Source organism: Pseudopipra pipra, chromosome 9 (assembly GCF_036250125.1).
Source record: "Pseudopipra pipra isolate bDixPip1 chromosome 9, bDixPip1.hap1, whole genome shotgun sequence".
Taxonomy (NCBI): Eukaryota; Metazoa; Chordata; class Aves; order Passeriformes; family Pipridae; genus Pseudopipra; species Pseudopipra pipra.
Genome location: NC_087557.1, coordinates 5007416 through 5244651, shown reverse-complemented (window position 1 = coordinate 5244651; position 237236 = coordinate 5007416). Strand labels below are relative to the sequence as shown.

Genomic DNA, 237236 nt, shown 5'->3' with positions numbered 1-237236 from the left:
ATTAAGAGATGCGGGATTGTTCAGGCTGGAGGAGGCTGAGGGGGAATCTTATTAATGTATATAAATAGCAGGAGGGAGGGTGAAAAGACAGGACCAGTGATAGGACATGGATACAAACTGAAAAAGAAGGGGTTCCCTCTGAACATCAGGAAACACTTAAGTGCTGTGAGAGTAACTGAGCATTGGCACAGCTTGTCCAGAGGTGGTGTGTAGTCTCTATTCTTGGAGTTATTAAAAGCCACCTGGAGAAGTTCATGGGTAACTGCTCGAGACAACCCCACCTGAGCATGGGCTTGGACAAACAGCTGCCAGGAGCCTTCTGACCTCAGGCAGTCTGTGAATTTTAAAGATCTTTAAATCTCCCCATTTGGCTGGGAGAGGAGCTGGTGCCAGCTTTATCCCTTCTCTGGGGTCCCTGAGCTCAGCTATGAGCCAGTGTCCCTGTCCCTCCTCAGGGGGACTTCCAGCACAGCTGCCTCTGCAAGTTCCCCCGTGCAGTTTCCCCTGAGGTGAGAATATGGTGATGTGCTGATGCCAAGGTGGGGACAGGACTGCTGTGGGGAAGAACTTGCTGCTGGCCTCTGGCAGTAACCATGGGCAGAAGCAGCACCCCCCTTTCCCCAGCACCCGTTCTAAGGATTAAAGAACCCATTGGCCCCTGCCACCTTACAGGAACACAGGGAGCAACCACCACACACCTTACAGGGACACGGGCACACCCGGGGTACCTCAGTGGGACACAGACAGCAGCCAGGAACCTCTTGGGGATGTGGATGGACACCCTGACAGAACGGGAGCCCCTCTCCTTGGGAATGTGGTACTGTGGGACACCTCATGGCCGTGGGTGGCTGTTCTGCCTCAGATCCCGCCCTGCATGGACAGCAGTGCTCACCTGTTCCGCTGCCGTTCCATTGCCAATGGCCAAGCACTGGCTCTAGCTGGAGCTGGGACCAGGGGATCTGGGGAAGGTCCTGCTCTTCCGAAATCTTTCTGCTACCTTCCTTTGGTAGTACTCGTGCCGGAGCTGTTGCAGGTAAAGGCGATGCACAGACCTGGTGGTCCTGAGCAGCAGCATGGTTTCAGCCCTCATCATCTTGTAAAATTGGGCATGGCTAAAGGTGCGTTCTGCCCGGCGGCCTGTCCTCACGGACTGTGAAGCTGCCTGTTCCCTTCCCTGGAAGTGACAGAGCCAGGGGCACAATGAAGTGCACAGGAGCTTGAGGAGCCAAGAAGGGTCCTGTTGGCCTTGTCTTCCTCTGGGAGCACTTCAGCCTTAACAGGACTGCTCCAGGCAGCACGCTGGGCTGAGGAAACCTCTGGCAGGTTCCATGTCATGCTGGGGGCTTCCAGAGAGTGGCTTGGTGTGTCCCTGGGGAAGAGGCAGAGGACCCCTCGGGGCCTGCTAAGGCTCTCTTGCCCATGCTGGGTTTTGGTTTTTCATAGTCAAGGCTGTTGTGCTTACCTGCACCTGTCTCTTCCTGTATGACTGCTCTTGAGTGCTCGCCTGACTCTGGGGTTCCTGCACATTTCTGCAGATGCGAAGTATAATAAAAGCCACACCAATCACCCCCATGATTTCCCAGTTCCTGCAGAGCAGACGGGGCATGTCCCCCCGGGCAAGGTAGACCCAAAGCTGGCCCAGAGGGTAGGGCAGGTCAGAGGCTGTGCTTCCTGTGACAAGGGATGGTTTTTTTGGGCCCTTAGGAATGATGGCTGTCTTGACCCTGACCCTCTTGGCGGCAGTGGGTGACAGAGACAGGCTCCAGAGCACCATGGCCAGGGACAGCACCAAGAGGAGCCTCATTGTGGTCTCATTGAGGAAACCACCTCAACATGCTGTCACCCAGAGCAGAGCTCAGGCAGCGGCCACCTGGATTGAGGGGTCGCCCCGCTGGAACGTGTTTGCAGGTGTAGCCGATGTGTTGTCACAGGCTGCTGTGGCACAAGGCTCTGGGATGTCACAAACGCTCTTTCCGCCCGGCCAGCAGGTGATGAAGGCTGAGGCGGAGCTGGAGAGGACCTGGGTAGGCACTTTTTGAAGCCTGCTGCTCCCACTGCTGTGCCTTGGAGGGGAATATTGAAATCTTCCTCCCCTGGGCACCCCCTGGGACCCCCACCAGGACATGGGCACCCTGCTGGGATGTGAGGCCCTCCTCCTGGAATGTGGTACCAGGAGAGCCCCTCACAGCCACGGATGCCTACTCTCTCCCACCCCAGTTCTCCTATGGCTCCCAGAGCACACGTTCTGGAAGCCTGCAAACAGCAGCCTGGCTCACACCCCTGCCTTCCATGTTGCTCCTTCCGTGGACGCCCTCGGTACCGAAAGGACTTGCAGAGGAACAATAAACTTCATTGATACGAACAGTGCAAGAAGATTCTGAAAGTAGGCTGCTCCCAGCAGGAATTTTGCTGAGTTTTGCAGATGTCTCTGTGCATGGGCATGCTCTGACTGTCCTGTTTGGGGAAACAGAGCCTGGCCTTTGGGATGCCAGTGGGCCCTGGCGACACCTTTGGGAGGGTGGCAAAGGGGACCCCCTCCAGAGAGTTGCTAAATGCCCGCTGGCTGTTGCGCTGCGTGGACATCCTGCAGAGAATTCACTGCTATCTGGAAGAAAATACTCCAGCTGGCATTGTTATCCATCTACTTCCAAGCCACTACCCCTCTTCCAGGTGCAATGCTTGCAATCACACCACCTTTGGAGATTCTAAGGACTAAGGAACCCCGTGGGTCATGGGCAGGCACTGGGCACATGTGACAGGGACATGAGGAGCAACCACCACTGCCAAAACAGTTCACAGAATCATAGAATATCCTGAGCTGGAAGGGACCCACAAGGATCCCTTCAAGGATCCCATCAAAGTCCAACTCCTGTCCCTGCACAGAATCACAGAATGGTTAAGGTTGGAAGGGACCACAGTGGGTCATCATTTTTCATCGTTAGGGTGGTCAGACATTGGAGTCACCATCCCTGGAGGTGTTTAAGAGGCGATGTGGCTTAGTGGTTTAGGGGTTACAGTGGGCAGCGCTGGGTTGATGGTTGGGCTCATTAGATCTGAAAGGTCTCTTCCAGCCTTGACGATTCCCTGATTCTATAATTCTACGACACGACCCACGGGGCCCTGCGCACGCAGTGGCCTCTGCCGCTCACGGGGACACGGGCTCCAGGACACGGTCACTGGTCACCACGTGGGCCGGCGGGGCAGGGGCAGGGGCAGGGGCTGGCCGGACACACCGCCCCGCGCTGTCGCCCAGCCCCGCTGCGGGGGCGCTGCGGGGGCGCTGCGGGGCCGTGCCCGCCCCGGGGGCCGGGCCGTGCGGGCGCTGCTCTGCTGCGGCGGGCGGGCGGCTCCGGGGGCGGAAGGGGCGGGCGCGGCCCGGCGCGCACCGGCGGCGGTTGGCGGGGGCCGGGCCGCTTCCTGCGGCTGAGGACGCGCTCGGGCGGCTCTGCGGGACCGCGGATCGGCGGCGGCGACCCCGCGCCCGGCGTGAGTGACTGAGTGAGTGAGTGAGTGAGCTGGCGGGGCCGTGCGGGGCCGGCCGGGCAGCGGCGGCTCCGCGGGGCTGCCCCCGCCGGGGCGCGGCGGGGCGAGCTCGGCAGCGCTGCCCTGCCCGGGCACCGCCGGGGCCTGGGCCCGCCTCTCCCGGCGCTGGGGCGGCGTGCGCGGCTCCGCGGCTCGGCTGGGCTCGGTCCCTGGGCCGGGGTCCGGTCCCTGCGCGCTGCGGGTCGGCTCCTCTCCCGCCCCTGCCCCGGCACCGGTGCCCGTCGCGCAGGAGCTGCCGCCGAGAGCCGAGTGATGCCCGCGGGAGCCCGAGAGCCCGGGCCAGGCTGTGCTGGGAAAGCCGCCCCTCCAGCCTGTTGCTGCCCCGCGGGCAGCGCCAGGGACCTCGGCTTGAATGGCTTTTTTTTGTTGTCGTTGTCGTTTCTCCCCCCCACCCCCCCAAGCCCCCCCTCTCGGGTTTTTAATGTGGGTTTAAGGGGATTAAATCTGATGCAATCGGTTGGCTAAGAATAGCCTGGTCCGCGATCCTTCCCATGTGCAAAGTGCTCGGATCCCTGTGTGCTCGCACACGGGAGGTGTGGAGGTGCCGCTTCCAGCGGTGTTCCCCGCGCTGGGATGCGGGCAGGCTCGGTTTTCCGGGAGCCCCTCCGTCTGGCTGGGCAGCCGGAGCTCGGGTTTAAATTGGTATGCAGTGCCCTGACCGGGAGGAATTGCCTTTCTTTATTTTCGGGGAAGTACGAACCTGAGTAATTTGCAAGTGTGGCAGGCAGCAAGTCTGAGCTTATCCTTCATTAGCTGGCAAACTGCACGGGTTGTGTGTCTGGGATAAAGTACCTAGGGAATGTTGCATGTAAAATAAGGTGCTTCTTCACATAGATAAATAAAGCTATAACCATTTCGTAGTTTAATTTAAATTGTGCCAAAAATATTTCGTTTATTGCTGGATGCAGGGCTCTAATCTGACAATCTCTATCTTCCAAATATGCTCTTATTCTTCCTAAATTTAAGCTTTTCTCTTTTAACTGCTACATCTGTTTGTTTTAAGAGTTAATTCATTCCCATGCTGTCATTGCTTTTCCCACAGTTTGAGTGGTTTCCCATCTCCCACTCCCTTTTTGGATGGGAAGAGGTTTGTGATTATCAGTGTGGAAGGAGAACACCTTTCTGTCATGTTAATAGATTTTTTTTTTTTGACAAAAATTTAGGCTTATTGCTTTAAATAATAACTGAATTAAATTTATTCCTAAGTGAATAGTCATCGAAAATTAAATTGGGACAAGTGATGCCCTTGTAAGAAGGGTTAATTTACATTAGAATTAGAAGTTAGTGGTTGAATATGAAAGGCCTGTGCAGTTTGCAACTGTTATTGGTCTCAGAAAATGAATATTTGGAGTGGAAGTGTAGCAAGCGTCAGGCAGCGTCATTAATCTTTGCAGATGTAGTACCATTATTAGCATCCCTCTTACCTCTGGGGCACAGTTATCTTCAGTTTCCAGACACAAGTTTTATCTTCTATCAAATTCTGGCTCTGCAGCGTAGCTGGTGAGCAGGGCTGTGCTGTTTATTAGGTGCCAGCCTGCCTTAAATCTCTGCTAAATGTGCGAGGGAGAGATACCTCCTGGCTCTGAGCAAGGAGTGAGGGTGAGCATCCTGTTACTTCAGATATTTTTTTCCTTTGGTGGAACAGTTTTAAGGATTCAGGGAGGCAGGCAGTTTGCTGACTTTATGATGTGTGTGTTCCATTTGCCTAAGGAATCTTTATGCAGCTGTGGTGAAAATATTTTTGATGCTGTTGATGTTTTCTTCTGCTTTATTCTCTGCAATCCAGGCATCGTTAATCTGGGCTGTGAATTTATAGCTGGATAAGAGCTTGAAGGCACACTAGTACGTGGTTGTGGTCAGTTCTGTTGTCTTAGAGGCAGACTGAAAAGGGGGGAAAAGGGTTCTCTTGCTTCAGGAATCACCTTTTTTTTCTCTTTTTCTTTTGCATCAGGTCTTGAAGTGTAGGGTGAAGGTTTCTCTTCACGGTGCATGGACGGAAAGCCAATGCGCAGGTAAGATACAAAAACCAATTGTTCTTCTCTTATCCAGATAGGATAAACAATTTGAGTTGGTTTTGTATGTGCTTAGACTGTAAAATGTTGTTTGGTTTTAGTTTTGTTTTTTTTTTTAAAAAAAGCTTGGCTAGGAGAGCTGGAATATAAATCATTCCTCCTTAGTCCTTACTTCAACGGATTTAGTTTTCAATATTTACAAGACCAGATGTCTTTAAGGAAGAGTATGGAACACAAGTTATAGTAATTCTCTACCCCCCCTTTACTTCCCCCATTTACTGTCATATTTAAAATTCAGTGTTTAACTACTTAGGTATTCAAATTGTATAAAATAATCTGCCAGGGAATAAATTTAAACTTGATTTCCAAGGGGCATTATTTTTCCCTTAACTGAGGGAGTTTGATGGGTGAGGTCTTGGGTGAAAAGGAGATTTCCTTTTCTAATTATGGATGCCAGCTGCCTCAGCTCTAATGAGCTGAAGATGCAGCTGAAGTTTAATTCAGGGGAGTTCTTGCTGTGGTTATGTCAGAAACATTATCTATCATATAGAGAAAAAGTTGTCACAGTAATTCAGCACGATGACAGGTTTGCAAACAGGGTTTCCTGCTAGTTCTAGTTGCTTTTCACTATTTGATGGCAATCCCACGACAGAACTTAACGGCAAATATATTTCTGTACATGATGCAGGCTGTGTGGAAGCTGAAGTTCTTCTCCTCTAAATGAACTCAACTTATGCATTTTGCTTATTCTGTGCTCTTTGGGATGTCAAGAGAAGGAAAACTTTATAATGAGTAATTCTGTAAACAGTCGTGTAAGAGAGGGCAAGAATTTTAACCATAGACGAATATACAGAGCATTTTTAGCTACAGAAACCATTAGCCTCCATTCTGTGTAAAGAGGAAATAAATAAATACTCATTTAAGCCCTTGAAGAATGGCATGGTGTTGTTTAATTAAATGAACTTCTTAAGCACAACAAAAAAGGGCTGTGCTGCTGCTGCAGTTAAGCTAATGCGTAAACCCTGGGACATGATATGGGCATCGCTGGGACTGTGTATTGTTCAATACTTTTGCCAAGATAAGAGATGTGGTTTAGGCAATGAGGAGCTGTATGTGACTTTTACAGTGAATTCCTTTTTCTCCAGAATAGATTAAATAGCAGATGTGTTCTCATCCCTCTTAGTCTTCTACAATGGAGATTGTTTAAATCTTAACCAACATAAACCCACAGCTTTTTAGGTTCTTATATTGTGTCCATTTATCAAAATGTTTTTGCAAAGTGACATAAAACTGGTGACTAGCTTGGCTTGTGTTCTTGTTTTCTTGTACTCTATTTTTCATGTTCCTTGTGGAGAAATTGTGGTTCTGGATTTATTTTCATGCCTGCTGTTTTCTGCGTGTCGCACTGAGGCAGAGATTTAAAGTGCTGGAGTTCGTGTATCTTTTCTTTGGGTTTGTGGTCTTGGACTTGCTGTAGTGGAAGTTCTCTTTGTCACTCAGACTGGGTAGTTTTAGTGGTGGACAACAGCACAGGGCTGAAGAAGTAGAGGGTTGGTTTTTTATTATTGCTGCAGTCTGGCCTGACAGGCACGTCTATGTATCGTGCTCTATATTCATTTCTTGAATACGTTTGCATGTTTTAAGGGCCTCTGTGTGGATTGTTAAAATTTCTGTTTGTTCTTTTGCTGCGTGTCTTAGCAGAAAATGATGAAAGGTTTCCAATTGGATTTCGGGCTCAGATCTTCCTATGAAGTCCAGCTAAACAGATGGCAGAGCACTTCCTTTTGTGCTTTTACTCCGGGCTCTGCAGCCTTTTGACATGCCATGGGAGGGTCCTGGGAAGTACTGCAAAGAGAGGGGAGGGAGGCTTGGTCAGTTAGTAAACACAGTGAGATGGTATCAAATGCATTCAGAAGGTGGGAAGTACAGTTTGAACAGACAAGGAATTCCAGCTATTCCTGTCAAGATTACAGTAGAGAAAATGCTTTGATGCTCAAACAGGATGTGTCTTGCATTAGGAATGAAGGGAAAGTTGGGACAGGCTATTCTTGCTCACTGTCAGGGAAGCAGGAGAATGTGGTTTTGCTGAAGGTAAAAGCAAGGCAGTGGGGATCTCTCCAGTGAAGGGCATGGTCCTGCAGCACCCAAACAGGGGCAGAGCAGATCTGATGGTCAGGGTCAGCCAAGAGTCCCATACTCCTCCGGCAAGTCTGTAGGGATGAGGAAGGACAGAGATCAAGCCAGGAGGCCAGTTCAGCAGGTCATTATCAGTGGGGTGCACAGTCAGATGCAGACGTCTTTAACATAGGCATGAGGGCTTGAGGAGCCCTCAAGCAAAGTGGGGAGGCTCTCCCAGCTCTTTCTCACCAGCTTTTTCCTGGCAGCCTCTTCCCGGGTTTCAGCAGTGCTATATCAGAGCTGGCTTGAGCACAGACAGCCAGACTCCGCCATAGGAAGGAGGCTTCTGATCCTGATCTTGCACTTGGGGCTCTCCTGTGCACTCAGGAAGTTATCCAGCTGCTTGGACATAGGTCTTGCTCAAAACAAAGTAGAAAAGGCTCAGGAAGGTTTTGGAAGACTCCAGCAGTGATCTCATCTTTCAGAGTATGGGCATCCTCATTAGTGGAACAGTTTTCTGGGCTTGGTCAGTGAATATCAAACTAAGCAATGTAAATAGGAACAAGTACACCAGATGTTCTCCTTTTCTGTAAAATAAAATAATATTGCAGGCAGGTTTATCTGCTTGTTTGGTTAACTTTGTTGAGAAAGTATACTGAAATTTTGCTGGTTAGGCAAGAAAATGAATCAGTGGTATTTTTACTAATAATCAAACTTTTAGCTAACTAATTCCTAGAGTGATGATTGCCACAATAAAGCATTTCCATTTACTTAGTTGGCGGTGTTGTGGTGGTGACTTTTGTTGCCAAAGGCTGGGCCAAGTCAAAGGACTTTGTTCTAGAAATTCTGTAATGAGTATAGGAAATATTTCCTTTGTGTATGTGTTGACTTCAAAGCAAGGCACTGACAGAAATTGCTACTGGTCTGGTTTGTTATTTTTATTTGCTACTAAAATCTCTTGCAACTGAAACCCACTACAGCAATGTATGATTTTTGGATTTCAGTTAATGTTTTTAGCCTGAGACTTGTTCTGTTTCATAGGCCTTAAATCACCCTGTTGTTTTCTGTTGAACTGCGTTAAAGCCAGCTCATAGTCTCATGCTAAAACATACATTACCATAAGCAAAAAAAAGCAGATTTGAAAGTGCTCTATGACAATAGGTGTGTTATTAGGTATTTTTTTGAATTTTGGAAGAAGCTGCTGCAAGGATGGATGTCTCATAGATGCCTGTGCAAACGAATGAAGTTTTGAGAACTAGCATAGCGGAATAAAATGGAGGCAGAGCAGGCTGTTTATTTAGCTGACTTAGTGTTGCAGACTGCCTGTGCTCCCATTTGTACTTCTCAGCAGTGTGCTACAAAAACTGATCCTTTGTCAGCCCTTTCTTAATCCCATTGTATTTGCTGATTTCCCCGACCCTGCATTTTGATGGAAGCTAATCCCAGAATATCTGCATAGCTGGGTGTGAATCTTTTATCCTTGCATACACATTTCCTCTCCAATCCTGATCCTCAGCCCTCCTTAATCACCTCGAGTATTCAGGAGCAGCTCTGAGCTCTGTATGTGGGGGGAGGCAGCTCCCCTGCCATGTGAGAATCAAGTGCTGCCTTCTGTCTTTCACACCTCTAAGCTACTGACTCATCATTTCATTCTCTATGCATATATATGCATAATGCACACATAATGCAGTGGAATTATTATCCTCGTGGAGGCACATGCCATCAGACATTGTCCTTTCCATTCACACTTCTGTGGCTGTGTATAACAGCAACCCACCGTGCTTAACATCAAACATCTGGGTTGATCCAGCGTGGAAATTCCTAAGTCCATTGATCACTGGCTTCTGCATTACCCAGAGATAAGTTATGGATGAGTCAGGAGTTCTGATTCGATTATTACTCTTTTTTCTGTCCATTCAATTTTCTTTAATCGTTAACCAGCAGTTTCTCTCCTGGAGGAAGGAGGCTGGATACAGTGCAAGCTCTTAGATAAATGCTGATGGGAACAATGCAGGAATGGCTCCAGTTCTTATTAGCCAGACTCCTTTTCAGTTACTTAGAGTGTTCAGCAGGGCCTCATTTAGGCAGAAAAATCCTGTTCTGTCCTGGCTAGGAAGGACTAGGACTACTTCCCAAATCTGGCCAAGTAATCATGTGGCATAAGATGGTGCATCCCATCTCTCTGCAAGAAGTCTTGGGTGGTGGGATTGGCAGGCTTCTCTGTATTCCTTGTGGCAGCATAGCCTTAATCTCATTTTTCTGTGCTTGGATCCTGTGCCAGTCTAAAAAGCTCTTTGAGATCTGCTTTAGGGCTCTTTTGTCATTGAGGAAAACCTACAGGGTTTAGGTTAGATGGCAGGAAAAGGTTTTTCACTCAGAGGGTGGTTGGGCACTGGAACAGGCTCTACAGGGAAGTGGTCACAGCCCCAGTGCTGCCAGAGCTCAAGAAGCATTTGGATAACGCTCTCGGGCACATGTGGGATTGTTGTGGTGTCCTATGCAGGGCCAGGAGTTGGACTTTGATGATCCTGATGGGTCCCTTCCAGCTCAGCATATTCTATGATTCTATGAAAGAATGTCCTGTCCTGGATGTGTGCCATGTCCTGTGATCCGTAATTATGTGAAATGGGTTTTTATTTGAAGAACGCCTGTTCTGTGTTTAGATGCTTTGACTGACAGCCTGGTCAAGACAAACTGTCCAAAATTCTGGTAACATGTGTCTTAATAGAGCTTTTATTTTTCCCTTTTTTTCTCCTGGGGGTTGGTTTGACATAGTTTCAAACCCCTATTGCACAATGAAATCCACTTGGCTTGCTTAGCAAGAGCTAAACTCTACAGGGGAGTGATTGTCACCACCTTTCTCCCTTTCTTGGTAGAGGGATTAAATTATTTACCCTCTGGCCTTGGCTGCTGAGGACTATGAAATTAAGCCAATTAGGTAAATTAATGTTCAGCCAAGATTTTTGTAGAGGTACCATTAAATTTGGTTTGTGTGTGCTGCTGCTAAGGGGTCTTAGCTGCATTGTTTGTGAGGAACTTGGCAGAGCTTTGAAAAGGGTTGTCAAACCCCACAAGGTGAATTTAGGTTGTGAGGGACAAGAGTGGGTGGAGGAGAGCGAGAGCAGTATAACAGCAGAAGGATTTGTCAGAGGTGTCAGGAAAGGAGAACGGTGATGGATGTAAAAAAGATGGAGTAGGGATGAAAAAACCAAGACATTTAAGGTACAGAGGCTGAGCAGGAGCAAGCAGCAAAACCCAGAGGGGAGGCCCAGCTGGATCTGTGTAACTAAGATATGAGGGAGAGGTAATGGTCTGAAACATCTGAATATGATGATCAAGGAGAAGGTGTGGAGGGAATGGGAAAACAGGCTAAGATTCAAGTGAATAATTTGGGCTGCTGCAAAGAGACTGGTTTCCCTGTGGTTAGAAAGTGCATTTGACATAATAATGAGAGGAAAAGATGCAAGTTATTTTTTTTAATTCTTTCCTTCAAGCCTGCTGCAAAATACATTGAGCAATGGCAAAGCCAAGCTAGATTTCCTTTTAACTCTTAATATGAACAAAGTGAGGCAGTGACAGCTCACATATGCCAGTGCACCAGACAAGCTGGTAGTAGAGACAGCACGTATTGGGTCTTTCAGTAGATCTCCAGCAGCCATAAACCATCAGTATTCTGATATATTGCTCAATATACTTTTATTGCTCTAAGTCATGGTTTTCCTTTGGCATGGGAAGAGGCAACAGTTTCCTGATTTTCTTTTATTTTCCTAGTAGCTGATATTTCACTGGTGCTGGCGCATCTTTTTAAATAATTGTGTATGCTATGTGGCAGGAATTCACACGTGCTTGGGACATGCAAAACGGCATCTCAGTTATGTGAGCACTGATCTGCTTGTTTAGTCTGATCGCTAAAAGTGGAGTTCAGTTTAATTCTTCTTGTTCAGCACAGTCATGACTTGACAGTGAAGCTCGGGGTGCAGGCAGATGTTTGTGCAAAGTGAGGTCAGAGATGTGCCATCTTGGTTCACCCCTGCAGAACTGCAGAAGGGCTCCTGTTTTCTGGAGTTATGGCATACATGTTGTGAAGCATGATCTGTCAGCATTGTTGTGCTGCTGGGCAGGAGGATATTTCACTTAAGCTGTGGCAGAGCTGACATCTCTTCAGAGATGTGAGCAATAAAGGAAAGGTACCTATAATGCCATAAAGAATGACATCAGTTACCTAGAACATTTTTCCTACTCTGTGCCAGTGACTTAGTTTATATATTCTTAAGTCATTCTTCATCTCTAAAGTTACCATCCTGACTTTATTATCTTCTTTTTTTGGTAGGCTGATAGTTGTGGACACTTGGATTGTTTCAACTATTTGGTCTGATAATCCCATTTTCCTTCTGTAGTCCTTACTCTGCCATTCTTGAGAAAGATTAACCTTCTTTTGAAACGTGTCAGGGAAGGTGGATTGAGGCAGGAGCCTCCATAGCTCAAAAATAACTGAAAAGGTGATGATTAAATGGGTATTCTGTGAACCCGAAAGATACTCATGGTAGGCTGCAGACCATCTTAAGTTACTGAAGTCTGTGAGGCAGTTTAGTGTGTTCAGGTGTTACAGTGATGAGCGACCCTATTAAAAACGTAGGTAGAAGAACAGAGAAATTTGGTTAAATCATGGAGCTGGAATTCTTTGCAGTGGAAATCCATCTCCAGCTCTGTCAAAGAAAACTCAAGTGATGGCGGGCAAGTCAGCTGATCTCTGCTTTGAGTCACTCTCTGAAATGGGGATAATGCCTCTCCACCACACAAGGCTACTGCGATGTTCAGTTCGTAAATATGTGAGTGTAGCTGGATGTTACAGCGGTGTGTCATAGAAAGCGTATAAAAATAGCCATAAACAGAAGCCTGTTGCGAGTTGGCATTTGTTTACTTCCAAGCAAGCTTGGGTTTGAGACGGATTCCTCTTTCATGTGATCACGTGCCTGTTTTCCAGCATGGACTCACGGGCACTGCTGGTTTCTGTGCTCGTACCCAGTGCGAGCTGCAGGGCTTTGGTGCTCGGCCGGCGGTGGGCTCGCTGACGATGGTGCTGTATTATTATTTCCTGCGCTGCAGGTGTACCAGTACTCGGCCAGGAGAGACCGGAATGGACGTGACCAGCCGCTGCACACTCGGAGATCCCAACAAGCTGCCCGAGGGGGTGCCGCAGCCCGCTCGCATGCCCTACATCTCCGACAAGCACCCCCGGCAGACGTTGGAAGTCATCAACCTCCTCCGGAAGCACCGGGAGCTGTGCGATGTGGTGCTGGTAGTGGGCGCCAAGAAGATCTACGCCCACAGGGTGATCCTGTCAGCCTGCAGCCCCTACTTCCGAGCCATGTTCACCGGGGAGCTGGCAGAGTCCCGGCAGACGGAGGTCGTGATCAGGGACATCGACGAGAGGGCCATGGAACTGCTGATCGACTTTGCCTACACCTCTCAGATCACTGTAGAAGAGGGGAATGTCCAGACCTTGTTGCCCGCTGCTTGCCTTCTCCAGCTGGCCGAGATCCAGGAGGCCTGCTGCGAGTTCCTTAAGAGACAGTTGGACCCTTCCAATTGCCTGGGCATCCGAGCTTTTGCTGACACTCACTCGTGCCGTGAACTGCTGAGGATTGCTGACAAGTTCACACAGCACAACTTCCAGGAGGTAAGAAGCTGGTGTGCTGGAGTCATGGGGTAAAATGTCTCAGTGTGTCCTGTGAGAGCTTTGAGCAACTCATTTTGTCCTTCTTTCCAAATCCTGCCTTTACATCTGCTCTGTGCCCTAACAGTGATGGGTGCCAGATGTTAGGTGGAGAAGAAAGAGGGTAGGACTGTGTTGTACTTATGGTTTGTATATGATCCACAGCATTTCTTCTCTGAGAGTTGTGTGGTGAGTGCTACATGAGAGGCAGGGTCATGGGTGCAGTTGGATTTGGCATTGGATCTGACATGGCAGCACAGTGGTATGACATTCTATTCCTCTTTCAGAGGTGTTCTGGGTTCTACGTGATTGGAGGGCAGACAGGTGTTAAAGTAAGGACAACACATCAGTAGAACCAAAAAAATTGATGTTGAGCTCTGGGATTGGAAAAGTGGGTGTATGGGGGAGCACACAGCTGCCTCAGTGGAGACCTCGACTCCCTTGCTGGAGCAGAACTAGGGTTTGGCATCTATTATTCAGCAGAAGTTGTCTGAAAGTAATTCAGACGTGTAATATTGTAGCTGACCTTTATATACTCAAATCTCATCCTTTGTTAATTCTGCTTTGATGATATTTTGGGGAAAAAAGATACCAGCAGCTGGTTCAGGGAAGGATCAGCATAACAATTAGGATTCTGTGAGCAATAGTCAAGAGATGGATCTTTACTGAACTGTTACACCCAATACATAAAGGAGCCTAACCCTTAAGTAGTGTCTTTCCTGAGCCCTGGTAGGAAGGGCAGGAATTTGTGTATGTTTTGGAAGCAGCTACTTTGTAGGAGTGTGCTCAGCATGAAGGTCGGGTCCTCTGCTAGAGATTCATCTCTTGCCTCTTCCAGAAACTGCCCTCTGCTATCCCTTGGAACAGGTAACCTGATGTGGAGAAATCTCTTCCCACTGGTTCGCAGGTAGATCCTTTCCAAAGGGAGTAACTCCAGTGTTGACTCCTGATGCTGATTGAGTTTCACTAGAGAAGCAGCAGTGTGTAAGTGCTGTGAGTGATTGCAGCTTGCTGTCTTTTTTTTCCTTGGACATGCAGGAAGCCAATTGGCATTGTATTAATTTCAGTCAGGTTGAACTTAAGAAAAATCTGAGCAGAATCAAGCACAAAACATGACTGTTGGACACAGTGAACACAATACTTGTTATCTAACTATGGACACAACATCAGTTTACTCTAAAAGCTGCAATTAAATGCATCTTTTCTAACCAAATAGTTTGAGATGAGTTCGTTTTTTGTAGAACTTGATGATTTCACTAAACCCTACATTTTAGATGGCCATTTCCTGTGCTCTGTGCTTGCTCTGCACTTCTATTCTTCTGCATTTTTTTGGGGAACAAGATGGTAACCAGATGGTTGTTTATTTTCAGTGCTTGGTCATTTTAATAGTTAGAATTTGTTATTACATGAGTAGGGCATGCTTACAAGCCTCTAAATAACTTTTTAACAGCTTAACAGTTTTGTTTTAAAATGTTTTAGCATTAATACACACAGCTGGCTTTTAAGAGCTGCTTGCTATGAGCTTCTTTTCTTTTGCAGTCACTTGAAGACAACTTACTGTCTTCCTTATCCCTTCTAAAGCACACAAAGACAAAAGTTTTGGATTGAAGAAAACACTTTTCCTCATAGATGATGCAAATTGTAATTGGCTTAACTGCATCACAGCCTCTCTAAAACAATGGCTTGGAATCGAGCACTATTTCTTTGGCCTGGGCAGGTTTTGGTGTCCCTTTCAGTGCTTCAGGAATTTTGCAGCTCTTCATCCCTAATGACCACTTCTTTTGCTTCCCTTGTTTCTCTGCAGAAAATGTTAGTGGTGCTGCTTGTTGGGATTGTATTCCTTCTGCCAGTGCTTTCCATCGGAATAGTGGATTGGTAATCCCTGATGGAAATCAAGGATTTGGCTACTTAACCATCCTCCACTGTGGAGGCTGAGAACTGATAAAAAAAAATGTGCCTTCTTCTGCAGAGGCTGTATGGTCCTGGTTCCTCCAAGCTGGCAAATAGGAACAAGAGATGGGAAATTCCTGGATGGCAATGTGAGATACTAAGCACTAGGCATCAGGCCAACCCATGCAGTTACTTTGAATGCAGTTTGAATTGCTTCATGTCCTCTGCTGTGCTAACCTCTGGTTCTATTAATTTTTATGTGTATTGCTGCATTACATCATTAACTTCTGGGTAAAATGTTTTTCCAATTTTTCCATTCCCCCCAATTTAATTTCTTGCCTAAAACCCCTAGTGAATCTTGTGCATGTAATGTGAAATGGTTCTATTAGCAACTCCTCTGTAGAAAACCAGCCTTTGTGGTTTTCTTTTTTTCTTGCTTGGTCTCTTGACATCTGTGTGAAGGAAAGAAATACACTTAAGGATGAACAACTTGTGCTTTTATCAAGAGACAAAAATTGCACTCCATATTGTATAGTCTGACATTTATTCTGTCTGTAAAAACAGTGATGCACATGAATATTGCAGAGGAAATGAAACCCATCCAATTCTTGTTCAGTAAGTAAGTCAGTCAAATAGATCATTAATATTAGTCAGGTAATTATGAGTGTCCTTATAATTAAGCCAAAATAAGCCTTAGCATTTTAAATAATGATTTGTTTTACTATGTAAACTAACGAGTTGCATGGTAGTAATAACTTGGTTTAAAGTGCTTCCAGTGCTTTGAGTTTTGTGAGGCCATCGATGCAGCTGGGTTTTGTGAGGGTGGAAGAGCCTGGATGACCATCCTTAGCTCATAAACTTCCAGAGCTGATGTTTTCAGAGTCAGAGGCTGCATTACAGACTGTCAGAGTGAAGCTTACACATAAACTTGTCTTTGTAGAAGGGAAGAAGACTCTGGAAAAATGCTGATAAAGATCTTTAATGACCAACCCAGTTCTTATTCTAAGGCCTAAGCAGTGTGTGGGCCAGCCTTGTTGCAGCCCTTACTGCCCCTGGAAGCCTGTGGGACCCAAGAACCAAGTCTGGATCTCGTTGTCTGCTGTGTTCTTTTTTAACAGTATTTTCTGTTGTCAGTTACTTGGCAATTCCTGCATGTTTGTTCAGTGCCCTTAAATAACTTCTTTAGGTAATTAAAAGGACTGCACAGCTGACTGCTGTTGAGATGATCGTGTCAAAGAATGTTTTTCTTTAATTTATGCAGCAAATCATGAAATAAGTCACAGAATTCTAATGTGGTAGCAAACGATAAGGACGAGCCACTGAACCTCTCAGAGATTACACGCTACAGACTGGGGATGCTTGTAGGGAAGCCAAACTGGTGGTTATCAGTCAAGCCATTTCTGCAGTTTTTATTTTGATCCTTGCATCTTTCCCATCTACCTGGTGTCTGTGCAGGAGCTGTGGTTGTGTGCGAGCTCTCAAGGCAGTGTTTGTGACTCACGTGTGCTCTGTGCCGTGCTGTGTGAGCAGTCCTCCAGCAGCAGCCAAAGCCTCCTGAGAAACTTGGTTGCTATCTTGGATGCTGAAGGAATTAATGTGTTTGCAGATTGTCAGTGGCTTGAATTTCACAAGAGATCAGTCCTTAGAGGCTCAGGAGGCTCTGATTCCCTCTTTAGTGCATCTCGACTTGTGCATACTCCATGTATATATTTAGAGCAAATCAAAGAGGCAGGATCAAATGAGTTCCTCTCCTGAAGTATTTTCTGGTCTGCCACAAATCAGCATTCAGGCTTTCCATGTTCTCTGCAGTGCCTCTGGTAACTTGTTTGAGACTCTTATTTTTGTGTGGTGTTTTGGTTTTCTTGTGAATCAGTTCAGCTTTTGAGTCACGTATTTATCACAGTATTATTCTGCCTTATATATTAGACACTGCAGACAAGGAGACTGGTTTTAAAGAAGGGCTTTGTTTTTCATAAATTTTGAAACTTGATCCGTGTGTTTTGTGGTTTAACCCTTTAGGAGCATCCTACAAAAAAACTTAGTGTAAAATTCCCTGTCACTTGCATCCCATCTAAAAGTGCCCTTGTTGTGTTGGTAGGGACTGACTGCAGTCTGCTCTGTGCAGCAAACCCTTCATATGTTGGTGTTGAAACTCATGGGTATTTGACATATTACTGGGTTAGTCCGTGAAGTGCTAGAGTGGTGGCTCTGGTGCTTTGGCCTCTGTCCTTACTTTCTTACTTCTTTTGCTTTCCCAGGTAATGGAGAGTGAGGAGTTCATGCTGCTTCCTGCCAATCAGCTCATAGACATTATATCCAGCGACGAGTTAAATGTGCGCAGCGAAGAGCAAGTGTTCAATGCCGTGATGGCCTGGGTGAAGTACAGCATTCAGGAAAGAAGACCTCAGCTGCCACAGGTAATGCTGAGCACAGTAACATTCCCGACTGCTTTATCCGGGGGGAGACTGAGGAGGGGTCATAGGGTGGTGCCACAGCAGTTCTGAGTGCACACAGAACCACTGAACTTCTCTCTGACTCCCACCTGTGTTAGGTGGCTTGCACTGTCCCTTCATCTAGGCTGGAAGCTGCACTGGCTAGAACCTTAAATAGGGAATTTGGTGGATTGTTTCCAGGTAGGACTTGCCAAACTAGCTGACTCCAGCAGTCTGTCCAGACAAACCTGCCTGCACTGCTTTGAGTGTTGTATCAAAAACACAGTGGAGAAGAAAATGCTTGCCTCGGTTTGCGGTGCATCTTTAAACTCTGCTGCTTGATTCGTGCCTCAGCCCTCATGGAGCTTGTCAGAATGGTTTTGTTGGAATGCAGTGCTTCATCTAAGCCAAGGCATTTCACGGAGCAGAACCCATTCTGACAAAGCTGTCAACCCAAAGCCTCTGAAGTCTCGGGCTGGCTGATCAAAAGAGGTGAGCGTCTGCCTGCCTCAGTGTTTCTGCTTTGGAAGTAGACATTAAACGCAACTTTATTTACTGGAAAGCTTTTGAAAATGGCTTTAAATAAACAAACCAAACTGGAAAAACCTGCTGTTCTCAAGGCAGGTCTTCATGCTTTTATAACTGTCTATACCTGCTTACACCTCCAAATTCTAAACCATTGTGAAAGGAGTGTTATTACTTATCGTTCACTTATTCTTTGATACCACTCAGGTTTGAGAGAGCTAAGTGGTTGATAAAACTACTAACTAAATTAGTGTTCAGGCAGATGTATTGACATTGTGTCATTATTTTAAAGGTTTCCAACTGTGACCTTGTTTTCAGCTGTTAATAGATCCAGTGGATTGTCCCCTTTCAAAGACTGATTTTCTGCTGGGTATCTAAATTGGTATATTGAAAAGGCAAAGGTGCTGTAAGATGAGCTGTATTTAACTGAAGTGCCAGGTTTTGGGTAGGTAAATGCCCATGCATGTGTGCCACAGGAGTTATTAACTGCCTGTCAAAATTTGTTAGCCACTATGGAGCAAGTCCAGAGGAGGACACCAAGATGATTAGAAAGATAGAGCACCTCTCCTGTCAGGAAAGGTTGAGAGAATTGGAATTGTTCAGCCTGGAAAAGAGAAGGCTTTGGGGTGACCTAATTGTGGCCCTCCAGTACCTGAAGTGATCCTACAAGCTGATGGGGCCAGGAGAGACAGGGCAAGGAGGAATGGCTTCAAACTGACAGAGGGCAAGGTTAGATTGGATAGCTGGAAGAAATTCTTACCTGTGAGCATGGTGAAGCACTGGAAGAGGTTGCCCATAGAAGCTGTGGCTGCCCCATCCCTGGAAGTGTTCAAAGCCAGCCTGGATGAAGCTCTGAGCAACCTGGTCTGGTGGAAGGAGTCCCTGCCTGTGGCTGGGGAATTGGAACCAGATGACGTTTGGGTTGGAAGGGATTTAAAGCATTCTATGATTCTGCTGTGTTCCGTTTCGCTTCTTGCATCTCTGTGGGTATATGTGGTTCACCACTGACGTTCTGTTTTGTGTTTCAGGTCCTGCAGCACGTCCGCCTGCCGCTGCTGAGTCCCAAGTTCCTTGTGGGTACAGTGGGTTCTGATCCGCTAATTAAGAGTGATGAGGAATGCCGGTAAATCTCCTCAGTGATTCACAGAATTGGACTGTGTTGTTCTCTGAAACTGTGCTGATTTGTCAGTGCTAAGTGGGTGATGCCTCACAATTTCATCTTTTCAACTGGAAGGAGAAGAGAAGCAAGAAAAAGTGTTTTCTATTTCCATAATAGTCAGTGTGTACCCTAGAAGTGTTTTTCTTCTTTCTGGTTTTCAGTGAAATAGCAAACTTTGAGTGTGCAGTTTGGCTGTTGGTTTGACCTTTCCGTGTATTGATTTTCATTTTGCCTTTTTTTTCCCGCTCTAGTCATGGCCTTTTATTAAAGCTTAGCTTTTACATGATGATCTCAGTAAGAGTTCAAGTATCTTTTCTATGTAGAATGTCTGCACTTTGATAATTGAATTGGACTCTGGGATTAGAGTCTGCTCTTTCCCACAGTGCTAATGCAGGGAAGTTGTCATTTCCCCCTCTTATGGTACGAATCTCACCTTTCTGGCTCTGCAGAATTCTGTGTCATCCATAAAGCACACGACTTATCTTGTGCTTGTCGTAAAAACGTTCAGGGGATAGGCTGAACTCTTCCTGAATAAGCATTCATACTGGGGGAGTTCCACCTTTGTAGGGGGAAGGAGGACTTTTTTGTTCTTTTTTTGTTTTATTCAAGGGTTTGGAATATTAGGATTAGTCCAGGTGGCAAGTCATGAATGGATGGACAGTGTGAGCTGGCCAGAGCTGATGGAGAAAATATTCATCAAAGGGTACTATCTCCATCTATTGGTTGTGTGTGTATTATGTATTTGTGTGCTTTCCAACTCCTGTTCTGAGGCAAAACAACTGATTGTTAAGTTTTAGCTTGAGGTAGACTGGGTTTTTGTTTTTTGGACAGCAAGCCTGACAAATATCTCATCATAGTTTTTTATCAGTCTTTTTATAGCAAGTGATATCTGTTATTAACTCTGGCCAAATACTGGTGCTGGTTTACTGCTGTCACTGGGTAAATGGCTTGTAAGCAACTGTATTTAGGTGACAGTGTGAGTTTTAACTAGAGCTGTTTATGCACTTGTGTGATCTGTGAATACCTGAAGAGCATGACTAGTGCTGGCTGCTCTTCCCATCAGTTCTGATTCATACCTTCTCCTGAGACTGCGGGTGAGCTTTAGGAATTAATATTTTCCTGTCTGGCACAGGGATCTCGTGGATGAAGCTAAAAATTATCTGCTGTTGCCCCAAGAGCGGCCGCTGATGCAGGGACCGAGAACTAGGCCACGCAAACCCATCCGCTGTGGAGAGGTGCTCTTTGCAGGTGTGTATCTTTGCAGGTGTGTGTGTAGTGCCCAAAGGAGAGCTACAAAGATGGTGAAGGGTCTAGAGGGGCCATACGGGAGTGGCTGAGGTCACTTGGTTTGTTCAGTGTGGAAAGGAGGCTGAGGACAGACCTCATCGAATCCTGCAGCTTCATCTCAGGGGGAATCCGAGGGGCAGGCTGTGATCTCTACTCTCTAGTGACCAGCAATAGTACATGAGGGAATGGCATGAAGCTGTGTCAGAGGAGGTCTAGGTTAGGTTTTAGGAAAAGGTTTTTCACCCAGAGTGTGGTCTGGCACTGGAACAGGCTCCCCAGGGAAGTGGTCACAGCCCCAAGCCTGACAGAGCTCAAGGAGTGCTTGAACAACACTCTCAGGCACGTGGTGTGATCTTTGGGGCTGTCCTGTGCAGGGCCAGGAGTTGGACTTTGTTCCTAGTGGGTCCCTTCCAGCTCGGACTGTCCTATGATTCTGTGTATCATCCCTGCTGGCTTAGGCCAGGAGACTCCAGGCAGGATTTTCTGGTGGTGGTGTTCTCATCATGCCAGTCTTCACAACATACTTCTGAAATGACCTGTGCATTAATATTTGGAGGTTTGACTTTCTTACTTATGTGATTTCTTTGGTGCTGTGAATGCCACAGTATTTCTGAACTTAAGTAAATGCTCCTGAAAACCATGTTCTGCTTCCTAATTATAAACCTCAGAATGACTCAGAGATGGGGCTACTGGCACACGGCTGGCAGAGTCTGAGGGGGTTATTTGTGCCAGGAGCACGTGCAGTGGGTGAGCTCAGGGTGTTTGAATGGCACTGTTCTCCTGTGTTTGGTTGCAGTGGGGGGCTGGTGTAGCGGGGACGCGATTTCCAGCGTGGAGCGCTACGACCCTCAGACCAACGAGTGGAGGATGGTGGCTTCCATGAGCAAAAGGCGCTGTGGCGTTGGAGTCAGTGTTCTGGATGATCTCCTCTATGCTGTGGGAGGCCACGACGGTTCCTCTTATCTTAACAGTGTGGAAAGGTAGGTCTCCACAAGGCCACTGTGCAGAATGTTAGCTCTGAATGTTTAAACCTGAGTGCAGCCTCTTAGAAATGAGTTCGTTTTGCCGAGTGTGTTCCTGTTCTGCTGAAAACCTGAAGTGTGTCATGTTATCCCCAGCTTAATGGGACAAGCCATAGCCTTTGGAATAGGGCAGGAATCTCTAAGAGATGGGTCTGGGTATAATTGCTGGGAGGAGTGATGATCTTGGTTAACCTCCTTTGCAATTGCTGGTTTGTTTTCAGTGTTGTTGAGGAAGGTGAGGTTACAGTAACCATTTCTTAGTTGTTGAGGGAAAGATCCTGGAATTTTATTGTGGAGTGGCGACTAGAGAATTGAGGAACCTTGGCACTTGGACAGAAGAAGGAAAATAGGTCAGTTTTAGGCCTGTGAAAGACTTAAGTCAAACAAGTTTTACCAAGCTTCCTGTTTCTGGGAGCTTCATATGGCAATTCCCATGCCTAAAAGCCACATGACTCAAATCTTGTACTCAAATCATGACTCAAATCATCTAGTACTCTAAATCTTGGCTGTGTAACAAATCCAATGAGCTATGCAAATATCTCCTCCCTCCTTGGGCCTCCCCATCTTCCCACCTATCTCTTGGATATTCCCAGATTCCCAAGTCATGACTCTAGCCTTACATCTCCCACGTCCTGCACTTTCTTGCTATGCACCATGTCTCCTTGTCTCTGGATTCCCAAGTCCATCTGGTTCCTTCATCTTTTATCTGGAAGCGCAGGTCCCAGTGCTGGCTGAGTTCTCCTGTGAACTGCAGAGAACACAGAGCAGAGTAACTCTGGCTGCTGCTCTTTGCTTAGCTGCAAGTTACCACATGCCAGCCAGTCCCTGCTAACCTGCTGTCTCAGGAACCTGAACCTTTGATCCTCAGCTTGAATCATCTCAAGCTGCAGTTTGAACGTCCCCAGAATAACATGTACTTGGATGCGTTATATCACTTCAGGGGTTTTATCCAATTTACAAAGAGCTGTGTTGCAGTTTAAGCTCAAGATAGGCAGGTTTCACAGCCTTAGTAGCTCCTGAGCATGGGAGAGTCTAAAGCAGACCTAGACAGGTAATTTGTGCTGTTTTTTCCAGGTATGATCCCAAGACCAATCAGTGGAGCAGTGATGTGGCCCCCACCAGCACCTGCAGGACCAGTGTTGGAGTAGCCGTTCTGGGGGGCTACCTCTATGCTGTGGGTGGCCAGGATGGTGTCTCTTGCCTCAACATTGTGGAAAGGTACTTTTTATTACAAAAATTAAAAGAGGAGGATGTGGGGCACACGGAGAAAGAGGGTCTGTTGAAAGGCGTGGTTGATGTAAGACAAGCTGGAGAGGAGGTAGAGAATATACAGATCTTATAGTGATTTTTGTTTGGAGAGAATCACAGAACATTCTGAGTTGGAAGGGACCCACAGGGATCATCGAGTCCAGGACAGTGTTGCTGCCCCTTTGTGGAGGTGTCAACACTTCGCTAAGCTCCGGTGTTTATTCTTTTGCCAGGTATGATCCCAAAGAAAATAAATGGACTCGAGTGGCTTCCATGAGCACCAGGCGCCTGGGAGTTGCAGTGGCTGTGCTAGGAGGCTTCCTCTATGCTGTGGGAGGCTCTGATGGAACATCTCCTCTCAATACTGGTATGCCTTTTGCTGTCCCTTAGTTCCAGTCAGCACTTATCAAGGTCCTGTTTGTCCATAGTGTCCCCAGATGGCTGTTGAATATTTTAGTGATCAGTTCGAGGTGCTTTTTCTTTATTAAATAGTATTTTGCCATACAGTAATTCACTCTCCAGGCTTGTGAGCCCCTTTTACCTAGTTGTGTATGTCCTATTTTTCTTTCTCAGTGCTGCATTTGGCAGTGTGTCCTGAATGCAATGCTTCGATTATTTGCATAGCAGTTGCAAGCACATCTTTTTTCCTGCAGCAGCCCTTTTCTGCTGCAGGAAGGAAGGTGCCAAAGGTAAAACTTCTGCAAGATGGTAATGCAGGTCAGTTTGTAGCATTGCCAGCTCCCTCTTGAGTGAAGGTCTGAGTGCGATTGAGACAGGAGAGAAAATGACGAGTGTTCTGTGGAAGAAAAGAGAGAACACACTGGTTCATCACACCTTTGCTGTGTGGAAATTGTAGTGTCTTTGCAGTGAGACTTTGGATGAGGGTTCAAAAGTGCAGATCCCTACTGCCTGCCAGCCTTGTTGTCCAAAGACGTGTCGTTTCCTCCGCAGTGGAACGCTACAACCCCCAGGAGAACCGCTGGCACACCATCGCACCCATGGGGACGAGGAGGAAACACCTGGGCTGTGCAGTGTACCAGGACATGATCTATGCTGTGGGAGGCAGGGATGATACAACAGAGCTCAGCAGTGCTGAGAGATACAACCCTCGGACCAACCAGTGGTCTCCTGTTGTGGCCATGACATCCCGCCGGAGCGGAGTGAGTTTGGCTTGGTTTGCTTGTCCGTACCACACACAGTCATGTGGTGAGAGCACAGGGGTAGACTGTCAGCTTGTGGGGTTTTTTTCCCTCTGATTTCTCTGTGTGTCTGATTTGCAAAGGTTTGCAAAAAGCTCTCTAGCAAGACTAGAGAATGAAGCGGTAGCCATGTCTTGCCCTAGACAGATGTTTAAAGTGCCTGAGGATGGGAAAATGGAGTAATTTGAGGGTCTTTTTAAATATTTTTGGTCCCTGGTACGGAGTCAACTACTTAGGCTTGAAGCAGAGGATTTTTTAGGTTTTTACTTGGTGACATAGCTGCACTTGGTTTGAGATACTATTAAAGAATGCTATCAAAATTAGTACCTGAGTCTCTCTGGATGAATTAGGAGGTGAAAATACGCGCTTTCCCAGGAAAAAGCTGGGGAATTGGGTAAGCTTGTATTTAGATACAAATTTACCAGCCTTCCAAGTTTTTTCGTTGCCATGAGGTGTGTGTGGGAACAGAGTTTCCAGGCTTTCACTTACTTTGTTGCCTCTCTTCACTGAGTCCTATGAGTATGGAGAGTGACAGCATGTTCTCATCAACTGCTAATCTTGGTGCTTTCTGCAGACTTGTGAACGAAAGATTAGCACAGCATTTTAAGTAGTCATCGTGTTTGGGCACATGCAAATGTTATGAATATTTATCACTGGATATTGGATTATATAGTAAAGAATGGATTAGTTCTATCTGTGTGTTAGTATTTCAGTGCCTGGTGAGGCAAGTATGAAATAATTTGAGGAACTTCTGGTTTTGAAGGCAGAGAACATGTTTTTATTTGTCGTCAAAGCACATGGTACGCTGTCCAACACTGTTCGTTTTGGTTACTGATTAGACACTGACTTTTTATCAGCTGCTTCTATATTTGCTTTCTGTAGAAACTGCTTAACAGAGGCATCTGTATCTGCAGCCCTCCTGAGTCTCCTGACTTCCTCAAAGCCAAAACGAGGACCATTTTACATTGTGTTCCTGCTCTTTCTCTGTTATACTACATGTTTGCTGCTGGAAGTGATCATCTATTTGACATTTCAGTGATTTTGTGCTTCTGCAAAATGGTTAAGCAGAAAGGCTGGGGACCAAGGTGATTTACAGGTGGTCCAACCCCCAGCCTGAGAGGTTTGGGACCAGGGGCTTACGTGTGTTTCTTCTACTTTAAGTAAGTGTTCCAGGCTGTGGGCTGGAAGTCACAGCAAGTCACATTTGAGGAAGAATTTCAATCCAGAACATAAGTTTTGGATGAAAAAGGTTTAGATTCTCATGTATCTATTATCATTCAAATGGTTCTACTTCTTGTAGCTGTCAATAGGGGGAACCTTCTGCTTTTTCTTTAAGAGATTGTCTAGTTTGAGATATATATTTAACTTTCCATGTCTCATTTTTTAGGTTATTTTATTTCTGCCACACCCTAAAGAAAAATACCCCAACCCTCTCCTGCAGACTGCCTTTCACCAAACATGGTTATTAAATCCTTTTATTGATGTTTTCATTTTAGCCCTTGTTTTCAGGACATCCCAGCTAAGTAGCTACTGTCTGTGATGGCTGTCTTGCAGGTTGGCCTCGCCGTGGTGAATGGGCAGCTGATGGCAGTGGGGGGGTTTGATGGCACGACGTACTTGAAGACCATCGAGGTGTTTGATCCAGATGCTAACACGTGGAGGTAACTGTTGGGTTTGGGAAACAAGCCAGTAGTGAAATCCAGCTGGAGCTGTTGCCACCCAGCTGGAGCTGTCCCAGCCAAACTAGAAAGGTGATGCACGCCACAGTGAAGAACTCAGGTGTGGTAGAGCCAGCACAACACTCACATTGTGGCTGTTGCCTTGCATGGAAGTGTAAGAAAGAATCACATTTTGAAAAGTATCCCGATATTCCCCTTGTCTTTGTTTTGGGCTGAGTCTCTCCTGCTTCCCAATAAAACTAAGCTTGCCCCGAGCAGAAGGAACTCACAGCCATGATGTAGAATTTAGCCTACTAAGATTTTGCTTTCAAGATGAGGCTGTGATTTCCAAATCCTTTTGGAGGAGCTCAAACAGAACACTGGGAAGTTCTGATGTTTCTCCCCTTAAGTCTGCAAGACAGCAATTGGAAGAATTTCATCTGGTGTATAAGCTGAGAGAAATAATATTAAATTGCTGATCCAAAATATGTACTGAGCAGAAAATAGGAAAAGTAGCCTTTGTAGTCATAACTATACTTGAAAGCAAGTGATTGTGTATTTATTCCCAAGTCTAATTAGTTTCAAACTTATATGGGTGTTCTTGCTGCTGTAGTAATCTGGCAGGAGTGGGGAATACAGAGAAATTAATGTCTTTATTCCTACTAGTAATAGTAGTTTAACCCTTCCCTGCTGAGAAGGGCTGTTGCAAGCAGCACTGGAGGAATGTCTCCTTGTTTGTTGAGCCATGGGAATATGCAGCTGAAGTGATTAGGATGCTGGAGTCTGTAGGGATCAGATAGCCATATGAAATGCAGGCACCATTTCAGTAAACAGGTGGTGCTTGGGATGCATTACATCTTGGTTGAATCACCTGAATTTAGGGTATTAGAATATAAAATTACTAAAATAATTAGAAATAAAAGTAGTTGAATTGTGAGGATCAAACCTACTTTTGCTCCTGTGTTACCCAAAATGTAGCCCAAGATCAGCTACAGCCTGCAAAGTTGTTTTCTTGTGTATTCAGACAGGGAGAAAGAAGTCATTACTTGAGTAACACAAATCTGGTGTCAAAAAGAGAATCAGTTTCTGTTTTGAGAGAGAAAGGCCTGAGAAAATACAGCTGTTTACCTTGGAAGTGTGTGAGATGTGCTACCCAGCTTCTTCATGGTCTGCTTTAAATTGGTGATGGTCTAAGTGTGCTCACTGGGGCTGGTTGGGTTTTTTTTACCATGATAGCTCCAAATGCTCCCAAGGGCTGGTGCCCATGGTGTCTCCATGAGGGATGTGAACCAGTGTGACCCCAAACCCTTGTCCTTGCAGGTTGTATGGCGGGATGAACTACCGGCGGCTGGGAGGAGGCGTAGGAGTTATCAAAATGACACACTGTGAATCCCATATATGGTAAGCATCCAGCGGGAGGGAGTCCCCTTGGTTCTCATTCCTAGAAAAACCTGAAGAGACTTGTTGACACTGGACCTCTTTGCAGCTCTAGTATGCACGGTCTAGATCCAATGTAACTCTTTGAGCCGGTGACTCTTTCTATGGAATTACAAAAATGACTTCTGTGAGAATGTGCCCAACGGGAGACCACGTTGTCAGACTCCAGGGAACCACTGGACAAAAGTAGAAGTGTTGCTTATGTCCGTATTTTTTCTAAATAGTCTACATTTTTTGAATAAACCAAACTGTAACAGTTATTGTAGCGTAAACGATGCTGACGTAGAGACTACATGCTGTACTGGGAGTCTGGCAAGGAGGAGGGTTTCCTGCTTTCCCTCCTGCTGTGTGAGCAGTGGATGTGGCAGCTGCTTGGTGGGCGAAAGAGAAACGTGATACAGAAAACATTGCTTTTGCCTTATTTACAGAGAGCTTCAAAAAAAAGTACTTGACCTGCAAGGTGCCACCTTTTGCACAGAAGCTTTTCTGTGCACAGAGTATATTTATTTTTTCATTTAATTTGTATCATGTATTTTCTTTGAGTCGCTCACAGCGATAGTTCCAGCTTTTTATATACATATATATGTGTGCATATATATATATATATATGTATTTTATATATATATGTATATATGTGTGATTTGCGTTTCGACCACCTGGTGGTTTGGGCAGGGCCACGTCCTGCCAGCTGTTGTGGTTCCAACCCTTGTGGTATGATTTAGGGTCTCATAGAGTACAGGAGAGCTGTGAGGATGGGTGCCCTGAGTATTTTTCAACTCTTGCTGGAGGCAAGAAGTAGAACTGGAACTCTCATCTATTGACTGAATCAGTGAAGTGCCCAAAAATGGGTGAGAGGGGGAAAAGGATTTCAAACGATGCCTTTTTACTGTACAGTGTATGGTACAAAAGTTCAGCTTTTGTCTCTCCACTCCCCTGTATGTGAACCTTGAAATATCTGCTCACTTACAAAAGCCTTTTTCCTCCTGTTGCCTGCTAGATATCAGTTCTTGTCTGAAGTTGAGGTGCAGGTGTATGTTAATTCCGACATTCCCTTCTTGTGCTCTTGCTGGAAGGGCAGACCTGCAGCCAGTTCCTGCCTGCTGAAAAAGGCTTAGACCAGCACCACCTCAGCTGCCCTCTTGTCTGTGTCTTTAGAATTCCAGACCATGATGAGATGGTGTCCTCCCTTTTAGTGATTTTTGTGCACTTTGCCTGTGTGTAGTTAGAGCAGGGAAAGATATGAGGCTCATTAGATTTTGGAGGGGAAGGACTGTTTGCTGTAACTGTGGGTAACTGGAGGCACCCAGGGGTGGGGGTAGAGGAAGGAGGAACTCTAGACTCAGCAGTTCTGTTTGTACTGTAATTTCTATTGAGTATGAAAGAATGACCTTTTGCACCTGATCTAACTGTGGACTTTAACTAAATCTGGGTTTAAAAGAGTAGGAGGACTGTAAATTCTTGAGATGGAAAAAGGCAGTGCTGACATTTTAAGTTCTTTAACTTCATAGTTTGATTCATGTAACTCAGACTTTAATGTGCTTGAATATAGTAAAAATTACACTACAGTCATAAATGGGTCATTAAACCTATTTTTAAAAGCCCCTTTCCCCCTAAAGGTCGGTATTCTTGTGTTTACATTGAAGATCATTTGCACCTTTACAAGGAAAACAAGTATTCTGTAAACAAATGTTTACATGTATCATTTATGCTTTTTTCTAGCATGAGTAACTTGTATAAATAGTGCTATCTTAATAAATTTCTTTTATGCTGTTCTTGGTTTGTTCCTTGGGGTGAAAGCAGTGGGGTATGGTTTATGTGGACACAGATGCTGGTGTCTTTTTTCCAAATACCAGTCCAAGTAAAATGGACTTAAACCTCTGCTGTTTAGTGTTACCCTTCAATTAGAAGCACATCACTCAGAACCAGCTTTTGTCTGGAAGGAAGCATCTGTGCTAAATATCTGGCTAAATCTCTCTCTGCTCTTTGAACTGCAGTTATCAATGAGGACAAGACAAGGAAGAGGTTAAAAGAGGCTATAGACAATTTAGGGTTTTTAGAGCTTTTTTATGCAAATTCACTGGAAAGAGCTGAGCATTAGATTTAAAACTAAACCCTGGGTGTAACAGTTCCGTTTTCAAATCAGATACAGGTGCCAGTTATTGTGACACCTTGTACTCCTTTGTCCAGTGCTCTTCTGACTCCAGATAGCAAACTTTGTCTAAGATATTTCATAAGAACGAAACCAAAGCACTAGAAGTGATAATTTAAAGCAGCTGCTGAGCTGTCAGGATCTTCAGAAGATCATTTAGCTGCTTCGACCAGGGTAAGAGTTACCACAGGCTGCAGCCTTGACATGCAAAAATAATCCATCTTCCTTAAGTAAAGAATCTAAACACAAGTGCATGTTTCTTTGTCTAATTCTGGAAATAGGTTAGGAACTAAGCATGCAGTTATGTCATGTGAGGCAGTTTTACATTGGGAAAAGAAAGGAAACTTGCACCCCTATTTAGGGAGAAGGTCACAGCACAAATCATCAGCGCCTAGAGATGCTGCACAAGTGTGAAGCAAGAAACTAGACTTGAAATTTTGCTGCTCACAAAAGGTAACAAGTGGTGGTTTAGTCAGGTAAGCTATAGTTGGAAATAAGCACCATGCAAGGATATGTTTAATTAGGCATAGGTGGTCCTTCCTTAAGACCAGTCTATGTGCAAAAGATGGAAAATATTTTATTTCTTTAGTACTATATTACAAAAATCCTAAGACTTAGCAGGTACTGCTTCCTTTCTGCCCCTTTAATCTCTAGCTAGGCACTGTGCACTAGTCCTGTGAACTCTTAGCTGCTCTGGAAGAGACAGATCCAATATAAAATTTTAGCACACAACTCTAACCCTGAGAGCTCTCTGGCCTACAGGATCACATCCAAGATACAAACACCATGCAAAGCCTATCTACAGACCTCACTCTCCTATGTATTAATTCATCTGAGAGGACCAACAGGCTGGACACAAGGCAGCTGTTAGTCTTAGACAACTGGAATGTATATGAATGCTATTACTATGGCCAAGTGGCCTACAAAGGGAGCTAGAAACCTGGATTTTTCTGCCCTGGATTGTAGAGCATTCACCCTTTTCCAGGTGTGCTGAACTTTGCATTTAGACTAGCCCAAGAGTAATCACAGTTTAGCTAAGGCTAAGGTCTGTGTAGCTTAGGCTGTCTAGGTAAGAGAAAACCAACTTGCCCTTTGAAACAACAGAAACACCTGTCAGTAAGTTGCATCAAGAATTTGCAGAGTTTGTCTCCTAAACATAAATGAACAGAGTGACTCTGATAAAACAAAGGTGCTCAGGAACTATCACAAGTTTGTACTGCAGCCCTTCTTTAGGGAAAAATGTCCGCTTGTCTTCGCTGTGCATGGCATGGAGTTACAGCTTGTTATGGAGCCAAGGGCAGGAGGTACAGTCCAGCTTTGGACAACCAACATGAGGGGAAAGAAGATGCTGCAGGAGTGAGTTTCCTGTTGGTTTCCCAGCACTCATCGTTCGACAGGAAGCCTTTGTAGCCTGAAGAGTCGCTGAAATGGCTCTCACTGTATCTGAGAGATTGCGAGTTCTGTCAGTAGCATCAGCACTCCAGAGAGATATTGGCTGTGTAGCATCTGCAAGAAAAAAAAAAAGGCATGATAAAAAAAATTGCCATTGCCAGATTTCCACACCCTCAAAGGCTTGGAAGCCAACTACCAAGTGCTTCCTGTGCTGAGTCAGCTGCTCTGTTGCTGTTTGCAAGGTATCCCAGGATCACCCTATTTTCCCTGAATATATATATATATGATGTGAACTCTATCCCCACTTTGAAAAGCCATGGCCGAATTTACACAACACCCATTCCACAAGAGCACCCTTGTACAGAAAGCCTGAGATATCTTGTGTTTACCTGCCTGCAACATAAAAAGTTGTTTCAGCCACTTTTAAGCTACTACAGTTACAAGCAATGTAACACTAACATTCAGTGGTTTGCAGTTGCCCTACCAAGAGCACATCATAGACAGGCTAAGTTCAAGCAACTGCATTTACACAAACTGTTCTTTAACTCAGAAGAAATTATTGCAAAGGATTTATTCTCAATGGTTTGAAGGATGTTATGTGGATATCTATAGGAAGACCAGCATCTTTATGAAAAGGGTTACACGTGAAGGAGTCTTCTGTCTGTGTCTTAATAACTACAATATTAGAAAGCTAGTGAACTTTTTTTAAAGGTTTTGGATTAAATTTGGTATCTTTTTAAGTCCAAAAAAAAGTTCTTTATAGCCAAAGAAACTTTCCTGTTCGTACCACAGCTAACACACCTATTTCTGGTCCAAGACTAGTAGCTTCTGCTGCAACACAGTAGTAAAATACTGTCCTGACAGCTGTCCCAACTTCAGAACTGAGTATGACTAGTAAAAGCTTAAGAGCTTATCAACTTCTTGTAGGAAACCATGCAAAAGAAGCGTGAAGCCTTCAGGTACAGCTATTTTATTTGGCCAGCATTAGGACAACCTGCTACTTAAAGCCTCACCTTAACAATCCCATCACAGTGTGCCGAGGCAATCGCTGTAGAAACCTTCACCAGTTTTGTGGCTGACAGGTGGATCTTAAAGTGCCTGTGGAAGTGGGAGTAAAGGCAGTCCATGAAGACATCCACTTCTTCCTGAGTGATCTCCCCCGGAGTTTTTTGGATGGTGTCCCACAGGGCTTTAGCATCCTCTGGGTGGATGGCATATGAAATGTCCAGAGGCTGGGGCAGGCGGGGGACAGAGAAGACGAGTTCCACGGCAGAGGTAGCTTTGTCCACTTTGCACCCAGTCCACATGGCCACCATCCAGGTGAGGCTGAAGGGGCTGATGGCCAGACGGCGGAAGATGCAGTCAAAAGTCTTCTGGAACCAGTTTCCAACAACAGACATGTAACTCTCGGCCCCGTTCGCCAGGAACAGAGGTAAACAGGTGAAGTCCTCTGGCATGTTCTCGGAAAGATCATCTCCATACACGCAGCAGAAACAGCCCGACCACAGGATCTTGTCTTCTGAGTTTTTGGAGGAAGCTTGTGACCTCGAAGAAAGCTGGGATGGGGAGAAGAAGCATTTAAATACTACAGAGCAAGTATGACTTTTTTTTTTTTAGCCAACAGTTTTACAGTTTCAAGTGTTTTTTTTCTCAGGACCTCGCATGCAACACTGTTTTCTGTAAAACACATACAGTTATTCAGTCTGTCCATCACATCCCTGAAAGTTGAGTGCAGTTATGTTGAAAACAGTGGAAAAAGCATTTTTAACTTCCTTAGGAACAGTGCTGCAATCTGAGTTTATGATGCTTAATTCCAAAGAGGTACATCCTACAAGCACTGCCACAATGAACTTGACATTTCAGTAGCACATTTGACTTGGGGCAAAGCATTTCAGAAATATTAATTAGACTTGAGCTGTGGCCAGGAGGGATTATATCAGCTTTACCCAGGACACTAAATAACCCGAGTTCTGGCAGTAAATTGACTGCTGAACTAAAACATAAGACAAAGATTGCTCTGTATAGTCTTGCTCTGATCCTGTTGAGGAGTTGAACTTAAAGTTGCAATTAACTGTATGCGTTGCTTAGGAGATCACAGAACCACAGGATCAATTGGGTTGGAAAAGACCTCTGAGATCACTGAGTCCAACCTGTGTCTGAACACCACCTCGTCAACTAGACCACGTCCAGTCTCTCCTTAAACACCTCCAAGGACAGCGACTCCACCACTGTCCTGGGCAGCCCGTTCCAATGTCTAATCCCCTTTTATGTGAAGAAATTCCTCCTAGTGTCCAACCCTGGTGCAGCTTAAGACTGCGATGCTCTGTTCCATTTAAAAAATAGACGGGACTCAGTTTCATTCAATCTCAGTGGATGCTACAGTAGTTACTCCATACAGCTAGGACTTAAGTTTTCCGGTGGTTTCTTTTTTTTAGAAAGGGTTTCACGACGGTAAAAACAACTCGTGACACGCAAACCTCGATCACCAAAGCCGCCGGGCGGGCCCCTTACCTGCACAAGGACGGCAGGCTGGTCCTGCTCGCTGCCCTGGAGCTCGGGAAGGCTGGACAGAGCCACTTTGATGTCCAGCTCGACGCCCACCTCCACCGCCAGCCCCTTCTGCCTCTCGGCGGCGATGAAGGCGCCCAGCAGCCGCGCGTAGTCCCTGAGGCGGCCGCGGCAGAAGCGGTACAGGGGGGTCACGCTGTACAGCGTCCAGGCTTTGCGCAGGAGGAGCGCTGTTCTCTGCGGATCCCCGCTTTCCTAGGGCAGGAGAAAAAAAGGCAATACCGTTAAAATGTGTTTCGCGAGCGGGGCGGCGCGGCTGAGGGCACAAGGGAGGGGAAGCGGGGGAGACGGGGAGGTGCCGCCGCCGCCGCTTCCCCCGCCTCAGCGTCCCGGCCGTACCTGTGAGAGCGGCGCCGGCAGGATGAGGCGGCCGCTGGGGCTGTTGCCGAGGCGACCGTAGGCCCGTCCGAAGGGCAGGCCCCGGGAGAGGCGCCCGAGGCTGGGCAGGGTCCGTGCCGCCCCGTCCTCCGCAGACTCCACCGCCATGGCCGCCATGGCCGCCGCCGCCGTTCGAACCCGCCTCCCGTCAGCCCCCGCGCGCGCGGGGCGCGCCCCCGACGCCATCTTTGGGACGGGCAGGAGGGAGGGAAGGAAGAGGCGGCGGCGCGGGCGTGGTTTCCTCTCCCGTGTCCTCATTTTAAGCCTCCCGCAGGCCCGTGGCGGTGCTCCCGTGTTTCTGGCTCAGGTGCAGCCGCGGGATGGCCCTTCCCCGGCTGCTGGCGCGGGCGCTGCACCGGGCGGCCGCTGTCTCTGCCCCCGCGGCACCAGGTGAGGAAGGAGCGCTTGTCTCATCCCGGAGGTTTGGGGTGTCCTTTTCTCCCCTCGGGGAGTTTCAGTGTGCTTTTTCTCCCCGGGACACAGGTCAGGGTAGTCCACACACTCGTTTAATATCACACTTGCGATAAGTTATTTTGCCTGTATCGCTTTAGTAAGTGTCTTCTCTAAATCGTGTTTCTGTTTGGCGTCGCAACGTGAATCGCGATTCCAAGTACATCAAGACCAATTAAGTCTAGTTTTTTTTCTGAGCTTTTACTTTGGTTCTTGACCGCCTATCCTCTGCAGCAAGCAGTTTGTAAACAGCAGGGGTGGCTGAATGCCTGAGGTAATAGCTGGAAAACAAACCCTCCTTTACTCTTAATTGTAAAGGCTGTGATGAAGGCAGCAAGATTGGCTCATGTAATTATTTATATAGTCTAGGTAATGGCATCCTTCCGACTTCTTGCGAGCAGGACCTCTTTCACATTCTGTAAACAGTGTGCTTGGTTTTATGCCTTAAGCCGTGGTTACAGGCACACTGGGGGCTGTGCGAGGCCTTCTGTAATCCTGGTTCAGGCCTTTTCCCAGTAGTTGCAGGCAGGAAACTTCAATTTACACAGGCACGGTGGGCGTCTGGTTCATGCATGTTTCAGTCTTGGCTTGTCAAGCCCCCTTGGTGCTGTGTCTTCTCTTCATCAGGAGCTGCAGTGGCAGCACAAGGGGCAGTGGCTTTAAACTCAAGGAGGGCAGGTTTAGATTAGGTAGTAGGAAAAAATTCCTGCCTTTGAGGGTGGTGAGGCCCTGGCACAGGTTGCCCAGAGAAGCTGTGACTGCCCCATCCCTGGAAGTGTTCAAGGCCAGGCTGGATGGGGCTCTGAGCAACCTGGTCTAGTGGAAGGTGTCCAATTAGACAGGGGATTGGAACTAAACGATCTTTAACATTAACCCAAACTGTTCTGTTATTCTGTATTTGAATGTGGAATTGGCAGCATCCCTCAGGACTGATCTGCCTGTGGCTTTTCCTTCTCTTGTGCCTGAACTTTGCAGGGCAACAGTTTGCAGCAAGGCTGTGTTCAGATTTCTGTGTGAAAGTTTGACTGAGAAACAGAAATAATCCCATTTAAAATATGTTTGGACTAGCCTCACTTAATATTTATGTCTTGGTATCTTATTGCAGATATATATGAAGTAATTTCTCTGTATATGTCTGAATTGTTTTGGGAGGGGAAGCTGTCTAACTGTTCTGTCTCACTCGTCTGCAAAAGCCATGAGAGGTTTTGTTATTTTTATTCAAGACTTTAACAGTTTTGTCGTTCGGACCAACACGTGTGGAGAGCTGCGTTCAGCTCACGTGGGACAGAAGGTGACCCTGTATGGATGGATTCAGTATCAAAGGTAAATGCAAACCACAGTGAAAATGGAGATGATTATTTGTCCAGTGTATGCACTAGGGCTGGATTCACACCCTGCTTTTTATGCCTCAAGTTATCTTTTCATGTCCTACCGTGCTTCCTTTTGAAGTGATTAAACCAGTTGAGAAAAAAGTCAGATCAGTATTTCAATTTGCAGAGTTAGATACAGATATTAATTTATCCTCACTGCAACACTGTAAAGCAGTAAAGAATTACTGTTGTTGTATAGGAGGGAAATGAAGAAATAGCTTATTTATAGCAATTCTTACAGCAGTGAGCAAATAACTTCCCTGTGAGGGTGGGGAGGCCCTGGCACAGGTTGCCCAGAGAAGCTGTGGCTGCCCCATCCCTAGAAGTGTCCAAGGCCAGGTTGGATGAGGCTCTGAGCAACCTGGGATAGTGGGAGATCTCCCTGCCCATGGCAGGGGGTTGGAATGAGATGAACTTTAAGGTCCTTTCCAACCCAAACCATTCCATGATTCTACAACTTCTTTTATATAGATTCCTTAAATTTCAAGCAAATGATGATGTTTGTCTTTTCAATCCCAGCATCTAATGAAGCATATTTAAAGAATGCAAGATTTTCTTAAAAAGTATTAAGAAAAGGTAGTAAACAGAGGGTGGAATGTGAATTCCAATAGTTTGCTGTAGGTGGTGTGATATAATCTCTCCTAATGGAGTTGAACATTTTATAAATGTTAGGTGAAAAATGTGGACAGTGCCCCAAAATGTCCTGTTCGTGGCTGTGTGCTTGTGCCATGGAGATAGATCCTGTGGCTTGGATGAAGTTAATTTGTCAGAAGTTGCCTTTTTGTATTTCACAGCCCAGAGAGGCTGGTTTTTGTCCAGCATTGTCCTCCAATGATGATCTGCATGGATTATTTTTTTTTTTTTATTTTAGGAAGTCCCAAGCATCTCATCTCTGAACAATTGTAGATGGGGATCCAGGAAACAGAATTAGGAGTATTGTAATGTGATTGTTGTGATCTTGTTTTTAAGGACAGCCAGAGCATTTTCCATTTGACAGTTTTTTGATAAAGTACAATGGCAGCTATCTCTGCTGTAGCTGAAGAGATTTATGATTCTGGGTTTAGCAGTGTGGAACTTTTTATGGGACCTTCTTGCCTTATGATTGGATTTTTTTTTTTTTTAAATCCATGTGACCTTTAGCTTTATTGCTCATTTAATTGTGTTTAGCTGAATGATGTTTCCCAGCAGGAAAATGCACGTGTCCGGAATCCCTGCTCAGTGTGGATTAACGTTCAAGTTAAAATCCTGCCTCTCCTGGTTATTTGCACACTGTTTGTGGCCGGTCACAATCTGAAACAATTTGTTGAAGTTAGGTTCAGGTGTGGGAAAAGTGTCTGTATGTTGAGCACCTGGAAGTGCTTTGAGATGAGTCACGAGGTTCAGAAAGCAGCCCGTTGCCATGTGCTTTAAAAAGTAGAAACTACTAAATTTGTGAAAAAACTGTTTTCCCTTTTGTGTTTTTCATGGATCAGACAAGGCCTGTTTCTGGTTTTGAGGGATTTCCAGGGACTGACCCAGATCATCATTCCACAGGATGAGGTAAGTGCTACCACAATGTGAGTCTGTGTTTTTGTTTTGCCTTTGGTAGCTTGGGTCCAGCAGACACAGAGAGCAGAACCAAGTGCTTGGTCAGACCCAGACTCACAAGGAGGTTTAAGTGCAACAGAAACATTAGTGCTGTTTCCCCTGGCTTGAGAGTGATTTTGGATTCAAATGGGCCGTCAAGAAATGAGGTGCATTTGCCCTGTCCTTTGAATTTCTGTGAGACTTTGACATCTCCTTGCAGGCACATTCCCACGTGAAGGACCTCCTGTCTAATGCCCCAGTGGAGTCTGTGGTGAGAGTGACTGGAATCGTGTCCCCTCGGCCGCCGGGGCAGGAGAATCCGGTGAGGATGGTGGGGTCTCTCAGGGGTTTTTTTCCTTGTGGAAAAGAACACTGGATGTGTTCTTTTATGGCTGTGTTTGTGTCATAGCATTGCCATGGGTTCTAGGTGTGTGACAGCCTATCCTCAGATAATGTGAGGTGAAATAGCTGCTATGACTTGTAACTTAGGAGAACCTCAAAGCACATTGCAGGCACCCACAAATTAAACTGCATCCCAGCTCTTTGCAAGGATGATGGCTGGCTTTTCCAGGCTTTCAAAGTGTGAGTGAGAACTTTCTTAAAAATAAATACTGTCCTTGCAAGTTCCACAGTGTGTGATGACCTGTTTCTTACTCAGAATAGATTTTGCTGTTCTCATTCAACCTCAACAGAGGCTGATTAATTTTTTAAAGTTGTGTATTCCTCAGCTCTGATCATAATCAACTGTTGGTTAATCTCTCAGGATTGTACATATCACCATGGTCTAAAAAGAGAATCTAGATTTATGATCATAACTTTTTGCTCTGACCACTTGCAGATGTCCAGGAAGCATCCAGGCTTCAAGCAATGCCTTTATTTCTTTTATTCACATATCATTTTGTTGGAAGGTTGTATGTACTTTCTCCTGGTAAATAGCAAGAGTTCTGCAGGATCAAATGAACTTTGCTGTGCCTCAGTGCTACGTGAGGGAAGCTGCCTGCTCTCCCTTGGGATCAAAGAAAGAGAAGACTAGTTCTGAGAACTGGTGTTCAGAACTGGAAGTTCTGAGAAGTTCCTCACAATTTGCCTTTTTTGACTTGTATTAAGGGCTTCTGCTAATGTACACTGAAACACACATTGTGGGGTTCTTCTGAAGTTAATGGTACTGATTGGTTGTACTTTGTTCAAATGTGTGTGCCCTAGAAAGGGCTGAGCCTGACTTCCCTCTGCTCAGCATGTCCTTTGAGGAGAAGGCACAGGAAAAGTAATTGTGTTTCTTGGAGAGACCAGTATGCTCCTGGGAAAGAACCTGCCATCTTTGGTGAGGTGACTTGTGTTTTTCTGAGCAGAAGGGAAACCTAGGAGAAATCTGTCCTTGAGAGAAGCTCTCTGAGTTATATACTGTGTTAGAAGGCAGGGAAGATAATCACATGATTTCTTTTTTCCCTTCGACCATCTGTGAAATACCTTTGTCCAATTGTTTTGAGGTTTAATTTTTTTCTTGCCTTTGTGCTCCAGAAAATGCCAACAGGGGATATTGAAGTGAAAGCAGAGACTGCAGAGATCCTGAACTTCTGCAAGAAGCTGCCTTTTGAAATCAAGGATTTTATCAAGGTGTCTGTTCTTTTTTTCTTTTCTTTTTTTTCCCCCCCCAAAGTGGTGGCTTTTCAATAAATTGGGAATTTGCCTGTGTTGATGGCAAAACATCTGAGAGCTTAGTCTGGTTCTCCCAGCTTCACTTTGGGGAAATGATGATATTTAGAATAGAGATGCTCCTTTTTTCCTATGAGGATGTATTTCTAAAAGCAAAGCAGAAAACAAGGCTTGAATGATTCCAGATTTCAAAATGTCAGTGTAAAAACTGATAGTAAAGGGAAGAGTGAAAGAATGGGGCTATGCTGGCTTTTTCTTTGAGTTTGAAACAAAAGAGGCAGCTCTTATCATGGCAAATGTCTGTTTTTTTTTGAATTCTGGAATCAAAAAATGGTTTGGGTTGGAAGGGACCTTAATAAAGATCATCTCATTCTGACCACCTGCCATGGGCAGGGACACCTTCCACTAGTCCAGGTTGCTCAGAGCCCCATCCAGCCTGGCCTTGAACACTTCCAGGGATGGGGCAGCCACAGCTTCTCTGGGCAGTTTGGTTTTGTTTTTTACAGTGATTGTTCTGCATGAAAACACTCTGCGGTGGATGCTTGTGTAGGTTGCAGGCGGTGGTTGGTTTGTGGCAATTGAGCAGCGTTCCTTTTTAGCTTCTCCCTTTTTTCCTGTGTCTTTAGGAGCAGCTGCATGGGACATGCAGTTTGAGTCTTGTCTCTGAATCCCAATTCTCTCTCCTCCCCAGAAGTCGGAGGCCTTACGGATGCAGTATCGCTACCTGGACTTGCGCAGCCTCCAGCTGCAGCACAACCTGCGGCTGAGGTCACGGGTGGTGATGAGGATGAGGGAGTATCTGTGCAACCTCCATGGTGAGACATGTACTTGAGCAACAGTGTGCAGCAAAGAACATTTTTAACTCTCCTTTCTGCTGTTTCCTGTTGCTGGGAGAAATCCCAGCCAGCTACTCCAAACTGGTCCCACTTAGTAAGGACATGTCTGCTTGTGCTGGGGTCTTCAGAGGGTTGTTGCCAGGCCTGAAGAACAATGTTGAAATCTCTTGGCATGCTGCAAACCAGTTGTTTCAAATTAGCTGATTCCAGTGAGAAATGGTCCTTTGCAAGTAGTTTCCCTCGTTTGGTCACCCAATTGAGGCATGTCAGAGGGATGGATCTGTTTTAGGGCTTTTGCTTATTTTAAACACAGACACCTTTTTGGAAAAGCAATGCCTGTTTCAGAACGGATAGAGAATGAACAATTTTTCAGCCTGTTTGGAGTCCTCTGTCATCAACAGTTCTGGCAGGACATCAGGGTAGCTCAGAGCCTTTAAATCTGTCATTACAGGAATTATTCTTAGAAGCAGCAGCCTGTAAATTTTGGAGGCTCCATGGTGTGCTAGATGACCTATTTGGCTGACTGACCCTACTCTAGCTTACTCTGTCATATTAGTTCTTCCTGCTCTCAGCATATTCCATGTCTGAAGCTTGTGTTTGTTCCAGGGTTCGTGGATGTAGAAACTCCAACGCTCTTTAAAAGAACCCCTGGGGTATGTATGTGATGCTTTTTGGCCTCCTGCAGCTGCACAGGCAGTTCATGGTGGAATTTTTGTCAATTGCCACCCAGCCTTCGTTGCTGTTCCCTCACTAAGTAACAGCTCTTTTAACTTCTGATATGATCTGTGGATCCTTTTAAAAGTAAAGGGATAGAAAGGGGAGAGGTGAAAACTTGTGTCTTAGTTTTGAACCTTCAGATGAGTAAAGCTTCTGTCTTGTAGAGCGTGTGTTGGATGCAAGTCTGTCCTGGGATTATAAAACCAAAAAACTTCCTTAAAGCACTGTCTTCCCAGCATTTATCTCTTAACCAGTAGGTTATTGCAGTTGTCATACTCAAGTAAATTTAATTTCTGAATTTATGTTCCTTTCTTTCACTTCAAAAATAGTCACAGAGAAGAGAGCTGTAGCTGAGGAATTGTTGATGCAGCAAATGTGGAGTTCTTGCATTTAAACCCCTGTCTTGGGTGGGGTATTACCCATGTATTATGCATTAGTCTCTCAGACCAGGAGGTGGAGAATTCTCTCTCCTTTGGGATACTTTGGACCAAGTTGGTTAACAGATTTTAAGTGTAATGTACAAACATCCATTTCCTCACAGGTGGGATTTCATAATGGGGAAGTAGGTCCTTTCCCCTTGCACTTCCAGTCTGTGCTCTGTCAAGAATTGGGGCCACTTACTTGTTGAACTCTGTCAATTTTCTTTCTGATGCTTAGGGAGCCAAAGAATTCCTTGTGCCCTCAAGGGAAGCAGGCAAGTTCTACTCCCTGCCACAGAGTCCTCAGCAGTTCAAGCAGCTCCTCATGGTTGGAGGCCTGGACAGGTGAGAGTTTCTTGGAGTGCTGTTCTGTGCATGTCCTGTCCAGGGTTGGCTTGCTTTGATCTGTGAAATTTTAGGTACTTCCCCCAAAAAACTTACTGCCCAGGGTTTTGTGTTTTGAAGAGGAGTCCTTAAGTACTTGACACTTTCCAGCTAGGCCAGGCTTTTTGCCCTTCCAGTCAGAGGAAATGTATCCTGTTGGAAGGCTGAAATCTTCACTGCTGCTTTAATAGCAAACCTGATCTGAAGCACAGCCTGCCTCAAGGGTGGAAAATGCAGTGTGTGAAAAAAGCCTCTCCAAGAGTAACCTACAGAACTAATTGAGACAAGACTGGGCTGCTGAGCATAACTGAGACAGGGCAAGCATGTTCTCGGGGTGCTCTAGTACCAAGTTTTTAACTGGGCTTTCTTCTCCAGATAAAAGTGAAGGAGAGGGAGACGGTTCTTCACACAGCGAACTGCAGGCCAGGTCTTGTCTGTGAATTTTGCATGGCTGTTAGTAGAGAGGGAGGTGAAAAAGAGTTGAGTGTAGTGCTGTTGGGGACCAGCTTGCCTGGCAGCCTCCACATGCCTCTGGAAGACATGGTTGGAGATGGGTACAGTTGCTGATGCAGTTGCTGCCACTCAAAATGTCATGCTTTTCAAGGGATGAGAACAAAGATCGTCTGCTGCAAAGGGAACAGAACACTCTCTCTGTTCTTTTTTTTTCCCCCCTCATTCTCTTTTTTATGATCAATTCTATAGCCACAATATTGATTGTGGCTGTAATTTGGGGTACTTTAAATTGTTATCTAAGTAATAGTGCTGTTGCAGGTACTTCCAGGTTGCTCGCTGCTACCGAGATGAGGGTTCACGGCCTGACAGGCAGCCTGAATTCACACAGGTAACCAGCTCGTGCTGCTGCCTCAGCCCAAATGGCTTTTTTAGCTGTTTCCCCCTCTGAAGGCTTGGTTTGTGCTAGTCTGGTGCTGCTTGGGGGGGTACAGAGTTGTTTGGTGCATGTTTCACAGACACAGCCCTTTGTGCTTGATGATGCAATCTCTTTCTGTCCTGCTGGGTCAGGCATCCCATTCCTCAGCCTTGAGATCCCAGGCAGAGTTAGCCTGGTTCATTCAAGGCTGCTTCTTATGTCTTGTCATTACCTCATTGGGCTCTCTGAGGAGGTGGTTTCCTGAGTCATCAGGCTGTAGGGAGATCATAATCCCATCCCCAGCCTAATGCAATTGTGCTGTGATGTCATGTCATGTATTGCTTCTTGTTTTGCCGCCTTTGTGCTCAGGAATTTCTACAAGTTGCAGTGTGAAAGCAAAACCTATAGCTAATGTTGAATTCCCCCTCTTGTTCCCTGTTTTAAGATAGATATAGAGATGTCATTTGTAGATCAAGCTGGGATCCAGAGACTGATAGAGGGCCTCCTGCAATATTCCTGGCCTGAGGAAAGAGGCTCCATTACAACTCCTTTCCCTTCCATGACATATGAGGAGGCACTGGCTGAGTATGGGACTGATAAACCAGACACTCGCTTTGGTATGAAGGTGAGGGTTTGCCCACTGGAAACTTGCAGCTTTTCCTTTTTGTTAGCGTTTTAATAATCTTTACATCATGTAATCATGATTGGCTGGAGTTCTGAGTGCTGTAATTTACCCAAGGAGTCTGTCCCATCAGGCCCCTTTGTACAGGTAATCATCTCTTGGAGAAGAGTGAGGTTGATTAGTTGACTGTAGAAAACATATGTTCGAATAAAATTTTATTTTCAAGATAATGTGTTGTCAGGAAGCAATGCATCTTGAGTGTTTTAGGAGCAAAAGCTCCTAAAAGGGACTAGTGTGGAAGGTGTTAAGACACAGGTACAAGACTTTTGCTTCATGTTCCTACTACTAAGGCTTTTTTCCATCTGTCCTTTCTCAGATAGTGGATATCAGTGATGTTTTACGACTGTCAGACATTCAGTTTGTGCAGAATGCACTCAGTTACCCACGTGGCACCATCAGAGCCATTTGTATCCCTCAGGGAGTGGTAAGTGATGCTTTGACGTTCCTGCTTGTGGTTTATGTGAAATAAATAGAATGCCAATCTGAATTTCTTTGTTAGTATGGAAATGTTCCTTGCTGTTTCTGCTGTCCTTCAGGGAACTTGGGATTGGTTGTAATCAATGTCAGGTTGCACTGAGTGGTGTTAGAATGGAGATGATCAGGTGATGGGAAGACTATATTATCCTTAGGAAGGGGAAGAAGAGAATGGAGCTGCAAGATCCTTTGAGGATAGGGAATCCTCTTGGGGTTTCACCTTGCTTTTTGTCGGCCTTTTGATGTGCATCTCAGTAATATATTGTGCCTTGTGGCAAGAGATTGAAACAGGGCTGGGTATGGCACAGCTCTGGGCTAGGCAGAGAAAGGTCAGGAGGTTAGAAGTCCTTCTCATGTTTCGTTTAGCTGCATTTGTGGGCACAGTTCGTGTCTTATTTTGAGGATGTCACGGACCAAATCCAAGGCTGACAATAGATGTAGAAGATTGTTTGACACAGCCAGATATTTTGGCAGGGAAGCAGATTTAATTCTGGCTGTGGGCATCTTTGTAGCTTGAACAGTATGGAAAAAATAAATCCAGTAAATAATGAGTTTTATTTTGGGAATAGGACTTCCTGGTTTCTCTTGGGACTCCATTTTAACACAAAGTGCAAGTTAGTGGCTTCCCACCAGAGGGCACTGAGGTGTGCGTTTGAGCAACACAGAAGTGGAATCTTAAGCCTTTCTGAACACTAGAGTAGATGAAAAAAATTAAGATCTGGATTCAGGTCCTCATTTACTGTGTTTCGTTGCATGTGAGAGTCAGCCCAGTTGGTTTCTCTCTGTTCCTCCAAATTGAGCTCTGCCTTCCCCATCAACAGTGTGGTGGTGTAACCTGCTTTCTGCAGGCTGGAGGCACTTAGTTGGTATGATCTGACCCTGCTGACCAGGTACATTTGTCTGTACACCTAGAGGGATCTCTTCCTGAAAGGAGCCCTTGGAGAAGACGCCCAGCTACAGCCCAGTGCTGTGGGCCCTGCCCTGTTCCACAGCCCTCATAAGAACTTGTACTAGAAGCAAAAGAATTTGAGAAGTTTGGAAACATAGTAATTTGAGTCCTAATCAAGCTTTTCATGGATTTTGCTGATCTTTACTGTCCTCTCTTGTTCTTTCCCCAGAGGTATCTTAAAAATAAAGACTTGGAGTCATTAAAGGAGTCTGCAAAATCCCAGTTTAACCAGGTGAGACAGAAATGCTGCTGAGTTATTGGAATGGGTGAATGACAAAGTGTGTTTAAGGGCAAAGGAAGGTAGAGGAGCAGTTTTTAATAGCTGAGAGTCAGTGCCTGACCATGTGATGCTTCAGGGCAAGAGAGGGCAGCACTGCACTGAACATACTCTTTATCGTTCTTCAGGAAATCATGGAAATTATCCGCAGGCCTGATGGGAGCTTGAAGTCCCTGCTTACCAAGTTTCTTGGTGAGAAGCAGCAGCTGGAGCTTATCCAAGCACTGAACATGCAGGTGGATGATGTGGTGCTGCTGGCAGCTGGTGAACACAAGCAAGTGGTAGGAGGCATTTCTTGGCTGGCTGTGTGAGTTGAGTGTTGCTGATGATGATGTTATCTGACCTTAGTCTGATTCTTCTTATTATTTAAATAGGTCATCGTCTAATTTTCTGTTTCTCTGGAGCAGAAGCTATAGCAACAGCAAATAAAGCATGAAATGTACCTATTATTTTTATTGCCCCCAGTCAGATTCTGGGAGAGCATTGTAACTGAAATGAAGGCTGAAATATAAAAAAAAAACCACCCTGCAACAAATCAGTGCCTCCTTTTCCTTCACCTTAACTTAATTTTTAAAGCATCAAGCAGATTGGAAAACAAGGTCAACTAGGTAATTTTGTCTCCCATAAGTGGGTGACTTATTAGCAGCACTGATGGGAAATTCTGTCCCTACCCTTCTTGCCAGCAGATTTTGCCTTCCAGACATTGTTCTATTACAAGGTATTGTGCTCTGCTTGATAGCCAGAATTTTGTTGTACACTCTGTCTCTGTGCCTTCATTTCTCTGTCTGCAAAGTGTAGAACTTACATGTGCTCCTCCAGTTAATCCACGTGTGGAGCTTGAGGTTAGTCTAAAAAAGTTCTGCAAAGAGGGAAGAGTTGGAAGAAAATGGACTTTCAGGCTCCTTACTTGTTTCTTTTTCAAACCCTGGAGCTGCTGCCACCTCAGCAGGAAGGGGATATATTTCAAAATACAAGGCAGAAGTGTTTAAGGCAACAATGCATTACAATTGATGCTGCCTTTATGAAACATTCTCTTTGCCTGGTTGGTGTTTGAGTGACTTCCCTGATGGTAAAGTTGCCCTGTCTCATGCTCTCCCTTCTCTGTTGCAGTGCTCTGCGTTAGGAAGCCTGCGGTTGTTGAGTGCCAGCCTCCTCGAGGCAGCTGGGCTGGCACTCCGTGATCCTACGGCTTTTCACTTTCTGTGGGTGGTGGATTTCCCCCTTTTCCTCCCAAAGGCCGAGAATCCCACTGAACTGGAATCTGCTCATCACCCCTTCACTGCCCCACATCCTTCAGATGCCAGCCTCCTCCATTCTGATCCCACAAAGGTAAGTAACTTCATGCCTGCCGTGCTGGCTCTTTTACAGCAACTCACGTGGACAACTAGGCAAGTGGCAGCTGGTTTTAGTATAAAAAGAGATGTTGTTTCATGGAATTGACTGCACAAGGAAGACATAGATCTGTTGGAATGAGTCCAGAGGAGGCCATTAGGATGATCAAAGGGTTGGAGCACCTGTGCTATGAGGACAGGTTGAAGGAGCTAGAGTTGTTCTGCATGGAGACGAGAAAGCTCCAGGGAGACATTAAAGCCCTTTCCAGTGCCGAAATGAGCTACGAGAGAGCTGGAGATGGATGTTTTGTAAGGGCAAGCAGTGATAGGACAAGGGGAAGTGGCTTTAAGCTGAAAGAGGGTAGATTTAAATTGGATATTAGGAAGAAATTCTTCCCTGTGAGGTCGGTGAGGCCCTGGCACAGGTTGCCCAAAGAAGCTGTAGCTGCCCCATCCCTGGGGCATCCCTGGAAGTGTTCAAGGCCAGGTTGGATGGGGCTTGGAGCAACCTGGTCTGGTGGAATGTATCCTCTGCCTGTGGCAGGGGGTTGGAACAAGATCATCATTAAAGTCCCTTCTAACCCAAGCCATTCTGTGATCTTGTACGTGTCTGTTTGGAAGAGATGGCTTTCCCATTGCTCTGAGTGGCAGTATCCATGTGTGCCCCTGACAAAAGGAGCTTATAGGAAACAGTTGTCTAAGGTGAGAAGTCTTTATATTCTGACCCATCCGATTTGCTTCAGGTTTTGATCAGTCCCTACAAAAGGATTTGGGCTGTTTCCACGTCTGTCAGAGGCAATCCATGCCTCCAGCAGGACTGGTACCTGAACTGCAGCATAACCCCGAGAGACCAGCATTGTAGTGTTTCATGGCTTCATTCCCAGAGTGTTGGCCATTGTTGTGCAGGTTGTTGTTGGATGCAGCTGTGCCCCAGCCTCGCTGAGGTGCCTGTTCATTCCTCTCTGCAGGTCCGTAGCCAGCACTACGACCTCGTGCTGAATGGCAATGAGGTTGGAGGTGGCTCCATCAGAATTCACAGTGCAGAACAACAACGTTTTGTGCTGGAGAAAGTGCTGAAGGTAACACCTACAGATGTCTCTAATGTTCTCTTGGAGATTTAAAGGACTAATTAGTTTAAATGTTAATTTAGTATTCTGAAAGAAACACTCATGTGCTTCTCAGATAAAGAAACATAACTCCTAGCCCTGAGCAATGGATGATTTAATTATATCTTCATCTTGTGTTGCTGATAGGAAGAGCATTGCTTGTCCAGTGACACTTGGGTAATTTTGCAGGAGGATTCCGAGGTGCTTTCCCATCTGCTTGAGGCTTTGGAATTAGGAGCTCCCCCTCATGGAGGGATTGCTTTAGGTAAGTAGCTCTCCAGATGCAGGTGTGTTGTGCCCTTTTTTTAGCATACTAGACCCCAGGAACAAGCTTGTTAGGAAAAGCCTTGTCTCCTCCTGATGGAGGTGGCTGTTCAGGTGTTGATTTTGGCACATCTGCCTGGTAACACTGGGCTTACACGGGGCTTCCACCTCTGCAGCAGCTTTGGGGAAGGAAACAGAGGTCTAGTCACCAAGATTAGGTCATCTTTGTTCTTATTCCTGTGCATCCAGAGTGGGGTCCCTGTACTTCATGCCTGGAGGCCTGGGACAGCAGGGTACTTTGTGTTTCACAGCCTTGCCCTCTGCTTCAGTCTCACTTCCCTTCTCCCTTACCTGTTTTGCTCACCAATTCAGATAATGTCAGGATCTTTTTTCCTAGAACGCTGCAAGTTTGAGGTTTAATAAAAGAGGGAAAAACCCCCAGCCAACCAACCAACAACACCCTCCCCACACATGCCAAAACAAACAAAAGTGCCTACAAAAAACAAAGGTGGCATTTTAACCTGTGGTCTCTCAGTGTGACTTCCCTCCATCCAGACACCCAGAGGCTCTTGTTCTTTTTGAATTCCTCCCGGTTGCTGTAATCCTTCCGAACTGGTTGACCAAGAGCTCTGAGCGGTCAGGCAGAGCCCTGACAGTGTCCTGCCGCTTAGCTGCCCCAATTTTGTTATGCTGTGTTTGCAAAGACAGTGTCTCTGTCGTTGCAGAACTTTGTGTAATATTGAAAGGCTTTATTTTGGTCGGCATTTCTGCTCTCGAGGCAAGTCTGTTCCTCTGCTACCGGTTGAGAGTAATTTTTTTTCCCCTTATTTGCTTCACTCTTTTTCTTCAAGCTCAGTAATATTACCTACTCAATCTTTCTGATTTTTCTGACTCAGAGGAAGTAATATAGAGCCATAACTCAAAGTGGTTCACTAATTTGTCATCTTCTTCTAGGACTTGACAGGCTGATCTCTCTCATCGTTGACGCTCCAAGTATCCGAGATGTCATTGCATTTCCAAAATCCTTCAGGGGACGAGACCTGATGGCCAATGCTCCAGACTATGTCACTCCAGAAGAACTAGAGCCCTATCACATCCAGGTTTCCTGGCCTCTTGAAGAAAAAGAGGCAAAGAAAAACTAACTTAAAGCCAGTGATGTAAGCTGCTCTGTGTAACCGGAGGTGGTTACAGCCACTAAATGGATTCAGTTCAGAAAATGTCACCCTGCTGTTGTGGCAGGGTGGGGGACAGTCCAACCCCACTGTACTGTGGCAGTTTCAGGATTGAATGGGAAGTAGATATGAGGACTCCCTGACAGGAATTCAGCTTTGGGTGGTAATTGGAAGGAGAAGTAGAAAAGCAAAAGAAAAGAATATAATTTTAGAATAGGACATTGAGACTGTTTGGTTTAGGGTGTCATTAGAGGGAAGATGGAATCTGATTTTTTTCCAATCCCCACTTTTAACATGTCCCTTGTCAAGTATTTCTCCTCCCATCTGGAGGAGATAGCTTCCCTGGCAGGACAGTTTGTGTTCCTGATAATCATTAAATCATGTCAGCTGAGCACTGTGACAATAAAGCTGTGCTGGGCCAAGAGCTCTGGACACTGCACAGCAAAACTTCAGTGCAATCAGCAACTTGTCTCATATTGGAGGGTACAAGATCATGCAGAACTTTGCTATGGGGAGTTCATGTTCAGCTGTGTTCTCCCTTCAAAGGAGAGGGAGAGAAGCATCAATGTTTGCAACAGTTGTCCTTGTAATACTTGTCAAAGAGGTGATGGTCTGTCTTTGGGGCCTGTGGTCCCTGTGCTTTCCAGCACAGTAATTCGGGAGTTTGTATGTTTATAAATAAAGTTTACCTGGCAATGTGGTTTTGGCTGAGCATACCTTTGGGCTTTCTGTACAAGAGTAAGCTGCTACTTTTTCCTGGGCACCCCTGATCCCTCCAGGAGATGACAAGAAATCTCTGGCAGCACAGCAGGGTTGCCAGTCTTGTGTGAGTTCTGCCTGGTGCTGCAAACCCCCTGCTACAGTGGTGAGTGATGCAGCAGCACATTCCTCCCAAGTAAGTGTTCATCTCTGTCCCACACCAGAGCATCCACAGTGCAGGAGTGAACAGCATCCTAGGTGACCAGGCCACTCAGCTCTGCTCTGCAGTGTGTGTACAGCAAGCAGAGGCACTCCAGTGGGTGTTCTCCACTCTGTGTTTAGGCTGGAGAAAGCAGAAAACTGGCAGGAGGAAAGGAGGGAGTTCAGGAAGCTGAGGAAAAGGGAAGGAAGAGATTACTTGATTAAGATCAGAAGATCGTGCGAAGGAAGAAAAGCAAAAGCTACTGTGTCCCACCTGGGAAGGACAGGGGGAGACACAGGCCAGAGGAAGTGCATGAGGACAGAAGGAAGACTGCAATTCTTGGCTGAGCTGATATGGAGCTCCAGCCTTCTGCTGGAGAGCCTGTCCTGTAGATTCTGTCAACTCCTGGTCTGCTCCAAGGGTTATCTGCTAACTGTGGGATAACATGGCATGGTGATGCATACTGTTGTTTTTTAAATACTGTACTGTCCTGTTGATAAGAATCAATAAGGGAGGTGGCTTTTCTTAAGATTGGGGTTTTTTTGAGTGTCATCCATAGAGAAGTGACAGTAGAGCTGACTTGCTGCTGCTTTCCAGGTTATAAAATTATGGAGTAAAAGAAAACTTAAATCCTCTCTTATCTCATGGTATCATTGTTATTTTCGGTCTCAAAGAATGGTTAAATGTTATTTAAAACAATCCTGGATTTGTGTTCACATTCATTCTAGCCAAATGCTGAATTCCTTCATTTTTACCTTGTATCAGGTATTCATTCTTATCTTGAAGTTAATTCACCTTTAGTTTACCTCTTTTTTTTTTTTCCCTGAGGAGAAGCTGTCAGTAGTGGAGTGAGGATCAGTTTTCGGAGAGAAAACGGATTTCTAAGCAGATCCATGTTAAGCTGTGATCCTTGTGGGTCCCTTCCAACTCAGGCCATTCTATGATTCTAAAAGCAATTTGTTTTTTGTTATTGCTTTTGCAAAGAGGAGAGCCACCCTATGACAGTTATACCAGACATTTTCATTCCCTTGTTAGTGGTGATATGAAATAAAGCCACTACAGGCTCTGTGTTATATTCAGACTGCTGGTTTAGAAGATGCTGAATTTTGTTATTTAGTTTCTTTACTGGTAGTGTGATTAAGATTTGCATGGAATTTGCATGAGGATCATCTGTGTTGCCAAAGCAGGAATATCAGAAGCTTGTTTGAGGTCACAGAATATAGGAGATAAGTTACTCTGAAAAGTTCTTTGCTCCCCCCCGGCTATTATTTATAGTAACTGTGAACATAATGTGCTGACATTGGCTTTTTAATTGTGAAATGAGGGGTACTGTGTCGCTTGGTTAGTACCTGTTTGCAAAGGCAAATGCTGTTTACCTCTGACAAGTCCCAAATTAGGATTATCAAGCGTTCGAAGGGAAAGTGATGCTCTAAGAGGCTTAGGCAGAAATGTAACACTGCCTGGAACATTCTTTTTGTGAGCACTCGTTAAAACATGTGAGGGAGCTGTCTCCGAGCCCTCCACGTCCCTCTTGTGCAAGCTGCTTTGTGTGGTGTTTGTTTACCCACTGCTATATTAAGGACTCACTGCAGTTATAAGTGTGTGACACAGCTACAGGGGGGAAAATCCAACAAAACACGTTGTCGGAGCTGCTGCCGTCCTGCCACAATTAGGTCAGTGGAAAAGATGAGTCCCAAATCCGTGCAAGCCATTTGTGCTTGGACTTGTGAATGAAGGTGGCTTACAAGACAAGTGTGTGAGTTTGCCAGTGTTGTGTGAATGTTGCCACAAAGAGGATATTAATTTTTTTGTTGTTGTTTTATAGGGCATTGTGAAAGGTTTTGCTTGGGCTTGTGGCAGCCTGATTTACAGAAAATCACTGAAACCACAATCTGGTTGGCACACTTGGCTGCATATCTTGGTAGAAGCAAGAATAGACAGGCATTACAAAGAAATCCATGGAATTCAGGGGTGGTCATATTGCAGACCAGTATGTTCGTGCCTGCTGGAGAAAAGCTGCTGGCCTGTGATCCTGAAAATAGATGTTAAAATCAGCACAGTGTTATCAGAAACACCTTTTAAAAATAATCCACAAGGTGCAAGATTTCACAGGCCCTTTGTTGCTTCTACTCCTCGTTATTTTTCCTGTGTCAGACAGACCTGTGAAGAAATGCTGCTATGTCAGCTGTGATAGAGGATGCCAAGTTCTGGACTCCTATTAAGAGTTAATCTTTTCATTGAGGGTGTGGTGTGTAAGAAGAAGCTGGTGGGTCTGTATTGCTGTGTGGTTTGACATGATTGGGTATTGGTGGCTTTCTTGGGAATGGAATCATCAGGGTGCTCCTTGAGGATTTGTGTTGGATCTTTGCTAAAACAGATCAGCTTCTGCTTTTTGAATATTCCCTGGCATGGTCTTCTCCACTCCAGAGAACTTCACGACTGTGTGGATGGGATATGAACATCAGAGTGGGTGATAGGATTGTACAAGGAATGCACTTGCAGGAGCCAGGGTTGGATACAAGGCCTCTGTACTCCTTTGATCCCACCTGCTTGCTGATTTTCTTCTGCTGGATCTGAACAAAACACTGGTAAAATGGAGACAGTTTATTCCCCACCTGTAGAAGAACTGACTGGTTATGTTTCAATAGATTTGACTGAACAACCCTCTACCCTTTATTTATGCTACCCTTCTGTAACAGCAGAGAGAAGTTTCTGGTGTGTTTCAGTGTATTTTTCCCCCTCCAGAACAGGAATGTAACGTGCTGGTGGGATTCTCAGCAGCCAAAGTGTTAGTTGTTTTATTTTATTTTTCTTGAAAGCTTCCAAGCCTATCCAGAATATTCCAGGTTAGACCAAGCTGGGGAGAGATTGCAGCCTTTGATTTCAGCCATCCTGGGTGGTTTGGGTGAATTTGGCTGCAAGAGTTTTGTACAGACTGCTTTAAAGACAGGAAGTGTTTTCAGAACTCAAGATGGAGTTTAATCCTGTATTATGCTGGTATCTCTCTGTAGAGTTAGCTAAATTACAATATAACTTACTAAATTACAATATAACACAGCAGCTTTGTGTAATCCTGGGCTGCAGATACACAGAGGTTCAGGGTGCTCATTAATTCCTACTTCTGCTGAAAACACACCACTGCTATATGAAAATATTATCATTTGTATTAAGTCAGCTTGAAATAGTCAAAGAATGGTTTCAGCTGTTTGCAGCTGGATTTTATACCCACTATTTTATCCCATGGGATAAAGGTGAGAACTGCTCTGTGCTGTTACTCCCCTGTAGTTTGATTCTGACAGAAGGACACTGGTGTATATTGTTCTTCTCTCCTGGAGAGCACAGTGACCTTAGTTCAGACCTGATGTAAAGGACACAGTGTGGTGGAAACCAGAGGACATTACTTGGGTGTACAAAGCTATTCCTGGACCCAGTGCTTCTGGGTGTGAGCAGGAGGTGGTGCCTTGCACATTCCCAACCCCAGGAAAGTCATGACTGCTGCTCTGGATTTCACCAGCATCTCTCCCAGTGGGAGGAATGGAGCAGGTACGGTGTTGGGTGGTGCTGCACCGATGCCCAGCGTCTGATGAATGAAGGAAACCCCAGAAAATGAGTCTATAACGGGAAGAGCAGAAGGATAAAGAGAACTTATGCTCTCAAATGTGAGGATTTCTATTTTTTCCCCCGTTAATTTTTACCTCTGGTTGCTTGCGTGGTGATTTGTTTGGTTGCTGTTGTAACCAGTGGTCTGGTGAGGGTGGTTCCTGTGCTCTTCAGCCCATGTAACAGCAGCAGGGAAGGCACAGGCACCAACAGCCCCCTAAACGGTACCAGATGGCAATCCCCCATGTCAGCTTCACATGACTTCACCTCTAAACGTTTGGGCTCTGATTTTAGGCTTGTGTTCTAATTTGTTGTGGTTTTTTTCCAAAGCATTGTTTTATGTAATTAAAAAATGATGATTACATGCAGTCACCAGCTGTGCCAGCCACAATTTACAGCAAGCAGAGCTCCGTGACAGATACATTCAAATGGATTGGTCACATTTGCCTCTAGTAACCCATCAGGCGCCAGCTTGCTTGTTGTGTTTTGATATTCTTTGTGTTAGCTGTAGAGCAGAAAAGTGTTGTGGATGGTTCTCCCATTATTCTGGTCGTATTTTAGATATATTTGTATTTCATAGAATCCTAGAATCCTAAAATGGTTTGGATTGGGAGGGATCTTAAAAATCATCTAGTTCCAACCCCCTGCCATGGATAGGGACACCTTCCACTAGACCAGGTTGCTCCAAGCCCCATCCAGCCTGGCCTTGAACACTTCCAGGGACAGGGCAGCCACAGCTGCTCTGGGCAACCTATGCCAGGGCCTCATCACCCTCACAGGGAAGATTTTCTTCCTAATATCTAATCTAAACCTACTCTCTTTCAATTTAAACCCATTCCTCGTTGTCTTGTCACTACATGGCCTTGCAAAAAGCATCTTGCCATCTTTCTTGTAGGCTCCCTTCTACATTTTTATAGCCATGACTTCTGTTAAATTATGTGTTATTCTAAAAACTAGTTCCTCTCGCTTAATTTAAAACCTCTCATCTGATCATTCCACAAGGCACCTTCCTGTGTAGCTTATAGAAGGAATGATATTCAAATTGCTTCTGAGTTTTCCATTCTGCTTATCACTTCATGCATTAATATCCTCTGTTTCTCAATCTCCTCTGTTTTAGGCAGTACAGTTTTAGCTGATTTCACCTGCCTTTCTGGGGAAATCCCTTCATACCTCCTGTGCTATTGGCAGTGACTTTCCATACACCCATTGACAGCTGGATGGCCAAAGGTGGATGCTGCTCTTGGCTGTTTTGTTTGGTTTTTTTTTACCCAATGTGTGTTGCTGTTTCTATTTATCAACCTTCAGTTTCAGTGACTAGGTACTTTTTTTTTTGCAAAAACTATTATTAACCATGTACTTATATATATATATATTTAGTATTAACAGCTCAGAAAGATCACAAAGTCCCTGAAAAAGCAAGCAGCAAGCTTTGGTGACACTTTCTACTTGCCCAAGTAGCAGGTTGTATGTCAAAGTGAACGATATAAAAACATTTCTGAGAACAGTTGGTACAAGTGATATGTTTGGTGGCAGTTTCCTCTGGAACAACAATCACGGTGTACTATTGGATTTTTTTATATTATCCTCTATTTGGGGAGTGATAGATTTAAAACACTCTCAGTCCTGAGAATTTGACTTGTTTACTGAGCAATCTGAAGAGAATTGCAGTTAAAGGCTTCAGCTCTTCGATTGTGTCCTTTGAAATGCAGGCTCCTTGTTTGTCATCTATTCAATTTTTCTTGTCATTAGATTTTTATTTGTATATAAAGGAAAAAGATGTCCAGTACGGTTCTGTAAAAGAAAAGCCTTAAGTATATTTTTCTTGCAGCATGAACAGAACTAATTTGACAGCAATTACAGGGCCAGGGCTTTGAGGAGAAGGACTGGGCAACTCCCATCCTTTCACACAGCATCACTTCAATTGAAGTGGCAAAACAACAATGTTCAGAGAAAAGAGCTGCGAGATTTCTCTGGGGTGATACAGCCCCCAGTAACTGTAGGATTGCTGCTTTTTTGCAGCTCTGTACAAACCCACCAGAGAACCGTGAGGAGATGTGGGTGGATGACAGGCTGACTAGCTCAAGGTCACACAGGGTATTGAGGGAGCATCCCAGGATTAGCCTGGAGAAGAGACCTAATTCCGGCCTTCCCATACCTGAAGGGAGCCTACAAGGAAGATGGAGAGAGACTATTTAAAGGACCTGCAGTGACAGGACAAGGGGGAAGGGCTTCAAACTGACAGAGTAGGCTTAGATTAGATATTAGGAAGCAATTCTTCCCCGTGAGGGTGGTGAGGCCCTGGCACAGGTTGCCCAGAGAAGCTGTGGCTGCCCCATCCCTGGAAGTGTTCAAGACCAGGCTGGATGGGGCTCTGAGCAACCTGGTCTAGTGGGAGGTGTCCCTGTCCATGGCAGGGGTTGGAACGAGATGATTTTTAAGATCCCTCCCAATCCAAACTGTTTTGTGATTCCGTGGTTACACCTCACGTAGGAAGCTCACTCATCTCTAACCTCTCATGCTTCTATGCAAGGAAAAAATGCTGGTATTTAAATAAAAAGTACCATGTTGTATTCATAGTAAAAAATTAAAAAAGCAATTATGGAAGGCAAGAGCTTGATTTGGATGTTTAAGATGTCTTGTAAAAATCCCAAGAATGCTTTAAATAGAATTTAAACTGAAAGCATATGAAGCCATGAATTCTCATTTCCTATTTTCACTGTTAATATTCTATAACTAAAGCCAGATCCGGCAAAAAAAAGGATTCTTTTAATGGGAGGAGCATAATTTTAGCACAGCTGCCACAGAAGCACACAGGGCCATGCTCTGCCCACAGTTGCCTCTGGAGATGGCTTGCTGTGTTTAATGCATTCGCAGGAGCCATGGGAAGAAAATATCTGGCGTGCTGTTACTAATTTCATTTGTGGAAGATGAGATAAATATTAATGAATATAAACACGTATTAAATGTAGACTCACCAGCTAAGTATCTATGCTGACTGAATTAATACACAGAGAAGCACTTTGTAGTCAGGATGATGTTCAGCTGGAATGATGCTTTCTGAAGGGCAATTTCTGTGAGTTTATCATTTTATTAATGCTACCTGAAAAACCTTCTGTTAAGGCTGGGAGCCTGCAGACCTTTTTCTTCACATCAAGGTCATTTCCATCCCTTTTTTCTGCTCCTCACTGCTTCGTTGGCAGCACTGATCAAAGCATTTGGGGCATGGCTGGTGAGGGGCCCTTCATTATTTCAACTAGGACCAGGCTTTTGGATCTGGCACGCTGCACGACCTCCTAAACATCTGCTGCAGCTCCAGTGGGGAATAGGAGTAAGTGATGGAGGTTTGGAGGATATAGGAATTAGCTGACAGAAATAAAATAACGTGCAGTTAATTCATGCTGCCTCCCCATGGCTCCTGCTTAAAAAGGTTTAAAAATACTGGGAAGTGTCAAAATAATCAGAATCTATTATGCAACAGTACGAAATACTGAAGCTGTTCTTTAAATATCGAGTGACACAGACAGAAGATTTTTGTGTGTTTTCCTAGGGGTTAATGTTCCCTTTGAAATCATAAAGTAGGTTGCTGCTTTGTTCCTTAGCCTTTCGCAGTAATGGGAACTAAAAGCTGGAGGTGCACACTGTGTGTTGATATATAAATTCTGTGATACTATGCATCTTATTATGGAGAACAGACATCATATATTTATAGAAAATTGTAGGGAATATACTTATAGAAAATTGTAGGCATTTCAACAAATTCATAAGCAGAAAATGTCATTTAACATGGAAGTTGATTTACAGTTTATTAAGTATACCTGGAAGATAAGGAAAATTGAGGATGAAAAGTCTCACCAAAGTCCGCTGAAGGCTGTGTCCATCATGAAAGCAGATTAACTATGAGGGTGCCCAGGAGGGTGAGTTGCTTAATTCACCTTGCTCTCAGCAGTCAGGACTTGAACATGATGCTTGGAACAGTGGGATGTTTCTAATTGAGCTGAGTACCTCTGTGACCTCTTTGGCAGCTCCTGCATTTCTCTTGACTTTGCTTTTGAACTGCTGTAGGTTTGGTTTGGTTTTTTTCCTCCCTCCCTGGAGCTAGGATTGCTCATGCTGATCTCTGTGACTGTGGATGACTCCAATTCCCTTAGTCCCTGTGGTCCCTGTTGCAGGGGCTTCTGGAGGCGATGCCTCCTGGCAGCTCCATGTGCTTATCCACATCTCTTTTCAGGGCACTCTGAGACTACACAAATGGTTACTATGTACCAGTTGCCATTTGTAACATTTCATGCATTGTTTGATAGATGGAGTGTTGGACTGTTGGGAATAAGTTTTTGGTGGTAGCAACCTAAAGTGCCACTACTAAATGAATAACAACACTTTTCCCGTTGTAACCGTAGGCTCAGTTTATTCTCTAAACCTGCAGGAAAAGTGCATTTTGCTTCATCATAATCCCTTAAAGTAAGGAACACTTGTTCTGACTGTGACAACCCTTCCTTTCAGTAGTCCTGGTAGCACAACAAATGAGGTCAGCACTTTCCTTGGTCCTCCTCACATAGTTAATGCACGCGTGGGATAATCGTGGGAACAGAAAGACCTATCAAAAAAATGTCAAGAAGGCCAAAATGTTTATTTTTCATAGTTGTCACTGTTAGGAAGTTCAAGAGAAAGAAGTGCTGACTAGCACTGCTGGTGATAATGACAAATAGTGAGGTCTCTGCTTAGAATAGAGGGAAAAAATTACATTCAAGAGGGCTCTTGGGAAATCAGGCATTCTCAAGCTGCCTGGGTGTCAGGAATTTTAATAGAGTTAGCTGTGAAGTGATTTCAGAATAATTAGTGGCGATTTTTGACAAATTTGGGTGGATAGGTGGGGAACCAGACTGCTGTAAAAGTCATTCAGTACTTATCTCTAGAAGGAAGAAAGAGGACCTGGGTGATTACAGATCAGTTTAATTTTCATTTGCAGGAGGAAAAAAATCTGAAACAAAAGCAGAGGTTTGGAAGATGTTGGACAGGTAAAGCATGTGGCTGTTTGGAGGAGAGTCATCTCAAACCAAAATAATATCATCCTATGACAAGATTAAAAGGTCTTATTGCTAGAGGAGAGGCAGTACATGACAAATGCCAAGTTTTTTTGGCAGTCATACTATGTCAGACTCAAGATGAAGCTGGGTCCAGAATGGTTGGATGATCATAGAACCATGGAATGGTTTGGATTGGAAGGGACCTTAAAAATCATCTCATTCCAACCCCGTGCCATGGGCAGGGACACCTCCCATGAGACCAGGTTGCTTCAAGCCCCATCCAACCTGGCCTTGAACACTTCCAGGGATGGGGCAGCCACAGCTTCTCTGGGCAACCTGTGCCAGGGCCTCTCCACCCTCACAGGAAAGAATTTCTTACTAATGTCTAATCTAAATCTACCCTCCTTCAGCTTAAGGCCCTTCTCTCTTGTCCTGTCACTGCATGCCCTTGTGAAAAGTCCCTCTCTGGCCTTTTGTAAAACCCCCTTTAGGTACTGGAAAGCTGCTACAAGTTAAATTAAGTATGTATTTTTAGATGCTTGTCCCAGGAACATTCAATCTGGGATGGTGACTAGAAAATGTAATTCCCTATATTTATTATCAAACTAGTACAGGTTTGGAGAATCTGTAGGCTAGTGGGAGAAGGATAAGCCTGGGTTTCAAGCCTTGATAAACTTAGAAATGGTCACAGAAAACCCAGGAATTTGCCATGCCGTCAGATTAGTGCGAGGTGCTGTATTTGGGAGAAGCCAGCTCTGTAGTCAGCAGCAGACACCGGCTGTTCTGACAGCAGAAGCTGCTGGTGTTTATACTGGGTCACACACTAAACATGAGTCAACAAACTTGTCCTGTTGTGCAAAGGCAAATACCATGCCGGGGTGTAAACTGTCATGCAGACAGCAAAACACACATTGCTGTCTCTTCCTCCTGCTCAGTGCGGTGTGCTCTCACCCAGAATACCAAATTTTGGGGTTTGCAGCTGTGCTCCTGAGGAGACCCTGTGTGCTGCCACAACCCCCAGTCCGTGCTCCTGGTCCGGCCAAGAGCAGCGTTGTTTGCTTGGTGCTTCGTGACTTGGGTGTTGAATGATCCCATTTGATGCAGAAAAGCTGCTTCCTCCTGTCTGTGAGCAGGGAAGGCAGAGACTGATGTGAGAGAGCTGATGGGGTGAATAAATCGGGTTCTCTTCTTTCTGCCCTGAAGCTCAATTCCTGGCCCATGCTGAGCTGACCTGTTATGCCTGTGTGTTGTGACTGTTTTAAATGTGACCACTCCATCTTCTTTAGCAGGTGTCAGTGTTTTCTAAGAGGGAGAGATACTGATATTCAGGTAGTTGTGAAAGTCCATCTTTTTTTTTCCCTCAGTCTCATTGCATATTTCTCTCAGTTTTAACCTCACAGTCCCAGAGGATGATCATGTTCCCAATACAAGATTTTTTAAGAGCAGAGAGGCTCTTTACATTAGTACCTTTGCATATTGTGGGTATTGCCTGAAGTCCACAGGACTCCTAGGACTTGTATCCACGCTGCCTTTGTAGTCAGTCTGAGCTCAGAATCATCTGGAGCAGCTTCACTTGTCCCTGCAGCTGTGGGGACTCAGGAACATCTCATCTGCCTACTGTCAGGAAAACAGTGTCTGTGCAAAGGCAGGTGATGAAAAATCCTGAAATATAACCCTCTCTCTGTATGTCACCTCGTTTGGACGTCTTGAGTCATGCATAAGGGGTCCTTATGTAAGCAGGATATGCACAATTTGGCTAATAAATACAGTTTTATGGCATTAACACACAGTACAAGCTGCATGGCCTGGCATTAGAATGCTTCTGCCTTCCTTTCCCTAAGACTTCCAGAGTGTTTGCTGGCCTTGTAGGCATTGCCAGGAGCAGAAGGGTTGGTCTCTGACGCTCCCTGCAGCGGATTCTTAATGGTGCTCAGTTGCTGTCTTCTGCCTCTGTGAGCATTTCCTATAGAATTTTCAGACCTTCCCAACTCATGGCTATTTATAAGGGACTTTCTGCTGGCTCACAGTGTGGCTCTAGGTTTTGCTGGGCTACGCTGATAGAAATCTGAAAGATGAATTAATCTGCAGGTGCTTAGTCAGAGCTGGCATGTGGCTTTCCAGGCATAGGAGCCAATTCTCAGGGTCAAAGTGGCTGGACTGTGTTCGGCCAAGTGTCTGGATTGTGGCCAGTGTCATGAGAGCATCTAATTGCAGCAGCCTGGGCAGTGGAGTGGGATGACTTGGTTCTCAGGCCTCTTGTTCTTTGCCAAATGGTGCTCAGGTCAATCCATCTTCCACGGAAGGTAAAGACACACACGTCTCTTCTCCAAGTGCACTGCTCTTTAAGCAGAGGCTCAGCAGTGTTCCCAGATGTTAGTTCAGCAATGCAAGGGCTAAGCAAACAGCAACAGATGGGATGTCCCCTGTTGTTGTGCTCCACAAAGCCAGAATGTGACTCCAGAACACGTTTTGTGGAGTTGCTGCTCACAGCGGGTTGGTTTGAGTGATCCGTGAGCTACAGCTGGAGGAAATGAGAGAGCAGCAGGACTTGTTATATCCTTCTCAGTTCTGATTAGGAAGGAGCACTGGAAGATGATGGCTCACCTCTGAGCTCTGTGTGTTGCTGCTGCAGCAAGGGTAAATGCAGAATCAATAACAGGTTTTATAAATCTTTTTTTTTTTTTTTCTCCAGAAACCCTTTGCCAAGAGTGTTGCTCCCATGGGCATTTACTTTAGGAGAGAGGCAGGTTATCTGAGGAGTCCTTTCCCAAGAGACTGCTCTGTTATGTGATGTTTTAGCAAGAAAGACCTTCTTCAGAGACTATGCTTTCCCTCAGGAAATTAATCTGTTTTGCAGAGCTTTTCCTTGCATGTTTCAAAAGACTAATTTCTGTCCCCTTTTATTTGAAAACAACACCTAATACTGGTTGTAGCCTTTGGTCTGTTGGTCCCTGTTGATGTGGTGGCTTCTCTCACCTCCTAGGCTGGACTTCAGACACACAGAAATTCCAGTACAGCTGTCTGCAGTCAGTGCCTTTGCTCACTGCTGCCTCTGACTTGCACTCTGCTACAGGTACTTAAATCCCCAGGTCACCATCCTTTCTGGAAGTCTCATCCCTTGCTGGTTTCAGATGAGTGTCCAGGAATACGGCCCCAGGATCAGGGACTAGTGGAGCCAGAGGCCACAGAATCATCCACAGTTCAGTCCTTTTTTTCTCTTGGTTTCCCTATAGGAGTGAGTTTGCCTTTGCTGCCATTTGCAAGCCCAGTTTAGCCCATAAAAGGCTTCCCCAGCATCCCAGGGTCACAAATTCCAAGCCAGAAAAGTAGCAGTATCATGCTGTTTCCCACCAGTGCCAGCACTGCCACATGATGATTTCTGGAGCTGAAAGACCTCTTAAGTGTGGAATGTCTGAAAAACCCTGGAGTGACGAGCTCTGGGGTTTCCATTTCCAAGGCTGGGGATTGCTGGATTCATGACCTGGTTTAAGTAGGGCAGAGAATGTGTGTGTGAATGGAAGGGGAAAGAAACGTCATGGGCCAGCGGGAAGCTGTCTGTCCCTGCAGGGACTGGGGTTCCCAAGGTGGATCCAAGCCATCAGGCTTCACAGCCAGGATGAGCTGCTAATTTGGGCCATGGCACTGCCCCAGCTGCCTGCTTGGAGAGATGCTTGGGTTTTGTTTGTGCACAAGGGAGTCGTGTCTCGCGGGTGCCCCATCCACCACGGGGGACGTCTCTGCGAGCAGAGGGCCAGCACTAATGCTGTCCTGTGTGGCTGTGGATGAATTCGCCCTTTATTCTGTGCTCTCCATCCCTGCCGAGCCCGGAGCCCTGCCCTGCTCGCAGGCAGGCAGAGATGCTGCCGTTTGCAGTGCTCGTTCAGCCGGGCTTCCACACCCTGGTGCCTCTAATCCCGGACAAAACCCAGGCTGCGGAGCAGCAAACACAACAAGACCTCTATTCTTAGCCTGGAAGGCCTCAAAGCTGGTTCTTTGGGGTGTGGGGCGATGAATATGCAGTTGCTGGAGCTCTTGACAAAGCCGTTAGCTCGGAGCACACACTCTTCTCCCATTGGATCCGTAGCCTTTGCTGCAGCTTTTCACAGTTACATAAATATGGCCTATTTTCCCCTCACAAATTAACATCTTGCTCGCTAAGTTTAGGCTTTTGCATGTGTACAAAACAAACCTGATTTTTCACACGCAGCTGGAAATCCTGGATCACCCGGGGAGAAGCTGTCCCTGTCCTTACAAAGCCTTCACAGCAGTGACGGGCAGTGGCACTGGCAGTGTCCCCTTGTGAGTCCTGGACACAACGCTGCAAATCATCCAATGTGCCTTGTCCTTTTTTTTCCCCCTCTGGGAACGTCAGACCCCAGCCTCATGACTGCCAGGATGCTGGAGGGTCTGCCTTCCTGGAGACTGGAAGTTTGGCTTCCTGCTTTGGGGCATGGAGCAGATGGCTCCTCGCTCCCCGGAAGACTCTGATATGGGTATTATTTTCCCAAAGACAGTTCATGCCCGCCTCCCCCAGACATGCTGGGAGATGGCACTGCAGTGTATCTGCATTTAAAAAAAGCCCTATGGGGAATGGATGTCACTTAGAAATCTCCCAGCCCTGGGGTGTAAGAAAGCTGACGTGCATCCACAGGGACTCTGGGCAGCTTTATTAGTGATGTAAGTAATGCCCATGCAGAGAGCTGGGAGAGAGATGCCTGCACCCCCCTTTGCAGTGATATTGCTCCCTTCTTCAGCATCCTAAAGGGATCCAGCTCCACAGTACCACTGGGCTCTCTCTGTGGTGGGAAAACAATCAGGATCTTGACATACCATCAAACCTCAGCTTCCTGCTCCTCTTGTGGTGGGAATAAGGATGGGATACCTGGTTATAGGTCCTGAAGTGATCATCCCTTGGGCCTTGTGTGTACTGCTGCAGGCAGAGAAGCCATCCACAGCTATGGATCCACAGTGAGACCTTTTCTGTTGCAGGGCTGATGGAATGCTGGGATTTGAAATACGTTCTGACAGCTCTTGGCAAAGTGACCCGTGAGGGGGAAGATTTCCTGGAGCTGGGTGCCAGTGTCCTGAGGCCAGTGGAGCAGGCAGGCAGTCAGGGTGCTGGATTTTGGCTCGGTAGGACTGCTCCTGTCCTGCTCTACTGTAAAAACGTGTGTGTGATCTCAGGTGAGTCTTAAAGGTGCATTATTGAACACTTAGAGATAGAGGTGGGCCTGGCACTCTCAGCTTAACTGCTTTGGAGGGTATTGACTTGGAAACTGTGATTGTAATTCCGTGCATCAGCCATTGATTTCTATTAACAGCAGCCCTGTGGCTAGAGATCCATGTGTCTGCAAACACCAGTGGGAAACCTTAGAGTGGGGAGCTGCCATAAAAGGGTGACTGGGAGTTTTGGGGTTTTCTGACTTGGCTTTCATTTTAATCCTTCTGACCAAACTGAGCCCCTCAGGTGAGACCCAGCCCCTCTGAGTGGTAAAGCACTGGGACAGAGGAGGGGAAGAGGTGTGAGAGCTTTCAAAAAGCTGAAAAAGGCATTAGGCACAAAGCTCTTGCTTCCTTCCAGAGGGGTACACAGCTTCTAAGCATGTGATGCTTTAGAACAGCCCATTGTAAAAACCTGTGGAGTGAGGAATTGGTGTCCCTTTGGGGAGGATTACAGCTGGATGTCTGAATCCCTGTGTTTTGGGTCTGTCATTGCAGCAGATCAGCAGTGTCAGGGACTGCTGGCAGCTCTGCATGCAGCTTCCTCACAGCATCCAAAGGGGAGGTGTCATGGCTGGAGTGTATTTCCACCCCCTCCAACACCCCTGCCAGGCCTTTAGATCTGTATTGGCACAACCCAGATGATGGGAATGAGAGGGGGAGGCTGAGCTTTGTGCTGGTGCTTTGGGTATGTGCAACCCACTTTCTGTCTGTCTCGATGCAATGCCATCTTTAAAAGCCCTGGGTCAGGCCAGCCCTACGCCATCCCTCAGAGGACTGGGCTTGGGAATTTGTTTTATGTTCAAAGGAAGAAAGGAGTGATCCATGAAAATCTGAACTCTCTGTCACTGTGATCCCTTCCTGCCCCCTAGCACAGCTCTTCCCCTCCCAGGTAGAAGCAAACAAAGACAACGAAGTCCCCTGTGCCCAGGCGGTAGTTTTCCTTGCTCCGATGGTCCATGAGGTCCTAATCTCTTCCCTGTCCCTTTCCCCCACCGTGCCCCCGGTCAGCAGCGGATGCTGGCGAGTTCTCCATGGGCAGCAGCCAGCCTGCGGCAATAATGAGAGCAAGTCAGGCAGTGCCATCCTATACAAGCCTCTGTCTGCTCTGTGTGTGTGCATCTGCGAGAGCGCGCTCCCGCTCTCCCTTCTCCCCCTTCCCTCTCTTTCGTAACCCCCCTCCTTCCACCAGCTCTTGTTCTTTTCACGAGATGCAGGGCTGGGGAGCCAGGAAAAGTGGCACAGTGCTGCTGCTCCTGCGGAGATAACTGTGGCCAGGCTGGGTCCCTCGCCCTCCCCGATGCACCGGGAGTCTGCAGACACTGTTCCTCAGGGCCCCAACCAGCCATGTCCATCAAGCACCAAAAGCCACGTAGCTGCAAGACAGGTAAGAGCTAGGAGGGCCTTGGTGGGTCATGAAAGGCCCTGTGGTCCTTCACTTGGCCACGAGCCCCTGGGGGAGGGATTTTTCCTTGCTCCTGCCCCAGTTTCCTGCGGGAAAGAATGACTCCGCAGGCAGAGCGGGAGGGGAAGGGTGCTGCTCGGATGTCACCCCTATTAATGGCACGGCAGCGCTTCTCCCTGTGCATTAATCTTCCTGTGGCGTCTTATGAATGGTCAAAGGGACACAGACACTGCTTGTAATTAGCAGGCAGGGAAAGAGAAGCGTGTTTCTTACACTCAGCCCAGCCCAGCCCTGGCTGGGCTGATGGAGGAGCGGGAATGGTTCTGGGGTGATCTCCGTTGCAATGGGATTAGCGCTGGGCCTTTGATGCTGGGAGAAAACATCAGCCTGTGCTGGTGCCTGCACCTCTGAGATCTTCACCATCTTTGCATTTTTCCCCCCTGCTTTGCTATTGTTGTGTTTTTAAAATGGTGGATTGTGTTTCTTTTGAATATTTGGCTATCTGTGACATTGTGACTAACACCCGGGCTGAATGCTGGGGCTGAGCTGGTTAAAAATAAGACTAATTGGAGCGAAAAGAGACCGTGTTGGAGGCAAGAGAGCTGCACTGAGCTGAGACTGTAATGAAAACTTGCAGATGGCAGAGGCATGTGCACTCTTTGGGGGAAGAGCAGGGAGCTAAACCAGGGGGGCTCATTTTCCTGCTGCCCCATCCGCAGGGCTGCTGTAACTCATGGACACCTCTGCAGCGGTGAGGGTCATCTCTTTGCTCTTCGATGGGTGGGGGAAATGAGCTGGTTGCTTGGCACAGCTAACAAATACAAGGGACCCGTTGTGTTGGCATCTTCTCCCTGTGGCTGATTATGTCTGCACCCCATCCCAGTGGAATGCCATTGCATTCCTCCATCTGGGGAGTGTACAGAGCGTACAGGTTGCATAATGAATGGGCTGAGCATTCTCTTTCCTGTTGTGCTGCCCTTCTCTTGTCCCTGAAGCCCCGGGCTCCTCCAAAGCAGCACTGGGACAAGCCTGGCCTCTTGCCCTGCCGTCCTTCCATGCGGCTCTGGGGACGTTGCCCGGGCCTTAGGACTTGACTGGTGCAGGCGTTGGCAGAGCTCAGTGAGCATCTCTGTCCAGCCTGGCAGGACACAGGCACTGATTGCAGCCAGTTTCCCGAGGAGGGATCGGTGCTGGATGCAGCAGACATTTTTATGAAAGAACCACCGTCTGCTGCAGAAAGAGGACGAGCCCATCTCACTCACCTCATTTATATTTTAGTTAAGGCTAGAGCTGCAGCCTCCAGAGATGAAAGAGAAATCCCAGCTCACCCTTGTGGCTAACTCTGTTTGTATTTCATCCTACAAATACCCATTCAGCTTCTTGTGTGTTTAAAGTGAAGCACGTGCTCAGGTGTTTTGCTGTGGTGGGACCGACCTGCCAGTCCCACATTGTGTATCCATGCAGGGTTAACAGCCCCGGTAAATCCTTGCTGTGGGACCTGGATGCCCTGTAAGCCCAAGTCTTTGAAATAACAGCGATAAGAGCAGAGCAGCACAGACCTTGTCCATCATAAATGGATTTGGGACCGCAACCCTGAGGTCTTGGGGCTGATTTTTAGCATTCAGTAAACAGCTAGTTTGCAGTATTCAGCTCACAAAATGCAGGTTGCTAGCAAGCACCTCGGATGATCTCTTAGCAGAAAATTAACCTCATCTCTCAGCAAGCCTCGCTCCCTGGCCTGTGCCGAGCATCAGATCTCAATCAAAACCTCGGAGGGACAGAGAATCTGTGGCAGGGGATCATTGTGGAACTCTGTCTGTTGGGGTGGATCTGTCTCGGCTTCCCAGCCACACGTACTGCCTGCGTTACAGCCGCTGCCATATTGACAGCAGCAGCGACGCTGGAAGCTGGGAGGGCTCCAAGGCTGCACAGAGCAGCTCTGTGTCAACTCCAATCCTTTCTGCCTCCCTGCTCCACACTAACAGCATCCTCTCCAACGCACACACAGAGGCACGACGCGCTTCTCTACATGGAGCTGCTCCTGGGCATGGCAGCGTGGTTCCTCAGAGAACAATTACGAAATTGTAACAAAGTGCTTTAAAGGGGAAATTCTTCCCTTTGATTCCTGTCTGCCCCTCTCAGCCTGGAGCCTCCCACTCTGCTTTGCTGTTGGTTTTTTGTGTCCTACCTGCCTGGAGGAACTGGGGAAGGAGCGTGGAGCACAGGCAGGGGCCAGGAGCCATCTCGCAGCGGAAGCATCTGTTCTGCCACGGCAATTGTGATGCCCGAGAGCCACAAACATGTCCAGGAGACACTCTTATCATTGACACAGGAGAGAATTTAAATAGCTGCCACGCTCTCGAGCTAAGCCAGAGACAGAACTGTAGATCACACTTTATGTAACTCATTTTTATTTTTAAACGTATTCTTTCATTTTCAAGGGGAGTTTGACTCGGTGGGTGTCTCCTATCTCCTTGTTAGCACATGTGAAGTGGCTTCTTTGATCAACCCACCATCCAGTGTATCAGCTGCTTGATTTCCTCACCTGTACCTGAAACTCAAGCTCCCCTTATTTCACCTTTCAGGATTTCCTCCTGCCTGGGCTGGTGTGGAGAATGATTTGAGGTTTAAGGCGAATGGATAAATTAACCCCTTGAAAGCATTCTGAGCTGCATCTCTGGATATTTCGTAGTGCTACTGGAGATCTTTTTTAAAAGGGGGATCTGTTCTGATGGCTCTTCACAAGTGAGAGAAATGTGCGGTTTGTTTTGCAGTTTAGCAAGTGATCTGTGTAAGTCCTAATTCCTTCCTTCCAAGGAAGTCACCTTGTGCTGAACTAAGGTGTTTTCCCTGGACACTCAGGCAAGCCATCAGGCAGCCTTGGCACAGTGAGCAGAGTTGGTTGTCAGTTACTGAAGATTTCTTTCCAGCTTTAAGTGCAAACAGGGGTGGAGAACAGAAAGCTCTGCAGATAAATTAGTTACTGATTTGAATTCCCTTGGGGTTGGGCTCAATATAGGTACCAGTCTGGATTCTGGATAAATTCTGAATGACCATGGAGGAGATCAAATGACACTTCATGTCACAAGAGAGTTGCTCAGAGTGTCACTCCAGGTCAAGGGTGGTTGCTCCTTCCAGTCCTCCAGCAAAAGACCAAAGCTCCCTTGGAATACAGCAGAAGGGGACTGTGGCTGCAGGTTTGTCATTGAGCTAAAGCTAAAGACAGGCTTTGCAGGTTTGCAGCATGCAGCCCACCTGAATTCCCAAAGCCGGGACTACTGTAGGAAGCAGCTGGCCTTGTGTAACTGGCGATTTGCAGTCACAGAGCCTACATGGAATTACAGAATGGTTTGGATTGGAAGGGACTTAAAAGCTCATCTTGTTCCAAGACCCTGCCATGGGCAGGGACACCTTCCATTACACCAGGTTGCTGAGCATCTTCTGGAGACATCTCAGAGGCAACAGGATAGTTTGCTTGCCACTGTAGAAAATCCTCTTGGACTAGCAGGTTGTGAAAGCACACCCCTCAAACGAGCTCCTTGCAGCACTGCACCAGAAAGGAGAGACGCTGCCATGGACCCAACAAAAGCTGCAAAGTAAGAGCAAACACAACCCAAAGAAGCTCAAAGCCCTTGTGGCAGGGATCACTGTAAATATGACAAGGCTACGAAGTCGAAAATGAGAAGTGGAAGCGACAGCGGCGGGCTCAGCGTGATGTCTCGTTAAACAAAAAATAATGGCATTCCAGAGCAGCAGCAGACCCCTGAGGACACAGAACAAGAGTGAGAAGATAGGGAGAAGTCTGCTTAAATGTCAAGGTGAAGGGGTTTATTTGAGGCAAACCCACAGCCAAGTAAATGAGCCAGTCAGTGTAGACATCTTCTGATCTTCCAGCTCGGAGAAGGGTTGCCAGCCCCAGGAGGAGCATCCCTGTACCTGGAGAGGCAAAAGCCACACGACCACCAGCCAAAGCTACCTTTCTGGTCCTGCTGGATGTGTCAGGACAGCCGTGCTGGAAGGCAGAGATGTCTTCAGGCCACATAATTATATCTCTCATTTGAGTGGCAGAAAAGGGCATCAATTGAAGCTGGTGGAGCTGTTTGGTCTGGAAGAAGTTTTTGGGTAAAAATCATTTGAGTGATGATCAATGGTCAAAACACATGGAATAGGTGGGGAGGCACTGAAAACAATAGGGATGGTGAAAAGAACCCTGGGGAGGGAGAAGATTAATGTCCAGGGAACACAGTGGCAAATTCCTTCCTTCCCCCCCAGGGACAGCCAACATTCCCAGTGCTGCACGTGTTCACTGCTTGTGTGTTTGCTGTTACCAGGTCAGGAGGAAATTGCTTTGGAGTAATTTTTGGTGAGATTTAAAATTTTGGATGGGATTCAAGCCTAATATCAAAATGAGTTTTTTTTATTAAAAGCATTTAAATAGAAGCTACAGAGTGGTCAGAAGCAGGAGGGCTATTTTAGAAGGAATTTGCTATAAACCTACTGCTCAGAAGCTTTCTAAAATATTACACTATAAAAACCCCATAATTCTCTTTATCTGCAATTTAATTACATTTCCCATAGTGCCTGTGTCAGAACAGTTCACTTATTCTTGTTCTCTATTAACTCACACCTGCCCCAGGAGATTTTTAGAAGAAAAAAATGATGATATTCAGAGTCATTTATGTTGCTCAGGATCTCATTGAGGTCACAAAAAGGTTCTAATGATGTACTAGAAAAATAGGAATTTGGGGGACTCATACTGGTGATGGCTGTGAGATTGCAATATACAAAACTGGTGTAAAAGCAGGGGGAGGAATGGGAGCACTTTTGTGATCCACTGACCTATCCCATCCAGAATTAGTGGATCAAAGTTTTTGATCTGTTTGGGACTGCAGCAAAGTATCTGAGTAATGAACCAGAATTATTCAGAGCTTTGTTGATTGACCATTTTGCTGACCTCCTCCACCCCACAATATCTGTGGTGTAAATGAGCTCTGAGGGATGTCCTGGAAGTATTATGAAAACATTGTCACTTGTGACACCCTGCGGTGCCCAGAGAGAACCTGGGAGTGTGGAAATAACGTATTAAAACAAAAATGACAGGTTAGAAGTTAAACCCTTGGTGATGTTGTGTTAAATTTGGCTTGGGTTTGGGGCAAGGGCTGCAGCTGACTGTTATTTAACTTGAGCAAACCAGCCTGTGGGAGCAGAGGCATAAGATGAACCTCAACCTTTGACTGTGGTTTAGAGGAGATTTTGCCAGCCACAGCATTTCTTCAGTGCTTGTCTTCTGATAACTGGAGACATGATTAATCCCAGTCAGGAACTGGGATTTGAGATGGGAGGTTGAGAACAAGGCAAATATTTCCTTGCCACATTGAGCTGTCAAGGAGAGTATCCAAGATGATGGAGACCTGAGACCATTGCTGCAGTGCTGCTGATCCCTGTGTTTTTGTAGGAGGTTTTGCAGGACTCTGTCTCTCCCCAGGGATGGTGCCTGGTGATAATGTGCTATCTCAAGCCATGCTTCCTGCTTGTAGCACCAGGATGCCAAGGTCAGCAGTGTTTTAGCAGAGAGGAAGGTGACTACAAATTTCCAGCAAAAAGGCTTATTTAACTGCAGAAGTCTTTTTTAAAATTTATTTTTTTTTAGTCAGTCAACTTTATCAGGATCAAAAAAGCAATGGATATCCCATGGCTTGAGCTCTCAGTGAGCCAGTGACTCCCCTCAGTGCCTGGGCAGCCTGTGTGACACCCAGATCTTGTCACTGATGGTAGGGCTGAGCCCAGAGTTGGGGGGCTGTGCTGCAGCCCCCTCCCTGTCTGTGCCCTGGGTTAGGTTGTTGTTAGAGTCACTGGCGTGCACTGGACATCCCACACACATCCCCTGGAGGATGGAGGCAGGTGCAGGAGAAAAAAAAAGGCATTGGAGCTTATAGGGTGGGGTGGAGGGCACTGAGGGAGGTTGCAGGGAACAAGCGGGACTGCACAGACCAGGTGAGACAAGGGGTCTGTCACATCACTGGCTTGCTAAGTGGATTTTTCCCTCTGTCATCCCATGCCCAGCAATAAGGTCCTCCTTTGCCTTGTGCCAAAATCTTATTTGGCCCTGCTGACACCTGGGCTCCTTAATTAAACTGTCCCACCCCTTCTGTCTGTGGCAACCCCTGGCGATCTGCGACCTGAGAGAGCGGCAACCTCCCCAAAACCTCTGAGGAGTCGATTAAAACGATGCAGGCGGGCGCTTTATTCCGACATACCGAGGGTGACAACAGCGAGCGCTCTCGCAGGCATCCCCCCTCCCCGCCCCCAGATGCTCCCCGCCAGCCTCTGGCATCCGCCGCCCGTGCGCGGCGGGCCCCCATCCCCGCGGGGGGACAGGCTGGGGCTCTGCTGCCAGGTGGGTGAGGCGGGGATGCGGCGGAGCGGGAGGATGCGGGGGGCTCCTCGGCAGAGCGCTGCGAGCCGGCTGCGCAGCCGGGCTGGGGCTGCCGGGGGGTTTGGCTGGATGGGAGAGCGGCTCTGAGCGGCGCGGCTGCTGCTGCTGCTGCTGCCCGGAGAGAGGTGGGGAGGGGAGGGGTGTCGAGGTGTGACTCTCGCCCCGGGCGGGGGGCTGTCTCTGAAGAAGACGCTCTGCTCTCTCCCCAGAGCCTCTCTGACCACGCTGTCGGCACAGACCCACCGGCAGGGAGGACAGGTCACAGGCAGTGAGTATCTTTATCTCTGTGTCCGTCTGTCCGCAATGCCTCTGTGCTCGTTTTTTTCTCTGGATTTCTCTGCATGTGAACGGATGGATGGTCTTAATCTCCTGAAGCCCCTGAGATTTCACGGTTTGGGTTTGTTGTTTTTATTTTTTTGACCTTTGTGCTGCTATTTTTTTTTTTCTATTGGGATGGCTTTATCTTTGCTCAGGTGATTTGACAACCTGAATGTCCTAATCACACCCCTCCCTTTCTGTCTCCCAAGGAGAAACCCCCAAAACACATCCATGATGAGACTGGCAATTCTCCTTGACCGGGGTCCTTTCATAGGAGGGGGAGGTAGGATGGATGATGGAGTGGGAGGTAAAAACCCTCACCAGGACCCCTATTGCGGTGCCAGACACCACAGATTATATTTTAAAGTAATACCTCGCCAGCTTTATTTGCAATCAGAGGAAATATCCGTGGGTATGTCAGCTGAGCAGTGGGATTGCCTTCATGGGAAATGTAGGTCTCAGCATCCGTGAAGTCAGACAGACTTTGGGATTGCGGGGAAGTTGGGTGCTGCTCAGCAGTGCAGGTGGTTGCTGTGGGGGCTGGCGAGTGGGTGGGAGTGGGGGTGAGCAGAAGGCTGTTTCATAACAGTACCCCAAAAATCGGGCTGCTAAAGGAGGCTGCAAGGGAGAGGGCACCCAGCTCTGCTTCCAGCTGTTGACTTGGAGCAGCAGTGGGAAAGAGGAGCAAGGGTTGCTGGACTCTAGGAAACTGTGTGCTGTGGCCCCACATGCGGGTGAGGCTGTTAATGAGGAAATTTAAAGGGGCTTAAGGAATTACAAGGATTGATTTCAGTTAAAGCGCATCCGAAGCAGCCGGTCAGGGTAGGGATTAAGGGAATGCACTCAGTGGCATGTAGCACAATCCCAGTTCCATTAATTTAGTGGGGAAGAGGCTTTGTGCGTTTTTAATGTAATCAGGTTTTAAGAGGGATGTTGTGTTGGGCAGCCCAAGCTCCGAGATCTCCCCAGGCCCCAGCAGAGCAGGGTCCTGACTCCTTGCACACCCTCCCTGCTCTCATCAGTTCCTCTGTCTCCTCCTCAGTTGTTCCCAGTGGGCAAGAGGGCATGACATGGAGGTTACCTGGAGCTTGGCCCTGTCCTGACAAGTCAGAAACCTTTACCCTGTGCTCACTGTGCAGTCCTGCTCTCTGTCCCTTTCGTGTCCTGGCTGGTGGATCTCACCTTCGCTCTCTGTGAGATTTGTTCAACCAGTTGCCTGTGTGCCAAGGCTTATGGAAACCCTGCCATTCCCAGTCTCCCTCTCTCCCTTCCTCCTTCCCTCCCCTTTGCAGACTGTGCATCTCCTTGGTGGCTCCCCACGGGCTCCCACCACCCCAAAGAGGAGTCGCTTGCCTTGAGTCATTTTTGTGTGAGTGCTTGAGCCTGTGATGGTGAAAAGACCAGCACCTGCAGATGCGTGAAGTCCTCCTGTTATTTTATTTGCAGTGCCAGCTTTTCCATGATGCCTGGCCAGTAACACCAGCCATGACCTGGAGGGACAGGGACAAGAGGTAGTTTGGCCTTCTTAGCGAGGTCAGCCCGGAGCTCTGCCCGTTGAGGAGAGACCTTCAAAGGTGTTGAATGATGAGTGCAGTAATGCCAGCTCCTGCTGCTCCGTGGTGAGCTGTGACGCCAAACTCAAATCTCTTTAGACCTGAAGCTGGACTTCACCCACGGTCCTGGTCTTAGAAGGAAATGCTGTCTCTCCTCTGTGATCATCCCTCAACTCTGAACATCTTCCATTGAAAAACTGACCTTCCGCGCTAGGAGGCAAGGATCAAATGGGTTGAGAACAACTGGCCCTCCTTGTTTTTGGCAAAGAGGATCCTTTGATATATTTTTAAGTGCCAGGACATGAGACAGTAAATCCCTCCTTCCTGCACTCCTGCCTCCTGCAAACAGCCCCGACTGCGGTCCAAGCCAGCCAGTTAAAGGGTTAACCATAACTGGATGCCTGAATGGCTGCCTTACTGATCCCACGGAGGTAACTGGAAAGACACAATGCACCCCTCACCCCTGCCCATCCTGTCGCTCTCTATCTTGTCCAGCAAGCCCTTCAGCTTCTTGCAGCGTCTCCTCTTCCCTCCTGCCCTTCCCTTGCCTCTCCATCTCCTGTGGACCCAGTTTCTTTCCCTCTCTTTCTCCTGTGTCCTGTCTTGGAAGTCCTCACCAAGAGAAGGGTGTTCCATGAGAGACAGACAAACTCCTTGCCCGTGGCGCAGCGTCTCTGCCCCCCATACACTCTGATTCCCTGCTGCAGTCCCTTGATCTCAGGCATCAGAGGGAATTCTGAGCAGCACTGCGGTAATGTGTGTCACACCTCTTGCTGGGAAATTCGTGAGCTTGCTAGAGCAAACAGAGCAGGGAAGAGAAAGGTTGGGGGTAGGAGGCATCAGGAAAGGTACCAGGAGGATCCCATAGGAGACTCGGCGTCTGTTTGAGCACAGCAGCTCCAGCATGCTCAGCTGGGAATGTGACACTCTCTGTGCTGATATCTGGGGTTTATGGAGTGCAGCATCCCGGGCCCATGGCCGTGGGTCCATAGTTGGAGGCTGTGCAACAATTCCTGCAAGTGAAGATCTCCTGGTTTTTGTGCCTGTTAAATGCTGCGAGCTGCCTGTGCTGCACCAGGGAGACACTCGGTGCATTTAATTAACATTTAATTTGCTTTAAGATTACATTAAAATGTGCAATAATAGAAGCTCTCCGAAGGGCGGGAGGAGAAGGGGGAAACAGGCGCGCTACAGATTGGCTCAGGCACTGGTGCTGAAGTGTTCTGCAAGAATTACATATGGAAGGGAAAAAATCCTGTACTCCTGCAGCCACAGAAAGTATTCGGCATCTGTTTGGCAGCTGGGCTTGGAGAAGGGCTTCCTCCAGCTCGAAAGTAGGTCCAGCAGCTGAGAAGTGGAGACTGAGTCACTAAATCTTCCTCCCATGGTCCAGAGGAGAGAATGGCCTCATTTGATTTCCAGGGAATCTGATAGAAGAGATGCCCTTGGGCTGGAGAGATAAATCAGAGGCTCTGCCCTCCTAGAGCCCACGTAAACCCACTACCAGTCCCTATATGTTTTGGAGAGGAGATGGTGCCAGTCCTGTAGGATGCATGTGTGTGTTCCGTTTGCCTCTCCCTTCGTGTTCCTCCCCATCCCGGGGTTATGTAATGAAGGATGCTGCGGCTGCTGTCCCGGGAAGGGGCTGGCAAGGACGCGAGGGGCTGGCGGAGGATCGAAGGCTCTGGGGCTGGTTTGAAATTCAGAGGAAAAAAAGCAATAAAGCCATTTTCTGCCTCAGTAAGCGTGTCAGGGAAGAGGCAGTTTTATCCTGCTTATGTAACCCTGAGCCTAAAGAAGCTGCTTGGGATCGATCCTGGCCAGGGACTCATGGCTCTGCAGCACAGGCTCACCTTGCAGGTGCCTTACTCCCATTCTTCTTCCTCCAGCCCCCTCCTGTCCTCCAGCCCTGGTATTTGTGCTGTTTCTGGTGCTTCTGGAACAGGGTGACTGATTTCTTGTATTGCTGCCCATTGCTCTCCTCCCACACCTGACTGGAGCAGAACTTTCCAAGAAACCATCCCAAAGTGCAGCCTTTAAAAGCCTTTTTGCCAGTCAGAGCAGCTGAATGACTGGTGTGGGTGAGCCTTCAGCTGCTCTGGTGCTGCGTCCATCCTTGGCATCTGCCTGACATCTTACTGGAGATGTCTCAGGGTCACTCCCACAGATGAGGGAGTCAAGGACACAGGTCCGATGAGGCACAGTGTCACTGAGGTTTTTCTGGGTTTGGTTTGTTTTTTTTTTTTTGCCACTCTGGCTAGAGGTATAATCATCATCTTCTTTGGTTTTCCCCTGCTAACACCCCTGCTCCCCCACATCGACCACAGGAACAGAGGGATGAGGACTCGCCTGGGCTGCCTGTCTCACAAATCAGACTCATATAATGATTTCACAGCTATTCTTCCGGACAAGCCCAACCGGGCTTTGAAGTGAGTATAGCTGCAGCATCCCACCCCAACCCCACTTCTGTCCTTCCCCTCCCTGCCCACCACCCCCTCCAGTATCGTCTTCCTTTTTTGTTGTACTTTGTATAAGCTGTGACCAGTTCTTTTAGCCACGGGGAAGGAGGACACCAAACCAGCACCGATACAGCAGGAACAGCCTCAGCAAACACCTGGATCGTTGACACGAGTTCTCCCGTGAGACAGGACATGTGCAGAGTCCCTACTGCTGTATGTGGGACAGTCTGCACCTACTTGAGGATGTAATTTACACCTCTGTCATCACAAATCGAAGCCTGAGTAGTTGGCTTGGTATAAGAGGTGACCCGCAGTTTCAGCTCGCAGTCACCTTCATCTGAGCCTTGCTATGAAGCACTGCCAAAATTTGGGTGATAGTTTGTACAGATGCTTCCAACCACCCAGAGTCCTGATTTGAGATGACTGGGATGGGACTCATCTGATCACAAGTCACTGCTTATACCTGAGCCAAGGTCTAATCTTGCCCTGAAAGGCAAGCGAGAGAAATAAACATTTCTGCAGCAGTGGGTTTCATTTCACTTGACTTTTGGAGTTTACAATGTAAATGTCTGCACCTGAGCTTGTTCCCTGGGCCTCTGCTTAGAGTCAATAAGGGAAAATTGGTCCCTTTTCGAGTGTGATTCTTCTGGCTTATTTTACCTGCCTATCTTGGGGTGTGAGATGAACTCAGCTGAGTCTCTGCAAGTCCCTTAGTATCTCCTCACTGATTCTAAAGAAAACCCAGGGTCATTGGCTCACCTGGAGACCTGTACATTGTAGACCTCCAAAGACAGGTGAGAAGAATTCCAGCCTTCCTTGGTGTCCTCACCAAACAGCTCTAGAGCCGATCAGCAGCTGTGGGTTTTCTGCAACTTGCCTCTTCCTCTCTTTACAGAAGACTCTCAACAGAAGAAGCAACAAGATGGGCAGACTCTTTTGATGTCCTTTTGTCCCATAAATGTGAGTAGAGATCAAATTCTACACTTTTTTTTTTTCCTCTTGTGCCCTTAATACCTGTTTTAGTTAGGGCAAAGAATGTGTTGCATAGCAGGGGAAGGGTGCCTTGGACACCTGCTCACTACCCAGTGGTCACCATCCTTTCTAGGCAGGACTTGCCCTCTGCTTAAAAGGTTTTTGTGTGTTTCCTTCCTGGCTTTGCTACTTCCTGGAAACCCACAACAGCTCAGCCCGAGCCTTCTCCAGCCCCTGGGGGTGTACTGGAGGCAGGACCCCGAGGCTGCAACCCTGCAGATCATCCTTCAGCACGTGCCTCTGGGTCCAGCCTTTCCACCCAGGCACACAGCAGGTTCTTAGCTCACTAAATCCCCCCGAGATCCACCACTCCAGTTTGTTCCCCTCTCCCTGCAGCTGCTCTCTGAGCTGCCGTGCAGCCACTCCATGTGGAGGCTCAGCCTTTGCTGGGAGCACCACGACACAACACCCTGCCTGCTTCAGTAACCTTGAACAACTCGCTCTGCCTCAGAGAAATCATCCGTGGTCGCCCTGAGCAGAATCTAATTTACAGTTATCAATGCAGACCTGAAAATTTCCCATCCAGAAAACTCATGCCAACCTATCATCAGCCCACCTCGCTCTGTTCAACAGATCAATTGTATCAGTTCTGTTCAGCAAATATGATCCTGCTTTGCCAGCATTTTCACGCTGAGAAATTATAAACAAGAAAGAGAAGTTCACAGTATGGGCTCATTCATGTGTTTCTATTGGAGAATAAAACCCAAGTGAGACAAGGTTGGGGAAAAGTCAACGTGGGCGGTGAACTGTTTCATTGCAATAAGGAGCTGTCTGGCTTGCTTAGAGATTCGGGTTTTTCTGCACTTACATTTTAAAATATAAGTGTAGAATTATATTATTAAGTAAAGTGTAATTTTGCTGGATTTCTACTGCGTTGACAACAGTTTTGGCAGGGAATTAAGTGACAACTTTGAACAGGCTGGCTGACCAAGGCAGAAAGAACAGTATATAATTTTAGCAGCAGTATCTAGTTGAGATCATTGCTCTTGCAGCCAATAGGGAAAAAAAAATGGTGTAGCTGGGTATGGCTAAGAAGGAACCTTTCTTTTGTGGAAATTCAGAACAAGAAGGGGGAAAATGCACCAAAGAGACTATGGGATGCCTGGGGGATGAAGAGGAGGAGGACAGGATATGCACATCACTGTTACCATCCTGAACTTGAGTCCCTGCTCCTCCCTCACTGATGTAAAACTTGAAATTCTCCTTATTAGATACAGACTGCAGCAAAAATGCTTTGGTTACAAAACCCAGCAAATTTACCCATCTATGCCCTGACATTATACAGATTGTTCCCTCTTTGGGTGACTACTGCAGATGCTGGATCAAACCTTAGTTCAATTATTTTGTCCAACAGCTTCCCCGAGAGTGTCTGGTTTTATTAATAAATTAGGCTTATAGAGTGATAAATGAATTATCAGGATTTTTCCTGTCTCTAGAACGGAAAGTAATTCTGATAACTCTCTGGCACTAATGAAAAATATTCAGTTCCTAATAGCAACAGAAGGTGATCTTTAAAATTTAAATTAATCTTTTTTTATCTGCAGTCACGGTGACATTGCCTGGTGATTGGTGACAAAGAAATTTGTTGTTTAATAAACTACTTTCCAAAGGAATATGTTATAACTGCTCTGCACCTGAAGCTTCTGGAATTGCCAGCCTGGCAACCAAGGGTTATAATGATGCAAATACAAAAAGCTCTGCTGCAACAGAAATGTTGTTTTAGTTACAGTGGTTTAAAGGAGAGAAGAACATACATTCAAAAAATTAATTATATTGTATGAGTTGCATTTTTGCTGTTAGAGATGTGCTGATATTAGACAGGTAAGGGAGCCTTATTGCCTTATCTGCCAAAATTTGGGAGTAAAAAGAAGCAGTGCCTGGCCTGCTGGCATTTGTCTGTAGTGAAGCTGCCAGATAATATTCTGCTTTCAGTGCCAAGAAAAGGACAGAACTGTCTCCTAATTTCCCTGTGACTGCTCAGGTGAACAATATTAGCCAGGGAAAATTCATGCTTGGGGGCATGGGCTAAGCACCAGCTGGGCTCAGGGAGAATTTCCCCTGAGGCTCACAGCATCTGCAGGTAGATCACTTCTGCCTGACACATCTGTCATAAACTCTGTCTTCACTAGATGGACAGTTCGTTTATTTTGGAAAGGAGATTGTGATGCTGATTTCAGGGGGTTGCGTGGTGTTTTCTGCTTCAGTTACGGAGGTTTTGGGTCCCTTCCAGCCCTCCTGTTCTTTGGGGAAAATAAACCCTGGACTGCTCAAGCAGGACTCAGGAGCTGGATGTAGCAGCTGAAAATGGAGCAGACATTGTGGGCAATATTGCAAGGGGTTGGACAGGTGGAAAAATTGCTCCAAGGAGCAAGAAAGTGGTTCAGAGCTCCCTAAAAGACTCTCCAAAATGCCAAGGTGAGCAGACTGCCCTCGTATTCAGAGCAGGCACCACTTCTTCCCCTTCTTACTTTCATGAGTCTCCAAAAGGTTTCTAAATGGAAGTGACCTGAATAGGTTTCATGCATTATACAGGCTCTACAGAGAGTGTCATTATGCCAGGCTGGGTGGGGATTTGAGCAACCTGGTCTAGTGGAAGATATCCCTGCCCACAGCAGGGGAGCTGGAATTAGATAATCTTTAAGGCCCCTTCCAACCCAAACCATTCTGTGATTTTATGCTCACTTTTGCCAAATATCTCTTGAAGTGTGATGGCCCCGTGGAGCTCCCTGTTTCTCTCTCCCCACATTGTTTTAGTGGATGTTCTGTGTAGATAATGTTTGATCCTGACCTGCCACTGTCTTGCAGCATCTTGGATTGAAAACCCCTGGGATTTGAAGCAGTTGCTTTTCTGCAGAGATTCCCAGGCTGGGTAATGCCCCTCTGCATAGAGTGGTCTGATTTGGATTAATTCCCCAGTCATTTAAAGGGTAATTCGTGTTGACATTTGCAAGAGGTTGCGAGTAGGAAAGGCAGGAAGGCTCTCCCTGTTGCACCCCCACCTTCCTTTTGCACTGGCACTGGGATCCAGCATCCCTCATCCCTCCTGGAGTAAGCAGTGCTGAGCAGTGGGATGCAGCACAGCTCCGTTTCACTGGCAGCCCCAGATGGATAGGTCAGTGCAATGATATCCTAATTGCTTTTGCTAATGGGTAAAGCAAATCAACTTGAAACCCTGGGGTCAGCCAGACAATCCCTTTTTTACATCAGGAGCCTTGTCTGAGCTCACTGCCAGACGCAAGCACAGCACAGCATTGTTCCCTGGGGTCAGGGCTTCTGAGCAAGCAACAGGAGAGACAAGTCTGATCCTACTCTTCTCAGGGAATTGAGAAAGTAAGAGACAGATTGTATGCAGCGTGTTTCCTTGGGTGCCCAGGGAGCAAAAGCAGTGGCTTTAAGCTTTAAAATGCTAGATTTTGGCATCTTTCCCTGTTTTGTGCCAGAGCAATGGCTCCCAGGGAAGAGGAGCTCAGCGGGGTCCCCAGAGTGTGTGTGCATGCGTGTGAGTAACTGAGGAGTAATCCCCCCTCTGTACTCATGCCCAGGAGATACAGCCTGGTCAGCCAGATGACGATTTCTTTTGACAGGTTGCTGGAGGGAAACACAAGCAATAGCATGTCTCATTCTGCATCCCTCGCGGGGCTGGACACATGGCTTGTCCTTTGTCCAGAATCCAGCAGGACAGTCTGTCCTCAACCCTTATTCACTTTTCAACGAAGCGTCTGACACTGAGAACCTTTGCACTGAATTTCCACTTTTATCTCAGGGGTGAATTCCACACCCCCCCCCCAGATTTTTTTGCGATCTCTGTGCTCTTCTGCCCAAACTTTATTGTTGTTCTCCTCCTTCTGTTGTCTACACATTCCTCCTCTTCCTACACAGCACAGGAATATCCCAACCTACTCTAGTTCTTTCTAAGCCAGAACAGCATTAGAATTAACGTTGTGCTGGTGACAGGCAGCTAAGATTAAACAAAGCACTGCTCAGCAGCAGCGAGAGCACGTATGTATGCGACCTTGTCTCTCCAGCCCTGGACCCAACATGCTCCATGGAGCTAATCCATTCACCCAGAAGCCACAGGGACTCTACCTTTACTCCCTACACGAAGTCTGCTGATGGAGTGAAATGTGGGCATTAAATTAACGATTGTTGATTACTTTCTTACTCTGACAGTGGCAGGTGCGTGGTTATTAAGCCTCCCTGCCTGAGTGATTTAGGCCACTAATCTCAACCCTTCCTCACGCTGCTGAGGCTTGCCTTAGTTAAGACCTGCCTTGTGTTTCCTGATGGCCACTTCAGTCCTTTCCTCCACAGCCCTTCTTGCTGGAAAGGATTCATTCCCTGTGTCCTGAAGAGCAATGTCTGAATGGGATTTTAGGAGCTCCTGAGTCCCTGTCCTCACATGGCCATCAAGCTGCCTGGCACTGCCCATTTATAAAACACAAATTCCTGTCACTGTCTGATTCACAGGTGACCTGCAAGGTCTTGGGATGGGGTAATGTGTGAGCACTCGCACAATCCTTCCTGGCAATCCTCTTGCATGTTCCTCAGTCTGTTTGAATGGAGAGCAGGGCATTTTGAAGCTTTACAAAATTTACACTGCAAAAGCGAAAACTCAGTTGCCTTTGGCTTCTCTCTCAGACTCTTGAAACTCAGTAAAGAGCTCAATTTCTTCACCTTCAACTTATCTGATCCATCAGTACTGATTTCCTCCTTTGGCTTCAAGCAAATCTCTTGAATCAAATTCCTGAATAATTGCCCAGTAGTTGTCTAGAAGGGCTGTGCATCTCTACCCAGTACATCCTGTCCTCTTGAATGGCCATGCCTTTAGGCAATGTGTTAGGGATATCTTGTGCTGCTGCATCTGAAGGCTTCTCATACTGCTTTTAATTTCTGTGCTCTCTGTATAAAGCATCCCTTTGGAATCACACTCCAGGTTATTTCAGGAGGTGATGCTCTCCTGCTCATACCACACTCCAATCCAGTCCTGGTAGCCCTAGCAAAAAGCTGTCCAGTTGCACAGGATGAGCTTTGAAACGCTGATCATTCATGAGTGACCCTTCCTGGAGAGCTTTCACTGTGCAGGAGGAGATTAAAGTAAACATCCAGGCCAAATTCCAGCTCAGGGGGTAGCAGTCCCCACACCTAACTGTCCTCCTGCCCTTTCAGTCAGATTTGTCATTATTCCACGATATACTTGTGGGCAGTGACTTACCAACCAGTCCTCTGGGCTCCCATCTCCAAACCTGGCTGTCAGGCACAGCTGTAAGTGCTGGCAGGCAGTCAAGGACTAAAGAGGAAAGTCAAGGCATCCTGGAGTCAAGGATGACCTCTACAGCATCCAGAGCCTCCTCTGCAAGGTCCTCACAGGTTCAGCCTCATCACTTCCAGCTCCTCGAAAGCTGTGAGGAGTGCATGACAGGAATATATGAAAAAGCAGAGAACAGCCAGACACTATTATTTATCCATTCGCTGTCTAAACTTACTTCAAGATAAAAAGGAGTTGATTGACATGAGAGCAGGAGGCAGAGCACATGGAAACCTCCTGGTCCCAGGGGACACTTGCTGCGGCTGCTCTCCGGGGCAGGGCTGAAGCAAACACCTTTCTCTCCTTGTCAGTCATGATATTCCTTTCCTTCAGCAGAAATTATATTTTCCAGCTCTTACATTTTTCAGATACTTTTCAGATATTACATTTTTCTGATATTATATTTGTCAGAGATGATATTTTGCAGATGATATTTTGCAGAGCTGATACTTCCACACAACACTCCTATTCCTGAAAATTATTCTCTGTCAGTGGTGGGACACTGGAGCTGTTGCACAGGAAAGAAGGGGGGGAAAATAAAGCCAGAGAAGCAAAATCTCTGCAGGGACACACAGCAGAGACTGTCTAGTCATAGAAGTGTACTTGGGTGCTGGAATATTTAATGTCAAGCATCCTAGGAGCTGAGGATATATAAAATGACACAGATCTTTAGGAACTGCAACTTTCTCCCTTTTTTATTTTCTTCATTCTGAAACCTGTCAGTCTGCCATTATATCCTCTCCTTTCCCTCCTGCAAGACTCCCTGCTCTATTCTCCAGTCCCCCACTTGCTCCTCCACAAGACCTGTGAACTGTATAGGCATTAAGGGGGACACAGGTTTTGGAAAGTGTTTCCGTGTCCCAGATTTCAGGAAGGGGAGCAGCCTTAAAACATCCCTCTCCTTCATCATATTTATCTCCCCACGGAGATGCTCAAAGCAGCCATGGGCAGCATGGTCCTGACAGGTGCCTTGTTCCTGGAGATGCCTTTGGCACTCTGCTCTACTTCTCAGGGCTGATGTCATCTTGTTGTCGCCCCAGGCTTGGACCCACAATTTGCACTGTTATTTGCTCTGCAGTGCTTGTGGACAAGAGCTCTGGTTTTGTTCACTGTAGCAGTGTAAAACCTTGATCTTCTCCTAAAAGTCCTTTAATTAAGAAGTGTCAGGATGAGTTGGAATAATACAGCTATATCTGGGGCTGACAGAAGGAAGAAGCACAGCTGAGATATATCCATTTTTGTTGCTGATCCCAGACTGATGATGGAGCAGTTACTGCACAGAGCCCATTATTGAAGGAGCTTTGAGAAACCCAGAACAGAGGGGTTTAGCCTCTAATTTGGTCTTGGCTGGCAGACAGGACCAAAGGCATTTCTGCCTTTCCCTTTGAGAACTTAGGCAGTCTCTGCTGACTGACATGCAGCCAGAAATAGGATTGTCTGTTGCTGCCCAATACCCAGGGCCATTTCTTAGGGCTTGAGGCTTCAGCAGGAGCTGAAAAATATCTCCACATCCTAAATGATTACCAGAAACACAAGAAGCAGGAATAAGATTAGGACACAGAGGGAGAAACAGGGCAGTGTTACATTGTTAAAGATCTATAACATGTATATATATATAGCATATGAACAGCATATTTATTATATATAGCATATAGATAACATATTACATTTAGCATAACATATTATATATAGCATATACAGCATATAGAAGGAACTATCTGAATAGCCTGTTGAAAGACTTTAGGATTATCCAGAGGGATCTGAGAAATGGGCCCGTGGAAATCTCATGAGGTTTAGTAAGACCAAGTGCAACATGCTGCACCTGGGTCAGGGCAACTCCTACTGTCAATACAGGCTGGGAATGAACAGACCAAGAGCAGCCCTGCCGAGAAGAAAGATGGAGAGGGAGTTCTTACAAGGGCATGGAGTGACAGAACAAGAGGGAATGGCTTCAAACTGACAGAGAGTAGGTTTAGATTAGATATTAGTAAGAAATTCTTCCCCATGAGAGTGGTGAGGGACTGGCACAGATTGCCCAGAGAAGCTGTGGCTGCCCCATCCCTGGAAGTGTTCAAGGCCAGGTTGGAAGCCCTGGTCTAGTGGAAGGTGTCCCTGTCCATGGCAGGGGGGTTGGAACAAGATGATCTTTAAGGTCGCTTCCAACCCAAACCATTCTGTGATTCTGTCGTTCTATGATTTGTTTTGTGTGTAGCAAGAGTGTGAGAAAACAATTCCCACAAGTTATAGGCTCAGTGTCTGCTTTTTTTGTAGCCATTTATAGATCTGTGGTAAATTCTTTGGCTTACTACTAAATGTTTGTACTATCTGTAGTCAGGTGCACAGTTCTTGGCTGGCACTATTAATATAGAGAACATTTCACTCTCCTTGGCAGGGGGAGTTGGAACTAGATGATATTTAAGGTCCTTTCCAACCCAAAGCCTTGTAGGATTCTGTGATTGCTGTTTCTCCTCACCTACCCGGTACAGGCAAGAAAACAAGGACAAAGCTGTAAGGGAGTTTGTGATGGATCCTGTGAGATGGCCAGCCCCTGTCCTTGGTGGACCTGGGCTTGCTGTGGGTGTGTAAAAATGATCCGTACCAAGCCTTGCAGCTTCCATGTCCTTGCCATGGGAGAAAGGAGGGAAGGCAGCACTGCCAAGAACTCCCACAGCAGAAAAGGAGCAGGTGGAGCCCTCAACCCACAGCATTGCAGGAGTTCAGGTCCTACAAACCCCCATCAGTCTTTGTCAGATCCTGTACAACGCTGCTCCTCTCATCCTTTAGAGGAGTATGACCTTGCCGAGTGCATTCCCAGTTCCAGCAATATTTTTAGGTACTTGCTGGGAAGTAGCCAATGCTGACTCAAGAGCTTTCCAGTCATGAACTACAAAAACTCAGACCCTATAGAAAAAGACAGGGAAGAGTTAGAAACATGTTACTGGAAAAATAACTGGGAGATAAATTTATCCCAGAGAGAAAGGGTATGTATGAAACCTCCAGCTACTTCCACTCTGCTGGTGCCGTTCAGGGAAAGGAAAGAAAAAACAATGGCTGTGTCCATAAATAGGCCCAGGCAGGGGTTTAAGAGGACACAGATTGCCTAATAAATCTCTCCATATTTCTAATCTGCCCCGGCTGACTCAGATTGCATTACTGAAATGCCACAATTGCTAAGCATTAGCAAGTGATAAGAACACTTTTACCACCGACCAGACAAGTTGTAATTATGCCACGTCCTTTTCCTCTCCCGTTTATTGTAGCTCTAACAGACTCTCCAAGATCCTTCCTCTGTTTAAATAAGAACCAAAAATGGCACAAGGCAATAAAGCAAAGTGACAGAAAACATAGGAGACAAGTCCACAGCTGCCGTGTTTTATTAAAGGTTTTTCTTAATGACAGGATGTTACAAAGTGTTGCATTAGGATGCACAAGATGCAAAGAGATGGTACCTTTCAAGCTTGATGATTCCAGGAGGAACTTTTCAAAGGTTCAGTGTCCCAGTCTTGAGGAAAACAGTTTTTCAGAGCTACATCAAATGATGTTTGGCTTCGTGACAGCTCAAAAGAGTTCACCTGATGCAGCAGTGTAAGTTATGGACATCCTGGGATCTCAGACCTTGGGAGAAAAATCAAATCGTCTTTGGTAGGAAGGGTTGGATGGAAGGGTGTCTGTTAAAGAGGCAGCTTCCTGCCTTCTTTCCCCTCCCATTGTAACTCCCCACGTCTCTCTTGCAGACGGACTGGCCGCTTTCCGTGCTTTCCTGAAGACTGAGTTCAGCGAGGAAAACCTGGAGTTCTGGCTCGCCTGCGAGGACTTCAAGAAGACCCGCTCGGCAGCCAAGCTGGCCGCCAAGGCCCAGCGGATCTTCGAGGAGTTCATCGACGTGCAGGCTCCCCGAGAGGTGAGAGGGTATTCCAGCACCCTGGGCTGGCACGGCATCCCTGCGCCGAGGGGAGCAGGTCCATCTCCCCCACACGGGACCTGTGGGGTACCAGGGAGCCCTCCCTCCTTCCTTCCCCGCCCAGAGGTGATGGTGATGAGTGGATAAGGAGGGTGGCACTGCCATCCTGGCTGCTACAGCTGCCTCTGCTCGTGGTGACTCATCCCCAGTGAGGGCAACCACTTTGATGATACTAAATTAGTCACAGCCAGAGAGTTCACCGGCAGCCTCAACCTACATTTCCTAACCTCTTCCAGCTTCCTAGAAGCATTTTCACCTTGCTCCTCTCATTTACTATCAATCCTCGAGCAGGCTATTGGGCTCATTCCTCACAGGACACTTTGCATAGAATAATCCCAGGAATGACTAACGTGTTGACTCTCCAGGGAGAAGTGTTTATCTGCTGACTAACTCCCAACTCAATTAGACCTCCTGAAAGACGCGAACAATAACTCCGAGCTGAACAAAAAGTGCAGTCACAACGCAGAGCCTGGAATTGTTAAGTCCTCTTTCAAGTGCTGACAGGCAGATGCAGCTGTCAGATCCTGTGTCGTGATGCTGGGTTGTGTTACTGTACTCATAACACAACCACGAGGGCCTCACTGCACTTACTGCCTCTGCTCCATTGCACGGCTGCTTGGCACAGTCCAGGTGCCCACGAGGGGAGCCCCTAAAAGGGCTCGTTTTACTCTATTTTTGGGCTAGGAAGGCTATTGCAAGGCCACTGAGGAGGACCCAGATTTGCACCAAAGTGCGTGGGTGTCTCAGGGAACGCTTCAATGCCCACTGCTCTCCGTTAGCATCTTCTTGCTGTTATTCATGAGGCTGGGTGAGGTTTTAAGGACTGGAGGGCTGAATCTTGATTACAAATGTAGAGTACAGGTAGGATGGGGGCTCTCCTATAATTTGGTCCAGCTGTGAAATTTCCTTAACACTGTTATAATTTTGGCAAGCTCGAATGACCCTTAAGCAACGCAGAGAGTTAATCTGTACTGCTGTCATGCAAAATAATGCAGAGAGCTTTACTTTCCAGGCTCCTTTAAGTTTGGACACTGGGTTAGTAACAACAAATACCAACTTTTCAGCCATTTTTTTTCCAAACAATAACCCTAACAAATGCTGATTGCTTTGCCAGGGAAAGAAAACAGGAAAACTCCCTTAGCTGGCTTTGCAAACAAAAGGCAGTCACAACATTGGGGTGGTTTATTTTTTCAAGCCTCTGCTCCAGATATTGTAACACTAAGCTGTTATGGGAAAAATCAAACAATTTATTTTAGATTAACAGAGTTTGAAAGCATTTAATAAGAATGTACTAATAGTTTAACCCCAGTTAAAAGTTCATTCAGCTGTATATTGGGCATGTTGTGAAGAATAAAGGGAATAGAGAAACCATGGTTGGCAGGAGAGAGGTTAGGCTGAGTCAGCACTTTTAGATGATGTGCTGCATAAGAGTCTGAATAAAAGTAATTTGATTTCAGAAGTGCTCAGATCACTATAAATCCAGTTCAACTTTTCCAGGCTTGGGGCAGGATTCATACTACTGGATCACTAAACTCTGCAGAGTTGTGGGGGCCGTTTACACCTGGGTGAGGGTGGGACCTTGGTTCTGTTGCTGTTTTACAGCCATGGCTGAGAGGGAATGCGCCATTTGAAGGAGGCAAACTGGTCACTCAGTACCAAACTCTCTTCTGCTACTTTTCCCAGGTGAACATAGACTTCCAGACACGGGAGCTGACAAGAAGAAATGTGCAGGAGCCCTCCCTCTCCTGCTTTGACCAAGCTCAGGGGAAGGTGCACAGCCTGATGGAGAAAGACTCATATCCCAGGTTCCTGAGATCCAAAATTTACACAGACCTGCTGTCTCAAACCCAGAGGAGGCTCAGCTAGAGCAGCTGTGGGGCCCTCAGAAACCATGTGCTTCCCACAACAGCCAAAACCCATGTCTAAATGTGAAAATTTCTTGGTGTTAAAAGCAGTGGGAGTGAGAAAAGAGGGAGAAGGGGAAGAGGAGGCTTCCAGATCATGATCCAGGCATGGTATTAAGACTCTTTGACTTTCTGTGCTTTTTTTTTTTTTTGGTTAGCAGTAGCACCTTGCAGTTGTTGCCTCCCTCTAGCACAAACCCACCATCCTCTCTAGTCACGGGGTCATCTGTTGGGAAGGCAGGTTTCCTTTAAAATTACTGCATTGGTTTGTGTGTAAATAACACCATGGCACCTTTCCACCCTTCCAGACATCTCCCTGGCTCTCACCTCTCCCCTGTGCTTGGAAGGGCCCTAAAGGCAGTTCTGACTCTTGTGAAGCCATGTCCAGCCCAAAGCAGTGTCTCCCACACTGGCTGCTGGGGTCTGGACTCGGAGACCAAGGGGAGGGAGAGAGAAGGAGAAGGCACATGATTCATGCTGCTTCTCAGCGCAGAAACCATCAGCAAACTCAGCTCACCTTTCGATTTTGGTTGCACACCTTATGACACCAGCTGCTATCCTGTCACAGCCCCTTACCTTTCAGGGAGGAGACCAAGAGTTGTTTGCCATAGGACTGCCAAGGAGCTGAGATTTTCTCATGAGGAAGGTAATCCCAAAAGCTCTCGCTGGATGTGGTCAGACAAGTCTTCTAGTGCGACTGATTGTTTTTCATTAATATTATTTGTTTGTGCTGTAGCTCAGCCTCAGGACCCCAGTCGTCTTTCAGGCTTCGTTGTGTTGGGCACTGTACCAAAACCTAACACGAAGAGGCTCCTGGCTGCCACAGACATTAACAGGCTTGGTGGCTTCTCAGGAATGGTCTGTCGGCTGTTGGGAGAGAGTCAAGAGAAAGAATGTCCCCCCTGCCCCTTGCTGAGGTGTAAGAGAAGCACAAGACCTGTCTGCTATGGTAGATGGTATTTTTCATGTAGTACCTGACCAGCGCATGGCAACATGAAAAATCACAATTATATTTTTATTATTCACTGATTATTGACTGTTGTTACCTACCGATTGTCCACTGTGGGTTCAATGCCACCTACTAAAGACACAGACCCTGCTGCACAGTGCTTGTTCCAAACAGGATAGAGGGAAGCATGGAGTGAGCAGGACGGGTGTCCGGGTGTGCAGTGGGGTGTGAGGTGTCCTTTGGCCCTATTCCCACAGCCTGGATAGCTGCTGCAGGAGAAGACTCTGTGCAGATGTCAGTGGTGTAGCACCTCCTCTGTGCTGTGCAATAATTCCTACCATCCGATGGCCCCATTTCCACGGTATTGCCGTTCCAGCTTGTTGGATTCCTGCAATATTTTCTAGTGGAGAAGCAGACAGCCTGTCTGTGGATTTGAGCCTACAGACCAGAGGTCTGTTTTCCTAATTTTATGAAGGCCTGGAAAGTGACCCCACGGATCTTTTCCTTCTCTCCATCATTGACAGACCAGAGGCTTTAAACCTCTGCTCTGTATGAGGGTGGTGGGTAGATTGGTTACATCAGAAAGCTGCTGATAAAGATTTAGTGTACTGTGGTGTAAACTAGGTAGAGTGAATTCTAAAGCTAAGCATGATGTGTTTGGAATGAGATACAAAAAGCCTGCTTAGATATTAAAAAGTACTGTCCGTGAACTAGGTAGGAAACAGTTTTTGAGGTTTTCTGTAAGGATGCTGTGCAGGACATTAGAACAAATAGCTTTAGGAGCAAGATAGAGGTGGTAAGCATGTTTGGTTTATTTGGAGGTGTGTGGTCTCTAAGACACTAAAGTCCAAATATGGTACAATTGCAAATTTTATGTTCAGTAGGGAAATCTGCTTTTTGGTACCTGTTTAGTCAGGAACAGAATTCTCCAGGTCTTTGGTAGGCAAACATCATCTCCAGTTAACTTTCCCTGAGGACTGGCCAGAAAGAGCAGCATGCTCTGGCGTCCTGGCCAGTGTTCTAAGCTGTCCTCTGCCCCTGCAAGGACACCTGAGGAGCAGGGGCTGGAGTGTGGTGAGAGATGTGGCATTCTGCAGCCACACTCAGGCTCAGTTGGCACAACTTTTGGAATTGTTGAGGTACGTGATGTCCCTAATGTTGTGTGTCCAGAGAGAAAATGCTCGAGGTCTGGATGTCGCTTTGCAAATTTGACTGTAGTGGCTTCAGGCAAAAGTCTGTGCTACTTGTTTGAAAGTGGGAGCAATGAGAGATGTCTGAAAAATGCCCAGGATTTGCCATGATTCATCTAAGGGGTCCATGTTGTGCAGTAGTTCCAACAGCCCAAAGCTTTATGGCAAACAAGATACTTGGCAAAGAAGGTGCAGTGGCACAGGTGTCTGGGGAAACCTGTGCAATGCTGTGAAAGGAATCAAAGATGGAAGGAAAGGATATACAGCTGTGCATCCAGTGGCTGTCCCCGGTGATATCTGGGCCATAGGAAGTGGAGCAGAGTCACATCACCTATACAGCCCCCTCCTGACCCAGGGGATGAGGTCAAAACCCCCAATTTTGTGGTGAAACACTCTCAGGGCTTGACATGAAAGGGAGGATTCAAAGCTTCCCTCACTGACAGTGAGGAGAGACTGGAAGAACTGCCCTTTCCAAGAGACACTGTCTAACACACCTGTGTAACACAGGATGGACTGGGGTCTCTCAGGGGCACAGGCTGCTTTGGCTGAAATAATTCCCCTTGAGATGGCCTGTGGCCCCAGTTGTACCCAGTGTCACTGCAACTGGTGATCCCACTGCTGCCAAACGGCAGCTCAGCTTCCTGACACTGTGGCATCAAACAAGTCCTGCAAGGGGTGAAGAGTGTCCACCTTGTCTGGCCCTGCCTTCCTCACTTTCAGCCTTCTCTCGCCTGCACGTGCAAAAAGCATCCCAGTGCTGCCCAGGATGCGAGAGCCAGCAGCAGGAGGCTTATGCAGTCACAGCTTTTAAAGAGAAGACAGAAGGCCACGTTAACTGCCTTGTGGTACTTCTCTACAAGCCCCTGACAGACCTCCTGAGTGGGCTTGGATGGTGCTGACCTCTAGTGCCAGTGGATGCACCCCGGACAAGGCTCTGCAGCAAAGCTCCCCACGGTGGGGAGGGTCACAGATACAGCCAGGAAAGGAGGACACAGAAGAAACAAGATGTTTGTGCCAAGGAATGGGAGTGAGGACAATCCCCAGGCTTCTCTGATGGCTACAAGGGCTGGTCCTGTTCGGAGTGTGACTCCAGGAGGTAACATCTCTCCACAAGCTCCTCCAGTGTTGGTGCTGTTGTCCTTTCAGTTTATGTCAGAACTCATGAAGAAACTTCAAAGTAGCCAACACCCTGTAAATCCAAGCTCCCCACTCTCCTCCATCAGCCTGGAAAATTGCTTTGAGTGGGTGTATCCAGAGATGCCATTGCTGCAGTGGTGACAGGAGCTGTAATCACACTGGCTGGTGTAGGAGAAGTGTTTTGCCCATTAAAGTTGTGCCAGATAACATCCTCCACGGGAAACATCATCCTAGAGCCCAGAGTGGAGCAGAAGTATTGTCTGAGGCATACGAGTCTATCACAGTTATTTTTGTTGCTGCTCTTACAGTTCGCCTCTCTTGAAGGAAAGCAGACTAGTTATTTAAAGCAAAACTATATTTTTCTTAAAGAAAAAATTGGCACCAGCTGCTTCTTTTATGCCAGATGTCAGTCTGAAGTGAATTAAAATAGACAGCCTATGGCTCTTCCCCTTAAACCAGGGGCTGATCAAGGAAATAATGACTGAACCAAAGCTTCAGAAAGCACTGAGTGATGACTAATGCCTATCAAGGACAAATATCCTATCTTTGATTCATCTCTTCCTCATGTGAAAGGGATATTCATAACTTAGAAACCTCATTTCTCTTCTCCATAAGCCCACACCTTCAAAATTTTCCTCATGTTCCCAGTAATGTCAGAGTGTGCCATCATAAGAAGACAAGGGAAAAAAATTGGTTCACTCAGCTCTTTTTATTCTGTTTGCTGGTACATATCCAGTCAGCTCCCAAGTCCCTTGATAGCAAAGGGGAAAAAGAGCTTACAAATCTCCTTTCTCTTTTCTATAAGCTTCAGGTGGTGTTAACTCCAGGATGGAGATGCAGAATCCCAATCTGCTTTAAGATTCTCCTGCTTTGGCCCATCAGCCAGGCTTGGGATGATTTCCATCACTTTTAGTGGACTCATTAATGTACAGAGGGGTCCCTGTCCTCACGCTGGGGGGGTGTGAAGGGCAAAGTCTCGCTGGTCTAAGCAGGGGAGGAAAATCCGTGTGTGTGTCTGCGGGTGTGGGTGGGTGAGAGTGCATGTGACTTCATGTGTACCTTATTTAGTGTCCTCTACTACAGAAGCTTTTCTGAGACATAGATGTGCATGTTAAAATAGGAGAATTAGGCACAAATGACATAAAATGAGATTTTTTAGCCAGTGTTGTGTTTGCCTTGTGTGTGAGTTTGACTAGTAGTAAGAGATGTAAAACTCTGCTAGGCTTCCAGTTACCCATAAGAGCACATGTATCAAACTGAACTGAATGTTCACTGATAGACACAAAACCAAAATGTTTACAGCATTCAGAGCAATAGCAAAGCATACCTCACGCCAGTCCTGGAGTGCCTCTCACCCATCAGTGCAAGCTCTCCCCTTCCTTGGGGCCTCTTGCTTCTCCCTTCAAAGCCCTCTCTCCTTCTCTGTCCTATCCTGGAGGGTCTTCCCTCCTCCTTATGCTTTCCTCCCTGAAGTTCTCCAAGCACCTTTCCCTCCACCAGCACTGTTTGTCCCCGTATATCTGAGCCTGGGTCTCCCATAACTCCTCCCATGCCCTCCTGTTTCCCTACACTCCATCCCCATCTATCCCTTATCTCTTCTTTACCTTTTCCTTCCCCAGAGACTCATCTCTGGCCAAGCCACCTCCCTCCTACACACCTCCCACTGTCGCTGTAAAGCTCCTAGTAGCTGTTCCTTGCCCATTATATAAGAACAAAACGTTTCACATAATTTCTGCATTATCTTTCATTCCTGGAGCTGCTGCAGTTGTCTCCTTCCTTGGTGCTGTGTTCCCTCCAGCATCGTAGCATTATATCCCAGAACTGCAATTAAAGTCCATTTTGCTGCTAGAACAGAACGCTTTTCTCTACTGTGCTCCCCCTGGGCTTTGCAGAGGCTCATCTTGTCCCCACCAATTTGTCTTCCTTCTTCTTCCATCCACGCTCCACGTGCTGTGCTTGTGGTAGGGGCTGGCTGGTGGAGAGGGCAGCCGTGCTGTGCAGAGGCAGTGGCTGCATAAGCAGGGTCACAGCTGGGCTCCCCCTTGGCTTTCTGGTACATAAAAGTGGTGTCAATAAAGGTGTTTGTATTGTACTTGCTTGGTAAAGTCAGTTGTTCTGCTCTGTGCCTCCTCTTGGTTTTACAGGAGGGATGTATCTCTAATTTGAGACTATTCCCTAAACTCAACAGGAGTTCAGGGAACTGAGGGCATTGGAGAGAGGAGGCAGAAGAGAATGAGTTTGTTATCAAAAACCTCAAACATTTCTGGCACAGAATTACAGAAGAAAAGGCAGTGCCTGCTTCTGGAGGGACCTGGTGTACCAGGGAGCTACGGGGACCAGTTGTGGTGTGAATTGTTTGTCTCAAGTAGCCCCTCAACTCCCAGTTTGCATCATGTGCTGTGTGCCCCAGGCTGGATCTAAAACATGACAGATGAGGAGCTGCTCAGCTTTGCATTTACAACGTAGATAACAGCGTTATCCTAAGAGAAATGTCTTCATGTTGCTCTATCAGTGCCTGCAGCCACCAGCTAAAAAGCAAGGAGGGGAAGGAGGCACCTTCTGTTGTGTTTACTCATGCAGATCTCTGCGGGATTACTGGCAATGAAGGGAGCAGGGTACAAGTACATCCTGGGGTGGATCCCCCTTCCTTAAAAACCACGACTGAAGATCTCCTTCCCTTATAACCTCTCCCCCTTCTCCTCTACAAGCAATCCAAATCGGACACACAGAGTTCAGATTTGTCTTTAAGCTCTCTGGCACCTCCACCTTCTGTGGGATGGCAGTGTCCCACTGGCAGGAAGGGGCCTTGAGGACCCCACTCCAAACCCAAGCGTCAAATAAGACTGTTTTAGGTAACAAAGATGTCTTGTTCCTGTGGAAACACACTTATGGGTGGCTCAGAAGAGATTGAGGATAGCAGTACTGTATGGGGTGAACTCAGAAGTGAGCCACCAGGTAGAAAGACCAGCTCAAAAGAGCTTCCCTGTGCCACATTTTTATTTTAATGAGATCCTGATGCTGCAGCTGCCTCTGCAGTGTCTGGGTGCTGCTGGTGTGGGTAGATAACAGCAGGAGCCGTTTGGGCAGGCCATGCAGGCTGTTCAGTCTGATCCCTTCCCACTCAGGGAAAGGCATGGGCTCGGGTTCTGTCTGACCTTCCCTCTGCATTAGCTGCTTGTTTGCTAGGCTCACCTTCCCTGTGAGGCTGGAGAAGCTCCTCGTGTCACCACATTGTGAAGTGTTACTCACCTGTACTGTATAGAGACCGTGAGGACATAATAAACAGCCTGAGACTATTTGTTCTCTGCCTGAGTGTCTGAAAAGGTGCGAGTCAAGCACGTTTTCCTGTCTGCAAAGTGGGAACTGAGAGCCTGGGGATGGAGAGGTGTCTCCTAGCAGAATTGCTGAGGAGAAAAAGAATGGGACAAGCTGGTGCCTCCTCAGATCCTGGTTTCACTGGTGGAGACATTCTGGATGGGGCAGCAAAGAGGGAATATGACTAAGCAGTCAGTCTGCTCTGTTGAAGCGATTAAGAACCAGGCTCCCTGGAGGTACAGTTTGGGGACATGAGTCAGAAATGTGTCAGTAGGACCTGGGAGACTACAGGGAAGGAAAATCTGAAGAGCCTTCCAGCAGTACACCCCACTGCAGCCTCTGATGGATTGTCCACCCCAAACCCCAAATTCAATCTGCAGGACCTTCCAGAAGGGGATGGGCCCTTTCCCAGCTGGGAACATGGCAGAGGAACATAGGACTGCAAAGGCAGCTGCTTGGGAGAGCCCTGACCACCTCCAATACACATTCTGCCTTCAGGCAGGGAGAAGAGGTGATGGCTCCAGAGCAAATGCTCTCTCTCTATTAACCCACAAACAAGCAGACAGAAGTGGCAGAGTTGGGGCATCAGCTGCTCTGTGGTGGCATGGCTCCCACCTGCCCCTCTGTCAGCCTTTCCATCACACTCCCTCTTTACCAGACATAAAAACAAATGCCAAGTCTGCTCCCTGCACCAGGACCAGTGGTGGGGGATGCACAAGGAAGGTCTCCAAAAAAGGGGATCAATGTGGATGGATCAAGCATGACCAGGTCACAAAGAACAAACAACAAATGAAGGGCTTTCTCTAGTCCATAAAAAGCATCCCTGGACTCCAGCAGGCAGCTCATACCCAGACCTCAACTTGATTCATCCTTACGGGATAAGCTGAGGAGAGACAAGACAGGCTGCGAGGTACTGGCCAGTCATGGGCCAGTTTAGGGTGTCTGGAGGAGCCTGGGCTTGCTGGAGGAGGGTCAGGCAGCAGCTGAGGGCAATCCCAGGTAACAAAGGGGGAAGGGGAGGCATTAGTAGGGGTAGAGTAGATTGGGGGAGGTTGAGTGTTAGCAGAAAATTCCATGGTGAGAGATCTGCTGCAGAAACCCCCTTGGGGCTTCAGTGGGGAATGGCTGAGGCCAAGCAGAGTGTCTCCTGAGCAGGTCTGGCCAGCAAGCAAAAGCAGAGACCTGGACCCCATCCAGCCCTGGGCACACAGAGGGCACTCCTTGCCTGGTGCACAACCCACCCTGCCTGCAAAAGGTGAGTGTTTGCTCCATGGTCTGCACGGGGTTTCATTTAGAAACAAAAATTAAACAAGCTTGGTTTTCTCTGGAAATGGGTGCAGTGGAATTTATTGGTCCCTCTGACTTCTTTCTATCCCCTTTTCTTTTCCCCTAAATCCCTTCTTTTATTGTTTTTCCTTTTCATCTGCTGCTTCTTCCCTCTAAAACTGTCTCTGAGCCAAACCAATTTGAATGCATGCAAGGAAGGATCTGCTATTAGAGCTGCTCTGTCTCTCCTCTTAGTTAGGATATATTTAGCCATCATATTTAGCTTTCTTTTTCCTGGCAGTTCAGTGGCTTTAAAAAGCAGGTGCCAGGAACGGAAAGAGAAGATTAAGAGTACCTGCTGTCAGCTACCTCTCCCTGTGCAGCTGTGCAAAGCGAGCACGTGAGCAGAGTGGATAACAGCTGCCCCTTGAAAACACTCATTTGTAATTCTAATTTTTTTTAATTTTTTTTTTTTAATTTCAATAATCTCTTTCCGCACTGCCACAAATTTCCAGAGCAGCTATTTCCTCTCGTGTGCCGCCTGCGAACGCGACGTGTGCACCCCGTGGGTTTAGGGCGAGGGATGCCAAGGGGTGAGGGATGCCAAGGGACCAGTGCTCCTGCCTGCATGGGCAGCTGCCTGTCCTGTGATGGGGAAGGCATGAATGGAGCCAGGCTCCTCTGCAACCACGTGGATGTAATGTCCCACAGCAGCCCCTGCCTGTCCCTGTCTCATAAGCTGTGCCCAAGGCAAGGACCAGCTGCAATCTGTCTCCTTGGGGGGACCCCTTGCAAACACCCTGCTGCTGTCTCAGCCTTGGCAGCTTCCCCAGTCCTTCCTGGCACCATCATTGAATTGTTTAGGTTGGAAAAGACCTCTAGGATCATCGAGTCTAACCATTAACCCAGCACTGCCAAGCCCACCACTAAAGCATGTGCCCATCACCAGGTTCTGAGTGATGCTGTGCTCCTGATTGCACAGCAGCAACTTTCATGACAGGCAACCCCCTGCCAGCACCTCATTCCCCGTCTCCTTTACCTACATCTCTCCTTAAATGCATCCACAGCTTAACAACAGCTTGCAGGTGGAAAAATGGGCTGTGCAACACGAGCAGGGCCTTTAAGCCTCCCATTTCTCTTTGCGTTCAGCATCTCCCCCATTTCATGCAGGCTCCACAGGCTTCTGGCAGGCTCTGCTGAAGGGATGCAGGGAGTGTGTAGTGCTGTGTCCAGGTTCTACCATTCCTGGTTGTCACCTCTCTGGATACCCACTGGTTTAGGAGAAATGGGGTCTCAGGCTCCTTGGTGAGCCTGCTTGGCTCACACCTTCTGTGATATAGCGAGACCTCAGCAGCATGGCTTACCCTGGCTCTTCCTCTCCTTCTCCTCCCTACCTTCTCTTCCCATCCATTGCTGTATCTTCCCCTTCTTATTCCACTCAAACAATATAAAAATACCTTGTACTATAAGCTCTCATTGGAGCTTGACTGTGCATTGGGGCACGTGTGCAAGGGCACCCTCCACCCTGTCACCAGTCCCTCCTTGTTTCCCTATTACCCACCTCAATTGCGTAGTTTTGGGGCTGAAACCTTTATTTTCCTATTTTTTGAGTCTGCTGGTGCTTTGCAAATACTAACCCAGAAACACCAGCAGCAATACCTGGTGCTCAGAGGTTGTGTGTTTTGCTTCTGAGGGTGAAGCCAGTCCCCCCAGAGCACCCTGCCTGGTTTTCCAGGACCTCTCTAGTGGAAATAAACTCTGAGAGGGCTGGTCCCCATGGATGAGAGGCAGGTTTCATGCCAGCAAGGCTGTGGCACGGTTATGGGAAGGGAGCCTGGCCCCAGGCGTTGCGACACAGATGAGTTTTTTTGTGTTCCTAAACAAGGACTGATAATACAGGCAACTGAGCCAGAGCCGCGGGAGGCTGCTAAGCTAAATGAGACAGGAAGGACGTAATTAAATTAGATACAGAGCGGCATAAAGACATCTGAGCACACATCCATCGCTGGGCTGAGAGCCTATTGCATAATCCTGCTGAAGAGCCCTGCAATATAAACCTTCTCACCTAATGCATCCCACGCTGGTGAGCTGCCTGTCCTGGAATAGCATCTCCCACCTCATTGAAGGGGAGAGGCAAAAAAGCTGCCCCGAGGGAGCAGAGGTGCCAGCCAGGTGCTGGCTTGTGCAGGGGGCTGTGGCAGAGCAGGTGGAGGGTCTGTCCCAGGCTTGGTGGGGAGGATGTTGCTGGAACAGACCAATCCCTCTCCTGTCCCTGGGCTCAGACCTGCACACATGGTTCTGGCACTGCCATGTCCCAGAGCCATGCCCTGCTTCAAACCCCCCAGTGTGGGACCTCCATTGTGAGCATGGCATTTCCTATGGCTTTGTGCATCTTCTGGCTGAGCCACTGTGGTGCCCGAAAAGACACAGCCTTTGACTGACTCTTTCCCTCCCACTGAGGTTTTACAGAGCTCTCTGTCCCACACAGGAACTTGCAAGGACCAAGCTCCCACCACAGGTAGTTCCTCACCTCTGCCCTGACATCAGCTTTGCCTCACCTGAGCCAAGAGCTTCAAAAGCTGCTACAAGGGATAAGGTAAAACCACATGCACACTTGTTCAACACATGTCATGGGAAAAAGCAGTGGAGACTCATGGACTGAAGCAAAGCAGAGTTTTGGCAGGCTGTAATCTCAAGGCAGAGATGTGCAGTTTCTCCTCTCCAGCTCACATCCCTCATGCTCCTTTCCCACTGCTGTTGCTGCTATCCTGGGTGTGTTTTTGCCATACAGTTACTTTTCCCTGGCTGCTTCAAACAACACATGGCTTCCAGCACAGTGGCTTTGCTGGGCACCATGGAGTTGCTGCCGGAAATCATCTGTCCTGTGTGCCTGTAACACATGTGTAGCCTCCTGGAGGTTTTCTTCTGGCATAACCTGCTCTGGGGATGCCTCAAACACCAGGGAGAGTTACCAGAACATCCTATGGCTTTGCAGATCGGCAGCTGGGACAATGGGCTGCAGTTTTAAAGGGGAAAAGGAGAGAGATGAAGTCCTGCTTAACACCAGGCGTGCCCCAAAATGACGAGGTAGAACAACACCAGGGCACAGCTGAGCACTGCATCTGTGTGGAAAACCAGGGAGAAGATAGAGATGCAGGTGATGAAGGAGAAGGGACATAGCCACCCCAAAACCACAGCTACTGGGCACCTGCTGCAGCTGGGAGGTGAGTGCCAACATGCTTTAGCAGGGGGTTGGACTGGATGATCTCCAGAGGTCCCTTCCAACTCGAGACTTATGTGATTCTGTGAAATACCTGGGTGTGACCCCCTCCTGTGGCTACCAGGAGCCCATGCCCACGTGAGCATGGCACTGCCACTGCGAGACCAGTGCTCCCAGCATGGTGGTGAACTGGGCTGGAGCACCAGGCTGAGGTGGCCAAGCACTTCCAAGACCTGTGGTAGGTCAAGTGATGTCCACTCTGTGGGCATGCACAGACCTTCTTGGTGTCTACAGAGGCAAAGGCAATCTTACAGCCCTCTCACCTCTCCTCTTCCCCTTCTTTCTTTAAATCCACAGCAAGGATCACAACTCTAACCACTGTTTTAAGGCACAGAGAAGGCATGAATAAGAGCTTTGTGTAGCTCCATTTATCTGCAGCTGAATATCTGCTAACCAAGAAGGCTTAAACTTGATTATTTGAGGGAAAAAAAAAACAACAGAGCTATCGGGAAAGAAGCTGCTCTTGCTTCAAAGCCAAGACAGGAGCTAAAAATGTGTGTTCAGTCATTAGTCCTGATGCATGTTCCATGCCTCACTTTGGGCAAAATAATTCTGTGGTTTTTTGCTAAGTACTGGGAGAAAGACAAGACTCCCCTTTACAGCTCAGGGGAGCTGAGGTGCCTAGTGCTCCTTTTAAAGTTTTCCATGCTGATATCCTCACACCCTGGCTCCCTGAAGGCAGCTTGAGAGAAGCCTTTCTTCCCAGCACAGGGCCAAGATGGTTTTGTGCTGCCACTCTCCTGGCACAGCTCATCTCCCATGGGAAAGATGCTCTGGCAACTTGCTCTGTGTGATGAATGCAGGCAGCAAGGGTAGGAGACAACCTGAGCTCTGGAAAAATGTCTGTGCTGGCTGTGGAGCTTGGAACAGCAGGGACCAAGTGGGGAGGAAGAGAGAGGAGGAGTGGAAGTGGCAGCTCTTGCCCTTGCCCTGGGACAGCTGTGAGCTGGGGGGATTAAAGTCGCTCCCTGCACTGTGGTGAGAGCTCCCTTCCAAGAGCCACTGAGTGGGGGGACTTCAGGTCTCTGGAATCCTATGTGAGCCTGACTTTGGCATGGGGGACCTGCTGGCTGTTGTGGACCTCTGTTTGTGGCACCAGACCTTGGGGTTTGCTGGTGTGCAGTGTGTGACACTGGTTTAACCCTTTCTCTTCATCTCTCTGTTTTACTGGTTCAGTCTTCCCCTCCAGCTTCCAACCCCTCCCCTGCTTTGTCTCCTTTCCATCTTCAGGTCTCTTCAGGATCCACCTTTCTCACATGCTTTCCCCAGCTTTGCTCAGACTTTCTTTGATGTGCATCCACTCCTCTTCCCTTCTCCCACCATACACCCAGTAGAGAATTTGTGATGAAGAAATGCAACCTCAGCCAACTTGTGGGGACAGGCATCAATCCTTATGTATTTCAGCTGTGGACTGGCCGTGTAATTTGCGAGGAATTGGAAACAGTACACCCTTCTGCTCTCTGTGGATTCCATTGCCTCAGGAAATGCAAATCCTCCTACCCCTGGGATGCTGCAAATCGGCCTGACTCTCCTGAGGACTGGCATCCCCTGCTTAAACCACTTGGGAAAAGCCTGCTGCTGCGATGGAAGTGCTGGGAGGATTGGAAGCCCTCGGGCAGCAGGAGGGAGCTGACGACTTGCTGTGCACTACAGCGTCTGTCCTGTCCCTCTCGCTCTCCCCACCCGCGTTCCCACCCGCCGCCGGTTACTCAGCAAGCTCCACACGTCGGTGGAAACGAGCCTGTTTTTTCCTGTTATCGAGGAAGCAGCTATGACTGTGATGCTCAAGGACAAGCCTGGGCCTCCCACACCCCCCTCCCCTAACAGCACACACTAACTTACCTAAGCTGTTGTCTTCACGGGCGCTGCCAGAGCAGCTTTTGGTTGGCTGGAGGCTGGAGCGATGCTGGGTCCCCCTCCCAGCTCTCCCGCCTCCCACCCGATATAAAGCACAGCTCCTCGCCGCTTTTCCAGCCGACAGCACACGACCGCGGGCGCAGGTGGTGCTGCAGCCACCTGTTGCACACCCCTGCCATCGCCGCAAGGACCGGATGAGTTGCTGGATGCCTGGGTGCCCAGCTCTCAGCATGTGCCGGGGGTTAGCCTTGCTCCCCATCACTTGCCTGGAAAGGTAAGGAGCTTCGCCACGCCGCAGTTCTGGGATGCAGAGGTTTAGCTGGAAAAGGTGCACCTGGACCAGCCTCTGCTGCTGCGGCTGTGTTGTTTCGGTAGAAATTGGGGTGCAGACTGCAAGCAAACACGCAGCGAAGTGATTTTTGGCTGCGCCCGTTCTGCTCCCCAGGAGGGGAACGCAGAGGTGAAACACGCGGAGGGAGAGGAGGCTGGACAGGGCTGCCCAGTGTCCGGGTGTACAAACACACCAGGGTTTCTCCGGCTCCATCTCTGCAGAAGTTGCTTCAAGTTGACAGCAGCAGGAGTATTTTTGTCAACACGGTTGAACTGTTAAGTGACATGTTGCTCCTCCTGCCAAACACGGGTACGGAGCCCCGCGCTACCGGCTTGACATTTAAACACTTATTTTTGTATGGGCGCCTGGGGACGCCGGAATGAGCTGCAGCACACAAATAGCAGCGGGGCCGCACGGTGCCTCGGGGGGACCCTGGGGAGAGGAGCCGATTCTCCCTCCGTGTTGCCGCAACGATTTCCCGGTAGGGAGGTGCCTCCATTCCCTCGCCCCAGAGCCGCGGTGACAGGCAGTAGCATCCCAGCCTCTGGCGCAGGAGCATCGTGCTGCCGCCGGGCTCGCTGGCTCTGAAGGCATGGGGTAGGTGGATGGTGCCCCTGGGGGGCACGGCCCTCTCCATGGCGTGGTGCCAGGCTCCTGGTGGCTCAGGGGCACCCCAAAAAGAAAGCCAGGCAGCAGAAACCTGACAGCAGGGACAGGCTCCCGCTCCACCGGGCAGAAAGCAATCGCTGTGTTTTTCCAGTGGTTTGGGAGAAGTGTAGTCCTGCCGGGAGAGCGGGATGGCAAAAGGAGCCAGGTTAGCTGCGGGGGCTGCGGGGGCTCCAGCTGAGCACTCAGCAGCTGCTCTGCTACCTGCCCCAAAGGAAAAAGCTCGTCGTGCTTTGTATTTCATGCGACTCTACCTGGGAAGCAAGCGGGAGAAAACAGTCCCGCAGGCTTAATGCGCTGCTGAACGTGGTTGCCAGGGAGCAGACAAAGCAACTGGGGGAGCATTTATTTCATACATCGGAAAGCAAAGAGGAGGCTGAAGCTGGGGAGCGAGGGCTGCCCCCACCGAGCCCGTGGGGTGCAGCCCCTGCGAGGTGAGGGGGTGGCAGCAGCAGTCTGACAGTCCAGCAAGCCCACCTCTCCCCTTCCTCCCTTCCAGAGCCAAGGATCTGAAGACCCGCTTAGGGATCCTGCTCCATAAACCAGAGCTGGGACACGGGATCGGGACCTCCAGCAAGCTGCAGCTGGGCTCCAGGCGGAGGTAAGCCAAGCAGTGCCATGTCCCAGGTTCAGCCCGGGACAGGTCCCCATGGACCAGGCTGTCCCGAGGGATAATCCTGCCCATCTGCGCAGCAGAGAGCACAGAGTGCAGCTCCCCCTCCCCATAGTCCCACCCAGGAAGGCCGGGAAGGCGGATCACTTCCCAGCTCCACCGGTTATAAAATCAGACGGGGGAACTGATGCTCTGGCATTAGGCACAGAGAGCAGGGCCTTAGCAATAGGCAAGAAACCCAGGGGGCTCCCACACTTCTTGGTGTCTCAGACCAGTGCCTGGGATCCCTGGGGAATGCAGGCAGCATTAAAAACAAAATACTAAATATTGTTGCTGAGGGCTGGGTCTCTGCTTGCAGAGGAGGCTCTGCTGGGCTTGTACCAGCAGAAAAAGGCTCTTCTGAGCATTCTTTAGAGAACCTCCTGGCCAGCACTATGGAGCTGAGGTCTGGTGAGCCTTCAGGGACAGTAAAAGAGAGAGAGAAAGGAAAGAGAGCCCACAGGTAATGGACATTGGCCTCTCGCTTTCGTTTCCTGCCGAGTGCTGCTGCCTCCCTTCTTGCACTGTCTCCCGTTGATGGAGCCACAGAACTGAAGTGCTCCCATCCTTCACAGCAGGACAGCAAGCCTTACATCCTTTTGTCTTTTCCAGAGACTCCTCACGAGAGGTACTGGAATGGAGGGAGTCCTTCGACCAGCTCCTGAAGAGCAAAAGTGAGTAGTATTTTGATTTCTTCTCTTGGTGAGAGCATGTAGCACAAAATACAGCTCCCAGTGAGCTGTATGCCTGAAGTGAGCATCCAAGGAAATCTCATCTCCTCCTCAAATGAGATGCTTTAGGATTTAGAAAGAGGTCCCTTTCCTGCCCAGACAGAGCTGATGCACGGGGTTCATTGCCTGACTTGGGAAGCTGTACCCTTTTCTTCTGGCTGGGTGCTTCTGGGGGGACAAGTGCTGTCTCACAATGCCTTGCTGCTGCCTCGGGACAGGAGCATCGTCACGGGCATCCCATGTGGAGCAGTCTGTCAGGGAATGTCACGGCATTCCCGGACCATCCCTTTCTCCACACTCGGGAGAAGGCAGAGTGTCTGCTCGCAGTGTCCTCCTTTGCACAGTGATGCAGCCACCTCCCCACAGGCTTGCTCAGAAAACTGCATTGCTGCCCTCTGTCTGTCTGTCCTGTGCCTCCGGGGATGGCTCTTCCACAGGGAGAAGGAATTCAGCTGTTTTATTGAGTTACCATAGCCATTTCCCCCTGCAATATTGTGTGTATGTGATGCACAGGTCTCCTGTGAGGTTCTGTCTCCCTCTCCTCCATGCAGACAGCACCTCCAGACTGAGAGAGGGGACCTCTTTTTGAGGTCCCCATGTAATCCCTCCCTCACAGCAGGCACACAGTGGCAGAAGTGCCAAATTTTAATACAAAAGTAGTTGTCTACTTTAAAAGCTATTCCCCAGCAAGACAAAGTCCTTCCACAGCAATAGTTCGGGGCTAGGCATATTTTTTTTTTTTTCCAGCCTTCATCACGTGCTGTGATGGCTAACGAGCATCTCCGGCTTTGTAACTTAATCCATCCTCCCAGCACGGCTCTGAAATCCTTGCTGCAATTACTCTCCCATCCTCAGCATCTTGTCCTCCCCAGATCTCAGCTGAGAAATAAAAATAAAGGCTTGGTTCCTGCAGACGCACCGATGCGTCAGTGGATTTCTCCTTAGGTAGAATTAGCTCTTTTCCGAAGCTGTAAAGAAAATACTCTGAAGCCTCATTAAAGAAAGGTTAGATAAATACAACCAGAGGATTACTTGTCTGTGGGAAAGGATTTTATTGGAGTCTAGAGGCCAATTAGCAGTGTCTCAGTGGGTGGAATTTGCCCGGAGGGAAAGGAAATCTGCAGATGTCATGGTCTGAGCTCCCAGGGCAACGCTCGAAGGGCAGCGCTGTGTTTGGTGGTGGTCCTCCTTTTCCTCCCTGCCTTCTGCCCCATTAACTGCTCTTCTCCCCCCTCCTCAGGTGGGGTGAATGCTTTCCACACCTTCCTGAAGACAGAGTTCAGCGAGGAGAACCTCGACTTCTGGCTGGCATGTGAGGACTTCAAAAAGACCCGGTCAAAAACCAAGCTGGCCTCCAAAGCCAACAGGATCTTCGAGGAGTTTGTCCAAAGTGAGGCACCCAGGGAGGTGAGAGCATTTTCTGCCTCTGTCCTGTGGAAACAAATAGGGGGAGGAAAGGAATAAAATATCCTGGTGGGTTTTATTAAAGTGCTGTTATATCAGTGGGAAGATGAGTGCTTGTTCATGAGAGCTTTCATCTCTAACATCGTGTGGTCTGTCACCATTGAATCATTAATATTGGAACAGACCTCTAAGGTCATGGAGTGCAACCATGAAGAGATAGAAAGGCTTGCAAGAATCTTCACCCTCGCCTAAAAATGCAGAAAACCGGGTTTTCCCCCCCCCACAGGAGGGGAGTTAATGCCGAGCTAATGTTTAGGGATGCTGCTTCCTTGCAGGTGAATATCGACCACGAAACCAGGGAGATCACCCGCAAGAACCTCTCCGGTGCCACCTCCGCTTGCTTCAACGAAGCCCAGGCCAAGACCCGCACTTTGATGGAGAAGGACTCCTACCCCCGGTTCCTGAAATCCGCCTCCTACCAGGACATGACCAAGCAGGCCACCAGCCGCGGCACCAGCAAGAGGTCGCATACCTGACCCGAGCCCGAAGCCACCACGGGGGGACGAGCCGGGGGACCAGGCGGAGGCTGGGACATGGTTAGCAGGGTCTGAGGTCTGCACGGCGGGGTTTCAGCTGAAGTCCTGGAATTTCAGCAGGATCCCCAGGACCTCGAGTGCTTCCCGCTGCCCACTGAGCCGCTGGGAAGAGCAGTGTTCCCTCCCTGGAGGAACGGAGCAGGTGGGAACCTGGTACCTCCCCTTGCAGCTCAACCGGAGACCTGCACCTCTGCAGAGACTGAAAGAAATCAGATTCGAGTTGCAAGTCCTGGAAAAAGATCGGATTCCCCTAAACATCCATAACCAGAGAGCTCCCACCTGCTCTCAGGACCCTGCCCCTGAGCTGCAGCATCAGCCACTGGCTGGGAGGCCAGCACAGGAGCCTGCCATTCCCTCATGCAGAGCTTTTCCTATGAGGGAATGGCCAGAATAAAAGCCCAAAGACTACGTGGCATTTGCAGCTGGAGGGATCCTGCATCTGCCTTCTCCCGATCCTGAGATCCTTCTGCTGTTTCCTATGCATGCTCTGCATCAAAGCTTTACACCTCCTTCCAGTGCAGTGCATCCCGAGCAGTGACGTTTTTATCCCTCGCTTGAGCTCAACGACCTTTAGATTGCACAGAATCTTAGGTCACATGCGTAACTTTTTATTACTATTATTGTTATTTATTTTATCATTATTGTTATTGTTATATATATATATTTATTAGGAGAGCACTGCTGAAAGCATACACGCAGCCCTTGCTCCGAGGAGCTTGTGAGAATTAAATTATTTTAGCTATTGCAGCACTTAGCATGTGTCCCACCTCTTCTGTATAATAATTTAACGTGACCAGACAGATCTGTAATGCGACCATGGAGCAAAGTATGCCCATAGCAGCAGGGAGAGCTGCTAGAGGGGTCTCAGGAGGCAGGTTTTCCATCAGCTCAGAGGACCACGGATGGCAGAACAAAGATGCTTTGCAGTGCATGTTTTTCCTTTCTCCCTTTAAAGATGTGGATGGCAGCTTGTCCTAGAGAGAGAATAGCGATGTGGAAAAGGCACTTTGGTGAGTGATCCCATGGAAAACGTAATTTTCACACATGGGAGAGAAAACCTGGGCTTTGTGCTGGTTTATAATTGGGCTTGGTATTCCCTGGGCTGGTGAAACCAGTCTGCAGCCATAGCACTTTACCAGAAACCCGTGGTGTGAGCAAGACAGCAACATGTGCCGTGAATTCAGTGTCTCGGAGGGGCATCAGGATATATCATCAGCTCAGACCTGGGGGAGACGTCTTCTGAACGTCCCTCTCAGCAGGAATTTCTGGGTCCTGCAGCCACCTGGAAAGGTGTGGATCCCATCTGGCAGCAATGGTGCCAGAAGCTGTGCTGGTGGGTGATGGGGATTCCACCAGTGTCCTGTGCTGGCTGATGGGGAACACACCACCAGCACAGTTTCCTGCTGAGAGAGCCTGGGGCCACTTCATGTGGTTCCATTTATCCCTAAAACCCAAACCCAGATGTCCTCACCCGCTGGTACTCACCCCTTGCCAAGGGAAGTGTCTTTTGCCCCCCTTGTCCCAGCACCAGCTTGAGCACAGGTTCACTCCAGCTTTTAGCAGCTGTTTGAGCAGAACAAGGGACTGAGGACCAATTTGGGGATGTTATTCTATGAGTCCTCTTCCACTGTCCCCATCCTGGTCCTACCTCTGAGCCTCAGTAGGTCCCAACTCCATTTACAGGGAGATATTAGCTGCTTTCTTATTTATTATTTATTCTTACAACTGGAAACACCTTCGCTGTGTTACTGAAGTGAACAATGCACAATGGTCTGTTTTCATTACTGATGTGATGTTGTCATTACAAAACAAAATGTAAAGAGGAAAATACTGTGAGAGCGTGGGCTGGGGCTTTTTTGCTTGTGGGCTTTCAATTAAATTTTAAATTTTAATTTTGGATGCTTTGCAAAGCCCACAAATCTGCTTGTGTTGGGTGACTTAAGGGGCATTTCCAGTCACTTTAAAAGTGGCAATGTCAGCAGCAGAAAAGGAAGGGGGAAGATCTGTGAAGTGTAAAGCTTTTTGGTATTTGGCTTATTGAAGAAAACCGAACAGTTCACAGCAAGAATGAAAGCAGGAGTTAAGTTTTGAATACAGATATTGCAGGGAGGGGAGCATCCAAGTGTAGCTTGAAGATGTTAATGCTCTAAATAAAAACCCAACCAAAGCATGGTTTTTAAGCTGCCTTCTTTCTATTTATTGTGTGTTTTGGAAGCCAAAATTAACTGGCCTGCGTCAGCAGAGGAGAGCGTGTGGGGACTGATGAGGAGGAGCTGGAATCACTGGAGCATGTATGTTCCAAGGTGTTACTGTGAACACAAGCCATCCTCTGCCATTAAAATGCCTTTTACAAGCACCTGCAGCTATAACAAAACTTTATGTCCCTTCTAATACAGCCATGAAGGGTGCAAGGATCACCACTGTTTGTAAAATACATCGATGTTGCTCCATCCCTATTCCCTACCTATCCAGAGGAAGGCTGGTTGAACTTCCCCCGTCTTTTATTCCCTTTTTAATTAAGCATGGCCTTGTCTTACAAGCCAGGTGATTTGGAATCACAGCGGTCTGCATGTATACCTAATCTTTGTGCATGTCAGAGGGAAGAAATGAGCTGAAAGGTGTCCAGGAAGTGCTTAAATTATTTGTCACAAAAGAGTTAGAGCAGTAAAGCAGTCTAGAAGCAGCTAGAAACAAAAAAAACAGTGTTGCTGATTTGTTTTTTTAACTGCAGCTTCTAAATGAAAAATATGAATACTTTGTCTTGCAGACTTGAAGCTAATTTAACACTGATTAAAAAATATTTAAGTAAGCCAACAACAAAAAAAAAAAGGTAAGAAAAATATAGAATTACAATCTATTTGAGCTTTCTTTAGAAGAAAATTTATGTCCATTCTTGATGCATCATGCATGGCCCAAGCTGAGCCTCAGCCTTCGTGTTAGCACTCAGACCCCACTGCTGATTCTGGAGAATCCCATTTGCAGCACAGTTTCGTCTTTACAAGCCTGAGATGCTTCCCAGAGAGACAATTCCATCACTAAAAGCAAGCCTGGATCCAGCGCATCTTCCACAATTGCTTGCCATATCCAGTGGCAGTATGACAAAACCTTAAAGCCTTGGGGGGATAAAAGACTCCAACCCACAAAACCACGTTGAGAAAGAGGAGCCAAAGCTTCCCATGACTGCCTTCGGGCACGGCCGGCAGCGATCGCTTCCAATAAACCACGGCCAAAGTTTCCCAGGGAGGAGGCTGCGAATTTGGAAGCAGCAGAGAAGATCTGAGCTCCGGGGAGCAAATGTGGGGGCTGGCGCTGGCCCCCCTTGCCCCCCCCCCCGGGGTGTGAACACATACTTGCTCCAGGGCCAGGTTTCCATGAGCCAGGATGGGGGGCGGGGGTGTGTGGATTTATTTGGTGGAAAAAACCACCCGTTTCCCTCTGCCCTGGGACCCAGCGTGTTCCCAGCAGCTGCTCAGTGGGGTGGCATCGTCACTCAGGGGGTCCCCGCTGTGGTGGGACCAAGCAGCTTCAGGATGGCCCTAGGACATGGGCATAGGTGCACAAGTGGCCCCGCAAAGACACGTGTTTAGGCAGGTGGATGTGCACATACAAGTGTACGGATGCTGAGCCTTCATCTTCCACGGATACACATGTGACAACACACACATGCCGGCAAATTCACGTTTGCACGCGTGTACATCCATGATTTATTTATTTATTTTTTAAAGAAAGACTGCAAAGAAATGCAATGTTATTTAAAGATGTATTTGAAGGAAGCTCAGCAGCAAAAGGGATGCACTGAGCCATTTCAAACACGGCAAATGCCCTACCCCGTGTTCCGCAGTGCTCTGACAGCCCCCGGGCGGGCTGACAGGGAGGGAGCAGCTGTATGGCACTGATTCCCACTCGGCAGCTTCCACTTCAAGGCCTTTGCCTGAATAAAGTGCCAGAAATCACAGCTGATGTGTTTCCATACGGCTCACTCTCCCTCGCAGGCAGCTAAATGCCAAGGTTGCCAATCCGCTCCAGCTGCGCACAAGGATTCTTATCCCCGGGGTACCTCGGGATCTGAGAAAAAAATTAAAGCTAATTTTCAAGCTTTCTGATGCTGCTGGGGCACCGAGGGTAGTGTTGGGTTCTGCAGCCATCCTGCCTCACCAGGGTTGGGCTGCCTGTGCTGGAGGACAGCTCGGATATGGAGCAGCTGCAACCTGGGCTTGGCCTGGGGGGGGGGAGGGGGGGGGGAGATGGGGATGAGAAACAGCTGGGAGGAACAGTACTGGGGAACCACCTCCACTGCTTTTAAGCTCAGGTGCCCAGTCTAGCTCCTCCTTTTTGGACCTATCATGGCTGATCTGGGATGTTTCCAATGGATCTGCTCTGCTCTCCTTGCCCAGGGACTGTGATGCACTGCCCTGCTTGGTGAGGTCCCTGCCTCCCTCGCTGTTGCCCTCACCTCTCCTTCCCTGCTGCATATGCTGGGTTTTTTCCATTTTTTGTAGTGATGAGGATTGAGCAGCAGTCCAAAAAACTAGCAAATGCAGTTAAAAATTGTAAAAATACTCCATGGTAAAATGTGTAGATGTGGCACTGAGGCACATGGTTCGGTGTTGGACTTGGCAGTGCTGGGTAACAATGTCCTTGACAATCTTGGAGGTCTTTTCAAACCTAAATGGTTCTATGAAACGTGGTTGATGCTCCTACATGGATAGCATCACCTGTTAGTGTTTAAACTGCATCCTTCTGTGGACTATTTTCCAGAGCTGTGTTCCAGCACAGAGAGTCACATCAGTGTGGCCAAGCATATAAACTCTGGGATATTCCCTTTTGGAAATATAATAAGAAAGCACAGGAAGGGAACATGAAGAAAAAACCTCATCTTACTATTCCTAGCTCCTTTAAAAATTATTTTGCCTTTGGCAGGCAGTTTTTGTTGCCCCATTTTGCTTCATTTTCATTTGTGGCTGGTAGCCAGGACACGGATTCTCGGAGATGTTATCTCAGGGGAAGGGTTGCAAAAATGGCTGCACGTCCATCAGGATGGAAGAAAAGGAAGATTTGCTTAACTGTGCCCTTGATTTCCCTGCTGACTGTGTCTCTGCAGCTCCTCTCCTGAGGCCCTGTGTTCATGGGGGCAAATAATGACTCTGCAGATCTGCAAATACAGCAGGAACTACATAGCCCAGGGCTATAGGAATAGTTGTGGAGAGCAGCTCTCTGACTCCTGTGCTTTAGAAAACCTTTGAGAGCCTTATATTCACCACAAACTGCCTGTCACAGGGACTGAGTTTAAGCTTATGACTATGGAAAGCAATTTGGATGAGGGATGAGAGATAAGGGAAGTGTTACCAGCAAATCCTTCTCTGCTGAGGTACAAGCACAGGATACTTTTGCCAAAGATCTGCTGGTTGCAAACACCTTGTTCTCACTATCCTAGGGTTTGGGTTCCCACCATCCTAGAGTTTTTCATCTTCCCACCATAAGATAATGAAAGACTTTAATTAAATCAGCAAGCTGAAGAAGGCTTTTGTACTTGGGTGGGTGGTGTGATATTGTTATGTACTGTAATGTTGACTTCTTTTGGATCTGAGCCTGGGATGTGCCCCTGCTCTGCTTGTTTGCCAGCCTGCAAATGGGTAGTTTAACACTGGCAGCTCGAGCTCCAGCTCTGGTTAAACTGGGAGTGACTCTTTCTGTGAATTAAAATGAGATCTTGAGAGCCTCGAGGGTGACTTGAGATTGCTCCCTGAGTTTTCAGTGTCTTTGTCTCTGTGGGGCTGTGTCAAGGTCTCCTGTGGCAACACAAACTCTGTGAAATTCCATCCAGAGACCGTGGGATGTACCTAGACCTTGTGGATGCACTGCACGCTGTGGGAAGCAGGATGCCCAATATGACAGTAAGGTAGAAAGATGTGACTCTGCATAGGCAGAGTTTTGTGAAAGCTGGTGTGCAGGCATGAGCCAGCAGTGCAGGCATCCATAAAGGATTGGGATATGCATGTAAAACATGCAGGACTGTATCCATGCAGCCTTTCCAGGTGGGTTTTCTGCATTTTTGCCCTGCATTTGTATCTGGCAGTGTCTCCGTGTACATCTGCAGACTCCCAGTTTGTGCACGTACCAAGGCAGCATGGAAAGCCAGGCATGATTTTATTGACACAATTTCAGCCCTGCTTCATGTCTGAACAGAATCTTGCAGCTGGCACAGTTCAGTGAGGGTGGCTGGGGAGGTTGTGTGGGCCCTGCTGAGCTCACCTTATGTCATGGGGCAGTGGGGGAAACTGAGTGGGACGTCACAGCCTGGGTTCCTTCACGTATTTCCTTCACATGTTTTGCAGGTAGATGGGAAGGGCTGGGAGACCAAGCTCCTCGGGCAGCACTGTTTACACGGAGCTGGCTCCAAGGAGGAGGGTGCCTGGGTGGTGGGAGCTGCCTCTCAGTGCCGTGAAGAAACCGCGGATCTGGAGCTCAGCGGCTCCCCGGGTGTAATTTAGCACCATGGCTAGTTTCCTCATGTGGATGGATTCACCAAAAGGTGAGGAAAAGCTTCATATAATAACCCAAACCCCCCCAAACCCCAGCACTGACGCACTGAACGTCTCCGTGCCTTCAGCTCCCGAGCCACTGCTGAGCAGATGTTTGTAAACCGGGTCTGTGTGTGTGGGACCGTACGGGGAGAGCACTTTGCTCACGACCTCTCTGCTACGTGCTGAAAAAAAAACGTCGCCAAACACCCTCCCCGAAACCCCAACATCCTTCCGCGAGTGGATTAAATGCTCCCGGGGCTTCTCCTTCCTGGGATGGGACAGCGGGTACAGTTCCTGGGAAACAAACGCCACCTGGGGACACTTGCTGGGAAGCAGCAGTTGAAGAGCAGCTGCTGAGAAAAGCTGCTCTGCGGCTTTAAAGGCATTTTAAGCAGCGTCCGGGTTTTCTGGATGGGCAGAGGGACCCCTTCTTCGCCTCGCCTGGCGGGTGACACCAGGCAGGGCTGTGTGACAGCAGGCGGGCAGGGCTGTGTGACGCTGCACATCAGCGATACGCAAACGCGAACGGCTCGTGGTCAAAAGTTCAGTTGGGGCGGGATAGAAATGTTTGAACATTTTCTGGAGCACGGGGCTTGCGACTCTGCGGCTCGGAGGAGGAAAAGGTAGGTGCTCAGCCCCTGCCTTCCCCCTCCCCAGTCTTCTGCCTTCCCGACAGGGGCGAGGAACTTGAGCCCCACCGTGCCCAGGGAATGCTCTGCTGCTTTTCTAGCCAGGGAAGTAACGCTTTATTTTTATTTTTTTTTTTCTATGTAGCAAAGGGCATAGAAATTATTACAAGGAAATGAAATGCATCTAAATGAAATAGCGTGTTCATTTCCTGCTGGGTGGGGAGATAAACCATTCAGAAAATGATCTTTGGCTTTCCTGAGAGTAAATTCATGTGAGTTGACGCTTTACTTTTATACCTTAAGACTTCTCTCTCCCTCTTCTGATTTGCTTAGGTAATTTATTTCCAGTCCAGCTTGTCAGACAATGATTCCTGAAAGGGCTGGTCACTTGAACCAGCCTTTGCAGGCAGCGAAATAGGTATTGGAGTTTGAGCTTTTCTAGATACTAGATCGATACAGACAGATCAGGCCCTACCCTCTTAATGTCGTTAAAAAGCTTAGGGAAAGCTTTCTGTCAGGTAGGGTCTCCTAATTGCCTGTGGAAGCAGGAGGGATTAAGGTTGGTTTTCCATCTCATTCCAGGTATTGGATCCGGGGCATTCAGGACTATGTGTGGCTGCCATACAAGACTGAAGGGGAAAGCCCATCTCTCCCTGCCCGTTGTGTTCTCCACCTGAAACTATTGTTGGGGGATGGCTTATTAGGTAACCTGTAACAAGTCTGAGGTAATATTTATAGCAAGAACAGCCTGGGTTCTCCCCTGTGCCCTCACCCTGATGCCCCAGGGGACACCTGCCTGGGCTGTGAGAGCTGCTGAGGCCAGGCAAGCAAACACAATGAGCCCTTCCTTAAGTGCTGTGCTTCTTGCTGGGCCTTGGCTCTCCTGGCTGGCACTGGTATTGTTGTCCTTAATTGCCCTCACACAGACCTGCAGGACATCAAGTGTAAATGTCGAGGTTTTGCAGGCTAATAAAGCAGGATTTTCTGTTTATTAATTAAGTGAAAAAGCTGTTAACTACTGTGTTTCATCAGCCAAACCCAGGCATCCCCCCCCAGTGAAGGCACTGAGCATTGCATCTCTCCTATCCTTCAACAGGATTCCTTGTATGGAGCCCTTCTGACCATCATGGAACCCACAGCTCACAAACAACAGGGGGTCTCTACCCCTTCTAGTGCAAAGACAGCAGAAGACCTTGCCTTTGAGCTAAATGCTGCTGTGAAGAACAGAAAGAGAGAACTTGTGCTGGAGCTGCTGGAGAAAGGGGCAGATGTGAATTCCAAAGTAGGAGGTGGCTGGACACCCCTGCAGACCGCTGTGCAAACTGGTGAAGTGGACCTGGTCCGACTTCTGCTGGAAAAGGGTGCTTGTCTGCATGCCAGGAAGGACAATGGTGGCACTGCATTTACTGAGGCAGGGATCATGGGAGACGTGGAAATACTGAAGCTCCTCCTGGACTGTGGGGCAGACATTAATGACCCTGACAGCAACGGCTTCACAGCTTTCATGGAGGCTGCGTGGTATGGGAAGGAGGATGCCTTGAAATTCCTGTACAGCAAAGGAGCTGAAGTGAATTTGAGGAGAGTAACTAGTGAGGAGAAAGCCAAACTGCATGAAGGAGGTAAAACAGCACTGATGGATGCTTGTAGGAAGGGCCACTTCTCGGCCGTAAAAATCCTTGTTCAAGAGATGGGGGCTGATGTGAACATTCGTGACAACAGAGATAGGAATGCCTTGATCCATGCTCTAAAGAAGGATTCAAAAAAAAAACCTGAGTCGGTTCTTGCCATAGTTCGCTTCCTGCTGGACCATGGTGTTGATGTGAAGAGCAAAGATGAATGGGGGAAAAGTGCCCTCATCCTAGCTGTTGAAATGGAGAGCCCAGAGCTGGTGAAAACTTTATTGGAGAAGGATGAAATGGATATTGATGATGCAGATGAGGAGGGCAACACAGCGCTGATGGTGGCTGTAGAGAAAAATGATCACAATACAGCGAAGGTGTTGTGTGAAAAAGGAGCGAGGACTGATGTTGGGAACCTTATCGCAGTTGCTAACAGAAATCGTTCTCGTAGCATGGAAAATCTTCTTCGTGTGCATAATGCCACGTTTGTTCCAGAAACCCCCAGAGACTGGGAGCCAAACAGCAAACGCTGGAGGGACCAGCTGAAAAAGCTTGATCAGATCTATCGCCCTATGATTGGCAAACTGAAGACATTTCATTACATCGAGCAGAGAATTTGGGAAGGCGTCTACCTCGGGCTCCACGGAGGGACAGAGGTAGCAGTAAAAGTAACCCTCAGCAAAGAGGGTGATGAAGAGAAAAAGTTCTTTGAAAAATGTTGTCACTGTGAACGTCTACTGAAGCTCTTCCAGTCTGAGAAGGAAAAAGGCTGCATGTACCTGTGCTTCCCACTCTGGGAGAAAACCCTCCAAGAACATCTGCAGGACCCAGAAGACCAAAAGGATTACAAAGCTGCTCTGAAGATGATCTTCCAGGCACTGAGAGAGCTGCACTCCCTTGGATTTGCTCACCAGGATCTGCAGCCCAGGAACTTTGTAATAGGTTATCTTTTGCTTTTTTTGTGTTTTTGTTTTGCTTTCCCATTGCCTGCAGTTAAGAGAATATGTTTTATAGCTATTTGTAAAAATATAGATGGCTTTATGCCAAATGGGGTGTCCATGGCATTAGATTTCTTCTTTGAATAACTGTGTTCACAGACAGCCACTGAGGAGTGAAAGGAACAACCTTACGTGTCTCATTAGCTTTGCCCTCCTCTCCAGGGCTGTGAAGACTGATCAGCCCACGACATATCAGCCCAAAATCTCTTCAGAAAGTTGTTTTCTAAAGGAAGGGCCATCCAGAAGTCAGTGGTGGACTGTATCCAGTTTTCCCACCATTATTTGTTAACAATTTCTCTTATTTCCTCAGATTTAGGTGGCAAAATTTACTTGGCAGATTTTGATAATAAAAGAAAGTTGATCGAAGGCCAAGAAGAACTTGTAAACTCAGATTTAGAGGTAAGTTCTCTGCGAATCAACCTATGGTTTAAAATTTCAGGTTCTCTCTGATATTTTCTGTTGCTGTGAGTCCTAGGGAAAGCCCTTCTGCATCCTCAACTAGAAAACAACTTGATTTGTGGGAAAGCCCATGTAATAATAGATGCTGCATAAGAATGATAGTGGTTAGGATGCAAGACTGTGCCTGGTCCTGGGATATCCACAGATCCCCTGAGAGGAAGGTTACTGTGCCTGTCTCCTCTGTCCTTGGGCACACAGCTTCCAAGTTTGTGTTGGTGTGTATTTACATACTTCTGGACACCTACAGGGCTTAGGAATACGAGTTCCCTCCCATTTGGTGGGAAGTTCCATGCACCTGGCAGGTGAGCAGTGATGTGTCTCTTTGCAGGCCCTCAGCAGGCTCATGCTGTACGTTTTAACAGGGGGTAGGAAACCCCTTCAGCAAGTCAGAGTCGAGGATTTGGACACTAAATCCCCAGATTACAATGAGGCTCTGGACCTTATAAGCAGCCTGTCCTCTCATGATGAACGAGGCTTGGAAGGTTTGAGCAAACATCCCTATTTCTGGAGCAAAGAGATGTAAGTCCTGGCAGTGTACAAAGGGAAAGCTTTTGGTACAGGAACTGACTGTAGTGCTGGGAAAAGGCATGTCCTACTGTAGCTAAGGAAGCTTCTCATTCCACAGCAGGTTCAACTTCCTGAAGAGTATATGGAATCAAATCAAAGATATCGACAACCGAAAAACTATTTTTCAAGACTGTAATGTTACTGAAACTTTTCCTTATCCAGAGTGGACCAAGGAGGTAATCCTCTTCTCTTTGGACTGATGTGAGGTTTGAGCTATAGACATTCAGGCAGAAGCTTCTCCCAAGTGTTCCATAGGCTGTGTTTAAAAAATGTAACTGTGAAAAGTAGCCCCACGCAAATACAGACAACTGGGAGAAACAATTCAATCTAAGGCACTTGGTCAAAAGACATCGATGCTCTGTTGACTGGGGTGGTCATTATAGATTAGCTGGTTAACCTTCAAAGATTTGGTTTCTTTTTTGGTGATCACTTAAGACGAGGACCTCTGTTCCTCGTTGCCAGCAAAGTTCTGGCAAAAGTGTTTTGTTGATTGTCTCAAAAGCAGACAGACCAGGCCTGCTTCTTCAGGTAACATTGTGCTGCATCATTTGGGATCTGACAGTCTCAGTTCAGTACAGCAGCCCACGTGGTCCTCAGTGGCACAGTTAGATCAAGACTCTTTCGTCCCCCCTGCCCTTCAGGCAAGCAGGAAAATCTCCTGTGCCATGTTGACAGTCCTAATACAAATGCCACACCTTGGCAAAGCGGATGAGGAAACCCTTAGCAGAATCAGGGGGGCTGTATGGCGCATTCCCTGCAGAGTGGACTCTTCTGCTTGTGTTGAGAAATAGGCTTTTAAAGGTCAGGAGATTTTTCCCATGCAAGATGACATGCCTGCGGAAAGGCAGTGGTGGTAGATGTGCTGCTGTGGTGTGTGAAAGGCAGAGAATAATCTATGTCCTTTCTTTCAGATTGACGAAGATATTCTAGATGTAATGAAAAATCCCAGGAATCCAAAATCATTCAAACCTAGAAAACATGGCAATTGTGCCACCAAATCCTTCCACTACAGCAATGATGTCACTGACCTACTGAGGCTCATCAGAAACCTGGATGAACACAAAGATAAAGGGTATATGTTCTCATCCTTGCCCCTGCCACAGCTCCATAGAATCACAGAATATCCTGAGTTGGAAGGGATCTAAAAGGATCATAGAGCCCAACTCCTGACCCTGCACAGAACACCACAACAATCCCACCATGTGCCTGACAGCATTGTCCAAACACTTATTGAGCTCTGTCAGGTTTGTTGCTGTGACCACTGCCCTGAGGAGCCTGTTCCAGTGCCCAGCTGCCCTCTGGGTAAAGAACCTTCTCCTAATATCCAACCTCAATCTCCCCTGACACAGGACCATGCTGTTCCCTCAGGTCCTGTCACTGGTCACAGCGAGCAGAGATCGGTACCTGCCCCTCCGCTTCCCTTCGTGAGGAAGCTGCAGACCCTGATGAGGTTTCCCCTCAAGTCTCCTCTTTTCCAGGCTGAACAAACCCAGTGACCTCAACCACTCCTCAACCCTCTCTAGTCATGGGCACTCACATGTGAGGTTAGAGGGGTGTTAGCTCCTAGTGATGATTTCACTGAGGATCATGGCCACCAGTCCCCTTCGGTGAAGATGCAGGTGGGATTAGGTAGATGGAAGTGCTGGAGGAATAGCAAAAAAAAATAATAAATAAAAAGAGGCTGAGGAGTTTAGGTAAGGTATAGAACAGTCACAGCTCTGGGGTTTCTAGGAAACCCTCTTGTGTTATCAGAAAGCCTCTGGAATGGCATTTTCCCTGCAAGGGAGGAAGCAGGGCATCCTGGACTATTGACTCCTTGGACAAGCTTTAAAAATCCTTATTGTTTTTGTTCTCTTTCAGGATCAGTGACAAAATAGGAGACTATGCTGAGTATTTCCTGGAGACTTTTCCAGCACTTACCATTTATGTCTACAACAGTTTACGCCAGAATCCCACATACAGTCACCTTGCAGACATCCAGGACCCTCCTCTGTAGGATGTCATTGCCTCCTGTCCCATGTCTGATCCCACCATCGCTGCCTCCATTTATTCCTTATTTATTGATCTGCAAAAGAGTTGAAGAAGTGTGTAAGGAGATGGGAGAGAGCACATGCAGGGACAGAGTATGGAGGACTTAAACTAAGAAATGAAAGATGCTTCAGAAGTGTTTGGTGTAACAACCACAACCTTCTGAGAGGAACCAAACTGAGTGCCAGCCCAGGTTCCCCTCGATGACCTACCTCTGTCCCTCTGGGTTTATCTGCCTCTGAGAGGTGGAGATCCAGGCCCTGACCCTTATGGAGAGCGGGGAGATGTGGGACAGCCCCTGGGGTACCTGGCACATCTGGGAGGCAGGAGGACAGCATTGTCAGACAACATGGGACCCTCTGATAAAGAAAAAGGAATTTGAGCTCCTTGCAAGAGCCAGTCTTCCCTGCAGCTTGCACTGAGGAACTCATCTACCCCTAGAAAGACATGGGTTCCCTCTTTTCAGTCTTTTGGAAACACAGCAGCCAGAAAAATGGTATGTCTGGCTGTAGGATTGCCCTTGGTCATTATCCCTCTGATCTGGTAGAGGCACTCTCTGTCCAGCCTGCTGGGACCTGAAGGACTTCCATTTGGGGAATGCAGGAGATGCTTCCAAAGGAATGGATGTAATGAGCACAATCCCACAAAACTCTGCTACTGTGCATAGTCCTGACCCACCCGAAAGTGGTCATTCACATCAAAGGGGCTACAGGGACCTTTTCCTCCTAGAAAGGACAAGCTCTGCCATGGCAGGGCTGTGGACAAGCACTCCCTGTCTCTGAAACAGTTGGTGTATCACTGTCCTCCTGCCAGACTCAGCTCCCTTGCACAGAACTGGTGTCCATGCAGCCAGCCTGGAGCTCTGACATTGGCAGCTGGGTGGCACAAACCCCTTTCTGAGATTCCCACAGCATCTCATGTGTGCCTGGTTGCCCAAGGGCTTGCTTGTTTCTCTCCTAATGCTCCAACTTGCACGATGATTATATGTTGCTTATGGAAATATTTTTCAGCTGTTGAAAAGATTTTTGTTGTGGCTTTTTTTTTCTGTTTGTTTGTTTCTTTGTTTGTTTGTTTCCAAACTGAGATTGTTATTCTTTCAATTAGCCTATGGGGAAACACTTGAAATAAACTTGCCTGGAAAACTGACTCTACACTCATTTAGGAATGAGGTTCTCCCATCCCCCCTGCATAGAAAGAGATACTCTGCAGCATTAAGAAACTCTCACCTGCATCAGGGGTCCTGGCTAAGAGCAAAGGTCCTTCTGATGGTCCTGAGAACCTTTTAAATATGTAATGGAAGTCTGACTATGCAACTGTCAAGGAGGTGCTAGTAGAGAAAATGCATCCGAGAGAATGCTGACTTCTTTTGTGTCAATATTTTTATTTTTTCCTTTCCTCCTTGCCCTTTTTTTCATTGTGTCTCTCACGCCCAGAAGGCAGAAGGACACCCAGAGATGTGTGCCCAGGTCTCAGCAGTGTGGGGAGCAGGGGTGCTGTGGGGAGCATGGTGGCCTTGTGCCACAGCAACATTTCTGCTCTTGCACGAGGAGAGGCAAGGCCACGGGCTGGATTCCTTCAGTCTCTTGTAAAATGCCACAATTCCAGCTTTCTTTGGCCTTTGCATCTTCTTCCATCATTCTGCTGTTTCACCAAAGGGCTGTGACTCGGCAGCCTTAAAAGGCATGCCTGAGTAAGAGCAATGATTGAATCTGAGGAGGCTGGGACTTATCTCTCTGGGGCAATCTGGCTGCTGGGAAGAATTTCCAGAGAAGGCTCGTGTGTCCTGCTTTCCAAGAAGCCAGAGGTACCAACAAGCTGGTGTCAGAGAAAAAAATGTGATCCACGAACAGCATCTGCAAAGTAGATTGCTCAGAAAGGCCATGGGAGGAGGAGGGGATACAGGAGACTGGGAGCAGGGCTGGGGAGAACACCAGGCTGCCTCTCCCAGGAGGATGGGCAAGTGCCTGGTGAAAGCAGGTCAGGCAGGATGGAAAACCTGTGGCAAGGGCAGCTGGACAGTATCACAGCTGGGTGGTGTGGCAGTGTCTGATGGCACAGCCTGGGAGTGGAGGTGTCCTGGGGAGTTGGGGGCAGAGCCAGCTGCCAAAACCGTGGGTTGTGCCAATGGCTCCCAGCATCAGTGCCCATCTGGGAGGTGCTCCCTGCCTTCGCCTCGTACAGGCAGGCTTGTAGGTCATGGATGGTGCCCAGGGACATTCTGTTTTGGCCCCACATGCTTCATTCCCCTGTTGTCATGCCTGTACATTGTGTATTTGCTGTGCCTCTGCCTTCTTCCTCTGCTCCTGCTGGGTGACCCTCGGGACAGTGGGCTCAGCCCAATGTGATGGGATCAGGTGCTCCCCATCCCGGCACTTGTGTGCTGAGGACATGTTTGTGTGCACAGGGATGCTCCCAGGTCACTGTGGCCCGTCTGCTGCGCTGAAAAACAAAACCACAAACAGTCCACAGAAGCAGTGGAGTGAAGAGTGCTCTTAGCTGCAGTTTTGCTGTGTTGAGCTTCAGGCACATCTGTGAAGCCTTTGAGGGACTGGGCTCAGCTGGGCTCAGGAGTGTTAGTGCAAAGCTCACAAAAACGGAGGAAGCTGTTGGGGCTGAAAGCTTCTGGGGCAAAGTCAACTTATAGCACAAGGGCAATTTTTGATACGCTGGTCACATTTCATGTTGTAGGAGTGGCATCAGCTTCCCGAGCCCTTCATTTAAATAAATGTTCTTGGACTTTGTATTTGTTTGGGTATTTTTGATCCTCCAGAAGTGTTGATAATCATAATTGACAAATATGAAACATGTTGTCATCTGCCTTAAATGCACCTGTGTTTTCCCAGGATGCAGTCTTCTGGGATCAGAGGGGTTAAAAAGTGGTTAAAACCAGCTCAAAATTACAAAGCTGAGCTTGCCTCTGACAGAGTCAAACTGATGAAGGTTGTGGTCTTTACTTCATGAGGTCCAAAGAACATTTGGCATGTCTGCAGCTTCCTGCTGACTTGGCAAAGCCACTCTGACTCAGTTTCATCTGGGGAATATGAAGGCCTTTGATATGATTTGGTTAACGTTTGGTAAATATAATGGTTTAAAAAAAATAAAAAATAAAAAATAAAATAAAAAAAAAGCATGCTGAAGCCCCAGTCAGGCATGAGCTGATTTTGATTGGAAAATCAGAAAGGCTCTGGCAAGACAGGCACCATCTCATCACCCAGGGAAGTGAACCAGGTGGGCTCTCTCAGCCTTGTCAGCACAGGAAGTATTTGATTTGTGTGGAAGGTGGGGAGAGGTGAGGAGCTGAGATACATTTCACAGATACATGTGAGGAAGGAGATTTGTGTGGATGAGGGTGTCTCCTTGGCTCGAAGCACATGTTGTGGCATATCCCTGTCACGGTTGCAGAGGCGCAGGTTGCTGTGCTGTGTTACCAGGTAAGCTGAAGTTGCTTTATTTTTAGGTCTTCCTGCTGATTAAGTACAAACTATTCAGTGTGGCCAGGCTGCTCAGCTTCCTTGGATCACACTCCTGTACCACTCCCTGTGGGTGGTGTTTTGGGAGGGCTGTTGTTCTAGGGAGGGTTGTCCTTTCCTTGGTGCCTGCAGGGAAGGGAGAGAGGTTGCATCAGTGCTTGCTGCTGCTGGAGGCAGGGTGAGGGTGATCAGGGATAAGCTCATGGCTGTGTGCTCCTGGGGGGGAGTTTAGGGCGTGGAGAGGTGCAGTGACTGAGAGTTTTCTGTGAATATTACTGGAGATGGTGGGGCTGACCAGCATCCTGCACGAACCTTTGGGTTTTAAGAGGAGTTGTAGCTTGTGCTGCTGTGGTTTGGGGGGGGTAGAACACCTCTGTGACCACCTACCCGCTCACTTGCTGAGGGAGGGCCTCTTCTCAAGATTTTTATCTGCATCTGAGAAAAACAACACGCACAAACTTCCTATCATGGACTAATGCATGGGGCCCTAAATCCCAGCTCCCATCCAAGCAGCCAGAGCTCCCCTCAGGAGGAGGAGCACTCCCTTCAGCACTGGCTCACCTTCTTGCTCCTCCAAAGGCTCAGTTTTCTTCTGGGGCTCTGGCATCATGATCTGGAGGCCTTCTGTGAGCGAGAAGACAAGGACAGGGCTTTTCCCTGGTGGGGGATAAGAGATGGAGTGGTTACTGTGCAGCAAGTGCTGCGATGGCAAAGGAGGGAGGACAGCAGTGTTGTCCCCCTCGAATCACATGGACCTGTCTGGAGCGCAAGGAAGGGTGGTTGAGTGAGGACTTGAGTTACCCAAAACTGCAAAACAGTTTGGGGGCTGCAGGATAGGGGTGTTATGTCCCACCCTGGATCTGTGGCAAGGCTGGGGGGAGGGTCCTGTGTGGCAGATGTGGGAGGAAATGGAATATGGAGACATAGGGGGAGATGTGCTCCCGGCTTTGTGCCTGCCTGGGCAGCACCTCCGTGCTGATGGCTGTGAACGGGTCAGGCAGCGTGTCCAGTCCCACAGGACCATCCCTCCGCCGAGCACAGGCACAGACAGTGCCACAGTGACGCCTGGTGATGGGAGATGGGTCCCTGCCTGCCACCTCCCAGCCCTGCACACACCGAGTCTGCGCAACCCTCACGGTGAGGGAAAAGCAAGGCGTGGGTGAGAGCAGGTTTTCTCTGGAATTACAGGTATTTCCCCCAGCATTTTTGGTGCTTTTTTAAAGGCAACAAAGTATTTTTTTTTTCCCCAGCTGAAAAGGAAGATTTTTATCTAAAGGTCAGGAAAGCAAGACCCTTAGATAAAGGTCATTGGTGAGAGCGTGATAAGGCACAGAAAAGTTACTCAAGCAAAAGGTGGCCTGGACATCAGCACAGTCAGAAACAGCAGCTATTTTGGGTCACATATCTATTCCCAAGACACACCACTCAAGCTGAGGGATTTTTTTTTCTGCCTGGCTTCTGTTATTCATCCCTGCAAGATGCTACAAGGAGCTGTGGCTTGGGGACAGTTGTCCCAGGAACAGTCCCTGCAAGATTAATGTCCCTGTGAAAGAGATCACAATGTTTTCTATTTGTCCAGAGCAACCCAAAACACTCACTCTCTGGGGCTCTGGGTAGTTAAACATGGGCTGTGCCCACTTGGGCAGCAGTGGGACACTCCTAACCCTTTCAACAGTTTGTACTGGTTTAATCAAACAATAATTTGGGTTGGAATGGACCTTTAAAGGTCATCTAGTCCAACCCCCTGCCAAAAGCAGGGACACCTTCCACTAGATCAGGTTGCTCAAAGTCCCATCCAACCTGACCCTGAATGTTTCCAGCAACAAGGGCAGCCACAGCTTCTCTGGCCAACCTGTGCCAGTGTTTTACCACCCTCTAGTGTAAAAAACTACTTCCTTACGTCTAATCTAAATTAACCCACTTTTAGTTTAACTGCATCTCTCTCCCCTCCAGTTCCCTGAAGCCCCTGGGAAACATGTGTCCTTGTCCTGAATAACACAGCAAGCAGCTTCTGTATAACACAAGGCTTCTGGCTTGTCTCCAGCTTGTAAAAAAACCCTTGGTTAGGTTTTTTTCTGGTTTTTTGTTTGTTTTTTTTTTTTTTTTTGGTGGCAGTAGGCTTTTGCATTAAGAGAACCATGTCTGAGGAGGTCCTTGAAGTGCAGTGAGGCTCTGTAGCAAGGTGGAAACCCAAGATGGATGTTATCCATGGGAATACCCATGGTATGAGGTGGTTTCAGCTAATAGACACTGGCCTGGCAGTCCTGGAGCACAGGGGTCTGTCACCCCAGCCTGGCTGTGGAGCAGTAGCTCAAGCACCTGCCTGTAGCTATCAAAATCCTCCAACTCTGCTGCTTTTTAACCAGAGCTTGACAGTGATAAATGACAGGGAGCAGAACACCAACTTGCTGACGCCCACTCAACCATCAAAGCAAGATTAGTATGTGCCTATTTTGGTTTCCCCTTTAATCAAAAATCAATTAGACAATTTCCAAATGAATATTCAGCCAAGGAGCGGGTTGTCAGGCAGACTGACAGCGCTCAGCACCACTTTCTTTGTGTTTTTCACTTCAGAGTTATTCAGTGTATTGAAACTAAACAAGTGGATGAGAAAGGAAAAAACATCTTTCTCTTTCCCTGGAGATGTCACCTCAAATCCTGATGAAACTTATTCTCCATTCCAAATATTCAAAGCACCCTCCATGGAATGCAACTGAGCCCAGTGTTTGGCTGCATGGTGGTTCTCCTTTTCCTGCTCCCATCTGACTTGCAACCCAAAAGATTAGTTGTTTTATTTCTGGTTTTGGGTGTTTGCCTGAGTATTTTTAACTTGGTTATTGAAGTAAATAGGAATTATGCAACAGCACTTTTCTTGTGAAGTCTCTGCACTCACTTCCCTATTCACTAAAGAAATTTCTAAAATTCCACTGGGCAATTCTGACTGATTCTGACAGGATAAAAATATTCCATTCTATTTTCCAGCAAGCCTGCACCACATACATCCTCCAAGCTGTGTGAAGGACGGGGTCTGGCTCTGTTAAGAGGAACTCCATGGGACCCCAGGTGTGGGTGTCTGTGCATTGGAAGAACAAACCTGGAGCAAAATCTGGAGCAATGGGAATGGGCCTTGGCCGACGGGGAGTGCGGATCTTGGATAATTTGGAGGAGGTTTTTGTAGGAAGCGAAGAGACCGGCACCTTGTCCTTCTCAGAGACTGGCACTCTGTCCTTCTCAGAGACTGGCACCATGTCCTTCTTAGAGACTGGCACCATGTCCTTCTTAGAGACTGGTCCCCCGTCCTTCTTAGAGACTGGTCCCCCGTCCTTCTTAGAGACAGGTCCACTGTCTTTCTTAGAGACTGGTCCACTGTCTTTCTTAGAGACTGGTCCCCTGTCCTCCTTAGAGATTGGTCCCCTGTCCTTCTTAGAGACTGGCACCATGTCCTTCTTAGAGGCCTGAAAGCTCCTGTCCTCCTCACAGACCCGAAAGCTCCTCATCACTTTCCAGATGCAGAACCTGTGTGGGAAATACCGGAGACAGCAAACCTCCAAGCAGACATCTGAGCTCCTGGGGAGTGTCTCATCTGCATTTTTTGAGCAGGTCAGAGTGACAGGTGGCTGGAGGAAAAAGGCTGGAATCCACAGAGCCTCCTCCACCTTGGGAGAGAGGGAACAGGTAGTTACCTTTTCCAGAAGTACATCAGGATGGGGACAATGGTGGCCTTGGCCTTGTGGTAGATGGCACGGGTCAGTGGCCCCTTGGAAGATAAACGCCAGATCAATTCTCTCTCTTTTTCAGAGATGTTCACCTGGGCACAGAAGAGACCAAAGCAGTTTGCAGCATGCCTGATGGGCCCTGGAGGCAGGTTTCTCTCCCTGACCTCCCCTTGCATTTCAGCAGTCTCTAAGAACAGAGACCCTAGTTACATCCTAGCTGACTGCCCCAGCCACATGGGCAGGATCCCGCCTGGATTTCTGTGGAAAGCATTCTGCTGTGCTGTCCAAGAGGGACATAGGCAGAGCTGTGGCTACTGCAAGGGGAGAGGATGGATGCAATGGGGAGGGCATGATGGTGATGACCTCTGGAGAGTGAGCACCTCCTGGTGCTTCAGCTCTGGCATTTCTCCAGCAGGTAAGGGATCCCTCCATTTCCCTGTCTGCGTTCTTGTTCTCAATTTATCTGGGTCAAGTGCTAGCGTGGGTCTGGTACTGGATCACTTCCCACCCCTTGCAGCCCATGTGGAAGTCCCAAGCTCCAGAGCATGCCCCGAAGCCTCACAGCATGCCTTGCTGGAGCAGATCCAGACCTCTGCCTGGTTCCTCTTTCCCCACAACCCTTCCCAGCTGCGATGCCATGGTCTTTAGCAATGAGCAGCCCTCAGCCTTCCTGGGCAGGTCCCAGGCTCTCACCCGCAGCTTCGGGGGCATATCAGAGTCTAGGAAGAGCTTGTTGATGACAGCAACTTTCTTTTTAAGAAAAGCAATTTTCCTTTCTGACACTATGTTGCAGGCTGCCAGAGCTTCCACTGCATCAGCCAGCCGAGAAAACCTGCAAAGGCATGTGGGGTCCTGCTCTGAGACAAATGCTGTTAACTGCTGGGCTAGACAGTCATGCTCTTGCTTAATTTAGTGTTTGCTAGGCCAGAAAAAGCAATCCACAAGGTGTGGAACAGAGAAACAGGAGGTATGAAAAGCTACTTCCCTCTTCTACCACCCTCAACATCACAGCATTCACCTGGGGGAGGTGATGTTTCCTTTTTTTGGGAAAAGAGGAAGTTGAAAGCCTGTGGGGGTGTGTTGGCTGCAGGGCTAGGGTATGTTGGCCATGGATTGCTCCTACAGGTTTGTTGGGGAACTGGACAAAGTCAAGGGAGAAATGCCACCGCAACTGGCACATCAAGAAAGGCGTAGGCAAAATGTTAGATTGCTTGGGACTATCAAACCTCAAATACTTCTAGGATACCCAAACAGGAACCCTGAGCCAGGGGATGATTTCAGGTTGAAACAGGGGCTTCGGAGGTCTCCATCAGAGATGGGTACTACCTGTAAGACGGGTCTGGACCAGAGCCAAGGGAGACTGATGCCAAGGCCAGGTTGGATGGGGCTCTGAGCAACCTCATCTAGTGGAAGGTGTCCCTGCCCATGGCAGGGGAGTTGGAACGAGATGATCTTCAAGGTCCCTTCCAACCCAAACATTCTACAATTCTGTGGTGGTACCTGACCACCTGGTGGAAAGGGAACTTACTTGTCCATCTCCAGGTAAAAGTGGAGGTCGTCCACGAGGAAGTTGACAACAATGACCTCTTTGTCAAATATGCAGCGTTTCACCAGCACCACGTTTTCCAGGCGGGCTTTGCCCTTGCGGGAGGTACTCGCGGGCCTCTTGCTCTGCTTCGAGCTCACAGGCAAGTCTGAGAGAGGAGAAGAGCTGTTGTGTCCTGCTTCTGGGTGTGAGGAAAGTGGCCACCTGGTGCTGAGCTATACCCTGCTCCTTCACCTCGCCTGTGCTTCCTTTGCCTTTGTGCAGTTAATTTGCTGACGGTCTTTCTACCTATGTGGACTACAGCTTTTCTGCAGCCAGGCTTTCCAGGGAATCCACACCATCCGGTGTGCAGCCTTCCCTCTAGCTTGATAACCATCCACTCTCCTCTTTGCACCCACAGAGTGTTTGTGTTCATTGTTTCCCCCAGGAACGGCCACAGTACATTATATCTAAAGCCTGCTGGTCTGCGTAGCTGTTACCCTGGTTCTGACAGAGGCCACAAGCAGATAACAAGGGAGAAGGAAAGGTAAAAATCTGTGTTACTTCCCCCAAGGACAAAATTCTCTTGATCTAGATGGGGTTTCAGTGTGTTGAGCAATTTCTGTGGTTTTCTTTTCTAACTGCTTTTCCAGCCTCTTCTCAAACCTGCGTGTAAACCTTCAAGATCTACCCCCTTTGGCAAAACACTGTAGGTCAGTTCCCTGTTGCCCAGAAAACAATTTCTTCCTGTCTCACCTTAGCTCCATTTAGTGTTTCCTGTTTTTTTCGTGGGAGGGATGCAAACCTGCATATACAATATTGTTTGAAACAGATGCAACAGCATAATGGGGCGCCTACATCAGAAAGCCAGATATTGCATCAAAGTGTGTGTGTGCACCTTTTCTGTGCAAAACTCTGCACATCTAAGTGTTCACAGCAACATCTGGCATCCTGAGATACCCGATTTTATGGCTCTTTATATAACTCCAGCAGAGAAAACTGAGTCATGGGGGTGGGGGATAAGCCACAGGTTTCCTCCAATTACTTCTCTACCTAAATTCAGGACTGTCTTGGGGAGGGAGGAGAAGGAGTGGCAGGAGTCTAGACATACTTTCCCTCTGGTTTCTTCGTTCCCAACAGAGAAAGTTCTCAAACTCTGCACGGCGTTCGTCATTTTCCATCTCCCTCTGGAACTTGCAGAAGCTCCTGACGAGTTCACGAATGGCATCCCAGGCCCACTGCTGTGGAGACACAGCACAGCTGGCATGAGCCAGGGAGCTGCAGCATTAAGGTTGCTCCTGGACAGAGCCCTCCTGTTTGGACCTGAGCTGGAGCAGCAGAGCCCAGCCTTGGCAGTGGGATTTGTGATCCATCTATCTTTGCTTTCCAGCATTTCTGGGTTTCACTGGTGGCCACAGGTGATAGTGTGAATTGCTTGGCCACTCCTAACCAAATTTGGTGAAGTCTGCATGGAGCAGGACTCCAGAGCCTGTAGGAGGGAGTCTTTACCTGTCACCTTTTTGCGACTCTCCAAGTTTGACTCCCTCACCCCTTTTATGTGACACCACTTGGCCCACAGCATCTCCTCTCTTTCTTGCCTGGAAAATGTCCCCAGCTGGCCAGCAGATAGGGTCCTTCCTTACCATCCTCTCTTCCTCGAGGTTCTCTTCCTCAAGGTTTTCTGCCTCAAGGCTCTCTGTATCGAGGTTCTCTGCCTCGAGGTTCTCTCCTTTGAGTTTCCGTGTCTTGATGTTCCGTGCCTCACGCCGGACAGCGGTGGTTCTCTGCACACGACGCCTGGACTTCGGCTTTTTGGTCAAGGCGAGCAGCTCCTGCAGCTGCTCCTCCTGCTGCTCCTCCTGCTGCCGGTCCTGCTGCTGCTGCTTAACCCTGCCAGATGGGAGAGCAGAGAGAGAGAACATCAAGGGCAGCCGGATGCATAAGGAAGGCACTGGTTTGGTGGATTGGTGGCTAAGGCAGGGAGCAGCCGATAGGGATAGCCCTGGGGTTGGGGTCCCACTGGATTTCTGTTCCTAGAGGAGGTTGGACAATGGTGCAGGGTGCTAGATCCCCTCCCCTCCCCTGGGCTCTATTCTTGCATGTAGCAGCCTTGAGAGTGTCTGTCCTGCTTATCTGCAGTGTTTCCTCCTCCAGTCCAGCACCCTGCAAGCCGAGAGGTGATTTGGTAGTTGTGCTAGGTTGAGAGTCTGGATGGAATTTCGATGTACTAGCTGATAGTTCATAGGGAAATGCATTTTTAGCAGTTGCTGTCTGGCCCCTTGGAGTGGGATGGATTTGGAAAGGGTGCATTTGCAGAACCACTGGGCTTGAGGAACCAGCTCGACTCAGGCACTCACCACTGTTTTTCCATTTGCTTTAAATCCCAGAGTGGAGATGTGAGGGCTCATGGCTGGAGTATTCCCAGGAGGTGACACGAGTACAGAGATTTACATGTGGCTACAGGGTGATTTTAAGTGATTTTTCTAGGAATCTGAGCGCTGCCCAGGTGGCATTTCAGGGACTGATGGAGGATGAAGTGCATGAGACATACACAAGATGTGAGGAGTAAATCTGAACTGTGGGGGTGTTAATATTTCTCCTTTCCCTGGTAACTCTGCAGTTCAGACCCACAGGCCACCCATCTGAGAGGGCTGAATGACAAAACAGGGAGCAATGGCACTACTGGAAAACACTGGGGAAAATATGCTTCCTGAAAGAGTGGAAGTAGCAGAAAACTAGCAAAGCCCTGTGCTGCAAAGTGCCTGACCTGTGTCTTTTAGCTCGCTTCTTTACTGCAGCAGCGGGGAGCTTCATTGCTCCAGCACTCCCCTCAGGTCCAGCAGCTGTGGGGACAGAACAGGGATGGCCTCTTCCTCAGGTGACAGCCAGAGCCTGCTCCCAGCTGTCCTCAGGGTGAAGGACCTGGAGCTCCCATGCTGGTGCCTGAGTGCTGAGTCTGGCTCGGGAGACACTGGATACTGTGGGGACCCTTCACCTCTCATGGTTTGACCTCCTTGGCAACTGCTTCAGAGAAGTCTCCCCACTCCCACCCTCTCTGGCTGGATTAACGCCCCAAAACACACGACTGTCAAGGGTTGATAGGCCTTTCTCTCCTTCTGGAGATGTTCTACCAGGTGATGGGATGCAAGCAGGGAAGACTCCTGCTTGTCCAGTCCCCTCACAGCATTTTGGAGCACCTGCCAGGATGTGATGGTTGGGAGCCTACCCTGCTTTTTGTCTGCTTGGACTGGACTCACCAAGTAATGCACTTAGGAGATGCACAAGCTCATCATCCTTGCTTGGGCTATCCACAGCCAGCTCCTCTGACATCATCTTCTGGAAGTCTGCATCAGAGGGAGAAGAGGGGACAGATCCCAAGTCAATTACTTTTGTCATGACAAAGCTGAGGTATGACACCAGTACCACCAGCATGGCCAGCCCCAGCATCCTCAGGAGAAGGTCAGGATGTGGAAGTGGGGTGGCAGTAGCTATTGCTGGTTTGGGATTTCAGTCACTTTGCTGCAGCCTCCATTTGATCTGGTGACCCAGAGCAGGGGATGACACATTTGGTGCCTCTGGTACTGCTGGAGGGAATTTGGCCCATAGGTTGCTGCCAAAGCTTGGATTACAGCTGAAGGCTCCCAGATACCCTGTCCCAACCCACTCCACGATATCCATGGCCTGTCTAGGGGCATTGGTCACTGCAGGTGCATAAAATATGCTTTACCAGACTGAGCCAAAACGAGCTAATAGAAGTTCAGAGCCTCTTCTTACCTGGGCTGCACAGGAGAAGTTCCATCTCTGCCTGGGTGGAGCCCCCTTTCCGGAGGTCCCGAGAAGCAAGTAATTGCCAGTACTCAGAGGAGACACCTTCCAAGTTCCTCGTGCCATGCAAGGCCTGGCACAGCTTCAAGGTCTGGTTTATCCTCTGGGACAGGAGGAAACATTCACTCCTGTCAGCAGTGTGGCCTTGCATCTCGGGCATTGGGACATCACCACCTGGAGACTACGGCGAGAAGAGGGCAGGGTGATTGCACAGAGCATGTTCCACGTCTCCCACGCTGTGCCCATGTGGTTTACTGTGCCTTAGAGTACAGAGCTACCCGATTTGGATCTCTGCTTCAGCTTTAAACAGTCTAGAAGAAACCTACGTGAGCACAAAGCTCAGCATAGACCTTAAACTATCTAAGCAGCTGCTTAAATCTGGCTCACATCTGCCTGCAGCTGGGAGGTACTGGGGGCAGGCAGTAGGTCCCCCAGGGAGTCCAGACAAGGGCTTGCAACTCCAAGTCCAAGTCCACACAGGAGGGCTGAAAACAGCCCTGAAGGTGTCCCCAGCAGGCTGGTAACCTCCTGTGCCATTTTGCTGGCTGCTGTCCCTGAGGCTGGCTCTGGCTGGTGCCTTGGGAGTGCCTCCCTCACTCCCCTGGAGACCCTCCTGCAGGTTTTGTCTTTCCCCACAGGCAAACAGCTTGCACGACTCGCCAAGCAGCAGGCTCAGAGTAGCTGGTTTCTGGCTGAGATACACACTGCTGAGAGCAAGCACCAAAAATAACCCTGCTAAGCCCCCAGCAGTTCCCCTGACACCAGTGCAGCGAGACCCGGGAGGAGTTTGGCTCGGGGATGGTGCCCGTGGAGAGCAGGGCCTCCATGCCTGCTGACGTGCTAATTGCACTGCCAGACCAGGTCTGTCCTCCGAGGGATAATTTCCATGACAAGAGATGCTTAAAAATCTGGGCAGCTAATTAACTTCCAACCAAGAGTACTTAATGCCTTTTCCAAAATGCTCAGCTCTCATTGACTGAAACTGTGAGCCAGGTCTTTGAGGACACCAGCCCTGAGAGCCTCTCCTTAACACTTCCAGAATCGGCTGCCGATTAGAGAGTTCATTTTGGGGAAAACAGTTGGTTTGAAAAACACCATCTGCAGTGACAAAACTGCCTACACAGCTCATGCAGGCACCCAAGCAGGTGGGATTCTTGGGGGGTTCTGTCTGCAAGGTTTCTGGGTGTAAGGTTAGCATTTGGGGTAGGTATTAGAGGGATTTCCTCTGCTAGGAGGAATAATAGTCTGGGAAGAGTGCTTGTGTGATTCTGATTTCCTAAATCATCCCTTTACACAGTGGGGAAAAAAAAATGTGGAAAACTTGAGGGTGGTTGAATCATAGGCTAAAAGTCTGCATGCCCTCTTTCTTCCCCCCTGTGCTGGCCCAGGCCTGTGTGTCTGCACATGAGTTACATTAACAGCAGTAACTGCTGTGGGCAAGGGAAAAAGGAGGGGGAATTAATTCCCAGAAGTGCTGTTTTCACCCCTGCCTACCCTGAAAGACTGTGATTACGTTTCTCCCTGCTTTTAGGCTGGGTCACAGCCTGTCTCAGGGGAGCTCTTGCAGGGTGTGCCTGCAGTGCTGCTGACTTACGGGATGCTGTGGTGGAAGAGCTGAGGATCTCTGCTCCAGGCAGCTGGAGCAGAGCAGGATCTACTCCATCATCCCAAGGTGGCGTTGGCTGAGGTCATTGTGGAATGCTGGACCACAGCAGCTAATGCTGGGCTTCTCCTTCTTCTCTCTCTCTCCCACCTTTTCCATCCCCACTGGTGCCTGCACACCCCACAAGGACTGTGTGCCCTCTGCATCCCCCTTACCATAAACTGGAGGAACGTCCTATCATCAGCAGCCAGAAATTCCTCATAGAAGCAGCAGAGCACCTAAGGAGGAGCAAAGGTGGGTTATCTTCAGTCAGTGTTCCAGCAGCAATCACCAGCCCCCAGCCCCACGGTACCCTAAGGTCACAGTGGTGGTGCCATGGGTGGATTACACCTTGCTGAGATGCCCAGGATAGGTCTGCCAGGAACTGTACACCCAGGCTAGTCCACTGGGCTGCTCAGGGGCTGCCCAGAAGGGCTTGGGTTCTAAATGTGTTTTACCTGTGTTGTGCTGGAATCAGTGACTCAGAAGTGAAAGGATGGCCACTGCCCTGTCATTCCCTGGCCCTTGGAATGTGCATCTAACAGCCAGGGTTACCAGAGATATTCAGTGACTGCTCACCTCTGCTCTGCTGCCCAACAAACCAGTGAGGATGCTCCTCTCCACTGGCCTGGTGCATCTTGGTCACTGGTTCCAGTGCAAGATGACTTGTGACTGTAAGTTTTTTCCCTTCCTAATCTCTTTTCCTCTTAATTTTTTGAATACCTCTTCTCACTGCAGGGGTGACAATGCCAGCTGTACCCCCCAGCCTGACCACTGCCAGCACCCCTTTGTACCTTGCAAATCTCCTTCTGGGCTCTGAATATCCAGGGGGAGAATTCTCCAAACATCAGATGGTTCCACAAACCCGTAAGAGTCCTGGTCTCCAAGGGAAGCTTCTCAATGTTGTCCTCCTCCAGGTAGGACTTGCATATCTTATCCCCGGTCAAATGACGGAGGAAGAAGTTGTTTTCTCTGCTGGAGTCTAGCACCACGGGCAGAAATTCCTCCAGGTCGTGCCACAGGTCCAGGAGATGAGTCTCCATGGGCCGGTCCTGGTGCTTCAAGAAGTCTCTGAAGGGTTGTCCTGCACAGGTGTCAGCACTGAGGGCCCAGGGAAGGAAACTCAAGGTCTTGGCTGATCCTTTCAGGGAGGGCAGCTGGACAAGAGGTGCAGAGGAAGGCAGGTTAGAGAGGATTTTTTCCTCACAGAGGTCTTCCAGATGACTGATCTGCTCTGCACTAGGTCTTCTGGGAGGAGTTACTCCCCCTTTGCCATTAAAGGCAGCATTTGCAGGATGCTCTGACGGCTGAGGAATTGATCCCAAAGCATCCTTATCCAGATGCGGTTCCCTTGTGCTCCTAGTTGACCCTGGCTGCCTTTCTGGTTTCACCCGAAAACGGGGCATCTTCATCTCTTGGGTGCCTCTTCTCTCCTTGACCAGAGCCCAGATCTTTGTTTTGGCCTTCTGGCCGCAGTAGGGCCCTGACGAGCGCTGGCTCCTTTTGATATGCATCGTGGGGGGGGTCTCCAAAAAGCCTGAGGGCTCCTGACAGTCAGCATGTAATAAACGCTCCTGATATTCCTGCAGCAAAGGCTGGCATGATTCCTCTTCTTCTATTCCCATCTTGCAGTGGCTGAAGAATTTAGGGAGCCAGTAACTCTGAATCGTAAAGAGGACCTGTTCCTGCATCTTTCTTAGGATGTCTCTTCTACTGCTGATGGACTGGATGTGCTTGGCTTTTGGCAGTGATCCTGAAACGGATGTGGGGAATTACAGTGGGGTGATGGCTCCATGTAGACTGTTCCCCAGCCAAATAAAGCGGGTGATGGTATCTCATCTCCCTGGGAGCATCCAGGAAAAACCACCTCCCTGGAAAGGCACTGCTCATCCCCAGCTCCGATGTTTCTTACCAGTGATGGTCGTGCAGAGGGTGATGACACTGGAGCCTTCACGCAGGTGAGAGGCTTTCAGCCTGTGGATCAAGGATAGGTAGAGGTCCCTCTGACTCGTATCTGACTCATCCAGACCCAGGAGCCTTTCGGTGGTGAGCCAGAAGTCGGTCAATTCTTCCCCTGTGGATCAGTCAAGGGTTGGGAGTTGGAGGGAGTCCCTGAAAGCCCCAAGGATGGATGGAGCAGTTTATAATTTTTAAAAAAAGAGAAGGGAAGAACTCCTGGATGAACTGAGGGAACAGGGTAGACAGGAGCCAGGGTTATGCATCTTCCTCCCAGCTCTGCTGCTGGCTCACCTTTCAAAGCTCTCACAGTGTCTCCTGTCCCACTGGTGCTTATCCATGCCCCCAGCTCTCTGCCAGTGTCCCAGTGGGCAGGTGACCCACGGCTGGCTGAGAAGGGGCTGTGGAGCATCCCATGCCTACCTGCTGTTCCTTGGACAAAGGCTCGGAAGTGCCGCATGCCCTGGCTCCCGCTGATGCACTTCTCCAGCAGCCACTGGTCAGCGCTTTGCCAGTTCAGGAGTTCTGCTGTTGGAGAGATTGCAGAGCATGGCATCAAGGGCTGCATGCAGGAGCGATCCCAAGAAAGGACCTCAGCCCCCGATGGCACCCCCAATGGCACCCCCATTGGAACCCTCCTGCAGGAGGAGCCAGAAGAACAGCAAATCACCCTGAACTGGGAGTTTCAAACAGGCTGTGGGATGCACATGTGGTGTGTGCCAGGACAACCTGCTCCTGTCCAGGACAGTCTGTCCAGCTATGGTGCCTCCTCCCCTTGCAAACATCCATCTTTTTTGCTTGAGTTTTGTGCTTGCCCTTAACTTCCTCCAGCTTTGAATTTCAACCTGACCGGAGCAACAGCAGCAATATATTCAAGAAAAGCCTTATTAAATTGCTTATTTTTTTGAAAAGAGAATCTGCTTTCCTGCTGCCATAGCTTTCTTTCCAGTGGCAGTTGACATGCAGGCTGACAAAAGACTTGGCTGGACTGAGATGGCTCATTTTAGGGGTAAAGTGAGCACAATTCAGACTTCTTGCTGCTAAGAGAGACCACAGCCTGTTGTCCCAGAGCACCCTGCACAGTAGCAAACCTGACACATCAGCACCTCAGTTTCCCACGCCCCAGGATGCCCTCCATCCCTGCTCCACCCATGGACTCCATGGTAAGCACTGCTAAGCAGCTACTTCAGCTCAACTCCACAGCGAGCCTGTATTAACCCGGGTGGCAGAGTAAAGCCCTGCGCATCCCATGGAAACCCCGGGATCTGCTGCATCCCTAAAAATGGGGCGTGCAACGCCTTTTTAACCCGAGCAGAGGCACGACCCACTGGGCAGGCACCAGGCAGTGACAGCCCTGGAGGGAGGAAGCCCAGCGGCGGCGGCGAAGCCGATCCGATTTCCTCCGTGCCGCGATGACTCACCTGCTTCCCCCGACCGAATGAAACCCAGGAGCTTCTGGCAGAGGACGAGGTGGAGGCACAGGCTGGATTTGCAGAAGTGAGGCAGCCGGTGCTTTTCCAACCAAGCCAGTAAAGCCGTGGGGCTGGGATCCTGCGTTGCAAGCCCCGTGCCCGGGGAGAGGATTAGCTGTGAGCAAGGAGCCGTCTCCTGCCTGGGGATTAGGGTGAGTAACGGGTCCCTGCTACAGGGGGAGGAGGTGGGGAAGGCACCCTGTTGCTATACGGCGATGAAAGCCATCCTGGTGCTGGAGGAGAAGGGGGATACTCGAGTTACAGCCCCTGCTTGTGTGCCCACGAGCTTTGCCTACAGACCTGGGAGCCCCGGTGCTGCAGGGCTGCCTCCAAGGCTGCCTCTCCTCGCAGCCTGCCTGCCTCCCCAGAGCCCAGGCAGGGAGGCATGGCAGCTTCCCGGCAGCTGTGGGAGCAGCAGGTTCCCTTTTGCTTGCGGGATCCGAGCGCTGCCAGCGGCGCTCGTGGTTGTGGGGAAGGGCTAAGTCAGCTTGGTGATCAACAGGGTTTCACTCCTGTTGAATTCAAGAGGACAAGGGGCTTATATTTATGCCCTCCTTCTTTGCCACCCCACATGCTCTCCTTAACTCCTGCTTTCGCTGTTTACCGAGAGCTGGATAGACCCCAGAAGCTGCAGCAGGACTTTAAATGGCTTGTGCTCCTCCCAGGGCTTAAAAGCAAAATGACGCCCGGGTTTGAAATAATCCCCTAGCTGCACGAACAGGAGAGACAGAGAAGGGCTCTGGCAATGAGAAAACGGGTCCTTCCATCCCCTGCCCTGTGCTCTTTCTCCCTCCTCCTCACCCTCCTCACAAGGGGCATGTTCTCACCAGGTGGCTCGACAGCCCTGGCCAGAGGTCCCACTGGCCCGTGCCACTGATGTAAATGGGTGTCTGGCCAAAAACCTGTATCAAAACAAAAGTAGAGAGCTGAAAGAGATGGAGAGTGGCAGGGGAGACCAGAGCCCAGCTGTTCTAGTTAGTTCCCACTACAGAGAAGGGCATCCAATTCCCTGTTAGACCTCTGTCTCCCAAGTTGAGATCCTCAGTTTTCCCTCGTTTTCCAGCCTGAGTGTGGCGCATTCCCAGTTCTCCCGGGGTCTCTTAACACCACAGAGGCTGAGAGTTCACCTGAAGAGAGCTCAGAAAGGTCCCGGGCTTTATGGTGCAGAGTGGACTTACGGGAAGATTCAGAAACGTGTTGAAAAAGTCAACAAAAACATCATCTCTCAGCAGAAGCCCCATGTCCGTGGAGGCTATGGCCGCTAGAGGGGGAGAAGAGAAAGTTATCTGGGCTTTGTGTTGCCACACAAGGTGAGCCAAAGGAGGAGTTTTGAGAGGGACAGCTTTAGGGGTATGTGGTACAACTCGAACTGTGCACAGGCAGGAGGATTTGGACAGTCCATGAAATCTGGGTCCCAGTGCACCCATGTGCCCTGGGATGTGTGGCACAGGCTGTTTGGAAAGCACGAGGTTCAGCGGCATGCAGGAGCTGGGAAGTTTGAATGCCAGCTTCCTAAATAGCAAAGATACAAGGTCCATAGAGGCTGGGCACAAATGTGCTGGCATCCGTAGGGCAGGAGAAGGGACATGCTGTGACTGGAGGGGACAAGCTGTGCTCCTCTGCCTTATCCACGTATAACCCTGCTATCATGGAGAGGAACTGTGTGCTGTGCTCTGGTGCTGCTGCTCCAGCCCCACTGCCTTGGTGCCCTCTGAGTCCTCTTGCTCTGGTTCTTGGAACAAATTCTGCCAAATTAGCAGGCACCACCAGACTGGGGACGGGTTGTGGCTCTGGACAGGGTGTCAGTCACTGCAGCCCCCACTCCATCCACCCAAGACATCAAAGCAAGTGTCAGTTAGTGCCAAACACCTCGCACTATCCTGTGAAGTTTTATTCGTGTCTGAAAGATCTGGATGCAAGGGGGTGGGCTGGCACAAAATGTCCACTTTTGTGAAGGCACAGCTGTGTTACAGGGAGGGCTCTTATTTCAGAAGCCCAATACTGCTTTTTCCCCCCACTGTCCCCTCTGGGGAGTGTTTAGAGGGCTGAAGCCTCTAGCAAAGAGTAACTCACCAGCAGTCATCATCCTGCTGTGTTCCGCGGGTGTGTTCCAAACTGCCATGCTGATTGTGACACCCTTGTCCTGGCACCTTCTTGGTGGAGCTGCAGGGCTCTTGGGAACCCCAGGGCTTTCAGCATCTCCCTCTTGGTTGTACTCCAAGGCCTGCTTAGCCTGGTGAGGAAAAGGCTGAGTGAGGATCCTTCAGGCCTGTACGTGCCTGAAGGAAGGATGCCAAGAGGATGGAGCCAGGCTCTTCTCAGTGGTGCTGAGCAATAGGGTGAGTAAAAGTTGGAACAGAGGAAGTCCCACCTGAATGTTAGGAAAACTTTCTTTACTGCAATGGTGACTAAGCACTGGGACAGGTTGTCCAGAGAGGTTAGGGAGTCTCCCTCAATATCTCCCTCAGATATTCAAGAACCATCTGGACTCAATCCTGAGTACTGTGCTCTAGAGGATCCTGTTTGAGCAGAGAGGTTGGACAAGAAGACCTCTGGTCTGTGATTTCTGTGTTTATCTGTTCTGTGATTCTTTGAAATGTCACTTTTTTAATGGCCAGCCCTGAAAACACACCTGGGCAGTCCTGAAATGAAACCCTTTCCCTCTCTCTGCTTGGACAAACTTCTTGCCTTCAAACCAGGTCCTTGTCAGCACCTTGGTGCTGTGTGTGGCTGCTGTCAGCACATCTGCTTAGGTCATGATGAAATTTCATAGGAGACTCCACTATGCCTGCCCTGGACAGACCAAGTTGTCTTGCTTCATCAGGTCTGGGACTGAGGCCCAGCCTTGGAGACCCTCCAGCGGGAAGAAGGGAAAGAAAGAAAGAAGGAACTCCTCTTAGAGCAGCAGTGACCAGTTTCCCTTCCAGGAGGAGGAATCTGCTCCCCAGGTGTGTATTTGATCTTGCTATCTGTAATGCCATGGTGTCAGGCCTGGCAGGGCTGCCACTGCCCTCCAGGTTTTGGGCATTGTCATGCCTGGGGTCTCTGATGTGCCCCGTAGCAGAAGTCTGCTGGTCTGTGGCTCTGCACTGTCAGTGGGAGTGGGAAGGGTTCTGTTCCTGTGGAGCGTGTGGAACAGAGTTTTTGTGGCCTCTCCTGCTCTGTGGGATAGACTCTGCCAACATTACATCCCTAGAACGTCCTGAGCTTTCTTGCTCTGGCCACTGACAAAACACAGTTGTGTTATGTTGAGCATCATGTCCCATTCTGTCGCTGTGGCTGCAGTCCCTGTTACTGTCACCTCCATGCACGTAAGGGTGTGCAGCATCCCTGGAATCGCCTCTGTGCAGAGGAGGGTACCTGCGGTGGGCACAGGCAGCGCTGGGGCAGGACAGTGTCCCAGTGTCCCCAGGAGCGGGGCCACCTCACGAGGTGGCGCTGTCAAATCAGGAATGTGGAGCTGTTCCCAGCAGCAACAGGGCTCTGCATCTCTGCCTCGGGCTTGTGACTCCACAGTGGCAGTTAGTACAGGGACAACTCCAAATTAATTGTGGAGCTGGTGCTGGGCACCCCAGGGGGACAGTCCTGCACCCCAAGCAGGAGAGCTCGTTTCTTTGTGCATGGCTGGGCTGCCCTGTGCGAGGAGGACAACTGGTGCTGTAACAAGCCAGGAGGGACACAACAGAGATTTGTGAAAGCGTGTCAGAGATCACGCCTGAACTGCCCATGCACACACATGTGCCCTGGGAAGGTCACGTCCTGTCACGCTGCATTAGTTCACTGAATCCTAGAATGATTTGGGTTGGAAGGGACTGTAAAGATCATCTCGTTTCACCCACCCAGCCTGGCCTTGAACACTTCCAGGGATGGGGCAGCCACAGCTTCTCTGGGCAAACTGTTCCAGTGCCTCACAACCCTCAGAGTGAAGAATTTCTTCCTCAGATCTAATCTAACCCTGCGGTGTTTCAGTTTGAAGTCGTTCCCCCTTGTCCTGTCACTCCATGGTTGAAACTGTTGGGTTGAACAGCAGTGGGTGGTTGTGCTCGTCCCTGTGGTGCTCCTGGGATGCATGTTATCCTGGTGACAATGAGGAGATGTCGCCCTTTGGGTGATGCTTTTTTTTTGGGGTGTGTGGGCTTGTGCTCTGCTGCAGGATGGCTTGGCAGTGCCTGTTCTGTGCCAGCTGTGGGGATGGCTCTGAGATGGGGCCAAGCACAGCCCCTTGGGATGCACACTCACTTTCCTTTGGTCACAGCCTGGGCACATTGGCTGGTCACTATGCCAAAAACCAAATTGATATGGGGAGGGAGCAGCCATGGGCCACAAAACATCTGCTTGTCCTAGTGGTGCCAGGTAGAGCTATGGGAAGGAGTAGCTCTGATCATGAATTCAAAAGGATTTGTGCTGTTAAGCCTGAGAGATAAGAGGAGGGGTTAGGGAGCAGCTGGAGTGGTGGCTGCCTCACACATGAAAAACTCGTAAGTCCTCAGGGAAAGGTTGAAACAATTAAAAAAATATATATTTTCCACTTGGCAACTGACCAGTTGGCCAGTGAGATCCTCAGAGGCTGGTGTAGCTCCTTGGGTGCTCATCTGGCTCTGGACTGACCTCAGTGGGACTGTGATGGCTTCTGCCAGGAAAGGACCAAGGATTGTGAGCCAAAACAGGCCAACATGGTTACTGTGGGAGGGTGCAAGGCCATTTCCATGGGATTACTCCCCAAGAGGTGACTCCAAAGGTCTGGCAGGATGGAGCTCTGTTCAGCCTGGCTGCAGCTTCCTGGGATTTGCTCAGTGCGTGCGCAGGCACATCTGTCTTGTTCATCTCCTCACAAAAGGAGCTCACATGAGCTGTGTGGCTATTTAGAAAAAAAAACAAAAAAGGGTAAAAAGAGGCTTAAAAAAATAGGTGGACACATGAGCACAGCCCAGATTTAGAAGGGGGCTTGAAGAGGAGCACAGAGTGGTCGGACTCCATACAAAGATAAGGGCAGGGTTGCAACACCAAGGACATCAGGAGCTCTGCCCAAACCCGAATTATCCACGTCCTCTGTCCTGGTGTGGTAAGCAGCCCACCCTTGGCAGACCTAAGGCCGCCAGTGGCAGAGGCTCACATTCCTGGGGCAGCAGAGGGGATGGGGCTGGGTTTTTTATCCTTGCCCAACATCAGCTGTCACAGCTTCCTGTGGTGGCAAAGTCCAAGGCTGCCCGACCAGGGGGGTCAGCATCACCACCCACAGTCATTGGCCACTCACAGCCTCCCCCAGCAGCCCAGCCTGTCCCTTTTGGTGCCACAGGGAGGGTGGGAGCTGTTTCCCTGCCAGCTGTGGTCAGTACCCAACCCTGAACACCTTGGCATTAGGTGATGGCCTAGAGCCCTGGTAATCTGGGAAACTCCAGCCTGAGTGCACAAACCTGCTCTTCCTCTAGCATAAGCACTATATCCCCAGAGTGAGATTTTGGAGGGAGATTTGGGATTTTTTTTGCCCCTGTACAGCCCCATCCTGTTCTCATATAAATAGTTTAGGACACCTCAAAGATTGCCACCAATGGGTGTGACCCTTTAAGGCCCATAGCACCTTAAAACTGGAGTTGCCCAAGGTCTCAGGTCTGCCAACTCAGCTTTAAGTATTAACTGCTTTCTTGAACATACTGTGATTATTTTTTTATATACATGATTTTCATTCTTGGTCTCCTGGGTGCATAAAACCTGTTTGCTCAGCAAGGACATCATTGGTATTTCCTTACATTAATTACAAGTGTTTTTGAGCCTGTTGCCATTTGTCTGTGGTTTCCTTGCTTGGGGTTGAACATAAAGGCTGGGCTCTGTCCCTTACACCTGGCAGCCCCTGCAGCAAGCTCTGCCTTCACTTGCCTCTTCTCCAGCTGAAGCAAAATCACTGGTGTAACCTTATACAAGCATCTGGGGCTGCTGACTTCACCAGCCTGGGTTAAGCATGTGTTGTGGCAGGACAGGGACCTAATTCAGCCACGAGAGAGGGATATGGACAACGGCGCTTTGCTGTTACCTTTTATAATTTACAATGTCAGGCCTGGATTCACCATTTAATCCACTTAGGTAGCGCCCTGAGGATTTCTGTACTCTCACTTGTGGAGCTGCAAGGTGTATTAGACTGAAATTAATCTGCCAGCCACAGCTAACGCAGCCCCAACCTAGCTGGGAGTGCATTTAACAGTGTGAACAGTGCTAATGAAAAAAAAAAAAAAGGAAAAAAAAAACCAAACAACAAAAACAACTCTGCCTATGCACACTGTGACCAATTTCCAACTGTGGGGAAAGGCATGTGCTGAGCACTCCCTGGGATATTCTCCACCCTTGTACAGAACAAACCGAGCCAAGTAATTTCTAGGTCTCAAATCCCGCCTGCCCCTGACGTTCTCATCTTCCAGCTTCTCCTGGTCGCTGTTGAGGGCGAGCACGTGCTCGCAGAAGACGCTCAGCCCCTGCACAAGGTCTGAGGAGCAGAGCCGGTGGCAGGTAGGTGCTGCCGGATTGTCCCGGAGCGGGCGGCAGCAGTGCCCCCCTCCTTGAGGAAGGGGGGTGCTGGGGAATGAAGCAATGCCCTGGATTCCTGTGAGGCGTGGCAAGGTGGGCAGTGGGCACGGGGACTGGCACCCAGGTGGCTGAGAAGGGGGTGCAGAGGGAGGTGTGAGCATCTGGGGGGGTTTAAGCAAGGCTTTCCCAGGTGCTCTGTCCCCAGGAACCTACGAGCGTCACGGGCACATGGTGCAGGCGAGCTGCATGGGGGAGGGAGCTTTTTTTTTTTGCCTTGGCATGTGCCTCTGCACGTTTTATTAATCTGCTTTCCCAAACTGCCCTTCTGTGCAGCCCAGGTGATCTCCTCTGCCGCTGAAATCCCTCTGGTCACCAGCCCGTGGCTACCCTTGACCCTGGCAGCATCTTCAAAGGGAGCATGGGCCTGCTGCGGAGTGTGCAATGTTTGCTCACGCACAGGGCCATCAGCTACAGCCCCCCTGCCTTGGGGGGTTTCGTCAGCCTCCTGCAGCGCTCCGGGGGAGACCGGTCGGCCACTGCTGCTTGCGCAAGGTCAGTCCCCCCAGTGCACTCATTCCCCCCTGATGAGCTCCCTGTCCTCAGTCAGTGACTGCTGGGCCACTCTGAGCTGGGCAACTTCTGAATTAGGTGCTTGCGCAGGTGCCAGGTTTATTGTTCCAGCCCTTGTGTTGCTAGTCGTGGGTAAAAGGGGCTGCATCTCCAACTCCCCCAGCTGTGAGCCCCTCCAGAGCCCAGGGCCCAGTGATGGTGGTGGGCACATTGTCGTGGGTCGAACCAGAGGCAGCTGTGCCCAGTGGTGGGCAGAGATGGAGATGATGCAGCATCAGGCCACCCAGCCAAGATCTGGTCTCACTTGGATGCATTTCAGTTCTTTATGCAAGGCCTCACAGCCCAAAACACCTCCCTGGAGGGGTCTGGAAGTGGTATAGCTGAATTTGAGAATGTCTCAGCAGTTGGCATGGGGAGAGGAGTGATACTGAAGATGTCTCTGCTCATTGCAGGGGGATGGACTAGATTACCTTTAGGTCCCCTCCAATCCAAACTATTCTGCTCATCCCTCACAGCTGTGCCATTGCAGGAAGCTGGGGCATTTTGGGTGCATCAGGCCTCCTGCTGGGATCCAACCATCACAACAAAATGGGCTGTCACATCACAATTCCTGTCCCTGTGTGACATCTCTGTTTAAAGAGAAAAAAAAAAAGGCATTCCTTTCTATTTGAGAATTTTTTTTTAGTGCTGGTGAAAGACAAATGGGTACCTGGGCTTAGGAGTCTGGGTCTACAACCTGTTGGGGTTGAGATCCCAGGATCTGTGGGGAGGGGCCACCCATGGAGATGGCCCCAAGCTGCTGGGAAAGAGTCCCAGCACTCCAGGAACAAAGCCATCAGCCACCTGCCCCAGGGCCAGAGCCACAGGGATGTTTCATGTCCTACCTTTTTAACCCTTGAATTATCACCCCCCTCTGTTTTTCCTTCCTATGGTGTGACATTTCTGCATTTTAAGACATTCCCAAATTTATGAGGCTGCACTTTCAGGAGGTCCCTGCAACCAGGCCTGTTTGCTAAGAGCAAATTGTTCAGGGCAGCTGGGGAGGACATGAGGATAGGGATAGAGTGGGACACGGGGACAAGGGATGGATCACAGCAGCCCCACCAATGCACAGTGGAGAGGGAAGACATGATCCTTTACTGCTTGGCTGCTGGCTGGAGTTGGAAAAGAGAAGGCATGTCTTATGCTACCTGGGAGGAACTCATCCTGGTCCCCAAACCTATTCCACAGAGCGCAGAGTCCTGGTCCTGAGGGTTTGCACAGCTGCCTTGGAGGCAGGAGGCTGCAAAGTCCAGCCTGCCTGGCCCTCCCAGCAGCTCACCAACTGCTTTCCAACCTTGGCACTTCTCTCAGGATATTAACCACGCCGGCGGGAAGCGCTGGGGCAGGAGAATAAAGGTGTTCCCGTGAATTAATAGGAGGAAGAAAGAAAAACATGTGCCAGTTGGGACTCGCCCCTGGAGCAGGACATTGTCTCTGGCTATGCCTGTGGAGCGGGGCCCTTTGAAGGCGGATTTAAATCCACTCGTGGGACGTGTCACCTGTTGGCATCGTGCCTTCCCCAGCTCCCCCAGGAGGTTTTTGTCAGCGGCAATGAGGGTCACTGGAGCACGCAGCTGGGCGAAGGCACAGCCTGAGCCGGCTTTCCCCAAAAAAACACACAGGCTGGAAGGGGAGGAGGGGAAGGAAGGCTGGCGGTAAACAAGCTGGGTGAGCCCTGCGAGGCGGCCCGGGAACGCTCCCCCTTCCCTCCCCCGCCCCGTCGGCTTCCCGGGAGAGGGCGCTGAGCCCGCGGCTGCCGCTTCTCCGCTGGCTCGTAAACATGTTGTGCAGGGCGAGCGCAGGGGCTTGGGCATGAGCCAGCCACCCAAAGCCCGCCGGGGCCGGGAGCTGCAGCCTCCCACCCCAGCCACCACACCCTTGCCCACCCTGGGGGTCTCTCCCGGGCCGAGGTTTGCTGCTCGGCATGGATTTATTGGATGGAGAGGAGATGTTTACTTTGCAAGCTGCCTTTGCTCCCCGCTTCCCTTCGGGGTTGTTTGGAGCTGCCCAGCCCCGAGGTTTGGGCGGCAGGGGGTGACCCCACTCTGAAGGAACTTCCACCTGTAGACACTCGGGCTTGTTTGGAGCCAGCTCTGGCGGACAAAGTTACAGGGAAATTAGCAGGTAGCAAACATATTTCCAAGAATTTGGAAGGTATCAGAGCTCTCAGTGTCCCGATTAAAGAAACACTCTGCAAACCTAGGGAAGAGGGCTGGACGCTGCTTTATGTTTCCCGTGGCTTGACAGCTCCCCATTATGGGAGCTATTTTGGGCCTCGGCAGCAGCTCCTATCTACTTCCTTTTGCTTCAGCTGAGCTGTTACATTTGGGTGACCACAGCTGAACTTGGGCAGAACGTCAGATCCTGAGCTCATTTCGGTGGGTAGAACACTGCGTTTGTTTATGTATTAAAAAAATTTCTCTGTGCACAGGGTGCAGGAACTGAGGTGCTGAGAGGAGGCAGTTTCTGGGGCGCTGAGGGGAGGCAGTGGCTGTTGCAATGGTTGGTGGCTCTGTCTTGCCCAAGCAATTCCAGGAGGAGAAAAGCACCTTAATTTCACCTCTGTTCTGGACAGCCTCGGGGGATTACCACACACTGGTGGCTGCTGCGAGGTGGTGGTGAGGAATGAGCCGGGTTGTCCCCGGAGGCAGGGTGGGGATCTGGCTCTCGAGATGGGCAATAAATCAAGGCTCCATTTTAGCCAGCACTTCTACCTCCTCCCCCCTGAGGATCCGGCTCTCCCTGGCCATTTTCCCTCTGGATTGTGGATGTACTGTGCCTGTGTCTGCGGCAGGGTGGCTGTTGATGGTCAGGAGGCTCCAGCTTCTCGAGGAATAGCAATTTGGTGCCATGTCCCCGAGGCTGGCATGGGGCAGCCCAGGAGCCTGTCGCCCCGGGGCAGGCGTGTGGGTGGCGTGTGCTCGGCCTGGGACCTGCGTGTGCGCGCAGCGGGTGCACACGGGTGGCAGCTCCGTCTGCTCGTGCTGGCGTTGCTCTCCTGCCCCTTGGATCCGGGCAGGGAGGTGCAGAGGGCTGGACGGGAGATGGGACAACAAGCGAGCTGTCCGGGTGGAAAAATACTGGGCAGTGTCTGCAGTTTGCTGGGTGCTAAGTGGGTGCTCCTGTGGTGGGCCTGGGGGACTTCTCCTCCCTCGAGTGACAGTGACCGGTCCTTGTGCTTTGGAGTGAGGGTCTGCAAATCCAGGTGCTGGAATCTGTTACCTGCTCCAGGAGGAAAAGCGGGGCATTGAGGCTGTTTTCCCTCTCCCAGACGTGGTCACCGAGCCAGAGGCTGTGCCCAGGGCTCGGTGGGGCTCCGGTCCCTCCTTCTCTCCCCCCCGTTTACCCAGGGCGGCCGGTTTCCATCCCTGCGAGTTATGCCAAGGCAGCCGCTAATGTAAACCCTGCGGAAACCCTGGCTCCGCTCCCGCCTGCCCAGGGACCAGGGGTTGTTTTTCTGGACGGCTAAAAGGACTTAAACCACCCCCACGCCCCCCCTCCCCCTGCATTCTGCCCCCTCTTCCCTCTGCTTTGCGCACCCACCCACCGCCTCCACGGGGTGCGGGGCGACGCGGGGGTGCTCCCCCCTCTTCCCCGGGGGAGGCCGGGCCGCGGTGCCGCCGGAGGAGGAGGAGGAGGGAGGCGGGGTGGTGTCCCGGTCCCCCCTCCTGTGTCCCCCCCCGTCCCGCCCTGCTGCCCAATCCGTGCGGCGGGGCCGGCGCTGCTCCGCCATAAAGGGGCGGCGGGCGCGGCCCCGGGAGCTGAGCGTGGGAGCCCCGCGCCCGCCCGCACCGCCGCCGAGCCCAGGTACCGGCCCGGGGGAGGGAGCGAGGGAGGGAGGGGGTCCCGCTGGACGCCACCCGCCGCAGCCCCCCGGGGACACGAGGCCAGGGGGGGCAGCCCCGGGGCTCCCCAGCGGCCAGACGTTCCGAGGGATAATGCCTCCTTTGGGGGAAGGGGGGGGGGGGTGAGGTGGTGGGAGGAGAAGGAAGTGGCAGCTCGAGTTTTCTGTTGAAAACATTCGCTTTGCAGTTTTTTGGTGTTTGGTTTTTTTTGTTTTTTTTTTTTGTTTTCTTTCCCCGTCCACGAGGCTCTTCAGCTGATCGCTGAAGAAACGTGGGGACATCCCTCCCTGCCAGGAGACGCGCGCGTGGGTGATGCTTCTGGCAGGGGAATGGGGCGGTGGGAGCTGCCGCGGGGAGTGGGTCGGCTGGGGAGGGCTCAGTCCGAGCCCCCCTTCAGGGGAACAGGATGTTGGAGCGACTTCCCAAGTCACTCCACATTTCCAAAGTCACTCAGCATTTCCAAGCTCCTGAAAACACGCGTGGAGCCCGACTGCTGTGGGTCTGACACGAGTGGGCTGGCTGGCAGGCTCCAGGATGTGCCGAGCTGTGGGGATGCTGCAGCTCCCACCGAGACCAGAGCCTCTCAGGCCTCCCCATCACTGCCTGGGGTGCTCAGGGCTTGCTTGTACTGCCTGTTGCTTTTTCTCCTGCCCTGGGACCAGGTTTGGATAACCTCAGCTAGGCTGAGAAGGCATCTGGGGTGTCCCAGCCCTCCTCGATGAAGCAGGTTTAGTAAGAAAGCCTCAGCTAAGCTTTCCTTGTGTTAGCACTGCTCAGGAGCAGTGATGAGTGTGGAGGTGAAAAGTTCACTCAGGGCTGAGGAGCACTTTGGAAGTCTGCTGCACAGTGGATGAGACCTAGTTTATTGGCAGGAGCTTGGGTATTAATGGGACTCTTTGAAGGGATCGCTGCTCCTGGAGCAGGGCTTTCCTGGCTGTTGGCATCTGCCTGAGCTGCTGTGTGTTCTCCCTGAGGAATGACATGCAACCACTGGCGATGGCAGCCAGCCCTGTGGCCGAGCTGTCTCGTGCTCCTCCCCAGCTGAGGGGGGTGAAAAATGTGGGAGCGCAGGAAGGGCTCACAGTTAGGGTTGTTTCTGATTCCTCCCTGCAGGAACCCCCTTGTCAGGACTGCAGCCATGGCCACCTCGGCGAGCTCCCACCTGAGCAAAGCCATCAAGCACATGTACATGAAGCTGCCGCAGGGGGAGAAGGTCCAAGCCATGTACATCTGGATCGACGGGACAGGGGAGCACCTCCGCTGCAAAACCCGCACGCTGGACCACGAGCCCAAGAGCCTTGAAGGTGAGAGGGCAGGTGCAGGACTCGCAGCCCCTCGCCAGGTGGAGAAAGGATGCCATTTCTCTCTTTCTGTGGCAGAAGGATGGTTTTTAGGGAAGACGTTCCTCCTCACCCCCTTCTGGTTACCTCTTTGCCCAGATACCCCAGGGGAATGTTCCCAGCTCTCCAGATGCGGAGTTTCAGTTGGATGCCTGGGGGCTGGGAGCCCGTCCTTGGTGCTGTGGATGGGGCTTTTGGCAAGGGCTGGGGGCTGTTGGCAGGGGCTCGGTGGCCCATTGACTCCCGAGTACTCGTTTTGGCCGGAAGTAGTTTGGCAGAAGAAAGTGGAGGGGAAAGAATGGAGCTATCCGGTGTAATTAAGAGCTTGTGTCCCTCAGAACAAACAGTCCCAGCTTACACAATAATAGCATTAGGATTTTCCCCAGGTTGCCATGGTGCTGGCTGGAGACAGTTATGAAATGAAAATACTGTGTGTGACTGAGCAGAATTATCTTTTTTCTTTTTCTATTTTTTTTTTCCCCTCTCCTTTACCCTTTTCCCTGTAAGGGAGTGGTTGGCACAACTCCTTTGAAATCATTGTGTTTCCCATCCTCCTGCTTTTCCCCTGGGACATGGAGGAGATAATATTGCCCGGGTGGAGTTCACTGCTTCTCCCGCTGTGCTTTGACCTGGAGGGCAGTGAACAGCCCAGAGGGGTGGGCAAGGGGCCACGCTGGCCATACTCCCCCCATGAGATTCCACCCATATGTGATTTGTTTTCCCACCTTCTTCAGGCCATGTAACATGGATAAGGGTATTCCATGGCTCCCCTCATTCCCATAGCTTGAAGATGTCTAATGCTCTGCCATCCCCCAGCTTGCCCAGCTGAGGAGACTGGGTGCTCTGCTCATCCCTTTAGTTGTTGTGACATGGGAAATGTCCTCAGTGCTGCTCAGTTCACTCAGGCTTGGCCAGCAGCCCAGCAACTTGTTATTTCCCAGGGTGGCTGAGGAGTTGTACTCTTCTGTTTTTGCTTATTTTGGTTTTTTTTTTTTTGCTTCCTTCATTTGGAACAGAATCAGCTGAGCTGGGATTAAACCCATTGTAGGCCTGTTCTCTGTAAGCATCTTCACCTCTGTCTTACTGGAAGGCGGCAGGGAGCTCATCCTCTGGTGTCCAGGGACCCTGGGTCAGTGTGGCTTATTCCTCTCTCCACTCCAGATCTGCCTGAGTGGAATTTCGATGGCTCCAGTACCTACCAGTCTGAAGGCTCCAACAGCGACATGTACCTGCGACCTGCTGCCATGTTTCGGGACCCGTTTCGGAAGGATCCCAATAAACTAGTTCTCTGTGAGGTCTTCAAATACAACCGCCAGTGTGCAGGTGAATGGACGTTCTCCCTTCTCCTGGTGGAGGTGGTATTTCTGGGGAGGGGAAAGGAAGACCTGTCCAAATGCTGTCCGTGGCCTTATCATCACCCATGACACAAAAATAATCTGTGCCCTGACAGTAAAGGGCAAACAAAGTGCTGGTAGTGGAGAAAGGGCTGGGATTCTTCACTACTTCTGCTGGGACTCAAACTGTAAATGAAGTGGGAATGGGGAATGGAGGTGGAGGTGCTACTAAGCCTTGTGTCGCTTTTCCGTTCTAGACTCAAATCTCCGACACACCTGCAGGAAGATTATGGACATGGTGTCCAACCAGCACCCCTGGTTTGGCATGGAGCAAGAGTACACTCTCCTTGGGACAGACGGACATCCATTTGGGTGGCCTTCCAATGGCTTCCCTGGACCCCAAGGTAACCTTTTGGGAGTCTGCGCTGGACCAGATCAGGAGCATTTGAACTGTAATCCGTGTGGCACAGCTTCAGCTGAAAGATTGGAGGTGTTTCTAGAACCAGTGGTGGACAATAGCAAGTGGCATGTTGGGAAAAATTAACCATGAGGTTAAGATCATTACAGAAAGGCTGAGGTGGGGATTGGCCACATCCAAATTTGCTGCTTGGTTTGTTAGTCTGCAGGGGACTTAAACCTGTGGGGGTCTTGCTCTCCGTCAGTGTTCTACTCTGCTAGTTCTTCCATGAAAAACAGATTTTGGGGCTTTTCCACACACCCCAAGCCTTTGGAGAGTTCTTTGCTGTGCGTGCTCGGTCTTCGCTGAGTTTAAGCGATTTCCTTGTGGAAGCTGATGTTCACCTGTGCTGTTGCAGGTCCGTACTACTGCGGTGTAGGGGCAGACAAAGCCTATGGCAGAGACATTGTGGAGGCCCACTACCGAGCGTGCCTTTATGCTGGCGTGAAAATTGGAGGAACCAACGCAGAAGTGATGCCAGCCCAGGTAAATCGTTTCAGATGCCTCATGGAACGAGATAGTAGTACGGAAAAATCCCAGGCAGTGGGAAACTGTGGCTGCCTGCACTGAGTTGTGTAGTTGTGTCACAGATCAGGGAGTGGGAGGTGCCTCATGGTGAGATAGTGGCACCACTGAGCCTGTGACTCCTCCTCCTTGCAGTGGGAGTTCCAGGTGGGACCATGCGAAGGGATTGAGATGGGGGATCACCTCTGGATCGCACGCTTCATCCTGCACCGGGTGTGTGAAGACTTCGGTGTCGTCGTGTCCTTCGATCCCAAACCCATCCCTGGGAACTGGAACGGTGCTGGCTGTCACACCAACTTCAGCACCAAGAGCATGAGGGAAGAAGGAGGTCTCAAGTAAGTGTTCTGAGACGGGCCAGCGGCATCTGTGTACTGGGCAGCAAGATTTTGCAAAACTTTTGCTGACACAGGAGATGTTGCTCTGGTGTTGGATGTTAACACTTAAGCTTTTCTTCCAGATGATTTTTTTTTTTTTGCTTGCTTGGTTTTTGTGTTTTGGTTTTTTTTTTTTAATACATATTTTGTATAATGCCACACTCTCATCTTGATGCTGGGTGGGCAGTTCAGCCAGCAGTACAGCTCCGTCGGTGCTGACAAGCACAAGTGGCCAGGATGCAACTGTTCCTAAAAGCCTGTCTGGCTCTTCATCTGCCAATGCTGGAAACAAAGAAACTCGGCCTTTTTTTAATTATTATCTTTTAATAATTTATTTTTTTTATAACTGCAAGAGAAAGACCATTTGCTTCTGTCTAGGCAAGGCTGTGGAAACAGATGCCATGTTTTCTTAAAGATGAAGATCTTGGAAATGTAAACCCTGAGTTCTTGTATGGGATTGGTGTGCTGAGTGCAGTCAGAGGCCCTATGGCACTGGGTTGCAGTGGAGCTCTGGGGAGGGATTCCTCCTGGCAGCCCTGTTTTCTTGCCTTAATTTTGGTGATGCCCAGAGATAGTGAGCCAGCTCATGCCTCTGTGAGCTTCACAAATAGAAACTTCAGTATTGAGAAATCCCCCCTCTGAGAGCAGGTTCCCCAGTGGCAGTGTGTCTGGGAGGTTTGGCTGTGGGTTGAACTGGTGGTGTCTCACAGACAGCACTCCCAAGGGATCCTCTGGGATTTGGCCACGAGGATCCTTTTCCAAGAAACAGCCTGGGTCAGCAGTAGGAGTGGAGAGAAGCCCTGTGTTGGGATGATCAGCAAAGGGGGTTGTGGGGCATAAGGCATCACCATGAAGTGGCTTGGGGACAGCAGTGAATCTCGTGTCGCTTTGACACAACAGCCCAGAGTGGCTCAGCTCGTCCTGTCCCTCAGACACTCACTGCACATTCCCCTCTCCTTCCCTCCCTCCCTCCCTCCACAGGCACATCGAAGAGGCCATCGAGAAGCTGAGCAAGCGCCACCAGTACCACATCCGTGCCTATGACCCCAAGGGGGGGCTGGACAATGCCAGGCGCCTGACGGGTTTCCACGAGACATCCAACATCAACGAGTTCTCCGCTGGCGTGGCCAACCGCGGCGCCAGCATCCGCATCCCCAGGAAAGTGGGCCACGACAAGATGGGCTACTTCGAGGACCGCCGGCCCTCGGCCAACTGCGATCCCTACGCTGTGACAGAGGCCCTCATCCGCACGTGTCTCCTCAACGAAACCGGGGACGAGCCTTTTGAGTACAAGAACTAAGCAGACTGCGCCCACAGACACCGCCTTCCCCCCGCTCTTTCTGCACCCCTAAACTTCCCTTCTAGATGTAATCCCAAGGGTACAAGATAACATGTTCTGTGTTTCAGTAACTCTTGTTGTCTTGAGGTGGGGGAGGAGGGCAAATTTAGTTTTATCGATGTCTGTTTGTCGTTGACTCCTCAGAAGGCGAGAGGAGGAGAAGAGGATGTTAGAGAACTTTTAACCACTGTTTTATTTTTTTGTCTAATTCATGTGTACATCTGATGGGATCCAGTGGCTTCCAGGGACAGACTGCACACGCAGAAAGCCAGTAGGAAGAGTGGAGAGCTTAAAAATACAGCTGACTTCACCGAGAGTCAGATGTGGGGTGTCAGCCCCGCTGCTGGCTCTCTGCAGACTAATGGTTCTCTAAGGTTGGTGCCCTTCTGCAGAGAAGGGAAGATGGGAGTTGTGATGGAGCCCCATGTGCTCCTGCCTGTATGGGGAGATGATGAGGAGGTCATCATCCTCTGGCCACTTTGAGGTTTCTGGGAATCTTCTGGCATTGAGCTCAGCGTAGGAGCGTTGAGGAGAACTCCTGGTTCTGTCACTGGAAGTCAACTGATCTCTGGCTCATAACACAGAGTGAAGTAGTACTTTTCTATTTAAATATAAAAACAGCAAAAAAAAATTATATATGAAAGTGTTTTTTTCTTAAAAGAGATGACGTTCCAATGCCTCATCCAGCTGGAGCAGGCAGAGCTCTTGCCGGATGCTGTCGGAGAGCCTCCAGGTGGGACTGAGGGTGAGCTTGGAGAGCTTGGTGGAGGAGACTTGGATGAGATTTGTTCCAGCGTGGAGTGGAGCTTGCAGGAGGCGGCTCCCGGAGCCAGTTGCCTGCAGAAGCATCACTGTAACTCGAGAGGCCACAATGCACTAACAAGCGTGTGGCTCAACAGGAGGAAGGTGTCCTGAACTAGGAGTTGACCGGTCAACTTCCCCGCCTTCCGGACAGAGCTGTGGGTGTGTTACCTTTCCAGCAGGGCTAGCATGTCACTAAAGCAGGGCTTTTGATAAAGGAAAAAAAAAAAAAAAAAAGAAGTTTTAGATTTTTTTTTTTTTCATAATGTTCTTAGTTTCTCAAACTGACTGGTTTTTACAGAGACCGTTGATGCCACTGTTGTGTCCTGGCTCTCGGGCTGCCTGCCATCCAGCCGTGATGGGGGCTGGGAGAAAGGAGAGGCCACTTGTCCCTCCCAGTCAGCCCTGGCACCCCCAGCTCATTCTGGGGGGGTTTAAACGTTCCGGGATTTTACACTTGGGTATATTAGATGGTGCCAGTTATATTCCGTTGCATTTGGACTTCTTCCGAATAGTTCTGTTTTTTTAATAATAAAAAAAGAAAAAAAGAACAAAACCTTAACTCTGACTTCTGCAGCTTCTTTTTGTATGTGTGTTGCCTTTGCCATTTGAAGGGAGTTTGACTCTCATAGTGTATAGATGGGGCTTTTCATTTTTGGGGTGTTTTTTGGGGAGACATCTGTGCTCTCAAAATGGGGGTTTGTCAGTGGTGATTGGTTCTCCAGTGAGTGATGGTCCAGATGTGACTTGAGTGGGGTTCCTTTGGGAAGGGAAAAGACCTGGGTTTCTGAGTGTCCATAGAGAGACTTATGGGGTCACTACAGGTGTTTGTGCATCTCCCCAACCTCCTCCCATACAAGTTCTACAGGATATAGAAATCCTACAGAAAATAAAGTTCCAGCAAACTTCATTTTTAAAGGGGGCTTTGTGGAAGAAGACCCTTTCCCACTCTCCCTATTGAGAAAATGCTGTTCATCCACCTTTGGCATAAAAGGTATCATTTAGAAAAGTAACCAAGGTAGTAGAAATGTGTCACTTTGCTTCTGTGGTCTTTTATTTAGCTTGTGATGCTATTCCCCAGCTCCCTGGGAGGTACTTCCCCACAAGGGTGGATGCTTTAACCATTCCCCTCTTTAAATGTGGATTAACCACACTAGAGCATCCTGCTGGGCTGATGAGGCCATTCCTGCTATTGTGTTTTTGTGGACCAACTGTTCTTTTGCATGGGGAGCATTCAAGGCAGCACCTTCCTCACCACAGTCTCAAAATGACCCTATCCCTGTGCCTGTGTGGGGTGGAGTGTGACCAGAACAGAAGCAAAGTGAACACGATGTCCTTTCCTCCCATCGTGACATGGCCACGAGGATTTTGGATCTGGGGTGCTGCAGCCAAAAGAAACCCATGGGATAAATCTCACGAGCACAGAAATGTTGAGGTTTTGTACTGATTTGGGCAAAGGGGCCAGGCAGCTACTGTTCTTCCTGCCTTCCAAGAAAATGTTACAGAGGAAAAGCTGAATTAAAATTTTGTAAAGGCGTTTGTGCAGAAGGAGGGACAAGACATGGTAATGCCTTTTTTTTTTTTGCTTTTTTTTTTTTTGTAATTCCTATACTTCCAAACACTGTGAATCCTTGAGGCTGGATCCCTGTCCCTCCAGTGACCCTGGGGAATGACAAAATTGGGAAAAGGGGACATGGCTCAGTTTTGGCCATTAAGCATCACCAAGGCAGTTGCTGATGGGCAGCCAGGTTTTGTCATGGAATCATGGAAAGGTTTGGGTTGGGAGAGACCTTAAAGATCATCTCATTCCAACCCCCCTGCCATGGGCAGGGACACCTTCCACTACACCAGGTTGCTTGGGTTAAAGTCCTTGGGATAACCAGCACTTCTCTGTGCCTCATGGAGTCCCATAGATGCAGAGCACCACTTGTGTGTCCCTGCAGAAGATGCCATCTCCAGGCTGTCCATCAGGGTGATAAGGGGAGCAGGCATCAGTCCTTTGCTTCTCCAGCTGCCCTGAACGTAAATTTAGGTCAGGAGCTTGATGCTTAATGGTTCCTCTTGTTCTCAGCTGAGAAAGCATTTATCCACTCACTGCACAATTACCCAACTGAAAACAAGGTCGAAACAGCATTGTGCTGCAAAGTGGCTTTTCAGATGATTATTAAAAAAATACATGAAAAAACCCCATTATAATGAATTAGAAGGCAAAAAAAATCCCCCATTCCCTCTAGACATTGTTTTCTGACTTTTTGCCCATAGCCTTCTTTCTGAATCTGCTTTGTAGTTACCTAAACACCATTTCCCAACTCTACAGGGTAGGGAGGCCTCCTCTTAAGGCCATGGGGCTCTTACAAATCGAGGCTGAAACCCTCAGAAGCTGAATTTACAGCTTATGTATTCACAGAAAACATTTTGACTTTTGATCTTAGCCTCTCAGGAGGAAGTGAATCCCTTTTCTCTGTACTCACACATCCTTAAAATGTGAATAATGATATAGTAAGGATCAGTCCCAAAGGGTTTGCTGGGCACGTTGAAGCATCAGGAACCGGTCCAAATGAAGCAGACAAAAATAGCACCAGCTTTTTGAAGTGCCTGTTGGTTGTGCTCCCTTTTAATCAAACACCAGCCTGGGAGACAAGGCTGCTCCAAAACGATTAATGTATCTGCTCATATGCCAGGCTTTTCCCCATAACTGAGTTTTAAGGCAACCAAAATAAGATTAGCCACAGCTCCCTTCAAATACAGCCTGGAGCAAACGAGCTAATCAAGATCACACTTGAAGCATCTTTTAGTGCTGGGCTGTGCCAGCCCAATTGCTGCAAGGACACGAGGGGGTTTCTCTTCCGGCAAAGCCTGGTGCATCAGGTGTGGCTGCTTGGATTTCTCCTACCCCTTAACACTTACAGAGTGCCCTGATGCTGCTCCAGTATTCACATACCACTTCCCTTCTTATTTTGTGTGGGTTTTTTAGTGCTATTTGATCTTCCTAGATTACCCTTTTACAGTAGATCAGCCTTCATATGCTTACACAGCCTCTGGCTGAACACACCTCTCCCTGAACACGGCTTTTGGAGGAGAAATCAGCCAGCCTGAGGTGGGTAAGGATTTGCTGAGCTGTTTTTTGGATGCCCTTACCTGGGGCGGAAGGGGAAGAAGAGAGGCACTTCTTGTTGCTAGGTGAAATTGCTTTTATTTCTCCAAGTCTGTGTTTCTGCAGTGTTGATATTGGCCCGGGTGACTGTCCTGCACCTCCTTCTGCCTGTGGAGGATGGGAAGGGATGGTCCCAGGAAGGGAGCCAGGCACAAACTGCTGAGAGGATGATTTGCAGAACTCAAGAGCCTCTGTTTGGGCCAGAAGCTCATGTTATCAGGGCAGCCCCCCTTTGCTCTCTTGAAATGCCTCCTGGAGGTCCAGCAGCTGCAAGTCCCGGCTGAGATCTGTGCTCGCTGTTCATCAGCCAATAAAAGCCATAGGAAAAGTGGCTGAAGGTCCTTTTCCCCCTCTGAAGGAGGCCAGGGCATGCTCTGGAAGGGTGCTGGAGCCCAGCTCACTGGGAACAGGTCAAGTGTGACCACTTGGTAGTTTCTTATGTGACCCAGATGAGAAAGGTGGTGGAGCTGGAAGGGGAACCCTGCCATCACAGACATCAGTAATTCAGCTTCAGCTGAGCCAGGATTTCATCCCACTTGTTCAGTTACTGATTAAACTGAGGAGAGCTGCTTAGGAAACAAGTGGGAGCTCTTGAAAGGGAAGATCTCCTTAGGTCTGCCTGGCTTTCCCAGCCAGCTGGATGCATGGTTGGACCTGGGCTGGCTCGTGAGTGGGTCCGCCACCCACAAGTGGTTCCCCAGGCTCTTCATCTGGGACTGACAACCTATTTGCAATGCCTGGTTTCACCATGCTGTCTCCTGTGGCTTTTAAATTGAACTCTGACTCTTTGCTTGCTGATAAAGGGGCCAGCCCGTCTGTAGGATCTGCTTCCCCTGAGGCCAGGTAAATTATGTGGGATATCAGCCACTGAGTGGTGACTCATCTGGATGCCTAAAGCTGTCACTTGTGAATTGCCTGGTTCATGAATGGTGACCTTAGTTAGCTCCTTGTGACTCTGCTCTGAGCCAATGCTGGGTGTTTGGGGACTGTCCCCCTCTCTTGTGCAATGGTCTGGGGGCTGTCCCCCTCTCTTGTGCAATGACCTCTGATGGGAAAATGCAGAGAAGGGCTCTGGGTAGGCCCAACACTGCTGCTCTCTGCACTAAGCATCTCCAGTGGGAGATGATGTGGATCAGAGCATCTCCCAGCTACCTCTGGAGGTATCTGGCCTGTGTTTGGAAGGAATGAGATTTGGGGCTGGGTGCTTCTTGTGGCTTAGCCCCCCCAAACCTGCAGTGGCTTTGCACTCAGAGCACGCACGGGTTGATCTCAATGGGAACCTGCTTGGCTGGGGAGGAACCCAGGGTCAGAGGGGCAAATTGGGGGGAAAATCCCTATTCTCTGACTCCAGAATGAACACTAGGGCTGCAGTTCTTCACAGTCTTGTAGGAGGACTGGCCCCTTTGCCTCTCCTGAGCCCTCTCCCTCACTGCTCCCTTCCTCCCTTCCCTGGTGAGATGGTGCAAGGTTGGGGGAGCGGTGCAGGGGGCAGCTAGGCTTTACCTCAGCCAAAAAATGTCTTTCCTTTCCTTTATTTCCTCTCCATCCTGGCCTGCCCACAGGCTGGCACGGCCGGGCTATTCTGCTTTCATAAGCTGCATTATGTAAGCCGCGTCTTGAGTGAGGATGCGGTGCCAACTTGGACTCCGCAGCGGGAAGGAGCCACATTCCTCGGCACTGGGTTTAATCCCTGCCTCCAGCCACAGTTGGTTTGCTAAGAGGAATCTGAGGGCTGTGCCGAGGTTTCTAATCCCTTGCTCCAGGTGGAGCCAGCTTGTTTCTGTGGGAGCCCTGCTCTCCTTTGTCAACAGGTTGTGCCCATGACTCCTCTCAGCAAACCCTTTCCTTGGCTGCGAGGAGTGTTGGCCCAGGCACGCACACCACACCTTGGACCTTCCTCTCCTCCCATTGTTTGTTGCACTCTCCATGCTCCATGGCTTAGTTTGCACTTTCTCAGAAAGGCTGGTGAGGAAGTGGAAACTTTTTCAACTCTAGCCCCAGAAAACAATGGCAAAGGTGGTTTGCCAAGCTGGCATGGAAACCACAGGCTGCAGAGGCTGGGTAAGACCACACTGATGCCAACATCTTCTCCATGTGTCCCACCACTGACTGCCCTCCCAGAGTGTCCCATCTGTAGGATGCGATTGTTGTCCCACCAAGGATCTGGTAGAGCCCTGGAGATCCTGCACCCAGGGGTCCTGTGGCACCAGCCTGGCTGGGTGGAGGGTGCAGGACAGCAATGGGTGCTTGGCAGGATGTTTGTTGGCTCCCCAGCAGCCTGATCCCATCCCCTGAGCTCAGGGTTGATGATCTTCAGGACCCCATTTGGCTGGGCATGGGCCATGTGGGGTCAGAAGGGAAAGTCCTCATCCTCCACACGGGTTTTAGATGAAGCTGACAGCAGCAGTGCCTTGTTTTCATTTCCTGTGGGTGGACAAGGCACTAGACTCCACAGTTTTTGCTGGCAGCTTCCCCCAGTGCCAAACATGTTGTTATTTGAGAATTATTAATCAGATTCAGGGTTAGGCTGTTATTCCTAATCACAGAGCTGGGTGGCTCAGGCCCATCCATATGGCTCGTGAAGGTGCTGAGCAGCTGGATGGATTGCCCAGCTGCTTCTGTCCCGAGCCAGGCCTTGGCCAAAATGCCAAAAATACTGGGCAAGCAAGGGAATAGGAGCCTCCTCCCCTGCTGAGCTGAACCTGTAGGACTCTGGAAATCATGATGGCCATTTGATAAAATGCTGGGACCAACATTAGCTTCAATCACAAAACCCAATCTATCTATGCCTCTCTGTGTTTAGGGGCCCCTGAGCAAGTCCCCAAGTCGGAGGTGAAGAATAGCTGTGCCCGGGGCTATGTTGTCCAACTGCCATGCCCATTTAGGAAGCTGCCTGGGAACAGCTGGGCTTAGAGATGGGCTTAGTCTGTCTCTGAAACTTGAAGGCCAGGCCTTCAGCTGGCTGAACCACTGAAAACTATGCGCTTGCTCCGAAACACAAGATATTTTCAGCCTATTTTCCACCCAGACATATAACACATGCTGGGTGATTAACTGGCTCTCTTTTTTCCACCTCTCCTTGTGGCTGGCTCTCCTGGCAAGTTCTCCATCCTCTTTTCTAAATGCTTTCACTGTAAAATGGATGCCTTCCCTCCTGGCAAACAACCATGCCAGTGATCAGCGGGTGATGTTGCCACTGTGGGCTGTGGACCTGTGAGGAAGCATTTCATTAAGAGAAGAGATTGCTCTGGAGTGAAAGCTTTTTATCTGTCATCTCTCTAGGATGAAGAAAACTGCTCATGAAGGCTGGCTGGGGAAGGAGGTGGTCTCTAGAGTCTTGGCAATATTTTGGGGCTGTGCACAGAGCTGGGGCTGTGCCCCGTGTACCAGGAGACAGGGATGCTCCATGGATGGTGGTCTGGGACCAAATCCTAAAGATTTGTGGTGTGCTAGCAGTCTGTACCAGGGAAACATCCTGGTCAGAGTGAGGTGTTTCCTCTGGGGCATTTGGTCTCTGTTTTCATGGGGAGGGAGAAGAGCAGGTAACCAATGTGTGAGTTGCAGAGCTCATGCATGGCAAACCCTGCTCACACCTCTCTGTGCATGGTAGGGTATGGCTTAAAAATATCCAGGACTCCAGAGAAGGTGTCTGCCTGGCTTATACAGGCAACAGAGAGTAGCAGGGGTTAAATACAGCCTGAATGGTGCTACTGCAACACCCCTGTGTTTACAGGGGGTCAGGCTTTGGCATGGCAGGAGCAGAAGAGCTCTGAATCAGCTGTGAGCCAGAGTGGTGGCTGCAGAGCACCCAGGAAGGAATTGGCCATTCAATTTGAGCCTGCAAATGGGTAGGCATGGTTCCTCTTGAAACAAAAGCCAGCCCTTCTGCATGTTGTGTCTTGCTGCTGAGCTTGGGCTGGAGAAGGTCATGGAGCCCGTAAAATGGGAGCTTCTGCTGGAAGATCTGGTCTTGGCAAACCAGAAATCTCCATGCAAAGGTTGGGATGGGGAGATGGTGGTGATGCCACATGGGTTCTGCAGGTCAGTGGGACATCATGGGTGGGAGCTAGTGACAGCTTTGCCCAAAGAGCTCTCTGACAACCAGCAGCTCCCTCTGCTCGTCTCCCCCTCCCATCAAGCCAGTGGAAACTGCTCCCATGAAATCTAAAAAGCAAGCACTGCAATACTTGTCTTTTTGTTGTGAATAATGTCAGGCCTTTTTTCTGCGAGCGCTATTGAAGCAGCAGCTGTATTTCACCCAGCTGGCAGCGCTCGGGGAGGAGATCAAGTGTTCTCAGCAAAGCTGGGCCAGATCTATGGCTGGGGGAAATTGGTGTAATTCTGGTTGATCTCATTACTGAGCTGCTTTACACCAGCTCTGTACTGGGCTCCCAGACTGAGGCCTTGGGTGGTTTTGGGTGGAGGAGAAGTGCTCTTTGGAGAGGTGAAATAGTCATGTGCTCCTACTGGTGTCTGTGGAACCAGGAGGGTGAGGAGCTCGGCTGCTGCTGGACAGGATTTTGGCTGTGTGGAGAGGTCTCCGAGCACTTGCTGTTGCACAGTCCTCTTTTGAAGCATGAAGAAAAAAAAAAAAGGATCCTTTCCTGTGTCTGGGGCACCTGGAGCTGTGTGTGTGTATTGCCACACTCTGCCTGTGCATGCTGTAAGAGCAGAGCACCAACCCTGCCAAGACATCCAGCACTTCTGGGAAGCATCCACAGCAGTGTGTTCTTGTCCCGCTGTGCCTCCCTCTGCCAGGTACCACGGGGCAGGCGCCAGCCCTTCCTCTGGGCTCGGGAACAGCTTGTTTGGAACACGGTGGCACGGAAAGTAAACAAGGCAGGGGCAGATATGCCTGTGGGCACTGCTGGCCCATCTCCCTGGCACGGGCAGGAGTTGTTCCTCTGGCACTGCTGCCTGCAGGCACCTGTCCCCGTGCTGCTGGAACCCTGGGATGAGCAGGACCCCCATGCACCAGAGTGCCCCATGTTCTCAGCCTGTTCTTTGAACAGAAGGGCTTGGGCAGCAAAGCTGCATCAATTAAAATAGTGTCTCCTCTGGATCCTCAGCTCAACCCTCCTGTCTGTCTGCTCTGTTTTCCCACTAATGGGTAGCTCAGCATGAAAGTGGGATGAGAAGGATGTGGGGGACTGGAGAAGTCTGGGGGGAGCTTGAGGGAAAAGTTTGTTTGCTTTGATTTTTTCTTTGGGCCATTTGTTATATTCTGGTCATGAGGAAACATGTGATTTCTCTCAGTAAGAAAACCCTGATTTTTTTTTTTTTTATTTATTTTTTTAATTATTTTGTTGGGTTTTGTGGTTTCCATGTCCCTCCCCCACAACCTCCCCACCCCGAAATCTGGTTCTTAGACCTGAGGGGACCTTTGCCATCAGAGATTTCCCCCTGCTTTGCACCTCCCTCCACCCCTCACTGAATAAACAAATGCCTCTGTCCTGGCTGTGCTGTTCCCAGTACCTGTGCTATCTGGTTCCAGCTTGCCAAATCTGCAGGGATTGAGGTGGCTCCTCTGGAGCAACATGGATGTGCCCTCAACATGTGGATGTGCTCAGCACAAGTGGAAACAGCAAGTGGAAACAGCAGTGACAGGAGCAGTGGGGGTGAGAGGAAGGCACAGAATAAATCATGCCCATGGGTGGCTTTTGCTGCCTGACTTGGTTTCTTTCTCCCAGGACCCGCCCAGGGTTTATTGTCTTTCAGGTTTCTGCACCATCTCTAGGTTGGGTGGGTATGCTGGGCTCATGGCTCGCTTGCATGGGTCTGCTTTTCCAGTGCTGTTGACATCTGCTGATCTCAGACTGCTTTCCAACCATGAAACCCTATGTGGCAAGAGAGAATTGAAGGAGGGGAAGATACCTCATAAATTTTTACTCCACCCTCCATCCTTCCCAGCTTTTTCCCCCTTGCAGAGACTGGGAGGAATATAATTTTGCTTGCCCTAGGGGTAAATGGGGTGCCATTTAATTGCCTATCACCATGTTGGAGTGGGGGCTAAAGGATGTTGTGTTTGGCTGTGGACACATGGCACTTGAGGCAGTATGGTGCTTCCTGCATTGCAGCCAAGCCCACGTGGAGGCTGCAGCTCTGATTAGAATGGGATTTGGGCAAGGTGCATTCCTCCTTGCTGCCTGGATATGGGATGCTTACACGGGCTGCAGATCCCTGCAGGAGTGGCTGGGCACAGGGAATTTCCCAGAAGAGGAGGAGGAGGAGGACCAGGAACCACTGAGTAACAAGGTCAGGCAAAGAGTGAGCTCACTTCTGCAGTCTGTCCTCAGCAGGAGGAATGAAATTATTAACTTGGTGGGAAGGTTGGGAAGCACAACACATGGGAGAAATCTCTTGCCCACCACTGGGGTTGTTTTTTGGCATTTTTTTTTGAGTCTGGTGCTGTTTTGCAGGTGGTGAGACAGAACACTGCTCTGCAAAGCAGCTCTGTATTTAGAAGCAAAAGCGAGGCATAGGATGCACGTTTTTAGCATCCCAAATACATTGTGATCAAAGGCAGTTTGCAAGGAAAATGATGGTTATTGCTACTTCCCAGAGTGCCAGAGCGGCCTGGGATGTGAACAGCCACATGGTGCATGACCCTAGTGGGTCCTGGCTTGGCTCCTACTGCTCTCCTGGGACAGGGATAGGGATGGCCAGGAACTGGGCTGCCCTGGAAAAGGTGTCACAGCAGGGCTGGAGTGGGAGAGACGTGAGCTTCCATCCTAGCCCAGCTCACGGTGCCCAAACCACCCAACGGTGCTGAGAGCAGCCAAGCAAGACTCAGGCAGCAAAGTCCTCCATGGATGGGCTCTCCTTTCCTTTTCAATGTTCCCAGATGAAGTTTTGTGAGTTTTACGGAGTTTTTATGAGCTGCAGATGTTTAGTATCCAAGGGCAATTTTTTTTTTCCCCAGATGGGCTTTTTCTAAAGCAGGGAATCGAGAGCCTGAGAGAAGTAAATGATAATATTCTAAAAGTGGACATATTTTGCTGTCCCTAAATGTAGCTGTTGTGCCAAATGGAGATTTATTTCTCAATGAGATCATCTGCAGGAAGATGGATTAGAATAGGGTTGTTGTGGCTGCTGGGCTGGTTTTGGGTGCTGGGCAAGGCAGTGTTTGTTAGGAGAGGTAATGTTTTTGTTAGACACACCGGATCGCTGGGAGAAAAACAGGTGACCTGCTGGCACATGGGAAAGAAACCAAGAAATGTGTAAGCAGAGACGTGGCCAGCTTCAAACTAAGTATGTGAGCTAGCTCTGCTCCTGGTCTGCCTGTGGTTTGGAGACTTCTTGCCCCATCTCAGACCTAAGATGGATTTGTGCCAGCCTCTCTTTGGGGTCTTCCCAGCTGTCTGGCTAGAATATAATCCCTTTCCCTACAGACTTTAAGGACTTGACACTTGTAGTTTATCCATCTTAACTTTCCTATGTAAACAAGGCTGAAAGAGAGATGTGTAAGGTGCTTTTCACAGCTCCCCACCCCATGGTGTTGGGAAGGGGAGTACTGGGTGGGAGGTGAGCCTGGCTCTAGGGGGGACAGGCAGAGGTGGAGACAGGACTCTGCTCCAAGAAGGATTAATTGAAACACCTGATCAAGCAGATAGCAGCCAAATCCCGCCTGGATCGCTCCTGGCTCCCTTGCTCTGCTCCTGGCTTGGTGTCTTCCTTAGGGAAAGGTGGGGGTGATGAACCTGAGCTGGCTGTGTGATGCAGCATCTGGGAAACGCTGCTGGAGGCTTTCTGTGGAAAAATGACTCCACCTCGTAGGTGTCACAGCAGGGCTGGGGTGAAACAGGGAGCAGGCAGGAGGAACAAAGACACCTTTGTCACAGTTTGCCAGCCCTGCAGAGCTGCCTGGCCCCATGCCATTAAGGTGCCTGGCTCGCTACCGAGGTCTGGGGGAGGCTGGCTGAGCAGCCAAGAGCTTCCCAGAGCCAGAACTTGGTGGTAGTTGCTCTCTCACCTGGAAAAGCAGCCTCCCTCCTGGCAGCAGCATAATGGGGCTTGGAGGGGATAACCCTCGAAACTGCTGACAGGGCTGGCACCATCCCTCCCAGCCCACCCCAATGAGGTGGAGATGCTCATGGCAGGATGGGTGACCCTTTGAGGTACCCCTGGGGTGACGCTGGGTGGGCAGGGGGGTGCAGGCATGGCCATGTAGCACGGAGTGAGTGGGCATAGGCAGGATTCCTCCGGGAACAGGGCGAGCATCGCTGCGTGGGCCCGTGGTGGGTGGGCACAGTGCCAGCTCGGTGCTGCCTCTAATCACCAGCACTGTGACCTTGACCAGAAATGCCCTTGGTCCAACCTTGTGCCAAACCAACCTCCGGTGTGCAGAGCCACCGCCTTGCCGGGATGAAAGAAAAGCTTGAGGATCCAAGGTGTGGGCGTTGGGACTGTATCCCTTGCTCTGGAAGGGGAGGAGTTGGGTCCCTCCAGGTCTATGAGGCACCCTTAAAAATCCCAAATTGTACCCAGGGGATGAAAAAATCCCATCCCTTGGGATCTTCCAGCAGTTTGTTACACCAGCATGAAACCAACTTAAAACCCATCCCCTTTTTGAGGGCAGGAGAGGATGCATCCCTCCTTAAGCCCATGTTTTTTCTCTGGTTCATTGCCACAGGGCAGGTGGGAAAGAAGATCTGCTGGTGCATTCCTCCTTCCCTGTGATATCATTCCAGTCGCACATTGCTGCTCCAGGTTTGGAAAACCCCTGGGACTGCGAGAGTTAATTCTTCATCCCAGCTGCTTTCCTCCTAGAGCTCAGCAGGAAGAGGGATTGTGCTAGGCAAGGGGCACCACTTCGTAGGGGGAGGAGGGGAGGAAAAAAAAAAAAAGCTTCATGTTTAGACCTTTTACCTAATTTCCAAAGTTTCAGACCTGAGGGCCATAGCAACAAGAGCTGCCGGCGGGTGTGATTGGAGGCTGCGGGCTGTGCCGGGCTGCCCTCCCAGCTTCCCAAGCAGCATCCCCACCGATGGGACACAGTCAGCATCGAGTCCAGTGTTGGCTTTCTGCCTCCCCTTCCCCAGGGGAGGAGCTCAAGGCATGTGGGCGGGTGTTTGTGGATTTGTTCCCCCCCCCCCCCCAGCTGACTGTCTTTTGTCATTTTAAATATGTTTTCCCCGATTTCTATGTGTTGTTTACAAAATTCTTGGCTCTTGTGAAATCAGATGGCACCCAGGAAGGTTCTCATGAAGACCTGCCCAGAAATCCATAGGGTGGTACAAACCCAGCGAGGTGTTGTGTATATTTGTATAACCACACAGAAGTGAGAGGGGATGGCACTTTGCAGCTACAGAACAGAATTTGGCCCAGAGGAGCTTGCGTCAAAAAACACTTCCCTTTTACCAAGGTCAAATAAGCTTTTGCAAAAATATCAGGGCTTCCTAAAAACCAAAAGCAAATATGTAATTCTGGGCAATAAAACTGCAAACTGTTCTTTTTATGCCTATAGCTTACTAATTCTTCTTTTGGTTTTATTAGTGTGGTTCAACCATCATCTCCAAGCACAGTCCATCCTGGAGAAACATAAAATCATAGAGTATCCTGAGTTGGAGGGGACCCAGAAGGATCACTGAGTCCAAATCCTGGCCCTGTACAGGACAGCTCCAAGAACCCCACCATGTGCCTGAGTGCGTTGTCCAAATGCTTCTTGACCTCTGGCAGGCTTGATGCTGTCTCTACAGGGAAAAAACCCCAATGGGGCTTGGATGTGCTTCCCATGAGTTTTCTGAGCATCAAACTCTTCTTTTGGTGGCACCATCCCCTATTATCCCTCAGTAGCACTGCAGAGCTGATGCAGCCGTGGGCTCGGTTTCTGCAGGTTGCTGAGACCAAATCAGCTCAGCTCTTCCAGAGCTTCTCCTCGGGCAGAATCACATCTTAATCTGCAGATGTGAGCTCTTCTGGCAGCACTGAACCTGTCATGGCAGAGAGTGATCAGGAAAAGGAAGGAATAAAAGTGGTTGAAAAGAAAAGCACTTGCTAAGGAAAAGATGGGGATTGTAGGAGCAACTGAGTTGATGTAAATCAACCTGACCTGTATTCCCCAGATCTTCGGGATCACTCAAAGCTTCAGCAGAGCAGGTAAGCTTGATTATGTCTGTGTTATGGTTCTGTTGTGCAGCAGGGAGCATCTTCCCTCCATCCTTCTTCCTTGATGAGCCACAAGTTTAGCAAAACATATGCTTAAGCCACTCACTGAATCCACTTAATTCTCCTTATGCTGGCACCGGGTTGTCTTTGTCATGGGGAAAAGCTTTTCAGCGTGGAGCTGGCTGTGTTTCTGCTCTTCCCAGCTTGCACATGGCTGTGTGTGTTTACAGTTCCTTTCCTATAGAGAAGCACATATTTCCATGTGTGTTATATATTTATCTTCCAATCAGAATTAGTATTTAGGAAAAAAGAAGGACGACATGCTCCAGTCAAAGCTACCTTTGTGTTTTCTGGAGGCTTGCTGTGCTCAAAGCTTTCTGTGTATCCCTGTAACATTTGAACCCTACTAAGAACAGTGAAACATGGTTCATCCCTAGGGAGTTCTGTGCAGAGAGGATCATCTTCCCCAGGATTTTAATAAGCCATGAAATTGGGTACTCAGCTGCGTATTAAAAAATCACAATTTTTAGTCCATTTATCTTAAAGGTCTATTGTGATATTTCTATCCTTTGGTGCCCTTTGAATGGCAGGTTGTCTCTTTAGCCATGTCCTACTCCAGTGCTTGTCAGCCATTATTCCCCACCACCCCCTCTCCTTTCCACTTTATATATAGGGTACTTCTCTCACAACACCGGATTTGTGCAGAAAAGCCTTGGAAGCTTGGAGCTTCTTTTCCCAGGGGTACAAGCCCAGCAGAAGCATTTCCCTTGCAGACATAGAGCAGACAACAGCTGGATTGCTTACTTGCATTCGACTTTCTGTTCTTAAGGAATCATTGGAATATGAATAGGATCCTTATCAAACCAGGTTCATCCAAAGGACAAGGCCGTATTAATTGTTTGCAGAACTCCAGCAAATAAACAGCATTCCTCATAGTTCCTTATTTGCCTACTTTAACTCCAATGGCCAACTCAAGCAGAGGTGGGGGGTGGTGGTGGTGACAGCCTTTGGCAAGTGCCTGGCTTCCCAGGTGGTATGATCAAGCACTGTGGAAACAACTTCTGCTGGAGCCTTTAAATTATGGATCTGGGAGGGAAAAAAACATGCCTATGGCATCTGGGGGTCGAAGTGTAGAGGGGAGAGCTGCTGTGAGCAAGGCTTTTTTCCTTGAGCAAGCCATTTGCTGTGCTCTGCAGTAAGGTGGGGGGAGTGGATTGCAATAGCGGTGATGAAATAGAGGTGGGGGGCTTGGCTCCCTTCCTGGGCAAGGACTGGCATCCTAAAGCTCAAGGGCTGGAGTACAAGAGGGCAGAAGCTGTAAGGGCTTTCTGTGCCCCAGGAAAAAAGCAAGTGACACAGGGCACTGCCAGAGCTCTCAACACCTGACCTCTCCATCCCTTCTGGAAAGTTCTCTATGGTTGAGCTGGTGGTCTGCCCGACGAGGAGAGAAAAATTTTGCAAGCATCTCCCTTTCTCTTGATGCAGTCTGGATGGCCAAAACAGTGTGTTATTCTGACCAGACTGCCTTGCCCAGCCACGGCTGCTCTCCGGAGCATGTCTGGATGGTTTCTTTGCCAGGGATCTGCCCTGTGAAGCACATCATTGCTGGGGCTGGAGGCTCGGAGGCTGAGCTTGCAGGGAAGGAAAGGCAAGTTAATGTTGATGCTGGCCAGGCTGCTGGCTCAGCAGAAGAGCTCATGTCTGCAAAACTTCAATCTGGGGCTAAATTTAAACACCAAAATGTAGCATTTAGAAGCCCAGAGAATAGCCCAGCCCTGGTCTCCGATGGCTTCCTCCAGCCAGCCCTCCCTTTGGCAAGGAAGAAGCTTTTGTTTCCCTTGGACTCCAGGCCAGCTTGGAATAATAACCTCAGCAAAACCCTCCCTGCCCCAGCACAATGAAGCAGCGCTCTCAATTCCCAGATGTGCAGGAGGGAAGTGTCCAGCATGTCCCCTCCTGATGCTTCCCTTCCAGATGTGGAGTGGCAGGGAGCCGGAGACAGCCCGTTGCCAGCCAGGAAGTGGGCTGAAGAGAGGATAGTGGAGTTTTCCCTTGGAAACCCTCTGGATCTCACTGCTGTGACTAAGGGAAGTGGTTTGGGATGCCCTGCCAGCTACTCAGCTGGTTTGCAACAGCTCGAGTGTGCTCCATGCTGCAGGGAGGAAGTGCCCCTCCAGCAAAGGTGAGGATGCCTTCCCTCCCAGATGTGTCTGCATCCTCGGGGAGCCCTCAGTCCACATCTTTTGATCCTCAAACAGCTCTTGATCCTCATCATTTCCTCCTGAGCCACACCAGTGGGGCTGGACTCTGTTAAAATTCCTGTGGGCAACTTGATGGGATAGAGACCCATCACTGAGAGACCCATCCCTCTGCTCAGTCCTCACATCCCAAGGGCAGGGCTCAATAGGGCACGAAGCCTTGTGCCAAGGTCATGACTCTCAAGTGAGCTGGTGTCCCTGTGGGATGAATTTGGAGACTGGAATCCCCCTGGAATGAGGTGAGGGTGTTTAAGGTTTAACTGGCCTATGAAAAGTGACTTTTAGGGGAAATGCCCTGGGCAGAGGGATTTGGGCAGCACAGGAAGGGGCTGCCCATGGGCACAGCTGCCTCTCGTGGTGCCAGTGGGTGACACAAGCCAGGGCACCGCATCGTGTGAGCCGGGTTGGCTGCACCTTCCCGGTGGAAAATTCCTGCCAGTGGGCCACATCCTCCTGCCTTTATTTTCAAGCAGTTCGCTAAGGACGCAGGGAGATAATAGGTGCTGACAGGGGCCTGGCTGCTAACTGGGCTTTTGCCAGGGCTTCCATGATATTTGTAATTAGAAGAAGGTGGGAGGGGGTTGGCGGAGGACGAGGACAACAGCACACAGATGTGATGGGAGAGACAGAGCTTGCAGAGGAGCTGGGGATCTCCGAGGAGGTCACAGGGAGGGATGCTGATGCTGAAAGTCAGCGTCGAGATTACTCATATCTGTGGCATCAGCGTGGGTTCCCTCCCAAGTCGTCGCTGTGCTGGGAAGGCTGGAGACAGGGTGTTCCCGTCTGTGGGATGGGGATCCAGACCCCGAACAGTGTCAGAGCTGATCCATCACCATGTGGAAACTATGCTGAGTAGTGGGAGCAGTCATCTTAAATTTGGGGGTGCTCATGGCATTTTCCTGCAATCCTGCAGAGGCTCTCTGCTCCTCCTTGTCACATCTTTCCTTTCCCTTTCTCCTTTTCCCTTATTTTTATGCAGCCACATGTGTTCCCAGAGCTCACCCAATGGGGTGGATGCTGACCTGACCCTTGGCAAATCCAACCCTTTATTTAAAAAGCTTTTTTTCTTTGCCTAAATTGAATTTTCCACTCCATAGCAAAGGTACTTTGCTTGGCTCTTTGTTTACAAGGGAAAAATGCATACCAGAAAAAAAAAACAGGAGGTTTAGGTTAACTTTCAGCTTGAAGCTGTTTTGCTTGCCATGAAGGAATAGCGCAGGTGTCTCAAGTCAAATGCTTCAGGGGTCTTTGCAAGATTAAATCTTGTAGTTTGTCTTTCTGAATGTGTAAAAATATCCGAGGGAAACCTTTGCCCCGGTGGCAACTCAGTACAGTTTCCAGTCTATCTCAAGAGGAAATCTTGAATAAAAATAGAAAGCTGTGGACACACAAGACCCTCTGAAAGATGTAAACAATCTGTCTTTAAGAAGGGACGTATTTAAAATGAATCAGAAAGCAAGGATATCAGGAGCCCTATGGAGATGTTGGACATCATACTGAAAGTCATGAGGGTAAATTCAGGTGGGGCACCAGGTAAAGACCAGATGTGGGTCATGCTGTTCCCAAAAGGGAGAGAGAATAAAAGATTTATACCAGGTTGTAAACCAGGGCTGTGCTCTGCTTGGCTGTGGAGTGGCTTATTGCTGGATGCCAGTTATGGGGTCCCCATCCAGAATATCTGCAAACAGATTGCCCAGCAGTGATGTATCCACCCAGTTCCAGCCCTTCTGCCCAGTGTCCTATCCCACTGCAGTGGCACGCCAGCGAGAAGGTCCCTAGCAAAGTGTTGTCTCCAAGGGGAAGGTGGTAGTCCAGGGACTATCTTTCCAAGTCAGCTGGCCCAGATATGAAAGAAAAGTAGTGGTAGCACCTACCAACCCAGCAACTGCCACCCCAAAATCTGCTGGCAGGGAGAAGTTGGTAGGGCTGCAGAAACAGCCTGAACTCCACAAATGGATGCCTTCAGGTGCCGTGCAGGGAAGATTTTCAGGCTGAGCTTCTGGGTAGCAGAGTTAAGTGTCAGAGGTGTGCAGTGTGTGTCCATGCATGGCCTGGGGGAGGCAGGAAAATCTTCCTGCTCTGTGCCTGTCTGCCTGATGTAGGGAAGGTGTTGTAGCATGCTCAAACCTCAGTGCCATGAGGCTGGAGACTGCTGTCCTAATGCCTGGGTTTGCAAGGGATGCTCAAACTCACACCGTTTCCCTGCACAGGTAAAGGGCTCGTAATACCACATAGAGAGTCTGGACTCCCAGACTGTATTTACCTCGGAGTAGCTGGGTGGGGCTCTGGTGTCACCTGAGCAGCCTGATGGCACAGGATCAGAGGAAACCTAGGATTTAACCATCTCATTGGAGGTTCGGAGACCTTCAGCATCTCTGGCAGGGCCACCACCTCTGCTTTAAATTACAGATGGAAAAAGTTAAACAGGGCTGGGAAGGAGAATAAAAAAAAAAAAAAGGAAGGGATCAGCCCTGTGCCGGAGACGGGAGGAGGAGGAGGGATGGGAGGGGGTGGCTGGGCCCTGCCAGCCGCTTGGGCAATATCGGCGGGGATCACGTGCGGAGATCTGCTTTCGGCATAGCCCGCGTGCTTGTGCGGGACGGGGAGGGGGTGTGAAAGCAGCTCCCACTTCCAGGAATCCTCCCGGCACAGGATACGCGGCGGGGAGCTGGTAAACATGATACAACCGCTGGCCTGTAACTCAATCGGCTCCCTGCATTAGCTGCTCCCCACCCGGGGACCTCGCCAGCCTGGTGGCTTCTCGGGGTGGCAAGTGCACGGGACAGCTTGTCCCAGAGCATGCGGCATCACCAGCGGGGGGGCAGGAGTGATGGGAACAGTGGGGGAACTTGCACTTTAGAGTCTGAAGGATATTCCTCGGGTGCAGCCTGGGTCCAGCTGCTGCTTGCAAACCCTCTCAAAGTCAGAAATAGCCACTTGGCTGAGGAACAACCCTCTCCCCCGCTCCCCTTCCCCACCTCTCCGTCCCAGCGGCGGCAGGAGCTGTGGATAACATCCCGCACCCATTGAGAGATAACACCCTGCTCTGGCTGCCAGCACGCCTCGAGCAGCTCCTAATCTGCCTACTCGCAGAAATACACCTCGCTTGGGCTTTTTGCCCCCCCTCCCCTGCTTCTCGGGAGAACTTGTTTATCGCTGGGTGCAGGGAAACCGTGACCTCTGCTGCCTGCCGTCCCCTTTGGCTCCCTGTCCCCGGGAGCGGCAGGGGGCCGGCTGGGGACATGCGAGGGGATACCCGAAGGCAGGGCAGGGCGCCTGGATATCCGGATACGAGGGGAGAGGGGTGGGAAGGGGGTTTTGCAATAACAGCACGTCATATTAATTAGACCAGTGTTGGTCTTTGGATGGTTTCTGTTAACGACATCCATGTGGTAAACTGAGTATGGATGATCCCAAGCGGGAGAGCTGGGGAGACCTGGGGAGGTAGGAATGGGGCTGAAATGAGTTAATATGGACCATAAAGTCATGCAGGTGAAGGTGGGAAGGAAAAGCTCCTGCTGGTGCTTTGGGGCTTGTCTGGAGTGGCAGAGGAGGGAATGGCTGGGGACAAGGACACCATGAGGGTGGGATGCTCTTGGTGGGTGGGGACATGCTCCCCATGGCACAGGAGACTGCTGTGCCCCCTGCACCCAGCCTGGCCTGCCTGCACGAGGCAGCTTTGGATGAGAGGGGCAACAGGGTGGTCAGAGGGATGGGAGAACCCAGGGGAGATAGGACAAGCTTGGCTGGTCTGACTTAGCAAAGCAGGGAGCATGAGGGACACATAGAACCTTCCTGCTCCTGTCCCCATGCCCAGGTCTCCAGCAAATTGGCCCTAATCAATTCTTTATCTGTTCTTCAGCCAGGACCAGGGAAGAACCGGATCTGGTGGGTTTTTTTTCAACCCTCAGCTTAATTTCTTTCAGCCAGGGAGGCAGGGCCTGGCTGAGCAGCGCTCTGTGGGAAACAGGGTGGGTTTTGTACCGCCCACTGGTTTATTTGTATTTTTAGAGCATGCCACAGGCACTGGGTCACTGAAGTGAGTGAAATTCCACCCTGGAGCCTGAAGCAACTCCTCATCCCCATCCCTCTCCTTGGGGTTGGACTGGAGTCAACAGCTGAGCTGGGGCTCAAGTGTCCTGGTCACTGCAGTGCCCAGCTGAGGTGAGGGGCAGCTGGGTGCGTGGGTGCCAGGACTCTGAGTGGCAGAGCTGGGGACAAGCAAGGCAGTGGGTAGAGGACAGCCCTCCTGCTGTTATCACACCTAGAAAAGCCCTATGGGAGTGAGGGTCTGGCTGTGCCGAGCTGGAGACCCCGTTCTGGGGTGGCAGAGGATGCCCAAAGGCTCTCAGTGCAAGTGATCACAGTGGGGGATTTGTTTGGTGAGATGATGGGCACCCTGCACCGAGGGAGCTGGGGGTGGTTGGGATGCTGACATGAGACTGGACAAACTGGAGAGTGGCAGGGAGCTCCAATATGTCTAGGAGAAGGTCACCAGTACTGTGCTTGCTCAGTGATGAGTTGGCAACATGGTGAGTCAAAAGCTGAGGAGAGGGGAAATACCCAGCAAAGGGGAACATGTGGGGGTTAATATGTCACAGCACATCTCCTTGAGAACACAGCTCAGGTCTCTTTATCATCTACGGCAGCGAGTGATGCAAGGGAAGCATCTCATCAGGGCTTGGGCTCAACAGGGAGTGAGTCAATCGGGTGGGAATCTCATCTCTTGAATCACTGCTGACGGCACTGGCAGCTCCCCCCACCATCTTTCCCTTGTGAGGGGTGATGGAGTCACAGTCCTCTTGGGGGAGCTTTGGGGGAAAACCATCACGTTTATAATTTAAATCTGAGATGAAGAGGGAAACTGTCCCCTGGGATGGTGATCCAACCAGAAAGTGTAACAAGAAGTGCTCCCAGGAAGAGCAGCAGTTATCAGATCCCAGCTTTAAGGCAAGCAATTCACCTGGCAATGAGGACAAGCAAAGTGAGCTGAGGGTTGAGAGTTGTTGTTTGAGAGCTGCACCTCACAAGGTGTGAAATATCTTCATCAGCCTTTTCTGATGATCTTTCAGGAGATGATTTTCCTTGCTTGAGCTACCCAATATACTTGGCATCACCCGGTTCAGGTGGCCCAAGCACCCAGCGATGATCACACATGCAGGGAGCCTGTTGCTTTCATCCAGAGATGCACACACTGATGGGATTTAGCAGGACCAACACTCGGACCATGGCTTGAACCTCAAAAGTTGTGACAGAATCCCTGCAGGAGGGAGCTGAAGAAGAGGATGCAAAGCACTGTTGTTGTTGCTGGAAACAGACAGGCTTGGGAACTGGGATCTCTTTTCTGAGCCATCCTTTCCTGGTGGTGGTGCACAGGATGATGTGATGGGGAGAGGATGGCCCCGTGGGCATGCTGAATCCTTTCTGCCTGTCCATGCTGAGAGCAAGGGCTCCCCTGTGCCCACACCTCTCCTCCAACACACAAGAGTTTTGGGGTGATTCTTCCCCTCTAATACACAACCCAGAGCCTGCACTTCCTGGTGTCTACTGCCAGTCCATGGCTCTGCTCCGAGGGCATCCCCTGTGGTGTTTTTTTTTCCCCAGGCCTTTTTCTCAGAGATCCACCCCTTTTTTTCCAAAACAGGCTGTTTCCCCTAATAGCAAGTGCCCAGCAGCCAGCAGCTGACGGCTCAGTTGCTTTGCCTTATGCACAAAACTTTCCACTTGTGCTTTTCATCTTCCCGGTGGAGGAAGCGCCTGCTCTCCCCAGCCTCTTGCCTGCAGAAGCGTGCGGGAAACGTCTGCCCTCCTGTGTTCAAAGTCCCCTCCAAAGAGAAGCCAGGGGTGCACTGACCTCATGGAGTAAATGTTTTCCATGACATCTCCTTCGGACATCTCCTCTCGGGCTCTGTACCTATAGCTGAGCCGGCTGCAGGGTTGCAGCCAGCTCTGCTGGTGCAGGGCTAAATTCTGCCCTCTCCTTGTTTTCTTACATGTCCCCCTACAGAGACACCACCTGAAGCCTTCAGTGACCTCCCTGGAATCCCCTCCAGGGACTGTGCTGGCCAACAAGGCATCCCACGGACCAGTGCTGCTCCCTGGAGACACTGGATCCTTGCCGTGATGGTTTCTCCAACACTTCCCCTCTCCTGCTCACAGCTCTAACATGCTTGTGGTCATGAACTGCTGCCAAGCCAGCTGGAAACTGGAGCCAGCAGCCTTGGAGCAGGCACGAAGCATCCGTGGGCCTGAGGTGGGATGCAGGGAGGTTGTTCTGAAGTTGGGAACAACTTGTCACCAGGCAAAGAGGAGAGACACTCCGTATCCTTGCTGCTCACCCAGCTGAACGAGAAGAGGAGCATGATCCAGCAGGTGTTTTCCACATCCAGCCTCTCACTGTTTGTGCTGTACAGAGTTCTCCCTCCTGACAGTGTTCTTCTCAAGGAGACAGTCACATCTGGCACTGATCCCCAGAGGGTCTTGGCAGCTGGATTTGCAGCACAGGTGCTGCAGAGCCCAGGGCTCCTCATGGTCAAGGTCTGTTTTACTTGCAACCATGAAAAATCGGTGTCTTTCCCCCACCACTGGCTTGCTAAGACAAGATGCTGTGGTCATTCTCCTGCTGGGGCTTTTCAAACCACGTGCTAAGTCCCAGCTCCAGTGCAGTCTCCTGAGGGGGACTGGGGCATTTCATGGATTGGATTCCTTAGGACTAGATCCCTCTCACCACCCCTCTTGTGGAACAGAGAGAGAAAACACAATATGCTGTCAGAAATAATGCCAAGCATATGGCACACAGCAGGAGGTGTCAAAAGATGCTCCCTTCAACCTCACAGGCAGCCGTGTGCCTTCTGCATTAGCCATGTAGAGAAAATTACTCAAGCAATTTGATGTGGGCATTTTATAGCCCTTTATTTCTGGTGGAAGGTTTCACCTACAGCAAAGGTGCCTCTGCAAGTGAGGCAAGGAGAACAGCTATGCCTGTTCTCTGGTAGCTCCTCCCCATTTGGTATAAGAGATACCAGTTTTTCCCAGTTATGCATGGGAGAAGTGCCATTCTTACCTACAGGGTTGTTAGTGCTAGAGTTAAAATGAATATTAAATATCTATTAACCTGGGTGGGGGGTTTTTTTTGTCCTTTTAGCAATATTTTTTTGTTTTAAACAGCTCTCTTTTTGGCAGACAGGGAAGTGTCCTAAACTTTCTCTGCAGCTTGCCTGGTGGTAGCTTCACAGGAATGCTGAAGGATGCAGTGGGTGCTTGGCTGGACTAGGACTGGACCAGCCTGTGATTCCATACATTATTCTGCACCTGCTGCAGAGCAAGTCATGGATCTCCTCCCTTCATCCCATGCTCCTGAAGAAATGTGTGTGTCCAGTGAGGTTCCCAGCACTCCCCTGTAGCTGTGAGCCACAGAAGCATTGAATGTGCAGGGTGCATTTACAGGTGAGCTGTAAAAGAGGGTGAGCTCTGAAGATGCACGTGTCAATGGCACATTTCTGCACCTGTTTTTGTCTGCTCCTTGGAGAAGACATGTATCTTGCCTCTTCAACAAGTGCTGTGCTCCTCTGTGCAAAACCCAGAGGTGGATATCTGTTCCTGGGAGGATGCAAAGGCACATCCCACCTGAAGGTGACAGCTCAGTGTTGGGGAAATGATTCTCTGCTGGAAGTGCCTGCCTGTTGGACACAGCAGAATTTTGGAGGGGGTGGGTGTTGCATCATATACTGGAGGTTGACTTCTAGCTGGATGTATAAATCTTGGCCTTCCCGGGGCCTGGGTCTTCCCTGGGACTGCTGCTCTGTCTCCTTGCATTTCTGGGGAGAGGAAACTGTGGCTCACCTCTCCACAAGCACAAATTAGTTGGGTTTTGTTGCTTTGTGGGTTAGGTTTTTTTTTTTTTTACTTTTTTGGGGTTTTGCATGTTCAGTTTGAACAATAAAACATCTGTTCCTGAGGCCAGCAGCTGGACCAAAATGAAATGACGTTAGCATCAATTATCCTCCGGGATGGGGAGGCTGGCGGGAGAATGGTGCAGATTTCCTTAACGCTGAATAGCAGATGAGAACAACAGCTTGGCTCAGTGGCTCGTGTTCCCATGTTCCCAGAGAGCCTCCAAACAACCCACCTGCTCAAGCCCTCATGTTGGTGCCACTGCTCTGGGTACCACAATCCGCTGTGGGGTGAGCTGGGGAGATGCTTTTGCAACAATTGGGGAATAAACCCCGTTTTTAGTGGAAGGGCTTATGGATACCGAGGTGGCAAAGATTTTTCTGAACGCACCAAGCATCAAAGTAATTTTTTTTTTGGTGTGCACCCTCCTCCTGCGGGGCCAGCACGAAGAGGCCCCAGTGGGGACATCTCCTATGGTGGGTGCAGGCACCCAGCCTGGAGCAGAGCTGGGGTACACAGAGGGATGGGATGATGCAGAATCACGTTCCCTGCGCACAGAAAGGGGCTATTAACAGGGAGAAAGGGGGGAGCGATGGAGCACAATGGCTGTGATTTGTTGGCAGTCGCCGACCTACAGTCCCTGGCAGCACCTCAAAGCAGCTGTGAAGTGCCAGTCGGTGGCGATGCTTCAGCGCGTGATGTGGGGCGCCTGACCCTGGCATAAGGCTGGGACACGGGCTGGGACACGGGCTGGGACATGGGCTGGGACATGGGCTGGGACATGGGCTGCCCGCTGGGGAGGGCACTGACCCGGCTTCTCCTCCCTGGATGAATCCCAAGCGTGTTTGTGACAGGCCAAGTGCTCCAGACACATGGTGGCTTGGGTACCATCCTGTCCCATCCAGAACACACTCACTAAAGGCAGGTTATTTCCCTGCATCCCAGTAGCACAGAGAAAACCGTGACTGTGGGAAAACTGAAGAAAATTATCAGGCAGAAGTGTTTTTATGAGCGAACTGCTTTGTACCTGCGCAGCCAGATGCCTGAATAACTTAATGCAGGCTTCAGGAAATAATTTCAGCTGCTGCAATTTTAAATCCTCTAAAATAGCTTTCCTGTTCCCTGGAGAGCTGTGAATTTTTTAGGCCTGACAGCTTCCAGCACCCCGCAGGTGAGGTACAGCTGCTCAGTGGGGCAGGACCTGGGGAAAGTGGGGCTTATGGGGCTCACGTGATGCTTGTCATCATTTTTTGGAAGGAAAATGAACGTTTGGGGTGAGCAGCAGGAGAGAAAGCGCTCATTTGGGAATAACAGCTTGCTCCAAAAATCCAAAAGAATCAAGCACCCATTTTGTTTGGCTTCTTTCTTGAATGTCGTGGGTAGCGTGTCAGTGATGGACTGTGTGTCAGTGTCCTGGATCTATCCTGGTACATCAGCATTCCTGGGTACACTCCAGCACTGCTGATCATGTGGGAGCATCACCCACATATCATAGAATGGTTTGGGTTGAAAAGGACCTAAGAGATCATCTCATTCCCATCCCCTGCCCTGGGGAAGGGACACCTTCCACTAGACCAGGTTGCTCCAAGCCCTGTCCAACCTGGCCTTGGACACTTCCAGGGATCCAGGAGCAGCCACAGCTTCTCTGGGCAACCTGTGCCAGGGCCTCCCCACCCTCACAGGGAAGAATTTCTTCCTAATATCTAATCTAAGCCTGCCCTCTGTCAGGTTGAAGTCATCACCCCTTGTCCACACGACCCAGCAAAGACACTGCTGATATAAACCTCGTGCTTTCTTGCCTGAGCCATTTTACTCTAATCCCTTATTGCCTTTGGCCTCTAGCCTTGGTTGTATCAACACTGGGCCAGAACTATCCCAGGTGTCATGTCTGATGTGCATCACCTCTCTGCTCCCAGACTGGGCTCTGCAGGCAACTCATGCCCTGGCCTCTCCTACCAGAAATGGAGTCCAGCTGGGAAAATCCCCAAAACTGCACTCAGAAGAGACTTGGCAGAATTAGAAGCAAAAGTAAAGGAAGCTTTGGTTTATAAAAAAAAAAAAAAAAAGAAAAGAAAAATAGATCACTTTGTCCCAAAGCAACTGAACTCAGCCCAGTATGTCTATTTTTCATTACTTTTTGTACTGTACTCCAGCCTGTTTCCCCAACCTTTACAAAAGCAAGTGGATTCTCATTCTGCTTTCCTGTCCCATCCTTCAGTAACATGCTGAACTAGCTGGTAGGTCTGGCAAAGGCATTAATTCCTCCCAACATTCAGGTCTTTCTGGCTGTACGAAAATAGGTGCCAGTGCTGGAGGTTGGGTTGATCTCTAGCAGTGAGGAAAAGGCTTGTTGGGTCCTTGGTTTCCCAGAAATTCCCATCTGGCAGCAATTAATCAGCTGAGCATTGGGCAGCCAGGGAGGTGCACATGGCAGCATGGATGGGAAAGGGATGAGGATGGTTAAATCCACTGGCAATTGATTTAACAAGAAAAGCTTTCTTCTCCCCCCAGGGCTGGATTAGGGAAGAGTTTGTCAACCAGACACAAAACCTGGTAATCCCTTTGCGTTGGGGTGAGGTGGACTATGCTGAGAACATGTGGGATGGGGCTGCCTTGACTCCAGGCACCTCTTTCCCCCTCAGCCTGGCAGCAGAAACAGTTTGGGAAGATCCTCTAGTGCATCAGGATCCAGATGTATGGAGCCAAAATAAAGGCCAAGGTCCCTGCACCTTGCCTGATCCACCTGAGGTCTCTCCCTTTCTTCTTTTCCTCCAGTTTGCAGTGGCCTGCTTTTCCCAGCCTTCTTGGTAATCCTCAGGAATAGGAGGCAGATGCCTAAATGTCTCCTGAGGAGCTGGATTTTAATCCCTCCCTGTAGCACTGCTCTGGCTCCCTATAAGCCATCACACCTCTGCAAGGACCGAGCCTCCCATGCATCACCCTTCCCTACCCAGGGCAAAATGTGCCCTCAGGAGGACGAGGTGATTGGAAACAGGGATTTGTGACACCAGGCAAGCTGGAATACACATCAGCTGCCTATAGATCATCACCTGGAGAAAGCTTTGGAGGGCTGAAGGGGAGAGAAAACGTTGAACAAGGCTCAGGAGGATTACAATCTGTGTGCAGTGCAGTTGAATGCCAAGGAAAAAGGAGGTGGGATAGGGGAAGAAGGGAGGAAAACAAGACAGGGGCAGCATTCTGTGCACCACACAACATCTGAGACATGGGTGGGATGCCCTGTGTGGGCAGTGACCAGGCAAGGGATGCACGGCTCTGCCTTGTCCCAGAGGTTCTGTGGGATGGCTCTGGAGCTCTTCCTGCTGCCAGGGTAGGGCATAGCCTCAGTCCAGGGCTAAAACTGTCGTAATCACATCTGCATCCCACCTCGGTGGGGATTTGAGCTCTGCTGGGCTCTCATTCAGCCCTGCTCACCCAGAGGCTGCTTCCACCCCCAACCCAGGGCCAGAATCGCTGCCTGGGGCAGCTCGGGATGAAGGAATGGGGGGGCTCTTTGCTTCTGGGGCACGGAGCTTTCCTCCCCCCAGACCTTCCACTCCTTCATTTCAACACACTCACCCACCTCTGGCTTGTTTGCACAGCTCAAAATGTTCCGAGCATTATCAGTGTTTGCACTTTTGCCACTGTTTGTGCTGGTTGCATTTTAAAGGCAATAAAGTCAAGCTTTGTTTGCGTAGAAGGAAACTGTATTTTTTCTCCTCAATGTGCCAGAGCTCGCCCTAAAACATGACACCAACCACCCCTGTAAGCCCTGGGCCTGCTTGTACTCCCGAGGATGATGTTCCTGGGGGAAAAGGGCCTCGATGTGTGCAAACACACTGGGCTCACACTGTGCATCAGCCCATGGCTCTGCCGGTCGAGTTTGAGCCTCGTGGGGTGGAGGGCAGCCAAAGTCAACATTCCCCCCTTTCACCTTTCGATGAAGCTGGTGCCAAGGTATCCTGGATCACACAGACCCAGCAGGCCCTTTTCCAAGTGAACTGGCATAAAGCCACTTCACCCCCACTGAGTCCTGGGGCTTATGGGCGCAGCACAGGAGCCGGGTGCTGCTGATGACGTGGGGTCCCACCAGTGCAGGGAGGTGACCTCTTGTATGCCCAGCCACCCACAGCTGTCCCCACACACTGACACCACCTCCCATGTGCCGTCTGTGACAGGCTGTCCCCATCCAGAGGTTAAACATTAACAGGCTGGGGCCAGCACAAGGCCAGGGGAGTCTCTGGAGTGGCTTGGGGAAGGGTGTTATTTCTAGAGAAAGCAATGCTAATAAAGTGCCCTCCACTGTGCTGTCCAGTGACCCACTCTCCCATCTGGCTGCTCCTCCATCACTGCTCACAGAAAGCCTTCCTCCATCCTCCTCCTCTGTTCCCTGTCTGCTTTCTCCATCTCCTGGAGTCTGAGCTGCCCAGCACATCACTCCATGGGCAGGATATCACACACCCTGCCTGAGGCTAACCTGGCTGGAGATGCTGCTGGGGTGCCTGCTCACCCTCTCAGGGCGATGCCAACTCCACCACTGCCCCACTGAGCCCTTGGCACTGCTCCAGCACCCTCATGATGGGGTAGAGCCCATGGCAAACCCTGTTCTCCACACCTTGGTGGCCAGAGGGTGACCACAGCTGTGTGTTTTTCCTGGAAGGGCAACAATGCTCCTTGCAACCTATCCCTCGATCAGCAATCCACGCAAGGCATTTTCCCCACCCCTGGGGCACATATTACCTCTTGAAAGAGCACCCAGGATGGCTCAATACCAGGAACATGCTGTAAACAAGGTGCCTGTCAGCCCCTGACTCTGCAGGGACACCTGGGGCTGCCAGGGGCCAGGAAAGGCACAAACCTCACAGCTGTAAGTGGGGTTTAAGCTGGCAAAAAAAAAAAAAAAAGGTATGTGGAAAAGGAAAAGGCAGAGGCAAAGCTGTCTCTGGGCTGGAAATAATGGCTCGCCATAACCCAAAATGTGGGTTCTGGGCTGTGTGGCAGCTAACCCTGCCCTCTCCCGGACACCACCTCGCTGACAGTCAGCCCCCTTTGGAAAATATCTTGGATTTTTAAATGCTCCCCCGATAAAACAGCCTTAGCTGTTTGAGGGGTGCAGCTCACACGAGTCTGCTGGCCCAGGGAAGGATGGTGGCATGGAATCAGAATCATGGAATAGTTTGGTCTAGAAGGGACCTTAAAGACCATCTAGTTCCAACCAGGGAAAGGCCATCATTTGGTGCATCCTGATGCCTCCTTGGCAAGTAATCACCAATGGCTCCCTGCATTTCCCATTTTATTCGTGGGGACCATTTTCCAGAGCAGGAGTGAGTGGCTGCAGTCTGCCACGTTGTGTCCATGTGTCTCCATCTCGAAAAAGGGAGACAGTGCAAAGCAGAGTGAGGCTGTGGCAAAGCCTGGCTGCCTGCAAACCCAGTGCTGTGGCCTCTCAGTCATGCTGAGGGGGTTGTCTGGCAAGCTTGCCCTGGGGAGGAGGCACCTGCTGCAGCTGGAATCCACAGGTCTGGAAAGTATCCCAGGATGTGCCTGGTGTCGCCTGCTCCCACGCAGTGTGGGCTGAGCCGTGCAGGTGGGCACAGGGCACATGCTGGGGAACTCATCCTCACCCAGCACAGCCTTGGCTGCGGCTCCTATTCTCCTATTTCCATTCTGCCCCTCTGGAGAACAGAAAATTCTGGAGAATGGAGAATTTCCATCTCTCCCCCATCTCCTGCAACTGCAAACAGCTCTCCCCCACTCGCAGTCCAGCCTGGCATTCCTTGGAGTCATCCAGGCCCAGCAGTGCTTTTTCCTAAGAAACTGTGATGCCAGCATGTAGCAGGCACTGCAGTGTGGTGAGAACAACTCATGGGTCTAATCCTGCCTTAGCCCAAACCCAGGGACTGTGGCATGAGGTGAGCTTGGGCAGGAGACACAATCCAATCCCTGTATTGCATCCCAAACCCTGCAGAGCACAGGGTAACATGAACATACCCACAGTGCTAACTGCTGCCTGTAATCCCAGGATTATGTTTTACTGCTTGTTATATCCTGGTACACTCCCAGCTCCATTCCCTACCCCAGGCCAAACCAGAGCACAGCAGGCTTTGGGATCCTCCTAATTAAATGCTATTATTATTGTTTTTACATCACATTTTTTAATGCAATTTAAAACCAGCCTCCAAACACACCCAGCATGTCCCTGGGGATTAGAGCAGAGAGCCTGAAAAACTGCCATTGGGATTACTCTGAATACCCCAACACCTTCGCTTGGGATGGGTATAAAGAAAGGGCCCAATTTGTGGTGTATTTGGAGCTGCTGGAGTCTGTCCTGCAGTCCCTGCTCATCCCAGACAGAGCTGCTGTCTGCAGCATCCATCAAAACATAGGCACCTCTTTGGGAATAGCCCTGTTTCATCCCTGGGTCTGGAGCTGCTTATGAAATTATCAGGGCCAGACGAATGGTAATTGTTGTTCCTGCAGATACACTGCACTCCAGGCACCTTGCAGGAGACAAATCTCTGACCCAATAATTGTATTTCTTTGCCTTCCTCCCTCCTTGGCTTCAAATACATGGGCTTAAAATGGTTCCATATCTCTGAAGAGCTGCTGTTGAGAGATCAGAGGAAAGGAGAGGCAGAGGGCAGCAGAAGGCTCTCCCAGTCCATGGGACCCATGAACCCAGGTGCCTACAAGATGCTGCAAGGAACCCCATATGCTCATGCTCTCCCCTCCTGTCCACTTCCAAGACAGACCAGAAACAAGAGGGTCTGCTGAGGTCAGGGAGGTGGGACTGGAGAAAACCTCTCACCAGCTCTTACTGCTCTTCTGCAAACCTTTTCTGCCCGTAGCTTTCTTTCTCTATTTGACCTTACCAGGTCTGATTTTAGTGGATATTTCTGCCTTTTGCATGGCCCAGTACTCAGAATAATTTGGGAGGATGCTCGGTCCATACAGACATCTCCATGGATGATATAAATGCAGGGTTAAGAGGTAGATAAGAGAGAAGTGGGGGGATTTGCTTTATACTCCCGCTGTGGTCTGTGGGGCACCAGGAGTAGGAATTTAGGATCTGCTTAATACAGGATTCCAGGTTTCTAAAAGGCTTTTCAGGTTGTCTTGTGCACAGCCTCACCTTTTGAGCTCAGCTCCTCAAATGATGAATGTTTTAGAAAACACTTCTCTAAAAGGAAAAAAAAAAATCTGTATGTTGATATCTCCTCCATGGCAGCCGATGGACACGGGCACCAGTTTTCAGCTCAGAAAGTCCATCAGGGTGGGTCTCTGCTCCCTCTTCCTCCACGTGACAAAAATTATTGAGATTCTTCTCCTCTAGCAGCCAGCCAGCGATCCTGTGCTGCATGGGCCGAGGAGCAGATGCAGCCCTGGCAGGCAGTCAGAAAAACACCAAGTGAGCAAGTTTTTCTGCTGCCTCTCGCATCTACACCATTCCTCAGTGCTTGAGAGTGCGTGGTGTAATCAGCCTCCATTTGTTTGCATGGATTCAGTTCCAGAAGAGATGGGAACAGAAGCTACAGTAAAGTCTGCTCCTGATGCTGGGGAGAAAATAGGGATGGGAAAGGTGCAGTTATTACCATCTCCTTGAGCCTTCCTTGTTAAGCACTTCATAACTGAGATACCCCAAATAAAGTCTTGCAGGTGCCAAATGGCAAAGGTGCCTCTCAATAGACTCATTACTGTGAAAACCACAGACGTTTGCTATGATCTCAGTATCCATGAGCTCAACCTGCTCCTCTGGCTGATTTACTTCCCCAGCTAAAATATATCACCCTTCCCGACTTCCCATCAGCTGAAGAAGGGAAAGCAAGCTGCATGTGCCTTTATACAGAGCACTACACCCCAAACAGCCTGGGAACATTGGTGAGGCTGTTGGACACCAACCTCATTCCCCCAAAACACAGACTGAGTTATGAAGGATCACAAAGTAAAAGATTTCTTTCTTGGAATGGAAAAAAACCCCCAAACAACACTTGCACTAGTGATGAGGAAATGCTTGAAGAAAAACGTATTTTTTATTTTTGGATGATTTATGCAGTTCCCTTGGTAACTGCGGTGATGGAGAGTGTTGGTGTGACCCAGGCACCCAGGGCACAGTGCAAATATTGCAGGACAGAACATGGAGGGTCCCTCCACTCTTACCTTTGCACATGGCTGATTCATGCCCTGCTCTCTCTGCCCGGGTACCACTGTGCTGGTGAGGACTGACTCTTTGGGATAACTCTTCCATCACCTCCTCATCAGGCCAAGGACAGCACAGGGGGTTTGCTCATCCTCCCTCTTCAGCCATGCAACCTGCCCTGCACAGCCGCCCTGCTCGGACAGGCTCGGCACGCCAAAAGCGAGTTGTTGGCAAACAAACACAGACAGTTTCCTCATCTCCAAGTGATTTATCTGCTGAAGGAAAAGCTAAGCTCAGCCTTGACGTCCTGCTTTTTATTCTACTCGGTTTCCCAGCCAGGCGAGCCGGGGCCCGTGGAGTTCAGTGAGTGTGGCCGAGGTCAGACCACAAATCAGGGCTCCCTCAGCCCCGGCGCGCAGGAGCCTCCTGGCCAGGGGCCCCTGCAACTGATTTATCTGCTGCCTGCTGTTTCCTTATTTTTAGTGCATGTGCTGGAGTTCCTTATTACTCACAAAGAGCTTATTTGGAACTCCCTGTCCCCGGGGATGGTCCCTGCCATGCACTGTGCAGGATGCCCAGTGTCTCCAAGCAGTGGGAGGTGCCTTTGTGCATCCCACTGCCATCTGTAAGCAGCCAGACACTGAAGAAAGAGCTGAGTTTTCCCTTGCTGGGATTGTGGTTTTGGGGCAGCATGGTGGGTGCTGAGTTAGCGGGGGCTCTGTGAGTCTCCCCACGTGTCCTGGGGCTGCAGTGAGAAGGGACAAGCTCCACATGCCTGTGTGACCAGGGTCTTTACCTCTGCCATGACACAGCCTGAGCCTTCAGGTGATTCATTTCACCCACCCTTGCTTCCAGGCAACAGATTCATGTTTGGGACAGGGACTGCTCAGCACTGATACAGCTCTGGCCATGCACTAACACCTAAAAGCAGCACCACAGCTCATAACACTGTGATGATCCAAGTACAGCTCCAGCACAGCCTCTGCATGGGAACACAGCTAATTTTAGCTCATCGGAAAGTGCAGTGTGGTTGCACAGCCAAAATCAGATGCAGCTAAATAGATCCTGGTGGAGGGGGCTCATTTGCTTGATACTCTTCAATATTCATCATCCTTAAGTCCAGCTTAAGTCCAGGAGCTTTGCTCTGTGTGCCCTCAGGGGCATCCTTTGGACTCAAAGAAGATGGACACAAGAAGATGGTGTCCTGACAAGCAAGGACTGTGCAAAGTGGAAGTCAACATTTAGCTGGGTGTTGATCCCTGCCTGCTGCTCACTGTGTTTGAATCACTATCTTGGGGGAATTATTCTCCAGGCCCACACAAACACCCTGAATATGGATCAGGAAGAGCAGAGGGGTTGCCTCACTCCCTCCATGGGCAGAAAGGCTGGCATCCAGTGTCTGGGACACAGGCTGTGGGACTGGACTTTGGCCAGCTTCTGGAAGGTGTTTACTGCTGCCATAATAACGGCAGCTCAGCAGCTGGCACCTTCCCACAGAGCCAGCACCCCTGTGTGCCAGGTTGGCGGGGGGACAGGGACCACAATGGGCAGAGCCTGCAGTGGGGAAGGTGGAGAGGCAACCACAGGGAAGGTGGAGAGGCAGCCCTGAAGACAACCCAGATATTACAAGCAGATTTAAAGATGTCTTTTCCCAGGACACTGACGGCCGTGTGAACTGCCCCCTCTTCAGGCAGAAGGGTTTAAGGTCGTGTCCCTGGGCCTGTTCCCCCAAATCAGAAGATTTCAGTACACAGCACTGCTATCAAATACAAGTTGAGGTGCAGGGAGGTGGGGTTTTCTATTTGCAGTGCCAAATGCTGCCCTGCAGCCAAAAGGCACCACGACCCCCTGGAAGTGCTGGCACCAATGGGTGATGTCCATCAAAGATTTCTAGGTCCAGGGGACCTACGAGGTCCAGGGCTGCAGCCCTTGAAGTTGTAACTTGATTCTGCAGCCCTATAAATATGACCAGGGCACCCTATAAATACGGGCAGTGCAAAACAGTAACAGTAACTGCAGTAGCAGTCATCAAATCCATTTAAATATAAGGACTATAATTCAGCAGATTAGCTGAGCATGGATGGGGAATCACAGGGATCACAGGAGGAGATGTGGCCATGGAACAGTCCCGTTCCTAGAGAGGTTCATGATGAATTTGCTGTGCCACCTTTGGGTATGGACTCAGCTCCCATGTTGGGGTGCAGAGGTTGCTCCATACCTATTGGGGGCATGGTCTGTGTCTGGTGGTCATTGGAGACTGATCTCTCTCTGCAGCCACTGTGCCCTGTCACGTCACCAGTCAGACTTGTTAACTGCCTGGGAGCTGCACAAAATGCTCAGCTGGTGCCTCCCTGGCATGATCCACCCATCCCTTGGGTTTTATGCTGGGAAGCTGTTTCTTCCCTTTATATAGACTGCCCAAGCAGGGATTCCTACACCAGTGATCAGATGACACCAGGAGGGGGACAAAGGGGTTGCATCCTTCTTTTCCTGCAAGGATCGCAGGCTTGTAGCCACAGAGGAACCTCCAGCAGAGGCTCCTTTCCGTGTGGAATTTCTCCTTTGTCACTTTTCTCCCTCTAAATATTCCTGCTTGACCCTTTCTGTTGGATTAGTTGGTGTTAAGGCTTCAAGAGTCTATGAGGAAACATCACCTTTCATCTGAGAAAGAATGACAGGCCCTAAGACCTCACAGCCCAGTAACACTGACACAGAGAGAACAGATTTAGGATGTAGGAGATGCCTTTTCTGCCCATGGCTCCCTCCTCCTTTTATAATTCAGCTTCTCCCTTATGGCCCACCCTCAGCAGTGTCACCAGACAGGAGCAGGCAATGGCCACCCTTTGGTGGGCCTGAGGGTGGAGATCAGCAAAGAAGAGCTGGACCAGAGCTGGGTTCTCACATGTGGATTGTGTGCGGATCAAGGGCCATCCATTTGGAGCTGATGTCAGTGAGGAATCATGAGGAAGGTAAGTGTCACCTGCTTCTCCAGCAGCTGGAGACTGACCTGGATGTTGTCAGTGGGGTCCAGTCTTCCCCAGGCATTGCCCACGGGCAAGAGGTCTGGGCACAACTGGGAATGAATGGGGACCAAGGAGCCTCAGGGGCTTTGCCAGACCTATCTGCATAGGTTACTGCAAGCTTCCAGGAAAGAGGAGCACAGTGGGTAGAGCTGTAGGGCATGAACATTTCTCATTTGCAGCAAAAAACCCACATTTTCCCTTTATTACTGCTGTAGGAAATTTTATTTGGAAGAAAATATTAGAGCACGTTGCCCGGATGGCTCTGCAGGACATGGAAAACAAGGAGGAGGGATGGGAGCAGCAGGGAAGAGAGGGCAGAGCAGAGGAAAACCTCACCCCAAGCAGAACAGTGCAAGGGCTGGGGGGAAACTTGCTGTATGCCATTTGCCAGAGTAATGTCTGCAGTCCTGGAAACAAGGGCTGGATCCTGGAAATGCTGCTGGAAGAGAAGATGTACCATAAATTTTGACTGTAAGGCAACCCTGAAGAGGCAATAAATACGTATGCACACACATCCCCATGCCAACCTTCACACCTCTTCCCATTTTGACACCCAGACGTGGTATCTGACCTCTGGGATCAATCCTCTATCACCACAGGCCCCATCTGAGTCCTGTCCAACATGTCATTCCCTCTTTGATCCTCCTGCCCCGCCCAGGCTGGTTCCTGTCCGAGTGTCCAGGGCAAAAGGTGGCAATCAGGAGGGCATGGGAATCCTGAGGCGAATGGCAGTGATTCACAGCTCAGACTGCAGTGGCTCTGAGTTCAGGAGGGTGGCTGGAATGGGCACAGAAATGGGCAGCATGAGATACCAGCCTACCACTAAATAATTTCCTTCTGACTAGGCACGTCCTGTACTCTGTAAATCCTTCTTCCAAAGGATTTAATAAATCCCCTGCTTTTCCCATCCCCCCCAAACCAGACAGTCCTGTGTATAAGATGGGTCCATCTCTCCATGTCCTCTGCAGCCCACAGCAAATGGATGAGAGCTCGTCCCAGCGTCATCCCGGTGGGTCCATTGTGCCATTAGCCAAGGAGGAGCTGAGACCTGTCCTGGGAAGGTCACTGCAGCAAATCAAGGGGATGGAGATGGGGAGAGCCACTTCCCTGGCTCCCGAGTTGCTGTGCAAGTGAACTGGGAGGCAGATGAGAAGCCAAAGCAATAGAGGCACAGTGGATACCACACACACCTTTGATCCCGTCTTGCTTCCAGTTCCTGGAGGCAAATGGTCTGGTTGACACTGATGGGATCACTCTCTGCTGATCAACTTCTCCTGAATCTCCTTAGCCCATAAATAAGAGCCAGCATCACAGCACGGCCAGCAGCTCCCAAGATGAAGGGGCAGAGCTGACATCCTTATTCCAACCGGGTTTTTGCCTGCCTTGGAAGGGAAGAGATGTGAGTGGCTCTGTTGCCCATGTGCACTGAACGGGGAGGCTGAGCAATGCCACGGGATGCTGGTGGCCTCAGTGATGCCCCTTAAAATCCTGAGCAAAATGGATGCCCTTCAGGGCACTAGCAGCAGCAGGCAGGGTTTAACACAGGCAGTGCTGCTTCTGCTGCTCTCTCCTTGCTGCTGCCTTGCCTTGAACGGATTTCAAAGCTTTTGTCACCCCCCCAAAAAAAGAGTGACAAAGACTCAGCCCTGGAAGAGGGACTACAGCTAAAAGAGCAGATGCTGTTTAGCTCCTCTGTGCTGGGGGATGGCTGGGAAGAGGAGGCCAAGGAAATGAGGGTGTATTTCATGTTGTCTTTGCTATTTGGTGCGATGCCAGAGTACTCAGCAGTGGAGGAGGAAGGGAAGAGTATCTTTGCTCCAAAGAAAACTTAGTCCTTCTTCGAGGGAAGTCTCCTCTGAGATTTGAAAAGTGAAAGGAAGGTCACCCTTGATGCTCTAGACCAGTCACTGCCCTGCAGTAGGTACAGCTGGGATCACTGGCAGTGGGGGGGAATTACCATAGCCCCAGGGCCATGCCACAGCTAACACCCTTCTAAACATGTTTTTCCTCCTATAACCCTGATTGGGGTGTCCCTCTCTTGCCCACTCCCTGCCTATCCTTTCCCATTCTCTTGGCATAAAAGGCTGAGCTGCAGCTAAGGTAGCCTCTGCCCTGGCTGCCTCAGGAATATGGGGCTGTCCTGTACAAGGAGGACCCTCATCCTACTGCAAAACCCATCCATACACCTGACCTGAACCTGAGTCAGAAAGGGAATGAGCCCCCCCTCTCTTCTTTGAACTAGAGCAAAACCAGCACATTTCCTACCCCTGCAGTTCTTGCAACACCCAATATGAAATCCAGCTCTTGAGCTGCTGCTTTGGCTGATGTTTTCTACAGCAAGCCATACACATATGTATCCTACACTGTGGTATCATAGAGGATATCCTATATAATGTGCCTGCACCCCACTTCTCACTCCAGCCTGAGCGAGCAGGTGCCTGGGAGGACCAGTTTTTCCAGTGAATGCCATAACCAGCCTGGGGGCAGGCAGCACCTGCCCTCTCCCTGGCTCTGCACCCGTGGGTGAACAGAGCAGTGTGTTTGCTGAATGAACCTCTGTCCTGCCTATGATTGAGTCTACCTTAAGACTGTACCTGTCCTTCACCTGTCTGAAACCAGCCCTCCTCCCAGCTCCATTCTCCAACCTGTCCTCACTGGCAGGGCCCTGGCTGCTCTTCTGCCACCACGTGGGCATCGTGTCCAAGGGTGTCATTCAGAAGGGCTGTATAAAGCCTGGGGCTATGAATCTTCCAGGACTCCTCATCTGGCTGTGTGCTGGAGGTGTGCAGAGCCAGGAAGCGATGGTGCTGCTGGTTATCCGTGCAAGATTTGTGGGTTTGGGGCAGATACTCTGTGTCCTGGTACAACTCAGTGGAGTCAATGAGAGGAGGAGATGTGGTGAAACAGATGAGGGCAGAGGGACACAGGACAAAGACACCCTGAAGGCTTTTTAAGAAATGACACCTATTTATGGACAGCCCTCAGTGGCGCTGCCTGTCCCATCCCTGCGGAGGGGAGATCCCATGGGGCTGAGCTAGTCCAGCTCGCCTGGCAGTGTCTTTGCCCCTGGGAGCTGTAATTCCTGGTGTTTCCCGCAGGCAGCTGCAGCACAGTCCCTGCCCAGCTCCAGCAGCTGTTGCAGGAGAGCTGCCATGGGACGTCCCGAGCCGCTCCATGCCCCTGGGCCCCGGCTTTCCTCACCCTGCGCAAACAGTTTGTGCAAGAAGCCCTGGGCTGAGCCTCTCCCTGGGGTGGAGCACCACCAGCACACACAGGAACATGGTGCCCTTGCCAGCTCTCCCAGCCACCCCCCGACGACTGGCACAACTTGTACAGCATTCCCGGGACATCTGTAGCCCCGCACAAGCTCTGTCCCTGTGGTTTACCCAACACTCTGCCTGCAGGATACAGCCTGTCCCCTCTCCTACAGGCACTAGCTTACAGCAGGCAGATGTTTTCTCCTCAGCCGTTTAGGACCCCAAAAGCCAGGCAGATGTTTGTCCATCCTCCCTTCACAACACCCAAAATAACCAGGAGAGTGTGGCATACCTCTGGAGGTGGCTGAAAAATGTTGGGATGTCATGACAACCCCCTCTGGATGGTAGGATTGCTGGCAGTAGTTGCAAGACATAAGGTGTGTAGTGACCTGGTCTTCTGCTTTCCACCCTTTGCAATAGGGCCACTACCTTCAAAATCCTCGACTTACTGATTCCATGTGGATTTGGTTGCTTCAAGCCACAGTGCAACTTCCTAGGCAGAGGCTTCGGCAGGATGCAAATCAGCAGAGTACAGAACCATAGAATCATTTAAGTAGGAAAAGACCTCTAAGATCACGGAGTCCAACCATTAACCCAGCACTGCCAAGCCCACTATTAAACCATGTCTCATAGTGCCACATCTACATATCTTTTAAATAAACCCAGTCCTCCACTTCCCTGGGCAGCCTGTCCACTGGCATCACTGCCAAGGACACTGCAGAGCTCCTACAGCTCCACAGAAGAGCAGCCATGAGCTGGCCTCCACCTCTCATCGAGCTCTGCTGCATCTCAGCACAACTCTGCATCCAAGCAGACAGCATGGGACATGTTATCCTGCCTGTCCCACTGGTCCTGGGTCCAACCACTCATTCCTTATGTAAGGCACTGGACATCCCTGACACTTCTGTGTTCTAAGTGTGTCTTACACCTTGGCAAGCCCATCCTGAGGTGCTGCCCCAGGAACATACTAGGAAAGACCAAAATCTGATTTATTATTTTGCACCCAGTCACCCTAAGCTCTTGCTCTGTGGCTCCTAAGCCTCAGGGACCTGCAAAAGCCCTGATGGAGAGAGGAGGCACAGGGACCAGCAGCTCCCCTGCAAAGCATCCCCTAAAATCCATCATGTTCAGTGTTTTCATCCCTGCACATACCCCAGCCCCTTCCTGGGGAGTTTTGGGGGGCAGCAGGCAAACACTACCAACCATTCCCAGTGCTTCAGGACCACTGGAATCACACCAGCTTGGCCTCTGCTCTGCAAACACAGCAGCTGCTGCAAGAACCAGCAGAGAGGAGGAAAACCAGCAAAGCAAAGAGGAGGGGGAAAACCAAACCCCTCGGAGCAGGCAGGAAAGGCTGAAGAGATCTGCTTGGACCCAGGGAGGACGAAGCCCTGCTTTTCCTGCGCTAGCCCCCCCTCCTTTTCTCCTTCGTCCCACCTCTGAAAAACCGCTGATCTGCCCGTGATAAGGAACAAGGCTCCCCCTTGAGCAGCGATGAAATCTCATCTCATGTTTTTGAGGGTGTTCTGCGCTACTGGGAAAGGACGGGAGCTGCCTCCAAGCTCCAACCCACGCCTCCCCTCCGGCCCCGCGTTAAAAAACAAGCGGCTCCGGAGGAAGAAGGGGAGAAGGCAAAACATGCCGTTCCCGCAGCTCCAGCAGCTCCTGCCCCTCGCATCTCCGCGGCGGAGGCCCTGGCTTGCTGGCAGCGCTGGGATTGGCCGGGGGTGGGTGGGAAAGGGAGCCCAGTTTGGTGTTACTGGGCAGACTTGGAGATTTTGGGGGGGATGAAGGGAGGGGGACACAGGCACACGCGCCTGCGTCGGGAGGGGAGCGTGCACAGGGCTTGTTTTGTGATGCTGGATTCCAGTTCGCCTCCGCCGGCGCGCTGGGACACGGCGTCAGCTGCTTTCTGTCTCATGCTGCTCTTTGGGCGACAGCGATAGGGGAGAGCAGGGATGGCGGGGGGGGTCTCTCTGGCGCTGGGTTGGTGCTGGGCTACGCGGTGCCCGCCTGAATGTCCCCATTGTGCTGCCAGGGAGGGAGCAGGAAGCGCTGGCATCGCCCCTCTGCGCGCCTTGGCACCTCCCCGGCACCCTGCCAGGACGGGGGACCCCGGGAAAGGGCCAGCGGCTGTGCCCCCAGGGGGGTATTTGTGGGGGAAGGGAGAGGAAATAGGAGGGGAAAGAGAAGTTTTAAAATAAAAATATATTAAAAAAAAACCACAAAAAAAAAAAACCAAAAAAAAAAACCAAAAAAAAAAAAAAAAAAAACAAAACAAAAAAAAAAAAAAAAAAAACCAAACCAAAAACCAAAACAACAACCAGGGTCTGGAAGTAGAAAATGTCCCCATGCAGAAAGAGGACTGAAAGGAAAGGGAAAAATGCGGCCAACCCCTTTGTCTGCTGCACTTGAGCAGTAAAAGTGGCATTTTTCTAGGGGGACAGTAAAAAAAAAACACTTGCCACTGCCCCCCAAATGCTAATTTCATCCCAGGTGGCTGGCCCAGCACAGGGCTAAACTAATCCCAGCAGAATGTTTCACCCAGCCTTGAAGCCCAGTCCCTGTGCTTTACTGCTGGGGATGTCCCCATTTCCCAGCCCCATCTACCCAAACTGCCCCATCTCCCTCCCTGCCTGCAGGATGGGTGCTGGGCAGAGGCACCCTGGGCATCTACACCCATCCCAGCCACATGCAGGTGTAGCTTGGGTTCACCTGGATGATGTCTCGTCCATCACCAGCATGGGTTGAGAAATTCCAAAGCTGCTCAGCGCTTCCACACAGCTTGACAGTACGAAATTAAACCCAAAAGCAGGAGAAAAAAAAACTTAAATTGCAGCAGAAAATTAATTCTTTTTTTCCCTTTTTCCTTAAAACGTGTGAAAGTAAATTGATTTCTTCAGGCTAGTGTCCAAGAGAAAAAGTAACCCCCTGTGCCAGATGCCCACTCCATCCTTCTCCGTGAGGGTCTGAGGTGCTTCTGGAAAAAGTCTGAAGGAAAGGTTTAGGAGTCATTGCTCAGTGCATGGAACCAAGAGGGGCAAGCGGGAAAGAAGCAAAAGCCTCCCCCCCCCCAAATTACCTTAACAATCTTAGAAAATAAACAGGAATTTTGGAGTAACATTTTGAAGAGCATCTACGTGCCCTGGTGCCTTGTCAAGGGGTAACACGGGTTGGTAGGACTCTTGTGGTGGACTTCAGGTGACAAGCTGTGGGGCTAACACCTGCTCAGTTTTTTATAATTATTAATTTTTCTTGCTCATTAGTGTGCCAATCAGAAAGTTCATCACCCTGTCCTGAACAGAGGGAATATCAATAGGCCCACAGGGCTGGCTACCATGAAAGCAAGCAGGACCCGCTCCACGCAAACAACCAGGAAACCCATCCTGGTTCCAGTTTCTTGGTGCTTTTCATGTGATGTTTGCATTACTGAATGCACTTTGACATGAGGAGGATCACTCCCTCTGTCACTGGAGTAGCACCTGTGGTTACAGCATTAGCAGGGAACACCACGCACCAAACAAGGTGCCCGTTTGTCCAGAGCCCAGCACATCACCAGCAAGCACGTGGAGGGCAAGTTCCACCCAGGGAACACCGACCAGACCCCGCCACATCCCACCAAGTGGGTATCTCACCCTCCAAAGACTTTGCTTATCCACGCCACCATCATGAATATACTGCAGGTCTGCCTTGGCCACCCAGCACCTTCCTGGTCGCCAGCTGAGAGAAGATGGGGTAGGAGGCAGCAGCTTGGAGGCCAGTCTGGAAGATGCAGCCCTGGGTACCTCTGAAAGCCAAGCAAAGCCCCACATAAAAGGATTTGGAGAGCCACACTCATTAGAGAAGGGAGTGAGGTGTTTTTCACTTGTAGATGTGAGCTTCCATTCATGGTTCCTCATTAGGACTCAAAAAACCTGTGGACCTATCCCAACTTTTGGTTGGCAGTATCTGCACTCCTATCAGCTTGGAATTGTCCATTGGGCAGGTCACTCAAGGGAAAAAAAACCATAAAGCCCACGCAATTATAAACCAAGTCCTTCCTTGTATTCAGTCTCAGCTCAGTGGGTGCTCTCCTAGGCTGACCCAAGTCACTGACCTGGCCCTTCCGCCCTCTTCCCATTCACTCCACAGTCTGGCCAAAGCCAATACCAAGGGATTTTAATTAAAACTTCTTTCCAACCACAACGGTGGGCATTTTGTCTGTTAATTGCAGAACACACAGCCTCTCAGCAAACTGAGTGACTGTCCATTTGGCCAGTGCACCCTTTCCAAGAGTTGGGAACATTAGTATGGAGCACAAGAAAGGTCTTTCATAGTAAGGACACGTACAAAACAAGAGGTGAATGATGATGATCATCATCATTATGAGACAAAAATGAGAAGAACATCTTCTTCTGCTGGGTAAGGGTGGAAACTGGGCTGAGAGCCCACCTCTGCCATGTTGAAAAAAACAAATTGGAAGAAGAACACATCCTGATCCCACAACAAATTCACCTGTGGTGCAGCCAGGACAGTTGATTTCCTTTGTACTCACTCCACTCAACATTTTCTAGGGAAGGAGGATCAGATTTCTCTCTGCTGTTCTAGTGGAGATCTTGGAGGCTCTTGCCCTGAGGGTTTTAAGGTCAATGGAGAGGCCTCATCATCTCAGTCCTCTAAGGGTGCATCTACTTTTGCATGACAGTATTCAGGCAGTGGCTCACAGGCACTGTGAGATCAATAGACAGACAGAAGCCCTTCTCTGGTACCTCCATAAAATGCAAAGTCTTATCACATGTTTTTGCTTCTCAAGCTCAAAGACATTGTGTTTTACACTGCTGAGCTTCATATCTTCCTTTTGCTCTTGGTCATCCAACTCTCTTTTTATAACACCTGTAACTTACTTACTGTATCAGCTTGCTGTTGATAACCCCCTCAGCTCTGCCTCGTTCACACATCTCAACGTTTCTCTTCTACTTTTTTTGGGTCATTCACAGAAGCATAAAACAAGACAGGCCCTGAGGCTGACATCTGTAGCTTCAGGGGAAACCTTCCCTTCTGCCTGACAGTTCCCCTTGCAACAGCAGCCATGGCCACCTGACAAGCAGCCAGTCCAGACCCACCTTCATCCCATCCTCCAAACACATACAGATCATTTCATTCTTCAAAATCCATTGGAGATCTTGCAGCCTTCCCTGAAGGAGAACAGTTTGGCTCCTTCAGTGCAGTCCAACCTTCCACGGCAAGGACAGGCATCCTCTGCAGAAGACAGGCTCTGGTGGGGATGTCAGAGATGTCTAAGCCAGGCTGGATGGGGCACTGAGCAACCTCGTCTAGTGGGAGGTGTCCCTGCCCACGGCAGGGGGATTGGACTAGATGATCATTAAGGTCCCTTCCAACCCAAACCATTCTGTGATTCTAGGAGAGGAAATCTTCTAGCTATGGAATTTCTCTCTGAAAACAACCCAAGGCACACACACAGTAGGCTTGGGCTGTTTGTTGCTGCAGCACCCAGCTCCTACAGCACGGAGAAATCCCATAAGACCCTTGCCAGGAAAGAGCATAACACAACTCCCTATAACAGCCCACCTGGGCTGGACACCACCCAGCTGCCAAAACCACCTCCCTCGGGCCATCCAGTCATTAGGCTGATTATAATTACCTGCCAAGCTAATTGAACCCTTTTCCTAGGGAGAAGGAACTCAGAGATGCTGAGTGCATCCGGGAAGCTACTGGCAAATAGAGGGATATTTTTATAAGCTGTACTCAGTGCCTTAAATCAAGAGAGCAGAGCAAAAAGCTGTGCTGTATATCTAAAACATGCTGCTCTTGCTCCTCATGAGAACAATTCACTTGGCAGACAGGAAAAACACAGCTTTGCCTTTGAGCCCTGCAAGGGCTGTAGCTTCAAGGGGGACATGATTTCAAGGGTGTCACATTGGTTTGCTTGCTCAGAGTTTAAGCCTGGCTTTGCCTATAAGGGAGAAGCACAGAAAAATATGTTCTTTAGCAACAGCACAAAAAAAAAATTCACCTTGAAGATAGAAAGGCCCCTGCTCTCCATTCTTAGGCATGGCATATGCTTCAGGAAGCCATAATTTGGTCTTTCTACCCTAAATTCATTGCCAGCTTTCCCCTGGAAAACAATCCCAGTGTATTTGTAATTGAAAGATGTTGGCTGGAGGATGAAAACAAGCTGGTAATGAAAGTTTTCACTTTCAAATGCTACAGCTTTGCTATTTGGAAACTTTCTCCATTTCATGTTCTCCTTTCCAGCCAATTCACATTTTTGTTTCAATCTTTACAGGCCCAGCCAGGCACTTGTGTGTGGAGCTGTTGTTAGTGTGTCATGGATAGCAACACATACCTAAGGGAAGGAGTCAACATTTGCTGGAAACGGGCCTGGCTGAACTCCCTTTCCCCCTCCCTCATCCAAATGGCCCCCAGCTTTGGAAAAGTTTGCCTCCAACTCTGAACTCGCTTGGCCTCAACTGCTATAAATAGTCGGAACAAAACCTCCCGGGCCAAATGCCCCAAGTGTTTAGAAAGCTTTGATCCTGTGCTGCTTTTGAGAGCTTGAGCCTTTTCAGCTCGTGCAGCTGGAGCCCATATTGCTGCTCAGAGCAGGGGCAGGGAGAGCTGGACCCCAGGCTGGGAAGGGGTGTGTGTCAAGCCCTGTGTACACCCCACGTGCAGACCCTCCTGACTCTCCCATGGTAATCCAGCATCAGTGCAAGAGCAGAGGACAGGGTGTAAGGATTGGAGCCATGATACTGGCCTCGAGTCCAAGAATCTTCCATTACCTTCCAAGAAGGCTGCAGAAGGACTCTGGACAAGGGCATGGAGTGACAGGACATGGGGGAATGGCTTTTAACTGACAGAGAACAGAGTTGGATTAGACATTAGGAAGAAAATCTTCCCTGTGAGGGTGGTGAGGCACTGGCACAGGTTGCTCAGAGAAGCTGTTGCTGCTCCATTCCTGGAAGTTTTCAGAGCCAGGTTGGACAGGGCTTGGAGTAATGTGGTCTAGTGGAAGGTGTCCCTGCCTATGGCAGGGATTGAACTAAGTGATCTTTAAGGTCCCTTCCAACCCAAACTATTCTATGATTCTATAAATCCCTTTGAGGAGAGCCATCCCTTGGCTGGTGCTGGTAAGCAAACCCTCCTCCTCCTCCTCACTCCTGCCACCGCGTGTGCTTTCTGTCTCTGTTGTCCTGCGGGTTGAGGGCGCTTTGCCTCTCCATCCCTCCCTCTGGCTGTGCCTGGTCCTTGTGCCTTGGCACTGCTCGCCTTGGCCAGAGACAGAAGTGGAAAGGCACAAACATCAGGGGGAAAGAACCAAAAACCAAAACAAAACAGAAAAAGGGCTGCTCTTGCAGTATTTCCAACCCATCAAGCCCGGAGTGGGAATCCTGTGAGAAAGACAGCTCTCACAAAACCCCAGGCCAAGAGGTTTGGATAAGCGGTCCCAGGGTTTGCATCCTCCCTGCCACCAAGATCGCAAGGGTTTTGGAAGAACACAGCTTGGGCACTTGCAGGGGTGCTCAGCAGCTATCAACCAGCAGCCAGAGCAGGTACCAGACACTGCTCCTCAGGGCAGCACCTGCCTTTCCTACCTCTGTGTTTCCAAGGGGTTAACGTGTATGTGACTCAGAGTCCCCAGATCCCAGCCAGGAAAACAGCTTTCTGCCCAGATGGCTTTTCCCCTGCCACAGCTCTTCCTTTTTGGAGCAGAAGTTGGCAGTGCCATTGCACACAGCAGCACAAGGAGCGTGGCAGGGCTGGGGTAGGGCAGGATAACTCACCAGCCTGGAATAGAGGGGACCTCATTGCCCACCATGGCTGGCAGAACAGACAACCAGGACAGAGGTGCAGCACCAAACCATCCTCCCTTGGTGTTCCTTTAGCAGCAGTAGTGTTTTGCTACATCCTTGCACTTGGCCAATGCTTTTCCCCAACCAAGCAATTCGTTACAGGACACTTTGTTCCAAAGCAAACCCCACTCAAAAGCCTCGAAGTGTTCCGAACCCCAGCAGCAAGCGTTTGCCCCTCTGCCTTCTCACCTTACCCTGCAACAGGCTGGTGGTGGTGAAATCGTGGTTCTGTGGAAATTTAGGGGAGCTGGCATGAGTTCAGGCTGGTGTGTCTCTGAGGAGCCAGCTTAGCTAATACTGCGTTGGGAAAGGGCTGAGGTCAGCCCCATCACCCTCTATCACTGTCAGGGTTCTAGTATGGGGGCAAGACAGCCTGGAAATTATTCCTTAAGAGAAGTGATAAATAAAGCAGCCCAGTTTTGGAACCCTCAGATAGAGTCCATTGCAGAGGAACAGAGTTTGACCCCCTCTTTGTCCCGCTGCATCCCATGGTGGGTCAGACAGGGCTTGATCATGCTGCCCGGGAGTGCACCTTGTGGGGCAGCTGGGCAGGTGACACCCAGCCCAAACAGTGGCCACACAGTGTCTAGCCTGGTGTCACTTCTGGAGAGCCCATCCCGGGCTCTCCAAGGTCATGGGACTTGCTGCCTGAGTCCTGTCAGAGAGCTTTGCCTCCTTTTTCCTGCTCACCGATGCCAGGAGGCAACCCTCACCCAGCCACAAAAACGGCTGCAGCACCCAGAAACCCCCCTGGGTGGGCTCCCTTAATCTCCTGCATTCCAGGCCATGTCACCCTGGAAGGGGTGGCTGCTCCCCAGGCAGCAGACGGGGGGACAGGCTGTCCCCCGGGGGGTTTGGCAGCACACTGCCTCCGAGGCGAGGGCTGGCTCGGGGCTTTGTTTTATGTCCTGTTTATCCTGCCGAGAGAAACAGAGGAGTTCAGTGTGCAGGAATCTCGCGTCCTTGCCCCGCTCCCCCGCCGCATGAAAGCTGCTGAGCAAACAGGAGAAAATCAAAGGCGATTGCGCCCCGCTGGGTTTCCGCACCGCCGGCCCCGCTGCCAGCTCTTACATAAGCCCTCGGCTCGGCCCGGTGCTGCGCTCGGGGCTTTTCTTCTTGTAAACCAAGCAGCTGCCCCAGCACAGCCCCTCCGGGACCCTGAAGTTCTGCCACCCCCTCTGCCAGTCGGTGAACAGCTCTCTCCTGCCTCCTTGCCAGCCTGCTGGTTTGTTTTTTTTTTTATCCTTGTCAAATAAGATGTAAGACCTGGGCAGCTCCTCGATACACAGCCGTGCTACGTTCAGCAGGTTGTTGGCATGGCAGGACATGGGCGGTGGGTGACAGCCAAGCCAGGATGTCCCAACAGTCCCCAGACTCAACAGAACACCACGAGCTGTCACCATTGAACGTCTTCAAACTGAAAAAGAGTAGGTTTAGATTAGATATACAGAAAAAATTCTTCCCTTTGAGGGTGGTGAGGCCCTGGCACAGGCTGCCCAGAGAAGCTGTGGCTGTCCCTTCTCTGGAATTGTCCAAGGCCAGCTTGGATGGGGCTTGGAGCAACTTGGTCTAGTGGAAGGTATCCCTGCCTATGGCAAGGAAACTAGATGGGCTTTCACGTCCTTTCCAACCCAAACCATTCTGGGATTCCATAATTGATCTCATCACACCCCCTTCAAGACTGAGCACTGGGTCATATCACCTTCTCCTGCTGGGGAAAGGAGATGCTTTGGCCCAAATATCAGCTCCATAACATGAAACCTCACCTCCCTTTGCTTTGCTCCCAGAGCAAAGCACAGGTTTGTCACCGCTGGCACAGGTGTGTATCCTCTCCACCAAGCACAGCCTGAAGCACCAGGACAAACTGTCCCTGCTTTCTTGTCTTGATCCTGTCATCTTTGGCTGTCAAGCAGTCCCCAGGCATTAAGGGTGTCCCCAGACATGTGCCCTGCATGGCTTATGAGGATTCATTTCCCCAGCTCTCCTGGGCATGCTCTCAAGGCTCATTCCCCCCAAACCATTCCCCCAGCCCTGTGGGGCACCCCAGGAGCAGCTCCTCAGACCATCCTGGACCTGCCATCCATCACTCTCCAGCAACATGCTATCATCCTCTACCATGCAAAAGTGTTCTTACTTCCTACATCTTTTAACTGTTTAATATTTTCTAATTAAAAGCAATTTTAAAAAGTCCAAAAAAAAAATAATTTCCTGAGTTTCACCACCATTTAAACCTAACAGCACAGCAGTCCTGTTTACCTGCATGCTCCCCGAGCCCCCAGTAGGGAACTCCTCACTTTCCTGCATGCACAACAGCAGAGGAATTAAATCAAATTAACTCACACTTGGAGCTGTGGCAGGATTGGGCAAATCCTGGCTTGGCTATCTCACTTTAGACTACATCTTGCAAACAGAAGGGCTGGAAACAATTTTGCTTTAATTGCTTTTTAAAATGCAGCCAGCAGATGGTTTGGTAACCTGAATTCATGACTCTTTCCACAGCTCCAGGCTGCTGGCTGGGAAACCAAACCCAAGAACAAGCCAGGTAGTGAGGGATCCATCCTGCCTGTTTTACTGAAGTGCTGGTCATGATGCCCAAGACAGGGCTGTCTGGGCTGGCCAAGAGGGACAATTTGCAAGTGCACCACAGCCGGTGGCATCAGGGCCACCATGCTCAGAAGCACCCTGATAAGCCTGGAGAGCCCATGAGTACATAACATGGTCCACAGTTTCCCTGGAGAGCATGGCATGGTCTCTCTGTGGCACAGGGGACAGGCCCTGGCCACATGTCCTTTGACCCCGGGGGCTCTTCCCATGAACCCGTGCCCAAGAGCATCCTAACTGCTCCTGAAGGGTCCATGAATCAGGCAGGCAGAGTCCTTTTCTTTTTAGCTCTTGCTCTGACCCACTGTGTGACTTCCCACTAGTACCTTCACCTCTCCATGGCAGTCACAGGATTTTTGGGCCAGTGACCATGATGTCTCCATGCCCGTCAAACTGGGAACAGGGACTGCCAGGGCTACACACCAGTTGCAGACCTGTGCACTACAGCAGGGTTTGAACACACCCAGGCTGACCCTCCTGACCCGAGTGGTTTATCCTTCACGGGTTAGTCCCCACCTCTGCAGGAACACCCAGGTGTTCCACATCCCACAGTACCCAGCCACAGGGCTCTGCCCCAAAACCAGCCAGAGAGGAACTAAGTCCATCCCGAGAACCTTGCAAACGTCTCGTGAAGCCGGCTTGTTTTTCTCTTACCAAGTAATTTGAAATTCTTGGAAGGCAATCAGGAAAGTACAAAGTATTCCAGCTCAGGACAGCCTGGGACTCATTCCTTAGAGGCACAATGGTTGTTTACTCAATCACTCATACATTAATATCTACAAATTCATGAGTTCAATTGTAAACAAGTACTGGCTTTACAGTGGTGTCTATTTAACAATAGTGGTTCCAGCTTGAATGGTGATTTTGTTGTTATGGTTGTTCTAATCTGGCTATCAGAGGGTCGAGATCTTGCAAAATTATGGGAAATATTTCAAGCCCACTTATTTCTGGTTTTGAAATGCATCCCTCTGAAACCCAAGGCCAAAGAAAGACTATTTCAAATCAACATCGAAGAGCACAGGCAGGGAGAAGAGCTGTTTGTGCCAGCACTGTCCTCTGGCTCAAGAATAAATGAGGGAAAATGTCGGCCATGGATATGTTTGTGCTGGAAATCTGTAGAAGATTGAGAGGGAAGGTTCCCAAGACAGTCTCCTAAGGGGACCAAAAGAACAAAAAATATCCCAAAACAACCATTTTCCAAGACAAAGAACAATTGGCTTCTGGAAGCACTTGTACTAGTGGGTTGCGTATGAGCAGGTCTCATCTGCACTCATCAGCTCAAGGACTGTAAGCCCAAAAGTCCAGGACTCTTCACAACACTCCATCTGTGGAAAGCCTCTGAAACTTCATCCCAAGAGAAACCTGGCAAGACCAGCTCCCTCTCCCAGAAGGATCTGTGGGGGACGAGTATCCTCAGGCAGTTTGCAGACACCATCAAGTTGGGGGGGGAGTGTTGATCTGCAGGGGTGTAGGAAGGCTCTGCAGAGGGATCAGGATAGACTGGATCAATGGGTAAAGGCTGCTGGTATGAGATTCAACAAGGCCAAGTGCTGGATCCTGCACTTGGGTCCCAACAACCCCCTGCAGCGCTACAGGCTTGGGGCAGAGTGGCTGGAAAGCTGCCTGGTGAGACCAGGACCACGGGGTGCTGGTTGACAGTGGCTGAACAAGATCCAGCATGTGCTTAGGTGACCAAAAAGGCCAATTTAACCTGGCCTGGATCAGCAATAGCATGGCCAGCAGGACCAGGGCAGTGTCTGTCCCCCTGTTCTGGGCACTACTGAGGCACCTCAAATCCTGTGTCCAGTTCTGGGCACCTCACTACAAGAAGGACATTGAGGTGCTGGAGTGTGTCCAGAGAGGGGCAACTGAGCTGGGAAAGGGTCTGGAGGACAAGTCCTATGAGGAACAGCTCAGGGAGCTGGGGAGACTCATCTTGGAGAAAAGGAGGCTCAGGAGGGACCTTCTCACTCTCTACAACTTCCTGAAAGGAGGTTGTAGCCAAGTGGGGGATTAGTCTCTTCTAATAAGGAATAGGACAAGAAGAAATAGCCTCAAGCTGCACCAAGGGAAGTTCAGGATGAATACTGGGAAAAATTTCTTCATCAAAAGAGTTGTCAGGGATTAAAACAGGCTGCCCAAGGAAGTGGTGGCATCACCATCCCCGGAGGTATTTAAAAGACGTGTAGATGTGGCACTGGGCACATGGTTTAGTGGTGGCCTTGGCAGTGCTGGGTTAACGGTTGGACCTGACAATCTTTAAGGTCTTTTCCATCTGAAATGATTCTGTGATTCCATCTGCAGGATCAACATGGTCCAGAGCTCACTGGAGCTTACCTTTTTTTCCCTGTTTACTGACTGGCACTGCCACAGGCCCTTCATACATCAGGTCTGTGCAGCCTCAAGCTCCCCAGCTGGTCCTTCCTACAGACATCTCTCCCTTTTGGGTCTGATGCTTTGCCACAGGGAGTGAGCTGATACCCTGGCTGTGGGCTCCAGGAGGTTCACCAGGACATTCATGGCTAGGCTGGCATCACTTCCCAGCTCCTGTACAGTCCTACATACACACACTGCTGTTTCAGGCATTATCATGCCAGGGAAGATGGTTTTAGCTCAGCTTTCTCACCTCTTCTGAGCAACAGTGACTTGTTTAGGTAGCCTAAGCAGGATGAAATCCACCCTCCTGCTTGCAGAGTCAGAGCAGATCAGTCAGCTTCATCCCAGTGCTTTCTCACACTTAGGCAGAGCTCAGACACCTCCACACAAGCTCTTGCTCTAAGTGGGTGAGGAGAGACAAGTCAGAGAGCACTTTCCTGGATGATTAGGGCTTGTGTGAATCCCCAATGGGTTGTTCTGGGGACAGAGCCTCAGGAGCAGCAGACTGCAGGCTAATCTCAAGAAAACCACTCAAGAGGAGGAGGGAGGTTTCCTGAACAGGAGGTTCATGTATTTTTATCTTTGCTGCTGTCAAAGGGCAATAGCTGAGATTGCAGTGTCTTGGAAAGCCTCCATGAAAGCTATCTCCCGAGGACATCAACAAATCTGGAAAACCACCTTCACTCTCTTGATAAAGGTTTCAGCCAACAACTGCACTCCAGGGCACGTTTCCAGGCAGCAGTCACTTCTACTGGCTAGAAATGCATCAGCCTATGTTTCAGCGAAACCTTTGGCTTACTCAACCCACAGGTACGTCCTGGAGGTGCACAAGCCTGCTCTCTTGTTGGGGTTCACACTGCTCCAGCTGTGACTTCTGCCTTGCAGGAACCAGCCAGACAGGTGGAGGTTAGAGGGTGGTCACCCAAGTGCTGACAACTCACTATCCAAGGGCAAGAACTCTCAAAGAAGCCCTGATTTAAACCAGTGAAGAAATCCAAGAGGAAACACTCCAGTATTCAATCACTTTCCCTTCTTACCCCATCAAAGACAGCAGGACATGCTGACATCCAAGAAAACCCATGAGCCTTTGATCTTTACTGCTGCCTCTGCAGCCAGAGAGACCCGCACTGAGGAAAAGTCACTACTGCATAAAACCTGCTGTGCTACAGCAATGCAAGAGGTAGCATCTGGCTCCCTGTTCACTCCACTAAGCAGCTGCTTCCACAGGCATCATGGGAACATCCACTCTGGGACATTTATCTCTATGTTTGCACACAAATACTCTCCTTGGAGGAACCCAAAACCTGTCCAAACATCCCACCTCACCAAGGAGGAAACCATCTGCACCAAACCAGCTCAGACCATGCTGATGCCACTCAGGCTGGTAAATATCTGTTAAATATCCACCTATAAATATAAATATCCACCTCAGGCTATGGGGGGAAAGGTTCCTTCTGATCCTGCATGGGCTGGGGGTACTATCTTGCAGATTGGGCAGGGTGGGAGCTCCTCCCTGACCACCTGCAGTGACCACAGTGGAGCACAAAGCCAAATTGCTTTTATGGCTTTGCCTGCCCAGATCCCCAGCTCTCGCCCATCCTGCCTGTCAGCCAGTCCACCCCAGAAGGCAGCTCCCTGTTTGTCTTGGATGACCTCCTGCCAGACCAGAGCTTCCCACAGCACAGCTCTTCTGTGCTGCCCGGGAGTGGATTTCCTGCCGTTTGATCTAAATTTTCCCATCGTTTCACCAAGTGCCTCCTGATTTCCTTCATCAGAACCAATCTTTCCATCAGGGAGGTGGCCCTGCAGCCCGGGGCTCTTTGGCAGGGAGCTGGGGGAGAGGTTTGGTGGTCAGCGAGTAAACACTGCTGGTTCATGGCTGGAGCTGGAACGGTGGAAAGGACCTTCCCTCCTTTCCCAGGTGGATCAAGCATGAACATGCAGTGCCCTCTGCTGATCTGGCCACTGAGGGAGATGCTGGAAGGAGCAGCATCCAGGGCTCAGCAGCTTTGCAAACCTCTGAAGGGACAGCCAAGCCTCCAGCCTCCCTGCAGGCAGGAGAGGGACAGCACATTCCTCTCTGCTGATGATCTGCCATTTATCACAGCTCTTGGAGCAGGTGTTTGAGAAGCTGAGCTGGTAGAAGAGGCCCAGGTGGGTCCCATCAGCTAACTCTGCACCTGAAGGCTATAACTACACCTAAAGAAGCCAGGACATCTAGGGCAGGTTGCCCAGAGAAGCTGTGGATGTCCCATCCCTGAAGGTGTTCCAGGCCAGATTGGATGGGGCTTGGAGCAACCTCATCTAGTAGGTTGGGGTCAGGGTTGAAACTAGATGACCTTTAAGGTCCCTTCCAACCCAAACCAGTCTAGGATTCTATGATCTTCCCTACTCTCTGCAGTGCCACTCACTATGCTGAGCAATGCTGTCCTCCCCCAAGCAATGGGGAGGGGGGACAGCCTGGCAAGATGAGCACAGCATTAAGGGACAAGGAGCCAGTGTGGGAGACAAAATAATGCTCCCTTTCCCCTTGACCTGAGGCTCCCTCTCCCAAAAGAAATGGGCTGCTTCATCTTGAAAAAGTGGAGGGAAGCAGACACATGGGGTGGACAGGCTGGTGATCCAAACTGTCCCAGGGAGTGGAAAACTCTTTCCAGGAATTGTACAAATCAGGTGTGAAATGGAGACATCACCCATACCAGGACCTCAGTGAATTACTGCTCTTGCTACAGAAGCCTTCGTGGGAACACAAAGACAGAAATTATTTAAACAAAGGCCCAGAAATGTCCCTGGCAATGTTCCTGTTTGCAGGACTGGAGGCAAGGCTAGTTGTAGCTTCAAGTCCAGTATCAGTGGATTTAGCATCTACAAGGAGTGTTAGGTCTGCAAGTGCCTCTGCCCAACTCTTCTGAGCCAGCCAGAAGAACTGCAGAGTGAAGGCAGCTCCAAACTTGAGAAGAAAGAACATCCAAGCTGGTTTGGCTGGAGTTGGCAGAGCCTCTGGATCCCCACCATTGCATCAAAGCAAACCTGCACTTGCTCCTGAAGCTGCATCCAGCCATGGGCTGGCAGGACACCCACACCTCAAAGCAGCTCACACTGGAAGGAACCACTTTGTTTTTCTTTTCCTCCCTCCTGTTAAAACCCTCCCCAGTTCATTTGAGAGTGAAAAACTTTGAGTGACGTTTAAAGGCCTCAATACAGGCAGCAAAGTCCATTCCTGGTTAATAAGATTCTCTTTAGGAGATAAGTCTAATTTGTATCTAGGGAGTGATAGGGGTTTATAACTGCTGGCAGCAACCTGAGCACCAGCAGGTTTACGTGGCACAAGCAATCTCCAGCCTGATAGTCATCTCCTGGACCGAAATCAGCTCTTTCCCCTGACTGCAAAGACTGCACATTCCTTATCTCCACTGCCAGGGAAGGTCCCTGCTAAGATGCTGTGCATTCAAGTTTTGATGGCATTGCCCTCGCCATTAATTTTTCCAGGACTTCTAGGTGATCAGGACACAAAGCAAGTGAAAAAGGATCTGGCTCAGTTTGTACTGGATTCCAAGGCAGGGTTTCCTTCCTCCTTGTTTCTAGCCATGGCTCTTCAAGCACTGCCAGTCCCCCCCTTCTCCGGGTACCCACATCCCCTCTCTGCTGTCGGTCTCCACTTGTTACAAACCACACTTGACATCCTCTGGGACAGAGGGGACCTCTGCACCTTCATACTGTGCCTCTGTCTCCTTGGAGCTCCTCCAGCTGAGACAAGTGACTCAGCTTAGAGCTGATGCGTGAAGTCAAGTCTCTCCTGGAAACCAAAGCATACTTCCAGAGGGGAGGAGCACATGAAACCACAGACAGCACCAACACAGACGCCAGACTGCAAACCTCAGTGGCTCTCTTGGGACCTCTTGTCCAGTCTGACTTCTTTCTCACGAGCACTGTTTGTGATGTTTCATGGATGTATCAGCCCAGGATGTTCCTCCTTCCCCCAAAACACAGCTGCCCTGCAGCAGAGCCCGTCTGCTGTCTAACTGATGACAACAATCAGAAATTATATGCTTTAGGTAAAGGCAAAAAGAATACAGGGCCACACAAATTCTTCTGAGGAAGAAATTAAGCTCAAGCCACACAGACCTGATGCCTTCTGGCACAGAGCCTAAATTTTCCTAAGGAGCATCCCAAGCCCAGCACCTTCCAATGTACTCACATCCTTTAGCACAGAGCCAGGGATACAGCTGAGAGTTGGTGAGAAGGGCACCACGAGGACACGGTGTGGTGTCCATGACCCACGTACTCTTTTGCTAAACCCACCTCTAGCCCACGTGTGCTGAGAATGCACAGCCAGTGTCTCTCTAACTGCACCTCATGGGGAGACACCTGGCTGGGATGACAGGCTCCCCTCTGCACACTGTACCTTTGTGTTATCTCACATCCACTCTAAAGTGCTGACAGAAGAAATGCTGAATCAGGAGTGCTCAGATGGAAGAAATTAATTTGTTTTTTAGCACCAGTATGGCCCTATGCTGATTTGAGGCGTTGCTGCTTGGGGAGCAGAGGATGTGAGATTCAGTGCCTGGCGCCCTGAGGAACAGCTTGTTTCCAAACCACAATGAAATGTCCTGGATCTGGGAAATGGGGAGGCCAAGGGGACCCACAGTACCCTTTTTGACAACTCAGAATTATTTCTTAGTACCTTCTGGCCTCTTGTTCACAGGCCTGTGACGAGGTGCCTTGGCTGCTGACGGTACTTGCAGTGGCAGCACTCAGAGCTCCCACCTGCACCCAGGGCCAAGGCCAGCCCTGCTTTCTGTACCACTGGTGCAGTCACCAGTAAGCTGTTACCTTGGAGAAGTCAACAAAACTCACAGCCACTCTTCAGGAGCATGCCCCAAGCAGGCAAACAGCTCCTGTTTCCCTGAGCTCAGCAGCCCTGCCTGATAAAAGATGGGATGGAGCTGCTCGGAGAAAAGGAGAAGAGAACGTTTCCAGTGCTGGCTCTGCTCCCATCGGATAGAGAGTGCATGGCACAAAGTCCCAGAGGTATGGCTCTGGGGTGGCCCCAGCACACCACCAAGCCAGGCAGCCACAGGGAACAGCCCAGCTCTCCATCCCACTGGGGCGCTGTGGGGCACAGGAGCAGTCCTTGAACTTGGGGAAGAGCTGTGGCCATCCAGGCCTCCTCCACCTGGAAAATGCCCACTGGCACCACAGAGAGCTGGGGAGAGGAGGCACAACACCTTGCCAAAGCCCATGTCCCAGCCTTTCCAAGGCTCAGCTGTGGGAGCAGCTTCACCCCCCTGCTGAAAAACAACAGCTAACCAAATCCATGCTGTCCCCAGTACCCATTCACAGGTGCTGCTCCCTGCCTCAGTTTCCCCAGCTGTCAAAATCATCCTACTCCAAGGCCTGGCAAGAGCTATTTTACATCTGAGGCTACTCCAGCTGTGACCAGGATGGTGTGGGCAGCCCCAGAGGAGCCTCTGGCAGGCAGAATGGAGGGCAGCAGGCAGAAAGGGGTGCCCCGCCTGCCCCCTCGCTCACCTTTCCTGTCTGTGTGCTCCGTGGGGAGCAGGGAGCTGCACAAACCCGGGGCCAAGGAGCATCTCCACCAGACACCCAATGCGTCCTGAAACCCTCTGGCTTCTTTAAAGGAGCTGGACCCACTGCCACGAGGGGGTCTCGTGTGTCCCCTGTCCCCAGGCTGTCAGCACAGCAAACATCCACCTATATCCCCGCGGTTCTGGCAGGGCGACATTGCCATCTGCTGCCTGCTGCTCGGCAGGACACGCCAGCCTGCCTCTGCCACCACGCATGGCCCTCCTCCAGCCATCCCTGGGGGGATGGACGACTGTCCCTGCGGGGACCCTCCAGCACCGAGTGCCACAGGCGCTGGGGCAGCAACCACGCCACCGCCTCCACACTGAGCTCACAGCTCCAGCCCAGCAGCAAGGAACACAAGGCAGCTGTGCTTCATCCCACCACACACCTCTGGGTTTATCCTGCTCCAGGGTGTGAGGTTGGTATGCTCATTTGTGGCTAATGAACATGCAGCCACCCAGCAGCACAGGGATGGCAGAGCAGAGTCCCAATCCAGGGTCATGTTCCCTGCTTTCATAGCCATAGAACTATGGTTCTATGATTATGGAACATAGTTTGGGTTGAAAGGGATATTTTAAACGTCATCTAGTCCAACGCCCCTGCAATAAGCAGGGACCTCTTCAACTAGATCAGGTGGCTCAGAGCCCTGTGCAACCTGACCTTGAACATTCCCAGAGATGGGGCAGCCACCACCTTCCTGGGCAACCTGTGTCAGTGTTTTCCCCCCCTCACGAGCACCAGTTTTAACTGTTCTGAGCTTCTGTGTGACAAGCCCTGGCACTGAGTGCTGCCCTCAGCCCTGCTGGTGACTCACCCACCAAATGGGAACACACACCTCCAGCTCTTGTGCTTCGGGTTCTTCATCTGGAAACATAAAGATGGTATTTTTTAACTCACAGCCACACCAAGAGATGTTCACTTATTTTAAACTTGAAAGTACCTACATACTGTTTCTACAGCTTAAGATAGGAGATGCCATCAAAGGGAGGAGAAAAGTAGTAATTATCTGTAGTTCAAAAGTTTAGCCTTCAGAGAAGGAATTGGGTTTCCAGCTATACTAGTCAAATGCTTTTAAACTGATCTTTTCCAAGAGGCTGTGTGGTTTATAATTGAGATTACCCACCTGAGACAGGTTTCCACATCAGGCCTGGATTTATAGGACAGACCACCTGGACAAACACTGATGGCTGGACAGGTCACTTGGCCGCACACCTTGGTGCTGGTGTGCATGTGGCCACGATGGACAGGCTGAATGAGTGAAATCAGGCCTGCCTGAGAGAAAAATCACCTTTTCCTCCCCCCATCAGGTCTGGCACTGAGATTTGCTGTGCCGTTCCTAAATATTGAAGTATTATTTCCTACATTTTCCACCCACGTGGCCTCAGACTTGCAGCCTGCCCAGTCACTCCCCCAGATCCCAGTCTCCCCAGTTGCTGGGAATGTGCCACAATTCCATTGTAGCTGTGGCACAGACCCCCAGGAGCTGGTCTCAGGCATCCCCTAAAAGCAGCACATCCATACCAGCAGTGCTCAGGAAAGCTGTCCCAGCTGCCTTGTCCTGACATCCCATGGGGCTGGGGGTCTCCCAAGACAGCCCCAGGGAAACCCTGGATGTCTCCTCCTCTGAGCCTGTAATTTGGGCTTCTACCTGCCTTTGTACCTTTGACAGCTCCTGCAATGAGCCTGGGAGCAACTTAGACAGGGTATTATTTGGATTTCCTCCCACTGTTACTTCTCTGTGGGCAGGCAACATGGTGTTTACCCCATAACCTAATTCTGGTTACCAGGGAAAATACCAGGCAGATTTCAGAGCAGTCCAGGGACTGCAAGGAAAAAAGGAAGGACTTTACAAAGAAAATAATTTTAAAAAGCACTTACCTGCACGCTATAGATTTTGTGACATCCTTTTCTTCTTAAATCATTTTCTCACCCAGGTCTTATGACTTTGTGCTTTCTTATTATATACAGCACCTCTCAAGGCTTTTCCTTGGCCGTGTGTTCAGTCCAGAACTCCGCTGCAGGGAGAACCAACCCAGGAAAACATGTTACTCACAGACCCAAGCAGGGAGGACAGTTTATTTTACCCTGTTTCAAAAGACTGAAGGGGAGAACAATATTAATAAAAATTACCTTTTTTTCTTCTGCAGCATTTCTTTTTTGTCCGTGAAGGAGGTGGGCATGGGGAGGGACCTCCCCGCCATGCCCCCAATACCCCCAAAACATGCAGCACAGCTGGAGAGGGATCAGCAATGCCAGGGTCACCAAGGGACCACACTAACCCAGCACTACTTTTGGGAACCCGTGTTGGAGAGAGGGCTTCAGCCCTCCTCCCTGCTCTCTTTATAGCTTGTCAAGGGCCTCAGCTGGTCCCCATGATGATGCTCCTCTCACCATAACAAGATGAACATGTGTCTGTCTCCTGCAGGTCTCTTCCCATGGCTTTCTCCTGCCCTCTGTTTTTTAAAGCGTGCCCATTTTATACTCAGTGACAGGCTTCCAGTCATAGAATCATAGAGCCATAGAATTGTTAAGGTTGTAAAAGCCCTTTAAAATCATCCAGTCCAACCATTAACCCAGCACCCACCACTAAACCATGTCCCCAAGGGCCACAGCTACACATATTTTAAACCCCTCCAGGGTGATTCTGTCACTTCCCTGGGCAGCCTGTTCCAGTGCTTGACAACCCTTGGGGTGAAGAAATTTTTCCTAAAATCCAATTCAAACGTCCCCTGCCCTATTATTTCCCCACCCCAAGCTAAACCCCTCCACTTTGTAGAGATGCTGCCAAGACCCAGTGAACACTTTTTGCTGGTGTCCTGGGGTTGGCTCCAGTGCAACAGGAGGTTACATGGGAATAAAACCATTTGGAGGAGGATTTCAGGCTACTGTGAACAGGGATCCTTCATTTACATCACATCCAGGCAATAAATAATGGTTTCAGCCCCTTGGAGAGCAACAGTGCCCCCGCTGAAGCAGCGGCTCATGGGCACTCACGGACGCCGCCACTCAGCAGTGACCTCCTGGCCCAGTTGGCTCCAACTTCAGAGAGAAATGGATTTGCACGTCTCTGGTTTCCTGTGGCGTCACAACATTGATTCCTTTATTGGATCTAAAGCCGTTTCCAAGGCATGTGCTCTCATCTACTGCATACAAGTTACCCAAGAGAGGAAAACCAGAGGAAATGAGCACCTGGGGAGGAGGCAGTGGGATGGTGGCAGCTTTGTCAGGCATTCACCTGGTCACTGGTACTGTGCTCTGGGCCATTTTAAGATGCTCCAAGTGCGGCCCAGGGGTAATTGCCCCTTCCCACATGCTCTCCCAGCTCCTGGCATTAGGATCATACTCCCATCTTTTCAGTTGTAAAGTCCTGGTCAGCAATGCTGAAGGCTGCTCTGTAGTGTTTTTGCCGAATTATTACCTGTTGCCAGGGGGTTGGGGGATTTAATTTCTGCTAATCCCAAATAAAACAACTGTAGGGCGAGAGTCCTCAGTGCTGAGATTGCCCATGAAGTGAGTCAGCTCAAAATAAGGGGAAAGGTTCGATCCTGATGCCGGAGAGGAGACAGAAATCCCCCCTGTGAGGAAAGGAAAGCTAAGCAGCATGTGCGAGACAGGCAGTAAGGGAAGCAGGGAGGAAATATCCCTGCAGGAAAGCTCACACAGTGGAGAGAGACAGAAACACACGTGCTGGACTAGTGAGGAGGGAGAAACTGCTTTCACAGTGGCCAAGGACTGACCAGACAGTGACAAACACATCTTGAATGGGAATAAAAACAAGGATTTATCACAAGGTACTGGAGATGAAAGTCACAGCATGAAGTCCTGTGAGGAAAGTGGAGGAAAAGCACTTGAGAGCTCTGTTGGTGGTGGGGCTCTCTCCAGCAGAAGTGGAAATAGTATCTAAAAGCCAGAAGCAGGCAAAGGCCTCCTGGTAGGTGTGGTGGGAGGCACAACTGGAGCAGACAGCTGGTGCTCTCCATCACCAGCAAGGAGGAGGAGTGGGAAAGGGCTCAGGCAGGCAGAGCAGCCCTCCTGTACTTCCCAGGCTGCTCTCTTTGATGCAGGCACCAAAGTTGGGATGAGGAAAGAGGTCCCAGTTTCAAAGGCTCTGCAGCTGCTCTGCTGGACACAAAAAGGTGACCCAGACACCCACACACTTGCACAGGATGCTCTGCTCTCCTACACAGGAGCCTGGAGGCTGCTCCTGCCAGGCTGGCTACCCACCCGTGCTCACCCATCAGGGTGAGGGGGGATACTAGTAAATCCAGAGAGGAGTTGAGCATCCAAAGAGGAATTTGCTGCACCTCTTGTCAGGGAGAGGGACGGGGCTTCTCCACTTCTCCGCTGGGGTTTGCAATCAGATTTGCCTTCCTGAGAAGCAACTGCTCAGATGCCCTCCTTCTCCAGCATGGGGAGCAGGTACACACTGCTCTTCAGACTCCTCACACATCCTGAGTTCCCTGGTCAATGTTACACATTCACACAGGAGCAGGGCAGAGCCTGCTGACCTGCTTGCAAAACTGCAAAGAGCACCGGTGAAAATAAAACTGCCGTAGGCCAGCTCTCAGCACTGCATGTCCCAGAGACAGCAAACCCACTGTGTGCTGGCTGCACCTGGCTCGAGGTCAGGGTCTGATTTGAATTCTCTTTAAGTGGTAGAAATGTGCCTGCACTGCTGTGTCTGTGCCCAGGGGCAGGAAGCAGCTTGGCCTGCCCACATGCTCTGCCAACAGCTCGCAGGGCATCTGCTCTGCTGAGCCAGCCTAGTGGGATGCCAGGCAGCTTTCCCACCTTTACCATCACAGCTCCAAGGTGTTGTTCTTAGATTCTCACCCTCTTGCTATTTTTATTTCTCTAGAAATGCTCTGTGTGGCCAGGTGACCTTTATTAAGATGGTATTTTTTTATACTGCATGACTCTGCATCTCTGCTGGGCCCTCCAGGAATGGAAGCAGCAGCTCCTGCTTGCCTGGCATTGGAACATTTGAGCTCCTTAGCCATCAAGAGAAACAGCCACTGGATCTGAAACCTGGCAGAGCCCCAGGGCCTCTGTAATTAATAACTTCTGCATTTTGTTTCCTGGTAGTTCTGTATTTTAAAGAGCAGGAAAATAGTTAACAGAGTGCAGAAAATAAAAATCCATGCTTTCAAATAAGCACTGTAGCCATTAGAGGGATCAAGAGCATCACATCTAAGCATAAATCAATGTGACCAAAGACAAAACCAGCTACATTAAGAAAGAGCTGCCCAGTTGCTCTGCTCCTCATGCCTGTCATCCCCTCTTGCTCTAAAATCCAGGTTCCCAAAAGCAATGGCCCTGGGAGTGGAGGAGCTTTAGAGGCATCCCTGCCTGATGCAGGTGAGGAGCGTGGTAAGCCTGAAGCACCCCAAATGCACACAAACAAAAGTCCAAACACTCCTGTGCTGCCAGTGAGACAAGCATTGCAAAACACACAACCTTTTCACACAGAGCATGCTGGATACAGTAATTATAGGCAAAATAATTGCACCCCTTGCTTTCCCCTCGGTAGAGCCCCTTTCCAAAGCAGAAGTGCAGAGTATTTCTACAGCAATAACCTGCTTTCTGAGCCCAAGAACAGTTGGTAAAAATGGCTTCTCTCAGGTATCTGATAGCTGAGGCAATTAAAAGAGAATTAAACTGACATTTCTAACTTGCAGTGCAAGAGGGATGTGCAGTGGTGAAATAATTAAGAGCTACTGCTGGGAACATACTGTTTTCACCTGTCTGCTGCGAAGAACAAAAGGTCAAGAAGCATTTTTGGCTTTTTATTTTTGTCTTCCTTTTTCGGTAATTAGTGTCTGGTTACTGCTGCATCCCCAAATGCCAGAGCCCAAGGGTTTTCCAAATGACGAGAGAGGTATTCAGTGGTCGGTACCTGGTTTATCCAGCCTCACTTGGTGACAAGCCACATTTTGCAAGTCAGATTTCCCTGCTCAAGTGACGCATGTGAAGAGCTCAGAGCTTCATTTTCTGGTTTATGAAATTGGCTTGAAAGGTCTTTCCAGCACCTGCCTGGGAGCGGCTCCACAGTGGATCTGCAGTCCCATCCCGTGCTGTCCTCCTGTCCAGCATCATTTGCTTCCCCACCAGTCACACTGGTGCAGCAGCTGCATCTGAGCCTATGGGGAAGGGAAAGTGATTCTCTGGATAGGAACCCACCTTGGAGCATCCTTGTGCAGACAGGGCTCGACACTGCAGGGACTCCCAGCTGTTTTTCACAACTCCATGAACACAGAAAGATTCACCCCCCCACACCTGAGTGTCCCATGGGAGCAGAGGTGGGTCTGAAAGATGAGGGGACACAGCAGATGTACCTCTTCAGTGCAGCAAGGGCCCCAGTGTGTGTGAGAAAACAGAAATCAGTTTCTACCTTTCTTTCCCATTAGCTAAAAGAAAAAAGTGATATTTATTTGCTGGATGCCAATCCGATCAGGATCCAAGTCTCAGCATGTTTTTCACATGAAATTCATGCCTGTAGACACAACCCCAAGTCATCCTTGCCCTCACCATCATCTCCACCAGCCATGCTTGGCTTATGCTTCAGCCCATCACCCCAGGGTACCCCTGCCTCTGGCCCTTCCTTCCACCTCTCCTGCTCTGCCAACCCAACTCCAGGTTCATTTGCAGGAGACAGCTACAGTTTAGGAATGTTTCTGATGTTTTCCCAAGTCAGAGTATCCCAGGATTTTAGTCTCTCTCATGCAGAGTGAACCTGAGCACACCCTGGGCTTGTGTTTACCACTGACCTTCCGGAAGGGAGAACAGGGCTCTGTGTGGTTTTAGGACAAGCACCCCTTCCCTCTCAAGGTGAGCAGGTGAGGGATGAAACCGAGTAGTGTGCTTCTCCACAGTCAGTATCATTCTGCCTCAGCCTGTCCCATCTCCTGCCCTGCCCAATCTCCTGCATGCAAGCTCTTCCAGGAAGGATTTGGGAACCAATCTGGAAGAACAATGAAGGTACATGCCTGGCTGACTCCATCCTTTCCTCTGCCAGGGGTGGCAGTCACGTTTTATAGGTCACTGTATCTTGCAAAGGAGTTAATGGAAGTTTCTTTGAAGAAGTTCAACACACTTGTCCCAGAAGCCATCACATTTTAATTACTCCTTTCACACATCCAAGCACTTTATATGCGAGTCAACCTTCCAGGCAAGTGTCTTTTTAATAACCTTTTAGTTAAGCCTAGTGGTTCTCATTTCACCATCCATTTCCTCTTCCCATATAACAGACCTTCATTCAAAATACTTTCACCATTATCCTATAGGTACAAATTCCACCAACTGCTAACATCGAAAAGCAGAATAACTGGATTTTCTCAATTACTGCAACTGCCTAAGCAGAACAGTCACACAACATAAAGATGTGCATAGTGGTGCAGTTTAATTGGATATTAAAACCCCCTGCAGCAAGAGCATTGCATACCCAAGGGAGAAGCAGGATGCTGAACAGGGGAGGCTGTAGATGACAACTTCAAAATGGGTTTAGAAGGTGAGCGTGGAAACTTATTGCATGAAAGCTTCTAGAACAGCTTTGTCACCTCACTATCTGCCCTCTCTCTCTCCAGGTCACTTCAGAAGGTGTTGAACATCACAGTCCCCACAGAACAACACTGTTGACCTCTCTCTGCAGAACACTTACCCACAGTCAGCCAGGATTCTTGTCATGCAAAGATCTTTCCTCTTAGAGAGGCTAAGCAGCCCTCAGATAAGACCGAGCTGTTGCTAAGGGGCCCCAGCAAAAGCCCTTTGGAAACCTAAAACGGTACTGGAACTTCCTGCCTGGAGGGGAGTTTGGAGAAGTCTCAGTCCCACTGTAGTGAATGCACATGGTACACAGGGTCCAGCCATCCCAGCATTGCAAAAGTACACAGACAACAGAACACATCCTCAGAAGCAGGATGCAGATCAGTTCCCCCATCTGGAGGTTTCTTTGAGGAATTAAATAAAAATGACCCATCAGTGATGCCAGGAGAATTAGTCTCCAATTCATAATCGAGTTAAAGTTTTGCTGCAGACAGTGGTTCAGCTTGATCTGAGCCAAGGACCTCACATCAAGCACGGCAGGACCCACAGCTGTGTGACACCTGCTCAGCTCTTGCACAGGTGGAAGGTGCTGAACAGCCATCATTATTTTTTACTCCATGGAACAAGCAAACTAATGGTACAATTAGTATTTTATATTAAATAGCCTTGTAGTAAATGCAAAGTTACATTACCCTGAAGCTTTACCTTCACCTCTGCTGCACAACTTCCTACTGAAAAGGCAGAAAGCACTGGAAAGGAATTACTGAAATTATGGCAGCTGGCAGGCGAAAAGGAAGCTGATATGGAAAGGAAATTCAAGCTGCAAATTAAGGACAAACTGGATGCTTCTACCACAGTGGTTAACAGCAGATAAAAAAGTAATTATAAAGTTTCAAAGTTAAAACCCTACTGCCATAACTGAGGCAATACCAACCTCTTTGGAAGTTACAGCCTTGGAGTATTTGGCAGCAGCTGAATCTGCCAGGCTAGTTTGTAAGGAAACTTTTATTCACTAATCATCTAAATCAAAGTGAAGAGTCAAGCAGACACTTCAGTAGCACTCAGACACATCACAGAACGCAAAACACGGTTTTGTTATGGGAAGCTTCCTTATGTGTGAAAACATTTAAATTAAGGAGATTCCCATGCGATGAGTAGCAAAGGTGGCTTAAATTTGGTCTTTTGCTCTTTGAATTTTGTGTTCTCAAATGCTTCTTAGCGCAATACTCAGCTGGATAGAGTGCATGGTTCCATTAGAGACATAAATGCATTCCAATCCTTCATGCCAAGAGCATGCATCATCATAGCCAAAATAAAGCTTTTCCCATTATTAACAGACATTCAACTCATCACATAAAAGTGCATAAAGTATTGGTACTCCCTTACATAATACCACTTGTGAAATACAGCTGGTAACTGTTGCATTTATTAAGGAAGTGGTTTGTAGGTTTTTTTGTTTTGTTTTGTTTTTAAATAACCAACATGATATTCCCCCTCCAAATAGAAAAAATGTAGTGGAAAGAAAAACTCAGCAAAATACAAGGACAGAAGGGATAGAGGGACAATTCTGGACTGTTTTGACTTAGCAAAGACCTGCAACAACAGATCTCCAAACCCAGTGCCAGAGAGCCATCACATTCAAGAGGCCAGGGCCAATTTATCCAGTGACTGAGGCTGTGGAGAGAAGTCTGACAGCCTATGCATCCTTGCACAAAGCTCAAGCTGATGCATGGTCAGTCCAGCAAATTGAGACAGCACGAGCACATGTGAGTGATTTCAGTCTCCCCACGTGCAGTAATTTCATTACTCAGTGGCAATTAGGTAATTTGTTCATACAAAGCAGTTCAAAGCCAGTCAGTGCAACCTCTACCAGTACAAGTTCCAGAGATCCCTGTGATGCAGCATTCCCCGCTGGGGCAGCGGGTCTGGACCGGGCAGAGCGCTCGCAGTGAGTGCCTTCTCCAGCCCAACAGAGCAGACCTCGCTCAGGTGAGAAGCAACCGAGGAGACCGCAGCCACAAATGAGCCAAGAATTAAGGTTTGTCAGGTTTGTGTGTGCGCTCGTGCCTCCGCAGGGTCCCCGACTCAGTGAAGGAATGCCCGCAGTAACCGCAGGAGTAGGGCTTCTCTCCCGTGTGGATGCGGTGGTGGCGCTGGAGCGACGCCAGCCGGGTGAACGTCCCCCCGCACTCCTCGCAGTAGAAGGGGCGCGCCCCAGAGTGAGTCTGCTGGTGCCTCTTCAGCCTGAGCAGCTGGACAAACGCCATGCCACACTCCTGGCACTTGTAGGGCTTGTCCTCCCGGTGGATCACCTTGTGTTTGGAAAGCAGGTTGGGCTTGTCGAAGCCTTTGCCGCACGTGGGGCAGGTGTAAGGTTTATAGTCGTCTTCCTCAGGCTTCTGGTTTTCCGCGCAAGGCCGATCGCTGTACTCAACAGCGTGCTGGTTACGGTGCACTACGGACCAGGGGTTCCTGGCCATGCCGTTTCCCAGGATCACCATGGAGCGCTCGATCTTGTGCACGTTGCGCAGGTGCCTCCAGACGTCGGCCGTGCGGATGAAGCCCTTGTCGCACTCCGGGCATTTGTGCGGCCTGTCGCTGGAATGGATGAGCTTGTGCATCCGCAGGTTTGCCGCGCGGAAGAACTCTTTGGCGCAGGTGGGACAGCGGTAGGAGTTTTCCACGAGGTGAGTTCGCCTGTGCTCCTGCAGCTCGCTCATACCCTGGAAAGAGGAACCACACTTCTTGCACCGATACGGCAAAGCTTCCTCGGAGACAGGCTCCAGGTCCTCTGCAAACATGTCACCAAGAATGGTATTTTCATTACCATCGTGGAGTCTTCCCCGTGGTTTCCTGGAGCAGTCAGAGGCACTGTGCTCTAAATCTTTTTCTTCACACTGCAGGTCAAAGTTGGTATCGGAAGGGACAAACACCCCAGCTGGATTCTCACCTTCTTTCTGATAGTAAGTCTCACAGGTTTCTTTATCTTCACACTGCAGCTCTGCAGGAAGCTCCTGCTTACCTGAAGGTCCAGCAGAGTTGCAAAGAGGACTGAACATCTGTGAGTAACTCATGTCTACCTCCTTCTGGACGCTAAGTGTGTGGCCTTCCTGCTTAGCTGTCTTTCTGGAATAATTTGAATGCTTCTCACCTGTGTCACAAATGTTGTTCCCAGAGCCCCAGTCCACACTCACATCCATCTTCTGAGGCAAACGCTGTGCTCATCTGCAGCTCATCAATGATGTGCACACCCAGAGCTTTGGGCCATTCATGGTAAGGGCATCTCATTTTCAGCTCTCTTTAAAGTCCTCCCTAGACAATAAAACACCTGTTTCATCAGTGATTCTTCTGATATTAACGTAAGATAAATATATAACACTAAAGATAATTTTCTTATTATAAGAATTGGACAGACTACAGACAGTAGAAGAAACAGAACAATCTACTATTAGATATGTAGAAAACATACATTCAGCATATGAAACACAGACTATATTTAATGAAGTTAAATCCTCTATCATCATCCAGCCTTAACTATAAACATAAATTGATAATTTCCACTTTAAATTCATGTAAAGATGAAAAATCATAGAATCCTGGAATGGTTTGGGTTGGAAAGGACCTTAAAGCTCACCTTATTCCAACCCCCTGCCATGAGAAGGGACACCTTCCACTAGACCTGGTTGCTCAGAGCCCTGTCCAACCTGGCCCTGAACACTTCCAGGGATGGGGCAGCCACAGCTTTTCTAGGCAACCTGTGCCAGGGCCTCACCACCTGCAGGATAGGGAAGAATTTCTTTCTAACATCTAATCTAAGTCTCTCCTCTTTTAGTTTGAAAACCTTCCCCCTTGCCCTGTCACTATCTGCCCGTGTAAAAAGTTGCTCTCCCTCTTTTCCATAAACTCCCTTCAAGTACTGGAAGGCCGGGTAAGACATCTCCGAATACAACCATATATAGGTAAGAACACACATATATAAAAACACACACATTTCAGTATTTGCACGCATATATAAATATAAAACTTGCCTATTTACTTTCAGAAGGCTTACCAAGGACAGTTACCAGGGCAGTAGAGCGATGTGCATCCAGAGAAAGGTCTTATTCACATCTCAGAAAGGCCGGCTTCATCAGCCACACAAGCCGCGCTTTCTTCTGCTGTGATACAGAAAACAATCTGGATTAGTCCTCGTTAGTCACTGCCTGGAACAGCGTGGCTCGACTCACCCCCAACTTCAGACATTTCCTTTAATTCAATAAGGAGCTGGGTAAAAGGAGTATTCCTCACCTCCAGCCCTCTAACTGACCTGCTGCTGCCTTTGGGGAAGGAAAACTTTCCAAGGGATGCTGGCGCTGCGCGGCTTAAGAGAACTCCATAACCATGGCCGTGCGGTCCCTGCAGCGGGGGAGGGGGATGTTCAAACCGCGATGTAGGCTGAAAAACAATAATAAATACACGTATAAAAAAGAAAGGGATTCATTGTTCCCGGCAGCACGAACTCCCAACTTTTGCCCGCTCCGATGCCCCGTTCCCCCCGCCCTACCTGGGGGTCTCCCGGTCCCCGCGCATCCCCCGCGCATCCCCCGCGCCGGCGGTCCCGGCGCAGCGGCGGCTCGGCCGTGCCCGCAGCGGCCGCGGCTGCAGCGGCGGGGCGGGACCGGGCGGACAGCGCGGCCCCTCCCCGGCGACAGCGACAGCGACAGCCCTCGCTCCCGGCTCAGCTCCGCCGCCCCGTTCAAATCCTGCGACCGCGATTCCTTCCCGCCGCCCCGGCGGAGCGGTTCTGGAACCCCCGGTGCTCCGGGAGCCTGTTAACAGAATCATGGAATGGTTCCTTGAAGATCATCTCCTTCCAAACCCCTGCTATGGGCAGGGACATCTTCCACTAGATCGAGTTCCAGCCTGGCCTTGAACACCTCCAGGGATGGGGCAACCACAGCTTCTCTGTGCAACCTGTGCCAGGGCCTCGCCACCCCCATAGTAAAGAATTGTTTGCTAATATCTAATCTAAACCTAATCTCTTTCAGTCTGAAGCCATTTCCTTTTATCCTGTTGTTAACATGCTCTCGTAAATAGTCTTGTTCTATCTTTCCCATAAGTTCTCTTCAGGTACTGGAAGGCTGCAGTTAGGTCATGCCAAAACCTTATATTTTCCAGGTCGATGAATCCCAGTTCTCTCAGCTTTTCCTCATAGCAGAGGTGCTCCATCCCTGTGATGAACTCCAGGAATATATAAGGACATGCACAAATATCCACAGCCAAGCATGTTTGTGTGGGGCACAGATGATGAATGGCAATTTTTAAAAATCCAAACTGTGGTTTATTACAACTACCAAGGATTTCCTATTGCACTGAAGGTTTAGCAGGACTGGAAGGTGGTGAGTAATCTTCCTCCATGTCCAGCTGTCCAACCTTTGTGAGGCTTCTCTGGAATCACCTGAGTGTTCCTCACCTGTGTGACAACTGTCAGCACCAGAAACTAAGCCTGCCTTCTCTTTGTGGTATCATACCGTGCTTATTTGTTTGTAAATGTGGAGACAGGCAGTACAAATTCCCATGCCCTCTCATGTCTGGCTTCTTTCACGTCAGCTTCCTTGGAAAAGAAACAAGAATTTCATTATCTGCCAGGCAAAGTTAGTATTTAATCTGTCAGTTTAATTGAAAATACTTCAGTAGTGATAAATAATGCAGAACACTCCAAATGATGTCTCATGGGTTAGATCAAAGAACCAGGGCAGTGCCAGTCAGTGCATCGTGTCTTCTGTTGTTGATCTGAGATGAGACAGAAAAGGGCTTCTGTGGCAAGGTAATAAAACCAGCACGTACACACCCAACACTCAGACTGACAAAAGTGTCAACACACTCATCAAATTCATGAGCACAGTCCCAAACCTCGCCTCTGACTTTTTGGTAACAAAGAACAGGCCTCACTGCTAATGTTTCCCCATTAACCTAAAATGACAAACAAAATTCAGAGATCTTATTATACTGGTCCTCAGACAAACATACTCAGCTCTATCAAGTTCCACATATTTTAATTTTTCCTCCTGGTAATAGGGTATTTAAATGTACTCTGCCTTCCCTTTCATATGTTGCCTCTGCAAGCACATGTTTTTGTTAAATTCCACGTTCTAAGACTTTACCATCAGTCTAGATGAGTTATTCCAGCACATGCACACACAAAAATCAGCTGTAATCCTCAAGGAGAAGGCAGAAAAATAAGAGAATCACCCATTTCATTACAATATATGATTCCTATTAAAATTACATTATTGGTGCTTTGTGCCTGTCCTAGATTTATATTCCCAGTGCACATATATGGATGCCAAATCCTTTTTATTTATGTCACCTCACTGTCATGTGTTTTGAAGAGTCTGTCAGGACAGACGAGGACCTGTAATCAATTTGTCAGCTAGATCTACTTTGGAGTAATTTCTTAAATTTTTTCCCCATTAAATTCACTAAAACATGCAAACTTGCTTGCTGTCACAATGGGAGTGTAATATATTTTATGCAGGGTTTAACATCCCAACCCATCAAATTTGAATTTTTTATTGGCCATAGAGTTTTCTGACATCTGGCTACTTTGTTTTAGGACTGTCATAAGCACTTTAAAACACCTGAGAGCTTCAGACTCTTTTACATAGAACAACCAAAAAAAAACCCCTAAGTAGGAGCTGAAATCAGAGAGACTTAAGTGATATTTGGCTGAAGGTTGAGATTTTAACTCCCCAGGGGAAAGCTGGGCTCCCTTTAGCCCACTGAACTCTGGTGACAGACTTGCAATAGCTGTTAGAGACTCTGAATTTCAAAAGAATACCAGCACAGAACCCTAGGAGTGCCGTTAAAAGAAAGTTCAGGATCTCCAATGCTGTGCTCTCTAAAATCACCTGGAGCAAGGAATCGTTTTGCTATGCTAGCCAGCTCCACCCTGGTTATCCTAACATGCTTTTTCCTGTGGTGCTTGCCAGGATCTTTTACATCTCTGGGTCTCAGTCAGTGGGCATCTCAGGAGTGAGGCTTTTGGAAGAAAGATTGAGAAAACAAGTTCTAACTACAGTTACAAAATCTAGAGTCAAGCTCTAAAGACCATGGAACAACTAACAGGAAAAAAACTATGCAAGGATTGTAAAAAGCAGGCCGGTCATGCTTTAGTTTCCCAAACTTGCATTTTCTTGGCACATATTGATGCAGACTCTCAGCAAATTTCTATGCAAAAACCACTGCCTGATTCTGTCAGCTCAGCTCTGACAGCTCAATTCAAGGGCTGGAGATACAAGACTCTAAAGGAGCCTGCAGGGCAGTAACTTCTGGTGCGGGGCAGAAGGTGATTGTGCAAGAATGGCCACGCTCTGTGGCTTCCTGCCACGACTGGCCGTGGGTTTGGAGATTTGTCTGCTGCCTGCACCTTACACATGCTTAGTTTCGAAAATGCACAGGTGAGCTTGTTAAAGAATTAAAGGGGAAATCTTCACCTGCTGAGCAGTTCTCTGTACCCACTGTTTTTTGTTGTAACTCCTGGATTTCTAGGTTGGCTCAGAAAAGCATTTGATAATCCGTTTGATAATCTATTCAGCACAAAGGATTTTTTAACGCAGTACCCGATTAAGCGTAAATAGTAAGTTTTTAGCGGTGCCCCAGGAAAATACAAACTCTCGGTGAGTTCTTTTTCTTCTTCGTTTTGATAACCGGGGAGGCGGGACCAGATGACCAACCGTGGTCCCTTCCAACGTGAACCATTCCGTGATTAAAAAGGAAACAAAACGAGCAGCTCTGACTGCACCGGGACCACCCCAAAACATCCCAACCTGTCCCACCTTCGCCCTTTGCTCCTCCCAGAGTTGTCTCGCACTATTGGCGTCACCAAGGGCTGGGATCAGCCCCTGTCACACCCTCCCTGTGACAGACACAGCCAGGGACCAGCCCCTGTCACACCCCCTGTGACTGCCATAGCCAGAGATCAGCCCCTGTCACACCCCCTGTGACTGCCATAGCCAGAGATCAGCCCCTGTCACACCCTCCCTTTGACAGACACAGCCAGGGATCAGCCCCTGTCACACCCTCCCTGTGACAGACACAGCCAGGGATCAGCCCCTGTCACACCCCCTGTGACAGACACAGCCAGGGATCAACCCCTGTCACACCCTCTCTGTGACAGACACAGCCAGGGATCAGCCCCTGTCACACCCCCTTGACCGGTCCCTCACACCCCCGTGACTGACACAGCCTCTTTTCACACTCTCACGGGACTGCCATTCCCGGAGACCATCCCCGGTGCATCCCCGGCATCACTGACACAGCTGGGGGCTGGCCCGTGTCACCCCTCCATTGTGACTGACACAGTCTGGGACCTCCCTTGTCACACCTCCAATGTGACTGACACCACCAGGGACTTCCCCTCTCACACCTCCAATGTGACTGACACCACCAGGGACCTCCCCTGTCACACCTCCAGTGTGACTGACACCACCAGGGACTTCCCCTCTCGCACCTCCAATGTGACTGACACCACCAGGGACCTCCCCTGTCACACCTCCAGTGTGATTGACACAGGCGGGGACCACCTCTGTCACACCCCCAGGTGACTGACACAGCCAGAGGCCAGCCCCCCTCACCTGCTCAGTGGGAATGACACCCAGACACCGGTCCCTGTTATTCCCCCAGTTTGACTGACACAGCCAGACACCAGTTCCCATCAAACCTCCAGTGTGACTGGCACAGATGGGGACCGCTCCTGCCACACCCCCAGTGTGACTGACACCAGCAGGGACCGCCTCTGTCACACCCCCAGCGCGAGTAACACTGCCCACATCACACCCCTAACGTGACTGACACGGGCAGGGACCGTCCCATCACCCCCCACAGTGTGACTGACACCATCAGAGATTGTGACTGACACAGGCAGCGACCACCCCATCACCCCCCCAGTGTGACTGACACCAGCAGGGACTGCCCCTGTCACACCCCCAGTGTGACTGACACCAGCAGGGATCGCCCCTGTCACACCCCCAGTGTGACTGACACCAGCAGGGATCGCCCCTGTCACACACCCAGCGTGGCTGACACTGGCAGGGACCAGCCTTGTCACTCTCCCAGCGTGACTGAGACTCGGAGGCAGCGCTGCTGTCACACACACCTGCATGACTGTCACAGGCAGAGACCAACCCCTGCTCCAACCCCCAGCATGACTGACGTGCTGAGACCACCCCTGTGTCCCCTGGCTCATCGCGCTCCCATGAGGCTGACACAGCCACTGTAGCCATGGAACACATCCTGTCAGAGCATAAAAACCTGCAAAATTAATAAAAGTGCCCCATCTCTGCTATGTGTTCAAGCCCACCTGCTCAATCCCTCTCCAGAACACACCTGGAAGGTGTATTTTGGGATGGAAAGGGTGCTTGTCTGCTGGAGGTCTTTAAATTAAACACTTAAATGTCCACAGACTCCTTAGATGCCGGGTGAAAATCATTGACATCCAGCTGTAGCGGGGTTAGGGATGCTGAGGCATGGGGTGACACAGCTCCCTCTCCTGCACCTCATCCCAATTCCACGCTGATAACTTACATCCCAGCTTCTCGTGTTTTTGGTTTTTTTTTTTATCCCCCCAAAAGTCTCTCATAGTTTCAACAACCTCCTAATTGAAAGTAACGGCATCTGAGAGACTGAACACCCTCCTGGGTCATCAGTTCCACCAGTTTATCAGCACAGCCTTCGTCCCGGTTAACGTGATGAAATATTCCAGCTGCGTGTTAACACACCCTTTTGACACGGCTCAGGATGCCTGGATACAGCGTGGGGATCCAACAGCAGAGGCCACGTCCCCACGCCACGGTGTGCCACGCTTGTGGCACTCTGTGATTTCTTCTCCAGCCGGCTGAGCTGCCCCCAGATAGCAGAGAAATGACTGCACAGGAGAACGTGAGTGCGCTGTGTATGCGAGCAATCCCCTAAATATACAGGAGACAGGGGAGAAGCCTTTGGATCCAGGACTCTTTGCTAAATCGAGTCGGGGGAATGATGCCTGTGCTATGCAGATGAGCTGTCATATTGTCTCCCACACAAGACCGTCTCCAAAGGAACCTACACCTACTGCAATTATCCTGCAGCATATGGACATTTATAGGTCAACCTGGAAAAAAAAAAGTGAGAGTAATGGTTGTCCAAAAAAAGCAGGAACCCAGATGATTTTCCAGTGTTATTTTGGAAAATGTGGACGTGGAGCAGGATAAATTATACATACCTGAGAGCCATTAGAAAATGTCAGATTGCCTCTAAAACGCATTAGAAGGGGGAAAAAAGCCTCCGGCTTTCTTGTGAAAGAGGAGCATGCAGTATTTAAATAAGATTCCCTAATAAAAATCAGCACTGGAATGAATTTGCCAGTTTATTCCAACCCTCTCTTGTGGTGGGGACAGTCTGGGGTTGCGTCCTGACAGCCAGAAACATCATCAGGCTGAAACTCTTGCTGACAGAGGAGCTGCATTTTCACTGTGGGAGCAACCATGATGGATAATCCAGGAGCTCCTCCCGTAATGATTTCAGAGCAAACCCAGAATATTTGTTACCCTTCTCTAAATTGAGCTGGAAAAAAATAATAACTTCTGGTGCCAACTCTATGAAAACAACACATGTGTCTTGACAGCAGAGCACTGGATGATTTAAAAATGAAGACCAACCAACAAATGCAATATTCTGGGTGTTGGGGGAGGAAGAGGACTGGCAAATCCTGAAGTCTGTTTGCATTTCCAAACTCTCAGCATTCACCTCCAGCATGTACCTGTCACATCTCCCACTTTTATGCACCATCCTCAGTATATTTTTCCAAAGATTCAGCCTCTGAAAAGAACCAAACCCTCTGCTGACTGATGCTTCTGCTGGAGAGATGAGATTTCTATAATTAGCATCAGAGAGAATTTGGGGAGGGATCTGTTTATTTTGGTTTGGGTTTGTTTTGGGTTTGTTTGGGGTTTTTTTTGTAAATTTGGATGTTGCACATTTTAAAACAAAAACATTTGCCTTAAAACATCAGCACATCATTTCATAATTGCAGAGTGGAGATGAGGAGCACGTCAGTAGTTGAAAAAACATCAAATTTGCAGGAAGTGACTGAAGCGTTTGCACAGAAGGGGGCAAATGGAGATAAGACAGGCAGCCTGCTTGCATTTGGCTGTGGGAAACTAGTACAGCAGAGACTTATCCTCTACAAGGGAAGTAAGGGGGGGGAATGGTTGCAGAACTGTGCTGGGAACCACATTCACAAAATTCACATCGTTCAAGGGGTAGAAACCCTCTTTCCCGAATATTATGAGCAGCCCAATATTTTGCAATGACCAAGGTGCTGGTCTTTGCACATTTGGCTTGTTTTTGGTTTACTTTACCATAATCTTCAAGAAGGGTCAAGGCATAAAGATCATAGAATCATAGAACAGTTTGGGTTGGAAGAGACCTTAAAAACCATCTAGACCAACCCCTCTGCAGGGACACCTTCCACTAGACCAGGTTGTTCAAAACCACACCCAGCCTGGCCTTGAGTGCTTCCAGGAATGGGGCTTTCCGGGCTGAACTGCTCCAGCAAAATCCTTTTGCACTGCCCACAGCTACATTACTGCACAAAAAGGACACCCAAATTATATTAAAGATACAAATAGCTCAGCAAAGCCCCTCTAACCTGTCAAGCACAAAAGGTCTGGTTTGATTTGCATTTCGCAGCCTTCCTGACCTGAACTATAACAAGCACAGGATCATCTTCTCACACCAGGGAGAGATCACAAAACACTTACCTGAAATAGAGGCATCTATTCTCCATCTGGTAGGAAAACAAGCTTAACATTTAAATCTGTCTGCAAGGTGGGAGCAAATGAAGTCCTGAATGTCTGCATGAAGGAACAAGAGCATAATAAAACTGAACAGGTAATTGCTGATACATTATCTGGAGACAAAGGCTAACGCCAGGAGACCAAGCTTAAAAATAACTGATAGCCAAAGCACAGCTCCAGTGCAGAGTGTGGTAACAGGCAATCTCATCCTTGACACCTCTGTATCTGCTTTTTTTTGAAACTCTGCACTTATTCAGATTAAAAAACCCCACTTGCATGAATCCAGCTAATGTTATTCATGTCATTTTGCACACAGATAATCTACAAGTGCCTCTGTTACCACATGGAAAGTAAACCTTATTTTGTATAAAACAATTGACTTGCCCAGTAAAATATAGGTTTTCCTACATTTTTTTCCCAGAGAACTGAAACTCGAGCTAATGAATCAGAAAATGCGAAATGACCTGAAAACACCTGGAAAAAGGAGATTAAAATAGTTATCCGTGTTCAGCTGACGAATCTATTGGTTGTCTGTCCCAGATTTAATTAGAGAAAACCCCAAAGATTGACTAGCTCAGCACAAAACTCCTGACCCGAGCCAATTTCATATTTGACAGGATAAAATACCGCTACTCAGAAAAGCTGGAAGAACAACACCTACGATGTGTGCATGCTGATGAGCTTTCAGAGGGGAAATGGCTTTACAAACCCAGCCCTGTGTTGAGGAAACATATTTGAGAGATTCAACAAGTGCAAGGAGTAATCAGTGCCTTTGGGCACCCAGGATTGCCTTGGGGTGTGATTCTGGCTGCTCTATCCTTTTGGGTGGCTTTTAAACTGAAGGATCAGGGGCAGCACAGAGCAGCCAACATAATCAAAGCCACTGTCGCAGGTAATAACTTCAAGATTCCCAAACCACTTATAAGTACGTGATACTCATATAAAAATTAATGACCCATTGACTGCAAACAGCAAAGTACAAGGCAGAAACACATTTGTTGATATATCTATTTGCCATTTGCTGCCTGTCCTCACGCTAAAAGTGTTTCTGGTTATGGTTACTGTTAATTGCTTTTTATCTAACAGTGGAGCTAAGAGGCTTCAGCTGAGATGAGGTTTCGCAGTGTTAGGCAATTACACAAACATCCAGATGCACAAAAATTCCCTGGTTTGTAATCTGGATGAGGCAGAACACAGTGACTTATCTCGGGCCTAAAGAGGTTTCTGATCTGGAAAGAAAACAAGTTCTGACTGACCAAGGAAGCATCTGGGAAGGTGAAAAAAATGACTCACTGCCTCCTTGAGCTTCACCTGTTACAGCTCACAGATTAAAAATTCAGCCACGGCTGCTTGAATTTTAACTCATCAACAGGAACACACAGAAGCATCGTGTTTTCAAACACTCCACGTCTTCTGAAGACATTCCTCCTAAGGAGGGCTTCCTTGTGCGGTGTCATTATCTCCGACAGATCTGCTTTGGAAATTTCCTCTCGGGGCTCCTCCAAGTTGACAACTGAATTCTCTGCATCAGAAATATTTGTTCAGAGGCTGCCAGGCTCATCAGTCACTTCCCGGCGAAGGAGGTGGTCCAGGGGGGATTCTGCTCTTCCCTCTCCCATTGCCCCTGCAAAAATGACATTATTGAGGAGACAATGAGTACAGCCACATGCCTGTGCCACTTGCCTCTCTGGGACACTGCTCTATTTCTCTGTGTCAGGGCTAGAAACAACCCTGCTGCCTCATCCTGACTCTCACAGCCAAATCACAACATGCCAAAAGCAAGAGAGTAACCTGGGCTGGCCCGAGCAGGACCTACAGCCTTTTGGGCACCCTCCTGCTCTGGAGGGCTGAAACATCCCTGCTGGCTGTCATCCACCAACACAGAGCTAATTATCTGGGACCCATCCAGGCAGAGAGGGAACACAAACATCCCAGCATGGGATTGTTTAACATGCACCTTTGGACTGATGGCAATTCTTCATGGAGCGTACGAGTGATTTATGGCGTCTCCGTGTAGCATTGTGGGTGGATGAGGAAGGGATGGCTGGATCTCAGGCAGCATCTAGACTGGTGGGTTACCAAAGGCCTCAGATGGCTCTTGACTTACCTGATGAAGAGTTCCTTCCTACAGCTCGACTGCCCATTCGTCATTCATCATTAACAAAGCACTTCGGTGTCTTATCTCGGAACAGGGAGATTTCTTGTGTACACATAAATCAACCTCTCTCTAGCTAGGAAGCTCAGTTTTCACCTAGCCAGCCCTTTCTGAAAGTGAAGTCTGTACCACAAGAAGGAAAAATACCCTCCCCTTTTCATTCTCAAACATGGTACACGACCATCCTTTCCCTTTCAAATACTATTCGCTTATTTTCACCCCTTGCTCACTAATTATGAAAATGATTTTGCCTAGACAGAGACAAGCCAAGCACAGTGTAGCTCCTTCTTCTTGATTCTTTTTTTCATCTTCCATGTTTTTGTCACTAGTGAAGGTTTGATTTGACCTTTTTGAAAGATTTGTCCTGATTATTCCACTTATAAGTTGCTGCTGCTCTCCTACACATCGGAAACCAGATGAGCCCAGTGGTGAACATGTCAGCTTTTGAAAGGTGTCACAGGAGAAAAAGTGTTATTAGTTCATCCTGCTAACAAAGGTGTCACGATGGATTTTCAGCCTCACCATTACTGCTGTATCTACAGTTTCTGAAGCCAAAAGACGAAGAGTCATTAATTAACAAAAGAAGCTGGGAGATAATCTCGTGATTAAGTTATTGGAGTGGGACCTGGGTTGATTTCTCAGTCCTGGGCTGGTTGCTATGTGATATTATTCAAAGCACTGCATGGAGACGGGTGTGGAAGGCTGGCAGTGCCAGCTCCCCATAGGCTGCCGGCACTGTGGGCAGGGGCTGCTGAACAGCACATTCCTCATTATTGCCAGCTGGAGTCACTTCTGCTGGGAGACAATTGGAAATAACTCCCCAACTCTAAATGCACTTCACGTTCTGCAACTGCCCTTTGCTCAATCTTGCTATTTTTCCAGAATTTCCTGTGATTGACTTAAATCACTCCTTTTAATGCTTTTTTTTTTTTTTAAACTCCCTTTCTTCTGTTTCCTAGTGAATGTCTTTACCTTCTGTCTGTTGCAAATGTGAACAGTTTTAATTAGGTGCTGTTGAAATGTCTTTTGCAGTTTGGCATCCTGTTTGGTTTCATTCCTCTCGTTCTCTTTGCAGTTCTGTTCCTTCCCACGTTGCTTATGTTTTCTTGTTTGTGGAAGCTTTTCTTTATATGTATAATTTAATCATGCTGAACTTCAATTTCATCTCTAATAAGTATAAATAGGGAAAAGGGCATCTGAAGCCCATCTCTCCAGATGCTCCTTAAATAGTTGTCTTTTCCTCTAGAGTGCCCCTCAAATGTTAGAGGTTTCCAGCTGAACTCAAGGACAAAGCACTCAGCTCAATGGATTTGTTGTGTTTTCAAAGCATATCCTTAAATGACATCATTTTTTTTGTACAGCTTTAGGCATCAGACTGAGACTACACCTTCAGCTGAGGTCCAGAACAGCAGAGACCTGCTCAAGAAATCCAACAAAGAACAAAACCCCAGGGTGGGTACCATTAATCCAGTTTCTCATCCCTTCTTTTTCCTGCTCCAGGGTTGAACTACTGGATTTTGCTTTTGCTCAAGTTATCCTTTTTGCGTCAGCAGCAAATCTACATGGTCTTCTTTCCCTGTGGATCTGCTATTGGTGTCTCATTACTCCATCCTCAGTGCTCTAATCTGTGGGCACTGGATATCACAAAGTCATTTCTTCTGTATTAACCAGATCACTGTTGATCAAGTTACATCCAGCTTATTTGGGGAAGTCAGTAATTTCAATTAAGCTGCATTATGTATTTACTGCTAGTTATATAAGAGAAGACAGACTTTCCCTTTTATTTTTCCTGATCTCCAACAGCAGTATTACAAAAATAATGAAAAATAGGGATGAAATGAATGACAGAGATCTAAAAGCTCTCTCTTGTTGTTAGGGAACACAAGGGCATGGTCATCTACACCTAAATCCACTCCAAAGACAGAATTTTGACAGGCTCCACACACAACCTTTTCAGATGCAGCCTCTGCAATCTCTCCCACGATCTGCTCTAGTATTTACCTTGTACCTATCATGACCATGTTTTCTTTCCCTCCTCTGTAATGCTCAAACTGCATCTGCTTTGCTATTGTTTAAGCCTACTGATTCTCCCACCCAGGAGCAGGATTTTTACAAACGTGCAGTCTGTTGTCAGATCTCCCTGGGAAGCTGTGGATGCCCCATCCCTGGAGTGTCCAAGGCCAGGCTGGATAGGACACTGAGCAACCTGGTTTAGTGTTAGGTGCCCCTGCCCATGGCAGAGGGGTTGGAACTACATGATCTTTAAGATCCCTTCTAACCCAAACCATTCTGTGTTTCTACAGTTCCCTCTTTCCACTGCTGACCTGGGCCTGTCCCTGTAGAGAAGTGGCGCTCTCTGAGCAGCTGAAGTCAACCCCACCAAAAGAAGGTATTTGAGAAGCAAGGATTAGCAAGATGAAATTTATGAGAAGTGGATAAATTAATAGGGACACATCCTTACCATTCATTTTGCTGAGATTTGACATAAGCCAGTGAGCCATCGCCTGCTATCGCATTATCGGGGACAGCTGCCTTGCTGCAGGAAAATCATTTAGCCAGGCGTGGAAGAAGAGAGGATTAGGCAGGAGAAGACTTGGTGTGTGATGAATGGGATTTACAGGCAAACCTGCACCCTGCACAGTTGCTGCCTCCATCCACGGGAAGGGGATGCATACAGAGCTGAGCTCATCTCTGCAGCACTTTGTCCTGGTGTTGATTCTCGTAGAAAGGTGAAGGACGCTGCCAGTCTCCTCTTTGTGCTTTGGGGTTTCAACAAAACCTTTTGAAGGTGCTCTGGGGTGGGATACGTGGCTTTGTCCTGACCTTGGGAAGTGCAGAGGCTTGTCCCTTCTTGCAGACCTTCTCTGTGGGAGCACACCAGCAGGGCTGTCCACAGCTAACTTGGTGCAGCGATTCCATCTCTGCGTGGAATTAAACCAGGACTCTCTCTCTGGAATTGAACCAGGAATTCTGGTTAAATGCTTTTCAGCACATATAAAGATATTATTTTTTTACTTTTGTGTCATGAAATAAGGACACAGAAACAAATCAGTATCCTGTAGCGTTTTCCACAGTGAATAGCACTTAATTCACTCAGTGCTCCTAGTTCAATCCCAAGGGGATACCAGTTGAATTTGATTCCCTTCTGCTCTTAACCACTTGCTGGAAAAGCTACAGCCCTGCACTGCAAGCCCAGAGGTCTTCTCTGGGCCCACAGCAAAAACCCCAAACTATTAACAAGTGATTTTTCAGCTGCAGCAGATTAAATTGGTACCCTAAAAATCAATTCCTTCAGCCACATTTTTCAGGCTTTCCTGAGACACTTTGAAGGATTTAGAGCCCTGATCTAAATTGTGACTTTAGTCCTTTTTTCCAAAACCTGTACATATCCTTTTTAATTCCAGCTCCATCCAGAGACAAGAAGGGCCAAAACACCAGCAAAGGCTCTGGAGTTGAGATGGCTCAGTCGGGAGAGAAAGACTTTCCAAGAAACCTTTCTTAGCACAGTTTCCTGCTCAGATTTTAACCCCAGCATTGAAGTGATCTCCAAAATTATCCAGCATGCTGTTTACCTAGTGGAGGCTCTGACACACTGTGGGTTTGCTTATACTTAATTTAAGTAGGAGAAGCCCTGTGTTGCTTGGCTCTGACAAGCACCATGACATTTTCTTTTTACAAGGGGAAACCTCAAAGATGCTCATGACTGATAAGGTCTGACTGTTTCCACGGTTCACATTTACAAAAGAAATAGGTTAAAATATCTACACAGCTACTTGAGAAGAAAAAAAAAAAGCCTTTTTACCCTGTAGAGTGGAAACCCTGGCTTCAAAATTAAGGCAGCTAAAATCACTAGTTGCTTTTCAAAATGCTGGCCAAACAGCTGCTGTTTGACGTTTGTGTGTGCAAAGTTACTGTACAAAAAAAGGAAAGAGGAGAGACGTGTTTGGAAGCACAGTGGTAGCTGCATGCAGAAGAAAACACATGGCTCCTTCCAGCCTGGATTGTGTCATTTAGTGCTTGCCTGGATCGTGGAGCTGAAGGCATTGCATCCAACATGCTCATTGGCTATCAGAAAAAACCACTCAGGGTAAAGCAGGTCATTGGTGTTAATGCTGCCAGCGGGATCACCCTGGCTGCACTGCTGGGCTGCACCAGCTTTGGGTCACCCCACGTGCCTCCCATCAGCGCAGAAAAGCTCCAGAGAGGGTGCTGCATAATATGGAGGCTTTTTTTTTTTGGTCCTGGGTCAAAGCCAGGACTCCTCTAAGCCCTTACAGCGGGGCTGTTCAGCGTCACCACGTCTGCAGGACCGAGCTCGCTCGTGATGGCAGAGATGCTCCATCTGGGAGGGCTGTAAGGAAATCAGCAGCCAGACAGAGAAGAGAAGGATGCCAGCAGCGTTAGTGTAACGTCCAGGGAATCCTTATAGATGGAGATGACATGGTTAGATGAGTTCAGAGTGGGACTGCAGATTGAGTGCATGGCTCTGAGCTAATGAAAGCACAGCCTATGTGTCAAGAGGACCACATTGCAGCGTCAGCAATCAGCTCATTTCTGCTGGTCAAGGTAATGGGAATGGTGGGGCAGCAGTGCCAGAGCAAGAGACACTCTGAGGAATGGTGACAGATGATTTCAGGAGGCCCTTGAAAATAATGTTAAGGTACTAGAAGCAGGAGAGAGGTGTGGATTAAGCTACAAAATCTGACCTGGTGGATCATATCCCTTCTTCATCATAGTAGAAAGTCCCACAGTCACCAAGATGTTCAGCTACAATGCGACAAGATTGAAAGGTGCTTAATTTGAATGAAAGATGGGGAAAAAAAATAAAAGACTAAACGCTTTAAATGAATGGACAGCAAAGCTCAGCAAGCACAGCCTCTAAAACTACACATGGGATAGAAAACAGGTGCTGCTGAACTGGCAGTGGGAGAAAAGCAGAAAGGAATGTGTGACAGACATCCCAGCCATTCCATCAGTACCTGGAGTCAGGCTTCTCCTGCTACTTGCTCCTGAGATGTGAGGTCTGTTCTCTGGGAACAGGAAGCTCGTCCTGGCTATGGCAGCAGAGTGAGGATGTCCAGCTCTCCCTCCCATTCCTTCAAAGTTATCCCTGACTGCCAGCTAGAAACCAGACACCACAAACTCCTCAGCTTATTCACCTTCATCAATATTTTAATAGATACTGGGTTTTACTGTAAGAGACATCACTTCTTGTTAATTTGAGCACTGGAATGGCACTGGCAGGCAGAATACCTTGGCTCCAAACAAACCCTGAGGGGGAAAGGGAAATATATTCCTAAGAACAACAATTGGAAAGAATCTAATTCAATAATATATTTTGTTTGGTATCATTCTGGCACCAGCAGTCATCTTCCTGTTATTTTTAGGTTCTGATGACGCTAACAGGTTTTGTTGGTTTTTTTCTTTCTTTATGGGGTTTTATTTTTGCTGTTATGCAAAAAAATCCCAAGGAGAAAATTTCCATAGTTTAATCACACTGAATAAAATTGCAATTATTTCTGGAATTTACGACTTTGTGCCTCTAGATCTTCAGCAAAATTTATGCAGAGTTTTCTGGAGTCTAGAGAGGAGGATAAGGACTTCTGGGTGGATTTTGGGGAAGGAGAGAGGGATGGGACGAGGACAGACAACAAACACATATTTACCTAGTGAGAGACTAACAGGGTTTTAGACGAAGCATGTTACACAACCCAAGAGGCAGAATTTGTGTTTAGGAATATAAAACAAACATCAAAATCATCTTGTTTCATGTGTCAGCCTCTTTCTTTGTGTTTTTCTTTCCAAGGGATTAGTCACGGAAATATTTATTTGGGATATTAGCTATACAAACCAGGCACCAAATATTATGAATTTCTGGCCCAGTATTGTTTGTGCTTTCCACTAAAGTCGTGAAATTCTTGATCTGTAAAAGAAATCTGTTTTGAAGAGCTTTTCCCCATGATTGCCTCTGCTTTGTGCATCACGAAGACTTATTTTTTTGTACACCAAGTGCCTCGACAGCGGGGTGGGGATTGCAAATCCAGACTAAGTCAGGAGAGCCCCCAGGAGAGCGAGGGCAAGAGCAAGAGTCGCAGCATCAGCTGTGTGGCCCTGAACCCAGGGTACCAGGACAGGGAAGAGGTGTACCTGCTGAACCCCAAACCCCTTACCTTTATCCTGAATTCAGGAGCTGTCACAGGCAGACACAGTCAGTTGATCCTGGCGGGGCCGTGCGGTTCCTGAACTGTGTTACCTGATGCTCACCGAGGTGCAAAGGGATGCTCACCAAGCACACCTGCAGCTCAGGGACACAGTCCAGCTGAGATCCCTCCATCCTATTTCCAGTTGCTGAAGACTTTGTATTCTTCAGAGAAAAAACCCTCTTCTTGTGTTTCATTGGAGCAAGCAGGGAGGGGTTTCACTGAACATCCCTGTCTCTTCCCAGGACTGCTTGGCCAAATGAAAAGCAAGAGGGAAGCAAAGATCATCAGATGATCCTCCTGGGAGATGCATGGCCCATGGTGACAAATTCCTGACCTAAAAGAGATATTGTTGTTCCAGGGCTGCCCAAAATGAGAGTGAATCAAACCCTTACAAATTTGTACTTAGGGACAGCAGGACCCATATCCCTTCACTGCATTTACTGACAGGCTTGAGGCATTTTCTGTTCTTGTTTGAGCACTTGGGATAAAGAAACATTGGTTATAAAACCTCTTGGCTATGAGGAATAAGATACAAACTATAAATCCCTGTTTTCAGTATTTTTTTCGGCTTAGATGTCACTTCTGGGCTCTGAGTTATACAAGGTCCCATATTTTTCAATGTTTAATAACTGGTGAATTCTTTCTGGTTTTGGGTTTCGGGGTTTTTTAAATTATTATTTTATTCTTACAATTACAAAAGGTATTTGCAAAACATTTGTTTTTTTCCCAGATATCTTCTGGCTGCTTTCAAGCTGAATTTTGGCAGTCGGCACACATTTCTTATTCAACAACAGACACAAATTCTGCACTTTAAAACTTATCGTGGGTACAGGCCCAAGAGATTTTTTTTGTCCTTTTCTTTCAAATCTGCATTAAAATCACATATGATTTTTGTTTCGTTTTCTTTTTAAAGCAAAAGCTACAGCAGAAAACCTGAACGTGTGTATTCACAACAGCCC

General features: G+C 49.1%; 9 protein-coding genes and 2 long non-coding RNA genes across 40 annotated transcripts; 7 read left to right on the top strand and 4 right to left on the bottom strand.

Moving 5' to 3' along the window:
- The first annotated feature begins 3395 nt into the window (after positions 1-3395).
- Positions 3396-27506, top strand: KLHL20 (kelch like family member 20). 6 transcript variants are annotated; one of them, XM_064664265.1, is made up of 13 exons: positions 3396-3486; positions 5495-5555; positions 12780-13353; positions 17538-17696; positions 19265-19359; positions 20528-20643; positions 21479-21662; positions 22779-22922; positions 23186-23319; positions 23904-24112; positions 25706-25812; positions 27130-27210; positions 27296-27506. In XM_064664265.1, the coding sequence occupies exons 2-13, from the start codon at positions 5533-5535 to the stop codon at positions 27324-27326; spliced, it is 1857 nt and encodes a 618-aa protein (XP_064520335.1). In that variant the 5' UTR covers positions 3396-3486; positions 5495-5532; the 3' UTR covers positions 27327-27506. The 6 variants fall into 6 exon arrangements, with proteins under 6 accessions (XP_064520335.1, XP_064520339.1, XP_064520336.1 ...); XM_064664266.1 differs by having other exon boundaries at positions 3425-3490; XM_064664267.1 differs by having other exon boundaries at positions 3439-3498.
- Positions 27507-30587: 3081 nt separating this feature from the next.
- Positions 30588-33934, bottom strand: CENPL (centromere protein L). Its single transcript, XM_064664276.1, has 4 exons — positions 33695-33934; positions 33299-33550; positions 31801-32343; positions 30588-30901 (listed from the first exon to the last, which is right to left on the bottom strand). The coding sequence occupies exons 1-4, from the start codon at positions 33917-33919 to the stop codon at positions 30830-30832; spliced, it is 1092 nt and encodes a 363-aa protein (XP_064520346.1). The 5' UTR covers positions 33920-33934; the 3' UTR covers positions 30588-30829.
- Positions 33928-48951, top strand: DARS2 (aspartyl-tRNA synthetase 2, mitochondrial). 2 transcript variants are annotated; one of them, XM_064664261.1, is made up of 17 exons: positions 33929-34123; positions 35407-35506; positions 37026-37092; positions 37340-37441; positions 38638-38733; positions 39464-39587; positions 40215-40261; positions 40983-41089; positions 41900-41969; positions 42442-42621; positions 42995-43102; positions 44271-44333; positions 44507-44659; positions 45489-45707; positions 46678-46788; positions 47005-47080; positions 48034-48951. In XM_064664261.1, exons 1-17 carry the CDS (start codon positions 34054-34056, stop codon positions 48219-48221), a joined length of 1881 nt encoding a protein of 626 aa, XP_064520331.1. In that variant the 5' UTR covers positions 33929-34053; the 3' UTR covers positions 48222-48951. The 2 variants fall into 2 exon arrangements, with proteins under 2 accessions (XP_064520332.1, XP_064520331.1); XM_064664262.1 differs by lacking the exons at positions 46678-46788; positions 47005-47080; positions 48034-48951 and having other exon boundaries at positions 33928-34123; positions 44507-44685; positions 45489-45647.
- Positions 48952-64238: 15287 nt separating this feature from the next.
- RGS8 (regulator of G protein signaling 8) lies at positions 64239-93941 on the top strand. Of its 9 annotated transcripts, XM_064664255.1 has the most exons (7): positions 70781-70798; positions 71047-71105; positions 72602-73139; positions 75036-75137; positions 76063-76127; positions 85239-85405; positions 87149-93941. In XM_064664255.1, the coding sequence occupies exons 3-7, from the start codon at positions 73114-73116 to the stop codon at positions 87329-87331; spliced, it is 543 nt and encodes a 180-aa protein (XP_064520325.1). In that variant the 5' UTR covers positions 70781-70798; positions 71047-71105; positions 72602-73113; the 3' UTR covers positions 87332-93941. The 9 variants fall into 9 exon arrangements, with proteins under 9 accessions (XP_064520323.1, XP_064520320.1, XP_064520321.1 ...); XM_064664250.1 differs by lacking the exons at positions 70781-70798; positions 72602-73139 and adding an exon at positions 64246-64383; XM_064664251.1 differs by lacking the exon at positions 72602-73139 and having other exon boundaries at positions 70624-70798; positions 76066-76127.
- A 5805-nt stretch (positions 93942-99746) lies between these two features.
- On the top strand, positions 99747-106923 carry LOC135418704 (regulator of G-protein signaling 16-like). Of its 3 annotated transcripts, none has more exons than XM_064664258.1 (5): positions 99747-100637; positions 101860-101961; positions 102625-102686; positions 103984-104150; positions 104483-106923. In XM_064664258.1, the coding sequence occupies exons 1-5, from the start codon at positions 100558-100560 to the stop codon at positions 104681-104683; spliced, it is 612 nt and encodes a 203-aa protein (XP_064520328.1). In that variant the 5' UTR covers positions 99747-100557; the 3' UTR covers positions 104684-106923. The 3 variants fall into 3 exon arrangements, with proteins under 3 accessions (XP_064520328.1, XP_064520329.1, XP_064520330.1); XM_064664259.1 differs by lacking the exon at positions 99747-100637 and adding an exon at positions 101198-101291; XM_064664260.1 differs by lacking the exons at positions 99747-100637; positions 101860-101961 and adding an exon at positions 102152-102475.
- Positions 106924-111525: 4602 nt separating this feature from the next.
- On the top strand, positions 111526-118713 carry RNASEL (ribonuclease L). 5 transcript variants are annotated; one of them, XM_064664236.1, is made up of 8 exons: positions 111529-111890; positions 112042-112168; positions 112993-114457; positions 114824-114912; positions 115301-115491; positions 115598-115715; positions 116451-116611; positions 117400-118713. In XM_064664236.1, exons 3-8 carry the CDS (start codon positions 113023-113025, stop codon positions 117533-117535), a joined length of 2130 nt encoding a protein of 709 aa, XP_064520306.1. In that variant the 5' UTR covers positions 111529-111890; positions 112042-112168; positions 112993-113022; the 3' UTR covers positions 117536-118713. The 5 variants fall into 5 exon arrangements, with proteins under 5 accessions (XP_064520309.1, XP_064520306.1, XP_064520308.1 ...); XM_064664239.1 differs by lacking the exon at positions 112042-112168 and having other exon boundaries at positions 111526-111890; positions 112479-114457; positions 115601-115715; XM_064664238.1 differs by lacking the exon at positions 112042-112168.
- A 2286-nt stretch (positions 118714-120999) lies between these two features.
- RGSL1 (regulator of G protein signaling like 1) lies at positions 121000-137366 on the bottom strand. 6 transcript variants are annotated; one of them, XM_064664231.1, is made up of 19 exons: positions 137247-137366; positions 136352-136434; positions 136001-136075; positions 135123-135252; positions 134125-134229; positions 133658-133819; positions 132540-133498; positions 131922-131984; positions 130053-130284; positions 129536-129622; positions 129046-129121; positions 127922-128168; positions 127390-127519; positions 126282-126447; positions 125447-125585; positions 124721-124845; positions 124132-124553; positions 121599-121694; positions 121000-121163 (listed from the first exon to the last, which is right to left on the bottom strand). In XM_064664231.1, exons 1-19 carry the CDS (start codon positions 137293-137295, stop codon positions 121021-121023), a joined length of 3489 nt encoding a protein of 1162 aa, XP_064520301.1. In that variant the 5' UTR covers positions 137296-137366; the 3' UTR covers positions 121000-121020. The 6 variants fall into 6 exon arrangements, 5 of the variants coding, with proteins under 5 accessions (XP_064520301.1, XP_064520300.1, XP_064520299.1 ...); XM_064664230.1 differs by lacking the exon at positions 137247-137366 and adding an exon at positions 121425-121472 and having other exon boundaries at positions 136352-136841; XR_010432624.1 differs by lacking the exons at positions 124132-124553; positions 137247-137366 and adding an exon at positions 121425-121472 and having other exon boundaries at positions 136352-136842.
- Positions 135220-152878, top strand: GLUL (glutamate-ammonia ligase). Of its 2 annotated transcripts, XM_064664242.1 has the most exons (10): positions 135220-135325; positions 137998-138121; positions 141584-141671; positions 142023-142241; positions 147260-147450; positions 148648-148809; positions 149078-149224; positions 149636-149763; positions 149938-150137; positions 151158-152878. In XM_064664242.1, exons 4-10 carry the CDS (start codon positions 142108-142110, stop codon positions 151474-151476), a joined length of 1281 nt encoding a protein of 426 aa, XP_064520312.1. In that variant the 5' UTR covers positions 135220-135325; positions 137998-138121; positions 141584-141671; positions 142023-142107; the 3' UTR covers positions 151477-152878. The 2 variants fall into 2 exon arrangements, with proteins under 2 accessions (XP_064520312.1, XP_064520313.1); XM_064664243.1 differs by lacking the exons at positions 135220-135325; positions 137998-138121; positions 141584-141671; positions 142023-142241 and adding an exon at positions 146013-146108.
- Positions 152879-170683: 17805 nt separating this feature from the next.
- LOC135418694 (uncharacterized) lies at positions 170684-175793 on the top strand. The gene is made up of 2 exons (XR_010432623.1): positions 170684-174088; positions 174178-175793. It is a non-coding gene; the product is annotated as an uncharacterized LOC135418694 (long non-coding RNA).
- A 23240-nt stretch (positions 175794-199033) lies between these two features.
- Positions 199034-210572, bottom strand: LOC135418547 (uncharacterized). Its single transcript, XR_010432511.1, has 3 exons — positions 210440-210572; positions 209397-209425; positions 199034-199412 (listed from the first exon to the last, which is right to left on the bottom strand). It is a non-coding gene; the product is annotated as an uncharacterized LOC135418547 (long non-coding RNA).
- Positions 210573-214969: 4397 nt separating this feature from the next.
- Positions 214970-220753, bottom strand: LOC135418693 (zinc finger protein 436-like). 4 transcript variants are annotated; one of them, XM_064664225.1, is made up of 4 exons: positions 220647-220753; positions 220410-220537; positions 220128-220260; positions 214970-219411 (listed from the first exon to the last, which is right to left on the bottom strand). In XM_064664225.1, the coding sequence occupies exon 4, from the start codon at positions 219301-219303 to the stop codon at positions 218137-218139; it is 1167 nt and encodes a 388-aa protein (XP_064520295.1). In that variant the 5' UTR covers positions 219304-219411; positions 220128-220260; positions 220410-220537; positions 220647-220753; the 3' UTR covers positions 214970-218136. The 4 variants fall into 4 exon arrangements, with proteins under 4 accessions (XP_064520295.1, XP_064520293.1, XP_064520296.1 ...); XM_064664223.1 differs by having other exon boundaries at positions 214970-219415; positions 220155-220260; XM_064664226.1 differs by having other exon boundaries at positions 214970-219415; positions 220168-220260.
- Between the last annotated feature and the right edge of the window lie 16483 nt (positions 220754-237236).

Excerpts from the sequence above, each read along its gene's own strand:
- KLHL20 (XM_064664263.1), top strand. The coding sequence starts at position 12,748 with ATGGTGCTGTATTATTATTTCCTGCGCTGCAGGTGTACCAGTACTCGG. Across the intron at positions 21,663-22,778 it reads TATCTTAACAGTGTGGAAAG|GTATGATCCCAAGACCAATC; the intron begins GTAGGTCTCCAC and ends TGTTTTTTCCAG. Across the intron at positions 25,813-27,129 it reads CCAGATGCTAACACGTGGAG|GTTGTATGGCGGGATGAACT; the intron begins GTAACTGTTGGG and ends TTGTCCTTGCAG.
- CENPL (XM_064664276.1), bottom strand. The coding sequence starts at position 33,919 with ATGGCGTCGGGGGCGCGCCCCGCGCGCGCGGGGGCTGACGGGAGGCGG. Across the intron at positions 32,344-33,298 it reads AGCCTGCCGTCCTTGTGCAG|CTTTCTTCGAGGTCACAAGC; the intron begins GTAAGGGGCCCG and ends TCCCCATCCCAG. Across the intron at positions 30,902-31,800 it reads ACTGTGATGGGATTGTTAAG|ATGCTACACAGCCAATATCT; the intron begins GTGAGGCTTTAA and ends TTTTTCTTGCAG.
- DARS2 (XM_064664261.1), top strand. The coding sequence starts at position 34,054 with ATGGCCCTTCCCCGGCTGCTGGCGCGGGCGCTGCACCGGGCGGCCGCT. Across the intron at positions 35,507-37,025 it reads GGATGGATTCAGTATCAAAG|ACAAGGCCTGTTTCTGGTTT; the intron begins GTAAATGCAAAC and ends TTCATGGATCAG. Across the intron at positions 41,970-42,441 it reads GGCAGCCTGAATTCACACAG|ATAGATATAGAGATGTCATT; the intron begins GTAACCAGCTCG and ends CCCTGTTTTAAG.
- RGS8 (XM_064664250.1), top strand. The coding sequence starts at position 64,297 with ATGCACCGGGAGTCTGCAGACACTGTTCCTCAGGGCCCCAACCAGCCA. Across the intron at positions 75,138-76,062 it reads AAGCCCAACCGGGCTTTGAA|AAGACTCTCAACAGAAGAAG; the intron begins GTGAGTATAGCT and ends CTCTCTTTACAG. Across the intron at positions 85,406-87,148 it reads ACGTGCAGGCTCCCCGAGAG|GTGAACATAGACTTCCAGAC; the intron begins GTGAGAGGGTAT and ends TACTTTTCCCAG.
- LOC135418704 (XM_064664258.1), top strand. The coding sequence starts at position 100,558 with ATGAGTTGCTGGATGCCTGGGTGCCCAGCTCTCAGCATGTGCCGGGGG. Across the intron at positions 100,638-101,859 it reads CCCATCACTTGCCTGGAAAG|AGCCAAGGATCTGAAGACCC; the intron begins GTAAGGAGCTTC and ends CCTCCCTTCCAG. Across the intron at positions 101,962-102,624 it reads CAGCTGGGCTCCAGGCGGAG|AGACTCCTCACGAGAGGTAC; the intron begins GTAAGCCAAGCA and ends TGTCTTTTCCAG.
- RNASEL (XM_064664238.1), top strand. The coding sequence starts at position 113,023 with ATGGAACCCACAGCTCACAAACAACAGGGGGTCTCTACCCCTTCTAGT. Across the intron at positions 114,458-114,823 it reads GCCCAGGAACTTTGTAATAG|ATTTAGGTGGCAAAATTTAC; the intron begins GTTATCTTTTGC and ends TTATTTCCTCAG. Across the intron at positions 115,492-115,597 it reads TATTTCTGGAGCAAAGAGAT|CAGGTTCAACTTCCTGAAGA; the intron begins GTAAGTCCTGGC and ends CTCATTCCACAG.
- RGSL1 (XM_064664227.1), bottom strand. The coding sequence starts at position 136,738 with ATGCCAGCACATTTGTGCCCAGCCTCTATGGACCTTGTATCTTTGCTA. Across the intron at positions 134,230-135,122 it reads CATTCGGTCGGGGGAAGCAG|CAGAACTCCTGAACTGGCAA; the intron begins GTGAGTCATCGC and ends TCTCTCCAACAG. Across the intron at positions 133,820-134,124 it reads CTTTGTCCAAGGAACAGCAG|GGGAAGAATTGACCGACTTC; the intron begins GTAGGCATGGGA and ends ACTGATCCACAG.
- GLUL (XM_064664242.1), top strand. The coding sequence starts at position 142,108 with ATGGGCCTGCTGCGGAGTGTGCAATGTTTGCTCACGCACAGGGCCATC. Across the intron at positions 148,810-149,077 it reads ATACAACCGCCAGTGTGCAG|ACTCAAATCTCCGACACACC; the intron begins GTGAATGGACGT and ends TTTCCGTTCTAG. Across the intron at positions 149,225-149,635 it reads TGGCTTCCCTGGACCCCAAG|GTCCGTACTACTGCGGTGTA; the intron begins GTAACCTTTTGG and ends GTGCTGTTGCAG.
- LOC135418693 (XM_064664225.1), bottom strand. The coding sequence starts at position 219,303 with ATGGATGTGAGTGTGGACTGGGGCTCTGGGAACAACATTTGTGACACA.